Source organism: Conger conger, chromosome 8, assembly GCF_963514075.1.
Source record: "Conger conger chromosome 8, fConCon1.1, whole genome shotgun sequence".
Taxonomy (NCBI): domain Eukaryota; kingdom Metazoa; phylum Chordata; class Actinopteri; order Anguilliformes; family Congridae; genus Conger; species Conger conger.
Genome location: NC_083767.1, coordinates 18,129,709 through 18,418,066, shown reverse-complemented (window position 1 = coordinate 18,418,066; position 288,358 = coordinate 18,129,709). Strand labels below are relative to the sequence as shown.

General features: G+C 42.2%; 11 protein-coding genes across 18 annotated transcripts in view; 8 read left to right on the top strand and 3 right to left on the bottom strand.

Moving 5' to 3' along the window:
• Positions 1–27,434, top strand: part of LOC133135457 (zinc finger CCHC domain-containing protein 7-like) — a 96,724-nt gene extending 69,290 nt beyond the window's left edge. For 3 of the 5 annotated variants that reach the window (XR_009709394.1, XR_009709392.1, XR_009709393.1), the window contains exons 7-9: positions 24,962–25,057; positions 25,752–25,869; positions 26,613–26,629. Coding sequence is in view for 2 of the 5 variants with exons in the window: in XM_061252474.1 (XP_061108458.1) it covers positions 24,962–25,057; positions 25,752–25,869; positions 26,613–27,163 (765 nt within the window). In the remaining 3 variants the exon portion in view is untranslated. Of the gene's footprint in view, positions 1–24,961; positions 25,058–25,751; positions 25,870–26,612 lie in introns of all 5 variants that reach the window. The other 2 variants (XM_061252474.1, XM_061252473.1) reach the window with 1 other exon arrangement.
• A 21,826-nt stretch (positions 27,435–49,260) lies between these two features.
• adamtsl7 (ADAMTS-like 7) lies at positions 49,261–81,119 on the top strand. The gene is made up of 12 exons (XM_061251443.1): positions 49,261–49,612; positions 61,654–61,843; positions 62,691–62,866; positions 64,545–64,647; positions 66,495–66,716; positions 69,814–69,940; positions 70,704–70,911; positions 72,385–72,558; positions 73,064–73,237; positions 74,516–74,695; positions 75,730–75,874; positions 76,277–81,119. Exons 1-12 carry the CDS (start codon positions 49,508–49,510, stop codon positions 76,414–76,416), a joined length of 1,944 nt encoding a protein of 647 aa, XP_061107427.1. The 5' UTR covers positions 49,261–49,507; the 3' UTR covers positions 76,417–81,119.
• A 218-nt stretch (positions 81,120–81,337) lies between these two features.
• ptpn9b (protein tyrosine phosphatase non-receptor type 9b) lies at positions 81,338–99,509 on the bottom strand. The gene is made up of 13 exons (XM_061251442.1): positions 99,417–99,509; positions 92,788–92,928; positions 92,464–92,553; positions 91,668–91,792; positions 91,292–91,397; positions 90,782–90,892; positions 88,601–89,409; positions 87,923–88,016; positions 86,686–86,761; positions 86,299–86,377; positions 85,346–85,496; positions 83,282–83,489; positions 81,338–82,843 (listed from the first exon to the last, which is right to left on the bottom strand). The coding sequence occupies exons 1-13, from the start codon at positions 99,447–99,449 to the stop codon at positions 82,620–82,622; spliced, it is 2,247 nt and encodes a 748-aa protein (XP_061107426.1). The 5' UTR covers positions 99,450–99,509; the 3' UTR covers positions 81,338–82,619.
• A 1,697-nt stretch (positions 99,510–101,206) lies between these two features.
• On the top strand, positions 101,207–108,128 carry LOC133135564 (signal-transducing adaptor protein 1-like). The gene is made up of 10 exons (XM_061252650.1): positions 101,207–101,326; positions 102,230–102,301; positions 102,514–102,624; positions 104,252–104,308; positions 104,722–104,918; positions 105,437–105,568; positions 105,718–105,787; positions 106,424–106,526; positions 106,901–107,065; positions 107,413–108,128. The coding sequence occupies exons 1-10, from the start codon at positions 101,216–101,218 to the stop codon at positions 107,430–107,432; spliced, it is 1,038 nt and encodes a 345-aa protein (XP_061108634.1). The 5' UTR covers positions 101,207–101,215; the 3' UTR covers positions 107,433–108,128.
• A 6,527-nt stretch (positions 108,129–114,655) lies between these two features.
• Positions 114,656–122,219, bottom strand: LOC133135563 (zinc finger and BTB domain-containing protein 5-like). Of its 2 annotated transcripts, XM_061252649.1 has the most exons (3): positions 122,003–122,219; positions 117,080–119,178; positions 114,656–114,751 (listed from the first exon to the last, which is right to left on the bottom strand). In XM_061252649.1, the coding sequence occupies exon 2, from the start codon at positions 119,173–119,175 to the stop codon at positions 117,094–117,096; it is 2,082 nt and encodes a 693-aa protein (XP_061108633.1). In that variant the 5' UTR covers positions 119,176–119,178; positions 122,003–122,219; the 3' UTR covers positions 114,656–114,751; positions 117,080–117,093. The 2 variants fall into 2 exon arrangements, with proteins under 2 accessions (XP_061108633.1, XP_061108631.1); XM_061252647.1 differs by having other exon boundaries at positions 114,656–119,178.
• Positions 122,220–122,907: 688 nt separating this feature from the next.
• On the bottom strand, positions 122,908–137,919 carry LOC133134612 (F-box only protein 10-like). Its single transcript, XM_061250831.1, has 11 exons — positions 137,293–137,919; positions 135,556–136,151; positions 134,323–135,147; positions 131,871–132,020; positions 129,958–130,094; positions 129,706–129,776; positions 128,854–129,006; positions 127,589–127,906; positions 126,257–126,567; positions 125,594–125,784; positions 122,908–124,926 (listed from the first exon to the last, which is right to left on the bottom strand). Exons 2-11 carry the CDS (start codon positions 136,138–136,140, stop codon positions 124,743–124,745), a joined length of 2,925 nt encoding a protein of 974 aa, XP_061106815.1. The 5' UTR covers positions 136,141–136,151; positions 137,293–137,919; the 3' UTR covers positions 122,908–124,742.
• Positions 137,920–139,259: 1,340 nt separating this feature from the next.
• LOC133135766 (FERM and PDZ domain-containing protein 1-like) lies at positions 139,260–180,715 on the top strand. 2 transcript variants are annotated; one of them, XM_061253033.1, is made up of 19 exons: positions 139,260–139,298; positions 139,918–139,997; positions 141,519–141,604; positions 150,849–150,991; positions 156,469–156,570; positions 158,965–159,128; positions 161,895–161,997; positions 163,688–163,733; positions 164,244–164,348; positions 164,565–164,660; positions 165,030–165,155; positions 165,405–165,524; positions 166,280–166,416; positions 166,825–166,951; positions 168,113–168,205; positions 168,917–169,099; positions 169,966–170,110; positions 170,342–171,217; positions 174,203–180,715. In XM_061253033.1, the coding sequence occupies exons 5-19, from the start codon at positions 156,473–156,475 to the stop codon at positions 176,665–176,667; spliced, it is 4,884 nt and encodes a 1,627-aa protein (XP_061109017.1). In that variant the 5' UTR covers positions 139,260–139,298; positions 139,918–139,997; positions 141,519–141,604; positions 150,849–150,991; positions 156,469–156,472; the 3' UTR covers positions 176,668–180,715. The 2 variants fall into 2 exon arrangements, with proteins under 2 accessions (XP_061109017.1, XP_061109016.1); XM_061253032.1 differs by lacking the exons at positions 139,260–139,298; positions 139,918–139,997 and having other exon boundaries at positions 141,264–141,604.
• A 6,863-nt stretch (positions 180,716–187,578) lies between these two features.
• LOC133135197 (thymosin beta-b-like) lies at positions 187,579–188,577 on the top strand. Of its 2 annotated transcripts, none has more exons than XM_061252024.1 (3): positions 187,579–187,712; positions 188,086–188,203; positions 188,362–188,577. In XM_061252024.1, exons 2-3 carry the CDS (start codon positions 188,104–188,106, stop codon positions 188,385–188,387), a joined length of 126 nt encoding a protein of 41 aa, XP_061108008.1. In that variant the 5' UTR covers positions 187,579–187,712; positions 188,086–188,103; the 3' UTR covers positions 188,388–188,577. The 2 variants fall into 2 exon arrangements, with proteins under 2 accessions (XP_061108008.1, XP_061108009.1); XM_061252025.1 differs by having other exon boundaries at positions 187,621–187,712; positions 188,072–188,203.
• A 24,868-nt stretch (positions 188,578–213,445) lies between these two features.
• Positions 213,446–230,000, top strand: LOC133135729 (Krueppel-like factor 3). Its single transcript, XM_061252961.1, has 5 exons — positions 213,446–213,630; positions 223,947–224,413; positions 224,747–224,900; positions 228,335–228,495; positions 228,675–230,000. The coding sequence occupies exons 2-5, from the start codon at positions 223,990–223,992 to the stop codon at positions 228,854–228,856; spliced, it is 921 nt and encodes a 306-aa protein (XP_061108945.1). The 5' UTR covers positions 213,446–213,630; positions 223,947–223,989; the 3' UTR covers positions 228,857–230,000.
• A 1,826-nt stretch (positions 230,001–231,826) lies between these two features.
• On the top strand, positions 231,827–237,762 carry tlr1 (toll-like receptor 1). The gene is made up of 2 exons (XM_061250789.1): positions 231,827–231,933; positions 232,799–237,762. The coding sequence occupies exon 2, from the start codon at positions 232,851–232,853 to the stop codon at positions 235,227–235,229; it is 2,379 nt and encodes a 792-aa protein (XP_061106773.1). The 5' UTR covers positions 231,827–231,933; positions 232,799–232,850; the 3' UTR covers positions 235,230–237,762.
• A 32,107-nt stretch (positions 237,763–269,869) lies between these two features.
• LOC133134931 (kelch-like protein 5) overlaps positions 269,870–288,358 on the top strand; it is a 49,395-nt gene continuing 30,906 nt past the window's right edge. Inside the window, exons 1-2 of the mRNA XM_061251545.1 lie at positions 269,870–270,448; positions 280,682–280,864. Of these exons, the coding sequence (XP_061107529.1) occupies positions 269,940–270,448; positions 280,682–280,864 (692 nt within the window). The 5' untranslated portion in view covers positions 269,870–269,939. The remainder of the gene's footprint in view (positions 270,449–280,681; positions 280,865–288,358) is intronic.

Sequence of the window (288,358 nt, the reverse complement as noted above, 5' to 3'; positions counted from 1 at the left end):
GTCTGGAAGACCAAGAAAGATTTCAGTTAAAATGGCCCAAGATCTGGTGAGAAATGCTCAGAATAACCCACACATCACTGCAAAAGAGCTGCAAAAAAAAGAGTAGCAAACACAGGTTTAGGTGTTCACAGCACAACAATACAACATATCACACGCAATAACATACATTAAACAACTAAGACCTACATGGCAGAGTTGCCAGAAAGAATGACCTCAACACAAAATTGTCTAGCGTATGCAAAAGATTAGCCTGAAACCTTTTGGAACAAAGTGTTTAGGATTGACAAAACCAAAATTGAACTTTTTGGCCACCACCAAAGAAGGTATCTTTTGGAGAAAGAAGGTTGAAGCCTTTGTAGAGAAGAACACCTTGCCAAATGTGAAACATGGAGGTGGTTCCATTATGCTTTGGGGTTGTGTGGCAGCTAGGGGCAGAGGAAATATTGTGCAAGTGAAAGGAAGAATGGATTCCACCAAATATCAATACATGTCAAAGGCTAATGTTCAAAGATCAGTCCAAACATTGAAGTTGGAGAGAGGTTGGGTATTCCAGCAAGACAATGATCCAAAGCATACCTCAAAGTCAACCATGAGGTACCTCCAGGAAAGACTTGAAGGTTTTGGAATGACAATTGGAATTGAAAGACACTTAGCTAGCTACAGGGGCTGTTACAGTTGCATAGAGTTACAAAGTAATAACTGACAGGGTTACCAAACTTTTGCACAGGGCCTTTTTCCTTTTTTTTTTTCTTTTTTTTGAAACTGTAAAAAAAAAACGAAGCTAAATAAAAAGTTATCTCGTTTTAAAATTTGAAGCAATGTGTCATGTTTAACGTTGTACCATTTCGAGGTGAGGTCCGCTTCTGTTTACGTAGATATTATTTGTAAAAGGCTTTTTGACCAAACTTGTGTACACTACTGTATATAGCCGTCGGTATCTGTGAGACAGTGGCCATCTGCTAAACAGGAAACACAGACACATGCAATGTGTGTGAAACGCAGAATTGACATTTTATGCCCCTTATACATCGTTTCCATGAAATATTAACCGTCTCATTCCATTTTTTGATTTTGAATCATTATTATTTATACTCGCGCGATAGAAGGCTATAAACGCATAGCGGTCCTACAGTCTTGGCTCGTCTCTGCTGGCGTGGCTCGGCCGAACAGCATCGTGGCGCAAAGAGCCGCTTGGACGCGTCGGCTGCCAGTGACCCAGGAAATATCCCGGGCTTCAGAGGTTAACGGCCCGTCGCACCGGCCCTGCCCGGGCCGTCGCATCTCATTAATTCTTGCATCCTGACGGAGGATGAAAGAATAGACTTGTGTTTTTATTGCAGTTGTATTCTGACTTATATTTCGCTATGCTTTCAGCAGCAAGCTGACACGTTGCTTTGGTGTCCATGGTTCACATATGGTTTCAAACCTATCTGTGTTTTATCTTGTTTTTTTAATGTAGGTGTTTATAATCTGCTCTCATTGTAAAGCACATACAGTGATTTCAAGTGGATGCTAGTGCTAAATATGCTAAAAACATGTCTTCAAGTTAAATGGCAAGGCCTGTTTTAATTTGGTGTGATGAGTGCTATTGAGTCATATGGTCCTATAAGTTATATAAGTCCCAAATCCAGGCAGTTATAATGTCATCATCACAATTGTACTTTTTCTTGTGCTACCAAACACATTATACATCATAAAATATTGTTTCAGTTATATTTTCGGTCATATATTTGGGGTAATTGTCAGGCAGATGCTGCATTTGGGTTTAGGTAGTGAAATATGTCTCCATGCATTCAATTGTTGTTTACCTCTTGAAGTGTCCATTTTACAGAAAAATTTATACTTGCATTCGGAAGTGTCTTCTTGCCTTTCCAGAAATAATGTTTTTTATTTATGTATTTATTATAATATTGTTTCCCCCTGGGATGTATTTATCATGCTACATTGATGTCTTTTGATTTCCCTCACTTTACTTCATGGTATAGGCTACACGGTTTAGATTCACCCTTTTATTTATTCAGCATTGATGTTCCTTTTTAATATCCACCAGCCATACTGACACTCTTTTCCCATTCTAACAAATAGTAATAACGCTGCAATGCAATATTTATAAATAGTGGGAAAATGCATTGAAACTATTGGTTGTTAAGGCAGGCGTTCGCCCTCCGTGGAGTGTCGGGGTTCACCTTCAAAAACAATAACCGCGGCATTACCGTACAGCCTCTCTTTAATAAAGCGAGTGGTGCTCTCTCTGCGGGATTATCGACAGGATGGCGGGTCTCACCTGTATGTGTCACTCACCGCTTCCCCTTCCCGTGACTAATACTCGCCAGGTCGGATTGTTTCAGTCACATACCATCCTCTCTAGGAAAGAGGTAGTGCGAGACCAGCGGGAGGAAGGGTGCCATTTCTACCTACCGGTGTTTATTTATTTTTCTTTCTTTTTTTTTGGTAAGAGGCGGCAAGAGGGGATGGGGGTTGGGGTTCAGGGTGGGGGTGGGGCATTTAATGACCTATGGCACATACAGGAGGAATTTGTTTGTTTAAAAATCGTGTTTGCACAGACTACAGTGCAGAGAACTGCCGGCGTTTTACTATAGATCCAGGACAACATCGCCATCTACTGGTTTGAGGTGGTTCCTGCACCACTAGAGTCCCACAGCCAACAACCGAGCCCCAAAAAGCAAAGGGCTGTTCTTGTCCCATAGTGGTCGGCACTAGCTTTCTGGTCTTTGAGCACATTTCTTCATATACCATCACACGCACATCTCTGCTGCTCTATTCGTGTTGAAGCGTTGAAATTATAGCAATATCGACGAGCGAGAAGTTTTGACACTGAGGTTTCATATTCGATTTTTATCATCAGATGTGAGATGGAAGTTAGCATTGGGGAGATGTGTGCTATATGTATGGAGTCTTTTCATTATACACTGAGGATCATACCAATCTCATGTGCTCTGAAGCCATAAACATTAATTGTGTATTTTATGACTTTTTTGTTCATTGTCACTTTCCCACACTCTTCAAAATGTCGCCTCCATACACATTTGATGCGTAAAACTGTTCTTTCCTCTCATGGTTCTACCACACTGAGTCGGTGCGTTCACGCGCTCTAACTCCGCATCAGCGCCTACCCTCGACGTTATCAGCTCCATCGCTGGAGTGGTTTAGCGCGGAGATTAAGGTGTAGATTGTCACCGCCACTGCGTCCGTGTCTGTTTGTATCGATTCTCCCCCCGAGGAGGGCGCCGGCGATACGCCGGCGTGTGTCGGCGGAAGACGGCAGATAGCGTTGCCTGTCAGCGCGCGTATTGATCCACGCCCCAGGTACGCGGGCCCCTCCGACCGCAGATAGAGCTGTACTCCCGCGAACACACGTACACCTGACCTCGCTCCTGCTCCGATCCCACCGTCCTCGCTTTAACCTCCGGCGTGTACCCCGACGACCCCTCCTTAACCCCCGTCGGAACCGCTCTCCATCCCCTTAAGCTCTGTCTGTACCCCTCAGCCGTCCCCCTAACCTCCCGCGTGTACTCCCTTCTCTCCCTGTTCCCCTGTCTACTGCCCCCCCAAGATGAGCCTATCTCTACTCTCTGTTCTCCGTGTCCCTGCTCCTCTTTGAATGCTCCTGCTGCTATAGTCGTTTTTGGGCCGGTTTCACACACACAGATTAAGTTTAGTCCTGGACTACATCGAGTTTTGTATGAGAGTCTCCATACAACTAGGTTGAAGCTTAATCTGTCTGCGAAACTGGCTCTTACTGTTTAACACAGTTGACCGCAGTTTTAACAACGCTCTCAGAAATATAGTGACAGTGGAGGTACATTTTTATTTCCTGAAGGGAATCTTTGGGTACAAATGAGTACGTTTTCCAGGCAAAAAAGGTACAACTTAATTATATATCGCTGTACTGGGTACAATTTTTTGCACCTACAGGATACCGGCCCTGCAATAAGCATTTGTAAGCATGTCTTTCTGAGAGTGTACCCAGCCCTTTTTTTGTTATCGTGGGGCTCATTTCCCTTTACACATTCTGCTGTGTACTTTCTGGTGCCCCCCCCCAATATTCTCTCACCCTGAGATATGCCCACTGATTTTCATTGAACAGCACATTTCTGTGCAAAATCGAGTCTTCACCTTGCAGAGCTGGACTCATAGCCTCTGTGTCAGTGCTGCCCAACCCTGTTACTGGAGATTATAATCTAACATTTTCACATGTGAGTTAAAATATTAATGTGAAAGGAAATGATCACATATGAACCGGACAGTTTCACCTGTGATTGGCTGTGAATGAACATTTCCACGTGTGGAAAGAATAGGTCTCGCTGAGTGATTTGCATCTTCACATTTTCAGGTGTCACTGATGTTTTAAAATGTAAACTCACATATGTGTAAATGTAAATGTCACAATTTTCATATGTAAAAACAAAACGTGTGACTTGAAATAGTGTAGGTCACCTTTTTTCTGCTCTCTTGATATGTGGGATTATTTTCATGGTTCATGTGTACTCTTCACATGTGTTCACACATGGATTCTGAACACCTGATTCAGAATGGTTATCTTCATTTAGCTGATGTAGAAGTAAAACATTGCACTGTTAAAGCTTCTGAATTGATGGTACAAACATATTGATGCTGCAAAAACTGCAAAAACTTGTATTCTCTTTGTTCTAATCTGGTTCTACTGTAAGCGTCACATAAGAATTAATGTTCTTTTTTTTCATGAGTGTATGGCGCATAACCTTTTTTTTCATAGCAACACTGATAATATGAATTAAACTGGGCAGGATTAAAAAATAATAATAATTATGATGACATGATTCTCATGAAAACATGTACAGGAGTGCTACTTTGAACAAACTCTGCTGAGATGTCATACTTTTACTGGTAAATATCAACATTTCTTAAGATGACTTGTTTTTTTTGTTAGAACTGCTCTTTATACATGTTTTGCTATTTATGGATTCTTAACTTGTCAGAATTTATGCACTTGTAAATCGCTTTGGATTAAAAGCATCTGCTAAATGACTAAAATGTCAAATGTAAATTTTGCTTTTTAGTGAGTAGAGCTAAGCAGCAGGTAGGGCAATAATGCAAAATAAGAAAGAGAGAGTGAAAAAGGGGGATTTGTAAGGAAATTATGCAAGTATTATGCAGCTGCAAATGATTAGCTAGCAGTGTGGAATGTTCACACTCTTTGAAATATCTGTGTGTGACATAATATTAACCTTTTAAAATATATATACATTTTCAGTTTAGCTGTGGAAATGCTGTATTCCTATGCACTGGAAATGTAATAATCTTAATGGAAAAACATGTATTATGAAAAGGTATTTAGTAGAGTTTAAAATTTATATTCAAATGACATAAACATTTTTTACAAATGTATAATTGATTTTTTCATTCTATGCTGTTTTAATGAAGCATAGTTATTTACTTAACTATTTGTATCTCATTGTACAGTAATTGTGGTACTGCCTACAGCTACAGCAATAAAGAAAAAAATACTGTTTTGTAAAATAATTTTAAATGTTTAAATATTATGTACGTATCATTTAAATGGCCAATGCATTATTTATGCCAGAAACAGCTAGCTTTTAAAAATGTATTTAAACAGTATTATTATTATTATTATTATTATTATTATTATTATGTTATCAATTTTGTTATTATTTAAATTAAAGGCCAGCTAGATCATATGCCTTTGTAACGGACCTATTTTTATTTCTTTAAAATGTTAGAATGCTATATTTTGCTAATTCTTATGGCATGTTATTTGAAAATAAATTAGCCAAAACATTTTTATTTCATTTAGTAAATCATTTTACAAATTATGCCATAGAAATAAATAACATTTGTTAAAAAGGTGAATTTAATAATACTTTCGAAATGTGCTTGTAGCAATGGATACGGTACAATGAACTTGCACCTCATTTCAAATTAAATTACCTACAACTTTTTATTCAATGTATTCAAATGTTTAGCATTCTCAGAGAGTTTATTGATCTTTGTGTGGCACGGGTGAACTGTCTGTGAATTTGGGCTTCAAGAACGTAATGAAATTAAGAAAAATGCTTTAATCGTATGAATGCTTTAATCATATTATAATGATTTTATATGCAGTGATTGAGCGATTACAGTCATGACACGGTGCTCACTTAACCAGACAGTTATCGATGTGATATTAGTCATCTGTTGAATGACTGTTTAGGTCCACTGGACACAATGGAGGGTTTTAGTGGAACACTAAACATCTGTTTCATAACCAAGCATTAGTTCCCCATATAAATGTTTGTGTTATGGGAAATTCTGCTTCCTGAAGATACTTTTTAATACTCTTTCACTTCTCCAAAAAAGTTGTCAGCATTTTCAGTTTTCCCACAATATTGTGTCTATAAATCCTAGTTCCCCAGTTGTTAGTTGTTAGTCTTGTTAGTTTTTACTCAATAATTTCTCCTCTCTGAATGTTCTCTGAATTTAATTTATTATTATTATTATTATTATTATTATTGTTGTTGTTGTTGTTGTTGTTGTTGTTTTTGTTGTTGTTGTTGCTGTTGATGTTGGTGTTGTAATAATAATAATAATAATAATAATAATAATAATAATAATAATAATAATGTATTATATATGGAATATTTGAATGCAGTGGTTTCTTTAGGTCTATTCCTGCATGGATACACTCAGTTATTTAGCTGGAGATGTTTGTGTCTGGAAAGGTTAAGTTGGATTAAATATTTTACAGGTTAACATTCTTATGTGCTATGCAAAATTATACATTTTGCTACACTGGCAGTACAATATAATGGGTAAGAAACTTGTAACTTAAAGGTTAAGTTCAATTCCAAGCGATGCAAGCAGTTCAATGCTGCTATTGTAACACTGTTGTGACCTTTGAGAAAGGCACTTAACCTGAATACTTTGGCAAAATATGTAGCTATATAATGAATCATATATAATACATGGATCAGACCAACATCTAAATTCCAGAGTAAATATAATATATATTTTGTTCACTCTACTATGGAAAGCATTGTAGGATTTGGGCTGAGGGTGTAGTCTTGGCAAATGTTAGCCAAATTGTCAGCACTGGGGACTCCTTTTTGAGAAGCTGAGAAGCTGAGAAGATTTGGTAGACTTTGGTGGTAGGGCTGTGGCTGTTTTTGTACAACTTGTACCTTTTTCTCCGAATTTGTGAACAGATTTGACTAAAATATGTTCATTGCTGTATTGTGTTAGAGCACCCTCCTGTGGCCGTAGAGTCCTACTGCAGGAGCCGATCGCCCTCATTTCCATCAAAAGCACGACGTAACAGTACTGTATTATGTCCGGATTTGATTAACACTATTAAGACTGCTTCTTTTTGGAGGAAATAGCTAAATGCTAATACATTTGCAAAAGAAGCACCTTCTAAAATATAATGGCAGAAGACGTGGGTACTGTGTACAATTAACGTAAATAACTTTTTGTTTTTTCTTTTTTGTTGATATTTTAATTGTGTAGACAACTGTGTTATGTTAGCATGTGATCAGTTGAGCCACCGCGATGACAAATAGGCCTAAATGTTTTCTATTGCGTCTTTTTCAAATTAAATGGTCCACAAAGAACTTGGAAATGGCAAATGCAGCATGCAGATAAATATGAGCAAATGAAGGAGTGTAAATACTGCTATATCTATTTTCTGTTTGCTTCCTTGTCCGTGATATAGAAAAAGTAAATAATTATGATATCTAAGCTGTTATCATCTATTCATATGATATCATTTTATATAATTTCAGCTACAGTGAGTAGTGCACCACAATTCATTGGACAGTGACACATTGTTTTGTTATTTTGGTTCCATACTCTAGCACTTTTAGTTTGAAAGGATACAGTGACAATACGGTTGAAGTGCAGACTGTCAGCTTTAATTTGCTTTCATCCATATCAGATGAACCTTTTAGAAATTATAGAACCTTTTGTACATAGTTCACCCCATTTTCTGGCATTAATAAATATTGGACAGTTTAACATAATGTAGTAAAAAAAAAAAAGTATAATAAAGTAATCATCTTAATATTTGGTTGCATACCCTTTGCATGCAATGACTGCTTGAAGTCTGTGATGCCAGGCCTGTACTGCAGCCATCTCCAGTTCCTGCTTGTTTCGGGGACTTTTTGCCTTCTGTCTGCTCTTCAGCATGTGAAATGCATGTTCAATTGGATTCAGATCCGGTGACTGACTCGGCCAGTCAAGGATTTTTACATTTATGGCCATGAGAAACCCCTTCGTTGCTCTAGCAGTATATATTTTGGGCCATTGTTGCATGATGAAGCATCGTCCAATAAGTTTGGAGGCATTTGGTTTTATCTGAGCAGATAAAATATTTCTGTAGACTTCAGAATGACTTGTTCTACTTCTGTGTGCAGACAAGTGAGCCTGTTCCACTGCAGCCATACAGGTCCAAGCCATAACACCCCCTTAATCATGTTTCACCGATGAGGTGGTATTGCTTTGGATTTACTTTTTTTCCCCGCATTTTCCTCTTTCCATCACTCTGGTACATGTTAATCTTTGTCTCAACTGTCCACAAGACTTTATTCCAGAACTCTTGGGGCTCTTTTAGGTGCTTTTTGGAAAACTGTAATCTCACCTTTCTGTTCTTCAGGCTTATCAGTGGCTTGCATCTTGTAGTTAACCCTCTGTAGTCCTGCTCGTGTAGTCTTCTACCATAGAGAGTATTCCCCAGTCATCTATAACTGTGGTCTTTCTTGGTCTTCTGGGTCTTTTGACATAATTGAGTTCACCTGTTGTTTTTTTCTTGTTAATAATGAACCAAACTGTTGACTTGGCCATGTCCAGGGTTTTTCCTGATTGATTGATCGAGATGAGACATTAACAGCTCTCTTCTGCATTCACTAATGACACAAATGAATACACAAAACACATCTGTGAAGCGAATTCAACAAATGCTTGTAGTACCTTTATATGGGGGGACCATGTACTGTTATTTTTAAATGGTTCTTCCGCTATGGATGAAAATACCCTCAAATTAAAGACAGTCTGCACTTCAACTTCATTGTTATTGTATCCTTTCAAACTCAAAATGCTTACAGAATCAAGAAAAACAAAAATGTGTCACTGTCCAATTAATTATGGTGCTCATTGTATATGCACAAGTCATTAGCATAACAAAGGTGAATTAGTATTATAATTCCCCAGCATAGTATACATTTGGTTTAATGTTATTCTCAATATGAATCCCGATGTTAATCGTTTGCATGTTGTTTGCAATACAGTTTAATGGAATTGCATTAGCAGTAGCAACAAAATGGCCAAGCCCTACTTTACTTCTTCCCAGGGCTGCCTCCCTCATGATATGCAAGGTCTCGGTACGACCTTGTTAAAAAAAGCACAGCCAATTTCTAAAAAAGATTTTACCTAAATCCTCGGGCTCAGTAATGATTTTTATTGTTCGATTTATTTGAAGACCTTTATAATGAGTTCCATTTGCGGCTCTGCCCTGCTGTGTCATCACTAAAGGGCTCTCTGTGCTTTCAGCACAAAAAGTGTCTTTAGGTCTGACCTCTTCTGAATCCAGCAGGAGACTGGGCCATCCGGAAACGATGGCTGTGCTTTGAGGCGTGCCCCAGGGGTCAGTGGCAGGCCCACCCGCCGTTCCCCCAAACCTGCGACACCCCGTTGATTACTATACCTCTACACTCACTCCATTGCTAACGCACTTCAAACAGCAATGACACAGACCCTCTATTCCACTGCCGGACTGCTTTCATTGCCAAGAAACCTACGGTGTCATGTCAGACCATTGGAACTACACGCTCTCAGAAACCAAGGGACGAAAAGTGCCTAAAAACATACAAATGCTTGTCGTTCTCAGCTGGTACCCTAGAGGTACATAAAGTTGTACCGCTAGCCAGAAATATATAATTAATTTGTACCATTTTTGCTTGGAAAGCATACTCATTTGTATCCAAAGAGAACATTACTGTACTTTCAGGGTACATTTGGGAAACGAACCTCCACTGCCACTTTTTTTCTGAGTGTGCAGGCGATTTCCAGCCTCTTTTTTGAACCTTTATTTCCAGAACCCCCCCCAAAAGAAAAAAGCCCAGTTACTCCCTCTCCTTGAATTACCGGGAACAACTCCAACTCTAGCTCCTGTCCTGTGAGTATTAACAGCCAGCTGCACAAAAGAGAGATTTTCATTTGAATCATTCATCTGAAGGTTACGGGTGTACAATGGATTTGTACTTTTCTTAGAATAGCTGCATCATCTCATTTTGGTTTCCTGTGTGCTCAGGTTTGGATTTGTACTTTTTTTATTATCCCCCCCTCACTCCCTACCCTCCCGGACTCTCTCTCTCTCTTCCACATTCTCCCTCACTCTCTCTCAAATTCAGAGCACAACTGCAAACATTGCCACAAGATACAGCAACACATTCACGCACACATAAACAGAGATGAATAATCAGTAATTATACAGATAATTATACGTGTATGCTTACCGCATTTACCACATATCCTGCTACATACATACTCTCTCTTTTTCTCTCTTCACTGCCTTCGCTCCTTCATTCTCTCTCTCATTCTGCCCCCCCCCCCTCCCCACCACCACTTTCTCTCTCTCTCTCTCAGTGCAATTTGGAGAGTTAGCAGTCGGAAGAGTCTTTCTTTAGGAAGTGGAACTCATCTTGCAGCTTTGAGGCCCATTCAGTGTGTGACAAAGGTGCCTCCCTGGCGCATCAGGGCCCTGAATATGAATGTGCCCACAACGGCTCCGAACCACATGAAGCGCTAAATTATTAGGCATTTTAATGGACTGGTAATTGTCAGCTAATAGGCAGTGCGGAGAAGCAATTAAACAGGCTAATGCCAAGCTTTGATTGGTTTATAGCGAGGCGGGAATCGGAGGGAGGCCGCATCAGAGGGACGTGTGCGAACCCGAGTGTGTGTGTTTGTGTGAATACGCGTGTGTGTCTGTGTATATACACATGTTTCTGTTCCTATGGTTATGACTTGAGCTTTGTTTGCATAAGCTTTTCTTGTTTGTTGCGGTCTATCGTGACAAATATGTCCTTGTTTCAGAATACTTGTAAGTTAGTTCTATTGAGTTCACAGGTATAGAGTAGCGCTGTATTAATCAAGCGCTCTATCTCTCTTCAATACCCATCGCTTTGAGTTCTACACCAGCGGTTACAAATTTATTTGAATGGGCTCATGGCGATAGCTCTGAAATCAACCCAAAAAATCATTAATGGATTTAACCTTCAACAATTCATGATGTTACTCAATGGTATATTTTTTATGGCTTATAATGAAATTTTAATAGCACTATAGTGATAGCGGTTGGATGTGCCAAGAGTATGAATCTACCTTCCAACAACTCAAAAAACGCTCATAGGACCTCCGTTTCAAACTGTTACTGTTATTTCTTAGGAGGCCTTAACTGTATGCTTTAATTGCATATAATGCATCTGAATAATTTCATGTTGTCTGATAATAATGTCTGAATATGATTAATATTGCCAGTGCTGGCTCCAATGTGCCCTTTAATTATTTTTTCAGTATTGTATATTTATCATAATCATATCAATAGTCTCCAGAATGCACTTTTATTCTAAGTATATACATATGCACAGTGAGGTCTGTCAGTTGGATTTTTAAAATTTGAACAGTGGTACAATTTCTGTTCTTTTGGCTCTGTAGTTCAGCACTTTGGATTTGAAATTAAACAATGAATACAAGGTTACGGTGCAGACAGTCACCTTTAATTTAAGGGTATTTACACCATATTTGGTGATCCATGTAGGAATTACATCCTTTCTTATACATAGTCCCTGTATTTTAAAGTAATTGGATAGTTGGCTTTCACCTGTTTCTGATTAGTCAGGTGTATTCAATCACTTTCTTAGTGCAAATATAAGAAAGCTTTCAGTATCTAGTTTTGATTCTAGGCTTTTGATTGTCTTTTGAAGTTTGTTATTGGCATTTGTCAACACAAGGACCGCAGTTGTGCAAATGATAATCAAAGAAGCCATTAAGAGGCTGAGAAATAAGACCATAAACAGTGAGAGACATAGACCAAACAATAGGGGTTTGGAGCATCATTACAGTACCGCTGTCTAAATTCTTACAGACCTCACTGTATGTGTGTTTTACTGCAGTGCACAGACCTCACTGTATGTGTGTTTTACTGCAGTGCACAGACCTCACTGTATGTGTGTTTTACTGCAGTAGCCTCTTATGTGCATGTATATGTGTAACACGCGTACACAAAGACGGCCAGTGGACACTGACGACCCTGCAGAAATGGAGTAGCGTTAATCCGGGGGTTATTTAGAGGTGTGAAGAGAGGGGCTCATTTCAAATCAGAAGTCATCCTCCCACTCCCCCCCCCATCCACCCTTCCTCCATCCCCCCATCCCCCCACTCCCTCCCCTCCCAGACACCGATCCTGAGACCGTTTGGGGTGGGGGTGGGGGGTTATTGGGGGGGGGAGTGGGTGCTGGGAACAATGTCCCAGGGAAGATGATTTAACCTTTCAATTTAGAGGGCAAAAAGCCAGGCCGATTAATGAACTTTACGATGGCCCACGATAAACCGTTCTGTTCCTTTCTTCTCCTCACAATGAGGAATTCCTCCTTCCCCCTCTCTCCATACATTACTCAAATCTAAACCAGGGAGCAGGGGGCACGCATTAAGCCAGAGAAAAGGAGGAGGCACAATGCCGCAAGTTTATCTCGCCCACAAACTTGAGGAGAAGAGAAGTCAAATCAAATTAGCGGAGGGAAGCACGCTCGCGTCGGTCGGCGCTTTTCTCCGCTTTTCCGCAAACGTGTTCATCCTCACCTCGCCATTCTATACGGCGCGGTTCAACAGTACAGCTACCGCTGCAAGTTTCCACCTAATATTTTCACGTTTTATTTTTTTTTACCGTTTGTATTTCCGACTATTGTTTCGTTATCTACATAAGTCACGGTTAGCATACGGCAATTCTAATTGCAAATGTATGTTGGTGTATGTGCGATTGCTGTTTATATACACATATTGTAGGTAAACACTTTTTTCGTTTGTGTGTGTGTATATGTGTGTGTGTTTTTGCAGGCGCTAGCATGTACGCGGATGTATGAATTAGCGTTAGCAACACGCATGTGGAGGAAGGCCGGAATTTGGGGGGGGGGGGGGGGTGGCGGGGGGGTCACGCTGAGCTTCCCCATTCCATTGTGCATAAATGTTCTCACAAACACACACGCATGTACCCGCGCGCACACGCACACACACACGCACGCCTCCCATCTCCCGTCCCGAGTTAAGAAGGCGGATAGTGTTATCAGGGCGCGAGCAGACGCAGCCTGCATTGGGGGCTCTCCCTGCTTGGCCGGACAGGGTCGATAGCATTACAAGGTATTTGTGGCAGCACTTCTTTCAGTCCCAGCGAGCTGCCAGTTTCTCGGCCGCATTTGAATCACAAAGGGGGGAAGAAGCTGGCATGAAAATTGAAAGGGTTTTATCGTCTGGTGTGAAGCCTCCAAGCTCTGGGCTTATATATGCAGCCCATCTGCCTCTCAGTAAATACAGACAGGAAGGAAGGGGTAGAACAGAGGGGGGGGGGGGGGGGGTTCAGTCATGAAGACCCTGATAGGAGATGTAAGATTGGGGCCGCGGCTGCAGGCGCTATCGTTCCCTTCGGCTGCGGCGGAACGTGCCGGAATCGCACCCGTTTATTTTCCGTTCTTTTATTTCTTATTTTTTACGGCCTTTTCATTTAGGAGCCTGAGGCCTATGTGAATTCACAGCGTCGGTCAGGAGAGGGGTTCTTGCGTGAGGGACTGAGTGTGTGTGTGTGTGTGTGTGTACATGCTTGGGTACTGCATTAGTGTATACAGTGGGACCTGAATACGCTGTTATTTGGCATGGATCGTTTTGGGGGCTCCATTATTGGACTGTTTTTTGTATTGTCATTTTACAGTGACAGTAACTGAGTGGTGAGTGCTCTGTTATTGGTTAAACCAGGGTGTCATGTGCCAGTCATGTGCCCTTCATGTGCATAAGGAACAGCCATTGAATAAATTAAAACATACATACCTTACAGAGTGGAAAAAATATATGCAAAAAATTGGCTGATGAACATTCACTCACTCCACACAAGTTTACAATCTCGATTTTGTATTGTTGAATCCAAATAGAAATTGATTAATCCAAAATAAACAATAGTTGAGTCAGAAAGCTTAGATTTGTATTTCTTGTAGGGATTGAAAATCAGCATTCCTTGCTCACATACTAAATCAGGAGTAAAATAATCTCTCCAAATCCTTACTACACAGATTTATTTGGCTCTGATTAGTAACTAAAATATTAATGATGAAGACTGGATAACATTGGACTTATTTTTCTTCATTTTGCTAATTAACAAATTTGAATACTGATCCAGGCAATCAATTAGCAATCTCACAGTCGAATATTGGACTCATCGAATATTGGCTCTCATTTGCAAGGGTGTGTTCTTCCCTGAAGCAACTTGAAAACATTCCATTTCACAATCAATAGGTCTGTTGCTATTTAATGGCCATATGGACTTTTTTTTATGAAATCTGATATTCCAAATAATTGCAATTTACCATTACATCAATGAAACAATTTATTTACAAGTCAGTGAGATTTAAAGACCAACCCTGGGGATTAGGGAAAGTGTTTGGTCGGACATACCAAGTGTAACCTAAACAGACCTGATACAGCACGTTCATTAAACATCTGTGCCAAAGTGCTTTATCTTCTCACGTAGAAGATGAATGTAATTGTAGCTGTTTAAAGTATAAAAATATTATCTTTTCGATCAATATCATTTTGTTTGGTTTGGGATATCACAGGTTTCGGGTTAAAACATTATGAAAAATGATTGGATCATTTATAGCAGATCCAGGGTCTGTAAGATCGATAATCAGGCTGGATCCAAATCAGCTCCGTACCATTTCACCATTATGAAAAAAACTGAAACTATGACATGTCAAAATGATCGTACATTTAGGGGTTTTTAGAATTATTGATCGTACATCGTACAAAGGGCCAAACTACAAATAAGATAATTGTCGTACGCTGAACAGGGTCAGTGAAACCAGGATGGGCCAGCTGTTGTTTTAGACTGCAAATGCTTAATGGGAGGTCTATGGAGCGGGAGGATTTCTTCCGGAGTGGAGTTTTGGTAACAGGATAATGCCAGCAACTCAAACCTGATTCACGCTTGATCCAGCAGCCTCCGTACGGAGGGGCCGTACAGGCCTACTGCCCAGAGACACGGCGTTGCATTCACAGTTCCAATCGTTTCAGTCCGTTCCGGACAGCAGCACGCGCTCCAGAGACAATGAAACAGCTTTGTTTGACAATCCGCATCGATATGGAGCACGCCGCACGGTTCCGATGTTTTATCAACGCACGGAGTCTCCGCTTTTGCTCCGTACGCACCCTCCGCCAGCACAGGAAATCTCCGGAACCAACATCCGAACCAACGTACGGAGACTGCTGGGGGAAACAACAATCAGGCTTCAGGCTTTTACAGAAACCAGGAATCTTACCGCTGGACCTAAAAAATCTCCCGTCACCCCCCCCCCCCCCATCCACCTCCCCCCTCCCCCATTCACACACACAATCCCCTTTCCAATTTGGCTGGCTAAAGATAAGTCTCCCACGACACTGCTAATTCAGCAGGCCCTGTCTGCAGACGCACAGGAAGGCAGTTGAATGACAGGTCCAAGTTCACACAAACAAAGGCACCAAACGCATTTAAACACTTCTAATAACCCACGTTTTTTTTTCGCCTTCCAGATTTCGGTCATAAAACAGCTGCTGTTTAATTCCTTGCATGTTAATTATATTTTTGTTTTTAACAATGGGAAGTATTTTATTGACATGTTCAAATGTAATTAATTCTCATGGGTTTTGTTTGTATTCCAATTATAGGGCTAATTAACACATGCGTTTTGCATCATCATTGAATCAGGAATAATAACAATATTAATAATAATAATAATAATAATAATAATAATAATAGTAAGAAGAAAATTCATTTTAGTATTTTTTGAGTCTGTAAATCTGTCAGTAACTGACAGTTAAATGTAAAGGACAGCATTATGTCATTGATTTCAGAAAAGGTTAGGGTAATGTTGATTGCTAAATCTGTTTATTTTATTAACTCTGTTTATTCAGACATTTTGCTGAGCAAATATTCTTTTAATCTTCACCAGCATTCGAAAAAATATTTGCACAATTTGAGTTTGCCGAGGTACGTCATATGCATTTTCTTATCACGCAAATATTATTTCTTGTTTGCGAGCTTGTGTGCCCGCCTGTGTGTTCTACAGTGTGTGACCTCTCACTCTGTGTACAGTAGCTTGTTTATAGAATGTTCTAGAAGAGGCCCCTTGGGCTTCCTGTAATGTATGCATAGGGTGTCCAAAGAACCCGCCCCTTATCCCCAAATCCTTCCTTTACACAAAGGCTGTTTGCACACACTGATTGTAGTTGGTAACAGTTTGAACTAATGTGGTCTTAAGGATTAGCCGGTTTCACCGCCCCAAGGTAAATTACCAAGTGTGTGTGAGTGTGTGTGTGTGTGTGTGTGTGTGGCTGTGTGCGCGTATGTCTCTGTCTGGGTGTGCAAGTGAACGCGCGTTTATTCAGATTCTGTGCATGCATGTGCATTTGTTTGGATGTACATGGTATGTGGCGTGCATGTATGTCTTAAGTGCGCATCGTTTTTTTGTGTACGTGCACGTGTGTGAGCTGTGTTTGTGTGAGTGTGCAGGTGTGCGTACGTTTATGTGTGTGCATGTAATGCACGTAAAAGAGCACGCTCACACTCATACATACATACGTACTCATACATGCGTACATTCATTTGCGTCCTTGTGTTTGTATCTCTAAGTGCACTTATCAGTGCACATACGTGACGTGTGTATGCGGATAAGTACACTTGCGTAGTACACGTACGCCCTGTCCCAGTCCGGGCTCCGCCCCTCTGTCCCCTCCCTCCCACGCCACGCCGCTCACGACCCCGCTCGGGCTGCTGCGATTGGCTCGCCGCATTACCCCCCGAAATGAGCTCGCGTCTCGCTTCGCAATCTCCCGCATACTTAATATGTATTAGTTACCCCACGCACCTCTGAGCGTAAAAATACACAGGGTATTTAGATGAGCTCCTCGCACCTCTGCAGCACCATGAATTTTCAGCAGGGCGGGACCCTCAGACCCTGCCTCCGATAAGGGGCTTGTTTACGGGGCTCGCCGGGTTTTTAATTTGGCAGCAGTGAGGTACCGTACCTGCCGGGCCATGTCCTGTCTCCTCAACGCTGTCTTCTGCTATACAGGTCTCCCGGGCTGGGGAGTGAAATCTAACCTCCTGAGTCCCTGGAGAAAAAAGTACACAAGCTTAAGTTTTTAAAATATTAAACTTTTTTTGCGTAATGAAAAAGTGTCCTGGATGACAGGAACATTGCAGTGAGAATATTTTCAGAGATATGTTTTCTTTTATTGTAACTGAATGTCTCTTATGTTAAGAGAAACACTGTATAGAGCGCGGGGAAGCCAGAAATGTAAATCTTCCTTTGAGGATGCAGGGTTTCAGGGGGCTAAAATAGTCGAGCAATCACACCACGCTCCTGCCATCGGATATCGCAGCGCAAGGCACCGCCGTGAACGATACGTAGTGCCTTCACAGACATGGCTCTCTGAAGCATTTGTAAGCATTCGTAAGCATTAGTAAGCATTCGTAAGCAATGGGCAGAGCACCGCAAGGAACGGTGCCAGGTGGGTTACCATGGTTTTTTCCAGGATGAGGTGGCCAGGAGGGGTGACAGACTCAGTGAAGGGGTGAGGGGGGGGGGCACTATCACCTGAATATTTATATTAGCAAATACATTTTCCAATGCCCTATTTTGCATGGAAAAATTAGGGCAGCACCTGAGGCGGCCAATAAAATGACAGAGATGGACACGTCCCTGAACAGCACGTCACATGAAGAATGAATGGATGAACGAATGAACAACGATCAGCTCCATATCGCTCTCTTAGCCTTCATAACATAAGTCATTCCCTTCCGTAAACTTCGTAACGCAGTTACCTCACGCTAGTGGCGGTGTCGCAAAGGCCATGCGAACCTCCCAGAGTGCGAAGTATGACCGCCCCTTCGCCACACCGCACTGGTCGTAACCGGCCCGCACGTATCTGTCGGCGAGCAGACAGACGCGTAGCTCCCCCTGGTGGCAGAGTGTTATTTTGTGTCTGTTTCTCATTAATAGTAATATTTTCTTGGGGTCGTGCTTTAATAAAGAGCAGCCCTAATCAGGAGCCGGAGCGCTGTTGTGGCCCAGTGGAGTAGATAATCTGCGACGCTGATACGGGCCTCCCGAGTTGTGTTTGATTAACCCCCCCCCCCCAGCCGCTACACCAAGAGAACCGGCTCGCCGCGGTATCAGTGCCGTGCCAGGATCACCGCCGTCACTGTGGTATCGCTCTGTGAATGCATGCCATCCCACAGAAATGTCACCAGTGCAGTCTGGCCTGACAAAAGTATGTACGCACGCACACACACACAAACACATACACACATGCAGGTACGCGTACACACACACACAAACACACACGCACGCACACCCACTGGCACTGGCATGCAAGGACGCGTACACACACACACACACACAGGCATTCGTACACACACACACACACAGACACACACATACACACAGGCATGCGTACACACATGCATACACACACACACATACTCACACACACACACAAATACAGGCACACGTACACACATATCCGCATGGACACACAAAAAAGTGTACGTACAAGTCTCCACATACACTTTGACAAACACGTGCACACATTGATAAACCCATACACAGATGCACATGCACTCTGGCAGACACGTACACATACACATACAGGAGAACATTCTCTCCCGCACATACAAGAGCAGCCCTGTACATACATACGCGTACACAACGAGGAGTGCACATGCATTAATGCACACACAGGCACACATGCATACACACTGTTAACAATGTGGATATTATGTGGGCGCTGACCTTATTTATATTAATATGCTGGCTCCGTCATAGAAAAGGAATGATAATGCAGTTACACGATTATTGAATGAACCGAAAAGTTTCCAAATTCCTTTTGGTATTATTGTCTATCAGCTGTTTTAATGTAAAGTAAATATTTGCGGGCTAAAAGACTAGTGATTTCTTTTTTTTTGTTACTTGAAGCTAACATTGTTGTTTTGTTGAGAGCAACATTACAAACCAATGCAATACAATGTAAATAGCTATCAAACTGTTACAGTATTTGGTCCATTGGACAGGTGAAGCCATGTCCTGATGATCACACTGTTAGCAGTGCATATACACGACAAAAAGGATCGTCAAATCTGCGCATCGAATACAAATCTAGCCTTGGTTTTTTTTTTCTCTCGGGTAATTAACTGAACAATTTGCGCTACTGATCGGAAAGACTGCCTTCACACCTGACTCCCAGGTAAAGGGAAGGTGGAAAAGCAGCAGTTCTCGGCCCTTGAGGGCCATGATTTGATTATCCCTGCACTACACTGCTGTTGTGATTGAAATGTCGCAGACAGCTTTGCTAGCTGGAAGTAGAGAGATTTCCTCTTTGTAGTTGGAAGATTGACTGCCTTGTGCTTATCATGATCCAGTCACAGGTTGTGTGTTCACTGACACCTCCAACCTTTCAGGGGAGAGATGCGATAACCACTGGGTTTATACCCAACAATCAGCAGATATTCCAGATTGATTCGTTACAAGCGCATCTCCTGTTATCGACGATGTGCAATTGTCTGTCTTTCCGGAACATTCCATCTGGTTTCTTTACAAAGAGAGCATGCAGTATTGTAAGTCAGAAGTTGAAATCATATCACCGTGTAGGGTTGAGGATGAGGGTGCCTGTGTATGGTTAATGTGGGACCATAGAGACCATAGAGATTTGATTAACACTGCATTTCACTGTGTAAGAGTCATCTGAAATACAAGCATAGTCATCTTAACCTGTGGTTTTCAAACTCTGCTCTGGGGTACCACTGTGTATGCTGGTATTTGTTTGAACCATAATTGAAGTCCCAGAACGTCAACAAACTGTTCTTTTTTCTGAATGTTTTTAGAGATTTTATATCCTCTTAAGCAGCAGTATGTCAAACTAAGCTATGCCATAATGAATAAACATTTTGCATATTCGCATTGTGCTTATTGAGGTATATTGAAAATGTTTTATTGAATATTGAAAAAGTCAAACATTTTAACTGATAACTGATAAATTGGTGAATCAGTAGGCCCCTAATTGGTGAAAACCTGGACACTTGGCCACTAAAACTAACCATTTTGTTCAGTAGATAATGAAAGACAGGTCAAATTATAACAAGCCAAACCTGCATTATGGAATTATGGATCTTGAATGACCATTTCACCAAAGTGAATGAGAATAATGACAGTGTGTATAGTAAGTTTGTGTATGTTTCCTAACACCATGTGCCAGACTCGTGTCAGAGTTGTATTAGACAATGTGGAAAGAAATGAGAATGTCTTTCAGAAATGTACAATCTATTCAAAGGGTAGGCAATGTTGATTTAAAATGAGAAACCTGATCTGATATTTGGAAATGTTGTGAAGGTTAAAAAACAAAACAAGCAGGACATGTAAATAAAATTAATGCTGATCCGCATGCCACACATTTTGGAGTTGTCAGTTTAGTTACTCACTCTTCTTGCACACATTGATATTCATGTGTAAAACACTGCCCGTGAGAACATGCACTCATTCGACACTGACAAGCAGTATTTCTAACAAGTAGTCTCTGTGCTATACAGGGAAATCATAATTTCTTCTTTGTTCCTGATCCAAATGCATTTGGGTATTTCCCTTAACTTCACAAAATTACAGTCTACAAGCCTGGAATATTTATAAACGTTGATTGGTTGTGTCTTGGGGTCACCAAGTCTAAAGAAAACATACAATGGCACCTCCATACCAGAAAACTATGTGTAGTGTTGGTGAGGATAGCCCTTATTGAGCACAATAAACAAAGCCAAGCATCTTGAGTTTGCCAAAAGAGAGTACTATGATTACATTTCAAAATGGAATGTTTTTGTCCTATGACCATCAACATGTTTGGTGGCAAAATGGAATGCATAGAAGGAGAAGCACCTCATACCTACTGTCAAATATGGTGGTGGGTCATTGATGTTTTGGAGATGTTTTGCTGCCAGGGGCTGGTCCAGGGGCACTATTTAAGATCAATGTCACAATTAATTCAACAAAGTATCAGGAAATCTTTGCAGAAAATCTGATTGCCTCTGCTAGGAAGCTGAGTCTTGGTCATAGGTAGATTTTCCAGCAGGACAATAACTCCACACATGCATTAAAATTCACACAGAAATAGTTAAATTAAAACAATAACCATGTTCTGCAATGGCCATCTCAGTCTCTAGACTTAAATCCCATGAAAAACCTGTGGTCTGAACTGAAGAGGGGGGTATCCCAAGGATATCAATTATCCCTCAAAGAAATTTGCTAACAAATTATAGGAAAAGACTCATGGCTGTCATCTTTGCAAATTGCAAATAATTCTGGATCCCACTTTGTATGAGGTTAAAGTGTGGACTGTGTGTTTATATCCATATCAGGTGATCTGTGTAGGAATTACCTTTTTATACATAGTCCCCCAACTTTAGGGGACCAAAAGTAATTGGACAGTTGGCTTGGCTATTTTGGATTAATCAGGTGTATTCAATTGCATCCTTAGTGCAGGTATAAGAAAGTTTTGCATATCTATTTTTGAATTGGATCACTGACTTGCTGTGGGATGAAGCGCCATTGAGTTTGGAGGCATTTGATTGAACTTGAGCAGATGCTTACAAATCTGGGAATTCATTCTGCTGCTGCTATCACTTACATTATCAATGAAGACTAGTGAGCCAGCACCTGTGGCAGCCTTACATGCCCAAACTGTGACACCCACCACCACGTTTCACACATTAAAGGAGGGAGTGCCTTGGTTATTGAGCAGTTATTTTTGGCCTCCACACTTTGCTCTTGCCATCACTGTGATACAATTCAATCTAGGTCGCGTCTGTCCACTAAATCTTTTTCCAGAACTCCGCAGACTCTTTTAGGTACTACTTAGCAAACGGTAACCTGGCCATCCTGCTTTTTGCGGCTAAGTAATGGTTTGCATCTTGCAGTTTAGCCTCTGTAGGTCGGTTTGTGAAGTCTTCTGTGGAGAGTAGTCACTAACACATCTAAGGCTGCCTCCTGAAGTGTGTTTATGATCTGTTGGACAGGTATTTGGCTTTTTTTCTTCATTATGGCAAGAATTATTTCATCATGAACTGTAGAGGTCTCCCTTGGCCTACCAAACCTTTTGTAATTACTGAGTTCACCAGTGCTCTTTTTCTTTTTCATGATGTTCCAAGCAGTTGATTTCTGTAAGCTTGAGATTTGGCCTTTGTCTCTGATTATATTTTCCTATTTCTCAGCCTTATAATGGCTTCCTTGACTGTTCTTGGCAACTCTGGTCCTCATGTTGACAAATGCCAAAAACCCAATCCAAAGGCAATTAAAAGCCTAAAGTGAAGACTAGATACTGAAAGCTTGCACAGAGGAAGCAAATGAATACACCTGACTAATCAGAGACAGCTGACAAGCCAACTGCTTTTGGACTGAAATAAGCAAACTATGTATAAAATGGATGTAAATCCTGAACGGATCACCTTTTTTGTCTGCACTTCATTCTCATATTAATTGTTTTAATATATCATTTCAAATCCAATGTGCTGTAAAGAGTAAAGAGCCAAAAGAACAGAAATTGAACCACTGTCCAAATACTTACTAATTGTTTCCCTTCCCTAAAGATACTCACCTGAATAAACTATTACTGACGTGTTAAAACAGCAGATGGTTTTAAATACGTCTGCCCCAGACTTCTACGGAAGTAAAAATGATGATATTTTCATTGTTTTTGACTGACATCTACCTTCCGATACCCCCCCTCCTCCCACACACCACACACACACACACACACACACACACACACACACACACACACACCCTTAACCTTAACAAATTGCGGTCTTAATGCATCAGACACAGTGTTGGTGTGCCTATCGCTCAGACCATGCGCCCCCTCTCGCTGCAGAAGCTACCTAAGAGAGCCCGTGCCTAAGCCTTGTAATCCTTTCAGATTCAAGAGATGGAAATACAGCGACGGCAAATACAAGGTGACGCCTTTTAGCCGGGGTTAAACAAAATCTGCTTAATTAATAGCACACACACACACACACACACTCACACACACACACGGTGATAATGTGGGAAGGTGGGGGGGTCTGGCTGAATCACAGCACAGGGTGATAAAGAGAATCTCAAGGTCAGAGAGGGAGCCAGCTCTACTGGCCAATTTGCATCTGAGATGAGCCCTGGTGAGGGGGTGTTGGGGAAGGTTGGGAGGTGGGGGGAAGGGGGGGGGGGGGAGGGTGAGGGCGCTGATCTCCTGCCCTTTGTGATGGAGATTCCGGACCCGGCAGGGAAAAAAAAGAGGGGTGTCGGGGGTGGGGGTGGGGGAGGGGGTACAGACGGAGGCCCTCGCCGATAATGATGAACTGTTTTAATGCCATTCATTCATTTGGCCTGCGACTACTCATGCGGAGAAGAGGAGGCTATGTAAAAATGACGTTAGGAGAAAATAATTTGTAATCGTTGCATCGGGGGGCCGTGCTTTTGAGGAGGACATTAAGAGCAAATCCGTGCTTTCGGTAGGCTTATGCGCCTTTATCGGCCGATATTTACCCAACTTACTGGAGCGTGAAAAGCTTTCAGTGCCCAGGACAGATGGGGGGGCGGCCCTTCTTTTCCTAGGTAATGCTATCTCCCAGGTTATTACTCCTATATATTGATAGCCCGGGTAATCGCGGGCAGATATCGTCCGGCGAAGAAAAATACAGATTATTTGAATGTTTGTGAGGGGGAAGGGGGGAGGAGAGAGAGAGAAAAAGAGAGAGAGAGGGAACACATAGGATTTGGGATCAGGCTGTTTGATGAATAGTTTATTCCGTTCACGGCCCTTGTCCGGAACCGGCGAGAAATATGGCAGCGTTAAAAGCCTCGAGTGGATTGATAATAGGCCTTTTTATATTTAATGTAAATTATGCTTTTTACGTCTCGCGGCTCCGGAGGATGGCCGACGGGAATGGGCGGGGCGTACTCGCGTGGCGTGAATACGGGCCGCCTGATTGGCTAACGCCGTCTCCCAGACGAGGGCCCGGAATGCCGTAGCGTGCGCGCGAGGCGACTGCGGGAACGTCATGGTTGCACAGCGACGAGTTGGCCAAGCAGGAGAAATATGCGCACATACACTCACAAATAAAGGACGAAAAGTGCCTAAAAAGGTATAAGTGCTTGTTGCTGGGGCAGTAACCTATAGGTACATAAAATTGTACCGCTAGCCAGCAATATATAATTAAAAAGGGGGGGTGTAATCATTTAAGCATTGAATGAATGAATATCAAGTGATTGGTATAGCGCCACCAAGTGATGCATCACACTAGAACGCTCATTGGAGTGCAATGGAGAACATGCATTTGGAGTTCCCCAGTGAACTGGCAAAATGGCAGGAAAATAATCAAATCAGCAAAAAAGGGTGATTGGCACCAATGTAGCAGTAAAATAAATACCAAGAAAAGTGGAATGGTAAAATATAAATAGGACCATTTACTAGTCTCTTCTCTCAAATTATACTAACATCAAGCAAAAAAGGTGGTGTGACTTGTTTTATTGATGCCCTTATCTGGGGAGACTAGCTGTGCCAAAATGTATTTGATTTTACCCTGTTTTCTAAAGTGAAGTCACTGAGGGGTGAGTGCTTTGATTTCAACTCCACAGTAAACAAGCTTGTCTTTCAGACCCAGACGGGAACTCTGGTGAAGCCAGACCGCATAGAGGCCCACAGGAACCCAGCTTACTGCTGCAACTGTGCCAGAAGAGGACATTTTGGATTTGTGAGTGGGCAGCGGAATCATCTCAAAGACCATTGGGGTTTATACATTAGCTTAGCTCTGGGGCTGGGGTGAGGCTGTTGCTATAGATTATCTATATGCTGACCAGATGGTCACATCTGTGGTCTTTACATCAAAGAGTAAGACCTCAGATTTCACTTTAAGGCTGCAGAAATTAACATAAATGAATGTATTTACAAAACGTTGAGAATGCTAACATATATCTGATTACTTCATGAATAAAGAGGTTAGCTAACCTCTCACCCATCGAGTATTAGTCGAGGGAGAAAATAACAAGAACGCATTCATTGAGGTATCGACCATACATTACAGAAACTCTGACAAAGTATTTCTGTATTAGAATTATTAGAATGGCTTGGTAAATGTACATTATTACGGATATTGCTTTGTAAATAATCGTTTACAAATGTATTTTGTTATTGTTTCAAATTTTGGCAGGTTTAACTGCATGTAATGTATAGTTTTCTGCGCAGGAATATTAAGTTATGAATATTCATGAGGGAGTGTGGTTGAAGACAGAACATTCACTACAGTTTGTGTAGCCACACAGACAGCAGCTGGAGCCTCCTAGACAGGAAGTAGAGAGGACAGAAGGAGCACTGGAGGAGCCCATCTGTTTTTGTGTAAAACGTCCGTGGTGGTACAGTTCTAGAAGCTGGTGCCATATCTCTCGTAGGAGTGCAGCCAAAGAAGAATGTCCAGTGGAATCTACCCCAACTTCCCGTACGTCTCCCGCTATGACACAACGCAGGACGTCTGCCAAAGGGACAGCAGAGTGCAGAAGAAAGCAAAAGGTGGCTCTCTCAGGAACCATGCTAACAGGGCGAGGGTAGCTAAACATATCCAGCTGTATTTACTGTCATGGATGCCTGTTTTGGATACCTTAATTTCTTGAGCCAGACATGACATTAATGGCATTTGGCAGACGCTCTTATCCAGAGCGATGTTCAGTTGATTAGACTAAGCAGGAGACAATCCTCCCCTGGAGCAATGCAGGGTTAAGGGCCTTGCTCAAGGGCCCAACGGCTGTGCGGATCATATTGTGGGATCGAACCACCGACCCAATCATATACCTTAACCACTATGCTACAGGCCGCCCACATGAATCACATGAAACAAGGCCAGTCTACCAATTGAAATAACCGACTGTAATAATGTAGTCAATATGCTACTTCCCAGCAAACACAAAATATTCTCATATACACTCAGTGAGTGTTTATTAGACCTATTTTAAGTCTTCTGCTGTTGTAGCCTATCCACTTAGAGGTTTGATGCATTGTGTGTTGAGAGATGCTCTTCTGCATACCGCTGTTGTAATGTGTGGTTATTTGTGTTACTGTGATCTTCCTGTCAGCTTTGACCAGTCTGGCCCTTCTGCTCTGACCTATCTCATTAACAATGCTTTTTTTCCTCCATAAATGTTATGAGAAAGTTTTGTGTTTGCCGGATTTTGTTCCTTGTGGAGGGACAGAATAGCAATGACACAGTGTTGGTGAATATTTTACTGTGCGTGACCAGTTGCGTTGGTGTTTTCCAGAATTGCAGGATGCCGGCCTCCTGGTACTCACTGCGGATCCACAAGGGGGCGCCAGAGAAGACGAGCCAACCAGGAAAAGGAAAAAGAACAAAGGAGCAGGGGGAAATGAGGCTAAAGGGGCAACCCCCAGCAGAGGGAAGACGTGGCCGGAGAAGAGGAAGGAACGCAGACAGATCAAAAAGCTACGGAGGGAAGCGATGGCCCATCGCGCTGGGGAGACAGGGCCAGCTAGGCTAGAGGAGGAGGAAGACTGTGACTTCCTCAGAGGCCCTGGAAGGATATCGTCAGGGGCAGCCGCACCCCCAGTGAAAGACAAGGCCAACCCTGGTGTGTTTGGCTCAGGGAAACATAGTGATTGGAAGAACAGGAAGTGCAGGGACAGGAAGTGTAAAGACAGGAAGTGTAAAGACAGGAAGTGCAAGGACAGGAAGTGCAAGGACAGGAACAGGTCCAAGGGCAGGATGCCAGGGGCCCTGAAGCATGAGGACGTCTACCCAGCAGACGAGAACTTCCTTCCTGTCAAGCTCAGGGCTCGCCATCGCAAGTGGTAGTCGTTGGTTACAAGCGTGTAAACGTGTTCACAAAACTTTTCATTTCATCCTGCTCCTTAGTCCCTGACTTAGCGCCCCCTACAGCACTGAATGCCACAAGGCTCCAGCAATGTTGACTGCAATGCTGCAATGAAGATTCCACAAACCACGATGATGCGACTCAGATATTAACAATTTATTTATAACTTGTATATTTCATATATTTTGGAACTCAATTTGTACAACAGTTGGAGTTCATACAATGAAATACAATTTATGCAAGTTGTTTGCATTTCCAGTTGCATATTTTATGATACTTATTTATTTTACTGTGTACAAATATTATGACAGGTTATATCAACTTTTTTTTTAAACTCCAACCAGCTGGCAGAACTAAGACTATAGCAAAAGCAAGTTGTTCTTGTTTTCATATCAGAAGATTGAACATGGCCTTAATTTACAAACAAAAATTCAGTTGGTGGATTGTTGAAGCTGAACACACACGTCCAATATTAGTTCTGAACTAGTTCTGAATTATTGCCATTTGGCAGACGCTCTTATCCAGAGCGACGTACAACAAAGTACATACCCATCACCAGGAACAAGTGCACTGAAAGACCCTAGGGAAGTTCAAGTGCTAAGAGTACAACAAAGATAATTACTAGGGCCTATTTGATCTGAGAATGGATTATATCTAAAACTGTTTTTATACCGCAAAATGCAATATAATTATATACACTTACGGAGGAATAATAAACAGCTTACATAGCCAAACGAAACTAGCAAAAATATCCATTGTAGCGAACAAGTTATGACACAATTAATGAGACTGTTGAGAACTGAAAAACAACAACTACCAATCAGTTAGAGATCACGGGGAGGTAACTATTAGAAGTGATTAGTAGAGTGACAGTACTGTTCATATTAAAGATCCTGTGGAATCATGTTATTCTTACATTTGAAAGAGTGTTCAGTAAGCCACAAATGTGTACATTTATTTTGCAAGTGTATAAGCAGGAAACATATTAATTATGTTTTCTTTCACAATTAAAACTAAGATAAGAACTGGAGGTCTGACATAGTGGGTCTAACATTCGCTTCAAGATCACGATTGATTAGCATACCCCACTGACAGGGGGTGCACAGCTGTTTGGATATGGAAATGGCTAGTTAATTAAGCAATAGATACAATACAATAAATTACTACCAAATACTCATGGAGTGGGTAGTACAAGTTGATTTCAGGATGAAAAAGAAAGACTTCTATTACAAATTTTACTGTCAACTTTAACATTGATGCTTTGGCAGATTATACATACAGTAGGTACAATGCATATGAGTAATAATATGGAGCCTCAATAAAATAATTCAAAAGAGACATTATAATTTAATTTCTACATGTGAGATCACCCTCAGTGCTATGCCAGTTCCAGTTTTAACAGGAAATGACCAGCCGTGTTCTGCATGGAATCGACTTTGTGTGCACTCGGACACGCTGCGCTTGACCGTCTCCGTTCCTCTCCTGCGGCGTTCCGCATTTTGTCAACCGGCCAGGTCCAATTCTATAAGCAGTGGTCATTATCATTTCACTGTGGCTGCAAATGGCCAATATTGAGCCTACTGGGTAATGCTTAGGTGCCCTGGAGGACCATTTGACACCTAATCGATAGAAGAAGAGCACCACGCCATTTTGGCTCAAGAGGAAAAGGGATGCTAAAGGTAGCTTGCCATCGTGCTCATTAGCAGAATATGCACAGTAGATGTGCCACAGGCTAAACACTGAGCCATGAGGCCTCCTTCTAATGGCAAGCTATCTCTGGCTCCTGCTGATTTCTAGCAATGAACTGTACGGATTAAATTTGAAACAGGAAACTAAATAATTACATTTGCAAATGGGTTAATTGAATTCAAACTGAACAAAACAATTATCATGGCCTGGAAATAGAAATGACCATTATCATATATGGAGGAACTGGAGCAGTTTCTATAAGGTCACTTCACAACAACATACAACATGAACTTCATACTGTATGGCATTTTCAGGGTTTACTTTCAGGTCAGGGTTTCTTTATTATTTTACAGACAGACAGACAAACTTAATTTATCCTACAGGAAATTAATGATCTTGGCCTAAATATTTTGAATGTGTCTGACATCTGTAACCTGAAGTTTTTAAGGTTTAATGCATGTCTAGTTGTCAAAACAGATTCTAATTAAACATTAATTTCATGGCATATTAGCAATGCTATTATGAGCAAATGGTATCAGCACACAAACTAGTCTTTCATACAAAGTAGTGAAACAGTTTTGTAATTAAAGTAAATCAAATTCAGCAATGCAAAAAGCAGTTAAGTGATGTGGATATGATTTGTGAGGAACTTCATGATCTTGGCACATGCGCACCCTGTACTATGTAATTAATGGGAGTGTATTTATAGACCTCTGGGTGTGGCCCATGTTTCTCAGTCAGTCTCACCTGTACATTAAACAGAGTGCATTTCAGCATGATCCACCGTCTCTCATTCTGGACTAGTCCCTGTGAAGTCCGGGTAAAGAGTCTTATATAAGCAGTTAAGGGATATTATGCAACACTAGCAGTTAGAGCTTACCTAAGGCTGGCAAAACATCTTCAGTTTTATCCTTCTATGTTCCATTACTGTATCTCAAAGGTTAATTTGTAGCATTTTAGTGCCCTCTAGTGGAAATTATTTTTTCATTTGAAAAATAGCTTGCTTCCAGCAAAGTGAGGGTAGAGTGAGGGTAGAGTGAGCTGATGCCAGTCCCTCAAAACAATACATTCTTCTATCATCTTTGTACACTTAAACCTTAAGCCAGGGGGTCATTGCTAGGGACACTTGCTGAGGCTACTCTGTGTGTAAGACAGTAGATTATCAACTCCACATTCTAAGCCAAACTATCTCTGCCAATTGGGTGGGAAAACCACCTAATCTAGTAAGGCCACAGTTCCCCACAGTGATTGATGAAGTAAACCTCCAGTTTCTGCGTCTGGGTGCCGTTCCTGACCTCTCTCTCACAGGACCAAATACATTTACTTGCGTAAGGGTCACCAGTCAAACACATTCTGGTGAAATTTTCATTCATTCCACATTTTGGTCTCCGTGGTCCCTGAGAAGGAACAGTACCTGACCAGCACTAAATCCAGTAGATGGCAGTCTGTGTGTGTGTGCGCATACAGTATGTGTGTGTGTGTGTGTGTATGTGTGTCTGTTGGTAGTGTGAGCCAAGGTAAGGGTAGAGATCAGCTGTGAGGGAATGGGAATTCATATCAAGATTTATATTAGGTTTTAGGATAAGAGGTGGGTGGATAAGAGTAAGAGAGTCATTTTAGAGCACAACCAAACAAGTTGCAAATCAGTTTGTTTTATGTGGAGGAGGAAAAAAAATGGTTACTGCAGGGCATTTGTGTGGGATTTATGGGGAGATAAATAATAATCGGAACATAAATTTGGGTAATGATACAAACTGGAGCTCTTAGTGAGTGTCCTTGTTGCAGTTTCACAAAGTATTTATTAATCAGTCTATACATCAGAAATAGCTAATAAACAACCATTATTTTTGCTACACAACATACTGTACATTGGTAGCAGCAAGCTAAAGCAACTAGACACTTGCATTTAACAACAACAATTAATTAAAAGTAGCTACAATAACATCTAGTTACCAAGACCCACAGAGTCCCACAACCCATTCAACAGTTATTTTGATGGCTTGCTTGCATACGTGCATTGGCACATATTTGTATTGTGATTCTCTTTCCTCTCTTTTTTTTAAATATTTTCTGATATGACAAATTTGTTATGTAGGTAGCTATGCGTGAAATTGAATATGAAAGTCGACTACACAGCTACCTGGATAGCCATGTATCCAAAATAAATGAAAAAATAATTAGCAGAAAATATTTGATTATTTCAAAAGTATATTAACAGGATTCTGCATTAGGAAGAAAATATTTACAAGAATCATACAATTTACAATAAATGTTTGGGGAATAATCAAAATGTTCTGAATATCAGAATATGCAGTTACATTTAAAACAGCTGAGTGCATATAAGGTATACACTCACTGAGCACTTCATTAGGAACACCTGTACACCTACTTATTCATGCAACTATCTAGTCAGCCAATCGTGTGGCAGCAGTGCAATGCATAAAATCATGCAGAAGACCACGTCAGGTTTCACTTCTGTCAGCCAAGAACAGAAAGCTGAGGCTGCAGTGGCTCACCAAACTGGACACTTCAAGACTGGAAAACGTAGCTTGGTCTGATGAATCTCGATTTCTGCTGAAGCATACAGACGGTAGGTTCAGAATTTGGCGACAAGAGCATGAGTCCATGGACCCAACCTGCCTTGTGTCAACAGCCCAGGCTGGTGGTGGTGGTGTAATGGTGTGGGGAATGTTTTCTTGGCACACTTTGAGCCTGTTAATACCAATCAATCACCGCTTGAATGTCACAGCCTATTTCAGAATTGTTGCTGACCATGTGCATCCGTTCATGGCCACAATGTACCTATTTTCTAATGGTTACTTCCGACATGATAATGCACCATGTCACAAATCAAAAGTCATTTCAAACTGGTTTCATGAACATGACAATGAGTTCAATATTCTTCAGTGGTCTTTCCAGTCACTGGATCTGAATCCAATAAAACACATTTGGGATGTGGTAGAATGGGAGATTCGCAGCATAAATGTGCAGCTGACAGATCTGTAGATGCAGTCATGTAAACATGGAGCAGAATTTCAAAGGAATGTTTTTAACATCTTGTGGAATCCATGCCACAAAGAATTGAGGCTGTTTTGAGAGCAAAGGGAGGCCCTGCCCAGTATTAGTATAGTGTAATAAAGTGCTCAGTGAGTGTATATATATTTTAATATAAGAATAATGGAGCTATGTTTGCTAACCTCATTTGGTCTTTTAAGGATGTGATATAAGGGGTCGAATGTCAAGTCTGATTCAAATCAAGGTAAAAAACACCGAATGGGACCAATAATCTGCATTTATACAGTAATCTATTTATTCAATGTTTCTTTTGTTCGTCTTTGTAGCTGTGAAGTACTGCTTTCCTACCACAGGGGGGAGATGTTGCAGCAGGTATACAGTACAGCAGAGAGGAACTGTTCTCTCTAAAAGTATCATTTTGCATGGTTCCAATTGTGCTGATGCTTGCACTGACAGCCAACAAGTGGGCCCAGTTCAGCCGCATTAAGGACGTTTTGGGAAGGGCTCTGTCAACACGTAATGCATTAAGCTAAGCTCCGTCAATCCATTTCTGATGGATGTGAACCACTTGAAAGGGCGGGGAAGAGCGACAGAAACGAGGAATGGACCAGACTTGTAAAAATGGCTCGGTTATGGCTGTTTGCAGAGGACAAGTAATGGAGGGGGTGGGTATGTTGTCACAGACAGAGCTATTCTCTCAACACCCCTCCGACTGTATCTTTCGATCCCGAAAGCTTTCGTTCTGTAATAGAAGCAATGTGCTCTGCGGTGCTGAACATTTCCAGCAATAGCTACTACAGTACGACATTGTCCAGTGTCACCCACCATCCTGTTGATAATGCTCTAATGACTGTCAGACAGAGAACCTTCCTTTAAGAAGAGCCAACTTTTTATCTTGTAAAAGGACACATGAAAGGAGGCGAAATGGAAATCAGATGACAGAGAAAAATTCTGCATTATGAATAACAGTAAGGAAAGCGTGTGGACAGTAACAGCACTGATATTAGTTTCCCACACACTGCCTTGGTTTTGCTGTATCTAAGCCAGCTCTCATATGACCTAAGAACATATCCAGTACATGGGTCGAATATACATCATGTATTTTACACATATTTAAAAAGGCTTTAAGTCTTTAGATTAAATTGTTCCCCGCAGATACAAAAGACAAATGACAAAGTGAAATGTTCACAGTTAATTGAACTCTTACTGAGTATATGCTCGATGTCGGACTCAAATGTACTCTGCTAGAGTTGAATTAACACTGGACATTTAACATTGTACTTTCCAAAGTGTGCAGTAGAATTACATTTTTTTGGATTATTTCTGAGAACATGTTTAAGAATTGTAATCCATAGGTGATTTAGAAGAGTAAAAGTAAAAATATTTCAGATATATAAGCCAGTTCTACAGGACATTGACAGCAAGCAAGACTTGCAGAAGTTGTGATTCGATATTATACTGCAGTACAGCAACATCATTGATAAAGGTTGCAGTTGTTGGTGACAGTCTTGGGATTAAGGTTATGGTAGATATGGGGCTTGGGACCCAACACAAATAAGCTCCACACCCAATATCAGAGGAGGCAAGGATGCTGTGCAGTGCTTGAGATATTCTGGTACAATTCTACAGCACACTCCTTCAACATCAGTCACATGATGAATCCCATTTTGTATCACTTGCAGAGGATCCATCCACCTGTCATCCACAACTGACATCGTCTGAACAGAGTTGGAAAGTCCAGGAGTCAGAAAGTCCTGCCATTCGTTTCTTCAAACCCATGAACTCAGCCGGCAGATTTCATTAATTTGTTCTACCTCCCGGCTGAAGAACTGTGCTAATTAGCGAATCCAAAAATACTGGGGAGTACTTTCTGAACCTGGATTTTCCGCCTTCCGGTTCTCAATTAGGCCTGGATGAAGTAATACATTACATTACATTAATGGCATTTGACAGATGCTCTTATCCAGAGCGACTACAACAAAGTGCATACCCATAACCAGGGATAAGTGCGCTGAAAGACCCTAGACGGAAGTACAATTTCAACTGCTACCAGTACAACAAAGATATGGACCAGGGCCAAACCCCTTACTGATACACAAAAAAGTAAATCACAGAAAGACAACAATTAAGGTTCACAGGGAGGTAGGGAGGGACGGGGCGAGGTGCTGCTTGAAGACGTGCGTCTTCAGTTTGCGCTTGAAGGTGGGAAGAGATTCTACAGTTCTGACCTCAACGGGGAGTTTGTTTCACCACCATGGAGCCAGTAGTCGTGAGTGTGAGGTGGAAGTTCGGAGAGGGGGAGGTGCCAAGGGGCCTGTGGAGGCTGAACGAAGAGGTCTGGCAGGGGTGTAGGTTCTGAAGACCCCTTAACTGCTTGGAAGGCTAGCACCAATGTTTCGAATTTGATGCGAGCCATGACAGGCAGCCAGTGGAGGGAAGTAAGCAGGGGCATGACATGTGAGTATTTGGAAAGTTGAAGACCAGATGAGCTGCTGCATTCTGGATAAACTGGAGCTGTCTGATGGCGGACGCTGGGAGGCCAGCCAAGAGGGAATTGCAGTAGTCCAGGTGGGACAGAACCATCGCTTGGACCAGGAGCTGGGTCGAGTAGGGGGTGAGAAAGGGGCCGATTCTCCGTATGTTGTATAGGAAGAACCTGCATGACCGCATCACCGCCGCAATGTTCTCAGAGAGGGACAGTCTGCTGTCCATCACCACGCCAAGGTTCCTTGCACTGGGTGATGGCGTAAGTGTGGTATCTCCTAGGGAAATGGAGAGATCCAGATGGGGAGAGGTAATGGCAGGGTTAGGGTTAGGGTTAGGGTTAATACAGGAGAATGCAGTAGTCTGTGCAGTTACGTCTTCGCAGTTATGTGGTGCAGGGTCACAACTGTTCAGTTCTGTCAGTGTTTGACGTCATGTTATGAGAGGCCTGGTACAGCAACACAACTGTGCAAATAGAGACAGTGGTGAGGGGGTATCGTCCCGGAGAGCTGATTCCACCACCTGCTGCCAGGTTCATACTGTCTATGAGCGGCTATTGTGCAAATGCTCTACTGACTCTGATGCCAGAGACTGAGGCTGAGAAACGCACAGAGGCTCAGAGACAGGGCTGGTGCCAGGCCTCCTGCTATTGCTGCCAGCCTGGCAGAGCTCTCCTCTCCATCCCCCTCTCTCAGCCCTTCTGTGGGACTGGAAAACAGTACGTCATCCCGCTTTCTATCTATTTTGGGTTGTGCGTGTGAGTGTGTGTGTGTTGGGGGGGTTGTAATAAAAAGATAAAAACCCATCCAAAGGTGACCGGAATCATCAATCTCTTTGGGCTCTCTCCCATCAATTATTTTATCCATCCTTGCCTCCTCAGTCCTTGACTGACCCAGAAATCGATCAAGGTCTGCCATCTTTAAGGACATTCCAACCTGTTAAATGCTCCTTGAAGGAGCTAGGACGAGGAGCTAGGAGGCTCCCGAGGGATGCTTGAGCAAGGAAACAGGAGCGCATCGTTTGTGGACGTATTTTTCTGGAAAGCATCACATGATCGACCTGTCGCTCCACTCCTCCCCTACTGCCACCGCTGTAATTGACATGGCTTCAAACTGACGCTTGAAAGAGCGGACATTCCTTTTTCCTATTACACGTTTCCTCGATTCCTTGCGTCCTTCCCTTGTGTCTTCTGTTGGATGGAGTTAAGGAGCTAGGAAGGGATAAGAGGAAAGGGTGCATTGAGGTAAAAATAAAGGATTGAAAAGAGCCTTTTGTTTCTCCCCCTTGCCAGTTCGTTAACTGTTTTCTACCTGCGAGGCAGCTGGGGATTCACAGCTGGAGCAGGTCCCATTTAGCATTCCCAAATAGCAAGTGTGACCTCGTTTGGCTAAAAAGTTCCAACAAGTCTGTCTATTTAGGTAAAGCTGGCTACAGCTGAAATATTTGTTTCCAAATCAGGAGCTCATTAAGGCAAATTAATTCAGGAAAAGAAAACATAACCCTGTCGAACTCTCACCCGGGAATAATACCGCCAAAGAACAAAATGATTTACTGAATTACCATGCTGTCCTGCAGCCATATATCCTACATATTCATACGTATCATTCTTTATACCTGCGGGAAGAGGCAGAGTGCAGAAATGAACTTGGTCCTTGTTGACTAGGCTTTTTATCATGAACTATGGTTCTCTTACACCATTGATTGGAAAGACTCTTAATACCCCAAGTCATTGTTTATCCAGTGGGGTCCCACATTTCTCCACAGTGCTCAGCCCCCCATACCCTGACCCCCTCCTAAACACACACACACACATATGGCTGATACGCTGAGGGTCTTTAAACCACCTACAACTGTTGCGGGCGGAGATGAAGAAGAGGCCATTCGAAGTGGCAGCAGATTTTGCGTGCCTCTGTTTGTCCGTCCCCTGTAGCTCTGTAACATTGGGAGGACACCAGCTCATTCCAACTCATCCTCCGGTACCCAACGAGTCCCCTCCCTCCACCTCCCACCTTCCTCTCGTGTGGCGAGCAAAGTTTTACGCTCCGCTCAGTTGTTCCTGTGTGTGTTTGGGCTCACGGAGTGAGGTGGCAGGAAGCCACACATTCATCTGGAAAAGTCGAATGGAAAGGAGAGTCTGGCGTTGGTCCAGCTCACGAGGCCCTGACGGGTCCAGAGTATCTTTGTTCTTATCTTTTAGAAACATATCTTTCAGAAACTTTTGCATCGCATGAATCAATTTCCCCCTCTCCACTGGCCCTTCTCCAGAACGCCGTGCCAGAAATCTGTTCGGCTTGTTTCATATTCACTTTCTTCTACAGTTTTTAAGCAATACCTACAGTTAGTTCTGTAGTCAGTGGAGAAAAATGATATTGATATTATTTTGATATGACTTGATATTTTAATGAGCTTGCCACTCATGTGAATCCACGTGAAAAGCTACACACAACTCCACGCGTCAACTGTACACTCACACATAGAAGGAAAGGAATAAGTATGAATTTTCACAGAGGAACCCTCCTGGGATTTGTTAATCTGAAGACGATCTGAAAGCTGGTGAGTGCATATAGCAACACTTGCATCTGGACACTGAGACCCACTGTACAATATTTCAGAGAGAAAAGGTCTGGAGCACACAAATACCAAATTTGGAACTCATATGTATCGATGCTACTGCGTCTTTATCAGAGTCATAAAAGAGACATTTCAAAGGAATGTTTCTTCTAGACCCTGGTGAGTGCATATAGCAACACCAATGAGTGGAGGCCCTCTGTACACATATCAGAAAACTTCTGAGAGTGGGGATGGTGGCTTCTCTTAATATTTTCTTTCTTATTCCAATTTTATTTTATTCTTATAATTTTTGTATTTATTTTGTTTCTGATTTATCCCGTTTTCTCCTAATTTAGTAACCAATTGTACCCTTTCTATTCCAATTGTCCGTGTGTTCGCTAGGAATACACTGCTTACACCCTGTCCCTTGGTGGCTCGAAGCGATCAAGTGATCCTGAGAACGACACAACTTTTCCAAGCTGCATCGTCATCAAAAGCAACAAAAAGATGCATAGTGATAATTCGCGGATGATCTGGAGCCTTGCAATTTTGTGTTTGTAGGAGGTTGAAATTGTTGAAATTGTTGCTGTTGCGGACTATTACGAATTCCACTAACATAACACTTAGCAGCATACCGGAAATGCCATTCAGTGGCATGACTTCTGCTTTACTTCCCTATGTTCCTGTGCGGAATACCTTTGAAGGCGTTAGGAGGGAAAATCCTCAGAAGGATCTTCACGATGCGTTCAGAAGGATGAATGAGATGGCGGAACGGGGGAGGTGATAAGGTCAGTTCTCTGTCATACCAACGTCTTCCCCCCTCCAAAGGACTCCAGGAAGGGATCTTGCACTGTGGCTTTGTACGGGGCATGCCGGCTCTCTTCCTGCCATAGGCGCAAACAGGAGAGCAGCTTGGTTTTATGGTGGTTGCATAGAACATTAAAGAAAGCTCACATAAAAGCCAGCTGGGTATCCATTCATTATGACTGCAGTCACTGACCCATTCGCCTTTGAAGAAACTTTGAGTAATCCCCACAGCTCCCATACCAGTAGGGATTAATATGATTTATAGATATATTTACTCACGTATGGCATCACTGTTAAACTCGTTTCTCCCTTTGTTTCTCTGAAGGCGTTCATTCACCCTGTCCACAGCTCTCCCACACATTCTGCCGCCATCTCTATGAGAATATCCCACATTTGCATAATCGCTCTGAAATGACCCGGAGTTAATTAACTAGCCCCTCCCACGAGGCCAAGACACACTCACCGTCTCGTACACTTGTGCAGAGACACACACATACTCTCTTCACACTCTTTCTCTCTTGCTTTCTCTGTCACACATATACTGCCAGTCTCTGGCACACAGTACTATGTCTCTTACACAAATACCAACATTGTCTGTCTCTATCTTTTATACATACACGTACACAGACACACACACACACTTTTTGTCTCTCTCACACAGACCCACACAGGCATACGTATTGTCACACACGCACAGTACGAGACACAGCCACCCAGCAGAGTAAATAGGAACAGGTGTTGGCCGGTTGCCACATTCTCAATAGTGAGGGTGAGGGTGCACAGTTCTGGGAAGGATGACTCAGGCCAGCGGACACGCATTTTCAGGCGAAGGGGGACCGAGGGGGGTACTGTGGGGGTCCCCTCAGCGCGGTCACTGAGTAATGGGCCTATTGGGAAAGCAAGCCACAGGCCATCGCCCTGTAAAAACATCTACGACGAGCCGGCGAACATCGCGGCAGATGATTCAGTTCCCCTGGCTGTGCCACGACCCCTGTAGCTTCAGACTGTTTTCATTCGCAGGCAACCCATACCACTGCATCATGGGAGTATGATTTATTGTACCCGTCTCTTGCTCTGTTGTACTCTACACACTTCTGAATAAAGCAACAAATATAAAGATGTACAGCCAGTGGGATGGGTATTTTGAATGGGGTGAATTGTCTATGGCATAACAATGCTTTATATTGTAAGATTGAAAGTGACATTTGTAGCATTTTGTAGCGTTATGATGCATATGAACGGTAATTATTATTATGCATGTTGCAATCCAATTTTTAGCCAAAGGAAAACTTGATATAAATGACATCCATTATCCAGGATATTGAGCCTACCTAGGTTTGTTACAGGAAGAAAGACTGGGGAGATATGAGACATGTATCTGATTGTTCAATATTAATTGATTGATTTCTGATATGGTGATATACATGAAGATGAAGTGAATAAGATTGATTATCTCATTACAATGGCTGAAGAAGATAAAAAAGATAATTCACAGGCTGGAGAGATTTTTATCATGGCTACTTGCCAAAAATAAATAGAAAAATAGAAAAGTACAAAGAATTTCACCAATGTCAGCATTTTCAGTTTGCACAAGTACGGCAAAGTCTGACTGGGTCACCTTTAAGTGATTTGTAAGTAATTACCAAATGTAAAAATTGTGCCTGATAAGGCATAATCAAACTGATTAGCACAAAAAAAAAAAAAAAATTCTGAGTCCTTAGAACCATTTTAGCTTTGCAATGGCAGGTTTGTTATTGATTCCGAAGGGTTGAGTTTGAAAATACAGACAAATAACAGACCTCAGCAATTATGTGTTTTTCATTAGTTTTTCTTAATAGTCATCACAATTTTTATTTTGTGATTCAGGTGTTGGGAATGGGTCCAGATCTGTTACTGCCCAAAATATTGCTGTGTAATATATAAAGATAATTGGTTCTGTGATCAAAGGACCATTGGAGCAGCTGCTGGGATTTCAGGTCTGGAAAACCAATCGAAATGGCTGGATTACATGCACTTTAAAGGTTTATGGCCAGACAGAGGCCAACATAAACTTCATTATAACCCACAAGTGGCCTTCTCTCCATCGTCATGCCAAGCTTGTTAAAGCTTGTTGGACTCCACCCTGAAAAAATAAAACATGCTGATGTCGTGCTGTCAAACTGAGTGTGACTTGTCACTAGATTACTGTACTTAGACTTTATTGCCCTGCACTGTTGTGAAACACAATCATGTGGAAATATTGATGAGGTGCATAAATATGACCTCCCACACATTGGTCCTCATTTATGAAACGCGAGCCTAACGAAATTGACTGTAAATCTTTCGGAAATGCATTTGCACAAATAATATGGGGTTTTCGGATGTCAGTTTCTTCGTACTTCACGAGTGGTCTCAACTGTTCGTATTGTGCACGGAAATGAAAGTACGCATTGGTAAAGCTTGATTTGTGCTATAGTATCCCATTCATTCATATTTTATTTTGAGTGACACAATTATTTTAATAAGCCAATTGAATATTATAATCTTTCATATAATATAAAAACGCAACAGGATTCAACATTAAAATGAGTGATGTTTCATTACGGTAATCCTTATTAATTAATGCTTAAGTGGAGTTGAATATAAATTCCACATACACTCATGAATAGGGCGTACAAGTCATTTCTTAAACCTTTGTTTCTATGGCTGAGCTCCCTTTACATTTTTCCTTTATTAGATTCATAAGATTTGGCACATGGCCGACGTAGCCGACTTCAGAAACAGCGCATATTCAAAGACAGAGCTGATTTCTTTGGTCAGGCTCACGAGTCAGTTCCAATCATATAGACCATATAAAAATTGGCACATAGTTTATACAGCCCATATAAACAAGTAGGTTAATTAGCGACAAACAATGTTTGTATGTTAGTTTGGCTGAAAAGAAGGAAGCCTGCACGCTAATATGCTCCTTACACATATTTATTGTAGACAACGTTTCGATACCAGTGGATCTCTGTCAGGTTTGGCGCTTTAGTTTGGTATACCTTTTTGATGTTCGCAAAGACAAGTTACAAAGTAACTGTAGCACACACACTATTCTAGTCTATTCCTGTTTGATAAATCCGGCGGAATTTGTTAGTTCCTTTCCGATCGTACATACATTTGCACACGGAGTTACGAAAATATTGATAAAACAGCTGTTTGTTAAAACAGCTTAAAATCAACCTTTTGAAGATGAACCTTTTCCATTTATACATTTCCTGTGACAGACGTATCATACATATAACTTGTTGGAGTGTCTCCATCAAGGGGTGGATTATATTTGAAATTGATTGACTCTGCTAAACTTCTGAGTGTGCATCCCAAGAGTTTAATGCATTTAATGCCCATATACACTCATCTCCAGCTCTGTTTTTAATTTGCAGTGTGTTTTGTGCATATTTATCAAAGGTGCCAATAATTCTGGGCCTGACTGTATAATATTAGCTAGCTAACAGGCCATAATATCCCCAACCCTAACATGGTATTAACACCAAATATGTATACAATGACCGACAAACAGCAGGCATCAGGAGGTTATGTGCGTGTGCATGTTTGAGTATGTGTTTGAGTACAAGAGTGCATGCTCTTGTACAGTATACAGTATGTAAGCTCCCAGGCCTAGTATGAATGAATCTAATGAAGGAATTAAGTCACAGACCACTCTGATGCAGTAGTAGTATAGTATTAATAAGAACAGTACTTGAAGAACTGCACTAACAGCAGAAGTCAGTAAGGGGTTAAGCCCCTCTGTTCTTCTGACCTTGGCATTGCCAAAAAATCAGGACGCTAGGGCCCTGAAATTGTAAACAGCTGTGCTGCTCAGTCCAGTAATCTCTCTTGTCAGTGCCGGCAATTTTGATCAATTTCGTGATTTATCAGTTCACTCAGCTTTTATTTGTTGGGAGGCCAAAGAGATTTCTATCTGTCACCCATCTACATGGGCTTTCATCACTTCCTACTAAGTTCTTTCAATGAAGCCCCTTTCCGTCCTGATAGCTGTATTCAGAAATTACCCACTGTAGGAAGCAGGAAGAAAGAGCTTTTCAGGATGATGTCAGGCAGCATGATTTAACATGTCCACCAGGATCCTTTTTTGGTGCACTCATGCATGATACCGTGATGTCAAAACCAGACAATGTCACCACAAATTATCCAGCTTAATGTGGATATACTTTTTATTTACTATGAGCCAGAATGAAGGTATATGTGTGGGAACATAAACAGAATGGCACATGAATGAGTATGGCGTGTGTGTATGGGTGCTCTTTTCAACCTGTAATTCTAGGACAGGAAGTAAACTCTTCTGGTGTTCCCAGTGTAAATGATCTGCTAATTGAAAGGTAGCTAAAACCTGCAGGATTGTGGCTGCCTGCCTTGTAACAGGAGCAGCACCGCCCATAACAGGTGTGTAAGAGAACCTGTCCAGACACAGGCCTTCAAATTCTTTCTCAAGCAAGTGAACCCTGCTGTAAAAAAATCCAGCTGTGCCAGCTTGACCAGCTTAAAAATTGAGCTGGTGAAGTTGGTCATAAAGTTTGTCTAGCTGGGTATGAGCTGGTCAACCAGCTAGTGCTCGTAGCTTGTCTTGTTTCAAAACATAGCATGAGCTGGTCTGAACCGGTCAACTAGCTAAACCATGAAGAGCTGGGAGCTGGTCTGAACTGGTCAACCAGCTACCAGCTGTTTCAAAACCTAACTTGAGCTTTTTTTCAGCAGGGAAACGAATAGTTGGGACACCTTTATCAGAGAAATAGCGGGTAAAGCCGCTCTTTTTATGTCTGGAGACCCAGGCCTGTGGTGGTGGGAAAGTCCCCTCAGCAAAGGCCCTCTGGGAATTTGTACTCTCAAATTGCCAATCAGTTCAAACACTGTGCATGGAAAGAATCAGCGGTTTCTGCAGAGCGCTGGGTTTACCATAATGGTCAGCCATACTGGATTCCACATCTGTGTTACTGAGCAAATGTATTTTTACCCAAGAAGAATGCCAAGTGCAAGAGTGAGCAGCACCAGAACATTAACATGAGCAGCTAAGCTAATGGCTTATAGCCCTTCTAGACCAGGGTATGATTGCGCTTTTTAAAATTTTATTCCCAGCTTTGTTTTGTTGGCAAATGCTTCAAGTCCTGTCTTAAGACCCAATCACTGTCCTCATCCTTCAGTAGGACAGTGATAGCAGGGAGGACGTCTCACTAGTTCGCCTGGTTCTGGTCATCATCATCCAAAGTGAAGTGAGTTGTATCCGAGGTAGCAGGTCACTGTGAATAGACAGTGAGCTTGTTTGTTTGCTAGCAGATTTACAGAAAAGATCAAGATAGGGTCATTAGTGGTTTTCCCCCATTAAAGCACTAGTACTCAAGATTACTGACAAGCCACATATTCAGGTATAACATTCTGGCCAAGCCAGGTCGGACTGTGGGTGTCTCCTATGGTCAGCAAGGTTCCTGCCAAAACATTCACACTCACTGACCACACTCATCACACTCACCACAATACATTTATTCCCAGGCCCCCATATAATGTAGAAAATTAGCTTTCTATATGCTAAGACTAATTGTCATGTTGGTGGTTATGTTGTCTGGCTCCGAAGGAGACTATGTTCATGGTTCACAAGGTCCTGTGCAATTGCAATTTCCAATTTTCAAGATTTCCAATTGTGGCTCAGACCCTCACTGGTTCATTTCAAAGATGGCAAGAGCACAATGCCCCATCTGAACAGAATCATTGGCCTTCACTTTGGTTCAGGAGGATGACTGCCCCCTACTGGCTCACCCACACTCCTTCCAACAGCAAACTGGTTTTCTTGGGAGGTCTTTAATTTAAATATTACCCTGATCCAGTCCCACTTAACTCCAGCCTTTGGGCAGCAGAGCTATGGGGTGATATGCAATCTGCCAGTTAGAGCAACAACAAGATTGATGTTAGCTTGGTGGTGTCCCATTAAATACTTTTTTTTTAGCCAGAACGGATCTGGGCAAGATATGGTGTGACTCTGGGAGCCAAATTGCTTTCATTGTGGACTGGCAATGAGGAACCAAGGGAGTGTTTTTGTCCCAAGTCTTTGGCATTGAGCTGCTGGACCTGGCACATTCACGCCTTGGCACGACAAAGCCACTCTCCCGCAGAGGAAATCCAGCTACTGGCTGCTGAATCCAGGTTTCTTGGACTCGTTCAGTCCTGGCAAGTCAGAGTGTCTGGTTATAGTCCCAGGCAATTAATCTATTCCTTCATAATGGTGTCTATATTTGTAGTACAATTTATAATGAATGGATAAAAACATAACGAAGCAATAAATGATTGAATAAATTAACATTTGGGTAGATTTATGCATGTGCAATACATATTTTAACTACGCTTTCATGTCACAGACATAAAACACAGAAGAGGAAGAGATGGATCAAAGTGAGTTTCATGAGGAACTGCTGTGTTTTTTGCTGATAGTGGGAGTGTAAATGAATGGATGAGATACTTCTTAGCAGATGAAAAGATAATATATTAGCAGTGAGTTTCTGGCATGTTCAATAATTCCGTATGGTGATTAAATTTTTTTCTCTCTGTCTCTCTTTCTCTCTCTCTCTCTCTCTCTTTCTCTCTCTCTCACACACACACACACACACACACACACACATCAGAACTTGCTTTATTGCTACAATACATGGCAAAACCGCACAACTATTGCCAAAACATTTTGAATAAATGCACCAGAACACAGCTAAGTGAACAGTGAATTTAATCCAGTCTCCACGTCTATTATAAAATGTTACTCTCCCTTTCATCTGGCAGTGAGAAATGCATTTATGACAATTGTTATATTGCAAAAGTGTTATAATACATCGTTCGATGGGAAACCATTGAAATTGTGGACATTTAAGCAAGGAGCTTAGGATTGTTTAGTTTTTTTGATTTCAGTATTTAATACATTATATTTTCATGTTTTGAATGTTTAGGAATACTTTCTATTATTATTTTAATGCATTTAGAAGTGTGCTGTTTTTGTATGGTTTTCTTTTTATTTAATTTAGTAAAAAAAAATTTATTTGGCCAAATTTAGTTTAATTTTACCTTTTACATTATAAATTACATTACATTATACTTTTTATCCGCCTGGCAACTACAGTATCAGGCAACCCTGATCGTGATGTCATCACTGTTTCCATGCTCTAGATAATGGTAGCTTGCTCATGGCATGGACATACATTTTCCATCACCTTAAGGGGAAAAAATCCTCACTAGCATTCAGAAACAGGATAGGAAAAAACATTTACCCTCAAACCATATTGTTGGCTCGACCAACCAATATCATGTATTTCTGTGTTATAAAATATTGTGCCTTTCACACAAGCATGGCAATTCTATGTTTCCCAAGATTTGAATGCCTATTTAATGTGAACATAAAACTCAAACTGTGTTGAGCATTAATGTCTAATTTGTCTCAAGTGTCATTTGTTATATTATGTTGAGTGTTGTATTTTTTTTGGGGGGGGTGTACATTAATACTTGTCAGATGAAGGCATGATTATACAAATATATCATTATAGTGCTGTTTTGTGAGGGATTCCTAACAATTTTCCAGGCTTCCATTCATTGTATGACAGCATATACATTATTATAAAGTAGAGTTCATAGAAAAAGAAACAGATAAAGAAATACCAACACAGATTTGACATTGAGTTTGTAAAGTTCTGACACTTCATGGTGGCCCATGTGGTAGCTCCAGACAACCATCCACCCTCGAGCTTGGAGTATGACTTGTCTAACAAGCACTCTTCCTCCCACACAATGGACACTTCTCCTTTGGCTCTCTTAATCATGACTAATACACCAATTAAAAATTCTGTTCAATGGTGTTTTTCAAATGTGAGATATAAATGAACTCCTTGTTTTCAGATTGGCTCAACCTCCTCATGTCAGTCTTGTGTTGAATAAAGAGACTTGATATAAAAATCCTTAAAAACGACATTTTGGATAGTCATTTTGGATAGCATCCATAATCCTTTGCTACTCTGTGAAGGAGTGTTATTACTGAACACTTTTTTCAATAAGACCACTGTAACATGTGTCATTGAGGCCAGAAACAGGTCCAGTTAATATGGGTTTTAATAAGGCTTAGGTGCAATAGGGAAAGGCAAAAGCGATGCCAGGACAGAACATGGTTTGTTACATAGGTAATCAAAAGTGTAGCCAAGGCTAGGTGAAGTTTAGGCAAGGCAAGGCAAAGGTAATGGGTGACATGCTAAAGACACAAGGGATAAGCAATACAACCTGCTGGCTAAAGAAGATTGGGAGCCGGTGGTGGTGATTATGAGAGTGCTAGTGAGTATGGAGAGCTGAAACGAAGGTGTGCGTATGACAGAACCCCCCCTCCTCCTTTCCCGATGTGCGGCCTCAGCATGAAGCCAACCAGGGGGCCTGGCCCCGGGGGTGAGGTCCAGGTCGATTTGGATCAGGCTGGGATCCAGGACGTCAGTGCCCAGGACCCAACAATGCTCTTCAGAACGACCCCTCCCAGTCCACCAGGTACTGGAGGTGACCTTCGTAATGATGGGAGTCCAGGAGGGTCTAGACAGCATATGCAAGGGACACCTCAATGTCAAGGGGGGGTGGAGGGTTGTCATGGGGCACAGCATCAGTTAGGGGACCAGGCACTTGGGTAGGGAAACATGGAAAGTGGGTGGGATACGGTAATGACAGGGTAACTGGAGCCGGTACGACACCTCATTGACCCTCCATAGGACCTTGAAGGACCTCGCAAACCAGGGGCTCAGCTTCCAGTAGGGAGGTTAAGGCGCTTGGTGGAGTGCCAGACGCAACCTACAGGCTGGTAAATGGGGGCCTCACTGCCTTGGCAGTCAGCTTACTCCTTCTGATGCCTGAGAGCTCGCTGGAGTTGAAGGTGGGCAGCACTCCATACTTCCTCTGAGTGATAGAACCACTCATCCACCACAGGAGCCTCTGTCTATTTCAGGTTCCATTGGAAACAAGGAAGCTGATAGCCAAAGACATGCTGGAAGGGAGTCAGGTGCGATGGAGGGAATTCTGTGTGTACTCCAACCAGGGAAGGAACTGCTCACCCACTTACCCTGTTGGTTCTGGCAGTGGCTTTGGACCCCAAGCTCCTGGTTGGTCGTCTCAATCTGTCTGTTCACCTGTGGCTGGTACCCAGACATGAGGCTCACCATAACCCCCAACTTCTCCATGAAGAAGGCTTACCATACATGCGATGTGAATTCGGGGCCATGGTCAGACACAATGCCCTCTGGGAGGCCGTAGTGCCGGACAACCTTGAATGTTTTTGGGGAGACAGTTCCAGAGAGAGGGGGCGGCAATGGAAAATTCTCAGTCACCCCAGGTCCGATGCTCGGTCGTTATGGAGGGGGTAAGGAGATCGGCATCAGCCGATCGAAGGTTGTAGGTCGGGGTGTACCTGTGTTTGGCTGTGGTGTGAGGGGGCAAGGTTGAGACATCGGTCGATGTATGATGTGATATCCTGAACCAAGGTGGGTGAGGGCGTGCACATGACGTGAAATGAGGGCATGGGCGTGACAACCAAAGTTAGTTAGATATTTTTTAGAAAACTGTTGCTACAATAATAACAAATACAACTAAGTCACATTCAATTCATTCAATGGCATTTTTGGAAACCCACCGACAAAAAACTATGCAAAATGTTCGGGGATATTGTGAATACATTTGAAAGGAGCTTTGTCCAGAGTTGTGGCAGTGTCTCCAGCCACAAGCATCTGTATCCACTGAAATACAAAAACCTTTTCAGTGAGAAAAAATAGTTTGAGCTTCTGTAACTTTGTTTCAGTAATTTTATTTTTGGCATGCCTGGGCTTGTGTTAAGAAAATGGGGCAGGATGTAAGGGGTTAAGGAGAAAACGAAATAAATAAAATATGAATACTTTTGAAATATGCCAAAATAATGCTTAAAATAATACTGTTGAAGATAAACAGTTACCGGCATGTTCACTGTTTCACATGGAAATACAAATAAACAGCAAATAGAAGCCCATAAATATTGCAAAAGTATTTGTGACACATTGTATTCCAGACATTGTTAATATAAGCGTGCCCTAAGATTACAATAAGAGACTGTCCAGCTCTCATGATGGTAATCTGTTCATCTGACCGTGGAGAGTGAAATATGTTTTTCCAACCGAAGAACAATTAGGCTGAAGCGATCATCGATCAGTACCAGAGGTAGAAATCCCAAGTTTGGAAAGTTTAGAAAGTTGTTCTAACCACCTGGATTCGCTAGTTAGCACAGTCGCTAATTCAGCCAGGAGGTAGAACTAATGAGTGACATCAGCTGGCTAAGTTCATGTGTGAGGGGATATCAGTAGCAGAGGGGAAAAGCTGAGAGGGAAATGGTGGATTGAAAATGGTGTTAATTATAGCAGTCCTTTACCGTTGCTAGCGGAGAACACTTTGCTGATACCTGCACTCTGCCCTGAAGAACGTGACCTCTTTTCTGTAGGCACACGGTAGTCAGGCACCCAGGTGTTTGCCGTCACAGGCTGACTGGGGCACTCCCGATGAAAATGCAAAACAGCCAGAAACCGCAAATTACCCACAATTACCCTGACTCACACTCTCCTCATCTCACTCCTCCTGACTTTCTCTCTGCGGCTGGCTCCCCACAGCTGGCTGGTTGACCACATTTACACCAGTGGACTCTGAGGGGAGGGGGCTTGCACTCGGTGCATAAAATGGCTGACTTCACTTGGACGAAGTAATCACTTGTGGAAAATTCATAAAAGAGAGAAAAAAAACTGAAAAAGTCTTGCTGATCGGGGGAGAGTGATAGGACGGAGGGGGAAAGGGGAGATGGGGAGAAGAGAGAAATTAATGAGTTTTAAGCAGCTCCCACCACGATCTTGCTTTTCCTTGGCTGTTGTCGGCGGGCTCATTCCCCAGCAGGACTTGCAAAGAGCAGCGATTGTCTTTGGCACTGGGATTCAGGGGCTCCAGGGGGCACATCAATGTGTTTCAGCCTCTCTCCTAATACAGCACAGACTACAGTAAATAAAAAAACGAAACTCCCTGATTTTCTGGGGACAGGAGACTGCATACACTCGGCATACGCACTCCGAAAAAAGGGTTTTACAGAGAGGGATAGGTGTGAAGTGTAAAAGTTCCCAGACAAAGAACCATTCTTTTTCGGAGAGTGTACTAGAGTGAAACAATGGGAATCTGATGAGGAGGAGGTATGTGTTTTTAACTCGCCCCAACCATCTCATTTTTGTGGAAAATATCCGGCAAATGAAAAATATTGGGCTCTACACCTTGACAAAAAGGGGTAGCAGGGCATGGGAAAAAGAAGGAGAGAGGTGAGGTATTATGCATGTGGATCAGATGGAGTGGAGGTAAAACTGAGAAGGGTAAAGAGAGGGAGAGAGGGAGAGACTGAAGGAGAAAGAGTGAGGGGGGGTGTGTCAATGAGTCTGCAATTCTTGTGAAGTAGTTGGAAGTGGGGGGGAAATGGGCCAGTTAATCAGAAGTGTGAGTGCATTAGGACTGCACACACACTTCCAACTTTTTGGGACAAACCCCTTCACCAGGAGAGGAGCTCTCTCTCTCTCTTTCATTCTCTCGCTCTCCATCTCTCTCTTTCCCTCTCTGTCTTTCTATTTCTCTCTTTCCCTCTACCTCTCTCTCTTTCACTCTCTATCTCACACACGCGCACATACACGCACGTGCAGTCACACTCATAAACACAACATCTCAGTGTCGCAGCCTCTCTCTGTTTGTCACTCTCCATGGATTCCCCCAGGAAGAGGACAGTACGTGCTGCTCTCCTCCTCACTCTGTTCTGCCTGCCTTCCGCGACACTCCCCTGGGACTTCAGCAGCCCACCTGGAGAGGTAGGGGACCAAAAACCCCCCACTTATATAGCTCTATATGTTTTCTATAACTTTCATGCTTATAGTCATAAAAATGTGCAAGGATGTAGTTCAAGACAGACAGGTAAAACTAAAAGATTGTTTTTTGTCAGTTGTAGGATGAGATGGAGCTGTTGCATGGAGACATGCTGTCTGAGCTGAGCTTTCTGTGGTACTTATGTCTAAAGCACAAACTGGCTTGTCTCTGACAGTAGGTATGCATGGAAAATGGGCACACTTCATACCCAGCCACAATGTGAAATGCTTTTCTGTGAGAATGGGATTTGGTATAGGAGTGGATTTAGACCGCATCACAACCATCAAGTTTAGACAACAGGCTGGCACCCTGGAAAGAATGCCACTGATTAATGGAGAACATTGTCTAACTCCACTTTCAGCATGTCTAAGCTCAATTACAAATGTTACGAATTACGAATGTTATTCGGCACTTTTTGTCTGTATTGCCACTTAGTTTTTGTAACTCCAGACTTGTAATTTGAAGTGCAGCCAAGAATACAGACAGACAGCTATCTATCTATATATATTTTTCCAAACTAGAATATTGTGAATTGGATTATTGATAATAACAGTGCTGTTAGGCCACAGATTATCAATTGTTTATATTAGTTGTCTTTATTTGGTGAAGAAAATGACATGTTTCTTGGTTTTCCTGTTACTGTTACCACCTAAATTGTACTGTAAGGACCAATAAATTAAACCAGTAATACTTAGCAGTTAATTAGTAAATAATACTATATCATTGACATTCTGCCCCAAGAAATTGCTTTTGTACAACAATGTTTTGTAAGAAGATGTCTAATATTTTATAGTGGTTACATGGTTTGATGGTTATGCTGGTTTGATGGTTATGCTAGTGTTGTTTTTTTCCCCTTTAGAACCTGGATTGCAAAACAATTAATTGATGTTGAACATTGATATTGATATTATTGATATTTATTTATTGTACACTCTCAGAAAAAAACAGGTATGAAAATGTGCCTAGAAAGCTACAAATGCTTGCCAATGGGGTGATACTTTATAGGTACATAAAATTGTACCCCTAGCCAGCGATACATGATTCATTTGTACTTGTTTGCTTGTAAAAGGTACTTATTAGTACCCAAATAGAGCATTATTGTACTTTCAGGGTACATTTGGGAACTGTACCTCCACTGTACCTTCATTTCTGAGAGTGTAAGTTAACAATAAATAATAAATAAATAAATAAACTCAATATGTACTATTTCTCATACTAATTAATACAATTGGGAATGTGGATATGACTATGATTCGAATCATGAGTTAATGTGTAATGTGTGTCAGGTGCCAAGGGTATTCAGTAGAGAGGCATTGCAATATGGGGGTCTGGAGAACCTCCAGCTCTGGACAAATTATAGTTCATTTGGAAACAACAATTATATTTATACAATCCTGTGTCCATCTTTATTGATTTAATTTGTTTGGTTTTGTCAGGATTTATAATTTTATGACTGGAGGGAGAGAACATCTGCTGCTTGTAAGGTTAAAATATACACAAGCAGTATGCTTCAGTTGAGTAGTCCAGTGTTTTCTTATTTTCAATTTCATGAAAAATTAATTCTGTTTGTGCTGCGTAATATGTAACAGATATATACAGTGGGCAACAGAATTATTGGCACCCTTGATAAATATGCACACTGTAAACCAAAAAGAAATACAGTTATTGACATGAACTTTATTTTCCAACATGTGTAAAGTAGTGTGATATCCTTGGGTTTGCACTTTTGGACCCCCGTATTCGGTTCAGACCACAGGTTTTTAATGGGATTTAAGTCTGGAGACTGAGATGGCTATTGCAGACATACTGTAGATTGTTTTCGCTTAACCATTTCTGTGTGGATTTTGATGTATGTTTGGAGTCATTGGACAATGTACTTACAACAAAGTCTCAGTTTCCTAGCAGAGACAACCAGATGCCAAAATGTCCTGGTACTTTGTTGAAGTCATGTGCAATTGATCTTAAATAGTGCCCCTGGACCACTGGCAGAAAGATATCTCCAAAACATCAATAACCAACCTCCATATTTGACACTAAAAGTTCAATTTTGGTTCTGATTCTGGGACAATCTCTTTATCCAGTTTTGTTGTTTACCACTACTGACAATGTGTCAATGTGGGATACCTTTAAAAAGTGAGGTACATGACTCAATACTCAGACAGAGCAAATTAGCTGCCTGTCATGACATTCCATTCACTACATTGTTATTCTCTGTGGTTGTCTTTCCTGCCACGACCAGTTCCTTTTTTTAACCACAAGCACGAGTGGTTTTACTATAATGTAGATCCTTATCTGAAGCTTCACAGCCAAAAAATACTACAAAATAGTATAGAATTATTACTAGAATCTTGGTTTGGTGGTGGTTGGTTGATACCTAAAGCATGGCCCTTAACCCCACATTGCTCCAGGGGGGATTGTCCTCTGCTTAGTCTAATCAACTGTAAGTCATCATTTGTTATTTAGCTGACATTGGCATCAATTTAAATTATTTCTTTATTGATTGATTCATGTCTGGGTGTTAAGTTTTGCTGTTCTTGTGGGCAGAAGTCTGATGCATATTTAACAGACATGGGTGAAGAAAGAGTTGGTGAGTTTGGGTGAGAGTTTGTGCTGCTCTGAGGTTGTATCATCCTTTACTAAACTCTCCATACCCATAGAGTTTAATCAGCTGAGAGATGACAGATCAGGAATATCTCCTAGCAGATGAACAAAAAGGACCTGGACAGATTTCTTGATATAGCTGTCATCTTGCTCTCAGTTGCATTCCTCTACATTTTTCGTTTTGATGCAAATTTTTATTGGCTCTTATTGGATATTTCAGTTGTAACAGATTCCTGTTGTCCGGAAGGATGTAGAACAGGGTCCTGATTCACAATCCGAGATTACCGAGTTTGCTGGATGATTGCACAGACCAAAACGCAGAAGTTAACCCTCCCAAATCTGGAACATGGTCTGATGTAAAACAAGCTGTTGCTTAGTGCACTTATCCAGCTAGCTCAGTAATCCTGTTTTTTAAAATAACCCACGCCTCAACCCCCCAGGGCTGTTCCTGGAGATATAGTTGTTACTACAAACCTAACACATCATACCTCATTCAACAGCAAATTAGTAGATCTACGATCATCAACTTTGGCTCTCAAATCCAAATCCCTGATGTCAAAAATGAGAACTCATCATATCAAACAGAATGATTCTCGGATTCTAAAGGCTACAAAAAGCTGTCATGCTGTATGTAATAATGAAGTCATTTAATATAGGTAAGAATTATTCCATAGAATAGTAGAGGAAAAAGATAGGCTTTCGGCTAATCGAGACCACAATAATGCAGTGGCAGGATGTTCAAGCACAGACACAATGTCTAAGACTTTTCCTCTGGTCTTACACAAACTATTTTTTTTAAGTCTGAGGGTTTGGTGGCAATCAAAGAAAAACATAGTGTCGACCACAGATGTAACATCATAACTGTACCGATTTGGATCAGTGCAAGGAAGAATTGCGAACTACATAAGTGGAGTAATTATGTCCCCTTTATAAAATCTGCAGTATAATACACCAGTATCACCACGACACTGCAATCTTGGGTACAAACACATCCTCTGCCTCCATGAGACTCTTCCTTCGAAATAACTTATGTCATCAGCCCCAGAGCCAAGTGCTGTACATGGAACATGTGGTCAGGGCCCTCCATTTTGTTTCATATTGTATTTTGGCTGAGTAGAAAATGAGCAGACTTCCTGTGGTCGCCAGGAGAGACAACCAGTGTCCACAAAGGCAACTCAAAGCACATACACATCACATCGCTGGTCATGTCCAAGACACACTCATGCTCCAAGAGCAAATTAGGAGGTTTTGGAATTACATTTCAATATGAGTTTAACTGCTTCTGTGGCAACATAAGCACATGATGTGGCTGCATGTAACTTGTATATTAATATGTCATAATACATTGTATTATACTACATCAGGGTTCAGCAGGTTCTTGAGGTCTGAAAACTGTTGGTTTTCCACCCTCTCTTTACCTGAGAGTCAGCTGTGAACACAGTCTGGCCAATCCGTAGTGCTAATGAAAAGAAAATAAGGGCTGGATTTAAAATAAAGAGAATTCTTTAATAAAGAGAAAGTCTTTTGACTATAGTTCCCACACAAATATCCTCTTTCAAATTTCTTGCATTTCTTTTGATTGACCTTTGGAAAACGGATCAAATAAATTCAAGCACAACAAGTAAACGGACCACAAGTGAACTGGAAGGACCTGGACTTAACTTGATGGATACAAAGGGTCAACACAGCAATGCGAGCTAACATTCTTTCATAATTCTGCTCCATTGTAAGACAGTTCAGTTTTGAGTATGAGTCAATCCGCCTTTTGTTTTCATCTGTCTGCTCTTAATTCCTGAGCCATTTATGACCCCTGTTTGGCACTTACATTGCTTTTGACTCCAGGGATATGTAGTCATTCCACAGGAAGGGCCTTTTGAACTACTCACCTGATGACTGCATGATGGCTAATGTGTTTTGAGGCCCAGGGATGTGAGTTCCATTGAATGAATACATGCACTAAACCAAACAAAGCATGATTCAGCTAGCTAATTGTGCAGTTTCGGGGTGAAGCGTCTCCACAATGCCGAGAACAAGAACACAGTCACATTTACTTTGATGCACTGTTGTGATGTCTAATGTTTTTTTTCTTCTGTTTTCTCCTGTTTTTCTTTATTGATAAATGATCTCTAACAGACTATACTTTAATGAGGCATTGAAAAAATGTTATTTCTTTTTTTAAAGAGGCTTCACTTTTCTAATGCTGTTCAGTCGCATCATTTGTGTGTGTATATTTTTTTCTGATACTTTCATTGCACTTTGCGCTTTGAGGTAAATACTAACAGTACCCTACAAATGTGACCTGGCTGGTGTAACTGTGGATATTAGTGAATATGGTGGATATTGACACTACTGGAGATTATGCCACTTCATTGGTTGTCCTATATATCAACATTTATTGATAAATAACAGGAGTAGATTCATACTAAACTACATTTCCTGAGAGGGATCTCATCAGTCAGCTGGTAATGTTGCCATTCTGAAGGTCCCAATCAAATTTATACAGCCAGATGTTTTCTGCTTTAGCCAAACTGTGGCTAACCTGTGGCCCTCGAACTGACCCTGTGCTAGCAGTTAATGGCAATTCATATGACCAAACATGTAACTGTTAGTCAGCAGCCTCTTTTGGCCATTTAGCCAAGCAAACAATATACCATATTTCATTGCCAAAGAGAAGGCCAAACTCAGATAATGCTTATATTGTTTTTGAGGAGCCATTAGTTGAAATCATTGTTGGGACATTCTTCTTGGCCATTTAGACTGGTGATGAGTGAGTCCAACATCTGTACATGTTTAAAAACAACAAAAAATCTACGGTGAACTAACTGGCTGACATTTACTAGGTAATGGAGAATGGAAAATGTGGGTTATCTTGTTCCAGTTTCACTGAAATGTAGATAAGAGACATTATGGATACAGGGGACTACAGTGAAAATGCAATGTAGACATTACTAAATGGATAAAATGCATTACCTAATTTAGTCGCAACTCATCACAAACATTGGCTATTTTTACTCAGGCATACTTATCCTTGAAAACATTAACAGAGACACAGCTGCCTGTTTGGAGAGTTACAATGGGCTCCAGGATTATTGGCACCCTTAATAATAATAATAATAATGCATATAATAAACAAGATGGATAATGATCTATAGTTTATGTTCAAACATATGGGTAAACTATGTACTTTTATTTCAGTGCAAGTACTCTCAATGTTTTTTATTTAGTAATCTCATTTTTGATTTAAGTAAAAACAACAACCATGTTCTCGAACAGCCTTCTCAGTCTCCAGACTTAAATCCCATGAAAAACCTGTGGTCTGAAGACGGGGCTATCCCAAGGATATCAATGATTCTGAAAGGTTCTGCATGGAGGACTGGTCAGAAATCCTTCCAAATGTGTTCTCTAAGCTTTATCACAAATTATGTTGGAAAGCAGTTATCAAGGGTGCCCATATTCCTGGAGCCCACTGTAGTTGTGACATATTTGGTCTGGCATCATGATTGTTGCTAGTTTATTGCTCAAGAATGTAAACTTTTAGACCTTCTGCAGTCAAATTGGTTTTTGTTTGTTTTCTTAAATGTGGCAAAGTTCAAAGTTTTCTGCAATTTTAGTTTTTCTCAGTTTGATGCAAAAAAACTAAAAAATACAAATAAAAAAACCGGTTGAGAAAATTAAATTCCTTTGGCACACACCCAACAAACTATTATTTTTGTATTTTTGTATTATTATTTTTTTTTTTGGTTGTTATTTTGGTTGTTATGTCCTCATCCCCTCAAGTTTTCCCACTTCAATTCAGGAATAAATGCCAGTGTTTGCAATGCTTGAATCAACGGTCAGGAATGATGATTCACAATGGTGACAAAACTGAAAGTTAACTATTATAGTTAAGAGTTGTCTCATATCATGTTTCTTTTGTTTGTTTTGTTATCAATAAATATCACACTATACTGTACTATGTTCACAAGTTTAAAAATAATGTCATGGCAGTAATACACTGTAGAATGATGTCCACTTCTACATTCTACTCAGTATTACAGGAGAACTTGAGTAGCACTGATAGCAGCAGGGTTGTAATTGATTGACAACGGTGGCAGCCTCTGGGCACTTGTGACATAGTTAAGATGAGCCAATGCGGTGGTATTGAGGACATCTGGCCAAGTAAAACCATTCCAGCCAATCTACCCTTGGGAAAAAACGATCACAGCTGCAGACTACCAGTCATAGTTGGCTTAATGATGTAGCACCAAGCTCAAACATGCAATGTCTAGACAGTAGGACAAATACTGCATTTATGGAATGTTCTGCACATATCCTTAAATGGGGAGTCAACTATTATACAAAAACGCAGGTTTGAACAGAAATCTTAATGTCTAGCAACAAAAGGGGTTTCAAAATATTCATTTTGTTTATCACAACAGCCATTTCACAATGGCAAAATGCTATGTTTTTCTCGAGCGGGTTGTTATTTATCCAAAATTTTCTTTGGCAGAACTGAATTTCTGGGCCCACTATGCTCTCCGGTAACCTTTTGAAAGAACCAAAGGTTTTCCTTTAAAGCATTACCACATACCTTGTATGAAATGTATAAAATGTATAATAATGTAGCTCCAGCTCAATTTTAGGTTGCCAGTCATTGATTTTGATGAATTGATACTGTTATAAATAGTACCACTATTTTTTCAGATATGACGTGTATTAATGTGATAGTCGCAAGGGGAATGGGTATTAGAAACTATTTGAGATTGTGAATATTACAGTTACACTTTGTTAATCTTTTTTGTGTTCCACACATGAAACATTTGCACTTCGTTGTACGTCGCTCTGGATAAGAACGTCTGCTAAATGCCATGTAATGTAACGTAATGTAATGTAATGAAAGGGAGGATTTCTAATTGATTTAATAGATTTACATTTTTATATAGCCTTTTAAAAAATGTTGTATACTATGTCACACTGATAACTCAATGTGGCTCTCACAGAGCTTAAGAAAAGTAGTTTAGTACCACTGAAAATCATGCTGCATACAGTGGTTTCATAAAGCCCCCTTCACTTTTTGCACACTTTATTGTGTTAATAAATGTGCTTTTTTTGCCCATCAATCTACACTCAATAACCCATAATGACAAAGTGAAGACAAGTTTCTAGAATTTTTTGTAAATGTATTAAAAATCAAAAGCTGAAATTTCTCATTTACATAAGTATTCAGACCCTTTGCTGTGCACTCTATATTGTGGTCAGGTACATCCTGTTTGCTTTAATTATCATTGAGATGTCTATATAAGGTCCCTCCATTCACACTGCATGTCAAAACAAAAACCAAGCCATGAAGTCCAAAAAACTCTCTGTAGATCTCCAGGAGTAAATTGTGCCATGGCACAGATCAGGACAATGGTATTCAATAATTTATAGGATCACAGTGGCCTCAATAATTGTGAAATGGAAGAACCACCAGGCCAAACTGAGAAAGAAGGGAGGTGACCAAGAACCCAACGGTCACTCTAAGAGGGCTTCAGAGTTCTCTGCTGAGATGGGAGAACCTGCTGGAAGGACAACTATCTCAGCAGCATTCCATCAAACAGGCCTTTATGGTACAGTGGCTAGATGGAAGCCACTCTTGAGTAGAAGGCAGATGACAGCCCTCTTGAACTCTGAGAGCATGAAGAAAAAGTATTTGGTCTGAAAAAGAGTACTCTGGACAGAACACCATGCACTATGTCTGCCGAATACAAGGCACTACTCATCAACAGGCTAATACCATCCCTATGGTGAAGCATGGTGGTGGCATCTGTAGGGTCCTCGCACGGGCCGCCAAACAATATAGGGATTTTACTCTCTACGAACCCGGGGCGCCAATTAATGTAGTGTAGCAGTATAACTGCAAAAAGTAATCAGTCTCATAAAATTACTGTTATCAGAAATATCTAACCACAAATTTAGTATTTTAAAATAACCAATATTAATGATTAAAACATACCGATAACCTGAAGGTTGGAAGTTCTTTGAAAGACTGCTTTAACTCGGCTCTCATGTCTATGTGACGCCAAAACAGACGCCGGGTTTAATAAAATATATTTATTAAACAAACGTACAAACACAGAACAGATATAGGGTTGGACTAACGGGAGGTTAGTAGGGTAAGGTATGTTAGGATATGTGTGTGTTCGCGCGCGCAACCGCGCATGTCCCTTGAACGAAGGAAAGGTAAAAGTGGGAGTGTTAGTGTTAGCTGGGGAAAGAGAGACTACTTGCATAGTTTACCTCTATAATTACATATGTGAAAGACGGCAAATCAATTCATGTATATATATAGCTAACAAAATACATTCAAATGGTAAGACAGCAAATATAGAAACACAGATTCACAATATCAGTTAAGACTAAACTAAACACTGGCTATGCCTGAATGTTTGTTGTCTTACTGAGTCCAAATGCATTTCTGGATCAAAAATACGTGCTGTCCTTGTAGAAGCGGCGATGGTAATGTGAATGATGTCCTGGAGAGGCACGCAAAGCTGGGGTGTTCCCGTTTGTCCCGTTTTAAAAGTTTGTTGCTGTGCTTTGCAGGGGTAAACTGATTTAGCGTTCCGCGTACACCAGTTTCCACTCGCTATAGGCCACTAAGTTACTGCTAGGTGTGTCCGTAGGCCTGGTAGTGCGCTGTGTAGAATTCAGCCTCTGTCCGAGTATCGGAGCAGATGAGCTGAAGAAAATGGCCAAAAAGGGTGCGTCGAAAAGAAGTGAGAAGAAGGGAGCAATCCTGAGAACATGCCTTGATCTTATACGGGAAAGTTTATTGCTCCCGCCATTACGGGATTGGCTGAACCGAGCTAGATGTCATGCGGGGTGGACGTTGCGGAATTGTCCTGTGGGATTGTGGGAAATGTGGCTCCTACACATCATAGCATCATCCTATGGTGGTGCTTCTCAGCCACAGGGACAGGGAGTCTGGTCAGAATTTAGGGAAGGATGAATGCAGCCAAAAAATACAGAAAGGTCCTGCTCCAGAGTGCATGGGACCGCAGACTGGGGCGACGGTTCGCCTTTCAGCAGGACAATGACCTGAAGTATACAGTCAAGACAATGCTGGAGTGTCCTTGAGTGGCCCAGCCAAAGCCTAGAGGTAAACCCCATAGAACATCTGTGGAGATTAGTGGCAGAAGATATCATTTCACAGACGCTTCCCATCCAATCTTACGGAGCTTGAGAGGATCTGCCAGGAAGAATGGGATGAACTGCCCAAAGTGAGGTGTGCAAAGCTTGTGGAGACTTATCCATGATGACTCAAAGCTGTAAACCTCTACAAAGTACTGAATTAAGGCTCTGAATACTTATATAAATGAGAGATTTCAGTCTTTGATTCAAAAATCTCTAAAAGCCTGTTTTCACATTGTCATTATGGGTTATTGAATGTAGATTGATGGGGAAAAAGAGCTATTTTATCCATTTAAAATGAACACTTTCTGAAGGCACTGTATTTGCGTTCATTGGGAATGCACAGACCCTTGGTTGGATTTGAGAAAAGGCTTATATTATACTGTAATTCTCTCTGTGGGTTAGAGCATTACACTGATGTACATGAGTTCAATAATATGATCATATTACGACTAAGTGCCTTGCATATTTCATTGCACACAGTCAAAAGATTTCTGTTCATTTTGTACAATCTTTTGAGCCAGATCCTGTTAGCAAACTTTACCTTCACTTCATTGACTTTCAAACTACACCTGCCTACTGTGGTCATGTATTTCAACATTCAGAGTGACAATAAAACAGAACAGATAAACAAAAATTAGATGGTGGAAAGTTCAGTGACTTCCCAGGAGGACTTCAATTTGATCTTTGGTACTTTCTAGATCTGTGATCTTGTGATCTTTAGTTATGATTTGTGATATTTGGTACTTTCCAGAAGCTTCCATTCCACTATAGAGCCAGAAAGAGCTTGGGAAAAGGGTGAGAGGTGGAGTCACAAACACTTTCTGGAGATGCATTAGTCAGTGCTATTTATGATTTTGGAATGTAGGATGTGGGAAGGGGGGTGGTGTGGTCTTTCATTCTTAAGGTCAGTCATCACTAATTCAACTTGCTTTTTCCGATAATGCCCTTTTCCACAGAATTTTAACTTCCATCTTGTCTGTGGCCAAGATATACCTCCATATGGTGTGATTGCTCATTTAGAAGAAACTAGTCTAACAAACATTCACAATAAGGGCATGAGCCACATTGAAAAATAGTTAAACAGTTCAATGACTATAGATGCAATGGCAGAAGAATATGATAAAGCTTTTCAGCATGTTGCCAATGGTGTTATCCTATATCCAATAGGAATTGAAGCACCACTTCAGTTGCCCTCAGTTCTTCAATTGTACATGATCCCCCTGCTCTAAAAAGTATGCAGAGCCGCAGTGAGGTATTATCCTGCAGCTCAAGACATTAAACAAAATGGAGGTTGAGTGGTAACGAGAGTGTGGTTCGACACATTCATCACACACAGTTTATGTCAGACCTCTCAACACCAAGATAGACCAAGAGACCTTGCTTTTTCATGTGTTTATATGCAGCTCAGTATAAAAAATTCTCCTCATGTGGAATCAATAGTTTTGAGGGCAGAAGTTCAAATGAAACAGGGGAAGTCTATTATCTTAAAGAGGTCTTATCCAACTGTCTCACAGCACACATTCTAATCTTAGGATGCAGCCTTGTAATAACTCCAATATGTGTTTTGGTTTGTATGTTTTTGTGGATGTGGGCAATAGCTTCTGCTTCTTACATAATGAAAGCAGATCTGCATGGTAATGCTCGGATAATACATATTTGTTCTTAGTTCATTATCCAGCAATGACATATTTTCATATTCAGATTTCATTTTCTTTTTTCTTTTATTAGAATACTTCCTTCCCCTGATTATGGGATTGTTAGGCTCATAACACAGGAATTCTGGAGGACCACCAGAGGAAAACTTAATATGCGACCCTTTCTGGAGAATAATAGTAGAAGTACTTTCTGAAGGGAAAAAGATGCAGACATTGCAAATGCTTTTTTTCAAAACTAAGCTGGAAAAAAGAGTGCTGAGGAGAGAATTTGAAGAGTTTATTCCTGGCTTTAACAGTATTGCACAACTTTAGCACGTGTGCTCTTCTCTCTTTAAAATCCCAGCAACAGCAGAAACATTGTCATTGTAACAAAGAAGGAAGCAGAACAATCACCACATATAATCATTTCAGTAATGCGTGAATACATAAAAACAAGGTGAAAATGTAATTCAGCACAATTGCTGTTGCCCTCTCAATGTAAATGGTAAAATCCAGTATTAGAGAAATCCAGGATCATCAGATCATCAGTTATCATGCTGCTACCTTGTGTCCTTTCTTGTGTGTGTTTTCCTCAGGGTTTGGGATGTGACGGGTACCAAGCGGACAACTGTGGGGTTTGTGGCGGGGATGGCTCTACCTGTGAGGTGATCAGTGGGACATTCTCACGCTCCATCCTGTCGGTGGGATACCACAAAATCCTCGAGATTCCCGTAGGAGCTCAGGACATCAAAATACAGGAGAGCACCAAGAGCAGGAACTACCTGGGTAGGAGGAGGGAGCATATTTTTGATTTTCTGTTCTTCTTCATCCTCGTCCTTTGTTGTTTACTGTTTATTTAGGATCACCATTAGCCGATGCACAGGCCGAGCATCAAAGTGATTTTTAAATGATATCTAGATTTGTTCTACACTGATTTCTGTTTGTGACGGCACGGATAGTGCAGTGGGTAGCACTGCCACCTCACAGCAAGGAGGTCCTGGGTTCGAATCCCCGTCGGCAGGGGCCTCTCTGTGCGGAGTTTGCATGTTCTCCCCGTGTCTGTGTGGGTTTCCTCCGGGTACTCCGGTTTCCTCCCACAGTCCAAAAACATGCAGGTTAGGCTGATTGGAGAGTCTAAATTGCCCATAGGTATGATTGTGTGAGTGAATGGTGTGTGTGCCCTGCGATGGACTGGCGACCTGTCCAGGGTGTATTCCCGCCTTTCGCCCAATGTATGCTGGGATAGGCTCCAGCCCCCCTGCGACCCTGTTTAGGATAAGCGGGTTAGGGTGATGAATTAATGAATGAATGATTTCTGTTTACTTCAATTTGTTAAACCCATGGGCTATATCTATATCCACTATATCTTAGTTTTTCTCAATTGAAAAACTTGAAAACTAGGTGTATAAAACAAAAAAGTGAAAGCCTCAACAACAATAAACATTTTATTTTATACAGATAACCTTTATTTAATGAAGTAGGTTAAAGCAAGACTTTATTCTGTTTAATTCAGCCATTAGGCCTACTGAACAACTGTGGAGCAGCAATAATGAGCAACGGAAGTGTTAGCGAGTGTGTACAGTCGCTCTCAATTAACTCATGTGTGTTCTGACTTGACATGTGTTTGTCTCAGCACTTTTAACTGAAGATGGCAATCCCATCATCAATGGAAACTGGGCCGTGGAAAGGCCCGGCACCTTCCGTGCAGCCGGTACACTGCTGACGTACCGCAGACCAAATGAGATCCGGAGCAGGGCGGGGGAGTCCATCACGGCTCCTGGACCCACCACCCAGGAGCTCCACGTCTATGTGAGTCCCACAGACAGTCTGGCTGCTCATTACATTATAAAACTTTCACTAATCGTTTTATTAAAAACTAACAAACAGATTTTTATTAAATTTTCATGATTAATTTGAATGGTGTGTTTGCTGTACCTAAAGAACTTTCATGTATATTGGAGGAAGAATGACGAAACGACGTGACTGGTGATTTTCGTGTTTGGAATCCAAGTGTCCTTTGGACTATTGTGCCTCTGTTAATCACTGACAAGTAACCCTATAAGGTGTAATGCCTGATTCATGCTTTATCTGGCAGCACAGTGGTTCTGGAGATTCTGGTGCTGGCATAGGGTCTGAACGGAGCAAATACTGAGAATTTCATTTTAACTGTACGGCATGCTCCGTATTGTCAAACAAAGCTATTTTATTGTCTCAGTAGTGCTCGCTGGAATGATTGAAACTATGAAGGCAACCACCATTCGGGGAGTACCGTACTGCCCCTCTATATCTCAATAGGAGCAAGTGGCCAAAACCAAGCTTCTTTTCTGATGCTCATTTCCATGCTGAGAGGCTGTGAGAGACGGTGCTCAGTAAAGCCACTGCGCTTGGCTCCAGTATAGGTCATTCAGACCCGCTTTCAATGTAAAGTCAATGGTACCATTGTAGTAAAAAATACAATCAATTTCCCACAAGAAAATGTAGTCGCAATGTGTGTTTTTCCTTCATCTAATACCTCTCCAAGTGCCTCCACTTTATCATGTTATTAGGACAGTGGAACAATACAGTGGAACAGTTACGTTACATCACTCTCTCACACACACCACACTCGGCTTCCCTACTGTGCAGACTCTGGCTCCAAAGGTACAATATGGCGGTGTCGGTAAACTTGACTTCCTAGGCTTCAAAACACTTTTCACAAGCCCATGGGTAGTCAGTGGATGAAGTAGCAGGCACTTATTTTTCTACAGTCTATGATATGGAGGCTGAAGTATGAATCAGGCTTAACATCATAAGATAAGAATGTTCTTCACTAAACATGCTAATGCTGATGTAACAATCGCGACTGGTAACTGAAAGCAATGGAATTCAAGAACACTGATTAAACTCAAGGGGTAAATTGCAAGAATTACACTTATGTTATATTTACTTCCACCTTCGGGACAGTGTGTTTATTTCTTTGTTCCAGAGGGAGGCCTGGTTATGGAGCTTTAACATGCAGCCTCAGGCAATAAGTATGCAAATCAGTTTATGAGGCTTAAGCACTGTGATGCATAGTTTTTAAATTAGCATTGCTCAGCACAGATTAGAGTGATGGGAGATATTCTCACAAAGATTTTATTCTCATTATTAACGCATACTGAGTTTAAGTGGTTTGGTCTACACAGAGTCTTAAGTCACTTTGAATGTGTCAACCGACAACAAATAAGACCATTGCATTTTTATATTTACTGAAACATGTTTTCTTTGTGCAGTGTATTTACAACAGTTCATATGGTTTGGTTGCTAGTATCATATAAAAATAAAAAAATTTCGTTTTTTGTTATGGAAAACAGCTGTAACCCAAAGTAAATTGCCAACATTTCAGCATTTTTATCATTCACACAAAAAATGCTGAAAATACAAATTACTATTTATACAGCAATCACTTTCTATAAATAAATGTATTTTATTGCAGAAACTGGATGTGTTTCCTGTTCTCCCACACTAGGTGATCTACCGGCAGCCTGACCCCAGTGTGTCCTACCACTACATCCTGCCGCGAGAAAACATCTCCAGTCCTCAGCCTGCACCGCCCATCCATGATGGCCTAGGTGAGCATGGCATCTGGCAATCAATTAGCATTAGCATTAGCATTAGCGATAGCGATTAGCATTAGCAATACAAAAAGCGTTCTGGCGGGGACTCTGACTCCAATGCCACTGTTTACACTGGAGACCCACAAGGTGTTGGTTATTAACAAGAAGGGTACCTTTACGCTGAACTAAGCAGTTGTGTGGAGCAGCCTCCCAGTCTGAAGTTATCCTGTTACTGTTCACATGTTATGGCAGCATACATGTGTGCAAATAATAATGTGAGAACCCATAATGTTAAGAACAGACAGCACATCTTGACACATTTACAAAAAAAATTGAGAGTAGTGATATCTCTGTAGAGGAGTAGAGGAATGCAAGTTACTAAAGTTACTAGATATCGCTATATATAATGTAGTGCTACAGTAGAGAGTATCTATTGTAGCACTACATCAGGCCTGAATGTGAACACACCTAATGTCTCTGCATCCAGTGCATGACCTGATAACCGATTCCTCACATTAAAAGGTCACCGTAAAGAAAATAATTTTAATATTCTGGCAGAATTGAATTTCCACCTATGTCTCTTTGTTCTACTGATAAAATTCAACCTGAAAAATCTGTTGCAGTTAACTTACTGATCCATTTTATGAACCCAAATTTTTTTACTATGAATGAAAATACTTAAGATTCAGATTCAATCAACATTTTTCCTCAACTCTGATTAATAATTTGTTAATAATTAACAGTAAGAATTATTTTTCTTCATAAACACAATTTGTCCACTAAAACTAGCCAAACTGAGTTCAGAAAAAGTATAATGCTTGTGTTGATTCAAATTAAGGACACAATCATGTTGATTGAATCCAGGCCTAAGTATCTTAAGTCTCTCGTCATAACTTTTACATTTCACCAGGAAGCAATTTTGTTGCCCTTTGAACATCTTCCTGAGTTAGTTTTTTGTAGTGCCGTGCCAGAACTGCATACAACTGCATACTTAAAGTGACCTTTCTGAGATCACACCTGTGCATACCTGTGTGTGTGTGTGTGTGTGTGTGTGTGTGTGTGTGTGTGTGTGTGTGTGTGTGTGCGTGTGCTTGCGGCCATGTGCGTGTGTGTCTAAGACAGAGCCATGTTGCATGCATCTGATGCTTGAAACTTCCAGGCAAAAGCACGCAACCAACTAAGATGAGAATTATAGAGAAGTTACTTTTTTCATTTCTCCCTGGAAAGGATTAGTCTGCACTCTGTAGTAGAGCAACCACATGCATGTTTCTTTCCTAGAAAAGGGTTGAAAAGGACCATGCTGTGTTTCACAGCACTGATCTTTGAAAGGGATTTCCAGCTCACATCTGCATTTTAAGATTGAGGAATTCATTATGGATAGGTTTTCCTTTGCAGCGACTGAACCACAACCTGACCAGAGACTGACCCAACCGTTCTCAGAGGACAGCTGACCTGTTTGTCCAGAAATCCGTTTTTCTTTTGCAGCAGTGCAAACTGACAGACTTGGAGTCCCACAGATGAGTTTAATGAAAGAGTAAGGAAATTAAAGCGAAACATTTCTGAAACAAAGGGTTGGGGTTTATTTTTGAACGAGTGCTGCTTGGATTTAATCAAAATAATAAAACTAAAAAATAGTTATTTAGCTGACACTTATCCAAAGCAACTAACAGTTGATTCGACTAAGCAAGGGACAATCCCCTTGGAGCAATGCAGGGTTAAGGGCCTTGCTCAAGGGTACAACAGCTGTGCGGATCTTATCTTGGGCTTGAACCGCCAACCTTCCAGGTCTCAGTCATGTACCTTAGCCGCAAGGCTACTCTCTCTCCAGTGCTTTGGTCCTTCATCTGCATCTCTCTCCCCAGGGGAGACCATGGGCCTGCACACAGTGGAGGGGGAAGGATTCGCTCTGGACTCCAACGGGAATGGAGACTTCGGTGTCGGGGTCCACCCCAACCAGGTCCCCTCCGACCCCCTCCCCTCACCCACAGCAGCGGGCCCGGGGTCACAGCTCCGTCCAGAACAGCTCTCCCCTTACGGCTGGAGGCGAACTGGGAGCACGCTCTGCAGCACCACCTGCGGGACAGGTGAGGAATGCGTTTTGGTAACACTTGTTACAGCCAATGGTAACACTTATTAATGAGCTGTGGCTTCAGAAAGTATTCAGACCCCTTCACATATTGTGTTGCAGATTTCATTTTAAATGGATGAAATTGCCATTTTCGGTAATCTACACTCAATTACCCATAATGACAAAGAATTTTTTTTTTTTTTTTTTTTTGAAAATGTATTGAAAAAACTAATGAAAACTACAATAACAATGAACACAATAAAGTGTGGAAAAAGTGATGGGATCGAAATACTTTCTGAAGCCACTGTATAACATGCAGTTATAAATATTGGGTGGGCGAAAAACAGCTGTCCAATGTCAAAAGTGATTAACTGAAGAAAGGTTATTGTTTCATTCCCATTGACACAATTACACTTGATAGATGGAGAAGTTTTGACTCAGGATAATGAACATCAGACATTGAGAATAATTTGAGGGCTTCAAATGGTTTTGCTGTTTTTTTAAACAACAAAAACAGTATAATCCAAACCTGCTGTCTGCCTTTGGATGTGGCTATGCATGGATCAGACAAACAGGGAATGTGTGTGTGTGTGTGTGTGTGTGTGTGTGCAGGTGGTTGAGGGGGGGGGGGGGGGTTTGCAGAAAGAATTTGCAGATGAAAAGTTTTATCTTGGTCCCATGTCAATACACCCCCCACCCCCTGTAGTTGTCCTGTCTGAGAGAATGTAATGAATGCTTTCCAGACCTGTGAACCTGACACAGTACTCTCAAAGCCACAGATTTTTAGAGGAATACCATAAAATAGCCTGAGTTACAGTAATGGGGACAGGAAGTAGAGAGCAATGCTTCTCTTGATTATGCTATATTCAGACTATTACAGGAAACATTATGCACAAAAGGCACACGTTTGTGCCTAATTTTCTTTCCATTGTTTTGCTACTAGAAACGCTGGTTTGGTTCTACAACTGGTTTGGTCTGACCTACCCCTAAGTGCACTATAGCTAAAACATGGAGAACTGCACTATAGAAGCTGGAGGCTTACATATGATTAAACATGTTAGCGCAGTAATGGACATTTAGGCTAACCTAAAGAAGAAAAAGAATTTATCCTCTGCATTTGACACATATTAGTTACTTAGGAGCTGCCACTGTGCAGCACCTGGGGAGCAATGTGGGGTTAAGGGCTATTCTCAAGGGCCCAACAGCTGTGAACTTCCGGGTCTCAGTCATGTACCTTAGCCTCTATGCTTTAGGCTTAATCGCTCTAATATGAAACATATGTTGAAAGCATTGTTACTGAAGGACATAGGTGAATTGGTCTTGACACTCGGTTATCTTAACTGTAAACTATGTGTTTTGTCAGGTAAGCAGCAGCTGAGCTGGAATGAAAAGTGCTCCATTTCACTGTGTTCTAGAAAAAACATTTTATGCTTTAGCAATAACCTAAAACTATAACTGACAGCAGAGCTGGAAAAACAAAGCCAAGAACCTTGGCTATGATGAATCTGCTGTTTGATGGGAACTGATAGAGTTTAGATGGGATCATTGCGTGCCCTCTTGTATTTCGGAATGGAATCTGTTCATTAAGTTTGAATAATAATCAAAAAGCATGATAATAGAAAACAGGGAACTGGTGGCTAGCTAGTGATAAACAAATCAGTCAAGAATGCATTATCATTTCTTGCAGTTAAAAAAAAAAACTGGGAAAACACATCACAAAATTGAGATGTACAAAAAAAATGTGTTGTATCGGAGGGGGGAAGCTGATATGGATCTGATCCACTCACTATTGGCTGGTCAAAAAACAGACTCAGCAAGGAACAAAGCTCTGGCTGAATTCCCAAATCCAAAAGTCCAAGACTTTCAATGACCTTGTTTCTTAGCACTAAGAAAATGGGATGGAAACAGCAGGCAAAAAATGCACCAAAGTATGTCCCCTGAAAACTGAACATGAGTTCACCCTGTCAACATTAATTTGCGATAACATTTCAAAATGAGCTCTTGTAGCTCATATTAGCATGCGCAACACACTGTGCTATGGTACTATCTCTACTGTTTGTAGAGAGGAACGCAGAGGTGGAAAGGAGGAAGTCCTGCCATGTAATTCTTCTACCCATGAACTCAGCTAATTTCACTAATTAGTCTGCCTGAATAATTATGCTAATTAGCAAATCCAGTGACTGGAACAAAATACCGGAGAGTTCAACGTTCCACCTCTGGTAGAATGTCAAAGTGGCCCCCCGACAGTGGGATGGGGCAAGCACTCCAAACATAATTATACATGCAGTACAGCAATCTATCGTCAAGGAACAATACAAAAATTTGGCCTAATTTTCCCACTATAAAACTTCACCAAAACTGCCCGGGCGTGGTAATGATTGTGATTGACAGACTGTGTCCCTACTTTCCACACATTGTTGTTTATTACCATAGCTACCTGAATTTTCACAAGCTAGCTAACTTAGTATATCAACTACCAATAGCTAAGGTAAGGACGCTGACTTATCCAATAATAATTTTGCTAGTTAGCTAGCCAAGTTAATATTAAATGCACAACTATGAAAGCAAACTAGCTAGCTAACGTTTTTGATAATGTCACCTTCGTAAGCTAGCTAGCTAAATGAATATAACCAAAAATAGACTTAATAGTCCTTAAAAGGCAGTCTAATTTAAGTGAGCCTGATATTCGTTGAATATTTACATTGTCTTGCCTGTCGGCCAGCAGTGCCAACTATAGGTTATGAGTTATAGGGGGGGTGGATAAGGGGAGTCTAGGAGAAGCACACTAGGAGAACATTCTCATTTTTGTTGTACGACACTTGTCGCATGGGTTGTGCGACAACTTTAAATCAGGGTTAAATCAGGATTAAGTTAAACACCTCAATGTATTCTCATTATAACTGCCTTATAAGGCAAGGATATCTTTGTACATTGTAAGAAGGTACAATAACTGCATTGTTCTTCAAATATAATACTCACGCCCATGATCTTGTGGAGCTGGTTTTCCATGTAGGTGTTAATCAAAGGACCTCTAAAATACATCTCAGTCCACACAACAAAGGTTAGCAAAAATACTTCATACATCTCTTCTCTTCCTGCTTGGGGTGGCGTAGGCAGGCTTCAGGGGGTGTTCAGCTGTGTGGAGCAGGAGACCGCCGTCCTGGTTCCTAATGACCTGTGCGAGCACAGCCAGAGTCCCATACAGGAAGAGGACTGCAACACCCAGCCCTGCCCTGGCTTGTAGGTGACCATACCCGCACACCCTTTCTCAACAGTGCACAGCACGACCACAGGTCTATGCTAAATATGCACATGCTGTAGCTACAGCAGCAAACATCTGGACTCCTTGTTTTTAGCACTAAGTTGGACAATTTCAGGCTTATCTGCATAGTGAATTCATAAGACATATGAAGTATGCGCACCAGCTGCTCAGTAAAGTCAACTTTCTTTTCAACTGGAATAAACTTTAGGAGCTGCAAACAATTATCAGTTTCTTGCATAAACATGTTTACATAGACACACACACACGCGCGCAGACACACATTCTACACTGTATATGTGAACAGATGGCCATGCAAGCCTTTAAAAAAATGAAACCCATTGAAACACCAGTCTATTGGTCTCATTATGATCCTAAATTTGCCTGAGCTTTAACTGTACAGTATTTATCATATTTTTGCCATTATTCACTGGACCTCAGAAGAAAATGTTTTTTTTTTTCAGGAAATATACACAAAGGACATAAAAGCTCCCATATTTGCAGAATCACCCATACAGTATATTTATCTATTTACAATGCATTGTACAACCTGTTTATAATATATTATAGCATATTTTAAAATAATATATATAAACTCTTATCTCATCTTATGGACTTGCCCACCCTGCTGATGAAAAGCTAGGTTTTGAAACAGCTGGTAGCTGGTCATTTCAACCTGGTCATAGCTGGATTTTACCACAAGGCAATATCATGTCATGGAGCTCACAATGTCTCTCCCCGCAGCTGGGATGTGGGCGAGTGGTCCGAGTGCAGCAAGGCGTGTGGCCCCGGGGCCCAGCACCGGCAGGTCTTGTGCCGCCAGGCCTTGGGGAACGGCAGTACCAGCACGGTTGGCCCCCGGCACTGCCGGCACCTGGAGCAGCCCGAGACCGCGGCCTCCTGCCAGCTGAAGATCTGCAGTGAGTGGCAAATCCGCTCCGAGTGGACTCCGGTTCGTATTTGGCAGGGTCCTCCGACACAAACACACTGGGAGGCCTCATTTATAAAAATTATAGGTCTTACGGTCAAATTGTATCTTAAACAGCGGCTTACACAGAAAACCAGTAGTTATTTATAAAATCCTACTTTGACGTGGATATGATCGTACCTCGACGTCAAGTTAACGCTAGACGTGAAGTTCATTACCTGCTGTTTAAGTGGAGGCACTGCACATTTGAGGGCTGTGTGCAAATCTTCCACATGGGCTGTGTTTATGCTTTAAGAATAATATTTGATTGATTTGATAATCAATTTTAGGCATGAAAAGTGTAAGAACTATTGTAATGCAGCCTTATTTAGACGGAAATTGTTGGCCGCATTCACAAGACTTCAAATTGAAGTTTTGTTCATCACATACTGTAAGATGCAGCTATGCCAATGTAATCAGACTGTTATTATGAATCAAGCATAAGTGCAATTTGGGAAATTACTTTAAGATTAAGTTTAAGCTTAAATTGAGAAACATTTTTATAAATGAGGCCGCAGAGTTTTAAAATGTAAACATTTAAAATACTGTATTGTATAGGGTACAATGGTCTGTTGTAGGCAAAAGTAAACATGTGTCATGCAGCATTGTAAGAATCCAGCATTGCATGATTCATTGTATGGTTTTCTTCCTTGTTTCTGATTGTTCATATACAGTATATACTGTATCTGTGTATCTGTAAATACACTCACCGAGCCCTTTATTAGGGACATTTTTCTTTATTACACCTACTTATTAATGCGATTATCTAATCAGCCAATTATGTGGCAGCATTGCAATGCATACAATCATGTAGATACAGGTAAGGAGGTTCAGTTAATGTTCACATCAACCATCACAATGATTGTTGGTGTCAGAGTATCTCAGAAACTGCTGATCTCCTGGGATTGTCACACACACTTTGCAAAAAATGGTGGAAAAAAACAAAAAAAATTCAATGAGTTCTGCAGAAAGAAACACCTTGTTAATGACAGACATCAGGGGAGAATGGCCAGACTAGTCAAAACTGACAGGAAGGTGACAGTAACACAAATACAACAGTGGTATGCAGAAGAGCATCTTTGAACACACAACGCATCATAACTCTGAGCGGATAGGCTACAGCAGTAGAAGTCTAAAAAATAAGTCTGATAAATACCTAATAAATTGCTCGGTGAGTGTACATTGTATTTCAGGCAGATAGTGAACAAAACAAATATAAACATAATGTCACAACATGAAGTTTCTGAATAGGTCAGTCAATGACAGTTCATTACTTCCTTTGCTGCAAATAAATGCTTTATTAACAGTACCATAACGTAATGATCTGCATTGCTTGTAAATGATATGAGGGTGTCCATACTGTGCCAGGAAAATGTGTCCTATAACCAGAGCCAGCAGAAACCTCAATTGTTGTTGTTGTTTGCTCCCCCATACGCGTCTGCAATACCCCCACCGCAGTGTTCTGTGCCGTGCGGGGTGGGGCAGCGCACTCGTGACGTGAAATGCGTGGACAACCTGGGGGACGTGGCGCCGGACGAGGAGTGCAACATGAAGCTGCGTCCGGAGGACGTGCGCAACTGCGACACGGGCCCGTGCGGCCGCAGCTGGTTCCTCACACGCTGGAGCGACAGGGTGAGGCACTAGCGCTCCGGAAAATGTCACTGCCGATGTGGTGATTTTTCTCTGGGACAGTATCCAGAACTGGGTTCAAGTAGTATTTCAGTCAGAAAAACTCATATTTAGTTTAAATATTTTAATGAATTTGTATGTCTTTTTTAGGTGTGGTGCTGAATGGTTCAGGTAGAATACTACTGTGTACGCACGGGTGTGCACTACCTTATTGAGATGTCGGCAGTGATAGTAAAGAAAGATCAGGAAGACCATACCGATATCCCCCCAAGGACGAAGACTGACACAAGCTGTTGATGTTCGCTTGAGCATACACAGTAAAATGTTCTGTGTTCAATCTTGTACTACTCTGGTCGAGTTGTAGGTATTGTTGCAATTATAGGGAGTATGGCATTGTCACTGTCATACCATGGTGCCGTACGGGGACTGTTTCTGTGAGGACTGTATATTTGTCAGGGCTTAGTGGTTGTGGGGACTGTGGTTAAGGGTTTGCTTGTGCTGTTGTCAGTGCTCAGCTGAGTGTGGAGGGGGCAGCCGCAGCAGGGAGGTGGTGTGTCTGATGAACCACGTCAGCAGTCTTCCTCTGGACGGCTGTGGAGACGAGAGGCCCGAGGACGTGATGCCGTGTGACCTCGGCCCATGTCAGGGCAAGCCAGACTGGTACACGGGGACGTGGGGGCAGGTCAGAGTGCAACGCCCTACCCCTCACACACACTATACTGTGCGTGCACGAGTTTGTGACATGCATTGTTTCACGTCATCATAATTGCCTCCATATATCCCGTCTTCATTCAATTCAATTCAATTCAATTTAATTTGTAGTTTTTATAATGCAACATTGATTACAAAGCAGCTTTACACAGAGCCAGGGCCCGAGACCCCCTCAGACAAAGCAAGGAAAAAACTCCCTGACTAACAGGATGAAACCTTGAGCAGAACCGAGGTCAGTCCATCTGCTTCTGGCCAGAAATGGGCAAACAGTTGAACAGTAGTATTTATATATCATATATAAATCAATTCAATTAATACATTAAATAATTCATTTTACAAATAATACATTATGCAAATAATAATTATGCAGATGACAAATATAGATGATTATCTGGGTCCGGTTCTTGGCACAGGTCCAGTTCATATACAATACCTAATACTGGAGGTCTGCATCCTGAATTTGAATAATCTCTGTGAGATTGGGTCAAATTGGTTATATCCCAGGCTTATTATAGCTGTGAATTTATATGTGCATCAAGTTGTGGGGTGGCACGGATGGTGCAGTGGGTAGCACTGCCACCTCACAGCAAGGAGGTCCTGGGTTCGAATCCCCGTTGGCCGGGGCCTCTCTGTGCGGAGTTTGCATGTTCTCCCCGTGTCTGCATGGGTATCCTCCGGGTACTCCGGTTTCCTCCCACAGTCCAAAGACATGCAGATTAGGTTGATTGGAGAGTCTAAATTGCCCGTGGGTATGAGTGTGTGAGTGAATGGTGTGTGTGCCCTGCGATGGACTGGCGACCTGTCCAGGGTGTATTCCTGCCTTTCGCCCAATGTATGCTGGGATAGGCTCCAGCCCCCCTGCGACCCTGTTCAGGATAAGCGGGTTCAGATAATGGATGGATGGCTGGATCAAGTTGTGGTTTAGTCTAGGTTTGCTCACATACACTGCAAAAAGTGACTGTCTGAACAAGTGCTTTAGTCTTGTAATATGACTTAAGATATTGGCTTTTTTTAAGTTTGTTTCCCCCCCCTCCACACACACACACACTCCTGTACATTATTGGATAAAATGCAAAGACATGGATTCAGATTTATAGACTCACATAAGAGCTACAGATGAATGAAAGTAAATTGCTTTATGTTGTTCCAAACTGGAAAAGCAAGGGAAATGTACATTACAAATACCAGTAAGCCAGATCCTGGTAGGAAGTGACTCATTTCTGAGGTTGAGTTGCGGTTTCTCTTTCAGTGTTCCTCCGAGTGCGGGATTGGCACGCAGAGTCGTACTGTGCTCTGTCTGCTGCACACCAACGGCAGCTTCGAAGCAACTGCACCCTCGGACTGCGCCCACCTTCCCCGCCCCCCCGAGACCCAGTCTTGCCAAATCAAGATGTGTGGTGTGAAGTGGTTTGTCACAGAGTGGAGTACGGTGAGTTCCCAATGCTTGGACAAGAGGTAAGGTAATGGGAGAACAGGCCATTCAGCCCAGCAATGCTCGCCTTTTCTTACACCTAAGTGTACCTACTGCTTTGTTTGCCTAAAAGCTAAATAGTATCTCACACCATATCAAGCCTGGTCTTGAAAACCCCCAGTGTTTTTGCCTCCACTCTTTTTTGTTTTGTTTTGCCTCTACATTTACTGGCAAGCTATTCCACACATTGACCACTCGCTGTGTGAAAAAATACTTCCTAATATCTGTACAGAATTTCTCCTTTGCCAATTTCCATTTGTGCCCTCTCGTTCTGCTAACCGAACTCACCCAGATGCCTATAATTAACTTTGTTAATCCCTTTAATGAATTTAAAAGCCTCAATCAATCAAATCCCCCCTAAGTCTCATTTTACTAAGTTTAAAAGCTTCTGTTAGTGCTTTAGTACAAGGCACTGAGTTTGTGTTCCAACTCAGGGCTTTTCTGTGAGGAGATTGCATGTGGCATAATATGCAGTAGGCTAATTGGAGACTCGACTCACTGCCAATGTGAGTGAATGGTGGGTGGGCCCTGTCATGGATTGGCGACCCGCGCCGGGTATACTGCCTCGTGCCCAGTGCTTGCTGAGATATGCTACAGCCACAAACCCAGACCAGTTTCAATGTTAGCGCATTCACAGAGAAGGGGGACGGATAAACAGTGTTGTGGTTTGAGGGCGTTTGTTGCTGCAATTCCTCTCTTGACCGTTAGAAGTGCGAAATTACCTATTGCACCTTTAATGCGGACGGACATTTCAAAACGTATTTGTCGGTTATAACGTCTGAATGTTGGTATCTATCTCCTTTATCTTCACGTCTTCTCCTTAGCTCCAGCACCCAATCAATATTTTCATGGATGTACTTGTGCCTCCTTTTCTTTTCTACTTCCCTTTTACTTTTCTAATGCAACATTCTAGGCAGGCAATTTAGTTCTAGGATGAATTGATTTGAGAAGATAAGACGTACATAAGAGTATGTATGGCCTTTCTGTTGCAGTGCTCCCGTTCCTGTGAAGGGGGGTACCAAGTGCGAGAGGTGCGCTGCCTTGCAGATGACCTAACAGAGAGCACCGCCTGTGACCCCTTCCTCATGCCAGAAGATCGCAACGAATGCAACACGCACCTGTGTCCCCCAGAAATCGGTATCGTAAAACATTTTGTAGCTATTCAGTAGCTAATGCTATAGCATAATGCTCATTCTTTTGTCTTGGTAAGCAGTTACATTTTCTCAGTGGAATATGAAGGGCCTAATAGACCCCAAGTACTTAATTAATAATGAATAATAATACATTTCTACACAGTTTGTATGCAGTTGGTGGTAAAATGGTCAAAATCAATAGTAAATAAAAAAGCTCACGCTAGTTAGTTGGTTAGGCCAGCTCATTAGGTCAGCTCGTGCTACGTTTCGAAACTGCTTGGAGTAATTTCAAGCTGGTCATAGCTGGACTTTACAGCAGGGAACAGAATTGTGTAATCTGAAATGGCCAGGATTGTCGTGTCTTGATTAAAATTTGTGTAACCCACATTTTCTGCCTTTTTCTCAGATGAAAACTGCCAGGACATGTACTTCAACTGCAACATGGTGGTTCAGGCAAGCCTTTGCGTGTACTCGTACTACAAAACCGCCTGCTGTGCTTCCTGTTTGCGTGTCAGCTGGCGGGAGGCGGGCCTTTCCATTAGGTGACTCCGCCCCCTGGGAGAAAAGCTTGCGTTTTATAAAGACATTTATAAAGACATTCTATCACAGTGGGTGAGGAAATCATGAGCACATTTGTGTATCTGAACATCTGTAAATATTTACAATTGCTTACATTTATCTTTCTGTAACACAACCCCGATTTAACAGAAACATCACACAAGCTCATACCCCTCTCTCCATGACTTTGTGAACGTTGTTGCAGCTACACTCCAGGAAATGTCCACTACATATAATCACTTTGATGAACATCCTGCTCTCTGTCTGAATGCTCCCCTTAACAACACTCGAGTATTCCTGATCATTCCTAAACCAGTGTCTCCTAAAACTTTCTAAAATCTATATAGTGTTCTCAAACTTTATCCTGGAGGACAGGTTTGTGCTTGGTTTCCTTCCAGATAATTAACCATGTGGAGCCACTTTATATCATATAGCCACAAATAATACGTTTACTGTATTCATCTCCTGGATAATTTTTTTAAATGTGTTATATGGAAAAGGATTAATTTAGAAATGGGAAGACATGGGAATGAACCAAACCTATAATATGTTAATAAGATTGAAGGGAAATTTTATGAAAGAACAGGTTTTCAACAGGTTTAGTTGAGCTTTAAGGGGATTGGCAAAAACAAGAGTTATCCATCAGTTTGGGAACCTATATAATCAATTTGTGCTGATAAATATTACATGTACAATTTTGGAGGAAAGCGTTTCAACCAAATTTTGTGTCTTGATAACACAGGATAAATACAGTGAATTTATAGTATCTTTAAGCACAAGCAAAATTGGGAATTTACAAAAAAGGTAATGTGACACTCATGCAATGCTGCTGCCTCAATTATAATATGCTGGTTATGACTATTGGCCATTGTCTAGAGCAGGAGTGTGCAATTCCAGCCCACTCTTGAAAGCATAAAGTAGCTTATGGGTAAATGGCATTGTATTTACTTTGGTTGCCATACATTAAATATGGCCAACTTGCCAATGTTAACTAGAGTTACAGTTTTTCTCAATCACTTTGGCCCAATTGTCGAATGACAATTAACGTTCTCAAAACAATAAACACTATGTGAAACGCTCCACACCTTAACATCACTTGTTCACAGTAGAACACAATTTCTGATTGCATACTACACATTTTTTAATTGCTTGCAAGGTGAATCTTGGATTTTACTAAGTTTCCCACATCTGAGATCACCCAGTCATAAATTATGGTCAAATTAATGTAGGGTGCACTACACTTTCTGAACATGGAGGAACCTGTTCAGGCAAACAATGAACAGGGGCACGTGCCTGCTCATCCAAGAGGAAGAGGAGTAAGGATGTGTGGTGGTATGGTGAGGAGAACACCACAAAACAGAGGCAGAAGCAGAAGAGGAAAAATGCACATTGTTGTGTCCAATGAAGTGAGGGCCACCATTGTGTACAATGTAATCAACCATGGTCAAACAATGACAGAGCCTGGTCGAAGAGTGCAACTTAATGTGGACCAGTCCACGGTGTCATCAATCATATGAACATTCCGAAGGGAAAACAGGTGCACAATTGTGCAATAATGTAATTCTTCATGTTATTTCAGTTTACAGTAAATGCATGTTTGAAGTTCATAAAGGACAAAATACATGAACTATACTGTGATGTATGGTTGATTTCCAACTGATTCCCCTGCATTGTTGTGTTTACTGTATTGCACTGTATCACAGTATCAATAAAATTAATTCTCAACAATTTTACAGGAGACTTGATTTGAAGCTACTGTAACAAACGTTCTGCCAGGGTGCACTGTCCTAATGACAATATGTATAATCATTTTGACTCTTGATTTCAAACAATGACTTTCCTTTTTGATGACACTAATTCATTGACAGAATTATTTAATTTATAAAGATTTTGAGTGAGGTACGTGCTTTTGGAGTTGAACCTTAAAGTTCTGCAGTATGCATGAAATGGGGCCAAAGTGATTGAGAAAAACTAAAGAAAATCTAGTCTTGCAAGCCTTTCCTCCCCATGTCTTATATGTGAATGCAATCTACTGGCAAAAAGTGGTATTTGCCGTTCATTGAATGATAAATTCTTGGTTAAATTGAGTTCTCAACCAGAGGTTTTGTTTTTCTAGCTAGCATGCATAATGATGCATGATTTTAAAGTATAGCCAGTTAGCGTCATTCTTTTCCATTTCAACGGTAATTCTGTTGTCTGAAATGCATTTCTTCAGTCAAATCTTAAGAAGACGCAAAATGTATGCCATATAATGGTATTATCATAGTAAGCTGATACTATGCTGGCTAGATTTGCATGTTCTCTCGTGTAATGAGAAATATTCCACACCAGCCAGTCAGCTAGCTACCTAGCTACCTAGTTATAACTACTTTTTAAAAGCCTTAACTAGCTGGCATTAACACTGTCACTGCCATTTGTCTGTGTAGCTAGAGCTAGCTGGCTAGCCTAGTGAACTCACTTTGTTGGTTTTATGACAAGCCTAATGAACTAGGTAAAACAGCTGTCGATTTAGCTGTAAGTTTTCAGTTTATATAGGCCGAAAAAACTCTTTTAGACCACCCTTGCTTTACTGTATACGACACATTTTCACAAACTGAATTAGCAACATTCAAGTGAGCGTTGTGTTTAAGTCTATGTTAAGTCTATGGACAATTCATCGTCGAAATTTAGAATTTTACAGTCAAATTCAAATGTAATAAAATGTCATGAAATTACAAGAAGCAAGTACATTTCTGAATTACCCACAGAATGAGTGGTCTTGTGTCGGGATCCATTGGATTCAGGTACAATAGGTAATTTCGGACTCCTAATGGTCAAGAGAGGAATTGCAACAACAAACAACAACAAACAACCTCAAACCACAACACCGTTTATGCTTCGCAGTCTATGAATATAATGCATAATATAAAGCGTTATTTTTCAGTTCGATGTTTTGGAAAGCTGACAGTGACAAACGCAACAGAGCCTGCGCTATTTTCGTAGTGTTCTAGTAAGAAAATGTTCGCTGAACAGGTGACTTTATGAAATCTTGACTTTGGTGTGCTACACAACACTATTTATATTTTTTATATTTATATTGAAGTTTTCACTTTAACTAACCAACTATATTGTGAGCAAGCAAGTTATTTGGCTACGTAACTAGCTGGCTACATAACTAAGATATGATAGTCTACCACAAACGATGCAACTGTAACTTACAGTTTGAGAGGAATAAAGGTTTCGCTAAGCACGGATGATTGAACACGTAGAGATAAAAGGAACGTGTAGCTGCCCAAATTTCACTCCAGACAAGTTATCACTGAAACTCTGTATACTATTGCTTATCTAGTTAGAAAACGATACAAGTTCACTATCAGTAACAAGCAAATTATCTATAACTAGTTAGCTTCCCAAGTTTACAAATCTGAAGCACAATGCTTGTGCAATCGCTACTATGTTCGTATTGCCTATATTTTGTCCTAAGTGGATATTAGTAAATTATTTACAAATAGAAATATTTGCCAACTATTGCTTATTTGCTTGTTGCTACCAATAACAAACTGGTATTGTTTTATAACTAGATATGTAGTCTTCGCTTGGGTAATAAACAATAGTATATAAAGTTTCAGTGATCACTTGTCTGGAGTGCAATTTGGGCAGCTACATGAACAATCAGAATAAGCCCCCACGTCATTGGCTGTGGCAGTTAGAACCGCTTTTCAACCAATGAGCTTGAATTATTGTACAGCTGTACAATATTTTGATACAGAGTGACGGCCTGACAAATGTACACTTTGAAACCCGAATTTAAGGACTATAAACACAGGCAGAGGGTGAGTCAACATCAGTGAGCCTTTTCCAAAGATAAGAAGGGATTTGCAATGGTTTAACACAAAAAGCATACCTGTGGCATAAAAGTCTGAAATGTTTTGTTGTATTTTTTTTAAGGGTATCCATAACACAGAAATGGCGCAACTTTGCAGTACATCTATCTATCTACAAAAATCAGTAGTTGGCAAGCCCGTTGCCATTGTAGTAGACCTGCCAAATGGAATAGAGATTGGTTTTTAAATGGGTGAGATATTGAGGTTCAAGTTCTGCCATTTTGAATGAAAGTGCCAACCAACGCAAGCATGTAGTCAGCCCTCACTATAACATTATGTTCCAGTTCTGGTCTACTGTTCATGCCCAAGCAAAATCGAATGGGGTGCATCTGTGGAATTGTTTCTCTACCAGGGTACAACAGGGATCATCAAATCATTATGTTTTTTTTTTTGTTTTTTTTCCACAATTTCAGATAGCGTCCCTCTCAGAGTGAATTGCTTATCGTTTTGCATTTTGATATTCATACGCAAAATCACACGCATCAAACAAAATCATACGCATCAATAAATCATGAGAACAAACATAAATGCTTCCACACATTTCGTCAGAATTATATTTTTTACTATGGCATTAAAAGCAGACCAGTGAAAAGGCCATTTTCAATCATATACTCAGCTTGAGCACAAAAACATCCAACCAACAGGACCATGGCCCAAGACCCTGACCTATGCATTCCCAATATTTTCAAATTAGAAATGATTTCTGATTTCTCTAACATTGGGACAGAATCCCAACAAGGTCTCGGCTGTGGTTTCTGTAACATTCATTTTTCAGTGTGCTCTCTGAAACACAAATCTGTCATATCACCAATAAATGAATACAAGCTGCTGCCTTTTGTGTTATTCTTTTCTGAAAGATATATATTTAATGACAGCATTGTGAGACAGGTTTGGAAGTCCATGTACCCACTACAAACATATGTTGCACAAGACCCAAAGTTCGCAACAGGATTTTAAGAAATTAAATAAAATATGTTCACTTTTCCATTGTCTGAAAACATTCCCAAAATGCAAGCATTCAATCCAAGAAAGAATTCCAAAATACCTTTTGTTTTTACAACTCTGTTTTTATCAAATTAAAATCTGTTTGTTTTACTTATCAAGTGTCGTACCGACAATCATTAATTATGAATACTGTCATAGTTTTACAAAGCCACATAAATAGAATAGGATACAATACAGTATATAAAATACATAAAAACTATACTTAAAAAAAATAATAATAATTGCCAGAGGTGAACCAAGAAAATGTTTCCTTTTTTTGACACTAGCAACAATGAAGTTTACCCCTGAGATTCGAAAAATTAAAATGTTGTATACCAAGTTAGGACAACTGCTACAAAGCCATGAATATACTGTACACTGTGCTGCAGAAAGCTTGAAGGCACATACAATGGGAGGCAGTGCATTTGTGTAGGCCTCACACTGTGCTGCTGTAGTGTCAGAAAAAAGTACAGATGAACAACTAAAATGAAAATGAGTACATCACACAGGTAGGGAGGAACTGAAAAAATAAAAATAATCTTTTATACAGTGAGGCAGTGTAAGAGACGAGTTGAAGTTGATTAAGGCCGATTTTGGACGTTAGTCAAGAAAAATAACAATCAAGACGCTTAAGAAAAAAAGTCACAAGACCTGACTTGTAATTCTGGCATGAATTTCTATCCATTTTTTTTCTCCCAACAGAATATGCCTATTTGCTCATATATGTATATATACATATGTAGTATATACAATGTTAAGTCTATTAAATTAAAACAAGCTTTTCTTAAAAGTTATACACAAGATATAAATGTATGTTACAAGAATATACACTATTTTGTCACATATGTTGAAGAGGAAATCCAAGCATTCAAGGCAAACCCTTTGGCTTTACGGTTAGTTTACATCTGAACAAAAAAAATTAAACAACAATACAAAATATAGAATACAAAAAAAAAAATCAAAAAATGACCGAAAATGGAGCAACACTGGACCAACAGTCAAATCAAAATTTCTCTTTATAAAGCACATTCAAGTTTTATTTTCCATCGTTTTAACACGGATCTCTATTAAAAAAACGGTGTTTCAAGAACAGGCGGGAGAGGAGATGCAGTATTAATGAGGGTCGAAGTTCGCCGTTCCACACGTGCAATTCGACATAAAACACCAACGCTCGTAAGATACGCTCCCTTCCTCCAGAAACAAAAGGACAACCCAACTCCCCCTTTTCAGTCCACCTTCCAGCAATCGGGATCCTAAAAGTCAAAGAGTCTCCTTTTCTACGGCTCCGCCCCCGCCCCTTTTCAAGTTCCTCCCGGTCTGAGGCTCCGCCCCTCAGGCCCCCGGTCATTCGCTGTCCGTCTCCAGGTCGGTGTCGGACCACTCGACGGGCGCCAGCAGCCCGCGGCGCTGGGCGTACTCGATGACGGCCGTGTAGCAGAAGTAGTACTGGTCCCAGGTCTGGATGCTGAAGGCCCGCTGCGTCCGCATGCGCCTCACGGTCTGCTTCACGTCCACCGTCCCGATGTCCTCCAGCCGCGACAGACAGATGTCCAGAGTGCAAAAGGTACCTTCACAGGGAGGGAGAGAGAGGGAGGGAGGGAGGGAGAGGGGGAGAGAGAGAGAGATTCTCCATGAGTGGGGGGTGCTGGGAAGGTCCCAGAGGTGGAAAGGCCAGGGGTCAGAAACTAAAAATCCTGTGCCATGTCACCCATGAACTCAACTGATTGATTCGTTCTACGTCCCGGATGAAGAATTGTGCCAATGTGCAAATCCAGGTGATGGAACGAAATACTGGGGTGGACTTCAACTTTCTGCACCTGGATTTTTCGAGGAAGGTGACACCTAACCCCCAATTGCTCCTGACAATCACTGTTGGTGTGTGACTGTGTGTGTGAAAGGGTGAATGAGAAGCATCCCTTGTACAGCACTTTGGATAAAGGCGCTATATAAATGCCAACCATTTACCATTTATATTAACCTTATATATATTTATATAAGGTGAGTACCTGTCCTTCCGATTCCTGCACTGCAGTGCACCACCACCGGGGGGCCCCCGGGAGAACCAGACCAGTCGCTGCCGATGGCCCGGAACGCCGTCTCCTGGTGCTGCTTCACCTGCGCTCGGAAGTCCAGCATGGCGGAGGCCGACTTGGGCACGCCAAAATCGGGCCAGCTCATGTACAGGTAGTGGGCCACCTCCCTCCGCTCCCCGGTCTGTTCGGCCCACCGGAAAACAGAAGAGTCAAGAGCCGAACGGAGCACTTACAGCCAGGCTGAGACGGTGCCATGTCGAACAGCCATTACAAAACGGCACTCGATATGGCCCTCAAGCGTAACTACCGTAAGATCCCAAGAGTGCCATATGGCACTCTCGAACTTCTATCTTTTCAACCAATCAAAATAACTGCTATGAGGCCTTAATAAAACACAATTTACAAAATTTTCTCAACCAAAGCTAAAACCCCTTGGGATTAGAGCCAGGTCATATTGGGCTTGGGACTGGAAGGGTTAAATGTTGTTGTATGACCGCAGATTTTAAAAAGAAACAATGCTGACAACAGCAAAGCCATTTCCCTACAACAATTCAGACACACACTCCTAGTACAACAATAATACTTACAGCAGCGTCTTGCTTCCACAGAATCTCGTTCTGACGAGAAACATTCCTCATAACAAGATCCATCTCTCATTGTAAAAGCATACCCAGGATATTGTTATAACGACATACCAACATATCTCGTTATAATGACAAAATGATTTAGAAAATTATGAGAAACAATTCTTGTTACAACAGATTCTCATTGTAGCAACAATGCATATAATAAACACAAGTCAAAATAAAACAAAAACATATTTATTTGAGCAGTGCATTCCTGTTACATTCATTGTTTTCATTCTGGGGGAAGAGGCTATTTCAGTCTGAGGAAACATTTAAACTGAAACTGAACCCAGTATTAATGAGTCGCCCACATTATGCGATCCAAACTTGGACGAATAAAAACCCCACGGTTCCCCACAGCAGGAGAAGCAAACACGCTGTGATTTTAATGTGGAAATCCTGCCCGAAAGCCAAGAAGTACGAAGTTTTGAGGTGATTCCCTGAAAGACTTTTCATATATTTCACGTGGGTGCCCATTTTCCTCAGAAAAACATAACCTGTACTGACATCGATGATGTGAACGGACCGCGGAATGCCAGATTTGTGATAATTTTCCATTATCAAACCTCAGGGTCTGCCAGCAACTGCATTCAAACATGCTTCTCAGCAGGGTTCCGCTGCTCTACAGCCCCATCTAGGGGTAAGGTGATGACCTGCACCACTAATTGTTTGGGGTTTTTTTTGTTTGTTTTTTTACACGTTACAATAGAGAGTTTGAGATGGGAGCTCAATCAGCTAGAGACAAGGTGCTACCTAATCATATTTCACAAGGTCCTGAAAAACACTTGTTCTTAAGAATTATAGAACATTATTACATGAGAGGTTTTGGTTGCTCATGATGGCCTTCATCAGAACTGTACATTCTGCTATGAGAGACCCGAGTAGGCCTCTCGCTATAAGAGACCCGAGTAGGCCTCTCGCTATGAGAGACCCGAGTAGGCCTCTCGCTATGAGAGACCCGAGTAGGCCTCTCGCTATGAGACACCCGAGTAGGCCTCTCGCTATGAGAGACCCGAGTAGGCCTCTCGCTATGAGAGACCCGAGTAGGCCTCTCGCTATGAGAGACCCGAGTAGGCCTCTCGCTATGAGAGACCCGAGTAGGCCTCTCGCTATGAGAGACCCGAGTAGGCCTCTCGCTATGAGAGACCCGAGTAGGCCTCTCGCTATGAGAGACCCGAGTAGGCCTCTCGCTATGAGAGACCCGAGTAGGCCTCTCGCTATGAGAGACCCGAGTAGGCCTCTCGCTATGAGAGACCCGAGTAGGCCTCTCGCTATGAGAGACCCGAGTAGGCCTCTCGCTATGAGAGACCCGAGTAGGCCTCTCGCTATGAGAGACCCGAGAAGGCCTCTCACTGCGAGAGACCTAGGAGTAGGCTATGAGTGAGAAGTTCAGTAGTTCCCATACACTCACCTCACTGTTGCAGACCTCCAGGTGAGAGATCTTGAAGTCCTGGAACATCTCGATGTGGGTGTTCCTGACCAGGAAGGGCCTGTGGTCCTCGGTACGCCCAGCCTCCAGCGGCCAGTACTGTCCACATTTCACCCTGCCACGCTCTACCACCCTGAAAGCACACGGTGCAGCCATTTTCACATTCAGCCTCTTCAACGGAGCTATAACATCTGCCGTCTATAGGTCAGTGGTCTCCAAGCTTGGTTCTGGAGAGTTGCTGGGTCTTCTGGTTTTTGTTTTCACTTTAAAATCAACACCCTGTTGGGACCCTGGGTAACCAGGTGACACTGTGCTGTAAGTGTAGAGTAACAACAAAAACCAGCAGACTCTGGAGCTCTCCAGGACCACAGTTGGAGACCACTGGTCAATATGTCCTTATTAGTTCTAGGGCAGGGGGGTCATCAAATCTTGCCTCAAATCCAAATCCAGCCCTGGTTTTCTTTTCTCCTGGATAATGAACTGAACAATTAGTGCTACTACTTGGCCAGACTGTCTTCACACTGCACACCCAGGTAAAGGGAGGTTGGAAAACCAGCAGTTCTGGGCCCTCAAGGGCAGTGATTTGAATATGCGTCTCCAAGGACATACATCAGGGCTGCCCAACCCAGCTACAGGAGATCGACGGGTTTTCACTCCAACCCTCACAAAGCATACCTCATTCAACAGCTAGAGACCTTGTCAAGCTTAGTAGAACCAGGTGTGCCAAATTATGGTTGAAATTAAAGCCTACGGGATAGTAGTTATTTTAATTTTCCCTTGAAAAGGAGATTTATTACTTCAATGGTACTCCTTCTGGGCAAAATTAAGAATAAGTAAATACTAAAGTGCCCTTTGACTGCTGCAGAGATTTCAGTGGTCCTTGGGTCATTTGCAATCACAAGTATTAACTCTATGCCCGTGAGGGGAGGTTTTACCTTGTCGTCATGACGATGATTAAAACCCTTTGTTCCCACACCATGCACCAGAAATCGGCAAAAGTTTTCGGCAAAGGCCCTGAAACAGAAACCGTCATGTTTCATGAAATGACATAAGAGCAGATGGGATCTTCTAGCACATTCCGTGCCATAATATACACCGCTAGCAGGGCTAATGGTAATGGAATGGTTTTCAAAACCCTGCCAAAAAACAACACTGGAAACCTTAATGTTTCCGACCTTTAGCCTAAAGCTAACAATGCCATAAGATGAAATTGCAGCAAAAACTGAATACAGTTACGCTGTTTCTAATTTCTGGGATTCAAACCGACAACCTTGCGGTGCAAGTCCAGGTCCCCGACCACTGGATGACAAAACACTACTCACCCTGAGTGGCAATGTAGGCGTTGCTTCTCTTGTACCCATCCATGTAACTTGCGTTGATGTAATCCGAGTCCGCAATCTGTGGCGATGCAAACAGACAACAACAGACCCGTCAGTCAATGTGATACCAAAGGGGCACAGACTCCTTATGGCAGAGATCATCAAATCACGGTTCTAAAGGGCAGAGAATTGCTGGTTATCCATCCTCCCTTTACCTGGGAGTCAGGTGTGACATAGTCCGACCAATCAGTACTACCAATTGTTCAGTTAATTACCTGGCAGAAAAGAAAACCAGGGCTGGATTTGGATTCATGATTCGATGATCCCTGCCATATGGGGCTGCTATGGGGTTTCATACTTAGGTGATTGCCTGCCCTCTGGTGGCTCTTTGGATAATTACATGGCATTATCATTCTTAACATGACAAATGTATTAACCATTCTTTATTTTGAAAACCGCATCCTTCTTACAATGATTAAAAGGCAGCTGCTCTTTCACATTCACACATGCTCCATCTTAAAATGTCAAATGTCATGTGTGTCACAGGTGTTACACAAATAACACATTCCCGTTTTCAATTGTCAAGCTGCTAGAGCAAAAGTGAACATAACCGCTAATGATTAGGATGTCCGGTTTCTTTAGAAACTCTACTACCCGTTTCATATGAACCACTGTACCCAACAGATGTTTAGATAAAATCTACATAATCCAGTCACGTGGCAATGCTTGATGTACATCGTGCAGTATGTGTGGGTATATCCACTCTGTATACACACACATATGGCGAGTTGCTGCCACACAATTGGGCAATTAGATATTTGCACAAATGAGCTGGTGTGCAGGCCTACCAAATAAAGTTGTCACCGAGTGCGCTGGCTGTGAAAAATGTCTTCATGCAAGGAAAATAAACTAAACTAAATCCAAAGAATAAACCACATTGTTAACACAACCAAAATCAACATCAAGCTGCCATCTATGAGGTCTATTCCAATGTTGCAAAGTCTTGCAAGGCTTAATACAGAATATACTGACTGAAATACAGGCAATTCCACAGTAACTTCTGGATATTTATTGATAAAGCCCATCTACATAATAGAGAGTGATAAGTAACAAAATAATATGTCAGGCTCTAATATAGCAGTGTTGGACTTTACCACTGAAATACCCTGCAGTTGTAGTGTTGGTTACCGTGGAATTGGCCGTAACGTTCCGAAAACGGTCAATCTCGGTTTCGCCATACCTCGTCTTCGTCTTGAGGTAAGCTCAGCTTCACGCGAGACTGGTCGAGGCAGAGGACGTCGCTGTACCTGTTCTTAATCTGATTGCAAGGCTTCCTGGAAGAGCAGCACAGAGAGATGCTATCTCACACCAGCTCAAGCACATACACCGTGTGTGTACGCTGACCTGCGACGGATAACCCAGCTAACAAAATTCTCACAACACTGCTATTGTTGAAACATTGAGAAAAAAAAAAAAACATTCCTGTATCATTGTGAGATTATTGCGCTACTTGGGAAGTTCACTGAACGTAATGGTCCCCGAAACACTGACGTCTGGGGTGAGCTGCTTCAGACCCAGACCTCAAAACCACTTAAGCATAGCTAATAATATATTATTATTAACTAAATCAAATAAAAACCTACTTCAAAGTGGTACACTAAGATCAAATAAAGCAACTGTTTGGAAAAGTTAGCGCCCATGACCTAGTTTCCTGGTGGTTGGTTTTAAGGTGAAAAGGAAAAACTAGTACCAGGGTTACAGAAGCACGTCTCGGCCCAGTAGCCATTTTGCGAATGGCCTTTTTATTTATACAAGTTATTTAGCACATTGGTCAATATCACTTGTTTTTAAATGGTCTTTCTAAATAAAGTTGACTTGACTAGTCCTGCCCCCTCCCACCCAGACGAGGACCTCGTACTTGGAGTGGTTGAAGGTTCCGGAGGGCGGCTCCTTGCGGATCTCCTCGTACTCCTGGTAGATGCCCTTCTTCCTCCTCCTCTTCACGTGCTGCACCAGCTCCTTCACCGTCATCCCCCCGGGCTCGGGCACGTGCACCGACGGCTCATCCCCCTCTGAGGGGCCCTGACCGCCGCCCGGGCGCGCCGACTTCAGGGGCAACGGCGGCACCCCGTCCACCTCCACCTCGCAGTCCTCCTCCTCCTCCGCCCTGCCCTCCCCCCGGCCCCGCTCCCCGAGCTCCGCGGCCCCTCCCTCCTCCTCCTCTTCGTCCTCCCCCTTCCCGTGCGGGGGCGTGTCCGGGGGCGTGTCCGACTGCGGCGGGGGGCGGCGGCTCGGCCAGTTGCCGTTGGGGCTCCTCCCACCCCTGGCCCCGGCCCCCGAACCGCCCCTCGCAGTCCTGCCCCCCTGCGACGGAGCAGACCCGTTCCAGTTGTGCCGGGCGGCCATTTTGTGCTCGGCGCTAGTCCTGCCCTGGCGGTTGTAGTGGTTGCGCAGGTTGGCGTTGTCGGAGGGGCTGCAGTTGGAGCTGGGACCGGTGGCGTTGGCTGTGGTGGTGGGGGAAGGAGGACTCTGCTCCAGGGAGTAGGAGCGGAGCAGGTTGCCCATGCAGTCGCCCCCGGACCCCTCCCTCAGGGGGCCCTGATGGCTGGAGTTGACGCAGGACTGGATCCAGGCCACGTGGCTGTAGGGCGATGTGCCGCCCAGGTGCTCCGGCAGGGACTCTGTGGGGATATGGCTCGCCAGCTCAGGGGCTTTCACTGTGCATACCTGAGGGAGAACACACACACACGTACGCATGCACCCACGTATCAAAACACACACGCACACACGCGCACACACACACACGCACGCGCGCGCACACACACACACACACACACACACACACACACATATGCACAGGCACACAAATATAAACACGCGCAAACACACACGCACATATCAACACACAAACACATTCACACAAATATAAACGCACACACACACAGGTGCACACACACAGGCACACACACACAGGCACACACATACACAGACACACACATGCACACAATTGTAAACACACACACACACACACACACACACACACAAACAGGCACACACATACATACACACACACACACACACACACACACACACACACACAAACAGGCACACACATACACATATATACACACACACAAAGATAAGATTAGAACCTACTAGACCGGTCTACTAGATAAGGCCTACAAGACCGGTTCATCTGCTTTCATATCTGTGACAAATGGGAACTAAATAAAGAGGAAATGGGCACATGGGAAATAGTAGCTAAAGGAGCCAAACCACAGATCAACACCACCTGCCCCCAGCAGGACACAGAAAGTGCACAGGGTAGATGGCGTTGAGCAGTAAGGTCTGAGCCAGCCAACCTGTCCTAGAGTCATGCTGAAGGCCTGGGGGCTTAGAAGCACTAAATCACCACAAGCTTCTAAACAAGGGGGTATATAACCAAGCAGGATCACATTTGGGGTTTGTTGGGCAAGTTCACAGAGTAAAACCCGGAACAGCCGTTTTTATGTCAGTTCATGTTCCAGTTTTGAAAGAGTTTCAGGTTTTACTCTGAGAACATATCTAACAACCTCAGCCATCCTGCCTTGTGATAAAACCCCCAGGAAACAGAAGAACTACACCAAAGGCTACGATCACCTGACTCTCACCGATTTTTGGTGCTAACCACGCAGACGGGGGACGTGGAGAGAAGAAAAACGTATAATAAAACAAAATACTGGAAATATACAGAGCCCCCCCACTGCCCGAACCCCCTCCTCCCCTCCTCCCCATGCACTTTTCACAAGGGAAAATCAAAGCAGGGACTGGGGAAAAACATGATTAAGGAATACTAAAATTGGCTACTGAAAAAGTGTTGAAAGATTGATTGGCAAAACAAACACAAATCACCTCCTAAAGACTGTTACAAAAAGGAAAGAGACCTCATATATGCAAAGAGGGAGAGAGGGAGCGAAGAGCAGAGAAAGAAGTTTGTAAAAAAAATTTTTATTTTAAAACACCTTTAATTCACATTTATTAAAATCGTTTTCCTTAGGTGAGAGAGAGAAAGAGTGGTAGCTATAGGGAAAACGGCAGTGGAGGTTAGCAGTAGACGTACCCTTTCTCTCAGCTTCTCCCGGACGAAGAGACGCAGGACCGCGAACGGGGCACGGAACCACAGAGGGGACGACACGATGAACACGCACTTGAGCCGCGCGGGAAACGCACCCTTCCACCATGAGGAAGAGGAGCGCAACAGTCAGAACACGACCACATTATTATTATTATGGAGGGCCGATCTACGTGCCGTTTTTTTTTCCAACAAGTTACCTTAATTTTAGTTTTCTGACGGCTCCTACATTGGTTCACTCCTGTACTGGATCAGTAAAATCTTCAGGATACACCTGCAGTCTGTGACTGTAGCTGATGTTGATACAAATGATGCAATATGAGCAATATTGAGCTAATTAAATAAGAGCAGGAGTTGCTACAAAATCCTGAAACAAATCGGCCTTGCTGTGCACCACTGTACTAGACTGTGAGGCCCATCCACACACAAGTGTAAACAGGCAACATGACAGGCAACTCGATTGAGGTTTCTCAACGAGTAGAGAACTCAAGCCCGAACCTTGAGCAGGTTGAGAATCTTCACGCACAGCTCGTAGTCAAAGTTCCCGTACGAGGAGTTGGTCATGTCGTAGATGAAGACGAGGCCTTCTCGTTGTGTCTGGACACTGGGAGAGATTAAGTACACTGGTGTGAATACAGGGAGGCCCAGGAACGTTGGTCAAACATAGACCTTCAACTCACCGCACAAACAACATTAAATGGTCAACAACCCTCTTTAAGGTATATGCTAACAATGAAATATTCAAAGTTATCCACTTCAATTATCCACTTTAAGGCACAGTGGTCCCCAACCCTGGCCCTGGAGATGAGATAACATAACGACAAGAACAGGACATTCGGCCAAGAAAAACGACTAAAGTGTACCTACGGCTTACCTCTCAATGGCTTTGTCCAGTTGGTAGATAATGGCCTGAAGCACGGACTTGTGGGTAGTGAGGTCGGGCCTGTGGAGTCGGGCAGTGAACAGAGCCAGGGCGGCCCCCTTAGCGTCTCGGCGGGGCTGTAAGACACCACAGCAGGTGTTAGACACAAAGGCGCAAGGAACTCCATGACAGACAGATTCAAGACCAATAAAATAAAATAAAAAGTAATTTGGTTACACAGTTGGGTTACACATGTGTTGCGCGATTATGTACTTCACCTAATTTCTTTTTTCAGAATTTAACTAATTGAAGGGTAGGTTGTCTCAGAATTTTCTAGAAATCTGTTACCAGCAGTGATTACTGCATCAGCATTAGCATGCTCAGTTAAGAACATCCCAATAACATGTGATCTTATATCTTGAAGGGTTAAGTGCTATGCCTGCTGTAATTGCAGTAGAATACGGTTCAATAAAAAAACTGATTTCAACAAGAAAGCAGGAACAGTCAAATGGGGTGAAAACCCAGCAGCATAGCCCGCGGTGCACCTAATTACACAGGCAGTTTAGCACAGATGAAGTCACACCATCTTCATTTTCACTGCATTCTCAATGAACCAATTCCATTCCGTTGTTATTGCGTTTAAAAAATGAGCCTAAATAATTCAGACTGGCCCGACTTGAACTGAACTTGAACTCGACCTGGCCAGACCCTAGCGCTCGCTTTGCGGTCCTGTCGAGTTGCGGTCTGTCTGGCACCCAGCCGTTAGTCGGCAATATCGAAATCAGACCGGTAAATACAGCGCACTTACCAGGACCGTGAACTTCCCGCTCAACAATTCGGACCGCAGCGGTTCCTCGTCTGGGTTGATATTGTAAATCCCCTCTTTGATTCTGGTGTTCTGACAGTGAAAGGACAGAAAGAAGTCAGGGGGCAGATCACAGTAAAAAGCCCTGCCCTGAAAGATCCGGCAAAATAAATCATTTACTAGCTTTGGAGCTTTTGGAGATGCTGGATTCACATCTTATTGTTTAGCTATGTCAATTTCTCAAAAGGTTGGACTATCCCGTTAACATTTAAAATAGCATATGAATACATAATAAGTCTCCTTTAAATAAATATAAGAGAGGTTTACCTTATAAGCCTGGAAGAGTTCGATGGCTCTGGAGATGTCAAACTTGCGGGCCATGAGGAACTTGACCGCCGTGCTCTGGGAGACGAGCACCACGCTCTGCTGCTCCCTGTTCCTCAGCTCGACCAGGAACTCCTCCACAGCCTGACCCAACACAGACATACGGTTAACAATGACCATAATAACTCTGCCAGTCTCACCCAAAGCAGACACACACAGTTAACAATGACTGCAATAACACCTCCACAGCCTGACCCAACACAGACACACAGTTAATAATGACTGCAATAACTCCTCCACAGCCTAACCCAACACAGACACAGTTAACAATGACTCCAATAACACCTCCACAGCCTAACCCAACACACACAGTTAACAATGACTGCAATAACACCTCCACAGCCTGACCCAACACAGACACACAGTTAACAATGACTGCAATAACACCTCCACAGCCTAACCCAACAGACACACACGGTTAACAATGATTGCAATAACTCCTCCACAGCCTGACCCAACAAAGAGACACACGGTTAACAATGACTGCAATAACACCTCCACAGCCTGACCCAACACAGACACACGGTTAACAATGACTGCAATAACTCCTCCACAGCCTGACCCAACACAGACACACAGTTAACAATGACTGCAATAACACCTCCACAGCCTGACCCAACAAAGAGACACACGGTTAACAATGACTGCAATAACACCTCCACAGCCTGACCCAACAAAGAGACACACGGTTAACAATGACTGCAATAACTCCTCCACAACCTGACCCAACAAAGAGACACACGGTTAACAATGACTGCAATAACACCTCCACCGCCTGACCCAACACAGACACACAGTTAACAATGACTGCAATAACACCTCCACAGCCTGATCCAACAAAGAGACACACGGTTAACAATGACTGCAATAACTCCTCCACAACCTGACCCAACAAAGAGACACACGGTTAACAATGACTGCAATAACACCTCCACAGCCTAACCCAACAGACACACACGGTTAACAATGATTGCAATAACTCCTCCACAGCCTGACCCAACAAAGAGACACACGGTTAACAATGACTGCAATAACACCTCCACAGCCTGACCCAACACAGACACACGGTTAACAATGACTGCAATAACTCCTCCACAGCCTGACCCAACACAGACACACAGTTAACAATGACTGCAATAACACCTCCACAGCCTGACCCAACAAAGAGACACACGGTTAACAATGACTGCAATAACACCTCCACAGCCTGACCCAACAAAGAGACACACGGTTAACAATGACTGCAATAACTCCTCCACAACCTGACCCAACAAAGAGACACACGGTTAACAATGACTGCAATAACACCTCCACCGCCTGACCCAACACAGACACACAGTTAACAATGACTGCAATAACACCTCCACAGCCTGATCCAACAAAGAGACACACGGTTAACAATGACTGCAATAACTCTACTCCACAACCTGACCCAACAAAGAGACACACGGTTAACAATGACTGCAATAACACCTCCACCGCCTGACCCAACACAGACACACAGTTAACAATGACTGCAATAACACCTCCACAGCCTGATCCAACAAAGAGACACACGGTTAACAATGACTGCAATAACACCTCCACCGCCTGACCCAACACAGACACACAGTTAACAATGACTGCAATAACACCTCCACAGCCTGATCCAACAAAGAGACACACGGTTAACAATGACTGCAATAACTCCTCCACAACCTGACCCAACAAAGAGACACACGGTTAACAATGACTGCAATAACACCTCCACCGCCTGACCCAACACAGACACACAGTTAACAATGACTGCAATAACACCTCCACAGCCTGATCCAACAAAGAGACACACGGTTAACAATGACTGCAATAACTCCTCCACAACCTGACCCAACACAGACACAGTTAACAATGACTGCAATAACACCTCCACAGCCTGACCCAACACAGACACACAGTTAACAATGACTGCAATAACACCTCCACAGCCTGACCCAACAAAGAGACACACAGTTAACAATGACTGCAATAACACCTCCACAGCCTGACCCAACAAAGAGCACACGGTTAACAATGACTGCAATAACTCCTCCACAACCTGACCCAACAAAGAGACACACGGTTAACAATGGCTGCAATAACACCTCCACAGCCTAACCCAATGCAGAGACACAGTTAACAATGACTGCAATAACACCTCCACAGCCTAACCCAATGCAGAGACACAGTTAACAATGACTGCAATAAACACCTCACAGGATGTTTGCGAACTTTTCCAAGGAGCGCATGTGCTCCTAAATTGAAACGTATAGAAGGAGCGCACTAAGGTATCCCAATGAGTAGATGTAAAGATGTAGATTATTTTCCCAGTAAGCACACGTATCAAGTTTCAGAAGCAAAACAGGAGTACTGTAGAGCCCTGTAATGAAAGAAATGTTGTATTTCTGTACTGTAATTTTGTATTTTCAACTGCACTATCTATCCTGCGTTTTCTGATAGCACGGAGGGAAAATAACTAGCCTACTCCATCTTCAGCACTAATCAATGCCCTATACTTTTGCACACAAACCCATCAGAGATAATTCCTCCCAAGCCCGGATGGTTGCCCAGGAGATTCGAACCCAGAGCCTGAGTGACTGGGGCCGAAATTGGCTCAGGAGGTAAGAGCAGCCGTCTGGCAGTCAGAGGGTTGCCGTTTGATCCTGCCCTGGGTGTGTGTCCCTGAGCAAGACACCTAACCCCCAAATGCTCCTGATGAGCTGGTTGCTGCTTTGCATAATGCCAATCGCCATTGGTGAGTGAGTGTGTGTATGAATGAGAAGCAGAAAAGTTTGACTTAAAAAAAAAAAAATTATATTAAGAAACACTTTTAATGAAAATGAATTAAAATTGTCTTCCTTAGGTGAGAGAAAGGAAAGTGGTAGCTATATGGAAAATAGGTGGAGATGGGAATTGTAGTCAAAGCCTGTGATCTGACCGCTTTCCTCAGTGCATGAAAAAGATGGGAGGGGAACACGGCAGGAAGTGGGACTGGGCCGCACGTCAACACGAACTGAAAATAAAACGGCCGATCGCTTCCCCGCCGGAATCTGTAAAGCTGCAGCCCGACGAGCCGTCTGTCTGTCACCCAAATAATTATCCTCCTACCAACTAGAAGGTTCCACACAGAAGGGACGTATCCACAACAATAACCCGATACACTGTTCCTTATGTTTAAAATAGCAGGTAGGGCCATACGTTACATGAGTGTTAAGGACACTTCGAGGGGTGGTAGGCGTGCCGGTCTGGAGCTAATGGAATCAATTGCAGACGTGAAGGAAGACGGAGGAAGGCAACATTAAAAGATTTATTTTTATTTTTATTAAGCGGCACCCTACGTACGCCAAAAATTCAGTTCAGAAGACATCCAACGAACAAAGTTAACAACAATCTTCTACTGCCTATTGTTTGAACTCAACTGAAGAAAAACTGACATGAATAGACAGTATCCCTGGAGAAGATTGAATAGCTTCCTGAATTTGTGTCCGGGTCACAGCAAGTCTACATACGGTGCTCTCTTGAAAGTTGAGAATCTCTCAACATTGAAACCTCAAAGAGCACCAAAGCTGACTGGCGCAAGAGAGAACAGGCAAATCAGAATTTAATTGCTGCTTTTTGCCATCTGCCCTCCATTACCAAACCATCTTATTCCTGGACAGGGTCGATGGGGGGGGCTGGAGCCTTTCCCAGCATGCATTGACAGAGGCATGCGAGAGGCAGGAATACACCCTGGACAGGCCACCAATCCATTGCAGGGCACCCACACACTATTCACACATACAATTTAGACTCTCCCAATGAATCTTACTGCATGTATGTTTATATGTACTGCGTGAGGAAACCCAGGTAAATGGAGTGAACCCATGCAGACACAGGGAGAGCATGCAAACTGTATACAGAAAGGCCCAGGCCGAAACGCCCATTTTGAAACCATCGGCAAATGACCACGCCAATGTGGCTTATTAACAAAAAGGTTAACTCTCCCCCGCGTGTCAATTTGGTCATTTCATCCTTACACTTTCACAAAAAACATGATATGTTTTACCGTCTATTGTCACAGAAATGTCCTACTTTTCTGTACTTCTATGAGGACTTGATTACAATTACACACTCTAAACTCTATATGCTGTGGCATTTACAAAACTGCAGCCTGTGTTGTAACATAGCCGCACTGATAAATATCAACACATCAACCTGTTAACATTTTAACCAACACTTAAATGTTAATACCGTTTCAGACACATTTCAGAATTCTAGTTCTCAACCACAAAGCGATGAAGCCCATATGCTCTTTGACAGCCGGTCAGGTCCTCGAAATCCATACTGCACAAACCAAGACCCAATGGGATCTGCGCCTTCCGTTACCATGACTCCTCTCATCTGTTGCCCAGCACCCCTTATGTGACCCATCCTTCAGAGGCTGTGACTCAGACATCTTCTTAATTTGCCACTTATTATATGCAATGCTTTTCTTTCTTACTGATTTTGTGGTAAAAACCATGTCAGTAAAAGTGATGGGAATCAACTCAAGGACGATGCAAATATTGCCAGGATCCACATGAACAGCCATGAATTAAAAACTTAAGTTCACGACTACCAGTAAATATATTAATAACGTATTTATGGAAAAGAAATGCTGAAGCACACATTTTTGAAGCCAACCCCTATTTTGACTGGTTCCCGTCACTTCAGCTGCATGGTGAATTTATATAGATTTTTAACCTCTGACACATTAAAAGCAAACGCTCAGGCAGACAGAAGTGTTATTTGGCACGTCAGTCCCATCAAAAAGTCTGCAAGCCCATTTACACAAGCAACTTGCGTAACCAAACACCCCGTTTTCGAATGGCAACTTACAGATTTGATTTATGCTCAGACCTCTAAGAAATTAACCTCGCGCTGAAATAACCATTCGATTGGAGCCAACTCAGTAAAGACAGCAGGGTAAAATTAGTCGGCTGAAGCTATATTAAGCCAGCCAGACATGTGTATGCATCTCAGGGTTTCAAATGGAAGGTGTAAATGTTTTTTGTCTGCCACTGGGGATGGGTGACAACAAGCACATTACATGCGCAGCATTAAGCAGTGAGATCTCATTTTTTTAAAAACCAGAGATGGTCATGTGACCACATCTCAAAATTGGAGGATTTGCCATAAATCCTTTACTTGCGGCCCTTAACATTCATATCTTTTAACGCCATCACGTAACGATACCATGACTCGAGAGTTTGGCAGATGTTCATCCAGTTAATTGGGAGAAAAAGGGTAGGCTCAGGATTATCCTCGCAATCAAAAATATTAGCAATATTACCAATAGTTACGGCTATAGAAAAAATGTGTTTACGCGTACATGAAACAAATAGTGAACAGAAATTGCAGTTGTGGTTACCGGTCACTTCCTGGCTATCCAGGGAGCAAAGGGAGCAACTGGCTACCTACAGTATGTGTGGGTGCGCCGGAGTCAATTTATCCAGTGACACTGACTTCATTTAACGCGTCCAATTTTACCCCCACCTGTTATCTGTAGGCGGACAGCGTAATTATACACCCAATTTTACAGGCTGGTCAGACAGCAAGCCACGGAGTGCAATAACGACGTTAGCAAGCTATGGCACGCATAACAATACATACCACCTGCGAGCAAGTTACTGCAACTCAGCTCCGGTTTAAAATATATATTTACTGCACAGCTGTAATAGTTACATTATCTAGCTAGCAATAACGTTAAGCTGTTTCTATTAACACAGATTTAGGGTCAGTCGTTACTTTATCCAGCTAGCTATAAGATTAGTGCTGGCTCTACCAAATGCATCTGGCCTTATGTCTAAGGCGTAACGTACCTAGCTATAACTTAATAGCCTATGCAACAATTTAACTCGCCAGTTTGATATCCTTGAATAAAACTAGCTAGCTAACTAACTATCAAAGGCCCATACGTCAGTCTGTTGCTCAATAAACTCCGTCACAACATTAATAACACTATAAGAACGTGTTTAGCTTCAAAAGATAACGCAGATGTAGGATCCAGTTTATGTTACGATAAAATCCCTCACTAGCCAAGGTTAGCCGACGTTACCTCCACGGTATTGCGCATTGTCAAGTTACCCATTCCAGCTAGCTAGCTCTAACCAGCAAGCTCAAATACATCTAGACTAGTCTAAATAAAAAATAACATCTAGCCAGCTGTTTAGACAGCGTTATTAAATAAATATTTGGTTAAGAAGTCTACTACATTACCGCCTTTCTTTTATTCAATTATCCACCATAGAGTACAGAATGTGAAAGCGTTCTAGCATGCTAGCTAGCTTGCCAAGTTCTCTACAAACCCGAAGCCACAGAGCCTCGGTGCTCTGTGACACCGACAGAGATTCAGGCAATCTGAGGCAAGAGGCCTTGACACCATCCTTGTCCCTCCCTGACAAGATCTTGCTGTACAAAACAGTATAATCAGACCTACATATCGCCTGCGATATGATGAAATGTGTACATGTAAACGTGTACAAAACACAAAATATTTGTTGAAAAGGTTATCAATAATTCCATTACTGAAACCTTACCAGCTCCTCTTGAGTTGTCAGGGCTTCCGCCATCTTGAAGCCTCAGCAACGGTTGCTCCGGATGAATCCGCCCACTACCTTCGTCAACTACAGCGTAAGCGGTTCTCTGTCCGAGCCCATCCGGTCACTGCCTGCCAGAGCGAACTGATCTGAGATCATTCAGATCAACCATAATCTGGACCCATGCCAAAAATGAAGTGTAAAGTAATTTAGGCCAGGGTAAAATGGGGTTTAAAGCATGAGTATAGGTATACCTATTTATTGGATTTGGGTGGAGTAACACATTTTGTGTCAACAAAAGGGATAAGGGACGTTTGATTAAAATCAATGAAAACAAGAAGTGCTTCAAATTGGTACTTTTTCCCCCATTAGCAGGATTTTTTTTAAAATCGAATTTAATGAGCTGTCCATTTCAACGTTTTTCAGTGCATCGTTCAAGGATTCAGAGCTCTTCCGACTATTCATCGAGGTGTTCATTCATATTTCTGATGATCTGCTAACAGTGCTGGGAGGATTTATGGCGAGCACAAAATCAGCAATAGTTCATCTGCAGTGTAAGATTCCTAGTTCAGGCCCGCAACATAGATATCTAACTTGCTGCGTAAATAGAAAATGTCCAAGCCCGACATTTAATTCGTTTTTTTATTCGTGCTCAAGAGATTTAGCCCCACCATTAAGAAGTTATCCCTTCACAAATGTCTCAAATCTTGACATAATTACATAAGTCTATGTTATAAATTTGAGGGTAACACTTGGTCACAGAAATCTGCAGGGGTTAATTCAATTTACCACAAAATCGACTTGAGCCAATGTCGTCAGTTCATTCGAATCGGCAAAACCTCATTGTGGATAGTTGTCACAAGTTTTTCATAAAAATGCTAAACTTGTGTATAGTGCCATCTAGTGTACAAAAAGAAAATAATACTCATGGAGCCAGTTACTGGTTTAGCCCCATCCTAACCTGCAGTCCGCGTTCTGGAGCACAATCATACACATCCACAGCATAACAATCAAATGACATGCCATGAGCAGAGATAACAGGGCCAAGGGATCTGGTGTAAATGGAAAAGAGGAGGGGACCGATGACTGAGCCCTGCGGGACTCCTGTGACAAAGGGGCGAGGCGTTGACACTCTTCCAGCCCAGGTCACCTGTAAAAAGCGGTCAGAGAGCTAGGATTTAATTCAGTCTAAGGCTGTGCCACAGATCCCTGTAGATGCCAGGGAGGATAGGAGGAGGACAGTGGTTGAATTTGTGTCGAAGGCTGCAGGGAGGTCAAGGAGGATCAGGACAGAGGAGAAGGAGGCTGCACTGTGCAGCCTAAAGGGATTCATTGACAGAGAGGAGTGCAGTCTCCGTCGAGTGGCCAGGTCTGAAGCCGGACTGGTGGGGGTCCAGCAGGTGATTCTGTGAGAAGAAGGAAGAGAGTTGGTTGGAGGCAGCTCGTTCAACGGATTTGGATAGAAAAGGAAAGAGAGATATTGGACAGTAGTTCTGTATGCAGGACACCACCCTGCAATTGTTCCTTACACTCTAATGTGTTTCCATTCCAAACAGTTTTTTGTAAAAGATTGTCAGATAGACCGCAATTTGTTTTGGGCAAAGTTTAAAGGCAGTTCCAAAAGGTGCTTTCCCTTCTGCGGGACATCATGTTATTTCCTTATTCCTTGAAGCTAAATTGCCTAATCAAATAAACTATGGTCACATATAGAGGAACTTTGGAATGAGTACCTCTTTTTTTTGCTCATAACACAGGTGCTTTTGTAAGGCATTGCAGACAGGACAAGTAAACACTGCACCATGGCAGCCATTAGCCCTGTTTCCAGAGTTATCATCAAGAGGAGAGATAAAATAACTGCTTTGCCCCTTTACTATTTTGGATATTTACTGAAAAAGTACACTGGAGAGAAGGTAAATGACACTGGGCTTTTCTGCATTGACAGGCTAGCATGATACTAATGATATTTGTCATGAAAGCTTTTAACAGCTCTTTTAGAATTTCAGAATAAAAGTATTGAGTCAAATATGGTAATCATTTATGGCATGCATTATTATTATTATTAGTAGTAGTCATAGTAGGTCTAGTGTATAAGTAGAAGTAGAAGTAGTAATTTGAGGTAGTTAAAATGTAGTCATATACAAGAAATGATGATCAAGTACAACGCTAACTACAAGTGATGATAATTCCTTGCAGTAATCCCATGTATAAATTATTATTTATGCTTGTGCATACACAAATTATTTATTTTATGCTTTAACTTGTGGAAGAACCTATGCACTTGTAAGTCACTTTGGATTGAAAGCGTCTGCCAAATGACTAAAATGTAAATGTAAAAGTGTAAATTATAAAAACACTTTTTATTTTTTATCCGTATTCAGTGACAAGTAATGATCATACGTAATAAAGCTAAGGAAATGGCTAAAGGATGTCTTATTCTGCTATTTGAATTTTAATAAAACTGTACATAATGCACTTCATACTTTATAATGGGGCAATATTGGCTCAGGCGGTAAGGGCAGGCGGAGGGTTGCCGGTTCGATCCCGCCCTGGGTGTGTTGACATGTACCTGAGCAAGACACTTAACCTCTAAATGCTCCTGACAAGCTGGTTGGTGCCTTCCATGGCAGCCAATTGCTGTTGGTGTGTGAGTGTGTATATGAATGGGTGAATTAGAAGCATCAGTTGTACAGCGCTATATAAATGCCAACCATTTACCATTTTACCATATTGATATGGATTTAGTAATATATTTTCTCTTCTGATGTGAGCACTTGAATGTTATTGACAATGCTGTGCTAATTTTGGACTTATAGAATTACAAACAGTACTTTGGAGAGCTACGGGGATCCACAATCTTCCTTTACACAGATGACACACATGACACAGTAAGGAATATCAAGGAGCATCATTTCACATAATGAATCACAAACTCAAAAGTTCTATTTTAGGCATTCATGCACAATTGCATGTTGTTCATAACAATTTCCCAAAGATAATGAATAGCTTTGCATTTCCTGATTTCTGTATCCACTGTTCCTTTAATGCCTTTCTGCATCTCTCATTAAAAGCTATACTGTTTCAATATTTGTCACTTCAGTATTCTGAGAGGGTGGAGCTACAAAACCTGGTGTCGATTGACACAACCAAAACCAAGGGAGGCCTCACAATCTTCACTTTACAACTGCAGCATGAAGAAATTCAGCTGATGGTCAGAAGCCATCTTAATCTCTAACAATCCCAGTAATGTCTTACTTACTGTTACTTATTGGTTGTTGCAATGCACAAGTTAAGTCTTTCAGAGTCACCTTTTATTCTTTTGCCCATTTGCTTCCATATTTACAGCATGCATATGAATTTGTATAACTGATATGCAGTTTATTGTTTTTAGGAATGGTTATGTGTTTTTTGAGTAAGAAAATAGGAATCTCTTAAGTATTTTTTAGCTTCTATCCCTCAGAAAAGATATAATCAAGCAATTCCACAAAACACAAACAAATAAGCAATGATACAGTTGCACGCAAAAATGTGGCCACCCCTGGTCAAAAAGCCTTTTACAATTAATATCTAAGTGAAAAGAAGTGAACCTGACCTCTACTGTAAATGGTACAATGCTAAACCTGACGCATTTCTTCAAATTAAAGCAAGATTAGTTTTTATAAAGATTTTTTACAGTTTCAAAATAATAAAAAAGGGCCTGTGCAAAAGTTTGGAAACCCTGTCATTTAGAACCTTGTAACTCCTCCTTGGGCAAATATAACAGCTTGAAACGCTAAGCGTCATTAAATTCTAACTTTTTTCAATTGTCTAGAATTGAAATCAAATTCTCTATTCTCACCTCTGCACAGAAATATTCTTCTGCCTCCTTGCATGTACGGTACTTCATGGTTGACTCTTAAGTATGATTTGGACCATTGTCTTACTGAATACCCAAACTCTCTTCAACTTCAATATCTGGATGGACCTTCTAACATTAGTCTCAAGAATTTCTTGATATTTGGTGGAATCCTTCTTCCTTCCACTCACACAATATTTCCTGTGCCCCCAGCTGCCACACAACCAAAGCATAATGGATCCACCTCCATGCTTAACAGTTGGCATGGTGTTATTCTCTACAAAGGCTTCACCCTTTTTTCACCAAAGGATACATTCTTTGGTGGTGGCCAAAAAGTCAGATTTTGGTTTTGTCAGTCCAAAACACATTGTTCCAAAAGGTTTCAGGCAATGTTTTCTTTTGCATACTTCAGTCATTTAATTTTGTGTTGAGGTTGTTCTTTCTGGCAATTCTGCCATGCATGTCTTTATCGTTGTCCTGTGAACAGCCTGTGTTTGCAGTGATGTGTGGCTACTTTCTGCACAGAGGAACCCATGGTTGTTAACACCAGACAGAACAGCCATTGCAGTTAGATACATTTGAAGGCTTGGAGTTACTTCAGAATAAAAAGTTCAGCCCTGATACTCACCTGACTCATTGAAGCCCTATCGAGTAAATCACTTGGGTCTGGGCCTTAGTAATCATCTTTTTTAAAAGTAACAACGAATAATCCAAAAGGGTTTTCAAACTTTTGCACAGGGCCCCTTTTGCTTTTTTAATATAATTTATAAACAGTAAAAAAAATAAAAATAATAAAACCAATCTTGCCTCATGTTTAAATCTGTACTATTTAAAGTTCAGGTTTGCTTTCGATCGCATAGATTCATTGTAACAGGCATTTTAACCTGGGATGCCCAAATTTTTGCACCTCACTGTAGTGGTCTCACAGCTTATATTAAAGGCTGTAATGTATTAACCACTTCCTCTTCTTAATCCGAGAATAAATCAGTTTTCCTGTTCGTAGATTGATAATGCAGATACGGTTGAAGTGTGGCGAGGCTTCATAATGACTGTGGCAAAAGTATGTATGAACAAATATTTATTTACACTGCTTAAAAGTATTCAAGTCTTAAAGAAGTATTGCTGTGCTATGAATACTTCCAGAGTATTAGCCAACTACTTACCATTAGCAGATACCAGCTGTCACTGTTAAAGACTATTCAATTTATAGTAGTGTTATCTTCTAATACATCAACACTAGTAGTCATAGATTTTGATGATAAGAAAACTATAAACCCATCTCGTTTTTTAATTTCCTGTCCAGTAAGGGCTTTGTGTCTTCCTGGTTATACATTTACTTGCGTGATTACTAATAATGGGAACAGAGAAATGTGTCTGCTATGGTGCAATGAAAGTTGTAACAGGTGATTGTGACAAAGAGGAAGAGGAGAAGATGGAGGGAAAGGAGAAAAATGTCTGACTGCGGCCTTTCAGCTGGAGATCCCCCGCAGGCTGCAGCTGCTTCCCGGTCAGAGGCTGCGACTAGAGGAGGTCCTGGAGAAAGAGCGTCAGAGGACCGCCCCACCCCTCCAGCCAATCACAAGTGACCCGAACTGCTGCAGGTGGTGCCTGCTTCCCCCCTCGCCCCTTGTTTCCACGGAGACTTATGACGACATTCATACCTTGCCCCTGTGAGTAGCACAAAAGTTTCTCTCTCTCTATGGCAGGAAAGAAACCAGGTGAGATGATTTAACTGTGTAATTTACTGCTTTAATTAACTGCTGTCTAATTGATCAATTAGGCGCTTAGTAGCAACGAAAGACAGCACACCTTGCGGCTCTCCAGGACCAGGAGTGAGGACCACTGCTTTACGGCTTTGCAGACTTAATGATAAGCTGAAATCAAAATGAACTTTTTCCTCAATTTAGTCAATTCTTCATAACCAACACATCTTAAAGTATATATTCCAAAAAATTGTGATACATGTGTATTTTCATGCAAAGTTTTTTCCATCTACTTCCTGGAGAATGAAATTTTACGTACAAGTAGGTATGTAAAAAAAGATGTTTCACTCATAGATACGTCATATCACGGAAGCTAGTGCTATTTCAGCTTGTCTTTTAATTTGACTATTGTAGTAATTCCTTATTTGTGCTATTGGAAGACGTTTTAAAAGTAAAACTACAGATGCTCCTCCCTCTCTACCCAGCTGTTTCTTCTCTGTGACCCGTCAGGAGGCTGAGGAGATGCTGGCCCAGCATCCGCAGAAAGGGAATATCATCCTACGTCCAGCCACCGATACTGTAAACTATGCCATTACTGTGAGGATGGTAATCAACAGGTTAGAGTGCTCACACACACAGACATACACAGGACTGGTGCTGTGTGCTAGTTCCTTGCCAATCTTTATGTACATTTTTGTTATTGAGCATTGTTTGAGTATTGAATGTATTCATTTGAACTGATTTGTGTGCGCTTACTGTATTTTAGTGGCCCAACTGTGAAACACTACAAGGTGCGGTCAGAAAAATCCGGATTTTTAATCGAGTTGGATGAACCGGTGTGTGCTGCTTACCTTTCTGCTCCTGATTGCCGTACATTCCAAAGACAACTGCAATTATTTCATTTGAAATACAGTTGCTAAGCAGTACATACAATGAAACCCTTTCCCTGGGTTTACACCGATGGATTACTCCAAGTGAATTTCAAATACATATTAACAAAATCAACTTGTTATTTTATATTATTATTTTAAATCACAGCCAAAGGGGACCTAACAAGAGTCCTCAGCTCATACAATAAGGAACATTATACACTCAGCTCGCTATTTATTAGGTAAGATGTGGTCAAGAGATTCAGCTGTTGTTCAGACCAAATGTCAGAATGGGGAAGAAATGTGATCTAAGTGACTTTTACCATTTTTGGTGCCAGACAGGGTAGTTTGAGTATCTCTGCTGATCTCTTGGGATTTTCACGCATAACAGTTTGCAGAGAATGGTGCGGAAAAAAAAACATCCAGTTAGCAGTAACGCAAATAACCAGTGGTATGCAGAAGAGCATCTCTGAACACACAATGCGTCAAACCTTTAAGTGGATAGGCTACAGCAGCAGAAGACTAATAAATATTTTTTTATAAGTGTAAAAAATACCTAATAAAATGCTCACTGAGCGTACATTTGTTATCTGTCTGATCAAGGTGACAGTTCCCAGTCTCAGGGATGTCGTCAACCACTTTGTGAAAACAACCTCGCACTGTCTCCAGCCTTACACCGAGACTGAGGACTACGACACATGCATAGGTGAGACAATGCGCACAGGTGAGAAAACGTTCAATAAAGGTTGATAAAGTCGATAAAGACTAATGCTCTTATCCAGAAGTGTTGCACAACAATTCTGGTCCAGTGCAAATGCAGTCTCTCTTCCCAAAGCACACATTTTGTCCAGACATTTTGAGAACCCCCCGCCCCCCCCCTCCCCCCTGCATAATCAGTTCCACTATGACACCCCTTCAGTAGTTTGTTCAACAAAATAAGCAAATAATATTGTTAAATGCTTGGAAGAGGCACTTTTTTCTTTCTATGATGCCCTAGTCATTTCCCATATGTGGATTGGTTTGGTGGTGACATACAGTATGAGAGGCAGACCAGACACACGTGGTGTTTGTGTCTGACAGAGGTGTCGCCTACCTCGTCCGTTTCACCACTGAAATCACCACCGGCCAGAGTGGCACCCAGAATCCGTGCTGGACTCACCCCACCCACCGCAACATGCCAGCCCCTACCCCAAAAGCCCCTGGAGGAGGAGAATACATACCTTGATCCAGACCTCATTGAGCAAGGTGAGCATGCTATAATGCACATATAATCCAATGTACTTTATTTAGCAGTTATCATTTCTGTACAGCAAAAGCATGCAGTTGCAGAATGAGGGCTGAAAATCTACATGGTAGAATTGAGAAGCTCTCAAAACATGTGTTTAAAACAACACATAATGTGTAATTGTTTGGCACACTGCATTTTGTGTCTTCTATAAAGTTTCCCTTAACACAAAACTTGTACATTTGTAACTCAAAAGTAGTAGCTTTGATAAAATAAAATGTGTTGAAAGCAACACAAAGGCAGATAACAAAAAGAGTGCAGCAGAACATTTTTTTACAGTCCCATTCTCACCGGTTTCTGTCCCTAGACTCAAGAGGCATTGAATGAGTAACTTCCCCAGACTGCACAAAGAAGAGGGAGGGATCAGCAGGCATCTGGATGGGAAAGGAAAGGGTTAATACAAACAACTAATTTCAAAAATGACCATGTGCCTCATATTTGCTTATTAGCTCAACCTATCCAGTATTTTAGTATAGAAGGGTTCGCATTTTGTACATCACTCTGGACTAGTATAAACTCGACATGTCAAAGAGGGTGCAGAAATGTATGCACCCAAACTGGTCTCCTAGAAAAAATGCTACATTGTTCGATATTCAATATAAGTTGAAATTGTATCCCCATCTCACAAATGAAGTACTGCATGCAAACTGAGACCACAGCTCACTATAATCATTACGTATTATTAGAAGGGTAGAAATCTTGATTCTTATTCTGTATATTCATAGACACATATAGACAGTATAGAACTATACTGTTCACGGTCAATAAAACTAGACTGCAAAATTAGGCTGCTGATTTACATAATCTGTATACAATATACAGTGGTGTGAAAAAGTGTTTGCCCCCTTCCTGATTTCTTCTTTTTTTGGATGTTTGTCACACTTAAATGTTTCAGATCATCAAGCAAATTTAAATTAGTCAAAGACAACACAAGTAAACACAAAATGCAGTTTTTAAATGAAGGTTTTTATTATTAAGGGAGAAAAAAAATCCAAACCTACATGGCCCTGTGTGAAAAAGTGATTGCCCCCTAAACCTAATAACTGGTTGGGCCACCCTTAGCAGCAACAACTGCAATCAAGCGTTTGCGATAACTTGCAATGAGTCTCTTACAGCGCTGTGGAGGAATTTTGGCCCACTCATCTTTGCAGAATTGTTGTGATTCACCCACATTGGAGGGTTTTCGAGCATGAACCACCTTTTTAAGGTCATGCCACAGCATCTCAATAGGATTCAGGTCAGGACTTTGACTAGGCCACTCCAAAGTCTTCATTTTGTTTTTCTTCAGCCATTCAGAGGTGGACTTGCTGGTGTGTTTTGGATCATTGTCCTGCTGCAGAACCCAAGTTCGTTTCAGCTTGAGGTCACGAACAGATGGCCGGACATTCTCCCTCAGGATGTTTTGGTAGACAGCAGAATTCATGGTTCCATTTATCACAGCAAGTCTTCCAGGTCCTGAAGCAGCAAAACAGCCCCAGACCATCACACTACCTCCACCATATTTTACTGTTGGTATGATGTTCTTTTTCTGAAATGCGGTGTTACTTTTATGCCAGATGTAATGGCATACACCTTCCAAAAAGTTCAACTTTTGTCTCGTCAGACCACACAGTATTTTCTCAAAAGTCTTGGGGAACATCAAGATGTTTTCTGGCAAAATTGAGACGAGCCTTAATGTTCTTTTTGCTCAGCAGTGGCTTTCGTCTTGGAACTCTGCCATGCAGGCCATTTTTGCCCAGTCTCTTTCTTATGGAGTCATGAACACTGACCTTAACTGAGGCAAGTGAGGCCTGCAGTTCTTTGGATGTTGTTGTGGGGTCTTTTGTGACCTCTTGGATGAGTCGTCACTGCGCTCTTGGGGTAATTTTGGTCGGCCGGCCACTCCTGGGAAGGTTCACCACTGTTCCATGTTTCCGCCATTTGTGGATAATGGCTCTCACTGTGGTTCGCTGGAGTCCCAAAGCTTTAGAAATGGCTTTATAACCTTTTCCAGACTGATAGATCTCAATTAATTTCTTTCGATCTCGGCATGATGTCTTTTGAGGATCATTTGGTCTACTTCAATTTGTCAGGCAGGTCCTATTTAAGTGATTTCTTGATTGAGAACAGGTGTGGCAGTAATCAGGCCTGGGTGTGGCTAGAGAAATTGAACTCAGGTTTGATAAACCACAGTTATGTTTTAACAGGGGGGGGCAATCACTTTTTCACACAGGGCCAGGTAGGTTTGGATTTTTTTTTCTCCCTTAATAATAAAAACCTTCATTTAAAAACTGCATTTTGTGTTTACTTGTGTTGTCTTTGACTAATATTTAAATTTGTTTGATGATCTGAAACATTTAAGTGTGACAAACATGCAAAAAAATAAGAAATCATCAGGAAGGGGGCAAACACGTTTTCACACCACTGTATATAGTTTTAATATTTAATTTCAATTTCCATGCAGCACTTCAGTAAGCAAAATACTGTATTGCAATGATATGCCTGGACACATTTAAAGATTGCAGATATCTTAGTACTTTTCTTCTGCATGATAGTGTAAGACAACTCACTAAATCCAGATCAATATTTAATTTTATCCTCCAGACAATGTATTCTCAACTGTGAAAGTGTAATTTAACGTGGCTAATGGATTCTGCATAATGTAGAGTTTCTTGAACCCAGAAGGCTTCCTGGTTTTCCCCTAATTTATTTTCCTCCCAGCTAAATTGTTCTAATTACACTGGAGAAATATTAAATACATTTTGCAGCTCTTAATAGTCTGCTATTGACACAACATGTGGTACTGGTCTTCATGGTCAACACATCTAACACAAATTAAACATTTATGCGAACAATCTTCAGAAATCTGCAGGTCATGGCTGATAACAACAATTTGTACATTTTGATTCTGCTCTGTCAGCTGTGGTGCTATGTGCATTCAGCTAGTATTAAGGAAATAGATACAAAGACATGGTTTTCTCTAAATTTAGAAGAATTGTGTGACGTTAATGTTGAATATCTGTAAATACTTACACTGAATAAAAGACCATATAAATATAAAATAACTGCCAATGTATGCAAATTAATTCCTTTCTGAAGCACACACCTACCAGAATAGTTTTCATAGTTTGCATTAATGTATTACATATTCAATCTGCAGTGCTATTAAAATACAATGTGAATATTTTTTGTTCACCACTGTGCCGTTTACATAATACACCCTCAACTATTCTGTTGTTTTGACAGTTGTTTTATACAGAGGCTTCCTGCTTTGTTTCACATGAGAAGACAAACACACGACAAAACATAAGATGACGCACAAAAACTGCCATGAGGGGCGCAGTAGTACTGTACACAGACCAGTGGCCACTGGATCCTCCTATCTGTTCTGCAGAATGGATCAGAGTCTTGTGAGATGACCTTTGACCTCTGAAGGCATTTGTGACCAGGAGAATTCTCCAAGAAGGAATGCGAGTCCTGTCACAGGCTGTGTGAGCAGGCCTGATGGGCAAAGCCATGCAGTGAGCTCACCTTCTCCTGTCCCCCTTCAGCTAGTTTATGAAAACACTCCAGGTGTTATCCAATTTTTACTGCTCTACTCAAGACACAATCCATGGTTTATAACTGAGAAAACATCATCCAGGCAGGTGGTTGGTTGGATGTGTCAAGCATATATCAACGTATTCTAAGGGCCATTGACATTTGCACTCGCAAACACATACCCTGCAGCTAATTTCCCTTAATAGCTTTCTCAAGAAACAGTTAACTATCAAACTCTGATTTAAATGGATTTTAGAGTTGGTAACTGGAAACAAACTTGTGAATGTTCTTCAAAAAGCATCCCTCAGGTGTCCTTTAACATTTCAAAGTTAATAGAGGTTAAAAAACATTTCTTGATAATTATTTTTCTTTACCAAATAGAGATAGCTATGGTAAAACTGCACGGAGCATAATAGAGGCACAACACTGAACCTCAGAATATCAGTATTCACCTAGTAGCACTGGAGGCCATGTTTTTTTGAGGAACAAGGAAAAATCTGCATGCTAAAGAGCCTTTGGGCTTTAGTTATTACTGTACTCCACTGGACTATAGACTAAATTACCATGTTATCCCAGACCATAAATAATAACCAAGACTCCAATAGATGGGTCCAAAGTCTGAGACTGTGTCTGCAACTTTCCCTGACATCTCTAACACAGGACACCTCTGACCCAGGGTAAAGCCCACCAGGATGTGCATTGAGAGGTTTATATTTGGTCAACCTTCTTTAATGTAAATAATTGGTAATAAAATGGCACAATCTTTTTAGCAGGAAAACATGTGGCAAATGGTTTTGTTAATGGTTTTGAACTGACATGAACTGACAGCTTACTATTTACACAGCCATGAACAGGTATGCAAAGGATTCTGCACTCACCTACACCACATCTGTAAAAAATCAAACTAAATTGTGCGTACTTCTGTTACCTGTCTAATGGCTCTGGTATAGCCTGTTTAATGTGGGGCGTCTGGTGGGTGCAATGACTTGCTGAAAAGGAACTGTGAATTTTTAAACTTTATTCCAATTTAGACAACACATGAAATACATAGTTTGCATTATTTAGTTCATTTTCTACAAAGTAGCAAACCTGTAAGTACTCTAAGAGTTAAACAACACTTACTGTATACAGGAGACAGAAATCTGTTCTTCACTTTTGGCATTTCATACCTCTTGCTTCAAAAGCCCAGAGATTTGTAAGGCAATAACTTTCATGTCCGTAAGCAGTCTCTCATTTACCGTTTCAACCTAAATTTCTTCCATACAACTTGGAAGCCATATTTATATGTACTCGTATAAATACGATAGTGCACTCCCATTCAAAGAAGCTTGTATAGCAAAAAGAAGAAAGAAACTTAATCAAAACAAACATTCTGTGGCATTAACTGGTAAACAGTGACTAACTGATGCACTATGTCAGGGATTTTTTTTAACGGCAAAGCACATTACTGAAAGCTATACTGTAGTTCTGATTCTCAAGTCTATGTTCTTGAGTCTTGAGTCCTGCCCCCCCCCCCCCCCCCCATGAACATAAACGCATACAAACTAAGATCCCTAAGGGAATAATACGCCATTTAAAATAGGGCTAAATAATACAGCCCTAAAAGGTGCTGATCTGTAGGTAAACTGTCAAGCGTATTTAATGTGGGAGAAACAGACAAAGCCTCGAGAGGAAGTCAGGCAGCCAACATTTTGGTTGGGTCACAGCGAAGATGGGAAAACATTTTGTTTTTTCGCAAAAAAGATGTGAACCAATGGGAACAATAACCTACACAACAATAGCCATGGATCAAAGCCAAGCTTTGTGAACTGTTCTGGTTACAAAACCATGTCGTTATCTCACTTGCATCAAACACAATTTGGCTTAATGGAAGGTAACGCATACCTTCAAATGACAAACACAGCAGTTGACAAGGTAGCTTATCTCTTATAGCAGTTCAAATACATTCATTTTTATCGGGTTTCCAGAAAGGACCTTCTCAGAACAATCGCAAATGTACAGCAGCCACTATACGCAGCATTTTTGCTTGAGCTGAGAATAAGGGGATTAATGAAGATAAATGGTAAATGGTTGGCATTTATATAGCGCCTTTATCCAAAGCACTGTACAATTGATGCTTCTCATTCACCCATTCATACACACACTCACACACCAACGGTGATTGGCTGCCAAGCAAGGCGCCGACCAGCTCGTCAGGAGCATTTGGGGGTTAGGTGTCTTGCTCAGGTACACTTCGACACAGCCCAGGCGGGGGATCGAACCAGCAACCCTCCAACTGCCAGACGGCTGCTCTTACTGTCTGAGCCATGTCGCCCCCTGAAGATATCACGGTAGTGCAGGTACCAGCCAGTAACTTAACCCTTTCAGTCCCAAAACCTATAAGAAGTTGATCCCAAGGGGTTTTGGTTGAGAAAGTTGAGCATTTAGTAGGGGCCCAAAACAATAGTATAGCATTCATTTTAATTGATTGAAAAGGCATAAGTTCGATATGGCACTCTCGGGAGGGTTAAACTAAACATGAGTATTGGCCCATATCTAAGATTATGACCGATATGATAACGTAGCATTGGATACATGTGATGTCTTTGATGCACTGCAAATTTGCACAAATTCATTCATTCATTCATTATCCTAACCCGCTTATCCTGAACAGGCTCGCAGGGGGGCTGGAGCCTATCCCAGGGTGAAAGGCAGGAATACACCCTGGACAGGTCGCCAGTCCATCACAGGGCACACACACCATTCACTCACACACTCATACCTATGGGCAATTTAGACTCTCCAATCAGCCTAACATGCATGTTTTTGGACTGTGGGAGTACCCGGAGGAAACTCACGCAGACACGGGGAGAACATGCAAACCTCCTTGCTGTGAGGCGGCAGTGCTACCCACTGCACCATCCGTGCCGCCGAATTTGCACAAATGAAAATGTTTTTATGTGTAATGTATGGATCCTTTTTAATCAGTCAAAATCACATCTCGACGCCTGCAAATATCTACTTCATAAGCGTGAAATCTTGGCTGCAGTATGCATTTGTGTTATAACATGGTAAATATCGGCATGTGACAGATTAATACCGGTTATTGATATGGGCCATATCATTTTATTATCTTATGGGGAAAAAAAACATTCCTCTGTTTTTTTCTGGAATGCCTGGCCTTGTTTTTTACTCAGGCACAATGGGAGCCGACTGGTGATAAATAAGCATAACAACTTCCTCAACCAGTCTCATTTTACCTTTGCTCCAGTCCTGTGTCAACTAATTGAATAATCTTTGTGCTTCAGACTGAACCTTGAACACTATTGTCATAAATCAGTGACTATAATGGTTTCTTCTCTGAAACAAAACAATTAAGTAAAATTATGTCATACAATCAAGTAGTGAATGAAACTAAAAGTAGGTTTAGAGGAAAACACAATAGCACAGAAGAACACTCCAACACACTGACAATGGAGACTTTTGGATATTTCCTTATCTCCTGAACAGTCCTTATAGTTATGATCCTTTCAAACGGAGTAAAACTAGCATTAAATCACTGCTTATAAAGTTATCCAGTACTGTGACTTTTTTTGGCGTTAGGCAAACAAAACGTTGAGCTCAAATTCTGTTGACAACGACACTACACAAAAACATGAACAAAACAGACGATTCAGAAGACATAAATGTGCTGTTCTTATCTAGATGAACAGGGTAAGTAGTTTGCACACTTGAGTCAAGATCGTTCATCTACCCTGCCTTCACAGGCAAAATTCTGTAACATCAGCGAGAAGGAAGAACAAGGTGATTCGAAACCCAAGGTTTGTAGTCTTTAGCATGATTTAGGCAGTCCTTAGATTCAGCCTCACAGTTCCATTTTCAGCATCTCCAGCTTTCCAAAGTAATTCCGAATCAGGTAACTGAAGAAGTTATTGGGTTTCAAAAGGCAATTCCCTCCACATTAAAAGCTGACTGTGCAAATGAGACCAGTACTTTATTTATTTTATTTTATTTTTTTTACCTATAGGGGCTAAAAAAAATCAGAAACCGTATCAAAACACTTTTTAAATTCATCAACAAGAGCCTGATGAATACCCAGGTAGAATAGATTTCAGGAAATGTGGACATCCATGGATTTTCTTTTTTCCCTACAATTAAAAAGGTCCTATTTATTTTTTAAACCTTCAACAATGTAGATTCTGTGTGTAGAAAGAAATACATTTAGAATTTACAATTATAACTGAGCAACATTAATACAAAAAACATATAGGCAAAGTGCCAATAGTTGCCCCATTTCCAGAAGTTTAGAGAATTTAACGTTCAAATAAAAGGTGCTTTATTTTGGACCAGCTTGACCAGCTCTGACCAACCATGTTTTTTGGATCTCATGTTTTATGCATCTTGGATCTCTTTTAAAGAACTTGGCAAGTCATGTAGGACTCCCGAGCCCAAAACCGCCACATAACCCATTTCTTACATATTTTACTCAGTGCTTATCACACAAATGGACCCTGTGATCCAAGGGGGTGATGTGTATGGTACTGTTTGGGGGCTCGATCCATTTTTTTGCCCTTAAAGGGGTAAAATGGTGGTTGCTCACACTTTCTAGGTTTTTATATGCAAATTGCACAAGAGGGCATTGTAGAAACATGATGAAAGTATTAAATATGTCCATTCCTTAGTTTTGGAGAAGTCACACAAGGATAGCCACTCCCATATCCACGCAGTTTGTGCCACTGGCCTACAGGCAAGACAATGGAAATATTTGATGAACTTTAGGGTTCACTTAAATTAGACGATTTCTGGTTATATTCATTTAGCTAGCTAGTTTGCTTTCATTAGGTGACGTTTTCGATAATGTTTTCTAGCTAGTTTGCTTCCATAAGGATGTTATAATTGTGCTTTAAAAAACAAACAGCAATGTGTGGAAAGTAGGGGCACGGTCTGTCAATCATAGCTAATTAAACGTTGTCATTACCACGCCCAGAGAGTTTGGGTGAACCTTTATAGCGGGAAATATAGGTTTAGAAAATTACGTTTTAAAATACATTTAAATGACTGAATAATAAAATAAAATGCATATTTGTTTTATTGTTACCTAAAGACAACTGGCAAGTGTCACATTCAACCACCATGTTACTCCTTTAACAGCACCCAGAGGGCAGACAGCCGTGTTTTGCTTGACATTACTACCAAAGCAAACTCTGTTCTGCCCTCTAAGCTGAGAGTTGCTTGAATGGACCTATTTCAGTTAAGATTGGCTTTCACCAGACCCCCTGAACTAAGTTTAAAATATAATTGGTTATTCATTCATTCATTCATTACCTGAACCCGCTTATCCTGAACCGGGTCGCAGGGGGGCTGGAGCCTATCCCAGCATACATTGGGCGAAAGGCAGGAATACACCCTGGACAGGTCGCCAGTCCATTCCATTCCAGTCCATTTACTCACACACTCATACCTATGGGCAATTTAGACTCTCCAATCAGCCTAACCTGCATGTCTTTGGACTGTGGGAGGAAACCGGAGTACCCGGAGGAAACCCATGCAAGCACAGGGAGAACATGCAAACTCCGCACAGAGAGGCCCCGGCCGACGGGGATTCGAACCCAGGACCTCCTTGCTGTGAGGCGGCAGTGCTACCCACTGCACCATCCGTGCCGCCTAATTTGTTATTTTGTAATTGTTTTTATAAGTGAGCGAAACAAGATGAGCCTTGAACCCTGGTCTCTGATTGTGTTAGACAATCAGACTAAAGGCCCGGACACACCAAACCAACGGTCGGCCGCGGAGTGCCGAAAAAGATTGCCTCGTTAATGTTGGCTGTGCCGAACACACCGCAACGACGGTCCGCCGACAGCCGAGTTGCATGTACGTTCTGCGCCTGCGTGAGCGGTAATAACTCTTGTCTTTCAAAAAATGGAAACCGGAAGACCGGGGAATACGTTTGCATTGAGTTGGACCTAGAAGCAGCCATTATCTCGCTCACAACAAACAGTTTGCAGCAATTTCCTTGTTCTCTCGCTATTTAGTAATACTAATCGAAAATTATGTCTGGTAGTGATAGTAACTTTGGAATGGCTTGCTTTCGTCGCTTCCGTTTCTCTTCTCGTGCACTGATTCGCTAGCTGGACAGCCAATCAGAGAGCTCTCTCTCATCGACGGCTCCGGGGGCTCCGACACCGATTCAACATGTTGAATCGGAGTCGGAGCCCTCCAAAACACGCCGACACGACACACCGGAAAGACTCGGCCGACAGGGCGCCACCGACGTCCGACGGCCGACCGTCGGTTTGGTGTGTCCGGGCCTTAACACTAAATCTGCTGGGAGCCCAAGCTGCCTTTACCGTATACGACGCTGCTCTTTTTAAATTATTTCTTCCCCTGATTGATTAGCTAACACACAGGTGCGAGATTACCCTTTTGACACAACCGTCTGCCCCCAGAGTGCTATTGAGGGCAAAAATATAGCTAACCGGTTTGAGGCAGATCAGAGGAGAGCGCTCTGCAGGTTGCTGTTCTGCCAGCGCAGGCAGGTGGTCTTGGAGTGCTTGTACAGGTGGCTGGACTGGCTGAAGCGCTTGCCGCACTTCAGGCAGGCGTAGGGCTTCTCACCGGTGTGCACGCGGATGTGCTTCTTGCAGTCCGTCAGCGTCAGGAAGGTCTTGCAGCAGATCTTGCAAGCGTACTTGCGCGCTCCCTCCACCACCAAGACGTTGTGCTCCGACAGGGCCTTCTTGCACTTGGAGAGGACGTCGGCCGATGCCCTCGTCAGTTGAGGCGGCACGGACTGGGGGGCACCCCGAGTGGTCCCAGCCCCTTCGTAAGCAACCCCGTTCAGGAGCACAGCGCCCCCTGGTGCGCCGGAGGAAGAAGAGGCATCCGGGAGCTGAGTGCCGTCTACATTCAGAGACCCCCCTCTGCCGTTTGGGGGCATTTTGGGGGCGATACGGCGGTAACTGGGGAACACCAGGTTCGCCCCACCCCCACCTCCCCTGGAGGAGTGGCCGAGCGAGTGCAAGCCCAGGCTCGAACGCTGAAAGTCCAGGGCATATTGATCAGCCCCGACCCGCCGGTAGCCCAGCCCGTCCTCGAGGGGCCGCAGGAAGAGGGCGTCGGGGTGGACGTCAGCGAAAGGGTGCGGCTCACTGGAGAGGAAGTGCTGGTGGGGGTGCTGGTGGGAGCCGGGATGCACCAGAGAAGAAGACGACGGCCCGTGGAGTGACTCCGGGCTCTGCAGGAACCCGCCAGCCTCGCTGTCCAGGCGGCACTCGGACGTGGTGGTGTTGGGAAGACTGTCATCCCTGCCAGACCCGGGACCAGGCTCGCCGAAGCCCTTAGCACACAGGAAGCTGGAGATGCTAAAGCCCTGCTTCCTCTCGAGACTGTCAGTGCCCATTAGTACCCCGCCCCCTGAGAATCTACACCCGGGGTCTTCACCCACACCCTCCCTGTTTGAGCTCCCCTCCGCCACATGAACGTTCCCCATGTGGTCCGTGCTGGACTGGGGGTCAGAAAAGCCACGGTCGCTGCTCTCGGGGCTCAGCTCATTCTTGTCCGCTCCGGGCTCGGCCTGGTCGCTGCCCTCGGCCTGGGAGGTGACGTCGCTGGTCTCGTCGGGAGGTTCGGGAGAGCTTAGGGGCTCGGCCTTCACCACCACTCGAACGTGCTGTGGCTCCTCCTCCTCCTCGCCCTCCTTCACCTGAACTGCCACCCCGTCACCCGGCTCCTCCTTCCCACCGTCCCTCCCGCTGTCCGATTGGCTGGGCACCTGCGCGTCCTCCTGCGCCGTCCCATCTCCATACTTCTGCTCGTCCGTGCCTTTCTCCAACTTCGGCTCATCGCCGGCCTTGAGGGAGTCTGTGTCCCCGCCCCGCACCCTCACGATCAGGGGGCCCTCCGGGTCCAGGAGGGGACGGAGCCTCTGCCTCTGCCGATCCTCGGGGGCTATCAGCGAGGAGGAGGCCTTGCGCTTGTGGAACCTGCGGATGGGGAAGGAGGCCCGCTGATCCACTGACCCCCCATGCCCAGCCTCGACCCCTTCATCCGTCCCTCCCAAAGCCGAGCTGACCAGGCTGAGGCCCAGCTGCTGCAGCAAGAAGGAGCGCTGGAGTCGAGAGCTGGAGCCACCCGAGGGGCCCTGCTGCTGCTGGTCCGGGTGGTGGTGGTGGGTGGCCCTGTCCCCAGGGGGGGACATGGGCAGGGTGCGGGTGGTCAGGTAGTGCTTGCAGGCCTTGACTACAGCATTGAGGTGCAGGTGAGAGGCTGCCAGCAGCACGTCCATCACGTTGCTCTCGCCCAGCACGAGGGTGGATGTGTACATCATGTCCACCAGGGCGGCGAAGGCCTCCGCCGTCACCACCTCGCTGTCCAGCTGGATCATGTTCATGCTGCCGTCGCCCTCGGCGACCGTGAAGAGTGCCCGGAAGTGCGTGCTGCAGGCCGCCAGCACCGAGCGGTGGGCCTTGAAATGGCGGCTGCCCACCACGATCACGCAGTCGCATAGCTGGCCGTGCAGCCGCTGGGAGTTCAGCTGCTGGAAGATCTGGTCAAAGTGCCCAGGGAAATCCATGCCCTAGAACCCACAGCAGACAAGAAGAAAGTGATGAAAATATAAATAATAAAATAAGATGGGCAAATACAACAATGTGTGCAATTAAAAGAGAAAGCAATCATCTGACCAAAGGGCTGGCAAGCGTCAATTATTTCAACAGTACATTTAAACCTTAATGAACACAGGGAAAACAGAAATACTTGGCTGGCTTCAAATATAAGTTTATCATTTCATTTTGTGAAGACTACAAAAGCTAATGGCTGAGATTCAATCAACTTTTAACAAGATTTGTTTGCACATAGCTCCGTGGGTTAAAATGATCATTAAATGAGGCAAAAAGGGAGAGCCACAATGCGCTTCAAGCCAGTTACCAATACTAGGACAATAAAATAATAAGGACTCCTTAACCGGAGAACATCATGGGGACGAGCCCAAAATAAGGTACACTGGAGCAAGAGAGGCTCAGAACAAAACTCACTTTTTAATGCAACAGGGGGAAAGACTGAGGTTTCCACCTCTATAACATCTTCTATGTCCTCAGAGTAAAGAGTGCAAATTCAGGTACTGTATCAGGAGGTATATACACTCACCGAGCACTTTATTAGGAACATTTCTGCTTTATTACATCTACTTATTCATGCGATTATCTAATCAGCCAATTGTGTGGCAGCAGAGTGATGCATACAATCATATAGAAATGGGTCAGGAACTTTGGTTAATGTTTACATCAACCATCAGAGTGGGGGAAAAATGTGATCCAAGTGACTTTGACCATGGAATGATTGTTGGGGGCAGACAGGGTGAGTTGAGTATCTCCAAAATTGCTTATCTCCAGGGACTTTCATGCACACCAGTCTCTAGAGTTTGCAAAGAATGGTGGAGGGAAAAAAAACAAAAAAACTGAGCAGCAGTGGGCAAAAACGCCTCATTAATAAGAGAAGAAGAAGGGCCGGATTGGTCAAAGCTGACAGGAAGTGGTATGAAGAAGAGCATCTGTCAAACCTCCTAAATGGATACACTACAGCAGCAGAAGACCAATAAGTCTAAAAAAATAAGTCTAATAAACACTTCATTTTAGAGGTGGCTTCAAAGTATTTCTGTGGTTTTTTTTATTCGTATACATAGAGGTTTCCAAATTTTGAGCATTTCAGATTTGAGTTGTAGGTCTACCAACCAACTCATCAATTAAAGATGTAACCTCTTTCAATGAATAATTTGCCATAGCTTGGTAGAGAAAATTGTAGTAATAGAACTCATCTGACTGATTAAAAGTCCTCAAATAAATATGAACTATTCATTTAAAAATATATATAATAATATGTTCACCTGATATAATTTGGCAATAAGACCATAATCAACCCTCTGATATGAGGTTTCCAAATAAGAACATCACTTCAGGAATTGGCTAGTGTTAGAATGAAACCACATACGAGGGAAATCAGTCCCTCTGATATGATACATATATATTACTGATATACAATTTTTTTTTTTTTCTTGTTGTTGGAAGCCTCACCATCAAAACGGGAGCATAATGAATGTGTACTATTCAAATCAGTCCCTGAAACGGGATGAAGCGTAGACGTGAAACGGCCTGGGTCAGTCTAACCGCATGCGTCGCCGTGATGAATTGTGTTCGTTAATTTCGGGGAATCATTTGCAAAAAACACACATTTTCGAAGCAGTTAAAATTCAGAATGAGTTTGATGGGTGTCCATACACACCCAACAACAAAAGGTAGAGAAAAATATTCGCCTTGCTACAGCTGGCCAAACTAACAATGGAGCTATAGACCGGGCAGTCTGTCTGCAGCCAGAATCGGTTCATTTAAGGTAACGAGTCTGGGCGCCGCCACCTCGTCCCTCAGACAACTAAAATATAATCCGTGTAATGTTACGTTACTGTAACTATTGAAGTCAGTACACGTTTTGTCTGACAGCAAGAGACGACGATGGAATGTGGACGGATCGTAAAGCTGATTGTGTCTGTTCTGGATCATTCATTCTTTATTGTAGCCAGCTTGGAACGTTAGCTTAGCCTTAGATGGTTTACATTGGGATATATAACAGCAGCTAGGCGACGTTATGTTTAAATAAATGAATAAACTACCTAATCAAAATTATGATCTTATACAATAGCAGTTTGACACTTGGTAAATGTAACTATCACGTTATAGCTGGCCTGGCTGACAAACCCAACGCGACATCCACCACAGTCATTTTCACACGTCAGTATTATTAGTAACAAGCTAGCTACCTAAAGTTAGCCAGCTAGTCTAGTTCCAGCGGCTCCCATGCTGCCAGTGACATTTTGTTTGTGTATCAACCTCGCTAGAATAATTGCCTCGTTGGAAATATATGAAAGTAATTTGTGATAACCATCTTGTATCTAAAATGCATTTACTAGCCAACATGTAAAATATGCATAACGTTAGCCAACTAGCCAACCAACGCAAACATTAGTTGGCTTAACGTTACCTAGCTAACGTCATACCCGCACAAAAGTCTCAACAAGGCCGAAACAAATGAAGCGATATCGACTGGCTTGTATCCAGATTATCACGTAATTGCATCAGAAAAGGTGGCTAGCCAACGCCATCCAACTGAATTCTGAAAGGTAGAAAACACTGAATTGGCTACTCGAGCACCCTTCTATTCGCTTACTATACAGTAGCTAGCAATGAAGTTAGCCAACTAGCTGCCTGAATGGTAGTCTATCCATTCTGTGTAGTTACATTTAGCTAGTTTCCACGCAGGCGTGCTGTAGGTCACACAGTTGCCAGACAGAAATAAACACGGGCCGTTTTCTCTGATTAGTAACCAAGTGCCTCCAACAACAAGCAATTCACCTGTAACGTTCGTTTCCGCCGATTGACAGTTTCTCCTCCTTCTCGTTTTCGGCGCTTAGAAGGCCGCGTGATGGTCAGACTCTGTGCATTGTCCAGATATTAGCAGTAGGCTAAACGGAGGATCATCCAGTTTCCATAACCTCCGGGTGAACGGGGTTGCGAGTCAAAACAATATCCAACAAGGAAGCCCCCTCCCCTTTCCTGCAAAACATGGAAAAACGGAACTGGAAAGACATCCAATGCAGTCTCACCACTCGTCCAACAAACGGGAAAAACTAACGTTAATCCCTGTTGAGTGACTGTCTGGAGTATTTCAACCTCTTACATTTTCTGCGAAGCACTAGCTGTCAGTGGTTTTAAAGCATATACACATCAAACATATATTTTCGATATGACGTTGACAGCCGCTGAATATTAAGATCCGATTGTTATCCGATTACAATTCATATATATAGGTAGGCATATACTATAACTGCGTTAACGATAACGAAACGATATAAAAAAGTAGGCCTAAAAATCTAATTAGATATATCTACTAGTACAGGTAGCATATGTTCTGATGAAATATTCGTAACTGGACCAATCCGAAACAATTATGCTATTGCATTAGGACATGGATAGCATTTTTAGGGAATCACCGTTTGATTCAAACTCATTTCAATAACAAACATGCAGAAGTGCACAATATAATTTAAATAATTTAAATTCAGGGCATGTGCACTTCCAAGGGCCTTATATTATTATATAATTGCTAAGGAAAGAGCAGCTATTGCGTCAGGGTTCATCTCCATGTAGCATCACTTGTAATGTATGTGACAGTATGTTGTAATCATGTAAAGTATGACTGATTACATATCAATCCCTGCTGATGTTATTGCTTTACATTTAAGTTGTCAGGTCACTGATTTAGATATTTAAGATTTAATTGCAGTTAATCAACCAAGAGCATTTACACAAATTTTCATTATTTACAGTTTGGATATTAAGTGCTCATTGAATGATTTTAGTTATGAAATGGGCAAAGTGAAGTAATATTAGTGACCATTTATACTGATAATCACATCTCTCAGAATCAGCATGGTAGTTCAGGTTATTGCACAGAAAATATGTTAAAGATCAAAGCTGGAAACATGAAATCTAACTTCAGCTACAAGCCAACACATTTTAAAACAGTAAAGTGCTTTAATGACTTCATGTAATAAAGTAAATACACTGTGTAAATAATTGCAGTATGCAACATGTGCACCAGAGGCTCTGAAAAGTACAGGACACAATTAAACAAGAACACATTCAACAAATTGACATACAGTATATGGCCTTCAGTCTCATATGTCTTGTGCAATACCTAATAGAGTATCTAATGCTGATAACAAAGTCAACAGAAATACAGCATTGTGTACTTTGAAAACTGAAAGGATATTAATGAGGAAATGTCAAGTGTCATTAAATGTCCTCAAAGCATTTTAAGGGCTAATAATTGAAACTCAAATTTGAAAAAAGGAACATAACATGGATGTTGATTAAGACCACAAAGGCAAGGCACAGCACTGTTAAATACATATAGGCACAGTTATTGCAGAACATAAAATCAGTATCTTACCCCTTAAAGGAATAAGCCAACATTTTGGGAAAAATACCTTCTTTCCATTACATAGTGATAAATTTCACTTATTCGACAGACAACTGACCATTAGGCAGGCCTGGGATGTTTTTCCTATTTATTTTTGGGAGATGGAAAGATGTTTCAATAATTCTGTAAGTTGTATTTCTTCACTTTGAAGGAGGTAGGCTACTGACTCATAAAGGCATCAAGTGTTTATGCTAAGCCAACACATTATGCTAACATGGAAACCAAGCCAGTGAATGCACAAAAACGAAAATGAAATTGAACATCTCGTCTAAGTCTGGGTAAGTCAGAAGAATAGTATATTTCCCAATGTTGGTTTATTCCTTTAAATACAATAAGGCCAGCTATTACCAGACGCTATTAAATGCTGGTTATAAAATGCTTATTAGTTTTTAGGAGTCAACTGGATCAAACATAACTCATAATGGCAAACCCCTGATGGCTGTATTAGTGGTTTATTACATCTGCTGATATTGTAGTGTACATATAATTAAATATTGTAGTGTACGTGTAATTAACTGAGGTTGGCAAAGACAGTTGCATCATGGGTACTGAGAAGGGTGAGATAAAAAGGACAACACCGCACTGAAACTGTATGAAGCATTCATAGACAAGCACTTCTGGCACCCAACGCCAGACCCCCACTAATCAGTACAGTGCCTTTCACTGGGCATAGGGGGACTAATTTGGCAGTGACACAGACAGTCAGACCTCACTCAAACATCCAACCCCTTTCCACAGTTTCTGCTTCTCTGCGTAGTTGGTAAGGTCATAGGTGTCTGCGAGGTCACAGAAGGTTAGGTCCAGATCAGTGCACACGTACAGCAGCAGGCCTCCGGGGGTTGGTGCTTGTGAGGTCACAGAAGCCTAGTTCCCTATCACTGCACAGGAACAGCATCAGGGCTCTCTTCCTCCAGAGCTACTGTAGGTGCTTGTGAGGTCACAGAAGCCTAGCTCCATATAAGTGCACAGGAACAGCATCAGGGCTCTCTTCCTCCGGAGCTACTGTAGGTGCTTGTGAGGTCACAGAAGCCTAGCTCCGTATCAGTGCACAGGAAAAGCAAGCAGCCGGGTTTGGGTGCACTGCAGAGTGGTGACAGGCACAGCGGAAACTCAAAGGATGTCACAGAAGATGCTGCTGTTGTCATGGCAACCGCTCTCCACCCTGGCCCTGATCCTGGTCGCGATGGTGTTGCGTTGGGCAGGGGGGGCCGTGCGGGCTCTTCTGGGCCGTGCTTCCGGTTGGGGACGTGGAGGGGGATTCTCCAGGGCCCAGGGGGGGTCAGTTTGCCTGTTACTGAAAAAGAGTGAAAGAAATAGACATGAGTTTTACATGCATAGGGAACGTACTGGCAAAAATATGCATTTTTGATTAAAATAATTCTGGAACGCCACTGAAAAAAGGTCGCACACATTTATTACAGAAAAACCAAGATTGGTTTCGTCAGGGTGTAGTGCTGGGATCATCAAATCATGGTCCTCAAGGTCCAGGAACTGCTGGCTTTCCACCCTCCCTTTACCTGGACTCAGGTGTGAAGACAGTCTGTCCAATCATTATCACTACCTGTTAAGCTAATTTCCCGGGAAAAAAGAAAACCAGAGGCAGATTTGGATTCAAGGTCCAGATGCTGGTTTAGAGTATTGGGCTATCTTTCTTCTTTTATGCAAGACCTTACACTCTGAAGAAGACACCGTGTCGAAACGTCGTCATAAATTACTAGTTTGGAGAATAGTAGAGTGTACGGCTATCTTTCTTTTTATTATTGCTCTCTATTAGTCAGCACCTCACCATCGTTTTGGATGGGCTTCTTCCCTCCCTATCAATTGAAAATTCATTGATACCACAGATTTCATGACTTTGTTAGTGGTCTCAGGACAATACAAGTCAGACAATAATAATACACAAATTACACTACAACTGTAAAGCATACACCACGTTATGGAAGTAGCATGTGTATGCTTGCCTTTTCCTGCTACGGGTGAGCAAGGTGTTGTTGAGCAGCTCACAGGTGTTGTTGCTAAGATCTCGATGGAGCAGAGGCTTGGTGCTGCCGTCCCAACCTTGGAACACCAGGTTCTCCTGCACCACCCCTGTCACCTGCCCCAGCACGGCGATGCCACACCCGCGTACGGACTGAATGCGGTTGCTCAACACCTGGCGGAAGGACACAGAGCAGCGGGCTCAAATTTTTACCACCCCACCCCAGAGGTGAAAAAGTCCAGGGGTCAGAAAGTAAAAGTCCTACCATGCGTTTCTTCCGGCCATGAACTCAAAAAACTGCAAAAAAACTAAAAAAAGAAATACATAAGGTATTTTAGTAGTTATATTGTGACTTAAAATCTTAATTCTTTTACTTTTTTGTTCAATAAGACAAAAATATTACCAAGCTTTGACTCATTTCAAGACGGCCAGTGGAATAAGAACATTTAACTTTTTAACTTAAAACAAGATAATATTTTTTACTTGAGAGGAAAACATAAAAAGACTAAAAATGCTTGTTAAGAAATGTTTTGCTGTGATTGCAACAAGACACCAGGGAGGACTTTTACTTTCTGAATGTGCATTTTACACCTCGGCTGTAGCCAAAATGGGCGACTTTGACCTCCATCATCCGTCGCGTGCCCACCTTGATGTCGGCGGACCCCCTCAGCCGTAGGCCGCAGCCCCGGTTCCCCACCAGATCATTCTCCACGATCAGCCCGTCACCACGGGAACTGATGCCAGGGCCGGCGTTGTCGTAGACGCCGTTGTTGCGGAGCTCCATGCGACAGCCGGCTGCCACGGTGATCCCCACTCGGCCGTTACTGCAGATGCAGTTGCCGGCAAGCCGGGAGAGCTGGGCGCTCTGGAGCAAGGCCACGCCCACGCCGCCGTTGCTAAGCACCATGTTCCACGTGATGTTGAGGGCTTTGTTGCTCTTCACGTACAGCCCCGCGTCTGAGGGGTGGGTGGGTTTACAGGAAGCACATAATGACAATGCACTCCTAGGCCAACATCCTCAGAAACTACTTCTGCCAGTATTCTCCTCATTTTATGCTATCTATCAATTTTCTAAATCGACAATTCCTGGTCAGGGTTGGGGGGGGGGGGGGGGGGGCAATCCCAGGCTGCATTGGGAAAGAGGCACTAATACACCCTGGGCTGGTCGACAGTCCATCACAGAGCACCTACACCATTCACTCACAGATTAATGATAATAATACATGTCTCCATACAATGAGAAACTATTTGGCCATTAGTACTGATGGCTCTGTCGTGAATTCTTTGTGCGATTCATAATCCGAGGAACTGGATTACTGGATACTGACATATTCCAGTTTGCTGTCGGTCGGCAGATGTCTTGTACATTTCTCTTCTAAAAATGTGTTACATTGTATGTATTGTTCAAGTTACATTAAGGCACTGTTTTCGGACACTTTTTAGCCAGCGTGACTTGGATAAGTGCATACAGACTAATTTTGGTGATCAGTGTTACTATGAGAGTTACTATGACAGTTAATGACTATGACAGTTAATGACAGTTACAGTGATCAGTGTTACTATGACAGTTAAACTGTAATGCATAAACATGCAAGTTGAACTTGAGCTGCAAGCCCCACTCTTTCTGATTGGCTGGTCTCAGACCCAGTAAAGCGCTCTGCTTAACTGCACTGGAACCATCCTCAGTCTGAATAACAGCCACAAAATGAAAAGGGCAAAGTGATGGCACCATATAGCAAGGATACTCAATCTTTCCCAGAAAGGGCCGGTGTGGGCTTTCGTTCCAACCAAGCAGTTACACACCTGATTTTACTAATCAAGGTCCTTAGCAAAGACTCAAATGGTTGATCAGTAGAATCATTTGTGGAACTAAAGCCTGCACTCACACCGGTCCATTCTGGGAAAGATTGAGTATCACTGTCCTGTAGCTTGTGTCCCCTGGCCAAAAGCCAAAACCAGGGCAGCTCCACACTCTCACCTCCGTTGTGGCTGATCCAGTTACTGTCCATTTGCGCCACGCTGATGGGCGGGCAAAAGTAGAAGAGCATCCCATCACTCTCCATATCACTCTCCCAGGCATCCTCGTTAACGTTCACGTTCTCTCCTCCTCCTCCTCTTCCTCCTCCTCCTCCCGCCCCTCCCCCGCCGCCCCCTTGCCCGGATGGGTACGCGTCCCGCCGCCTGCTGTCCTCGCGGCAGAAGACGCCCACGCCGTACATGCGGTTGTGTGACACACTGTTCCAAAAAAGATGGGGGATGCTGGATGACATCACCCACACCCCGCAACCACTGTTACCTGTGATGAAGAGGAAATGGTAAATGGTTGGCATTTATATAGCGCCTTTATCCAAAGCGCTGTACAATTGATGCTTCTCATTCACCCATTCATACACACACTTGCACACCGACGGCGATTGGCTGCCATGCAAGGCGCCGACCAGCTCGTCAGGAGCATTTAGGGGTTAGGTGTCTTGCTCAGGGACACTTCGACACAGCCCGGGCGGGGAATCGAACCGGCAACCCTCCGACTGCCAGACGACTGCTCTTACTGCCTGAGCCATGTCGCCCCTGAAGAGGGACACCTGTCACCTCCCCCACCCCTAGGATTGTACAGGCACATAACAAATACAAAGTGTAAACAAAGGGACCGTGACATTACAGTGCAGTGTTTTCCACAGGAAATCATTCAGTTAAAATGGCGGTGTGTTGCTGGGTGGTGGGTTGGTACTGCAAATACACTTTTTTTTGTTTTGATTGTTTAAAAAGGTTTACAGCAGTGGTTCTGGTGGGGCGCTGTGTATGCTGGTTTTCTGTCCAACCACAATTACAATCCCAGACTTTTAAAGTTGTAAAGGTGGGGGGGTTCAGTCACATAAGGGTTGTGAAGGTGGTCTGTTTTAACTATAAAGTGCCAGAGGATTACAGGGGATTACGCACTACAGTGATGAACACCCCACAACCAACTCAACTTAACTCTTTCAGACAGAGTCAGACAGACATTAAAGCACTCTCAGAAGTAGAAGCATATTTTGAGCCCTATGACAGACAGACAGATGGACAGACAGGTGGTGCACTGACCTTGACAAATTAATCTCTCCCTAGGCAGGCAAGCAGACAGGTGGACATAAGGAAAGACACGGCATATACGCAATCTATGTAGTTGTCCCAAATAAACTGCTTGGAAAAGCAAGCAGGTTGGTTGAAAGACAAGTAGACATGTGCACAGTCAGAATGTGCACTCACAGTAGATGTAGTTGTGCTGGATGTTGCCCCGCCCCCTCTCTCCCACCACCACTCCGTCAGAGTAGCCGTGGCAAATGACATTTTTCGTCACATAGGGGTCGGCGCCCCTCCTGATGTCAATGCCACCCCATTGGTTTTCCCGGATCACATTTTCTGAGGACAGAGGATAAGTAAATAAGATCTGTGGGCTTGTCGCATTTTTTCTCACTCCACCCTCCTTTACTCCATCCCGCACTACTACTACTCCTCCACTCCAAAGGAAGTATGTGAAGCAAAGGAGTGGAGTTAATGAGCAAAGTAAAGTAGCGAACCAGGGGGAGTGAAGAAAATCGGGACAAGCTTATCCGCTTCGCCGTCATCAAAGTCGACGTCCTGTTAATATTGAAGGCAACATTAGTGGTTGTGCAAACTGAGATGACAGACATGGCATGTGTTAGCCAGTGGGTAATTAATTTGCTTAGGTAGGCTACATTACTGACAGTAGATTTCTCTTTAGTGCACCTAATGTAGCAAGGCCTGGTTTCAAAGTTTTATTGCTGTAACAGAGTAGAGGCCTATATTGTAGTCCTGTAGCTTAACTGCTAGCGCATGACACTAACACTGCCATGGTTATGGATTCAATTACCACTGCTGCCAGCCATACTGAAAAATATATGCGCTCCTGCTATTGTAAGGTGCTTTGGATAAACTAATTCATCAAATGGCATATTTTCAAATGCGGTGCTAGAACGTGAGCTATTGATAGGTATTCAACTTTTAGTTTTTAGCCCTCCCATCCAGTATTGCCACCAGCCGCTACTGCGTGTATCAGAGAACAGGGTCGAGGCACAAGGACCGGAAGCTAATGCATACCGCTGATCATGCCCCTCGCATTCTCATTGACTGCAATGCCAGCTGCTTGGCCCTGGAAGATGTGATTCCCTCTAAAAAACACATAAAAGAAACCTGTACAATTTTGGGCTGTTCATGATATTATAATCATATCATTGCCAAGCCACACAAAACCTTTTAACCTCATTAAGGTAAGAACACAATCCAATTTTAATATCCTTTTGCTTTAAGAGATGCATGCACACTCGCATGCACATGCACACACTCACACACCTCACCACCGGTCTCGCATAGTACAGGATGTAGATGCCCGCTTCCTTGTTTCCGTAGATCTGGTTGCTGCGGATGGAACCTTCCCCGTTTCCCAGGACGACGATTCCAGAACGCAAACCACTGTGTATTCTGTTACACTGTGAGAAAAGAGAGAAGCAGACATGAAATGGGGACAGGGTGTGTGCAAATAATTAAAAGATATTCATATATAGACCAGAAGCAAACTTCTTAACAAGTACAGAACTGAACAAGTCGCTTATTCAAGAAAGAAAGCCGTTCAAAATAGACATTAGAGTGGACCATTCCTTTGCCACTAATTCCTCCACAAAGCTGCTGTTAATTCAGTGCTCTTGCCTGACTAATTTCCTTTTCATTCTCACTGCCTGTTTGAAGAACTTTGAGGTCCACTTCAAGTTTGTCTGTGTTACGTTTTTGTTTTTTGGGGGCAATTCAAATAATTTGGGGTACTTAATCTCTGAGCTATTTTAATCTCTGTGAATACTCTACTGCCGATTGAAGACAAAGGTTAAATAAGGTTAAATAAATGATAAGGGGTAGCTGAAGGTGTCTTTTAATTGCAAATTTACCAAGATGTAAAAATAATTCCAAAGTGTATTTTTCAATATTGGAAGAAGAATCAGGAAAAGTAAGGAAGAAGTACATTAAGAATAATGAGCTTTGCTTTATAGTAACAGGGTAATAAGGATATTGCTGATCAGCGGCTTCTCGTGAGCTCAAAATTGGTGGGGAAACTTTTCTTTAATAAGTGATCTCAATGTAGATTGTAAAGAATCTTGAAGTGCAGGTTTAGCTATTGCTGGTTATTCTGAAAGCTAATATGGTAGATAACACAGTGGTGTACCTTCTTTGATAAGTGTCGGCTCCGCTACTTAGTGATTAAAAAGGATTTCTTTAACAGATGCATTGAATTTATGGCTGGGCGGCCTGTAGCGTAGTGGTTAAGGTAAATGACTGGGACACGGATGGTCGGTGGTTCTAATCCCGGTACAGCCACAATAAGATCTGCACAGCTGTTGGGCCCTTGAGCAAGGCCCTTAACCCTGCATTGCTCCAGGGGAGGACTGTCTCCTGCTTAGTCTAATCAACTGTACGTCGCTCTGGATAAGAGCGTCTGCCAAATGCCTGTAATGTAATGATTTAATACAAAGAAGCTGTGTGATACTTGCCCATCATTGGCATGCTAATGATGTTAATCCAGAGAAATGAATGAAAATAGGTTGATATGAATTATGAGTTTAAAGGAAAGTTTTGGGCAGCTTTATTGGACAGTATATAGTATAGAGAGACAGGAAGAATGGGAGCGAGAGAGAGGGGAAGAACCGCCGACGTTGCGGCTCGCAATGAGCATGCGGTCAGTGCTCTACAGGCTGCACCACTGAGACACCATGGGCCCCGCCAATTTTGAGCTTACAAGACACCACTGTTGCTGATGCCCTAACAGTTATGTTGTTGAGAGCTCTACCAAAACAAATCTGCCTACAAGCATATTCAATACAAATTCGGTCATGGGGACCCATGTGTATGGTAGTTCTTGTTCTGACTACAATTGCAATCCCATAGTAATGAAGTTGTTAATCATTTGCCTTTGAATTCTTCATTATCAACCGAATGGCTAGTTTTAGTGACCGTGTTTTCAGACTTTAGCCAATTAGCAGCCTATTGAGTTGCCTCAATCCTTTTCAGGCAATGTCCTCTCCTCATGACATTTGCAATACCCCACCCCATGTTGGAAAATATGTCAACGTGCAGAAAAACCACAAGCCACAAGCTCATGTATGGCACATAAAAGTGAAAAGAGTTGATAATGTTCTTATGTATTCTTACACTCATTCTTCCAGATACAACTGGACACCCCTGTCCTAGAGTGTAAAGCAGTCTTGTGGATACGCTACCAGGATGATGGGGTTGGCCCCTCTGCGAATATCCAGCCCCGCCTCGGCATTGGAGTGGATGTTGTTCTCTGCAATGAGGCCGCGGGCATGAAGGCGGAAGAACACGCCAGACCCTCTGCATCCACACACCTCGTTCCGCAGCATAACCACCTTACAGGAAGGAAGAGAGCATAATGATCAGGCATGAGCAAAAAACACAAATCACAGCAGGTAATAGATAGATGATTCATTCATTCATTCATGATCCTAATCCGCTTATCCTGAACAGGGTCGCAGGCGGGCTGGAGCCTATCCCAGCATACATTGGGAAAAAGGCAGGAATACACCCTGGACAGATCGCCAGTCCATCGCAGGGCACACACACCATTCACTCACACACTCATACCTATGGGCAATTTAGACCTTCCAATCAGCCTACCTGCATGTCTTTGGACTGTGGGAGGAATACCGGAGTACCCGGAGGAAACCCACGCGCACACAGGGAGAACATGCAAACTCCACACAGAGAGGCCCCGGTCGACCGGGATTCAAACCCAGGAACTCCTTGCTGCGAGGCGGCAGTGCTACCCACTGCATCATCTGTGCCACCCATAGATAGATCATTGCATTTATATAGTGCTTTCCTAGACATTCAAATCACTTTACAGTGATGAGGGTCAACCACCACCACTATGTACATTGGGCTCGAGAATTATTGGCACCCTTAATAAAAATGGAGAAAGAAAGCTAAATATTATAAACAACATGGATAATGACCTGTATTTAATGTTTAAACAAAAATGAAAACTATACACTTTTATTTTGTCTGCCAAATGCCAATAATGTAATGTCATTTCAATACATTTACATTATTTAGTAATCCCAAATTGATGGCACCCCTAAAATAAAATCAAACAAAGTGAAATTGACAATACAATTATATTGTGTCATTCCATCACTTCCTGTTTCACTGGAGTATAAAAATGAGCATGCAAAATCCCTTTGTCAACCATCAGCATGGGAAATGCCAAAGAACTGTCCATTCAGAAGACACAGATGGTAATTCACCATCACAAGTCGGGTAATGGATACAAAAGAAACACATAATTGGTTAAACATTCCGCTTAACACTGTAGGGGCAATAATATAAGGTCACCAACTCTTTCAATCAATCAATCAATCAATGGCCATCTCAGTCTCCAGACTTAAATCCCATGAAGAACCTGTGGTCTGAACTGAAGAGTGGGGTATCCCAAGGATATCAATTATCCAAAAAGTTTGCCATGGAGGAATGGTAAAAAATGGGTGCTTGCCAGGGGTGTCTGCAGAAAGGATTAAACCGGGGTGCCAATAATTCTGTTTTTTTTTGGATAATTTTTTTTTTCTGTGAAAAATGTAAGACTTTTGAATCATTAATAAAGCACACTGCTTTACACATGTTGGAAAATAAAGCTTATGTCAATAACTGTATTATTTCCTTAGTTTACAGAATGTTTTGTGGTTATTTATCAAGGTGCAAATAATTCTGGAGCCTACTATAGCACCCACCTGGGTGATGCGCAGCTGCCATTTTGCGCCAGAATGCTCACCACTCACTACCCGAGGTGGAAATGGAGAGGACGTTGTTTTTGCCAATTGATTCAGGAGATGATTAGGTGGCAGATTGAAAGAACCAGGATGGAAAATTAGTGAGGACACCAGGGAACCCCCTACTCTTTAATAATATCCATTTAGGTATTAAATGCATTGGAAGATCATAGAAGCAATCTTGTCTATGCTAAAGAGAAACTCCCGCCCCCAGTGAAAACTACCCAACATTATTCTGTTAGAATCTTGCATATGATGCCGGGGAGGGAGTGGTGTACTTTACCCTCCATGAACAAGATAAATGTGGGTTCTTTCATTTGAACTTTAATCTTCTCATTCTGAACATAAACTGAACACTGAACATGCATTTAAAGGCCACATGGTTTTTTTTTCAGAATAAATTATCTTCGCATATTTAGAATGTCCATTGAGCCAGTAGCCAAAATTAGGTAGATTTATACATTCTCAGAGCACTGATACAAACACTTTCCCTGTGGTTCTTTATACAGAACCAGACATTTCAGGTTGGGCTGTGCAGTTCTGTCAGCCTGTCTTTTTGATAATTTAATTTATTCATTATAAGACAGGGAAATGGAAGAATTAGGGTGTTAGTGAGCGATGTTTGTCCTCATGGGCGCCAGCTCGTCTGGCAGACTCTTAATGTGATTAAAGAGCGCAAACATCTCCTGCCTTAAGGTGCCTGGATGTCATCATTATTACTACCCTCTGAGGTCAAGATCATCGCTACGCATTTTATCTCTGCCAAATCCATTCCAGGACGAGGCATGAGAGTGGCCTTTCGTCTGCCTGGCACGACATCAACAATCATCCCATTACGGTTCCATTATGCAGAGACACACAGTACAGTACAGACGGAGCGGAGCACCTTGGCGTTCTGGATGCAGCGCACAGCGGAGGTCAGCCTGCGGAACACGGTGTCCTCCACCCACGCCTGGCCCCGATTGCACACCAGCACACCGGTCTTGCCGTCACGGAACAGGCAGTGCCGCAGCAGGCAGCCCTGGACCGAGTCGACAAGAGCCTGGGCCTCCTGGTCCCTCTGGAGCTCCTGCTGGAGAGAGAGCAACTCCGGAGGCGCATTGTAGAGCCCTGGGAAGTAGTCAGGGGACGGCTCGAGGAGTTGGGACAGGCAGTGGTGGCTGTAGGAAAGCTTATACGCTTCCGTTCCGGAGGCCTCGTCTCCCGCCCGTTTGTCCTTCTCGCCCTCTGCTCCTTCTTCTTCTTCGCCTTCGCTTTGCTCGCTCTCACCGCAGCCGTCCTCGATGACAGTGCCCTTTCTGTAGCCCTCCCCGCCCCCGCCATCCGTGCACCAGCGCCCCCTCCTCCCCTTCCACAGGTCCTCCGGAGTCGTCGCCGCGCCCAGGGGGCACCCGCCATCGAAGGTGGTCGCGGCAGAACCCTCCCCAGAAGTGGCAGATGAGAAAGGGGCGGTGGAGGACTTGGCCAGGGCGGCCAGGTGCCTGAAGGCCCAGTTTCGGTCAGACGCAGGCGGGCGCTCCACGGTGACGGAGGCAGTGTCACTCCCTGAAAAGTCGCAGCTCTCCAGCAGGCTGAGGGCCACGCCCTGGAAGTGGGCCCCGCTGGCCTGGCCAAAGGAGCAGTACCGGGCCTGGCAGGTCCCCGGGCCCCGTACCTGAATCTGGCCCCCTTCCAGGTTGCAATTGTCCAACTGAACGTGACCTGACGATGTCTGAGAAGAAATGAAGATGGAAAAGATGTGAGATGGTAAAAAGGTCCAGTTTTTCACTCAGGAAACTTAAAACCATGGCATAAGCATGGGGGTAACATACAGTGCAGTCCAGACTGTGCATTTCTAAACTTCACTTTGCCTTTGGTGCACATTCCTGATTTATGGAATGTGCCCGCTTACAAGTATCAGGGAGCAGATGCTCTGGACCTTCCGGTAGAGGTGGAATGTCTGCAGTAGTTCCATTCTGGAGAGCACCAGGTACACATACGAAGAAGCATTCAACATTACATCACTCATCTACCTGAACTCACATAAAGTGACATGGCAACACTCTCATTGAACCCAGAGACAGAAACACACATACACACACACACACACACACATTACCCTCCCAGTAGCAACTCTGACCTTGTACACCACAGGGGAGAACCAGGCGGGCATTAACACCAGGTTGCAGAGGCGGGCAGTGGGGCACTGCTGATCGATGCTAACCACCAGTGCCACTTTCCCCAACCTCCCCTCGCCCACGATCTCCATGGGCACCTTCAGCACCACCTCCGTCTGCTCCTCATACACCCCGGGCTGCAGGACCACCCGGTCGTAGGCCCCCGCCACCGAGAGGGCCCCGCGCAGGCTCTTGTGCTCCAGCCCGGGCCCCACGCGCCACGTCCTCCGGTCCTTCCTGCGGCGGAACAGGAAGAAGCAGGCAGGTGAATCCGGTTCGGGCCCGTTCCTGGTCCAGGTGCGGCTGGCCATGGCCTGCGTTCGCAGGGCCTCCCTCCAGGACGGGGGGTCCAGATCCGGCCGGGTGGGCCAGTTGGGGTGCCGCCACTCTGGGCAGCTCAGGCAGAGCTGGCGCCAGCAGGTCTTGTCCAGGCTGAGGATGAGGTCACGCAACGCCCAGCACACCCGGCTGCACCGGCCCAGATCTGGGAGGGGAAGATAGGACAGGATCACCCGCCACGGCTCCAGCGGCAGGCTGGACACCTCCATCGCACCTGTCCCTGCCCCAGACCATGAAAACAGGGTTTAGGATCTGGGATCAGGATTCAGGTTTAGGAATTAATGCAATGTCTAATGAGAATTACTGAGCTGACCAAACCTTACAGTTACATTACAGTTGATTAGACTAAGCAGGGAAAAATCCCCTCAGGAGCAATGTGGGGTTAAGGGCTTTGCTCAAGGGCCCGATAGCTGCACGGATCTTATTGTGGCTACACCAGGGCTTGAACCACAAACCTTCCAGGTCCCAGTCATGCACGTCAACCAATAGGCCATATTTTGTGTTTACATTTTGTATAAGCATTATGTCAAACCATTTTGTGACATTTTGTCTCAACACACAGACACGCATGCAGGCAATGTTGCTATGCAACTGTCGCAAAGTGTTTTTGTACCTGGGAACTGTGTCTGTGGAAATGTGCTAATGAATGTTTAAATAATCAAGGTTGTGACTTTATTGTGTTGTGTGTTGCGTTGACTGCATTCTACAGCCTACTGTTAAAATAAGGCATGCATGCCTATTACACCACCACAATTTTATTTTAGATTATTACACACACAAGTGTGGGTGTGGGTGTGTGTATGTAAACACAGTCCTGACCAAAGTTCATGCTGCTCTTTATGTAATTATCTACTCGGTTTGGTCCAAAAATAATGTCACTACATTTTCACTTAAGCAATGATCCTTATAGAGTGCACGGGAAGAGTATCATTCAACAAAGAAAATGTTACCAAATTATGGACCACATTATTAAAGCCAACATGAATTTACAAAGTCCACTGATTTGTGTTTTTGCTACACATAAACAGGGTAATGGGAGTTTCTAGATGTGTCACAGGTGCTTGTGACACAACGCGACTGAGGAACTTTGTTCCAGAAACCATTCTGAAGTAACTGCTTGTTAATTTAAAGTCGTATACACCAAAATAAATAAATAAATAAATAAAATAAAATAAAATAAAACATTGGTGGGCGGTCGTTATCAACAGACTACTCTGACTCAATGCTTGCTTTACCAAATAAGCGCTTCGCATACCTCCTTAACCTTGGCACTGATGTCGTCCCAAAGTATTCACAGATGTCCCATCCTGTCTCGATAGACTATAAGACTACTAGTGAATATGACCAGAATAATATCTTACCTTTTCAGAGTGACCAATGCAATCTCATATATTCCTTTCTATATTGGAAGCCAAACATAATAGTCTACTTCCGAACATGAAAAGTCAAGACTATGTCCGCTGCTCCAGCGCCATCTCCTTTCCTTCAAATGCGTGTTCACTTGAGTTAAGAGGGGTGGGGATCCCCTTTAGTGGTTCGCCTGTGATTTCGGTATTATATTCTGTCCTGTAAAGCTGATTGGATTTGTTTTTCAAACGGACAAACTAGCTGCTACGTATCCTCCCGTGATGTTGTTGACAGTTATACTTCTGATTTTGCTGTCGGCAGATGTCGTCGTTGGTCGTTTGTTGTAGTCAAACATAACATTTCACAAAGAACCGCCGTCCTATTTTTATGTCGCTGTTAGAATTGTATGTACACGGCGGCTGCAGCATTGTCTCCTAACTTAAAAGACGCCGACATAGAATACGTTTTTTTGTAGGCTATAGCTTAAAATGTCGCGTCAACATCAAATGAACACCAACAGGTTTTCTTTTCCCTTAGGTGCATCCCGGTTCAAGCTCCTGGCAATAGTATAGTTGATTTTTAGAGCGAATAATACGCATTCAATAGAAATACAGTATGTTGCTGCACGCATAAGGCTGAAGTCGAACCTACAATAGCCTACCTAGCGCGGATGACTGCGTTTCAGTGCATTGGACGATGAGGGAGGGGTTTATGGATTGATTTATGTTTTGTTTTTTTATTCAAACCTCTTCCTCACCTCCCAATACAGACATTGTACAAACTATAATTGGGTGTCATTGCAATTTAAGATACTGGACCACACAACTAATCATCCACATCATTATTATACATTATAAATATAGGCTACAAGTAGGACTACGAGGTTGCATTCTTTCTAAAACGTGAACATTCTTTCTTATTAATATTGTAATAAGATTGCGGTTGAATCAACTGGGGAAAATGAGTCATCAGTCATATGTGATATATGAGATTGGTAAACATAATGCAGATATCCTGAACCATTTCTCCATACAGAATCATTCAAGTTCCTTAAGATCCTTTGGTCTTATGAATTGTCCTCTTCAATTTAAGCAAAATATTTAAAATTGGGTTAAAAATCTATAGATTAAGAAGGCAACTGCAAAAAGTGATTTTGCTATCAATATTAATAGTTGTGGCCAGGCTCTTGATGTTTTTTTGTATACTTGGGTTGGGATCACTGTCTTGCTGCAAGGTACAGTTCTGGCCATGTTTGAGTTTCCTGCTGGTCGTGTATCTGTTACATTACATTATTGACATATGGCAGACGCTCTAATCCAGAGCGATATACAACAAAGCGCATACCCATAACCTGGGACAAGTGCGCTGAAACTGTACTTCCGTCTAGGGTCTTTCAAGTGCTAAGAATACAACAACGATAAGGACTTGAACCTTGTAGGTTAATCTGACAATAGATGGTATCTATAAAACCTTTTATGCAACATAACACCAAAGAATGATATACGCTTACGTACTGTAAGCACAACAAAAAGACAAACAGTCCATAAAAAGAGGGGGAAACTTTTAAAACTAATTATGCTCTTAATAAGCAAATATCAGTTGTGTTGCTGAACAATAATTCAAGCTCATTGATTGAAAAATTGGTTTTAAATGCCACAGCCAATGGCGTTTCAATGTCAGCACGTTTACAGAGAGGGGGGAGGGATAAACAGTGTTGTGGTTTGAAGAGGTTTGTTGCTGCTATTCCTCTCTTGACCGTTAGAAGTCCGAAATTACCTATTGTACCTTTAAACCTCTTAACACAATGCAGGTGTGGCTGGCTCGGCCTATCATTTGCTTTGTTTCTATTCCTTGTATTCATCGTCCACGAAATTGCTTGTTTTAGTGGCCATGTGTCACACTTTCACCAATTAGGAACCTGTTGATAAGTTAAATTACATCACTTAAATAATAATTTAAACCTGCGGTTTAAACTCCTGCTGAGCGCACTGCAATTGACCCGATGCTTTTATTTTTCATGGTATGTATATCTACTTCTGACAAAGTTGTTGTCCTGTGTTGTCCAAATTAGCTTACTACAGACCATGCTGCAATCAGAAGCGAAAACAGTTTATTTAAATAAATAAAATGCATAATGCACGTCAGGTGGCATTTTAATGTCTTACAAATTGCCCAATCGAGTGTCAGTCATGGTTCCAAATTGCAATCTGTGCGTTGACAAAATCCATGGGACCTGAAACTGGCAAACTCCAGTGGTAACAGGAGGTAGTGCAGTTTATTAAGCATCTGGCGCTAAACACATCTCCCCATTGAAGTTCATTCAAAGCTAATTGGCGAAATTATACTATTTTGAACTGTACATTCTTTACATCCTTAAATGTATTTCCATTGAACGAATTACTCTCCAGGGACAGATTTTTTCTGAGCCGCACAGTTTGCTTTCTCTGGTCTGGTGCCAATGCGCATGCTCTAGTACCAAAAAAAAAGAGCCCTATAGTCAAACATGGCAGCCTCTATCTGGCTTCATAAGCCATTGAGCAGCTGCCATAAGCACCAATGGAACCGGTAAACTGAAGTGGTCTCCAGTTCAATATCTCAATAACAAAATCATCTCGCATTTTCTTTTTCATCTCCTCTAGATGCACTTTGAGGCTCGCGGACTTTCATCATGAACGTACTGGCGTCACCCGTGAAAATCGATTAATTGTTCAAAACGCAGGTATTTTATTCTGCAGTCTGTTAGCTATATCCCACTTCTGTCAGTGAATATTCCCCTGTATGCAGCGGCGCCCGACGAGGACGCATATTTTTGCGTCATCGGAAATTGATCAGGTCAGCTGTACAGGGCGTCAAAAGGCACAAACTGCGCCGAATGAGAAAAGACAAGATCGCTATAATTAGACACCATTCACATCACTGTCCGTGTAGCGAACGAGGCAAGCCAGCGTGTGAATTCTGGACTACGCGATTAGACCACGCAGACTGCTTGTCTTTTCCCAATACGAAAACCACGAGTAGCCTATATTTTCTGCAAACATGTCCACTGTATACTTTTATTACGCACAAATGTCTATATTCCTAGGCTATATAAGAAAACGGCTATATAAGGGCACCTTTCTAAATTTAGGTTGAATCCAGGTTGAAATCCTAGATGTTCCTCGGTACAGTGTTTTCACGTGTCAGCTTCTCTTACAGGTTTAAACGTCTTATTCCGTGTATTTTATATACGCGGTAAACACTTTTACTTATAAATTCTTTTTGTAGGCCTATTATATAGGATTTTATTGTATCGCTCCAAATAAAACTAAAACCGAGATATTGTCTAAGCAAGAACTTAAGTCTTCAGACTTCACTAAAAAGTAGCCTATTGTTCAGGTGCCTAGAATAACATCACATTTTGCCCCTTATTTAGTACAATATATGACCCAGATTTCAGTGTTAAATCAATGCGATACGAGTTGACGTCTAAATATATTACTTCAAGTCAGATGTTCCAGTGCATCAGCAGATGGCGATAGTTTCTCATTTGCCTAAATTTCGCATAGGGCGTGACTTTTTTTTTGTTGATGTTGTTATTGTTGTTGTTCTATTACCTTATTGTTATTCATTGTCCTGTTGATAATAATAATAATAATAATAATAATAATAATAATAATAATAATAATGTGATTAAAACAAAGTGATAGGCTACCCTTAGCTGTGATCCAAGTGCAATAGGCCTACGACATGCACATCAATTAGGCGGCTATTGCGCCTAATGTCTGCGGAGTGAGAATGGTGCAATTTTTAAACATGTAAATATATATAATGTATTCTGGTCAATAGCTTGGCTTATATCCATAATACTTTATTTTAATTTACATACTAGTTGGGCTACATGTTTTTAGAAGAACTCGCAATGGATCAATTTTGATCCAAGTAGGCTATTGCTTATTAAATTGAGCTGTATCTTTAAAAGTCTTAAAACGGGGCAGTATAACCAATCGGATGTATGCTGACCTCACTACTTCTTACAAGGCGACCGAGATATTATATGCATTTTCATTTTTAATGCAGGAGAATGAGAAAATAGCAACACCCGATAGCATCTGGGCTTTAATCACACGTGCTGTAGATCGTTTGCATCGTAGTAGCCTACGTACGGCATTATTAGTCTCGCTCTGGCATGGATCTGAAGCTTGAATAAGTTGTCTGCACTCATTGCCATCAACCCTCCCCGTCCCGGATTGTGCTTCTACAGATTTGGCATCTAGGATCTATCATCCCCCTCTTTTTCCTCTACTACACTGGCTGGCTGTTAGGATCCACTTCCTTCAGCTACACGAGGTAAGTTCGTTTATTTTATTTTAAACGAAGTTTGTCGTTATTTACCAAATGATAGAAGCCTGGTGCAGCCCTTCCTAATCGAATTAGGGAACCAGTTATCCAGATTGATTTATAATATCGCCTCAGATACTTTTTCTATTGCGGATCTTTCGGACTGCACCGCCTCAGTTGTCCATTTTGTCCATGTCGAAGAGGGATTGTCTGTTTATTTATTTATTTTAAAGTAACGGAATAAGATAATAGGTGATAGACAAAGGCTGACCATTTCCTTTGTCTGTGTATTTTGGTGTAATTTATCAAGTATCGCGTTCTTTGAACGGACAAACGTCCAAGAGTAGGATTAAACTGAGGAAAGTGTAGGTTTTTAAAAAATATCTTTATTACTATAATCGTTTTAATAACAGAATAAGCTAATCGTTAGAATAAAATGTCTAGGCTATGTGGAGGTAAATCGATGCGTGTTAAAAATAAATTGTTTGAATGTCTCAAACTGCTGCATATCAATGGGTTTTTAGACAGATACATTATAGATGCAATATGTATGCATAGGCTATGCGCAATTAATGATTTAAGTAGCCTACGTCTTGTTTATCGATTACACTGTGCCTGGAACTGGGACAGCACGCGATCTGTCAGCGGCTCTCTACTTTTAATGTTATGTAGCTGGCCTGCTACTTGCAAGCTTAATGAAGACACACATGCGGTAGCCTAAATTATTTTTTAAACGTTTGACATATTGTAACCATCACAGAGCGGACTCTGTTGTGGATACAGTCATATCTTCCCCAATTCAAGAAAACAACAAAGGACCCCATGCTTTGATATGACGTCGAATTAGAAGTTGGGAGCTTCAGACCATGTGACGCATGTCTCCCGGGTAGCTCAGTGTGACGTGTCATGATTTAACGAAGTGGACGACGAATAGATTCTGTATCTGTAGGCTACTGAATTCTGATACAGTGAGTTAGGCTACTGTAGTTATAATTTCTTAAAGTACGGAAAATGGTGACTTGTATAAATAATTATTTGCTATTATTAGCTTCTTTATAAAATATTCAGTGCAGCAATTTAGCAATATAAACGGCTATTCCCTTGTGATATCAACCATATGAAGTTTTCGCGTGGTGTATCTTTTCTTTTTATTTTGTGTTAGACATAGTATATTATTTCATTGATGTTGAAAGATGCACAACCTCAAAAATACTTGCACCACTTCAGTTATTTAGGATTAGGGACCATGCACAGTCACACATGCCCCCTGGAAACACACACACACACACACACACACATACTTGGTTGCCTGTCGGTTTGATTACCTTAGGCGCAGTAAAAAGCTCCAGGCAGGAGCGGACTTGGTGAGCAACATATGCGCCTTTGTGGTGACAGCTCTGTTTGCTCCAAGAGGTCAGAAGAGAAGCACAACAGGCAGTTCTGGCACTTCAAGAAAGACATGACCCCCCCCCCCCCCTCCCCCCCACTTATACTACCACCTCTCACAGTGCAGCTTTGTGTGATCCCCAATGTCTGCATGGCTGGGGACAATGGGGCAGAACTACTACCGTGGCTGGGATTCAACTGCAATCCTTGCCTCTTTATTCCAATAGGAAAATCTTTACTTATGCTGGTGTGGAATTTATTGAGCATCTTGCTGGACTGTTTGGTCTCCAGGACCAGGAAGGCTTTTCTCTGGGAAATTCATGTGAGTCACCGGATAAAACCCCTCGCAGGTATTTAATCTCTAAATGGTGGCCGTGTGTAATTCTGCAGTGGGAACATGTCCCCTGGAGTTGTTTGCTGAGACAGAAAAAAAAAAAACACGGCGCCTTCATTACGCTGATTGCTTGGGCAGACGAACTGGCTGAATGCAGAAGATTTAATTACATTTAGAGGAAACGCCGCAGCACAATAGCCGGGGGGGGGGGGGGGGTTGTGACAGCACCGTGATGGAGAGGCAGTCTGAACCTAACTGTCCGGTTTTTGCCTTTGTGGGAGGGGGAATTTCTGGATCATCGGAGAACAAGAATAGATTCATGAACGGTGATAAATGGGTGGATGTGATTACTGGGGAAAGCAAGTGCCCTGTGCGTGTTGAGAGTTCAGCGAAAGTTTGTGGGGTTGCAGTGGATAGGCTTGGATCCCAAAGGTTAAGGATTTCATGTCTTAGGTGGTGGTGTTACCTCGTTCACTGGATTCACAGCTGTGTGGATAGATACTATTTTTGCTCTATGGCGCTGTGCAATCAAAATCATCATTTATAACAGCTGTGTTGCGTAAAAACAACTAATACAAACTTATGTTATTCACCTGAAATTTGTCATTATTTATTTTATCCTGAAAGCATACATTTTCTGCCTACTACAGGAATAGTTGTTCATTTTGAGTTATTATTTTTTAACTTACATGGCATATTGCATTTTAAAATGCAAGGGCAAACTTGATGGCACTTTTGCTGCTATGTCATTTACAGGATTAGTAAATGGATAAAAAAATCAGAATGATGTCATGTTGGCTGATTCATATAATTAGTGTCTAGTATGATCTTCCAGTTTCTCAGCAATCAAACCATCATTGCTCCTTCTTGTCTTAAACTTTGTGTTGTATTAGATATTGTATTGTTGTACTCGGGGTATTCTAGCTGCCGGCCGTGGTATGCTAGTTCGTAAGTTGATGTATTCTTCAAGGGTTCCAATTGTATCTGTATGGTCATGCTAGGACTCGGAACCATACTGTCCTCTAGGGTCCTCATCACACTTGTTCCTGTGTTCAATCTGCACTTCGTTGTACGTCGCTCTGGATAAGACCGTCTGCTCAATGCTTTGTAATGTAATGTGAAAGAACTGTTCTGCAACTGTATGACTTTAATATTTGTATTAATGCACAATGATGAGCCTTAATAACAGCCACATTTAGACCCCTGGCCAAGTGTGGCTCTGTGCCTGGATAGGTTGGCATTTCTAGCTCTAGCAGTGGAGTGTGCGGTGATGGACAATTGAAGGGATTAATTAACTTTGTTATTTAGCTGAGGCTTTTATCCAAAGCGATTTACAGTTGATTAGATTGAGCAGATGACAGTCCCCCTTGAAGCAATGTGGGGTAAAGGGCCTTGGTCAAGGGCCCAACAGCTGTGCGGATCTTATTGTGGCTACACCGAGGATTGAACCTCCAACCTTGCAAGTACCAGTCATGTACCTTAGCCACTATGCTGCAGGCTGCCCCAATTCGTCAGAACTGTAGTATGAATCCAGGTCCGTTCACATTTGCAGCGGACAATGCTTTGAAAACGATTGTGCTCAGAGAAGAACAACATTACCTTAGCGTGCTATGCAGCTGTTCCATTACCACCTGAAGCAGAGTGGTGGCGTGTTGTCTATTGATACTTTGTGCATGTCGTTTGTGATAGAACGCTGCTAATAAACAATCACTAATAGCTTTTTTTTACCAAATAAATGCTCAGAATGTAAAATATTTGAAGTCTTGTTATTCTTTTTATTTCTAATTCAGAACCTTATGAATTTCCTTTTGCAATAATTTCTGGCTGCCCTGAAAAAAAAAAAAATATATATATATATATATATTTGAAGAGGGCACCTACAACAGTCAGCCACAAAAAGCATTCCAAGCAGATTATTGTGGAATATAAGAGGATAAAAGCCACAAAAACAGTTTTAGTTTCTAATCTCCACACAGGAAGTAATTGTGCATTCGCGTAATGAAGCTCTTTCAGGTAGTAGACTCCACATTCTGGCCTCATGGCATTGTAGAAAGGCAACTGTATTTCCCATGTTGTGTAGTAAACAATTTTCATTGAACATGAAAATTTGACCGTCTTTTTCTTTACTTGATAAGATTGTTTCTCTATATGTTTGCAACCTGGATTCAAAAGTATTTTTAGTTTTATATTTATATTTCGTTTGTTGGTTAATGTGGCCTCTTATTTTTTATTTCTCTGTTACTGCTAGAGTGTTCCTGCTTCTGTTGTGTCTGCCCAGCTATTCTGTACTTGTTGCATTTTGTTTTTCATTGGCTCGTTTGACAGGCACTTTTCTCATAGAAATAACTGACCTGTATTCTATCATGCAGTTATGATATTGAGTTCACTGTCCAATCTTTTCCCCATTTCTATGTGGCCAAATCTGAGCTGGGAGAAATCCCACTGATAGTGTAGTGCAAAGCAGTTATCAGACAGTACACAGATTTGCCTTGGTTTGATTGACAAATCCCCCCATAGCTTCAGCAAAGCTGCCAGTCTGACATCCTCCCCTGCGTGCTGATTACCGCTCCTGACCGTCTCCTGACCAACCAGTACGGGCGGGGAAGAGGAGCTTATTGGATAATACCCAATGTCAGATGTGCTTCTGTCAACGTATCGGTTCTGATCTGACACTATGCTGTTGTACCGGTTCCACCTCAAGCTACTCCTTGCCTGGTCCTTTGAAGGTGACCAGGTCTTTGCCTGGTCCTTTGTGGTGATAAAAGTATAACAGTAGCCCAAAATCCCAACACCAAAATGCAGTGTTATAGCCAAATTCACCAGTGAGCAGTATGTGTGATGGGTGACAGTTAGGCTGCTTAGCCAAGTCCAGATCTGGGACTGTCATGTTCCTATTTATTTCTGTTGGACACAGTACATGGCAGCACTGATGGCAGAATTGACTGTCTCCTGTGGGACAGACGACTCCAGGCATGGACACTATTACACGTTTCGGGGCGATATTACACCACACATTTGCCAGGTCTGCTGATTATAAGTTTAGAACATATAGGAGTTCAGCAAATATCCTGCACAGTGTTGAACATATGATGGTGGCTAATACGCTGAATACCGTGCGGGCCTTTGCTTTGAGCCTCTTTGGGGAACATTTAATACAGTACTGCTGTGCGCTTCAGGAGAGCACCTTACTGTAGTTACATTTTCTGTTTAGTAGCAAACCTTGTCTGGTCTGTCTGTCACATGTATGGGCTAGTGACTGTTGAATATATAAAAACGGCGTTTCTAAGGCATTCTGAGTAAGATTTTAGGTAGTGCCAAGTATTTAAAATATGTTTTAAAAAATGATCGTTATGTAATTCTGACCCCTATGATTCAGATAATTATGTGTGCTTTTAGAACATTTTTAGAATTTTAAATTTACACTAACAGGGGCCTACTTCCTCTCCTGGAATTCTGAATTGGATTATCATAATGTTGGATGAAATTTGTTTTTGAATAATAAGCAACATCTATTATGCAATACTTAAAATGGAAAATATGTTAATCACTGTCACTATCACACAGTATATGATGTTCTATTCATCCCATTTACTTAATATTTTGCATTTGAAAATTTATTGCATGATATTTTGGCTTAAGGGTGGTTTGCACTGTTAGCTGCTGTTACCCGAGGAGGTAAAATCCTTTCCATCTAAGCACAGGCTTTGAGGCCTCCCCAGCTTCTTCCTATCTTTTTCCACCAGCTCTGTGCTAAAGGCCTTTTCAGCTGTTAATTTCTGCCTCATTCGTTTTCCCTGCTTATACACACACACTCTCTGATTCACTTACGAGGCAGCTGTATGGATGAGGCTAGGTGGCAATGTTACAGAAACAAACGACAGCTTTGTCTCTCTCTTCTTTTTTTTCTTTTTTAAGTTCACAGCAAGCCGTAAATTAGGTTGTGGTTTGCTTCCCCCCCGATTTCTTTCTTTCCTTCCTCCCATCTCCCCCTCTGCCTTCTTTACTCTTTTCTCCCTCCCTTGAATAAGGCCTTTCTCACTCTCTCTCTATCTGTGCACACTGTTCGTCCTCCTTCCTTCCCCAACCCCCCTTTGTTGGCTGGGATATTGGGAAACAGTGGGAGGTGCAGCTGCATCAGCTGCATGCATTATTGATGCACCCTGCCTTCTGTGGGTCAGCCCCGCCTGCCCGGCTGCTGGCTTGCCAGGACCTAAGGGAGCACAGATTGGGCCCTGATAAATGAGTCTCTGTTCACCCGCTAACATCTGTCGGGATCGGTCACATTTGGCCCCCCGGTCCCCGAGGGCCCTGCAGCTTTCCACATAAACTTTGTTTTACTCAGTTATGCATATACAATGTATGAGCATATGCAGTGAGCTCTGTCATTTTTTCCGTAAGGATGTATTTTTTTCTTGATTTGGCTCTGTACTTCAAAATTTTCAATAAAAAAATCACATGTAGTTAAAATGTGGATTTTCAGCTTTTATTAAATTGGGGGTGGGGGGGGGGGTGGTATATACTTTGGTTTCAGCATTTAGACATTACCACACTTTATAGATGGCCCTCCATATCATGGCAACATAACGTTTGGGACATATGAATGTTATGTAAATTAATGTAGTCATGCTTACTTTTTACACGTACTTTGCTACCATGCCTGTACTGCAGCCCTCTCCCATCTCCTGCTTGTTTTGGTTGCCTGAAATGTTCTCTTCAGCATATGGATCACATATTCAATTAGATAAATGACTTGGCTAGTCATGAATATTCCAGTTCTTGGCTTTGATAACCTCCTTTGTTGCTTTAGCGGTATGTTTATGATCATTGTCGTGCTGGAGGATGAAGCACCGTGCAGTGAGCTTGGAAGTATTTGGATCAACTTGAACAGTTAAAAGGCTTCTGTACACTTCAACATGACTAATGCTGGTGCTATCAGTAATTACATCATCAAGAAACACAAGTGACCCAGTAACTATGACAGCCATACATGCCCAGACTATAAGACCTCCACCAACCACCATCTTTCACAGATGAGGGGGGTGCTTTGGTTCTTATGCAGTGCATGTTAGCCTCCACACTATTGCCATTACTGTGATACAAGTCAATCTCAGTCTCATCTACCCACAAGTCCAGAACTCTGTATGCTCTTTTTGGTACTTAAAACTGTAACCTCACCATGCCTAATTCCTACTAAGTTAAACCAAAATGTAGAATAATACCCTTTTAATAAAAGCTGAGAATCTGCACTTTAGCCACATGTGCATTGTTTGGTCACGAATCTAAAATGATAGAGAACAGAGCCAAATCAAAATAATAAAAAATATGGCTTTGTCCCAAATGTTATGGATCTTGTAGAAGGCAATACTAATTACATTGAACCTGAAGGTTTTATTTCCGCTTGCTGACATCAGGTGACTGCCATTACAACATATGCTTGGGTGCCTATTTATAAGGCCTGCCAGCAGGCAAGACCCCAAATTAGAATCCTTAGGCTCCATAAAAGCAATGTGAAAACAGATATGTAGCTATGCTTCAGCAGTGTTTGACATTTTTGGAACATTTGGCATTTGCTCTCAATAGTATGGAGCCTCTAAAGGGCCATGGATGAGAATAAAACATTTAAATACTTTTGCAAGATGTATTAGAGGTACAATAGAGGTAGTCAGTCAGTAGGTTCATTACATTTACAGGGTTTCCATTTATCCTGGATATGGTTAGCTGTAGGACAGCAAGGATAGAACAAATGTTTGTGTTGCAAGACATTTCAAAATGTTGAAAGCATATTTATCGCTGGTTAGAATTAGAAGTAGAAGAATAGAATGACTATTTACAAAACTGTCATTTGTAATCAATTGCTAGTTGCAATCTAGATATGTAGCAACATTTTGAGAATATAATTTTAAGGAAGTACTTGAAAGTGCTTAAAATACAACGTATTTTCAATACAGAGCATAGCCATGTCATTCTAGATTATTTAAATGTATTGCCTTTCAAAATACATATAAGTAATGTATTCAAATCCTGGGCAGGGTCCTTGTGGAGTTTGCATGTTCTCCCTGTGTCCATGTGGGTTTTCTTAATGTCCTCCAGTTTCCTCCCACAGTCCAAAGACATGCAGGTTTGGCTAATTGGTGAGTCTAAAGTGCCCTTGGTTCATGTACTATATGTGAGTGAATGCTTTGTGTGTGTCCTGTGACCTGTCCAGCGTGTATTCCTGCCTCTTCCACCTATCCATTATCTGAAATGAGCAGGTTAGATAATGGATAGGTGGAGGTGATGCATTTGACTTCTGATACCTCGGTGTGAGTTTTTAGCGGCAAGAGGGTGAAATGTAAAAATCTGCTAGAAAACTGCAGTTCAGTTCTCTGCCATACTGCCAACAGCCTAGATGATAAGGGTAAGAGAAAAGGAAAAACATATCAGATTTCTGTTCCAAACAGCAATGGGCAATTTCAGTCCTTGGGGGGCCTGGGTCCTTTCAGTGAGGCCTGTAAATGATCACCTTACAATTCTCTAACATCTGTAATGAGTTCGCTTCCTCTCCAGATGATCATTTTGAAACAAACTAAAAAGACATTTAGCTAAATGATAAGGTGCAGGCTGTGGTAATGTGTGGAGGGCTGTCACTCCAGAACATAGATCAATGATTTTAGCCTGGGTTTTCTTTTTGGAGTACTACCGGTGTTAGAGCAGCACATGGCCATATAAGACAAAGACCAGTGACAGGCACGCAAATGACGCACTATTAGTGACACCTGAGCTCAAGTGCTGGTCTTTCTCTTAATAGTAAAGTATTTGCCTACATGTCGCCTCATAATCATGATGATTAGGGCTGTTGGTGTACATAGATAATGTATGTTTTAAATGTGCGTCAGTAATCCAAGTTTTCTTGATGGCACTAACCAAAAAACCTAGAACAGACACTGAATTGTCATGTGAGGAAACACACATCAATTCAGGAGGTTCTCTGTGAGGAAGCGTACAGTAAATACGGAAAAATGGGTTTCGCTTCTCTCCACCGGCTTGTAATGTTTTTAAGAGGCAGCATCAAGTATTCATGGCGGTAGAGCAGAAAAGCCAGAGGGTATTGCTCTGCGGAGTACAGCGTGTGTTTTTGAGTGCTCTCGTCCATTTGAGTGCTCTCGCTCTCACCATTTGCTCCTTTCTCGGATTAAGGACCCGACTTCGAATATGGATGCAGTGGTGGAGAAAGTCTCCGTGTGAAATGACGATAATATTAAGACCGAGCGTTCATAGTAGAGGAGTAAAGACTCTCCTGGGTGCTTCAGTCTCAGATCGATTTTAGCAATATCTGAGCAATCATCTCTTATCTTGGGTTTTATGCTGGCATACCACATATTCAGAATGGCAAAATATTAATCTGGCTGATAAAGTCACTTTCATATGGAGAATACACTATTTCGTCCAAAAAACATATTTTCATAGTGTTTGTGTTCCCTCAAGGGCCTTCTTTGTCTGGACCTGGTGTTGGATGCTGCTGATATTGACTGTGGGATGTTTCATCTTCTGCAGGGGCCATCCTCATTGGTCTTGATGAGCGTGAGGGCCTACCCCCACCACTCCTTGGCCAATCCTCATGGGAGCGTACAGCTGACATATGACGCTGCAAGGCGGTGCTTATGTTGGGGCGACCTGAACTGGCTGGCTGTGCTGAGGTAAGCGAATGTTGTCACCAGCGTTCTGTGATTCATAGTACTGTGCTTGAAGCAGTGGTTGCTCATCAGGTTCCAGTATGTGGTCCTGGCGTATTCTTCTATAACAGAGCTCCAAGCCAAACACAGTATTTATTACATTTTCCAAGGCTTCAGAACTGCACCCATTGTTGATTGATTGATTTAAAGTGAGCTGTGATAAAATAGCTCAGTTTACCGATTACTTTCTTGATGAGTTTTTAGAATCTGCACCTGCGCGTGTTAAACTCCTTGTCACCTTGATTTAGCACCAGCCTTCACAGTTTCCAGAGTGGGTGGTGTCAGAGGTAAACAGACCGACAGCTTCAAAGAAGAAAAAATGTTCTTACAAAAATAGATGAGGGAGAAATATCCAGAAAATTACCTGCTGCAAAATGCAAAATGAAAACACTAAGAGGCCTGCACGGATATATCGGTGTGACTGTAAATTTTTTATTTTATGTTATGTAAAGACATATTTGTAGGGGTCCAAGCAGCGAGGTTGATGGAACCCTATTCTTTTTGTTCAAAATGGAAGGTTCAAAAAGATTTTTACACCGATTCCCTGGCTCCAGATGAACAAAATTGTCTCTTGGACCAAAAAGATGCATCTGTGTTATCTAATCTGCTAATTAGCATTTTAAATTAACACTTAAAATGCTTCTTCTCCAACAATTTGCACAGGATTTGGTGTACTGCCTCCTAACAAGCGTCAAATGATTATTCATTATTATTTTGATGTGTATGGCTGAATAAACAGCCAGCAAAAATGTATTACAGAAATGGCAATAACTTCTCGAGTCGAATTCTTGCAAAACCAGATGCATGTCTTTGGCAGAATAAACCAAGCTTGCCAGTATAAATTGGTTCTACTGGGTCAATAGCTGGCGCTATTTCCTGGGAAAATGCAAAAATCGGCATAAATAAAAATAGTAAGCAAGAAAACACTTTCCGACACGGCCCAGGCCTCTATGGGTCGCCTCCATCATAAATAGCTACCATTTTGAAGCGTTTTTTTTCTCACTTTTTCTTTGGCCATTGACAAAAATCCCAGCTGGCACAGTGGTCAAGGGGTTTAGTGATTAGATCAGAGCAAGAAGGCCCTGGGTTCGAATCTCACCAGGGTTTGCACATTCTCTGGGTGCCTGTGTGGATTTCCTCCATCAAAGTCACTTGCCATCTGTTCCTCTGCTATGCTGCTTGGACCCCATTGCTTGCGGCTATATTTTTTGGTTTTATGTGACGCCTTTTTTCTGACAAATTAGCAAAAAGTGTGTGGAGGCCCATTAACAAGCATAAAACCTGGATCTCAGAACCTAACAACACTGTGCAATTGATAGCAATGTTCTCTTGTAGGGACTATGCACTATTTTAGACCTCACGCAATCCAAAAGGATTAGGGGTGAAAGTCTATGGACAAAAACAGCCGCCACCTGTCCCGAGGGTGCTCTGTGATGGAAAGGTCTGTTCAATCTGTTCCAAAAACAAAAAGTTTCAAGCATTATTTATTAATCCTGCCTGTCCATTTAGGAAATTTAATTAAGAAATTGCCTTCACATTTCAGCTTGATGCAGGTTCAGGTTGATGCAGAAATAAAACACCTTTTACAGTAAAAGTAAATGTTTTATTTGTGACATTTCCTTGACAAAGGTATATTTTCCTTTTGCCCTCAATTTTGGATTGGTAATGGTACCTCTGGAACACCACCAGTACTAGGAGGATGGCAGCTTAAGGAGTCACACAGTGGCGGCTGGTGTAAATGGGCTAACTGGGTTAAGCCCTGCCTATCCTTTGAAGAAAAAGACAGGAAAATACATTTTTTTAAATTGCCTTTGTGTTTGTCTCGTTTGTAGTCTTATTCCATGCCCGATACAATCTGAAGCATAGACTATAGGTCTGAAGGTCTGTGTGTGACATGCCCCTTCAATTTGTTATCCACTGAAGGTGTATGAGTAGTGCAAATTAATGTAATGGCGGGCCCAAATATGAACAAGCTGGACAATGTACTTCGCAAAACATTCTAAGATGTCTTTGGAGGGAAAAAAAGAGATTGAGGGCCAAATGATGTGCAGCAACAGGACGAATAACAAAATCCTAAGTTTATTGTTTCTTAGTTTGAATGAAAGGACTGGGTAGCTAACAGCGAGCGTAGCTAAGAATTCGCTTTTCCCATGTTTGCTTTTTGGAGTAGACACGATATGGACTCAGCAAGGCATTACAGATTTGAAACATTTATTGGAGAAACTTTGAAAGCACAAATTGGAAACTTATTGGAAATAGCGTCAATCTGTCAATGCTGGGTAAAGCTAACATCGTGTAGTGTAACAAACTGTAACTCTGTATAGAGGCATAATGAACTTGTAAAGAAAAACCCACTCACTTTGAAATTGTGGATTGTGTTACATTTTGTGGAAAACATGATTTAGCTTTGTTCAATTGTGTCCCCCCCCCTCAGCACAACTGTGACCACAGCACACATTGTAAACACGGGACATACACTGCATAAGTATGGCACCCAGTACATGTCAGCCAATGTATGACATCGTTTTTTCTACTTGAATCTTGAGACCGAAACGCAGCTTGTCGCGATCCTCAGTTCTAAATAGCACGTGCAATAGCCGCGTCCAGCGAGGCGGTACGCAGGGTTCATAAATTTCTGAGACGATGAAGCAGCATTGCGTTGTCGTAACAGTGCGGTCTGGCTCGGTCCCTCTACAGGCCTCTTCGCTTGTGATTAATAGGGGTCTTTTTTTGGAGAGCATAAAAACACGCTTATGTTTCCTCCCGGCTCGATCGCGGGTGGCGCTTTCCGAGCGCGCGTCCGCGCGGTGTATCACAGATGCATCGGACCCCTGAGCTCAGCAGAAACACGCACGCTCCACTCCAGGCCGCATGCGTCTCATGCATTAATGCATAAGCGATCGGAGGCTGTAACGTTTAAGTGTCGCTCCTCCGGTTTAATGAGTCGGCAGGGGCGCGGGTGCCAAGCGGGGAGCGCCAGCTCGCCTGACTCAGCATTGCGGCACGGCGCTAGCCTCAAAACCCCCCGCTCTGGACCGCTACCCGACTGACCTTCCGTAACCACGGCAAAACCGCGCAGACTCGCGCCGTCTCATGAGATCTGCCGTGGTCAAGTCTCAAAGCGGTGAGGATGGGGCAGGGAATGCATTTTATTTTAGCCCAATCAGAGCTGGACCTATAAGAGGCTGGATGTTGAACAGGCATATCATGGGACGGCTTGCAAGAAAATGAAATCTTTTTTTTCCTGTCTTGCGTGTGCTCACAAGCAAGCACTTTTCACCCTGCTTGGTCCTGTTCCAAGTAAACAATTTCCCTGGAGATCAGTTGCAAATACTTCCTGACCTTTTCCGGAAAACCCCAGATTAATTCCGAGCTGTAATTCTGCGGAAGTTTTAAATTGAAAGCTGCCGGTTTTGTTTTGCAGAAAGGTGCTTTAAACAACTAAAACAAGAATCTAATGCATAAGCACACTGAAATCATTGTGACTGTATGAATCGTAACTTAAAAACAACGATAATCTCAAGATACAAATGCTGTCCTGTAATCTGCTCCCATTTCATGGCTCCCAGATCCCAGATTATTATTTGCATGTTATACAGCACGTCGGCAAGAACTTTTGGATTAAACTGCTCTGGGTTTTATGTTCACTGTGGTGGGTACCCTCCTGTATGAGGCAAAGCAAATATATAGGTGACCAAGAACATTGAGCAGTAACAGATGCTGCAGGGGGTGAATGAATGTTTCTGAGAATTATGAAGATAAAGCGTTTTTGTACAGCATAACTGAATTGGATATAAGCTTGTGCAAAGCTCCGGTAATATTGAAGAGATAGATTAGTCCTGGTAGGTAATGGCATTACCTCGCCAGGTTAGTTCTCATCAGCAGTGTGTCACCGGAGGGCAGGAGAGATGGGTGGTGTGGTGAAAGGGTGGGACAGTGGCACAGGAGCTCAGACCTCCCCCATGTGAAGCCGTGGCTGAGGGGAGCCCTTCTGATCCGGATCAATGGGGTGACGCGGTAAAACCCTGCGAGAGGCAGCCCGATATCCAGCTTTATCCTATTAGCCCCACACAGCGAGATTAGTGTGGGTGCGTGCATTTGCGAGTGTTTTGTTTGTATGTGTTTACGTGTGTGTGTGTGTGAGAATGTGTCTGAATACTTCCAGTACTTCCAATATATTTTCATGAGTGTGTTTGTATTTGCAAGTTTGTGCATGTTTGCGTGTGTCCAACGTGCCTGTAAGCAAATCATTATTAAGGCTAAGAAATAGATTTTTACCAAAATCTAGATTTCATAATTATTGGCAGCCCTGGATTAGTACTTGGTGCATCCACCTCTGGCATGGAGTCTATTCCTTTAATGCTTGAAAAGGTTAAGGAACACATTTCTGTTGTGTGCCTTGCATGGAAGCCAATCGCCGTTGGTGTGTGTATGAATGGGTGAATGAGAAGCATCAATTGTGCAGCCATTTGGATAAAGGCGCTATATAAATGCCAACCATTACCATTACATTTGAAAGGATTTTGGACCATTCCTCTATACACTGACGAGCTGGTTGGTGCCTTGCATGGCAGCCAATCATCGTTGGTGTGTGAGTATGTGTGAATGTATGAACAAGAAGCATTGATTGCTTTCGATAAAGGTGCTATATAAATAGCAACCATTTATCATTTATATTTAGCTGATGCTGCTACCTGAGAATTTACAGCAGAAATGCAAATATTGTACATGTGTTGTGCATCGTGTAGTTACGCAAGCTCATTTTCATGTGTCGAAATGTTTTATTCTTATTAAATGCTTTGGGGCATGTGAACGCACACCATATCATAAGTTGATCTGATCATAATCAGATCAACTTATTCAGCCTGTATGTAAACCGTTCATTTGAATTGTCAGTCGGAACAAATGTATTCAGAATTAATAAATATTCTGCATGTAAACGTGGCTACTGACAAACAGCAGTGGCTACCTGGGTCAGCCTGTTGTGTAGTGGTTAAGGTGCATGACTAGGACCCGCAAGGTTGGTGGTTCAATCCTCGGTGTAGCCACAATAAGATCTGCACAGCTGTGGGGCCTTTGAGCCAGGTCTTCAGTCAATTTGGATAAAAGCTTAATATCATGTAATGTAATGCAACAATAAATTAACAGTACTGCTGCGGCCTCCATTTTGTATGGACTGTGGGAGCAGAAGACCCTGTGCTTTTTAATTTTGTCAGAGTTGCTCTCAGGAGACTTCTGAGCACCCTGCCTGAGATCTAATTAAACCGAACGACCTTTCTGCGTCCCGCCTCTTCCGAGCAGCGCAAAAAGAAAACGCGTGTGGTGAATGCCTGGAGAAATGAAATCTGACAGTAAGGACTTTGCTCTGTCACCCTTCCTTGCCTTTCTTGGCCCCAACCTTCCCCCTTCCCCCTTCCCCCTTCCTATTCCTGGCTCTGCAGTTAAATGGAGGAGCAGGAGAGGAGCAGGTCCCCATCCCGAGCCAAACGGGTGGAGCAGGCAGTGGGCCGGTGGCTGCGTCGCTCCCGAGACTCCATCAGCAGGTGAGCTCCCGCTTCACACGTGGACCCCCGTCAGAGGCACACGGGCGTGTTTGAAAGCCCACAGTCATCAGCGTTCTCTTCCTGGTTTTAGTATCAAAAACGCCCACAAAATGTTTGCAAAGAGCAGTGACATGGTTTTTGAAAAGTCCCTAACCCTGCCCCCAGAGCCCAATTCCCACTCCCCCTCTGCCTCCTATGGCCAGCTGGATAAAAATTACAAACAGCTAGGAAAAATAGCTTTTTGACCATAAAATATGCCTTATATACTTGGACCAAAATTGCAATCGTTTTACTTGGATTAGTATGGAACACAAATCAATATCTCGGGGATGATATAAAAAGCTCCAAAAAACTTGTGTGTGGGTCTTTAAATCCGAAGCCTGAAGGTGAGCGTCAGCCAATGCTGTTTAGCTCTATGTGCACAGCGAGCTGCTGCTAGGGTGCTCCTGCCAGCATGCGCAGACCCTACAGACTTACCCAAGCTTAGACAAGATGTTTAATTTCATTTAAATGTTGTGCATTCACTGGCTCGGTTTCTGTGTTAGCATAGCATAAAGACTTGAAGCCTATAGGAGTCAGTAGCCTACCTCCTTCAAAGTGAGGAAATACACCTTACATCAACTCTGAAGTGGTCTTATTTAGATAAGATATTGTGTATTTGGCAGTGGGTAGCACTGCCGCCTCACAGCAAGGAGGTCCTGGGTTCAAATCCCCGTCGGCCGGGGCCTCTCTGTGCGGAGTTTGCATGTTCTCCCCGTGTCTGCGTGGGTTTCCTCCGGGTACTCCGGTTTCCTCCCACAGTCCAAAGACATGCATGTTAGGCTGATTGGAGAGTCTAAATTGCCCGTAGGTATGAGTATGAGTGTGTGTGTGAGTGAATGGTGTGTGTGCCCTGTGATGGACTGGCGACCTGTCCAGGGTGTATTCCTGCCTTTCGCCCAATGTATGCTGGGATAGGCTCCAGCCCCCCTGCGACCCTGTTCAGGATAAGCGGGTTCAGATAATGGATGGATGGATTGTGTATTTGAAATACACGTGTGGGAAAAAATTTTTTTTAAACAAGAGACGTTCAGATAATTTAAACGGTTGGAACTGTAATCGCTGAACACACATGTATCCTTTCATGTTCTGCCGGTTGAGCATAGTGATCCACGCACCTACTGAAGGTAGAGCTAGACCAGCTGAAGACTGAAGGATACATGTGTGTTCAGCGGTTATAGTTCCAACCGTTCCGACTTTCCTGAAGACGTCTCTCATTTTTACAATTTTAGGCAATGTGTTAAAATTTCTACCACACCTGGGGCATAGGAATGTGTGATTGGAAGGTTCACACATCTGTTTGAATAGGCATCCGTGTTCCTTTAGTGTGAAATCTAAAAGCTCTTACAAAATTACATCTTATTAACCTTATCTACTGAGATAACTTCCACTGTACTGAGTGTGCATGTACACAAAAATATATGCTACCCTTAATGATAATAACACCTCCATTTGTCACTCTAAAGCCATTATTTAGTATACAGCAGTTTTTTTTTCTTAATCTCAGTGGTTTTAAATTGATCAATCAAGATAATGACCCGTGACAAGAACACTTTCTTTTGAGAACCATTTGTTATTTGTTTCCATGTAAAAGTATCCCTGTTCATATCACAACCAGGATGATATCCATACAAAATCCATTATCACAGCAATGATACACTATATGGATACTTGCATAGTCACGATGATTCAATTTTTAAATCTAACTATCTATAAGACTGTGATATTTGATTGCATCTTGCATTTATTTCAGGCAGTTCAGGGAAATGGTATCAGTTAATCAATGTAATTGCTATGATAGCGATCATCTACTTACTCTTGGCATATATGTCACGTTGGTTGGGCTCCTTCCACCAAATGGCAGGCAGTGGGTTTAGCAATTTGACAAATGACAAAGTTTGCTTTAAAAGCTACAATACATGAAGCAAAATTATTCCATGTTGCTCAAATGTGTAATTTGTAGATCTACTTGTCAATTTGAGCACTTGAGCACTTGAGACTACATTACATTACATTAAATTAATGGCATTTGGCAGACGCTTTTATCCAGAGCGACGTACAGTTGATTAGACTAAGCAGGAGACAATCCCCCCCTGGAGCAATGCAGGGTTAAGGGCCTTGCTCAAGGGCCCAACGGCTGTGCGGATCTTATTGTGGCTACACCGGGGATCGAACCGCCGACCTTGCAGGTCCCAATCATTTACCTTAACCACTACACTACAGTTACGCCCTCTTCACAACATTAGCAAGGCAGTAGTTAATGCAGACACACGCTTGCACTTTCTGTTGCTGACGTTTCTGTAATGAGCTTTAGCGAAACATGTGGATGGAGACTCAGCTATCTGTGGCCCGCAGGGAGAGGAAGTCGGCAGACGGCTGGCCGGTCGGGGCCAGCGGGAGCGCCCCCCAGAGCACCCCGGTGAGGGTGACTGTGCAGATCCTGCGGGACCCGCTTCTGGAGTCTCACGGTTTCAGCGTCTCCGAGCAGCCCCCCCTGCAAGTGAGGGACGTCACTTCAGGTACTCCTTCCTCCTCCGTTCTCCTCTGAACGTGCATGTACTCATGTCCTTGGTAGCCATTTTTTGCAGTGTGTTCTGTCTTGACACGTGTTTTTAGTCTTGTAATAACACTTAAGATCTTATATTCTGCTTGAGTGGGGAAAAATATATATTAGGCTGTTTTAAGTTACGGTTTGCTTGACAGTTTAAATTTCCTCACATTTTTCCCATTGAAATTATATTTTTAGTTCGACTAAGATGCTTGTTAATACAGAATTTTTTTTTGCACTGCTGTGTTCCGAATGTACTGGTCTTTCTAAGTATTATGAGGCTGATTTACTAAGACCTTTAGGATGCTCAAAACCTTTTAGCGCACACCAGACCAATTACACGACCAACGATTGGTCATGGTATTTGTTTTACACCAATCGTTGGTTGTGTTATTCGTTTCGCGTGTACTAAAAGGTTTTGCAGATGCTAAAGGTCTTAGTAAATCCGACCCGAGTGTTTGTTCTCTTACTTGCCTGTCCTGAGTCTCAGGGATTTGCCAGTGCTAAGTTCTGAAATACATTTCTGCACCAATGCTGGCCTGTAAATATACAAGCTGCTATGTGAAAAATTACCTTATGAGCAAGTTAGAAGAGACACAAAACCAAACCCAAGCTAACCACTTCTGACTGGAAGTTTCTGGGTATTTTATTTTTATTTTAAGTTTTTAATCTATTAGAGTGCCTTGGCCACCTGTCAGAATTGTAAACCCTTCATACTCCGAAGACAATAATATTTTCAAGCATTTGGCTCCGTGAACCCAATGACCACACCAGTATTGATTGCTTCCCCTCCTGGTTCTCAGACTGTTACTGTTGTACGGAGGTCTGGATAAGCTGCTGAGTTGTAGTCCTCTGGGCCCTGAGGTGACACACCCTGATTTAAGGAGACTCTTATGATCCTGAGTAGGTGTGGGAACAGAGATGCCTAGAAAACCCCTCCATACAAGCTTTTAAAAACCTCATTGATTCTGAGAACAGTAATCCGGCTACATCTTCTGATTATTAACCCAGGCGGTTAAAATCAATTAGATGTGTGCATGATCACTACCTGCAATGAATGACCAAAGGCACTAACATGCTCCAGCCAAAATCAATATTTTGCACAGTCTGGGGGGTTGCTGTTGAAAGTGTTCCTCTGTTAATGGTGATACTCCCACACTAGGTGGAGATGAACTGTATCATACAAATGACTGGTCTCTTTTGTTATTAGGGTGATTAGAGTGTGAAGCAGGTTTTAGTATTAAATATTCTATTTAATAAGCCTACTAGTACAGTAATTCCAAAATGTATTAAACATGTAGATTAAAACTTTGTTGTGCGTTACAAACAAATAATAAAAAATTTAAAAATTTAAAAATTAAATGTTGCATCTCCTGACCACTGGCCACAACTGTGTGTTGTGTGACCAGGCATAGTTTTGTGGCTTGTGAACTGTTTTGTGTTCATTGTGTCCATTGAGTAAGTTGTTGGCATGAATCCGGGGGCTGTCCCCAGTGGCGATAACCCAAGCGGGCAGGGAACGCTCCCTGGAACGGCACTGCTAATTGGGGAGTGGCTGCAACGGCTTCTCCCATCTGCTTCCCCTCAAATCCGCCATTGAGCAGTTGTAAGGGCACAATAAACAAATGCCCTCTTGGCACACTCTTCCTCTAAAGCGTCAAGAGGAGGGGGAATAATGACCAAACAAACAAATGTACTTTGTCATCACTTTTTGTGCTGTTGGCCTGCATTGTCTGCATGGAGTTACGCTTGCGCTATCGTGCTAGCCCTGTTGCTTTTGCATAGAATCGGCTGACGAGTGCCCAGTGGGAACTCTTGCCGCACCGCTGTCTGATAATTAAGATTCTCTGCCAGTGAACAGCATCAGGGAGGTCTTGGCAAGGTAGGGCCTCATGGTGTCTGTATCTTGGCCAATTGACAAAAGATTATAAATAGGCAATGCACACAGTGGCCTGAAATGGCTCCAAGTGAGAGTACCTCTCTGCAGGACAGAGAATACTCTTATCTCTTGTTCTAGATTCTAGTGTTTCTGGGAACTGAATGTGGACATAATTTAAGGAACACAATAAATTATTGAAGTCACACCAAATTGTGATAAATCTGGAAGTGTACACAGCAAAAAAAAAAAAAAAAAGGCTGTCTTAAGTGAAAGTTTTAGTCTTGTAACAAGACTGGTTTATTATTTTTCTTCCCTCTGAATTAGGAAGCATTAACTTGTTTTAACTGTCTGCTTGACAATTTTCTTACCCCATTGGCAAATCTTGAATTGAGTCAAACTGTTTCACTACCTGCTGATATTTCTGTCTTATTTAGCAGAAAAATTTATAGAAACATGATTTTAAGTCTAAATATAGGTCTAAATTCTTTAGAGATTTATTAAATCAAATCAAATAAACTTTTTTTGCTGTAGACAGTTACATATATAAGGAATTTGGTGCAGTGTATTGGTCAGAGCATGACCGTTATCAACAAAAACATTCAACCGTCACTAGTTACAAAATTACAAAAGTTTAAAAAAGTTTTTTTTTAAATAACATTCAACAGTTATAATTATTGGGGCTGCTTATATCAGAACAGTGCAAAATAAGATCAAGTATAAGCGGATATGTACAAACTGTAAAGAGGTTGTTGTCTTAATGTGGTACATTGCTGCTCTGTCAGTAGTCTTGCATCAGACAGCGTGTATGCTCATTGGTGAATGCCACAGACAAATCGTTGTGTGCCGTGTGTGTGTTAGGCGGCCCAGCAGATGGGAAGCTTGTCCCTGGTGATCAGCTGCTGAAGATTAACAATATCGCAACAGACGACCTGTCCCCTGAGCAAGCTGCAGTCATTATCAGGTGAGCCACTCCCATTTCCAGCATCCCTTTGTGTGATTTTCAGGGCTCAGAGCCCTATCTACTGCGTCTTATGTGCCAGCATCATGTGTACACACTGTTTAGTACAGAGCAAGTAGTGGGAAAAACAATAGTTGGCATTTAAATAGTAGTTGGCATTTCAGTCTTGCATGGCCGTGCTCACATGACGTTAGGGTCGAAGGAAAATGTCAGTAGAGCAGCACATTTTACAGCAGTGCTGCACATCATATTTATGGGACCAAAACGTCTGCTGATTTCCTGAAAAGTATACTCCTGAATGTTCTCGACGGAAACCTGAAAATAAGTACCTTATCCGGGGATTTTAAGTACACCATATTTAGAGACCATTTTGCCGACTTAACAATTTACTAATCCAGTTCACTCAACAAGCATATTCGATCTCAAAAGTATGGAAGGGTTGTGAACAGAGCCCTGGTGAGCCACTGCTACTTCCCGCATCCCTGTGTGAGGTCATCTGGTGAGCCAACCCTGCTAATTGTGAGGCCACTTAGTAAGCTCCTCCTCTAGTGCCTTGGCTCCTGCATTGCATTACATTTAGGGAGGGATACATCCCTTAATTTTAGCTAATCATTGCAAATAATGAATATATTTTATGGAATTGAAGTCTGTTTTGTCGGCTTTGTTGAATGAACACTACGGTGAGACTAGAGAAACCTTGGTATTCTTTTTCAGGGAATTGTTCAGACAATTGGCACATTTTAAATGAATAAGTAAATTAACATTTCTGTTACTCCACACCCTTCATAGACTGTGCTCTCTCTCTCTCTCTCTCTGTGAGAAGCTTTGTTGCTGCAGTGGCATAGTGCATGTCTTCTACACATTCAAGTTTAATAAGGATAACTACAGAATGTGTCTTTCAGTGAAGGTTGATCCCTCTGGCTTTTCAGTGCTCCCATTCGCCTTCTGTAATTATCAGCACTGTACCAAATAAAACTGATCCTAAAACTACTAAAGACAGTCATGTCAGCTATAGGGTAAATTGTGTAATCTTCTTTCTTGAAAATAAACAATTATACTTTCTGAGAATGGCAGTCTTAATTTCCATGGTGACCAATTGGCTACAAAACCTCTCCATTCAAAATGGATAATTTGTTTAATATAATTTGTTGATATAGTCATGCCTTCGCAGGGTTGACTCAAAGAACATCTCGAATCTGATAGAATTTTCCTCACGCTTGCTGTAAAAAAATATATATTTTCCCAGCTTTCTCTGCTACAGCAAGGAGTTTCTGTGTGCATATACTTAGTTTGCCATCTAAAACAGTTCAGAAATTACCATGATCCAGGAATTGTTCCAGCTGTGTTTGAACTCCCCGCATTCTCAAGACTGAGAAAAGAATCCCTGCTGACTCTGTAAAAACTGTGATTCATTTAGTAGTTTGCTGCAGTGACTCTGCTGGAACGGTCTACTGAGGCAATGCAGTTTCATGCTTATGTAGCCTTTCTGGAACAGTGAAAAAATGAAGAGTAATGTCCACATCCTCGAAAGGGAAAAACTCACTTGTGCAGGTGCTCGTCCATTATTTTCTGGAGTTATGTGCTCCTCTTAGTCCAATAACAGTGCTCCTGGAGCTTGGGCGACTGATGGTGCCATCCTCAGTGGAAATTGTCCAATTACATCCCTCTGTCTTTTTTTTTCGTGTCTTCCCAGTGAGGTGCCAGACTCTGTGACCATGACCGTCCTTAGACAATGTTTGGTGAGTATCTTCCCTGAGAGGTACAATAGCTGTTGCAGTCTCTGAGATATGGTGCTGATGTTTACATGCATATTTCAGATTCATGTTTGTAGTTATACATCTGTTCTGAAGTACAATCTATATCAAATATATACATAGATAGAATTATACAGAATAGACAAAGCAAACTAAGCAATATGAAATTGATTACTAACTATGCTTGTATGGTTTTTTCCTCTTAAGTCTTACATGCACATTTGAGCCACATTTGGTATTTTCACAAGTATGTTTGCTAAAAAGTATGAATTAAACTACAAAGAGACGCACTGTGTGGTACCTTTGTCTCTCTTTGACCTTTGGGATTGTTACTGCCACTGGTTTGTTGCAATACAATGCTCCTCTTAACCTCACAGCTATTGAAGCTTTTGGAAGACCTCCAAAATCATGGCATGCGTGCGTTTGTGTGTGAGCCTGCGTGTGTGTGTCCGGGATTGTATGCAGGATGATTGTATGTGATGTGTTTCCATGCAGGGCCCAAAGTCTTCCTTCATGACCGCTGAAAAAAGGGCACGTTTACGGTCCAATCCTGTGAAGGTGCGCTTTGCAGAGGAAGTGGTCGTCAATGGTCATGCTCAGGTAAGGCTATAAAACGGACGTTTTTAACACGCATACATGCATGTGCACAGTTAAAATAAATAAACATACAAATAAATGTAATAATATGCTCTGGAAAGGGATTACTCACTGTGCTTACCCAACTGTCTATAAATGTATGTCACTCAACAGCTGTGTGTATTGTATGTAGCTCCTAAAAACTAAATAATCATTTCAAATGTCTCTTGTCTCCTGTAGGGAAACTCTCTACTCTTCCTCCCTAATGTATTGAAGGTGTACTTGGAAAATGGCCAGACAAAAGCCTTCAAGTTTGGAACCATGACCACAGTGAAGGTATTAATCCATTATGCATTCTTTCATCCCCCCCATGATAGCTGGCTCTACGTCTTTGGCAAACATGTTAAGATGTGGCTATGTCAGCTCCTGGAACCTTTGATTATATTGGAATGGTGTCATCCTCTGGAATTGACTGGACGGCTAGCTCTGCACCTGGAATTTGCCCGCTTGGCAGTTTATAGAAACTCCCACCTGGGTTATTGAAAATGCAAGACAAATCACTGATAGAATAATTAGTGGCGAAGTCCAGAACTTACGTTTGAAGTGTGCTTGTCAAAAAGGACCCTACTACGGGTATGCAGATTGCAATTAGTGAGGTTGTTTGTGTAGTTCCCTTGAGACTGTGGCTGTCCTCTTGTGTCCCAGGACATCCTTGACACCCTGAAGGAGAAGCTGTCCATTCGCTGCATAGGGTATTTTGCCCTGGTCCTGGAACAGCAGTATACTACCACCAGGCTACTGCTACTGCATGAGGAGGAGATAATCCACAAGGTTCTGTCACACACTGTCAAAGTACTACATACTCATACAACACACATGCACATACACGCATAAACAAATATACACCAGAAGGTTCTGTCCGCATTTAAAATACTGTCTACACCCTAACAGATACACATGCCCATACGCACTAATGCACCCAAAGACAAGGAACAGGTTTAAAGACTAGCATCCAGCATCTGATATGAAGCCAGGAATGCAGGAATGAAGCCCATGACTAACCCCCCACTCACCCTCCAGGTTGTGCAGAGGAAGGATTCACATGACTACCGTTGTCTGTTCCGAGTGAGCTTCTTGCCTTGCGATCCATTGGAGCTGCTTCAGAGAGACCCTGCGGCCTTTGAGTACCTGTACCTGCAAGTGAGTTTGGTTGAGTACATCGACCTGTAAAGATGGTGTGGTCAAGTGCATCGACCTGTAAAGACAGTGTGGTCGAGTAGTGCATCGACCTGTACAGACGGTGTGGTCAAGTGCATCGACCTGTAAAGATGGTGTGGTCAAGTGCATCGACCTGTAAAGATGGTGTGATCGAGTGCACCAAACTGTAAAGACGGTGTGGTCGAGTGCCCCGAACTGTAAAGACGGTGTGGTCGAGTGCACTGACCTGTAAAGATGGTGTGGTCGAGTGCACCGACCTGTAAAGATGGTGTGTTCGAGTGCACCGACCTGTAAAGACCGTGTGGTCGAGTACACCGACCTGTAAAAACAGTGTATATTGTATCTACCTGCAGGATTGAACCCCCTGGCCCTACATGAGTTTAGTACATCAGGTGAGAATGCGGATGAGCAAATGATGAGCTAGTCTGAGGAATGGTTTACATGGATCACAAAAATGGCTCCTAGCATAACCAAACCCTTCAGAGGATTTCAACCACTTTCTTTTCTCTATATTTTGTGTTTTGCTGCTGGACAGGAAACTGTAAATCAGTTTTTAAGCTGAGTCAGGCTGAGGTTTATAAATACTTTGTGTACTTTCTTGTAACACCTTTTGCACATGTTGCATTTAAACATTTTTGTTCCTGTATAAATAAATTAAATGAAAATGAAATGAATACCCAAACGGTGGCAGAAAGGACAGGAAGTGTCGTGTGACCGTGCGCACCTTGCGTCCGCAGAGCGTCAGCGACGTGCTGCGGGAGCGCTTCGCTGTGGAGATGAAATGCAACACCGCCTTGTGCCTGGCGGCACTGCACATGCAGGAGAGGGTGCACAGCTGCGGACAGACGCACAAGACGTCCGTCAAAAGCATCACGTGAGGCCCTGTCTGCGTTTACACCAGCACGTGCAAAACATGGTCAGGAACGTCGTCAGACAATTCAGTTTTGTTTCTAGAAAGGCTGTCACACTACAAGCATCTAGCTCTGCCTGCACATATCGTCAATGCTGTGCAAAATGTATTCTTAAAAACCTAATTAAGGTGTATTTTCTATTATTATTTACCAGCCCAACATAACAGTTTAGTCACATTGTGTTTTGGACCGGTTGTGTGAGTTGTGGAGTTATGAACAACACTTAGAGCTCAGTGTTTAAAAAGGCAAACATTAGACACGGTATTTCTACAATAAATATTCACAACCATAGCCGTTCACTATAAGAATGAAGGTGTAAACATAATGTTATTTTGTCCTTAGCTTACTCCGCTTATTCTGTCCTCTGGTAGGAAGGAATGGGGCATTGAGAACTTCATCTCACCAACCCTGCTGAGGAACATGAAGGAGAAGGACCTCAGGAAAGCCATCAGCTATCACATGAAGAAGACTCAGAGTCTCATGGAGCCGAGGCAGAAGGTACATTATTAGCATTTTGGCAGACGCTCTTATCCAGAGCGACGTACAGTTGATTAGATTAAGAAGGAGACAATCCTCCCCTGGAGCAATGCAGGGTTATGGCTGTGCAGATCTTATTGTGGCTACACCGGGATTAGAACCACCGACCTTCCGTGTCCCAGTCATTTACCTTAACCACTACGCTACAGGCCGCCCCAGGTAGCAGACCCAGAAGAGTGCCAGGGTTCCCCCTGTACTACCGCTGTCCTTTCTGGAGCTCTGCCCTGCCCTTTCACCCAATCGAATAGAACGGAATGTTAATAGACAATAAAGTGGATGAACAGGCCATTTTGGCAGAGAATCCTGACCACAAGCCATGCATTGTGTTCCTATCTGGTCTAAAGAGTGCTTTCTTCTGCTTTGAGAGTTTTGGCCAGGGTTGCCCAACCCTACTCCTGGAGATCGACCGTCCTGTAGGTTTCCATTCCAACCCTAATTTGGCACACCCAATTCTATTCATTAGCAGTTGGAGATCTCTAGTTGTTGGAGTGAAAACCTCCAGGATGGCAGATCTGCAGGGACTGGGTTAGTAAGCCCTGGTTTTGGCTGTGGTGGTTACATAAATAATCGAACAGAAGGAAGGCCTGCATCATTTCATTGCTCTTGTAACACACTATCTTTATTGCATGATTTGTACCCCCTCCCCCTCCTTCTGGTCACACCACTGACCCCCTTAACTATTGCCAAGGTTACTAAATCCTTAAACTGATCATAAACAATTGAAACGCAGGAAGATTTTGAAGTTGTTTTTAAATGTATAATGTTGAGGGAGAAGTTAGGGAGAAGGAAATCAGTATTTCTGACTGTAGATTTGTAAGTGTGGGCTTTAGTCGAGAGTCTTTGTTGTCGCAGAGATTGTGGATATATCCATGGTGATTAAAATCATAAAGTACCAGTCTAAAGAATAAATATTCATTAGCATCTACCATCCGCAGATCTATTTTAAGTCGGTCAATAGAGATGCAGGAGTGAGTCAGACAACTTGCAATTTAGAATATTTAAACGGTATTGCTAATGTTGTGCATACCTAGTACAGAACATACTTCATACTTCATCTGAAAACATACTGTGGAGTGCCGAGCTTCTGTAACATGGGCTGACGCCAGGTTTTTTTCCACACAGGTGCTGTCAGTAGTCCAGGCCCGTCTGAACTACCTGAAGCAGCTGGGGGATCTCATGTCATACGGGGGAAAATTCTTCACAGCCACCATGATGGTAGGGGCACTCAGCATCCACACAGCTTTTGACTAGGAAGGTCAAGATGCAAAAAGATGGTCTGGTATTAAAGTGAGATCTACAGTTTACAGTAGCCTTTCTTTTGGCTGCCATTTTATACCTGTAACCTCCGATGAGTTAACTTATTATAAGAAATATAAGATTAAATGTATGTTTAATGACTAGATCAGGTCATTCAGTCCACTTCTTTGGATCAAGCACTGTTTCAAGGTTGCTTTTGAACACCCAAAGGGTCTTTTCTTCCACTATGCCTCCATTTATGCTATTTCCTGCATTATTAAATATTCTGTAATGCCAGCTGTTTTTGCAAATTGTGATTTGAGTAAAGCAGTTTTTTTATTACTTTTTTTTAAGCCTATCCCTGTCCGAAGTGACTGTTAAAATGGATTCGTGGTAATATGCTACTTGCTATGCTAATTGCCATGAATTTGTAAAAGAATGTAGCAATAATTTTATTCATCCAATGTATTAATCTTGCATTATTTCAAATACGAGCAAGAAAATGGCTGCCAGTTTTAATTTTCTTCAAGCTACCAAATTTGAATTGAGCCCCAAGTGCTTGATAATTCCTCATGGAGTGTATTAGCAGGATGGCAGTGGTGTAGTTTCACTGATGTTTAGGTTGATTGGTCACCCTTTTATGTTAATTACCCCCCCCCCCCCCCCCCCCCTCCCTACACACATCATCAGTACCAGGAGAGAGAGACTATGGTGAACCTACTGGTGGGGGCCAGGTATGGCATCAGTCAGGTGGTCAACCACAAACTGAACCTCCTGTCCCCCCTGATGGAGTTCAACAGCATCGGTCGTGTGGAGCTGATGCCTGAGTCCGAGAAGACCAGCCTGGTCAGGATCTATATACAGGACATGAAGGTAAGATGGAGTCACAGTACTGTACCATTCACCAGTCACAATAGAGTTAATCTGGAATCACTATTCCTTGCCACAGTCAAGGTACTGTTCACCTGTAATCGTCTATACTTTTCACCTAGTATTCACATGCAAGCCGGGTACTGTACCATTTACCTCCAACCAATGTGTTGTTCACCTGGATCAGTCATGGTACTTGGTACAGTTCCGAAATGCAATCTGCATTTTCAAGAACTCCTGGGAAATCATTTAGCTGAACAGGCCAGCAAATGATCAATTGTTCCTTGAAAAATAGGATTTTTTTGTTTATGCACTCTCTTACCTTGGTAGAAACATTATAGGATTAAGGATATGAATTTATAAAAATAAAGTGAGATTATACAGTGGAGTAAGGAAAATGTCGACTGCAGAGAAAATGCACAGATAATGGGTGAAATACAGAAACCGTACAGAAACTATTGTACAAAGTAATTTCTTCAGGTATTTCAGGTAGTTTTGGCCTTGGTTTTCCCGATTCTTCTTTCTGGGTTGCAACAGCGACCATTTAAAAATGGAATGCACTCAAATCTCATAAAAATGTTGTATTTGAAAACCAATTTGAGTAGACATCTTGTCTCTGGGGTAAAATTGGATAAGTGGACACAAAATCGGTCATGAACAAGCTTGATATTGTGTAGGTGGTGTGGAGAGAAGCTCAATTGGAGATTCCATACAGGCCTCAAATGATCAAAAAGTGGGTTACATTTTCTTGTGGCCTATGTTGCGTTCTGCCTCATATCTCTGTTTTGATATTATGGTAAATATGAGGGTAAATGAAGCATGACCATAACACTGCTGTTCCGGACTCTCACTGGGCTTTCTGGCTCCAGCCTGTGACTCTGCTGATGGAGCCTGTGGCTGCCAAAGACCTGTCGTGCCTGGTGAGTGGCTACTGCAAGCTGGAGGCAGAACGCGCGCAAGCCATCTTCTTATTGGCCAACCAACCCAGGGAGCATCGCATCTCAGCAGAGGAAGGTACAGAGCTGAAGAAAGAAAAAGTCGGTAACAAGGCTCAAAACTGAAATGCTTTGAATCCGTGTTTATTGTCTGATGACCCGTAGGAATTTGATCGTAGGCGTGTTACTTTTGGAACAATACTCTGTGACAAAAACATGTATTCTATTGAGTAAAACCAAATGAGACTTATGTGGTCACTATTCCACGCAGCATTTCATGGAGCCCCTCTGTTGTCCTGTGTTTCTGAAGGTTACGGGTCTCGTGGTTGCAGCGATTCAGACGAGTCCTCCGAGGCAGAAGCCGGCGACGACACTTTGGATGACCTACCTGAAAATGAACCTGGGGTCACGCCAGAGTGCGAGGCGGAGAAGCTACACAACGCACAAGGAGGAGAAGACTGGGCAGAGGAAGAGGAGGAGGAGGTGCAGGAGGAGGAGACCCCCGAGGCAGCAGCAGCGGCTGGAGACCACGCGGAGGCGAAAGTGGGAGGAGGAGGAGGGGCGAACCAGAGAAGGTGTGAAGCGCAGCTAGGCGAGAACTTGTTTCTGGAGCTGTCGGACTTTTGCCACACCGACTCTCGAGTCGACGCCAGCTTTTCCAGCGACTCCATGGACGCCCTGATGGAGGATGCCGTCATGCCCCGTCCCTCCGGTGGGACGAACCCGCAGGGCCGTCAGCCTGACCTTGCGGACACACCAGCGGAGACGGGTCCGGAGGCTGAGGTCGTCGCCCTTCGACCCGCCGACATCGATTACGACAAGGACCCTTCCCTGTGTTTCGCTGAGCTGTCCCGCATGGTTGACTTCCTGCCAAGTCCCCCAGAAGCCAGCGAGGAAGAGGAGGAGCAGGTGGGCTCTGGCCTTCCCCCGCAGAGAGACCAAATGCTTGCGTACGAGGGGAGTAAACTGCAGTGCCGCTTCAGCGTCCGCTCAAAAGCCAGCGGCCTGCTCAAAACGCAACCTGTCCACACACAGAGAGCAGAAGAGCAGGCCCCGTCCCAGAACTCAGGTCCAGCCCCCGTTGTTCAGCCCTCGTCTGTTTTTGGGGACAGCAGCTCAGAAGATGAGTTTTTTGATGCTCATGACAGATTCACTCCGTCGGTGTCGACAGTGGATAGCGCCTCAGGTATTTTTTGCCTTGGTTTTCCCGATGCTTCTTTCTGGGTTGCAACAGCGACCGTTTAAAAAACGGAATGCACTCTTAAATCTCATTAAAATTTTGTATTTGAAAACCAATTTGAGTAGACATCTTGTCTCTGGGGGAAAATTGGATGAATGGAAGCTCAATTGGAGATTCCATACAGGCGACAAATGATCAAAAAGTGGGTTTAATGTTCTTGTGGCCTATGTTATTTGCTGCCTCATATCTCATATATCTCTGGCAGCAGAAACTGTGGAGAAAGCTATTGAATCTAAAAGGGAAGTGCTCCATTTGTTTTCCCTTTCTCTTTAAACACTAAATTGTGTGCTAAACAGGTGAATGACCCAGAATGCACACTGCTGTTGCCTCATATAAAATATTACTTTTATTACACGGATAAGGCTTTTATCGACAGTTCCTTACTGTTGGGCTCCCAAGGCGTGGCCATTTGAAAATAGTACTATTATTTGATGCTGCAGTCCAGGAAGGTTTCAATTCACATGGTGTAACTAAAGTCAATATTGGCAGAGAACAACAGATCAAATATAAGTGGGCCAGCAGCAGCCCTCCTGATCAGAAGTGATTTGCTTGACAGGCAGTAGTATTAAATTCATATTGATCCAGGTTCCAGCAATATTTTTTGATATTTTATTTGTTTTAAGTTTGATATAAAATTCATTTGTTGGATCACAAATTTAAATATTGAATATGTTTATGGGTAGACTAATCCTTGACCCCATGTCCCAGTCAGTTATATTTAGCTAGCCACCATTACAGCTCTCATTCAGAAGACAGGCATGTGCGCTCTCATTGCGGTGTCCTTGGCAACAAATACTATTAATACAGGACGATGAGACCATGACCTGTAACCATGACCTGTCAATTAACTGATCCTTCACCCAAATTGAAAGCATTATTAAAAATAAAAGTTGAGCAGCACTTCAGGACATCCATAAATTCAGGATAGTGTGTCATTCGGTCATTAATCTTGTTAAAAGCTTCCTAAGGGCGAGTGGAAAAACATGCAGTGGGAATGATGAGGTTGTGACAGTACCAGTGCAGTCGAAGCTGGCACACGACCCTGTCCTCGCCCTTACGAGGTGCTGGGCATGTCTATGATTTTACTGACCTATTTGCAAATGATAAACATGGTCCCTAAACAAAGTCTACTCACCACTGTCTGCAAATTGGCAACTGGTCATTTTCTTTGTTCTATTCATTCAGCACTTTGAAAACATATTGCTTTGCAATTGCTTCTTCTATGGGTAAAAAAGTAAATATGTTCTTTTGGGAATGGCAGTTGAAGATTGGATTATTTTAAACACATAAAAACAATGCTGCTTGATTGCTCGTCCTGTTACAGCACACAGTCCCACTGCATGGATGAGCCCCGCGGTCTGGCATGAAACCCAGCCTGCGTTCGGAATTCTCAGAATTATTTATTTTTAAAATAATTTCCATTTTCCCACAGCCCACAGTCTAAAGCCATATTTATATAATTTAGAATATCAAGTGGCCATTTTTATGTTTCCAGAATTTCTGAAATAAACCTCCTCTTGTTCTTGCTCATTCCATTCATCAAAGGAATTGCTCTGACTGAACTATCCTGCTAGCTGGTAAATAGAAATGCTGGTAATCTCTATTGTAAAGTTACATTTATAATGTCAACACCATCTCCAGAGAATTCTGTGTATTTCAGGATATCTCAGTCATTGCCAAGATATCGTTACTTATCTGAAGCAGCATCACATGGTTTTGGATCAGTAATGGTTTGCCACCCTCCATCTGGGAGTCAGTTGTGAAGACTGTCACCCATATTACTGTGTGATGTTGCCTCAGATAAGTAATGACATCTTGGCAATGACTCCGATATCCAAGACCAAATTTAGTGGAGATGGTGTTGACATAATAACCTAACTTTGGTGAAAATGTAATCGATTTTAAAATAGGTTCTTTTGCAAATCAGATTTCACCTTTCATGTTTCATGTTACTTTTCATTTTGGGTGAACATAATAATATTTGCAGGGGCAGCACTTTAACCACTACCCTCTCCTGCTGGTTAGAGGGCAGGAGAGGGGTATTCTATGTATGGAGTATAGACAGTGGAAGCAATGGCATACTTTGAGCTTTGAACTAAAGATGTGGGTGTGACATGTTCTTTTAAAATGCCAGAGCATTAATTGCAATTTAGATGTATACCAGGAAGAGCATTGTTTTGACCTTGCTGGTCTACCTCAGAATACAATAGACATAAGAGACCGGATGCAGGATTGGTGGCATTTGTTTTCAGTTCAGCATTTGTTGGCTCTGAGAACAAGGTAAGCTGTTAGATCATAAACCCCAACAGACAATGAAACAAGCACAAGATGTGAATGCCTATACACAATACAAACACCAGGCATCCCACCTATCCTGGAAGATCTGGGTGTCTCCCAGAATTTTTAATCTGCTCCCCGATACCCTTGAGTGGGCAGAAGTCACCTGCAAATCAACACACCACCTGCAACCTGCACCACCTGCAAAGCTGAATATATGCAATGTATGAATTGTTACTTTTCATAAACATATTTGATTAAAAAAACGTTATTGTGTCGCAAATTGACAGACAGTCACATTAAATAACTTCAAAGTGAAGGGGAATTCCCCCAAGTCACGTAATGTGCAGAGGAACCCCCCCATGTTGCAGTACACCCTCTGGGTACAAACTGCACAGCATACCTATACCCCAAAACTATACATTTGTGCAACATAAGTGCAGGATAAGTACAGCAACAATATCAGTCCATTAGCCCATTCGAGTGCTATTTTGGGTTAACAAGGGAGACAAAAATGAATTACAGACACTGGGAGTTAATGACAGATAATACGTAGATAAACCAATAGTAATCAGGACCTGAAGAGAGTCTTAGAGTGGATTGAGAGTGGATTGGGTGCACTTGTTGCATTAATCTGTATGAATCTCTCTACAGAAATGCTCCCAGAAGACAGTGGTGTGGTGAGGACGCAGGGTCTGAGTGCTGGAGTGAGGGAAGAGGAGAGAACCAGCAAGAGAAGGGGAGGGCAGCAAGAGGCAGACCTGGAACCTTCCGTGAAAAAGTGCCACAAACGGCAAGCATCCTTCCCAAGGATAGATCGGCCTATGGTCTGTGAGGAACAGGTGTGCTATTATAGCGGCAAACCATCGGACTCTCGTCTTTGTCTCAGCGTCACCTCCTTAAGCGGTTCCAGAGTGGAGACTGCACCGTCCAGTCCCATCCCCAGTTCCTGCTCCCGCTCGGCTGGTTGTTACGGTGGTAGGACGCCTAGCCTTGCACATCCACTCTCCTCTGAACTAGCAGGAGAGGAGCGAGCTGGGGTGGTAGTCGAGGCAGAGATGGAGAAGCCCCCTGTGGCCTCCCTCTTGAGCCCGACTATGGCTCGCCCCCCGAAGACCGAGAGCAGCAAGGTTCACACTGCTGATGGGAAGGAGAATGAGGAAAACCATTGTGCCGCTTCCTGTACAAAAGGGCCTGCCTCCAATCCCATGCTTCCCAGTACCGCAGCTAGTCTGTTGACCAACCAGCAGCCTAGAAAGGGGGCCATGACTGACATAGGGTTGGGCACCACCAAAGTCCCCCTTGCTGAAGGGCAGGGAGCAGGCCAGCTGGAAGGAAGCCCAAGACCGCGATCAACCTTGCTTACCCATCGACCAGAGGAAGCTAGAGGCGGACACTCATTGTCACAAAGCATCTCACCCCAACCTGCCTTGCCATCGTTGTGTCCTCTTTTGCCCATGCCCAAGACCCCCAGCCCCAAGACAGACACAAAGAGCAACCAAGAGGTCAATGAGCAGGCTGCTCCTCCTCCTTTCCGTCTGGAGCACAGGAAAAGAAACAGCTGCTTTGCCTTGCTCCTGAGAAATGGTGTGTCACCGAGCTACGAGAACCTTCTCCGCTCTGAAATGGAGGCCCTTGGTGTGAAAGACACCAGGGCGATCGGGAGGTCTAGTGCTTCAGTCAAAGAGTCGAGTGGCTTAGACATCCAGGGCTGCTCCTCGGCATTGGGGAGCCGCCTCTCTTCCTCCATGATTCGGTGTAAGATACAGAAGCTGCCCTGGTACCTGTCCCGGTCTCAGGAGCCCCACAGCACCCGGGGCAACGGTAACCCTGATGACAGCCACAATTCATCAGGGTCCTCGGACCTGAGCCAGTGCAGAACAGAGGTCATGAAGGTTGTGGACCAGGATTCCAAATTTGCAGAGAAGGCCACTGAGATTGGCAACCACTCAGAGGAACAAGTGGATCTCAGATCAGACACTAGTTTATCAGAGTCTGGTCTCTGCGTCAAAACTGATGACTCGGTCGTGGTTTCCTCCTCTGTGGATATGAAACCAGAGACTCGAGTGCAAGCAGATACCAGTGTTGGGTGTCAAGGGCCAACATCACAGTTTGGGGTGGAGGAGGAGTCAAATCCAGGGGTCAACGGCTCCATAGCAAGGACTGTGGAAACTTGCAACCCCAAGCAAACGTGCAGCGCTCTCCAACAATGTGAGTCTGAGCAGCCCCACCCCCTCCCTCAGCCCTGGCATCACCCCTGTCCCAGCAGAAGTGCCAGCCCGGGTTGTGGCTCAGCTTCAGGCCTGGCAGAGAAGCAGGCTCACCGGGAGGCCTGTGGGTGCCGGACCGTCTACGCCAACTGCTTCAGTGGGGATGTGGATGGAAGCGGGTTCGATGAGGAGCTGACGGTGCACGAGTTCTCCCGCAGGACGCAGGCGGTTGAGGGGGCACCTATGACATCCCCGCTCCCCTCCTCTTTCTCCTCTAACTCATTCCCCTCCTTTCCTGCTGGCACTCTCTCTCACTCCGCTACCTCTGAGTTGAGCCCCCTGCTGCCCTCGCTGGAGACCCGCAACGGCCTCCCGGCCACGCCTCCTGAGGACGCGCTCACCCAGCTGCGCACCCGCCGTTACCGGCTCCCGGGCGGGTTTGCCTCGTTGCAGCGGGACGTGGAGGAGCTCCTGGCACTCCTGCAGGGGGCGCCCTGGGACAGGGGGCAGCAGCCCGACCAGGCCACCCGCGAGCCCCTGTTCTCTGACAGCGGGCAGCTCCTCCATGCCGAGGCGCGCAGGCTGATGTCGGGCTGCCAGCAGGTGACCCGCGTGGGCCAAACGCCCGAGGAGATGCTGCAATGCTTGGCCGACGGCTTCCGTGCCCTTGTACGGCTCGCCTGTTCGTGTCTGCGCTCACCAGGCGGGGTGGGGAGCCGCGATCAGGCCCTGGGCGCCCTAAGGGAGATAGCTGGGGCATACGGGGAGTTCGCCCGGGCGGCGGAGAGAGTGAGCGGGAGAGAGAGCTGCCAGGACCTCAGCATCAAGCTCCTGGCCAGGCAGTGCACTGCCCTCACCACGTCCATCTTCTGTCTCACACAGCTCTTCTGCACCATCACCACTCTATGATGGCTTTCACTTCTGACCTTTGACCTTTAACCCCTGATGCCAGTCTGTGAAACAGATAAAGGCATTATACCTCATTGAGACCACAATGTGTTAGTTCCCGCATTGGGATAGGGAACTTTTTTGAGTCTGTGTGTGACAGCTTGTTTGCTCTAAAGCCGTAGCTCAGCTGAAACACTGAATCCTCTTCCAATTTGTTTTTAGGATCAAGGCTTTCTATCAACCCCATTAGTTTGGCTGAGTATTATCTGCCAGCTGGGGAGTTTGAGGGGCTGAGTGATTTTGTAATTTGCAATAATCTGTGTCTGTGCACATGTGTAAACCAAACAAAATCTATTTTTTCTGAAACGGCACTTTGTTGTATCAATTAAATTATGCCACTTGCTTGTCTATGGAAGCAAATTTGGAGCTCCTGCTAAGTGATATACACTGTAAAAGAAGCATGCACCCTTTTCTGTCACAATGGTGGAGACAACAAGTGCCAAGTCTACAAGAAACATTTGCTATTCTATGGTTAACAGGTTCATTTGTAATTGGCAAAGAAGAGCGCAGCCATTCATAGCCAGAAATATTGTGCGCAAATAAAGACACATACATGCACTGTGCCATACAAACACCAAAACCTGCACATACATGCACTATCCAATAACAACTGATTTAAAAAACAAAACAAAAAACAGACTGATACACCAAGGGACTTGTACACTACAAAGCAGCTGTCCACAACAGCAATCGCATGTTCTCCCCCACACTTGAAAACGGAAGTTTGGATTATTTATTTATTTCTGTATTAAAATTTAAATATATTTATTTACTTATTTATTTTGCTTCCGTACACTGATCGCACCATGGTTTCCTTTGCTGGGGAAACCAGGAACTGGAGTGCCGGTCAGAGAGACTGTTCTTCAGGGCCGATGCATCTGCCAAGCATGGCTCTCTACCTCCCGCCTCAGACTGAACACTGTTCTTTCGAGCACTGGTTCGCCACTGGAAGATCACACTACGGTGGACAAAATCTTTGTTTTTGTATGTCACAGTATTACTAATCATAGATGTAGCATATGTAGCTAATATCATTTGTTTATACATGAATTTCTAAATGCATTTCCCAGCAGGATATTTATTGAAGAAAAGCGTTATTGTCCTGAGTGTTTTTGAAGGGCTTTTTCACATAGTTCATTGTTGATGTGTTTTTTTTTTTTTTGGGTTATATTTCTCACACATGGATTGAAGAAACCTTTCCGTAGAGAAATGAAGATGGTCAGTCATAATGTAAAGCCATGCTGTATTTCCCTCAGCTTAAAGGGCAGATCTAGTTTCATAAAGAGTAACATCCTAGGACACAAAGTGTTTTCCTGTGTCTTAAAAAAATGCATATTGATATTATGGTTAAAACCATTGAGGATATTATGCAAAGTCTCCAGAACAATGACAATGACGTACTTCATAGTCTCACTGAACAACCATAAATAAAAAACACTAAATATACTGCAGGAATCACTACCTCAGTTGGTTCTTAGGTGGTCATACAGCTGACTGTTAAAATGCCTAACTAAATGACCTGTCCATCCATAGGATTTACCTGAATTATTATAGGGGTTACAATTTTAGCAAGGGAATTTGGGTCTGGGACCGACAAGTCACAGAAATATGTACCTTAAAGGCACAGTATGCAGGATTTCTACCTTGAAAATATTGTGAAATATAATAAACATACTAAGGCATATCATATCTCAGTGAAGCAAAGTGAAAGCAAGCCAACTAGGAATTACTTTTTCTTGCTGGCCATCGCTATCGAAAAACAATAAGAACTAAAGATAAAGCGGATTTGAAACATAAAAACTGAGATGAGGTGGGGTTGAGGTGGAGATGATTGTAAACACAGGACCACAAAAACATCTTGCATAGTGTGCCTTTAATACAAGAACGTATTGATAGACAATATGCTGACTGTAATAGCCCATTGAAATGCACTGCAGTTGCCTGGATTCCTGATGTGAATTTTGCTATGACTCTGAAATGAAATGTTTTTACACTGCAAAATATCCTTTGCAAGTAATGCTGTCTGCTATTCCAAAACTGCATATTGTTCATTAAAACCCAGTCACATGGCAATGTCTTCTGTGGGAGAATACTTGCATTCTGACCTTAGTTCCATGCACCGACAGACTTTAGCGATAGTACGGTCTTCAAACAGAAAAAAAAAAAAAGCTAAAGTACATAAAAGAATGGAAGGCATCAAACACTGTAGGCATTCAGAAGCATTTGGAATGGGAGCTAGCACTGTGTATCATAAGACTGTAATGCATCCTAAAATGTAGTGCGATTGAATTCCTGGTCTTGCCTTGCTAGTCCTGGCTGTGGCGGAAAGTCAAGTACCCAAGCACTGCTAGCCACAGCATCGCCCAAGGACGGAGGGTTTCCCTATGTAGCTCCAGTTACTGATCGTTACCGATCGCTTCAGAGTCCTCCAATGCAGTTGATGGCACAGCAGTTGGATTGCATAGTGAAAAGAATCAGCAGCTGGCTGTGCTATGCCCATCTAGATCCATGGAGAACATTGCGGAGATTGGTCGAGCCTAAATCACTTTTACGTGCTCTGAAATCTGGGGAGAAGATAAATATAATAAATGAAGTGGGCTTCTGTATTATCTGACTTATTGTCAGCCCCAGACGATGACACACTATGTGTTAAACGTTTTCTTGTTTTCATGGGCATCTTCATTTCTTGGGACCTACCATGCTTATGCCAAAATTGTAGCCGAGTTTTTGCATCACTGCTTTGCTGTAAAAGGAAGAGGATTATGTGATGTGGCATTAAAATAAATGCCATCTTTTACTCAAGGATTTCATTCTGAGTTATGGCCATGCTTATAAGTATGCCCAGATCCAGCAAAAATATAAAAATAAATAGGGTAACCCTATAGTCTTTGGTCAGGCCCTAGGACCTATTGTATTTCGTCCTCTAGAGTAACACTATGACCTTTTTTTTTTAACTAATGGTGAAGGTGTACATATCTTAGGTTCAATATGCTAACGTGTTGCAGATGGTGCCTTCTGTGCAAGGTGTTCTACATTTTTCTTGTCTAGCCATCAGAGCTTTAAGCTCGCGCCAGTTTTTTTATTCGGTTTGTTTCAGGGATGGGCCACTGTTTTGAAGGGTAACAAGTCTTAGAATCCAAGGATACATGTCCAAGGAATGAGGGAACATGTATTCACTTGTTCAGTTAAGCACAATCCCAGTGTGTGGTTGTATGAAGAAGACCAGGAAGCACAAGGATTTTTAAAGCTGTTTCATACTTGCTGACCTTTGACAGGTGGATGGACTTTAAGTTTAAGTCTCTGGCCACAAAGGTAATTTCAAGGACCGTTAATGGTCAGGGGGATAAATGTGGTCTGTATAGAATGAAAAAAGGAATGCATTGTTACTGCTTCCATTTTGAAAATGGCAGTTGTAATGTTTTTATTTGTTTGTTTTTTTCATCTGGGTCAACATCTTGTTTGAGTGGAACAGTTGAAAAGTAAAGCTCGTTGATTTCTTTATTCATCCAAAAGACAAGCCTGTGCACAGCTCACACCCCATAAATTTCATTCAGATAATGTTTTTACATAACGCCGTGTGGATTCACACCTGCGCTTGGCTTTGACTGTTTCTCCATAAGTGTATTTTTTTTAATGCAGCCAGCAGAAAAAATGGCTGAATCAGAGTGTGCAGGATTTTGACTGTGTGCTTATACTAAATATAATGTGGTATATCTCTGCCATCATGGATTGGAATGATGGGAAATGCTGCATGTTTGAGGTCATTTGAGCTTTGAGATGTTTATATTCTACTTCGAGTATGTTAACAGCGGGTTATTTTCTAAACCTTTTCTTATACTGCACTGATTGGGAGGGGGTGATCTGAGCATGTGCAGAGAATTCCATGTTACATTTCCACTGAAGGTTGTGACCGTAAAACTAAATGCCTGCTGATAGCCATTCCTGGCTAGAAAAAAACGATTGATTTATTTTTTTTAAAAGACAATCACCGTGCATTTTTTTGCTGTATTCCAACAATGAAAAGCTAATTTTAAAGAAAAAGACTATTGCGGTTGTCATTTTTGGTGGATTTTCTGAGTACATACTTGAATAGGCGTACTGTATTCAGGTGATAGGTTGACTGCAGTTGTGCAGTTGGTAAGTTCAAAGATGGGAATCCTCAATGCACTCCTGCAGCACACACACGCATACGCACATACGTGTCAATTCTATTGCATTCAGCCGTCTACTGAAACCCAGCTACATACAGTATGTTACTGTAAAAATGTATTGCTAATTTGTCTGAATTTATGTTTGTCTCAATGCTAAATGAGTTTCCCTAATGCTAAACGAGTTTAATGAACACACTAATTTGATCACAGGAACAGGCGATTGATATAATTCAGGTAACTTTACATACGGTCTAATGTCCTCATGCATCTACCCCTATTAACCCTCTTGAGTTATTCCATAATTCCAAGTATGAATACATATTTCCTATTCAGGTTCCACCCATGCTTCCTATTTTTCCTTTTTTTATTTTCCTTTTTTTGTCGACAGAAATAAACCGAGTGGTTAATTTGTAGATATTCCTATTCGTGAGCTGACACTTCCATTTCCATGAAATTCAGTTGAGGTTGCAATCAGTGACTAAGAATTCTCTTTTTTCCGCCAAATATTTTTCTCCTGGGGTGGATTTGGCAACAGTGTTGTTCTTGCTGGGATATGAATACATTACCATATGGCCTGTTACACCAGGGTGCCCAAACTGGGGCCTGTGAAGAAGTTGCAGTGGATCCTCTGCAAAATACTAAAAAATATATATTTTTTAAATAAATATGTATGTATTTCCCCCTTTAGGAATCTCTTATGTTTTCATATTTCCCATTAAAGAGACTCACTCCTACTAAATAAACAAAAAAACAATACCATTCTAAATCCACATTGTGTTTTAAAATAGTGTAAAAGTGAACAGCTCACCATCTGGAATATTTTATCTTGCCGTCTTAAGACATACGTCACTACCCCAAAGTATCTGTCGCAGTTATTATATATTTTTTTGCAGTGGCGAAGAACATGTCCCCAAAATCTCTGTGTGTGTATATGTAAGAGCTCCTTATAGGAAATGCCTCCCCCTTGTGGTTTTGTTCTGAACTGCTGAAATGGACGACCTAGATACCAGCAAAGACTGCTCTCTTGTTTTAAAGTTAGAACATATGTACTCTTGGACATTATAATTACTACTACTACTGCTCCTATGAGAGTTCTAGATAGGAATCACCTGGATGGGTTTTTTATTTTTTTACTTCAATTTAATTTACTTTGATAATGTAAAGCTCAGTGGACAAAAAAGCTGGTATAATGGTATGGGAATTGTTTTCTTGGCACATATTAGACCCCTTAATACCAATTGAGCATCACTTGAATGCCTCAGCATACCAAAGCATTGTTGCTGATCATATGCATCCCTTTATGGTCATGGTCTATCCTTTTTCAAATGGGTAAAATCCCAGCTCAGTAATGTTACAAAGCAAAAGTCTTGTCAAGCTGGTTGACAGTGAATGCAGTTTACACCAAGGGCCTGCATTTGTACCCAACTCAATCCAACAGAGCACCTCTGTGATGTGTTGGGAAGGGAGGTTAGCAGTATCAATGTGCAGCTGAACAGTCTGCAGGACGAATGCAAGGCTATTGAGTCAGCATGGACCACAATCCCAATGTTCTCAGCACTTTGTGGAATCAATACTGCCAAGATTTCATGCTTTTCTCGGGTCCAACCCACATATGTTTCCCACATTCTGGTTATAAAACATGTTTTTAGCAAATAAACATGTTGCTCCATTACAAACAGATATAGTGCAGGCATGCTTGTAATTTTAAGTTGTGCTGTGCAGGAGACAATGTTTTTGTGCAAATAACTTTTAATAAATGATCTAGTTTTGAGAAAAACATTGCCATTGCCCATCTTCATAATGTAAGTGCAGATCTGGGGAGAGTCAGTCTCTAGTTTTTAGTCCGCCTTGAGTCTTTGCTATGCACACGACTCCACCTTCATTATTATTCCTTTCTTTCCTCATACAATGGCCACTCCAAAGTGATTGGCCAAGACTGGCCATGTGACAGGTCCAGGCCACGTTGTGATCAGCCCGGTCCAGTCACATTGTTGACCTAAAAACTGTTATCCACTGGGCTTGAGTGTTGCCCCACTCCAAGTCATATTAATGCCAGAGAGGGGATTCCAATCACCTATTTTAATTTTCCTATCCCATCCTATCTCTTCTCCAATTTGGAAAAGCTAGAAAAACAAGTGAAGACTGGGGAAATGGAATGTCCTTGCTCCTTCAAACATCAGATGCGTGGCTAATGGGGAAAGGTAGACTCACAGGTCGATCATTTATACTTTACGCCTTCCGAAAAAACACAAAGGATACGCTCATGTTTCCTTGCTCAAAGGCAAGATTGGGAGTTCCTAACTTCTACTTCTAGCTCCTAGAAGGAACCTTTAATAGGTTGGAGAGGATCTCGATCGATTTCTGGGTCAGGAGCAAGGAAAAAGGAAAAATATGAGAAAAATAAGCCATTGGAATGAGCCTTGGGTCACAGCCACAAGTCAACTAAACTGACCTGCTCTTTTCTCTGGGGCAGAACTAATTACTTCAGCTGAGAGAAGCAGTCTTACAGGAAACACTGGTAGGGCAAGACACAAGCCAACTGAATAGCAAATATGAGGCAATTGTATATCCTCAAAACGTGTATATCCTCAAGCACAGCCACAGTTTTCTTTAGTAATTAAAATGTATGTTTATTGAGAAATATTTATTGAGGAAAAAAAACCCCAGAGCTCATTTGTATGGGTAAATACAGCAGCCACGTTTTCAGCATTGACCTCACTATTCACTTTCCAGGGTAGTGTCTTACTGCACACTGGATAGTAGCCCTTAGCCAGTAAACAGCGAAGTCAAAAGCACTGTGCAAAAGGAACATGTACATGTAAACAAAAGTGAAGATGCTTTCCAAAATAGTGAAACAAAACGTTTCTAAATATTGAAACATACTATAAAGTCTTCTTAATCGGATCTATATGTGTTATGACCAACATTCAATTCTACACCGTCCTGTAGTTTAATAAGAAAATCGTCTGGTAGACCGTGTCAGACAGCCTCGATCAAGTTTTTTATGGTTTATTACTCAATATGCTACCAAAATGCTCAAAATGTTTTGCATCATTTAATTTCTTGACAATAAATGTGTGGAAATCCCTTTTCTACCGACACACTAGTGCTGAAAACAAAGAAAATGGGAAATAAATGTATATTGTTACGGCCGGACTGCTACCACAACACACTAGAGACACACCAGGAAAAAAAATAATGTACATTTATTCACAAAAAGGGAAAACATTTACAGAAACAAAGCAGGGAAAATAGCCCAGAACAAATAAACAGACAGACAATTCCACCGGCTTCCTTCATACTTGAGCAACCTGAGCCCCTTCCTAGAACCTTCTAGCACATTCTTCCAATTACCGGCTATTCCCCATCAACCACACCTCAGCCAGCACATCAGCTGAGAATTAACCAAAAGGGAGAAACCAAACAGAAAAAAAAAAGGGAACCGTAACAAAAAAAAAAAAATCTAGGGTGCCTAAGACTTGAGCACAGCACTGTATGATAATGGGTGGAAGAACTGTCATCAGCTGAATCTAAATGAATCCTCAGACCATGTCAGTGATTGAGAGTATTTGGTAGCTCCAACCATAACTGGTTTCAGACAACATAATTCTCCCATAACTAAACTTTGCATCTTTAGTTATGATTTTTTTACTGTTGCTGCTTCGAAGGTAAGATTTCACAATAGGCCAGAAGAACAGGTTTGAAAATTGCTGTTTATGATCGGGAAACAGGATGTAGCATTTAAGGGTGTCAATATTCCTCCCAACAGACACACACACAAACACACTCCTGCACACAAACAACTCACATCCTGCAGCCCTTTGATGTCAGTGTGCTTGGTCCAGCAATGGCCTTTTTTTCCTTAAGATCAGTTACCAATTCAGAACAAACATCTACATTACATTGCATTTACATTAATGGCATTTGGCAGAGACTCTTAGAGTGACATACAGTTGATAAGACTAAGCAGGATAAAATCCTCCCCAGAGCATTCATTCATTCATTATCCTAACCCACTTATCCTGAACAGGGTCGCAGGGGGGCTGGAGCCTATCCCAGCATACATTGGGCGAAAGGCAGGAATACACCCTGGACAGGTCGCACACACACGCACACGCACACGCACGCACACGCACGCACACACACACACACACACACACACACACACACACACACACACACACACACACACACACACACACACACACACGGGCAATTTAGACTCTCCAATCAGCCTAACCTGCATGTCTTTGGACTGTGGGAGGAAACCAGAGTACCCGGAGGAAACCCACGCAGACACGGGGAGAACATGCAAACTCCACACAGAGAGGCCCCGGCCGACGGGGATTCGAACCCAGGACTGCGTTGTTGTGAGGCAGCAGTGCTAACCACTGCACCATCCGTACTGCCCTCCCTGGAGCAATGCAGGGTTAAGGGCCCAACGGCTGTGTGGATCTTAATGTGGCTACACCGGGGATCGAACCACCGACCTTGCGGTTCCCAGTCATGTACGCTACAGGCCGCCCTAACTGATCAATTCCTGTGCTACTCAAATGCTCAAGCATTTACACTTCATCCATGTTCACTTACCTTCCTGCCTCTCCCTATATATATATGGGAGAGGCATATATAGGGGCGACATGGCTCAGGCACTAAGAGCAGCCGTCTGGCAGTCGGAGGGTTGCCGGTTCAATCCCCCGCCCGTGCTGTGTCAAAGTGTCCCAAAGTAATTTGGGGCTGAGGCGATAAGGGACATTCCATATATTTTATTGAACCAGAGTGCATTATTTCTTAACATTTTTATGTGTATATTTTTATGTGTAGGCTTACACCTGTTTTATTTCTCTTCTGAATGTCCCTGTGTCTAAATGCACAAATAAAGCATGACTTGACTTCATTTAAATTCATTTAAATATTCAGAACTGACTAGCTCCTGTTGATGCACTTCACTAATCACAGCAATAATAGTAATAATATTTGCTTTCATTTTCTCCTAACAAATTTACAGAGTGTTGTGAAATATCTGCAACAAAACAATCATCAATCAGCTATAGTGCAGGCCATAAAATAATATATGTAGTGTCAAAATAAAGAAAGAAAAACATCACTGGTTCATTAAAGCCCACTCAGCAGAAATGGCACAAGACAATGTAACAGCAATATTAACATAGAAATATAGATAGAGATAGGAAACGCTAGCACTATTGGTTATTGGACTCCATTCATTAGTTCAGTGAGTGCTGAGAAAAAACACAATCAGACCGAAGCCACAGAGACAGCTGATGCTGCTGGCAAAGTTCACTAACCATACTGGATTTTGAACAGGCAAGGCTGTCCATGTCCTGCGTCAGCTCATTTGTTTAGGCAAATGAATTAGACCTAGGTTTACAGAGACATACTGTAGCTATGAAACAAATGTGAAGACACACACACACGCACACACACACAAGTAAGAGTCACTAAGGGTGCTAGTCTAGGATAACACACCCTAGTAGCACAAGAGAACACTTGCGTGCTCCTCTGGTGCCCCTTTAATACAGAAAAGAAAAATACGTGTGTATATGGGAGCACAGTCCCTTCCAAAAGTATTGGAACAGCAAGACCAATTCCTTTGCAATACACTGAATAGATTTGGGGTTGAGATAAAAAGATGAACATGAGACAAGAGTTCAGAATTTCAGCTTTTATTTCCTGGTATTTAAATCTAGATGTGTTAAACTACTTAGAATATTTGCACCTTTTGTATCAGACCACCCAATTTTTAGGTGAACAAAAGCATTGGAACAGAGAGTATTTAAGTAAATGAAAGTAAATAATATTTTAATATTTGGTAGCATATCCCTTGCTTCAAACAACTGCGTCAAGCCTGCGATCACCAAACTGTTGTATTCTTTATTTGTGATGCTTTTCCAGACTTTTACTGCAGTCTCTTTGAGTTTTTGTTTATTTCTGAGGTTTTTCCCTTCAATCTCCTCTTCAGGGGGTGAAATGCAGGCTCAATAGGGTTAAGGTCTGGTGATTGACTTGGCCACCTTTTCTCCCTAATTAAGTGCTTGTTGTTGGCAGTGTGTTTTGGGTCATTGTCTTGCTGAAAAATGAAATTCCTCTCAGTTAGTTTGCATGCATTTCTCCATAAGTTGACAGACAGAATGTTTTATAGACTTCTGAATTCATCCTGCTGCTACCATTATGAGTTACATCATCAATAAAGATTAGTGAGCGCACTCCAGAAGCAGCCATGCAAGCCCAAGCCATGACAGGTCATCCAGATAAGCTTGTATGTTTTGGATCATAAGCAGATCCCTTCTTAGTCCAGACTTTGGCCTTTCCATCACTTTGGTAGAGATTAATCTTGGTCTCATCAGTCCATAAAACTTTGTCAGAACTTATAGAAAAAAATTATAGAAGCTGAAATTTGAATCTATCATCTCATGTAAATCTTCTGACCTGAAATTCAATTGTCTTTAGTGTATTGCAAAACCTTGTTGTTCCAATACTTTTGGAGGGGACTGTATGTGTGTGAGTACCCATGAGTAGGCCTATGCATGTATGGGCAAGTGTTTCACATGAATATATACAAACAAATGTTTGAATGATGATTTAAACGGCCCTTCGTGCAGAGACATGTGCAGTCATTCCTCTCCCACAAGTCAGTGCAAAATCCCAGGCCATCGCTGAAGAGACAACCAATGAAACTAAAGTTGGCTTATACCCGCGCATACTTTGCTGAGGAATTGCGTCACTACGCAATGTCACCCAGTATAAAACGCCCCCTCAGCAAGACGGTTGTCTATTGTTCTAACACAACACCAGCGTGAACCTGCGTGTGGGAGCCGAACTCAATCCTGCAGCCTCGTAATTGCTTTATTTGTCGGTTTTTGAATGTTGAGTGTTGTGTTTGTGTCCATTCAGGCTTCGGTTAGTTTCGTCCTTGGTTTTGTTCGCAAATACATTCGCCGATGCCTATTCTTTGACAATATTGTATGATGACCATGCGCCTGTAGGCTATTGACATGAATGCACAGAATTGAACGACTTTCTAAATGTGTGCTTATCCTAATGGGTGAACTTGTCATTTTACTTGTATCTTTCAGAAAACGTGGTTAGAAATGTTACCGTATTTTGCACCATTAGCCTACTTGCAGAATGCGTAATTGGAATTCTAGCTAACCTTCCGCTGTTGTACGAATAACTAGCCTATTTACAAGCTTTAGTTTCTTCCACATAGGGAGAGTAACCTACAACCATGGGAGATAAACCCGACGTCAGTGGAGTCGCCGCGTTTGACAAGAGCAAGTTGAAGAAGACCGAAACCTCAGAAAAGAATACCTTGCCGACTAAAGAGAGTGAGTTCATTAATCTTAAGACTTGAAAGGTTGATGTAACGAACTATTGTCTGTAACCCATCTTTAAAGGGTACCTGGGGATTCGGTCTATTTGCAGATATGAGAATCAGCGTTAATGTTATTCTTGTAACGCTCGTTTCCCTTTACTGTCTTTGTAGCTATAGAGCAGGAGAAGAGCGGTTAAAGACGATGCACAGCGTGCCTCTCGGAAGCTCTTTTGTTCCGTGCATCGTGTACCACCCGAACACACCCATGGATACAAGGACAATCGCCAAGCTTCACCAGCTGACTACATCGCTTCACGGTCTTCGTGGTTTGACAATGCTTCCGAGTTGTACAAATATTCGAATGCACAAATAAAGTAATGAATGCAATTCCTGTTCAAGTGCTCATTTACATTCGTGTGGATGTGGCTAAAGGGGGCGTTGGCCAAGGCGTGCAAAAACCATGCGCTATGCAGTGCAGTAGCCTTATTGAATCTGTTAAGCAGTGTCTAGCTAAACCTTGTGGATTGATTGTGACTGCACCTTTTTAATGGCGATTGATTATTCCAAATGTTAAAACTGCCTGGCTAATTTATTCATTTTAATGGTTGAAATAATTCAAATTTAAAACTAATTTATGGCCACTGGACTGCTAGAACGAATTGCTGTTATCGGCTGGAAACGATGGCATGCTTCCACATGGCCAATCTAGTGTTAATTGACTGACGGCACAAGAATTCCTTTCAGGACCATACTTGCTACAGGTAGAGCGGAGCTGTCTTCAGGGCTGCAGCTGTATATGCTGGTTCTTGTTCGAGCCACATCCGCAATCCCAGAATTTTAGCAAGCTGTTTTTCTTGGGTATTTCATGTCTAGATTGCTCATTCACCCTCAAACTGCCATTTCCGAAACGGCTAAGCAGAATAAGTCCGATCATGTTGTGCTTATGACATTGCGTAAGGAGCAATGATTTAACCGATCAAATTGGGGAAATCAACAGGCCAATCCCGTTTTTAAATACATGCTCCAGTTGATTTGCACTGAAGGTTTAGCTTGGCATTTGATTTCAGAATTCCTCATCTACCATAAGAGCAAATGCATGCGGGTTGTTTTTTGGAATCTAAATTGACCTTGAAATTGAACAAGGCACTGGCTAAATGCAGTGCACAATACAGTGAATCACAGTTAGTGTGAACACATGGCCACTAAAAGATTATTTGTTGCCTTCTAAGGCAACAAAGCGTGTACTGTATTTAGCCAGTGCCTTGCTCAAGGGTGGGCATGCCAAGGGGAAATTTAGACTCCAATAAATGGTAAATGGTTGGCATTTATATAGCACTGTACAATTGATGCTTCTCATTCACCCATTCACACTCACACTCACACCAACGGCAACGGCAATTGGCTGCCATGCAAGGTGCCGAACAGCTCGTCAGGAGCATTTGGGGGTTGGGTGTCTTGCTCAGGGACACTTCGACACAGCCCGGGCAGGGGATCAAACCGGCAACCCTCCGACTGCCAGACGACTGCTCTTACTGCCTGAGCCATGTCGCCCCACAGCTTGGGGTGACCTGCATGTCTTTAGCTCAGAAACATATGGTTTTATTTGTCATATGTAGCTATAACATGAGATTAAGAGGTTAATTATTCCTCTGAACATGAATAGCACCTATTAACAGCTTCTTGTAATTCTGGGATTGCAACTCTGTTTGGATGGGTGTGATTGCGGTGTGTGTTTCATTACCATTGGTTGCATGGGATGCAGGTTTGATTGCTTGTTGCTTGGCCTTGTATTGGTAATTATGGGTTAATGTGGTCATGGTCCCAAAAGGGTAGAACTGTAATATGCAAATGAGAAATTGTGTAATTAGGTGTGAATAAAATAAATTTGGGTTTCATCCCTTAATTGCAAGACCTTTCAGGATAGATCAAAGACTGTTCTGAGGGTGGTATTGGATGTGATTGTTTCTATAAATCACCGAATCAATAATGTGAAGAGGTGGGATCATTTACAGTAGTGAGTGTGAAGCCTGATCTTCCATTAAGACACAACTCCGGTCCTCGAGGGCTGGTCTGAGTACTGGTTTTCGTTCCAACCAACTGTCTTGTTTTTAATTTGCTGACAGCTCTATAAATTACCCTGGTTGAAGCCTGTACTTTCGCACAGTAAAATCATTAGGATACACTTGCAGTCTGCTGCTGTAGCCGGTACTCATACACATGTCAGATAAGATATGCTTGAGACAAATAATTTAGACCTGAAGTTGGCAAGTTGGCCCTTGTTGCTGCCACATCCGTAATCCCGGAATTTTAACAAGCTGTTTTTCTTGGGTCTTTCATTTCTAGATTGCGCATTTACCCTCTTAAACTGCCATGTCTGAAATGGCTAAGCATTCTATGAAGAACAAGCCCAGTCGTTGTGCTTATGACATTCCAAACGATTGCGTAAGGCGTAATAATTTAACCGATCAAATTATGGAAATCAACAAGCCAGTCCGGTTGTTCAACACATGCTCCAGCCGTGCACCCCTGCAGTAAGACCTAACCTATTTTTCCCTTTTGTCATGCAAAATACCACACAAATAAACATTTAATTAAAAAGCGAAACAAAGAGAAAATGAAAGGAACTCGTAAGCGTTCCCAGGCTACCTGCATCAGACACCATAAACCACACTAACTCTGCTGGTGGAAACCACTGGTGCTGTTTCATATCTTCCTTATTTTGATTGGGCGCCTGGTAGAACCAATCACATCTAATGCTGCCCTTAGAACACATTCCAATAAATATAACTGCTATGTGTGATTTAAATAGGAGTTGACCAGAGGACTTTTGCACTGCATTGTAGGTGCATGCTTTCTGTATCTGCAATGATTGCTATAAAGTTATTACACTGAGGGGGCCAGGGGCCTGCTCATAGCCAAAATACACCTGATAGCAATGTAATATGTTATTAGTGCATATATATGTAACTTATTGTTGGCATGATTATAGTGAAAGGTCATAATTATTCTAAAGCTGCCTCCCCATTTGGGTAATCACAGAACAAATTATGGGTGTATTAAAACAAGTCCTTATGGCACAGGTCTAAACTCCAGTTCTGGAAGGCCGCAGTGTCAACAACACAAGCAAAAAACCAGCAGATACTCCAGAACTGGAGTTTGACACGTGATGTACACATTAACAGGGTAAAATGATTAGATTTGTCATAAATTATTCATTTCAATGTTTGGCACACTAAAAGGCAAGGCGCCATTACCATAAAACAGGGATGGGCAAGGCAGACCGTATCTGTTTCTGGATTTCACACCAACTTGTTCTATTAATTATTTAATTAGCTATTTTTATAGCCACATTCAGTGGTATAAACAGCAGCACATAAATGTTATTTTAATGTGGTCTAATTTACAAGTAAATTGGTCATGGTGCATAAGGCAAATTAGCTGATTGAGCCATGGGTAACTGCCGGCAGCAAAATCCTGCATTCACACCAGGACTGGTGTTGCCCATCCCTGCCATAAAATAAATATTCAAATTGGGATAGGCGATCTAGGCAGAAGAATAAAGATTTAGAATGTATACACAGCAGTGAAAAACCCACCCCTCCTCTTTGTCACCCACACTGGTTCGACGTTGCTGTGGCCAGTCAGCCTCTCAGCAATTTTGATAGGCAGGTAAGCCCGCCTCGTGGCTGAGAGCTGCCCTTGGATGTTAGCTACAGGGAGCGATGAAAAACGGAAAATCGCTGAAAATCTGTCACAGTTATCGGATTTTTCCCCAGAGCAGTTGATTTATTGCTAGCTGTCGGAATGTGAACAGAATTTCACCAAATATTGCGACGAAAAAATCTAACAAAACTAACAAACCTCCTACAAGCTGATGTACTGTAGACACCACACATGTCACATATGCATCGTCGTTTAATGGCCACTAGATGGGGCAAGATGTTTGAGGCAACTGGTGCAGATCTAGCCTAGACGTTTTTTTAGAAGTGAATGCTCCTATGATGGGTTCCAAAATAAAATGCATTAAATAATATTATTCAAGAATCCCCAGCGTAAACGACCGCAGATTCATAAAAGGGTTGGAAAACAGGTAAAAAAAATAAATGGACTTACGCCATCTGTAAATGTGATTATGCAAACGAAAAAACAATATTCAGCAAAATGTATTCTTTTACATCGCGGTGAATAACCTATGCTATCAATCACACAGGGCGGAGGATGTTTGATAGTGGTAGTTTTTACAAAAAGCACGCGTATGGAAATACCTTTAGCGTAGGCTACTGCACTTGCGTTACAATGGGCACTTCTCCAGGATTTCGATTCGCGATTATAAAATTACGTGAATATTTAAATGAGGGCGTCGGTTATGCGGTAGGATTTAGATATTTATGACACACCAATGAGTTCATTAAATAATCTCAGTTACATCCGAATCTGACCTCTAAAAAGGATTTTTACATTACAACCAACGTGAGAGTGTAATAAAATGGTTCAGGTTCTACAGAAGAAGCCTGCATGAATGTCCTCAGGGTGTGGTCAGTGAGGAGTGAGGAGAGGTCCTGCATTGCCACAAAAAAACAAAAAAAAAACAAATGGAGATAACCCAGGACATTTCCAATTTCTGTATTTATTTATTTGTAAAGATGGACTAATTTCTGTAGAGGGAGTGGCATCTTCCCAGGCAGATTGGATGGTAAGGTGTGACTGAAATGCCTCTTGCAGGTGCAGGCAGGGGAGTGTATGGGGGAGGCCGGGGTGTGTTATAGCTTTTCAGCAACAAGCTGTATTGTTCAGTGGTAGCGAGGTTATGTAAAATGTGTGGTATTAGCTCCAGGGGTGTGCTTTTTTCCTTTCATGCAGTTCATGTTATACATATCACACGGACACAACCCCTGGATAAAAAATGCAAGCACAAAGACATGTATAAGAATGCCATAGGCATGCATTTTACATCATGCATACACACTGTAGAATCCGTGAGTTACGGACTGACTGGTTTGTAATAAATGGTATGACCCTGAATGTACCATTTGCAATTATGCTTTTAAAACACCATATTATGAAATGAATAGATTACCTTTGCCATTACCACTGACGCCAAATATATTACATTACATTATTGGCATTTGGCAGACGCTCTTATCCAGAGTGACGTACAGTTGATTAGACTAAGCAGGAGACAATCCTCCCCTGGAGAAATACAGGGTTAAGGGCCTTGCTCATGGGCCCAACGGCTGTGCGGATCTAATTGTGGCTACACCGGGATTAGAACCACTGACCTTGTATATGCCAGTCATTTACCTTAACCACTATATATATATATATAAAGTGAGCATTTCACAAAAGCAGTTTCCATGGGAGTGGCATAATCAATCAAAGCAACACCTGCTCATTTACACTGGTTCATGCATTTTAATTATTTGTTTCACACTTGATGCTGGCGCTTATTGTTTACCAGTGCAAGAGTCTGTTTAAATTGAGCTGCCTAGTGGGAAGCTGCCTGCTTGTTGGCAGACGACCACTGTTCTAGGTGTTTCTTCAGTGCCATATGGTTTACTTTAATATAATTTATCTGTGCAACACAGGCCTTAAAATAATAATACTCATTTGTTATTTAGCTGATGCTTTCACCCAAAGTGACTTACAGTTGAGTAAATTAAGCAGGGGACAGTCCCCCTTGGAGCAATGCAGTGTTAAGGGCCTTGCTCAAAAGCTGTGCGGATCTTACCATGGCTTGAACTTCCGGGTCCCAGTCGTGTATTTTAGGAACTAAGCTACAGGCTGCCCCAGTAGGCTTGTGTTGCTGATCAGTTGGGGATGACCATGGCTCTAAGCACATTTCTCTCAAATAAAATATGATTAAAATAGATGTTTAATTGAACATGAAAGAGTGTAAACCTTGAGTTGAACAGTGCCCCTGACATCCCTGCTTTCAGACTTTGTCTACTTTTCATGCACTGTAGGGTAAGTATCCTCCTCTGACCATTTTCACATTGCAGAAAGTCATTGCGAGTGAAAATAGTAGGCCACCTCATTTTGTTTGCTCATCGGCAAATAATTAACATTTTCTAGCTGACCAGGACATAGTTAGGCTGCTTAAAACCTTGGATATACTGGTTAACCTTGTCCCTTTATGTCAAATTGTCTCTCAACCTAGATGCCCACCCTTCTAGACATTTAGATTCTGGGGTTTGCTTACTGGTTTATTGGTCAATACGATTGTTTTTTTATGATATCAAAGGTGAATATACGGCTATAAGCCCTCTGGTCCTGTCCTGATGTGTTTGAAATAAAATTAATTAAAGAGGACTAATAGCATCATGACCCCTCAAAAAGTGGTCTGTCAGACATCAATTGAAAGATTTATTAATAATAATAATAATAATAATAATAATAATAATAATAATAATATAATAATATTTATTTATTTATTTATTATTTATTTACAGTCTTAATATGGGAAGCCCTGGGGAGTTTTTCTTGATGTCATTGTTCTGAAAATAACTGCGGCATATTGTTAAGAGGGTGTTAGAATGGTATACACACTTTAGGGCAGGCAATCATGTGTATAATCAAAGATTGTGGAACTTCAAAGAGAACACCTGTTTGAGCTGGCTGTCGCTCCTGGTCTTCCTTTACAGCTACATGTATACTCACCTCTTACAAATTGCCGATTATGTCCAAATGGCAAGGGTCCCAAAAAAGTCTAACGTTTGTTCAAACAGAAACAGCACTTAAAAAAAATAAGAAGAAGTAGGTCAAGTACTCTACCATCATCTGAGCAATCCCTGCCTGGACTAGACCTTAGCTGTGACTCACCTGCCTTGGGTGAGGGGGTGCAATTCTCAGTGTTTTGACTTTTGAGTTATTGGTCGTTTAAGTGCACCTGTGACTGAAGAACAGATATTTTGATTGTGTTGCTGGATTGAGGCCAACTTAGTCCTTACCTCCATTTTAATGCAGAATGACTGTTCCTTTTACAGTGTGAGTGGACAGACCGGGTATTTTCTTTGTGACTTTCACTAAAAGGTTAGGACAAATCATTTTTCTGACAGGTTGAATGGAAATCATATTCTGTCCTGCGGCGTGAGTCCATTGTTAGCACACTAAGTAAACTAGGTTTTAGTATATGGCAGAGCACCTCTGACTGTTTCTCTCTATACAATTGTAAACATACAGCCACTCTACAAAGGGTTCCTCCAAATCTGTGAGCGTGACTCCATAGATTAGCTGTATTTTTGCCCTCAACAGCACCCTGAGGGCAGACGGTTGTGTCAAAAGGGTTGTGTCATCTGGTGTTCTCACACCCGCGTATTTGCCAATCAATCATGAAAATATTTATTTTTAAAAGAAAGCAGCCTCATATACTGAACAGGCTGCTCTGGCTCCCAGCCGTTTTGGTGTTGTGGTTCGTGCGATGTCTGAGGCCAGAGTTCAAGGATAACCTTGTTCCTTTTTTCCTCTTTGTTTTTCTCACCTAAAAAAATAAATCATAAAATAACAAATTCGATTTTTCAACTCAGTTTAGAGGGTAGAGCAGAGTTTGCTTCGGTAGAAACATCAATCAAAACACAGGGGGCTGTTGAGGGCAGAAAACTGCATTGAGCGACTCTGTATATTCAGAGTGTTGAAACGGTTGGCCTGTTGTTTGTATAAGACCTGGGAGAAGAGGATCGTGATTTTTAAGGGATGAGTAAGGCTGATAGAGAGAGACATGCCCACTCCACCCTTTTCTCCACCCTTTGGTGTGTTCAGACCTGTGGCCTACACAACACATCCTTCATTTGGGTCAAGAATATCATTCAGGTCAAATAAGGATGAGTTTATTTGGGTTACAGTTTTGCAGATTATTGCACCTAGCTCTGGATAGAGTGTCTGCCAAATGCCTGTAATGCAATGTAATGTAATGGCTTCAGAGGAATACCGGTTAGCTAAGAGCAATGCTTAGCACATTCGTTTTGAGGTAATTTTGTTTTTTGGAGTCTCTTGCCTTTGTCTGATTGTTGACCTGAAAAAATTGATTTTTGGATTGCGGGGAAGTCAACAAACACTCACATCTAGTCAGTATTGGGGGTTCTCTTTTGTGCATAAAAAGGCTTTTGGTTTGCCAGGGGAAGGCCTGTTTCCAAGGCATCATGGAAGATATTTAGAAATGATGCACAGCATTCTTGGTGACTGCCTAATCGGTCCATGTTAGTCATAGTACTCAATTAATATACTGTTCATGGAAAAATATTCTGTTCTGTTCTCATAAGTATGCCCCCTTTTCTCATTATAAAAACATTATTCCAAAGAAAAAATAATAAACAAAGGACAAATCCCGACATTTAACTAATTTATTTAAAGTCCAATATCTCAAATCATGTGAGGCAAAGATTAAACAATCAATCAGTCAATTTAGATAAAACTGAGTACAAATAAAATACAATAAAGTGCACACATAATGAGCAAATCAAATCCAGTACAAATAAAACAATAAAGTACATAAACTATTTTTTATTTTTTTAATGTATTTATTTATTTATTCATTCATTCATTCATTCATTCACTCATTTATTCAGACATGGTCCAAAGGTTCAGATGTTTTTCTGACCAAATGTCAGAATGGGGAAGAAATGTGATCTAAGTGACTGTGGAATGATGTTGGTACCAGACAGGGTGGTTTGAGTATCTCAGAAACTGCTGATCTCCTGGGACTTTCACACATAAAAGTCTCGAGAGGTTTCTGAGAATGGTGCAAAAAACATCCAGCAAGCAGCAGTTCTCCTTGAGAAACGCCTTGAGAAATAAAAGGGCCAGACTGGTTGAAACTGACAGGAAGGTGACAGTAACACAAATAACTAGGGTAACCTGCGGTCAGAGCATCTCTGAACACACAATGCGTCAAACCTCAAAATGGATAGGCTGCAGCAGCAGAAGACTTAATAAGTCTAAAAAATAAGTCTAATAAATATCTACAGTAATGAAGTGCTCATTGAGTGTAAGTATATACATATACATGAAATGTATTTTCGGTAACACAGCTCAGCAGTATCTGATGATTTATATAATCAAACTGAAAATGAATGGCAAAATGTTTTTATTATACCAGAATTTAGTTCTATTCACTGAATTGTTTGCCCTGAGTGTGACAGTGAAGACTTCAGGTGAATGTGGACAGGGATGGGCTAATCAGCTGATCAGGTTTTAGGCCTAGGCGCGCCAGTTCACTGGGTCATGTTGACAGAAGTACAGGAACTTGGCTCCTTGTGGACCCTAATGAGTCAATTTTGTTTGTGGGTGGATGTTTGCACAAGGAGTGGAACGGACCTCGGAGCCAAGAGGTTTGCGTCACTGTCTTGTTTGGACCAAGGCCAGTTATCTTGGGTGGATGGAGACAAACACTGAAGAAATTCATTGTTCTGCCTTATGATGTCAACGGAGACATTTGGACTTCTAGTCATGATCATATCTTCAAACTGTTTTCAGCGGACAGATCGATGTCTCTTCCATTTCACCTCAAAAAACACTTTTTGAATTTTTTAAATTGCTGTGCTGTTGGTCAGGGCTTTAGTTGTTCTTTTAAATTTGAGTAAAGGAACATTTTTTTAAGATGGTGTAATACGGCCTGCTTTCTGTTCTTACAGACAGAGCACGAGAGAGGAAAAAGAAACATGTCAACTGTTCATGTCTGTGTGTGTGCAGATCATTACAAATAGAACACATGCTTTAACAAGTGTGTCATCATACTGCAGCTAACCACATATGACATTTCTGTTGAGTAGTATTTGCCATTCATGAACAGTGGAGTCTGCTGAAATAAAAAGGGTGGTCTGTGGTAAAGTTTAAAAACAAAAGTACCAACTCTTCTCCCCTATTCTGTCTAATTCTGTGAGAATTTCTCTCTAAGAGATTAGCCCGCTCTTAATTTGCCACACTTTACTACCTGAGACAAACTGTCTCCGAAGAAATGTGAGAAACATTCTTCCTTTGAAGTTTTGTAACTTCTCATTTTAAGACAGCCGCAGGAATGAGCAGACACGATGAAACTGAACTGTGTGTGCCACAATAACACATTTTTGTTTTTACAGAATGGACGTTTGGGTGGAGTCTTGTATTGCGAAGTAGCTGGCTTATTTTTTCACATTGGTCTTTTAGCGTTTTTGTCTCCAATTTAGTTGGAAGTGACTGAAAAGGAAGATGATTCAGGTATTGCCAAATTCACATTGCCACGTGGGCACCAGTGGACAATTATACAACATGATGTCACACCTGACCCTGTTGCCATCTTTGCTTTGTTTTGTTGCTTCGAGCACACAACGACTGCAGTGGCCTCATGTAGAGGATGCAGCAGAAGAAATGTGGGTCAATTACATGGGTGTGACTAAGCGGCTAGTCTCCTATTCTCTCAGGCGATTAAACTTAACTACATGCTGTAACGTTCTGCACAAAGCAACCTATAGGCACAGACATGTGCGTAGGATTTAAAGAGAACGGCCACCGGATTACAGGCTCTTGTGCTGAAGGTCTGTGCAATTGTAGAAACTGACCTACATAAACCAATACATAGAGGAACGTACAGTACCTTCAGGAAAATGTCTAATTTCACTGCAATAACAATAAAGGCAGTCACACTTTTATTTTATTGTAGGAAATTAATTTATTAATTTATGAATTTATTTTAAAGTAGTTCTCTATGCAATTTATTAATGTTTTTCATACCAATGAATGGAAAGTGGAAAAAGGTTTTGCAAATCGACTGATTTTTCAGTCACCAATATTGCAGAAATTGTGGGCTTATCCCAGTCCCACACTGAATTATTTGATGTGCATTTTGCTGTGTTTTTGAAAAGAAAAACAACCCCCAATCCCCATTTTGTTTTGCGCTGACATTTTATTTTATATGATTTGTATAAATTATATTATGTTAAGTCTCAATGGTGAACCAAACAGTAGTAGTAGTTTCCTGTATCACACGCCATGACACACCCCTGAGAAGAGCTGGACACAGGGTGATACGGAAATTCTGGATTGCACCAGCGTTTTATTTGTTAATGCGGAGTGGGGAAGGGAGAGAAAGCAATGACATCATAGTTAAATTTTTAACTAAAAATAAACAGAAGTCTACGCCTGTCACCCTCACAGGTTTGGGGCAAAAATAATAAATGAAAATAAAAAAGGCAAAACAAGTCTCAACCCAATAGCTTTTCACGGTAGCTTTTCAGCTTAGCCTTTCATCAGCCTCTGGCTTTTTCTCCTATAGCAACCGTTCCCCGGTCTACTGTGGAAAGAGGCACACCTGAACTTCTGGACTGATTTGTAACGTAGTCCAGGTGTGTGCCTACTTAACCAGTAGGCGTGGTCCTCGGATTTCCTTCCCGTAAACCAAGCCAATGTGTTCAACAGGGGTAGGGTTGGCATACAGGTTCACTTAAGTCAGACTGCTGTTTGTAAATGCATGATAAACTCATGATAAATCCTCTTGACTCTCTTGTGATAGTTGGGTGTCAGTGACAAGCCAAGTGTGTTGTTTTTACAGTTTGTGAAAGAAAAACTAATAACTGTATAATGTAATCCAGTGGGAATATATTAGTCAACGAAATGCCTTCAGGACATTCTGAAAAGGAGTATGTTAATTCATATCTTGGTAAAGCTGCTGGTTCATAAGCAGTGATTGTGAATATTTCATTTTATGTTATTTGTTGTAATTGAGTCTAATAACTCCCCAGTAAGCAAAGGCCAGAATCTAGACATCTAAAGAGGTAGAAATCTAGGTTGAGACTAGGTTAAACCCATTGTAACTCAGATATAGCTTGGCTACATCATAGTAGGCTAGAAAACTCACTTTTCAACCAAATTTAACTGGGTTTTCACCTGTACAGCACCTAAAATGCGTTTTGTCTACTTTTCTTCGTGAACGAAATATTTGACCATATCGCTATTTATACAGATAGCATTTAATGTGAAAGGAAGTATTCAGCAATTTATCCCCCCCCACTCCAAGATTTTTGACCCCATGACCCCATGAGAACCCAGGTGTCGAGAGCCCATGAGGACAGGCCGAGAGACAAACAAACAAACCAACAGTCGGAGGAAGGGCGGGACCGTGCAATGCAAAAGGGAAAGATGCAAGAAGCTGTGAAAAGGGTTCACACACCCGTGAGATGAAAAGAGGAGCGCAAATGAGGGCGCCAAACCATGCGGGGACTATCGCAAGCAAACAGCGCAATGCCGCCAGCGCAAAGCCGCAGGGCGGGGCAGAGCCGAGACTTTCAGACGCGTGGGTCACAAACACGCCACACTCCATTGTTCAGTAATCAGACTTCCTATCATCAGCCCTGATGCCAACCCTCATACTATTAACCTTTAAGGTGTAAGATCGCAAATATGTGATTGGAATGTTCCTCTGGAATTCTAACACTGACTTAGAATGAAGGAAAAAAACATTTAAAAAATACCTACACTTCAAAGGGTTCGAATTCCATAATGTTATTATCAACGGTGCTATCATCCCTCAGTTCATTAAACGGATGGATTATTATTTTTTATATTCAATGGGATGAGGTTTTCTTCAAACTAAAATTTGTCGATTGATGTTTCCCCTCCCTTGGTGTAAGATCTCATTTCCATGGTTTGGGCAGCTATGAAAACCTGTCTCGGCACAATAGAAGCATTCCTGGCATGAACGGGTTCCTGGGCTCATGTACAGTAGAATAGCTTGCCAGTGGAACAGGACATCAGATCTGCAATCAGTTATTTTTTGTGTCTAAATCTCAGTGGAACCTGATGGGCGGATGTGGTCCTGTCTGGTGAGGCTACGCAGTTTCCTTTCTGACAGTGCCATTGTCGCCTGTTGCGTAGGGTCTAAAAGCCTCAGTTCTGGATGGCAGCACATGCACAATAAACATAAATCTCAGAGCGACAGCGCTATTCCCCAAACAGTAGACTACTCTGTAATGCACAGGTGTATATTATTGTTTAGAAATGATCCTACTACCACTACCACCTCAGGCACACACAGCTGTACACACTCCCCGAGTGTGCTATACTCTCATTTAGCTGTTCACTCCAACAGCTCATGTTCTGTGACTTGCTTGCATGTTGGTGTGAATGTGTGCATGTATTTGTTTGAGTGACTTTAGCTCCTCTCCCAAACAATGCAACCTTTAAAATCCTTAGAAGTGTAGCTTGGAACACACATGCGTACGTTTGTATGGCATTAGTGTTACTAAACATATGACTATGCATTTCAGACACTTAATTAGTGATATAATTCTGACAATTTGGTTTTGTGGTTGACAATTGCATATTGTTTCTGTACTTCCTCAGACCCATTTGTATAGTTGCTTGTGGTTAAACACTCAGAACATCTGGCAACCAAGGCATTTCAACAATAAATGCTGATTTGTGAATCAATGATTAATTATCATTAAAAAAAAGATATTTTGGATGAAGTAAACATAACCAACAATGGTGCAATTAATAACATGATGTAATCTTCTGTCAGAGAAGACAGGGATGAGATTTACAGTAATGAGACTCGAGACACAAGACACACTTGCAGGCTTAACAAATCATTGGATTTTACATTTTTATGGAGCCAATCCAGGCTTGGCAACAAAACAGCCCAAAGAGTACTGAAGATGCCAGCATAAGCGATATATTGAGAGAAATAGAGAAATAGAGCAGTACAGCGATACTGCAATAACTGGGCTCTGGCAATAACACTGAAAATGTCAGATTTTAGGAAAGTGGAACCCAATGCATTTAAGGGTGATTTCATTATTTATTGTCAATGGTCATTTTTAAATGCTCTGGAACGTCTTGTCTCTTTTTTCAATACTGTTTAAAAATGTTAAATATATAGTACAGGTCCATCTCCAAAATGCAGACATTTTCTCCACCTTCACCTTCAAACAAAGCATTTCCTGAGAGTAACCTGTATAGTTTTGAAGTTTGAAACCATGTGATGTGCCAGGCAAGGTGATGTGCCTAGCATTGCACTCATTCTGCTCTGTCAAAACAGAGAGAGAGGGGAGGAGAGTGGGATACTAAAGTATTTAACAGAAGGTAGTCTTGCTACAGTGTACCACACACTTCCTGTCTAGCAGTGTACATCGTCTCAGCCTCACTGTCTCGTATTCTTGCCAGCAAAATACTCCTCTACTCAGTCAGCAGTTTACCTCAGGACAGCCGTTCATTGAAAATGATCCTTCACCTTCATTCACTGAAACAAAAGCTGAGATGAAAGATTTCTGGAGAAAATAAATATGGATTTGATGAGTAGCCCAAGGGAGCCTGATTGGTTGGATGTACTGAGAGCACGCCAGGTCAACAGCCCCCACTGGTATGTTTCACAGATGCTCTGTGTGTCTGACCCAGCACTTCCCATAGTTTGTTGTCCACATCCCCCTCAGCTTTCAGCAGTGTCTCACCACACGCCACAGCTTGATTTGTAATCTCCCTGATTAATGGATCACTCTGATGGAACACGTGCGTGTTATGTAACGGGACTCTTATTGTTTGCAGACAATACCATATTCACTTGAGGCACGGAAGATGTGTTGTCACCCTCGGTGGTTCCAGAACCAACCATTTGGCCTAAATTTCTCAAAAGATTGTTTTTTTTAGCTTATACATACAGAATTGTTTTTTTGGTTTATTCAGTCATGGAATCTAATGACCACAGCACTGGTGGTGGTGAAACAAACACATAGATTGGACCCTATAACACAAGATGAATAATGTAGTTTGTTTATCACACTTTAATTTGTTTTTGATGATTTTGAACCAAATATGCACTTTCATATGGGAACATGCCTGCAAAATGTGTCCAGTGTGATACAGGACACAATAACTCCACAATTAAATCAGGATACAAGGTGATCTGAGTGTGGCAATTCAGCATTGAATTGTAGCTGTGTTGCTTTTGGAGTGTATCTGAGAAGATCACAGTCACAAATATCTGGCAACCCATCCGGTAATACTGCACTACTGAAGGAAACAAAAGGTAATAGACAGTAAACAGTAGAAACAATACAGTAGAAATAGGGACCTTGCTAAATACACAGCATTTCTTTAATACCCCATAACCAAAAACATGAAAAAGTGCATGGGAGAGCAGTCATAAACAGTCGTGCTGGCAAGCTGCACCAGACACACCCAAAACATGGTGCCTGAATCCACCCTCTCACCTCTCCACCACAAACTGCCAACATAGCTGCACCCCAGGTCACTGCCAGTTAATGTCTGTCTGCACTGTGTGAAGGGCAGGGCTGCTGCAACAATGGAAATCTGTTCCACCAATGTAATTTCCCAAACCGGCCACAAAACATCACAAACCTGAAGACACAGCTCCCACGTGTGCAGTCATGAAGGAAAGAACAGCAGAAGAGGTTTGTGAAAATCTGATGATAGGGTTCTGCCAAATTTATTCTGAGGATCTGAGAATACAGGTGTCTGAATCCAACCTTGGAGAGTCACAGCACCTGCTGGTTTTCAATGTGTTTCACCACCACCAGTGCTGTGGTCATTAGATGACTCACTTTTGAAACCAGAAAGTTGCAGGTGAAATCCAGGTGGGAAAGTGCCTTTCTATCTTTGAAGGTGTTCAACATAAATTGTTTAAAATGCTATGCTTGCAGGTGTCTTGGTGGCGCAGCCTGTTGAGCACTGACCGCATGCTCATTGCAAGCCGCGATGTCGGCGGTTCGAATCCGACTGTCCGACATTTGTCGCATGTCTTCCCCTCTCTCTTGCTCCCATTCTTCCTGTCTCTCTATACTATATACTGTCCAATAAAGCTGAAAAAGGCCTAAAAAATAAAATAAATGCTAAGCTTGCTAGAAGCATACATTGCTAATATCTTAAATGCAGGCTGTTAATGTTCCATATAAACTAAAATAATAAAATTATAATATGTACATGTAGGCCATGCACAGTGTCACTTGGCAGTTTGATCTGAACTTTCTAGTATTACCAAGAGTGCTCTCTGCACAAACATGGAGGGAGGTGGCACTCTCTGATAACATGCAAATTAAGGATGTAGAAAGATAATATGAAACTGATGTGGCAAGTGATCAGACTCTAGTATGTGTCACTGATAAAATGATCACTGCTAAATGTAAGGTGTAAACCACCAAGGATAGTGCAGTATGAAAATACACGCTCGTAGGGTGGAGTGATATAGTCCCGAGAGGATGGGCTGTAAATTACCTTCAGGAGTTCATTTTCATATACAGCAGCTGCACAGTGATGAGTGGTTTATTGCCATTATACCATAGCTAATTGCGAAAAAACAAAACAATGCAGCACTCAAAATACAGAGACATCCCAAATAGGTTCTCTGAACTTGTTTGTATGCTGTACAGTGCGGTACTATAAAGTCCCCTGAACGTACGTATGTACATGTAAAAATGTTTCCAATTGAGGTAATTATAACATATTCAGTTGTCCACCATTTTGGGAAAAAAAGTTACTGATGTGATCCAATTTATACAAAACTTTTCAGTCCGTCATTTTCAAAGTAAATGGCAGCACACTGCCAAGCACCTTATCTCAATGCCAAGTTTGTAATTAATCTGTAAAAAATCTTCAAAGAGATTTTGGCAGAATTACTGAGACAGGCCCACAGTGAAGAGTACCAAAGTAAACATTTCTGCTTCTCAGGAACTGGTAGTGACGTTTTTTTTCCCAGTTTTAGCACAGTCTGAGAGGTAAATATGAACTGATTCATGATGCAGATGACTGGTGATTAAAATATGGGGGTGGGGGAGTGTTCATCTTACAGTATTTCAGAAATACACCTATCTGTGTGTCTCAAGATGACCATTATGTCATTATGATATTATGTCACTTTCTCTAATATTTATCTATTATACAGTACTGTGTGAAAGTTTTAGGCACGTGTGAAAAAAATGCTGTAAAATAAGAATGCTTTCAAAATTAGAAGTGTTAATACTTAATTTTCATCAATTAACAAAATCCGTGAACAGAAGAAATGAATGAACAGAAGAAAAATCTAAATCAAATCAATATTTGGTGTGACCACCCTTTGCCTTCAAAACAGTACCAATTCTTCTAGGTATACATGGACACAGTTTTTGAAGGATTTTACAGGACTCCTTGTTCTTCTTGAAGCTGAAGATAGTTCTTAATGACATTGGCTGTATGTTTGGGGTCGCTGTCCTACTGTAGAATAGATTTGGGGCCAATCAGCTGCCTCCCCAATGGTATTGCATGATGGATAAGTATCTGCCTGTACTTCTCAGCATTGATGAGATCATTAATTCTGACCAAATCCCCAACTCCATTTGCAGAAATGCAGCCCAAAACTTGCAAGGAACCTCCACCATGCTTCACTGTTGCCTGCACACTCATTCTTGTACCACTCTCCAGCCCTCCAGTGAACAAACTGCAAAAAGGTATGGCTTTTTGGCCACAATTCTTCCATGAAGAAGTCTTCTGACCAGACTTCTAGTAGATGGGCGTACCTGGGTCCCACTGGTTTCTGCCAATTCTCAGCTAATGGCACTGCTGGACATCTTCAGATTGTGATGGGAAGTGAGCATGATGTGTCTTTCATCTGCTGCACTAAGTTTCCTTGGCCGACCACTGCGTCTACGGTCCTCAACATTGCCCATTTCTTTGTGCTTCTTCAACAGAGCTTGCACTGCACATCTGGAAACCCCTGTCTGCCTTGAGATTTCTGCCTGGGAGAGACCGTGCTGATGCAGCATAACTACCTTGTGTCTTGTTGCTGTGTTTCTGTTTCAGTTAATGGTTGTATTTCAACCTACATATTAAATTGATGAACATTGGCTCCTGTTTGGTATAATTGGTTAATCATACACCTGACTATATGCCTTCAAGGGTGGTCACACCAAATATTGATTTGATATAGATTTTTCGTCTCTTCACTCACTTTGCATTTTGTTCATTGATACAAATAAACTATTAACATTTCTATTTTTGAAAGCATTCTTACTTTACAGCATTTCTTCACACCTGCCTAAACCTTTGCACAGTACTGTATATATATTATAAATTCATTTCATATATAACTGGGAATAATGACAGTTGATAATAGATCATACAGCACCTTTCAAGTCAGGATCTGAGCTTTTATCAAAATGTCCATACTAAATTGGATTTGTTGCTATCTAGGAAAGGTTTGAGTTGCTGCACTGAAATGCTTAGTTATGACCACATTAGAAAATGAAGCTAAACACTGCTCTGCCATTTTGGCTCTTTTGTATCTCTCCCAAACCTCAGCTATGCAGCACGCCACTCCTTCTGCCCCGGGCGGCAGATAACATGCCGTCATCATTTGTTGCGTTATTCTTTCCACTGTTGCGTCATCTGTTACTGTCTGGCCTCAATAAAGCTGCTTTGCTGTTCCAGCAGAACAAGCCTGTCAACACTGTCAGCGAACTATCGGGGCACTAACACGCCGATGTTCATGACTGCTTCAGGTGACAGGAAAATCTTAGCATCAGAAAGGGCACAGTTAAAGGAATGCTGTCTCCCGGTGTACGACTACGAAATTCCGATTAACTGACCAACCTCACCAAATGCATTGAGTTTTTCGGGAAACTTGAGTTAACAGTCTGGAATGTATGTTTCCATTTAGTGTAAGTATAAGGAAACCCGATAGATAGCACCAATGGCCTGTCCTGCTTGAAAGGCTAGCTGTGCATTTACAGCGACTTGCTATGCATCTGGCCATTTTAGTCATCCTTATGATTTTACTTCAGCTATTAAATAAGGCAAGCACAATTAGATACATTTAATTCATGGTTCACAGCAGTGGTACATGGTGAAGCAACAGCACAGCCACAGTTTGCCTGTACAGCTGGTGCTCCAGCCTGTTGTTGCTGGTTTACTAGTTATGCTGAGACTTGATAATACAATAAATATAGATGGAGTCATGCAAGCAGGAACTACCCACAAGTAAAATCTGGATTGGCTTTTCTGAAACTCAAACGTTTTTTGGGGACTGGAGGAACATAGAGACCACCATCATTGAGCAGCACACAAATAACTGGGTCCCCAACATGTGCAGTAAATAGGTAGACAGGGAGAACACTTATATTCACCAATAAGAGTTGTTCAGTCCTTCACAAACAACCAACTACTACCCAGCTTTTAGCACTGTTAAAACAGCAAAAGCATTTGTCTATGTGTCAAATCACACATCAGAGAATATTTCATTACAATTTGGTCATTTGGCAGGCACATTTAGCCAATGCGGAAAAGCAAACACAGCTGCCAGGTGGAAACAGACATTGGACAGACAGCTTTAGATAGAAACATTGAATTAAATAGAAACATTGAGGTGCAATTTGAAATGGTTATTTGTTCACTGACTGTTTGGGGGAAGTTCTGCCATCAGATGATGAGGACAGTGAAGAGTTTGTAGGGCTGGGGCAGCCAGCTGGCAGGAGGATGCTGAACGGAGAGGTGTGGTTGGAGTGTATGGTGTGATTATTGTCTAAAGATAGGAAAGGGCAGTTTGCAGCTTGGTATGCCAGTGTTAAGTGGTTTAAATGAACAGTGGTGAATGCGGCCAGCCACTGGAAGCCAGTGAAGAGTGTTCAAAAGTGGTGTGGCATGTGCAAATTTAGGCAGGCTAAAGACCAGGTGGACAGTGGCATTTGGGACTAGCTGGCTGCCTGCAAACTGCTAGCAAAATAATCCAGATAACAGAGATGGACCTGGAAGAGAAGCTGTACAGCCTCTTGGGTGAAGATGGGCCAGACTCTCCTGATGTTATTGCAGAGGAGGTGCTATTGTTTTAGATCTGATGCTGCTATCTTGATAGCTTTCTTTTGGGTGGATCTCAGATGTCAGCACTGTATTTTGAAAATGAAATAACTCAATTAAACCATTAAAATGCTTGATTCATGGACCCCTGAGTGGCTCAGTCATTAAAGTTAAAGTCCACGAGCCAAGGCTGGGCCCTGCAATCTAGTCATAGCCAATTAAAACCTTTAACTCTGTCACCATTCACCTTTGACAACAGCTGCTAAAACAATGGCCTTGGGAAGAGTGGGTTTACATTGAACCATGGTCCCTTGGGTGACCACTGAACAAGTTCTTCCCAGCTATGGACTTGATGCTCACTGAAGACAGGTAGAGACAGAGACACTGGGCTCATTCTAATCCCTTATTTTTCTCCTATTTTTCCTTTTATTTTCTCCTTTTCTTGCACCCAGCTCCATCCATCAAGAGAGGCCAGGAAAAGATGAAAAAGAAGTAAAGACGGGGAAATCAAGAAAATTTTAATTAGACAAACGGAATGCCTTTGCTCCTTCAAACGTCAGTTGAAAGCCCCGTCAGTTTCAGACGTGGCAGATGCGTGGCAAATGGGGAGAGGTAAATACACAGGTTGATCATTTATATCAGGATATCCAAAAAATACTTCTGCAAAGGAAGCACTGATGTTTTCAAAGGAAAGATTGGGAGTTCCTAACTTCTACTTCTAGCTCCGAGAAGGAACATTTCCAAGGGTTGGAGTGTCCTTAAAGATGGCGGACCTTGATCGATTTCTGGGTTAGTAAGGAAAGGAAAAAAGTTAAGAAAAATAAGCGATTGGAATGAGCCCAGTGTTTTCCCGAGTGGGATTTATTTCTAGGGAGTGTCTGCTAATTATCTTAACCACATCAGTTTAATGTAAGGTTACATAATTCCTTCACTTCCTTTGCTAACATTGCAATGGGATTATCATCTGGCATTGTTGCTTCATGTTTCTCAGACACAGGGAATTCACTGTGGTTCCAGATAGGTACAGTTATATCCTGCTCTAGACCTCCTTGGATTAAGACCAATTACTTTCCTTCCAATAATAGCAACATCACAGGACCAAATCGCTATAGATGACTAGTGTTTCCAATTATGTAAGATTAAATGCATTCAACCTGTGTATTTCTGCTTGTAAAAACCATACAGTCTTCTTTTAGCGTTTAGTGGATTACAATAAGAACATTTTGAAAAAGATTTCACCTGGCATAGTATGCTCTATTAATCTTGACTGTTAAAATTGAGCCAACCAAGAGGACCAGAAGGCATCCTCTTTTTGAGAGTAATTCATAGGTTCCAATACACCAGGCAAACTCAGTAAAGCGTAGAAATTATTTTAATTCAAATCAATTACATATTTGACCCAGATCTGTTTTCAGATATTGTTCTGATGGTCCTGATTGTGCCTTGCCTATTAAGGTGACGAGGACAAAGAGAAGGGCATCTTTCACATGGATTTGTCAGCAGAGTGGGGTATAGGGACACCGTTGCAGACTGAGGAAGTCTACCAGTTAACCCAGAGGGAAACGCACTAAAATCGGCAAGTAATAGAAAGGAACAGGGAAACACAAATATAAAATAATTCTCAATAAGCGCTCCACCTGTTCAGTCAGTGGTCAATACAACTAAGGAAACGCCACCATGGCTTATTTAATATGGAAAAATAGAAAGTCCAAAGCAAAAGAGACAAGAGCAAACTGCCCTCCAAGCTAAGAACAGATCCGCTGAGAGAACCCACTAATCGATCACAGAGAATCAAAAAGTTGCAAAAGCATGAGCTGGTAATAAGGTATGAGGTCTGCGATTCAGTATCATTCTACAGTGTACAGTATGTTAGCTCATGTCTCAGTTCTACAAAGCTCAAACCATTTCTGCTTTTGATTTTGTTTTGTTTTTTTGTGACAGAATTTTGAATAAGAGAAGACTTTATTGTTTCTTTAAAAATAATTATTATTATTTAGCTTGTTTTAAACATTACTGATAGCTACTATATAGTTAATAAGGTAAAGTATACAGTAACTTCTCATGCACTACAACCATGGTTGGTCGATTTGTGATATATCGTTACACTGAAACTCATAACACTCCACGCTTGAGCCAGGAGCGTGCCTCTCGGGTGTGGTCCATTATGCAATCAGGGCGAAACCTGCATCTGGAATGCACCGCATTATGGCTCCTGGCAAGAGACAATACACTGACGCTTGGCCATCATGTGTCTGAGACACTTCTATCTCTCAACACTCTTTTCACTACTACCCATACCAAAAATAAACATTAGATAAAATACACTTTAAAGGCATACTATATAGGATTTTCACCTTGAAAATACTATGAGACACTCAGTCATTACTATGATATACTGTCAACCTGTCTGTGTTCACTTCTGCCTAATACCTTTCTTGTCTACTTGTATTTGTTATTCTAAAAACTCCTTGGGCCTCTTCTGGGTGTGGCCTTTCTGTGCTGTATCTGAAAAGCATGTGGCCAATACACTGGACTCATACACTCTATTATCCAATAGAAGGAGGATGGGGTGCAAGATGAGGTGATTGGCTACCACAGCGATGAGCTGTGTTTGTGAGCGATTAGCCTTGGTGGCTAACCACTAAAATAGCTTTCCAGCTTTCGGTAACATTAGATAGCTGCCACGTTATTAGATAGCTAACTAAATCTAGTTTTGAACGTCAGCTGGCTGGCCATAATAGCTTTGTCCCACTGCACAGTACTAATGTTACTGATTATATTTTGTGAGACTCTACTGGCATATTTCTTCTCTTGGGCAGGGAGCTCATGCCTAAATTCAAAAGAGGTCTGATAAAAATAAAATTGACATGATGCGTGTATATATTTCGTAATGTTGCAGGAACGCTCGAGAGCAGATTGAAATTCACTGGTGTTGGCACTAGCATCAGTGGCTAGCATCACCACTAGCTAACATTTAGTTAGTGAACTATATACAAACACAGGTAACGTCAGTTAAATATCTAGCTAATGGCCTGTGTGGAAAGCAACTACTAAAACTGACATCTGATGGACATGCATCTGTACCACACACAGGTGCCACAGTCTACATGTCACACATAGTCTCAAACATACAGTACAGTCTGGAAGGATTTGGAGAGTGACACATTGGTGTTGTTTTGGCTCTGTACTCCAGAAAATAGTATTTGAAATGACTAGGAGGGGTGCAGACTGCAGAAGTGCAGTTTTAATTTGATTGTGTTTACGTCCATGTAGCAATTACAGCCCTCTTCATACATAGTTGTACCTGAATGTATATGCATGCTTGTCTCTACTGTGCACACATACTGTATCTCACCCCTACAATACATTGCCATTCTTCTGCTACAGGTACTACATGTTCTAGGGTACATGCTTTGTCATATAAATCATTCTATGACACTTTAAGACACTCCTTCAGAGGAGAGGAAAAAACTAAATCAATACAGGTTTTTTATTATTATTCAAACTGAAATTAGGGTGGAGCGGAATATCATTAAAATTTTTGAAATAGTTACCAATTTCTTGACAATTTGATGACAAGTCTTCCATCAGGTGAACTGACCCTTGGTGATTTTTTCAATTAACACATAAAGCAATACTTCACCTTGCCAAAATTCACACTTGACATGCCAATTTTCACTAGCTTTTGGTGGCTGCTCACAATCAATTCAAATATCTCACACTGGCATAGCATGCTCCAAATGGTACTCTCCCCCCTTCCTATCTTCAGACAATGACTAGTCTACATCACACACTTCAGCCACACCTGACCATTCAGTATCCTGCCGACTAGCTGTCTTGTCCCTTCAAGCAGCCTATCTTCACAAACCTGGTCCTTCCCTGCTCTCATCACCCAGTTGATGGAACAACCTCCCTCAACCAGTGAGGAAGGCAGGTTCGCTGGATGTCTCAAAAGCCAACTTTTCAAATGACAGCTTCTTGTTACTCAATAAATAAGTAAATGACATTGATAGTGGCACTTACATGATTGTAACTGTACCTCTAACTTTAACTTATAGTATAGTGTATTCTGATCACATGAAATGCACTTCTGTATCTTGCACTGGCTAAAAGGGCCTGCTAAATTACTAAACTGTAAATTGTGGCTACTTTCCGATGACCTTGCCATGGTGTGTTATACTGCAACTGCATAGAAATGCCATACTCCATAATTCAACTTCCAGCATAGAAACACCAGTGAAGAAGTGTGCGTGATATGATACAGAGACAGGAGAGAAGAAGAAGAAAAAGGAAGAACAGGGAACAGTTGCACAGTGCTTCATATACGGTTCTGCCAAGGGATCATCTCACTGTATAAAAATGCTGAAGCCCACAGAGGCCCCTGCTGTGCCATTAACAGTGCTGGCTGGGGAGCGATGATTCTTGTGGGAGAGAATGAAATGAGTAAGACCGGGGAGAGCCAGCAGTTCATTTGATCCAGGACATTCCGTGTGGGAGCTGATGACCATGCAAGCTCTCTTGAATGCTATCCAATAGTTCTCACTTGTTGTGTCCCAGCACAGACATCTTACTGGTGCGCAGTCTTCTCGACCAGCAGGACACAGTAACAAACAGAAACAAAGTAGAAAATCATTATTGCCATCTTTGTTGCTGGCATTAAATAATAACTAATTAAATGAATAAATAAGTACAAATTCAATGCCAAAATATGTCTATAGATGAAGGTAATGTGCTCAACAGACATTGCAAATAAATTCTAAGGCTTTGAGTGCCTATGTCCAAATCAAAAACTTGCCAGTCCTCACTTTATGTTTTTACATTTTAGATTTTTTTCAGGTTTTTAATTCTGGAGGCCTACTGGAATAGGAAGAAAAATATAGAGTGAATGTGTACTTATATTTCTCACTTTAAGCTTGAAGTTAGGTCCAATCCACTGTTTTATTACATGTGATATCAAAAATACTTCTATAACAGTGTTGTGAAAACATAAATTGCTTTTATTTAGTCATCCTTTAAGTAATGCATTCTGGAAGTTTCTGTTTTCAATTATATAACAAATGAAAATGCATGATTATAAATTGCATAAATGTTTTGGACACAGTCCTTGTAACAATATATAATTAATATTCAACAATTGTATAAAGCGATATATGAAATAATTATGCTTTATAATCAATTAGTTAATAATCAAAATCTAATTCCACTTCCAGTCACCATTTCAAATGCAATACTTTTATTTAATTGTTAAACCCACAGTGAAACAGTCGTACACTGCAGCTCCTTCGGGGTTACTTTACGGCGGGCGTACACACGGGACAGATCCCGCCCGCTTCCTGTTGGTGTGAGGGCAAACATACGCAGCGCATCGGCATCACCGCAATCTCCGTACTATTCCTCGCTTCTAGCATGGACAGCGACCCGAATCTCACCTCCCATGGGTGTCGCCCCGCCCCACCCAACAGCACAACCCATGAAACCGTCATGTGACTTGCACACAATCCACTCTGGAGTTTTTAAGAAACTGGGCACAATTCATCACACTAATGAAGCAGTTTGCGTTTTCCATGTTTTATGAATTCCGTTCTGTGACTGTAACGACGTTTATAGTGTTATTCAGATTTTTCCTATAAGGACAACGAATTGCTACATTGCTACTAACATTGGAGTACAGTATAAACGCACAACAACACAGGTTAAGTAAGTAGCAGTGTTTTTTGTCAACTATTGTCAATTTATCAGAGCTTCTCCTGTGATCATATTTATTGGTTACTATTTAAAGCGATCACCACGCGCATATAGGGTACCGATTGTTTTAGCAAATTATTTTTCAAATAGCCTTAATGTTAATGTGTACTTTTAGTTAATGGTAAAACTTTTTCTTTGTGCGATTGTCCAAGCTATCTAAAGTATGCTATACTAGCTACATACAGAGGGTAATGCGACCGGGACAGGTAAGGAGGTAGTTTAGAACACAGGTGTGAATGGTTGCTATGGTTTTAGGGTATTGCTATTTTTTTCTAGACCGGGGTTCTCCTAGAAATACGCGTTAGGCAATCTATCATCTACCATTTGAGTTAGGCTACAATCAATTAAATAATTAGAAAGTGAAGGAATTCATTATGAAACCATACTAAGTGTAAAGAAAGGAAGGCACGTTGCCCAGGTGAAGTTAGACCGGTTAGACACTACGGCGACACTAATTCCCTTCAACCGATACCGATTTGATGAGAACAGTGTAGAGCTGAAAGTGTCTCATGTAATACATCTTTCACTGATGTCTGCACAAATCATCCTTAAATTTACGTGGAGCTAAAATAGATATACCAGTACACATGCGCTAAACTGGACACATTTACCAAATCGTATAATGGATTATTATTTTCTTGATGATGATGATGATGATGATGATGATGATGATGATGATGATTATTATTATTATTGCTCAATAAAAGCGATTAAATACAAATACATGTCTTTATATGAGAAGTGATATGACATCAAACATACCTGGAATAGAATAAATAAAATCATAATGCAACTTCAAGTAATGCCACAAATGGCACGAAACTGAATGGAAGTTATTTGTATTTACTGTTATTGTGTATATATTATTATATTATATTTGAATTGATATGTGAATATTATACTTAATATGATCTCACACCACATGTTTTAATGATATTTCCATGCAATGTAATATTGCACCACGTTGTACAGTGATGCATTCATTTTCTGACCCTTGTGTGCTATGATGTTTAATAGATGTACTAGACCGTAAACCAGTGACAGAATCCCACTGAAGCATACTTCTGTGGTAAATTGTTGCATTCTGTGTTACGACCATGTTTCATAAGCCTACATATTAAATTTCCTTCCAGAACCCGCGTCTTAGACCTAGGCAGGAAGGTAACCCCCTTCCCACCCGGGTTAGATAAGGGTCATTTCAGAACTGTAGTTACCCCACCCCAATGTGACAGTGTGACTATAGACAAATGCGTACCTGACATGCGGGCATTTGCAGGCTCATTGAATGTAGTTTAGTGAGTTGATAGCTGGGCAGGTCAGTATTTTCCTATTTGTAAACTCAGAATGCTAAACCGGGTGTTCACGGGTGTACATATGAAGCAGCCTTCCTCTCTGAAGCACAGTGAACGGATAGCATTTGGGACTTTCTCTCCCTGACGCCGTCTTTCTCCCCCCGTTTCCCTGCCTCGGTCCCCTCCCACCCTCGTGTCACCTGGCTTCACTTCCTGAGCTTTTGTTTCAAGGCTGAAGCTTGCGTCAGACATTCTGCTTGGCACAAGCAAGCTCACTTCCTGTTTGAAGCATGGAGGGTTGTGGGATGTGGGGTGTAGAGGGGGGCTTTCGACTTAGCAACTTCATTATCAGAAACTCCATTCACTCACAACTCCTCAGCACCACCACCACTAGTACCATACACACACACACACACACACACATACACACACACACACACACATATCATGCGTTGTGTCACATCAGAGAACAAAGAAAAAATATTCACTAAGGCACACAAAAATACTCTCTTTGTCTTTCTCTCTATCGCACCTTTACTTGCTCACCCCTAGATGTGGAGTGACATACAGTATATGGACATTTAGATACATGCCAGTTTTTGGACACTTTCTAAAGACATCTACCTGGACATAAATAAATATGTCAAGTAAATATTAACCTTTTTTTTGTTCTTTTTCTCTCGCTCATTCCATTTCAGTTTAATGAAACAATGGGAAATGTTACAAAACAGACCATTTAGAACTCACAATTAAAATTCAAATCTGAACAGTTCCCCAGATTCACCTACAGTAGAATTACAGCATAGCTCAGAACTTCAGGGGTGGGCCTTCTCCTGTGCTCCCATTGGGTTGTCCGTCATGTGGGTGGAGCTTAACAGGGCGAGGCTTGGCGTGGCAAAGCAGGGTGGGGTAAGTCACAGTGAGAGGAACCCAACGAGCAGCCGGTGCTGATAAGAGCCACAGGAGGGAGTGGGGGATGGGTGAAACCATTGTCTGGGAGGCATATGGGGGGGTCTCTCTCTTGCTCGTTCTCTCTCTGCCCCTCTCAGTCTCTCTCCATGTCTCTCGCTCTTTCTCTCGGGTTCGTTGAAGTTCTGTAAGACGGAAAGGAGACAGGCCAGGCAGGAAGCTGCCTCTGCACACAGTGACCCCACCTCCCCCGGTCTCTCCAGTTCATTCAGCAAGCCCTTCTGCTCTAAACCGGATCACTTTGAACGTCACTGCTATGATTTATTTCATATAAAGGTTATTTCTTTTTCCGTTTAGCAACTTTTTATTTGGGGGCTTGAATGCTTCAGTTCAAGCAATCCCTGCCTTTGTTTTTTGTTTTTTTGTTTTTAGTTGAAAAAAGGTTTCTGAGAAATGTTTATCAGGAAGTTACTTCTATATGAACTCTGTTAGGTTGACTTTGAGCCTGCTTTTCCTGCAATTTGTTTTTTTCATACATAATTAAATAGCGGCGGCACGGATGGTGCAGTGGGTAGCACTGCCGCCTCACAGCAAGGAGGTCCTGGGTTCGAATCCCCGTCGGCCGGGGCCTCTCAGTGCGGAGTTTGCATGTTCTCCCTGTGTCTGCGTGGGTTTCCTCCGGGTACTCCGGTTTCCTCCCACAGTCCAAAGACATGCATGTTAGGCTGATTGGAGAGTCTAAATTGCCCGTAGGTATGAGTGTGTGAGTGAATGGTGTGTGTGCCCTGCGATGGACTGGCGACCTGTCCAGGGTGTGTTCCTGCCTTTCGCCCAATGTATGCTGGGATAGGCTCCAGCCCCCCTGCGACCCTGTTCAGGATAAGCAGGTTCAGATAATGGATGGATGGATAATTAAATAGCTCTTGAAAACTGCTTTAAGCAATCAAAGCCTTCTTGTCAATTATGATTTCCCTTCTTGTGCCATACGGGAACTACTTATTGGCTGCGATTTATGGATTGTGCTGTCCACATATCATTTTTACAAAGGAAGAATATCAACCTGTATTGGTGTGAGACCAACACTTTTCAATTATGATATACACTCACTGAGCACATTATTAGGTATTTATTTAGACTTTTTTTTTTACTTCTGCTGCTGTAGCATATCCACTTAAGAGGTTTGATGCGTTGTGTGTTCAGAGATGCAAATGTGTGGTTATTTGCTTTACTGTCACCTTCCTGTCAGCTTTGACCAGTCTGACCCTTCTCTTCTGACCTCTCTCATTAACAACGCGTTTCTGCCCGCAGAACTGCTGCTCACTGGATGTTTATTTTATTTTTATTTTTTTTCCGCACTATTCTCGGCAAACAAGATCACATTTCTTCCCCATTCTGATATTTGATCTGAACAAAAGCTGAACCTCTTGACTATGTCTGAAAGCTTTTATGCATTTAGTTGCTATCACATGATGTGGGTGATTAAATATTTGCATTAACAAGCTGGTGTACAATTCTACCTAATAAAGTGCTCGCTGAGTGTATGTATATTATATTAGTGTTAAACCTTTTATTAACAATTATTTTAATAGTTATTTCTCTTTTGTTTGCTAAGCAGTGCACTTGGGACATGGAATCTGCTTACTTTTCATCTTGGCAGTTAGCCAGTGAACATCTACATGCTTATAAAATCATATTTGCAGCATGTAGCCTGTGTAAACATGTCTTGGGATTGCTGTTTAACTGTGGATTGTAAAGCTCTTCATCGTCAACTTAAAATAAATGTATTTCATATAGGTGGTTTTCAGACACGTTAGACCCAATTTTAGAGAGGGAGCGTGAGGAGCCCCTGAACAATTCCTCATTTGAGAACAGACACCCTTTTGTCCATTTTGTGTGGAGGAAGGAATTCTTATGTTGCGCAAGGGTGGTGCTCAGATTTCCCATTATACCCCACTCACATCGACGGCACTGGGTTGAGTAATCAGAAGAGAATCTGCCGTATGTAATTCCACAATGAACATAAGATTGTTACTTCTTTCTGCTGTTTTCTTTAAATGTAAAATGCAGCCAGTCTAAAAATCTTTGAAAGGTTTTTAGCTGTGGTGAGGCTGTATATAGAATTCTGTCACTCGTGTTGGTTTTTGGTACTGTGTTAGACAGCACAGGCATATTATTTCTTTTATAAATTTCATGGCAGCCATTGTGACTGATCTTGGCTCTGAATTCGATGCCAGAGCCTTGTGGTTCCTGTAAAACACAAAGAATCAGTGTAATCGTGGGTTTGTTTGCGACGGCAGCTGAACCAGAGCACTGCTCTCAGGGAGTTTTCATGTCCGGGGATAAATACGTGAGAAGATGGTGAAACGTACCAGGCGATGCCCTCCTGCTTTCTGTCATGTGTTGCACAACGGAGGTTTATGTCAATGTGATTTGCAATACGTTTGCTCAACTTTCAGCCAGAGAACATAGACCTCAGATGTGGGGGATTTGGGTGTGACCAGTCATTTAGAGCTGGATTGAAATGAGTAGTACGCCACCATGGATTTAAGACCATGGTCATCGTTGTAACCTCAACTGCTTTTTCATTTTCAGAAAAAACTTCCCATGGTTCCCTGCTGGGTTCAAGCATCTTGTACAATATCATTCAACAGAAAGACATTCTCGCATATCAATCATAATGACCTCAGTCTAGTCATTGTGAAAACGGCCTTATGCGACTGTGAGTGGGGTTTACTGTCAGTGGTTTGATTGCCTAACATGAGGACAGAGAGCATCCAGACATCAAGTGGTGAATTAAGTCTTATCTGCGGCAGATGTGATTTCAGATTAAAGACATGTTGGAAATTTCATCAGGTCGGCAGCTGCGCCTGTAATTATAAGTCTAAGCCCCTGAATATGTCTGACTGAAATAAATGCTAAATTATACAAAATGACTCATCATGCCTACTACATGTTTAGCTAACGGAATAACGATTGCAAATCTATTCATTATCATTACTAAAATAACAGGTAATTCCGGAAGATTAATCGCATCAACAATCCAGAAATATGTTAGCGTACACAATATACAGACTTCTTGATGGTACTGTGCACTAGGCTGTCACCTGTTTTTGGTTGTTTTCGGTTGAAGTGAGACATGACACACTGGAACATTCTTAATTTTGGATTTGAGGAGAAGCCCTGAAATAGAGGATGGCAGAATGGCAAAAGAGCAGTTGAGTGGGTCCTGCTTGTAAATTGACCCAGGATTTGGCGGTATTTCTCTCCTGCACCAGCCTGAATAGCTCCCCTTGTCCGGGTCGTTGTGGGAACATTGTTTTCTGTCCGACAGCCCGGGGGTCGGGTGTGGCTGCAACACATTGTCACCCCCTCCCTGTCTCTACTCAACTCTACCTGTTGGTTCCAGTCACAGAGGCCCCTGGACATTCCAAGCCCGTGTTCAACCCCTGTGAGAAAGAAAAACAATGAATGCTAATATGTGTTCGTGTTCTGTAGTGCCAATAATTCAGCAATAACTTATACTCTGTCTTTAGAAGTTTGCAGTACAGTGTGATTAAACCACATCTGTATGGAACATCCATTAACGGATGAGCCAAGGCCCTTTCCCAACTCGGAATTGGAAAGCCATTGGCTATATGTTGTTGATGTGGCTATACGTTTGATTTGACTTAATTCTGAGAGCTGTTGCATGTTCCAAAATATTCTCCTATGGGTTTACAGTTTATTTTCTCTGAGGCATTAAGCTAGGTTTATACAAGTGCTGTTTTAGTTACCCACTAAGCTCACCACAGCCATAGACACACAGTGTGTAAACAGACCGGTGGCGATTACTTATTTTTAGTGCCTTTGTTTTATGGACACTTTTCTTATCGTCTCTGAAGAAAGGCATCTCACACCAATGGTGTTAAAGTCTCTAGCTCCGTAAGCTTTCTTTTCTCCCCAGGAATGGTACCTTATCTGTATGTCAGGTGTGTGTGTATAGTGTATGTGTGTGTGCGTCTGTGTGTAATTTGAAATACAGTATGGTGTTATCTATACAGCGCTATATTCTGTGTTAATTATTAAGTGAGATGGACATTGTCCTCTGTGAGTTCAAAAGCAGTGGACTTCGGCTTGGCCGTGTTCATATATTTGGTCTAAAGGGAGGGGGTTACAAGGGGGTAGGGGTTGCAGTAAGCAAGCTTTGCAGAATAAAGATCTTGTGGGCCTAAATAGTTGGTACAGTTTATATGGGACCATTTATATTCATTGTAAAAGCCAGGTCTAGGTGTAATAGTTTGTATAGCACTATTCTGCTGGTTGACTTGCACATCCATATTTGAGATTTGCTAGGGAAGCTAACATTTGTATTTAATCCCCTCTAAGATGCCAACATGAATGGCAAGGACAAGTAGTTATCTCCAATTTTGCATTTTTATTATACTGCCGTAATTATAGCTAAAATTCTACATGAATTTTAGATCTTTTATCAAGTGTATTCCTAACTTCCGGAAATGGAAGTGGATTAACACGAACAAACGTATAGCGCCACAGTCTGCAGGGCTCATTTCTCTGCTCCGTGCAGAACAACGAGGGGGAGGAATGCGAAGAATTGTATTGCCAGTGATTGTATGAGGGTATGATTTGTGGAACATGCTGAGGTATTCAAATTACATTCGGAGGAGGAATAGGGCCAGCGCCCCTGTTATTTGAGTGGGAAAGGCTCTATAGTGACAAGCGAATCAGTGCCTCCATGTATCTTTAATTTTAATATTCAGCCACCTGTTGAAAATAAGGTCCCTGCTGTGCCAACAATTCGACCAGTTGGCCAACCAGCCAGCTGAACTTGAGCCATTCGACAAAAGAAACCACATACAGCTGGCATGGGAGACCACGGTATAAGTGCCGTTGGCAGTAGGAAACAATTTACAAAGCGTGGCCGGAGAACAGATTGTCTGCGGCACTAATGCGCTGTGCAGCTTGCTGGTAGAGCAGGTGTAGATCCGGGATACGATCCCACAATCCGCCTGGCCCAGAAGAGAGTGCTGAGCCAGTAGCGCGACTGCTTCACTCAGCGGCCGCAGCGGCCGCGGAGGGTCATGTTACCTCCTGCTGGTGGCTCTTTTGAAATTCCAGGTAATTACAGGGATGGGTCAGCGCTAGAATGTCTCCTGTTTGCCTAAGCCCAAAACAGTGCACCGTGAGAAGTCAGTCATCAACAGGAAGCTTTGCGCATGCCTTCAGGCAGGGGAACTCATACGGTGGCCAGTCATTCCTCTCATTGAAGTCACATGTCAGCAAGCAGAGCCCCCGTCATCTCATTCAAGTTAAAATGTTATTGACAGAGCACAGTTATTACAGTATTGCTCCACTTGATCAAGGTGCTTCTCTCTCGCTCTCTCTCTCTCTTTTACATTGTGTTTTTTCTGTCGAAAGCACTGTCCGCACAATCAGTTGCCATCTTAACAACAAATTTCTCAGCTGCAGTACTGTGATTGCTCAGCTTATTAACATGTTTCTTTTGAATACTGCTGCTGATTGTAGCTTTTATACTGTTTCAGAACTCCTAGTGGAGGTTCCAATTCTCTAAACACCGTATTTCTAAACTACCAATAAGACACAACGACTGTATCTGCTTCAGTTCATACATGGCCTGGTGTTAGAACTGAGCAGTGTCCTCTTATGCATCACTTTAAAGATAATGTTACTCCGGGATAGGCGTGTTTTGGTTGGTGTTCCTATCTTTGTGAACGTGTCCATAAAGCCAGTGTGCTCCGGTACACAATAAAACGTGTACTGCCATGCTGCTAAGCTGATAAACTGTTCAAATGGGGAGTGTAGCACTAAAAACTAAAAGAATGTTCACACATAAAGGAAGAAAAAGCACGTGGTAAGGAGTGTCACTGTATCATGTTTCAAAAACTCACATTGCGCTGTTTGACATTGTGTTTTAAAATTCTCCACTTTGAGGGATCCGTTTAGTCATATTTCACTTTAGACTGTACTGGTTGAATTTCAGTTGGAGCTCAATTTGGAGCTTCAACCATCACACAGTGTCAATGTCTAGAGTGAAATGTTTACTGGCAGTTGTTCTGGGAGGTTATATATGTAAATATGGGACATTTATAGAGCTGTTTTCATCTGGCCTGTTTGATTACCTGCATGAGCTCTGTGTTAAAGAGTGAGTTAAAGTGTGGACTGCCCATAACTGAAATGCATTGCAGGTGCCACTCTAGACACTCTATGCAGTTGTTTAGGGGACCAACCAACCTTCGTTTTAAATGTTTTATTATTTTGTAAGACATTTTATAAGTAATTGTGTTAATTGCTTTGTCGATGCTGTTGTTCTTGCGCCATTTCTCCAGTCCATTCTTGTTTAGGGCCACCAAAATCCTAAAGCCGGTTCTGTCCACAGTCATGTTGAAGAACTGATGAACACTTGTCGCTCAATGTCAGACTCATGTCTGGGCATCATCCTTTTAGACATAATTCCCTTCACCATGGCACAGGATTCCTGGTCCTCTCAATGAACACAACATTCCAGTCTGCTCTCAATGTAAACAATAGGGTCAGTGGGTTTATGTTCATTTTCCTTCACAGAATAGGCTGACACCATATATTTCTGTATAGTTTTCAATTAATAAACCTACCTACAGTACATCTGGTGACCTCTGACAGCAGTTTGCCTTGTTTCAAAATTGTCTCCTGACGTTTCTGTCACAACACAGCATGTTCTGTCTTGCCTTTGACAGCTAGTCTGCTCGTCTGATCCTTATCAGAATTTCTTTGTTTGTTTTCACATTTGGCCCCAAAGGTTCACCACTGCCCGAAGCCCTTTGCTATTCACACAGTATTCATCGCTACTTCGCTCTGTTTGCTGATATTTAAAGGCATGTATTCGGTGGTTTTCACAGGGAATCTTTAGGCCTCAATATGGGATCTATGGGAGACATTGAGACTCCATTCCAAAATGAATTCACCTTCTGAGTGTCCATGCTCCTAAAGCTTGGAAAAACCCCTTTGCATGAGTATTGGCAATGTATTGTCATGTTATATCCTGATGAAAAACTGATGGACGCACTATGAACATTTGTTACATTTTTATAAGTGCTTATCAATGGGGCATATACAGAATGTGGATAATAATCTGACAATTATAGCTGTTAATTATGCAAACAAACTGGGAGGTTATTTTTTCATGTTCCCCCAAATAAAATATTTTTTCAAAAATGCCAAATGATTATTTCATTTTCATTCATTTCTTTGGTGCAATGAATGCTGAGTATTACTGTCCTATATACCTTATTATGTTGGTTTATAAAACAAGCAAACCTATGAGGATGTATGAAACCACACTAGAGCACTAACTGCCACACTGGAAATTTCAAAAGTTCACAAACAATGTACTTGACAAAAAGTTTTGCTCTTTCATTTTTATAAATAAGTGGCTGCTGTCAAATTAGGTGAATGGGCCTCTATGGGAAAAGTGAGTTTGATTTAATGTCCAACACCCCCCCCCCCCTTTGAGAGTCCTATTAAAATCCAGACTGGCATTGCAGAGGATGTTTTCTATTCTTTGGCAAAGCTTCAGCACTGAACATGTGTCTAATGACTCCAGAGAAAAGGCTTTCTGCCCATTTCTGTTTAAAACAGGCATAGCTTCCTGCGGTTCGAATATCCTGTTTGCTCACTGAAGCCTAGCATAGCAAGGCCAGGGCATGTGCAGAGGTCCTTCTCCAATGCTGCCTCTGAGATTGTGACCATCACAAATTCAACTTCTCTCTATCAAGCAACCTTGTTTTGTTGTAAATGCTGTGTCAGAGAACCTTATGTGTGTTACTTGCCCTGCGGTGTACATGGAGGATGTGTAGTGCAGTGTGTAGGTATTTGAACAGTGGTACAACTTATGTTCTTTTAGTTCCGTGCAACAGTACATTGGATTTGAAATGAAACAATGAAAATGGGGTTAAAGTACAGACTGTAACCTTTAATTTGAGGGTATGTACATCCATATCTAATAAATGCGAGTGAACTCTAATAGGCCTCACTCTCTCTCTCACGCTGTCCCCCCTTAATTTATCATTTCAGGATACGGTTGGCGGAGACACCAGGCAGACAAAAGGCCTACAGCATGCTCTTCTCTCCTCTCCCTGGGAACAGCGACCATTTCCACCAACTTCCTCCAGCCGGCTCCAGCCCCGCCCACGACCCCACCCAGCTGGACCCGCTGGACCTGTCCATCAGCAAGCGGGGGTCGCCCCCCTACTCCTCCCACAGCCCCCGGCCGCACTCGCCCTACGGCGGCCTCCACCAGCGGGACCCCAGGGCGCACTGGCGGCACGGCGGATCCTCCCACGGCCACGCCTCCTCTGGCCTGTCCCTGCACTTCCTGGCGCCCCTCCTGCAGGGCTCCGCTGCGGGCGTCGTCCCCCTGCTCTCGGGCGTCATGGTGCAGCCCCTCCCCTTCCTCGTGCCCCCACACATGCCCCTGCAGCCCGTCATGCTCTCGTCCATGGCCAGAGACGACATGCTGGACCTGCCCTCACACCCGCAAGGTGAACGTAGATCGGATGCCCTAGTTCCCTGTGTCGTATCAGTGGTTGGTTACTGGAATATGGAAATGCGCTTGCGCTTTGTCAAACTCGCATGGCTTAACAGCCCTTTGTGTTACACTTAAGACACTGACTCTATTGAGTCCACCAGAGCCGGCTCAACCCAAGTCACATAAATGGCTGCAGAGGGACAGCAGAATTTTTTTTTAAATGTATGCATTATTTATAATTTTGGGTTGGGAGGTAGAGGGGGAGGCATTTTCTGTTGGTGATGTGTGTGAAATCTTCCCTGCCGCTCTCTTTTTCTCATTGCCCACGTCTCTGTTCTTTGTCCAGTGACGGAAATGAAGTCGCCTGAGCTGTATGAGGCCTACGACATGCAGAAGCCCATCAAGTCTGAGCCGTACTCCGAATACGGCCAGGACCCCGGCTTCGACGAGGTGTCGTCCTCCGCCCTAGCCAGCCCCTCGCAGCCCTTTGTCCGCAGCGAGTAAGTCCTTTTCCTCGTTCTGGACTTCGTTAGAGCTTCGTTAAAGCTCCTGCCGGTCACAGTCTCGGATTCCCAAGAAATGAATTCCCTGAAGGAATGGGGCTGAAACCGTTGTGTTGTTAAAGTCATACTACAGCACTTACTGCATGCACAGCCTTAGTAGCTTTGGAAAGCAATGTTACTCAGTCAGATATGGCTAAATGACCATGATAAATCATTAGCACAGAGAATGAAATTCAGTCAGAGAAATTTAGCAAAATAATATTTTATTCCCTGATTATTTTTGTTGATTATTCCAACTGCTGAACCGAGCCAAACTTCTTGGTCTCCCGCCTCCTTCCATTCCTGCCGACATCAGGAGGAGATTCATGTGATGCCTGTTCTCTCTATTTTCCACACTGTAGAAACACCACCGAATCACACATGCACGTCGCTGAACGAGGCCAGCATTTTGTTTGTTTGTGCATCCCCTGGTGCATCCAATAGAAATGCCGGTGTGAGTGCAAATTTGAAAACGCCTGTAAACATGCGATTCCATATTTCGGGTTTTGGTGTCATATCGACGAGCGCCTTTACAGGCTGAGGCACCCGGAGGCTCCGAAATTCATCACCTCATCATCACCTTCGAATGACAAATTTAGGGAAGTACCCAAAGCCTCTCAAATGTCAGTCAGATCAGTTGTATTTTGATTTCACAGGAATGTTGCCACAGGGTGAAAACTTTAAACCCTTAAGTCTCAGGGCTGGGCTGGTCCGGGGGTTTTTTGCATTCATTTCTTTTTTCCAGGTGCAATTCGCAATCGCTATTAGGATATACCGTTTGAAAGTGAATCAAAGTTTCAAATGATAAAAACGTGCTAACTCGGAGAAACGTCAATAGAATGTCCATTGTTTACTTATAATTTCTCTGGAGGAATTAATATACCCATCCACAACTTTTTATTTTCAGAATACCAAATTTTCCCAATTGCTGAAAGTTGGATCATCTCTTGCTGAATGTGTTGTTTATTCTTGAACTACAGGTATACTTCTGGTCTCTTCTGAAAGGTAAACCTTTGGGGTTTGTTTTTCAAGAGTCAGAATTATAATATTAATTCAATATTATAGCAAAAAAGTGAAACTAAAACACAGTGAAAGGGGAAGCTTTTTTCTCACTGTCAAGAATTTCTGTTTTTGAGTGGATACAAATTATTGTGGCTGTGCCTGGTGTGCCACAAGCCAAAGCTTTTAAAAAGAGACCAGGACTATGCCTGTAGTCAAATGGGTTTGAGAATAGAAATAATTTTATCCATATTAGCATTTGCATTTCTGTGCATAAATCAAAAAAATAACAGTCTTACATAAGACCCAGGTGTAATCACATCCAGAAATCAGCCCAGTGACTGAGATGCCCGTATAGTGAAATTGCTATATGATAGCGGGTACTGTAGTTCATATCACCCCAGTCTGTGCTTTTTCAATGCCATCTGCTTCCTGAAACAGTTTTCCCCCTCCCCCACTCCCCGCCCCACCATCTTCAGAAGAACAGTCTTAAGATAAAGAAGAGAATACTGTTAAATGTTCATCCTCATCAAAAAATTTGAACGGGATAGAAACTTTGTGCCGGAATTGCGAACTGAAGAACGTAGAGCAGTACTATCACGTCTGTCAACGGGGTTCTGACCTGAAAACTCCCGGACGCCCGCCTGAGTCGTGAACCCTTCCCCTCCCGCACGCAATGACTTGACTTCCACATCAATCTCCCGAGGACCTCAGTAATGACAAGGCTCCCCGTGCCGTCCAATTTGAAGCTTGGCAGTGGTTGTTGAATGAGGGAGGTTGTTTATCTGCCAGTTTCCAGGACTGGGTCTCAACATCATTGTGTCAGCGCTGAGGTAATTACCCCTTGTGGAAGAGGGTGGGGTGGACCTGTCATCGCTTTTGCCCTGCAAGCTCTCTGCTGTAGTTTTTTCTACATTATTTCCAGGAATCGGGTGGGCGGTCACTCTGCAGCATTACGTGGGCACGTCTGTTCCCTCTTTGGGCTAAAACTGGAGACAAGAAAAGATTTTTAAAGCGTTGCTCTCTTAGTTGACACATAAATGATTCAGATCCCAGGATGTAGCCTACTTAACCCACTGAGCAGGCACGGATGAGAAGATTAGCCCAGTCAAAATGGGCCCCTCCTTCTTGGCTCTCTTGTCCACGTCCAGTGGCCATCCACATTAGATGGTGTATCTGCCAATCTCAAAAATATTGTCAAACAATGTCTTCAGACATTAAATCACCGTAAATCAGAATAAAGAGTGCGGTGTACGGACATATGGAGACAATGTCTGGATGAAAATTTCTGGCAACTTGGGAAACGTCAAACAGACAACATGGCGACGTTCCACATTCTCCGTGGGAAGCACATGCCACAAAACTGACACAAAGACTCTACTAATTACTTGCATACAGAATCTGAAATTATTACTGTTGTATAGAAAAGGAGACATATTTTACTTTTGCCTTTAAGGTACCCTTTAATTTATGGCTTTTAATTAACATTCTATTATAACAGACATGAATGAAAACCATTGTGTAACGTGCTACTTACCAAGACACTGCTACAATTGCGTAATGTGATTCAATCATTAAATGAGATGTCAAATGTCCACCTGTGTGTGCGTGCGTGTTTGTTTTGCCTCTCTGTGCATTGTGTAACTGTATCGGCATAGTGCGCAACCAAAAGGAAATGACTCATGAATAACAAGACACACAGAATAATTTGAGATGATTATGGAGGTAGAGGATCGGTTTGACATCCTAAGGGTGTGACTAGTGGCTGTTTTTCTTTCTTTTTTAATTTCATGTCCACACCCATGCCCCAAAAGACCACACCCTGGAGAGAGAGCGTGTGCAGCGGAGCGAGAAAGAGAGGCCGCAGCAGGAAATGTTTAACTACAGTGCTGCTCTGGCGGGTGTGGTGGTTTATTTGCCCAGATTACAGCTGCTTCCAAAAAAAGAACTCAAAGTGCAAAACAAGATAAGAGCGCAGAAAAAAATGCAACGCAGGTTTGCTCGGCGCTGACAAACGGCAAAAAGTATTCCTCGTCTGACAAGGGCCATTTGTCTTCTTACTCTCTTGTGGCGCAAAAGAGAAGCCAACGTAATCACAAGGCTTGCGTTGCCCTCTAGTGGGAAACCGTAGAGAACAACAAAAGTCCTCTAATGTTGAGAGAGGAAATATACTCCACTAGCTTTCATTTTTCACTTCCTACAGTCCAGATCTCTTTATATGCTCTCACAGTACATTACTTGTTTTTTTGTGATGACCTTCCTGTGGTTTTGGTGCCTAATGAGGATGTATTGCTTATTACTCTGAAAGACCTCTTCTCCTGTAGATAATCATTCTCTCCTGCCCAGAGTGTGCTGATGCAGATTTCTGTCTCTCCCCCCCCTCCCCCCTCCAGGAGCAGTAGTCCGTCTGTAATTGTGACCCTCAGGAAGTCCTCAGTAATTGTGGAATCCACCGACCCAAAGAGGAAGCGCATACATCATTGCGACTTTGGCGGCTGCAACAAAGTATACACCAAGAGCTCCCATCTCAAGGCTCACCGCCGCACGCACACAGGTAAAACCATGGGCCAAGACGCAAAAATAATCCCTAACAAAGAGTCACGTGTCCCAAAAAGAGGAGAATACCCTGGTGCAAAGTCCAGCTATGACCAGCTTGAAATGAACAGCTACCAGCTGTTTCAAAACCTAGCTGGAGCTGTTTTTCTTTCAGCTAATTTACTCTCCCCTCTGTAGGCGAGAAGCCCTATCTCTGCACATGGGAGGGATGCACGTGGAAGTTCGCCCGCTCGGACGAGCTCACCCGTCACTACCGCAAGCACACCGGCGTCAAGCCCTTCCAGTGCAGCGACTGCGACCGCAGCTTCTCCCGTTCCGACCACCTGGCTCTCCACAGGAAGCGGCACCTGCTGATCTAGGCCAGGCCTGTACGAGACGCTCCAGCCCCCGCGCGCTGCCCCAGAAAAGATAACGGGGCGTGATAACGACTATTGACGGCGATGGTCCGTCAGACGAAAGCTCCCAGCTCCTAACTGACATTTCTGGGTTCTTATCAAGGAGCGCCCTGTATCGACGTGGGATACAGATGATCGTCTAGAGTATCATATCTTCAAGCCCTCGCCAAACCTTCCGGTCTCCTTACCTGTTCAGCTGGTCTGAGCCGAGTCACTCCCACTCCCACTGTCCAATTAGCAGTATGTCCTCTGGTATTTATTTATTATTTTAAAGTAAAGCAAAACTTGAGCGAGACCACTTAAATGTGAATCTTTTTTTTTCCTGAATAAGATTTGCATACTGTTGATAAATACATAATCGGGCCTTCTTGTTAGCGGAATACTGTAGGGCTGCTCTGTGTTATGCTGTGCTATGTGTATGCGTGTTGCTTTTCTATTGAGTTTGTCCATAGTTATTGAAAGCCGTTGAAATCTGGAGATGTTATATAATACATGGATATGTCATTCTGTTTCCACGCATTTTATAAGTAACAAGAAATGGATAGTAATAGGGATAGCATCTGGGAACTCGCAAAAAACTCTGAGCCTTGGTTAAGCATTTATGTCATGATTTTTTTCATTTAGTACACCTGGTGGAAAAGTGGGCCTTCATAAAGTATGAAACTGTGGTTAAATTGAATAGAGGACATAGACTAAACAACAATAACAAAACGCAAGAAGACAAGGACCAAAGAGAGATACAGAGAGAGAGGCTTGAGCCACTGCTTCAGAGTAGCATAAATTAAAAATCTCTTTCAACGAACCATATGTTTTCTGGCAAGGGAAATTAAACTCCCTTTAAAAAAAATGTTTTCTAGCATAACCATACATTTGTTCATTAGCCAATCATATATCATAACCGTAAGTGTTTTCCGCTGGGTAGTGGGGATTACAGACAATTACTGAGAAGACACATTTGTCTGGGAATGTCTTTTTAACTTTGTATTCGTTCACAAATTTGTTAAATAAGGGCGCTGCAAACACTTATCATTGTCACTTTTCTCACAGTGTGCACTTCCTGTTTCAAACGGTTGTCCTCCTACTTCTTGAAATTGGCTATAGTGTACTGGGGGGGGGGGGGGGGGTGGTCATTTTGAATTTTCCCGTTGGCAGTGCTGCAGTTTGCCTTGAATAGAGCTGTTGTGGGCTTGCAACCTGTTTATTTCAGTCCTTCCTCTTAAAAAGCCAGTGCAAAAAAATACATTGATTAACCCTTTATTGGAATGTTTTTTTCTTCTAAATTCCATATCAGTGTTCTGAAAATCCTTTGCTTTCATTTACCAATGGTGAATGTTACATCAGAATTAGAGGATTCAGTTCAGAACATTCTAGTGATGTATTTGTGACCTTACACCCTAAAGAGTTAAAGTTAGCATAGCATATCATGGAGAGTCATATCAAGAATCATGGTTGTGACAGCATGTCTTACTGTGGAATGAACTATGCTGTCTGGCCCTGTTCATTTTTCTCTTTACGCCTGTGTGCTGGTTTGGTAATGGAGGCTCCAGAAAACTGAGGGTGCAGAACCTGCTCTGTAGCTGTGGTTAGTTGTCAACTACCAATGATGCATGGGTACCCAATTATAATTAAACGGATATGATTTCATTTTCTATTTTTAAAAAAGCAATTGTCAGACAGACCCAAATGTAATTGACTTTTGACTGTGAGAATGACATCTGATTGGTTCCCTGGGCATTATTATTTTTTTAAATTCTATTTGATAGGAAACCATTGTGCATTTATAATATTAAGACTGTACATATTATAATGAGGTGTATATATTGCTCTTTGTTTGTGAAACCTCTGGGAGCAAAACAGGGGCAGATTCGGTTTTATTATGTTCACTTCACACTCACTCTCATATTGCCATATTTGTTTTTCTCTACTTTTCTGCACACCATGTGATCAAATGTTCACAATTCAGGTTAAGCTACATACTGTATCCATACATACATACATACATACACAGAAACAGTATTGTATACCACATGCAATGGACAATATAGCGCTGCTCAAGATAAACACAAAACACTTTCGTGCTAAGAAGTATGTTCGGTGAAGTTTTGTGCTCTGACCAAACAGGCCTAAACTGTGAAGTCCCTATGGTTTCACCATTTTTGTTTGACTGGGCAAATTTTCTTAACACATAATATATTTTTATTGAATTCTTTGACTGAATGGGTAATTAAAGGTATTTTAAAGCATTTTTGTTTCTGCATTTATCATCATGAATATTATATATTTCGGTTAAGATACACATTTTTAAGATCTTGAGGCTGGGCATGTTCGTAGTTCGATGGGAACTTTTGTAATGGCAAGTACTCCTGAGACTGTGAAACCAGATTTATCCTGTACAGGTCTATTATTACACATTATTGAGCATTGAGTTATTATTATAAATAGTTTAATAAACTCCAAGATAAATTTTTCCTTTGTTTCCTGTTGTCACTTTTCCCCTCACAGTGTTTTCTTGTACATAATCTTCTGCTGAATAATATGCTCAAAAACATGCTTCAGGCTTGTCTCACAGCTCACTTACCCTTGGGAAAATAGCAAGTACAATTCTTGCTCTTGTTCTATAGGGTTAGAAACATCCCAAAACTGAATAGTAAGGCAGTAAAAGTCCTTTTCAATCATTACGTCAATAAATCGAATTCACTCTTTTGAGACTACTCGTGTTCATAAGTCTACCACTGTTCTCAACTGATACATTGCTGCCTGCTGCAGCCTGAGACTGATTGCTGTAGCCATCATCTTCCAAGCAAGCAACCTACCGTGAAGTGCAACATATTTTATAAAGCAACTTTTCATATTTTGCGGAAGTTAAGTCAGTGATTCATAGCAAGCAGAAGTGCTGCTCTGTTGATTCCACCCGCCGTTCTGAAACCATTTCCTGCCTTATACATGGTTTTAATGACAATCAGCATTGGAGGGCTGAGGAGACCATAACCCTCAGAGAGTCTGACATGTGAACCAGAAGAAGACAACAGGAGGACAAACGGGTATGTGTAGTAAAGGTTGTTTGTGAATGCGTTTGTGAAACATATCTAGTACTATGTTAAAATGTCTAAAAAGGATACATTGAACTGAAGTTTCACCTTATGTGGCTCTAAGTACATTTATCTCAAGGGCATTTGGCTTTGAAAAATTGTAAATGTCATTGGTGTGTGCTTACTCCATTTGTGTTCATTTTGTTTATGGAACATTGTAACTTACATTCATTAAATAACCAAAGATTGCAACTGCATAATTTCAACTTTGAACTAAAGATTTAGAAGTTGATTTTATTTTAATTACAGCTGAGGAATACTATATGACTGTACATAATTCTTAATAACAGTTCTTTAGTCTGAAAAAAAAAAGATATCAATTAAACTATGAAGCAATAAAACGATTCCACGAAAAGAGAAATAAAGCTAGGCTTTCATGTGTAGTAGAACTGCAAGTGGCACCATGCAATTATCAGCACTCTAGAAACCAAAAGCAATCCAACTGAAGATATATTGATTTGAGGGTTTACTCCTTGGTGAATTTGCAATAAAATACTTTTTTTTTTATATATGGCCTTGTACCTTCACAATTGCTTTAGTCATGCACATATGATGTACATATAATGCATACAACATTCTGTTAATATCATTCTGTGTTGGTAGTGTAATGTCATTTGGTGGCTTGACACAGGAAAACGCCTTAATCATGATTGCCTTAACCACTTGTTCTTGAAATTTAAAGCATTATAGAGAATTTAAAATTGAAATTCCTTTGTAAGAAACAAATGTGTTTAGATCTAAAGATGCATTTCCAACAGAAATATAATAGTAACATTTTACATATATCCTCTTTTTCTCTTCCACTATCACAATTTAGACATCAACAAAGTGTTCTCAGGCTCTTAGAGAAGACAACTGTCTGGTCAGCTATGAAGAGCATGGTGTTGATTCTGTGGACTATGTGTGTTAGCACAGTTCATAATACATTTGCATTGGAAATGCAGACAATAAACAAAGACCTCTCATTTCAAAACTTGACATCAGTTCCCAAGGGGTTATCTTCCTCCATCGAGTCTCTAGATCTCTCCCACAACAGAATAGAGAGACTGAACAATGATGATTTCTCAGCCTTGTTTAATCTGAAATTCCTCAATATGTCTTGGAACATCATTGAAGTCATCAATCCTGATGCATTCAAACCAACATCAAAACTGGAGTACCTTGATCTTTCACACAACAAGCTTCAGAACCTGTTGGAGCAGGATTACCTACTCTCCACTCCCAAACTGCTGTTCCTGGACTTGACGTTCAATAACTTTTCTGTAATGACTCTTGGACATATGTTCCATTCACTAAAAAATTTGCAGAACTTGGGGCTCAGTGCCGAAGTGTTAAAGAGTAAGGACTTTCAGAATATTATTGACATACCGCTACAGAATATGTTCTTACAATTGGAAAATCTCACCACGTATGAAGACGGCAGCTTGCGAAACATCCAATCCAAGAAACTGGGCATTGTTGTCTCAAACCGTGACACAGACAAAGCACTGATTGCTGATGCTCTGTCCATATGTAATACAGTAGACCTAGCAGGCATCAACAGTAGCCAAACTTACCTTTCAAGAGTTCTAAGACAACGGCCAAGCATCAAAACGTCACATCTTTACCTGACTAACATTGTGATGTCTTGGCCCGAGGCTACTGACTTGATCAATATCGTTCTCCAGTCATCCATCAAAGAGCTATATTTATGTAGGGTAACCCTTGTCGGCCAAATCAGTTCGGCCAAGTTAAGCCCTGTGTCTCACCTGCGGTCTTTTAGCGTTAGAGGGGTTACCATTACTAATTTCTTTTTCTTCCAAGGTGACATTTATAGTTTCTTGATCGACATGAAGGTTGAGCGTTTGACCCTTACAGAGACATCATTGATACAAATGACCTGTCCCAATGCGCCTAGCCCAATACAATTCATGGACTTCACCGACAATGCCTTTACCGAAAATATTTTTTACACCGGTGGGACAGAATGTGTGGAACTACAGAAACTTCAGACCTTGATTTTAAGAGAAAATCGTGTGCAGAACCTAAAGGATCTGAGCAAACGACTACAGAACATGATCTCACTGCAACACCTGGACATCAGTTTGAACTCACTGGTGTACTCAGATGGATCTGGGAATTGTAACTGGCCTTCCAGCATAGTCCATTTGAATCTGTCCACCAACACCCTAGGCAAATCTGTCTTCAGCTGCCTCCCTATGAACATAGAAACTCTGGACCTGTCTAACAATCGGATCGATGCCCTCCCAAACAAACTCTTCCATCTGGACATGTTGAGGCTCCTGGACCTTAGCTCCAACCAGCTCCTGGAAATCCCTAGTTGCCATGGTTTCCCAAACCTGGAGGTGTTCCTTCTAAGAGAAAACGCCCTCTACACTCCATCCATGCTCTTCGTGGCCAGCTGCCCGCGCCTGAGAGAAATGGACGTGGGAGGGAACCCGTTCATGTGCACCTGTCCCCTGAGGGAGTTTGCAGCCCTGCAGCAACATTACCCCATTAAACTCCTCCACTGGCCTCCAGCTTACAGCTGCAGATATCCAGAATACTGGAGGGGTAAGCTCCTCAGGGACTTCCGCTTGCCAGCTATATCTTGCAACGGCGGATTCCTGGCGGCCGCCATCCTCTGCCCGATCGTGACTGTTGCCGTCGCCACGTTTGTGCTGTGCAAGAGGTTGGACGTGCCCTGGTACCTGAAAATGTCCTGCCAGTGGATGCGGGCGAAACGTCGGGTGAGGCGGCAAGAGGACCTGGAGGGGGTTCACTTTCACGCCTTCGTGTCATACAGCCAGCACGATGCCGACTGGGTGAAGGACCACCTCCTGCCGGGCCTCGAGGAGGGTGGGACGCTGCGAATCTGCCAGCACGAGAGGAACTTTGTCCCGGGTAAGACCATCGTGGAGAACATCGTTCAGTCCGTGGAGAGGAGCTACCGCTGCGTCTTCGTGCTGTCCTCACACTTCGTCCGTAGCGGCTGGTGCCACTATGAGCTGTACTTCGCCCAGCACCAGCGGCTGTCCCGTGGTTATGATAGCGTCATCCTTATCCTGCGGGAGCCCCTGCCTCAGTACCTCATCCCCTCCAAGTTCTACCAGCTGAAGGCCATGATGGCTCAACGTACTTACCTGGAGTGGCCGCAGGACCCCAACAAGCACAAGCTGTTCTGGGCCCACCTACGGGCTGCCCTTAATGCCCCCCTGCCTGTGACCCCCAACCAAGACTGGGAGCCTCAGAGATTGGGGGACCTGTGATTGTCTGGGTGTGTACACGACCCCTCGAGCTTCTGCTTCAAGAATGTGACAAATAATAATCAACGAAGCCAAAGTAGTTGCTCAATTATTGCATGTAGAAATAGGGTCAGTCTTCAGTTGTTAGGCCAACATCACTCAGCTAATAGAAGTTCAATGAGGTCAAACAAACTTTCATTTCCAAGGAGCTACAATTGAAATAAGAGCAGACAGAACCAAAAGGACAGTTTAGACCAAAGATTTGCAATGAGCTGCGACTGCATGGCAACTCCTTGCAAAACGCGCTGTTTGCAACATTTTAAACTGAACCGTTCACATCAAAGTGACAAGAAGAGACACTGTTTACGGTTGCCATCGTTTACAATTCTTTACGTGCTGATTGGCAAGGAAAACAACCATAGCACTGATGTATGTTGCATCCTAAAACTCATCACTCTAAAATGGTTTCATTGTGTAACAAATCTGGAGTTTGAACTTGCCCCTAGACTTCACCTCCTGCTCTAAAGTTTTCTGTTTTCTATGTGTTTCTTGAATTCCAAATGGGTGGAGCCACCGTGTGTCAGGAGTTATTCACTGATCAGGACATGTCATTATATTTTACTCCAGAGGGCCGTGTTTTTCATTGCAACTCCACACATTGCACAATGAGCTACACTCTTTCATGCCTAAGGGACATGCATTGTCAGATAAATTCCAGAACCAAAACTAATGATTCTAACCGCTGTTATTTCTGAGTATGATGTGTATATGTTCCATTTCCAGTCCCTCACCTCAAACACACATTCTCTTTCGCTTGTGGCCTGGTATACACAGTGTTTCTGTGCAATTGTGAAACCTTTATTTCTGAAGTGAGATTCTCCTGTCTGGTTCCTAATATCCTTAGGGCAGTCTCTTTCACATCGTCAGCACAAACAGAGGTTTCGAGTTCCTCCACAGCTGAATGTACAGCGCTGTCAGAATGACTAGCCGCAACTGCAGGGTTATGCAAATATCAAATGAGCTGAAACTTCAGTGTCACAAACTACAGCAATGTAGTGAAGCCCTGGTGAAAATAGAGGCTACAACGAAGGGGCCTGGTTGAAGCCAATAACAGTTACGCACCACAAGAGGGAAACCTGTCTTCAGTTTATTGGAGCAAGAGCTCTAACATACTGGCTCTAGCAGACTGCCTGTGGACTGTGTGGGTTTAGAGTTTGTTCCCATGCTGTTTGCACATACAGTGAGAAAGCCCACACTAGGCCATTACAAGACCCATTTGTGCCCTGGTTAAGGAGGATATTGGAGAGCTGACAAGAGGCAGTACAATAATCACTTTTGGTCCCATTAGGGCCAAAAGCAGGCTACCCAATTAAAATGTGGTTCTGGGCCCATAGTAAAACCACTCCACAATACAATAAAATGTTCAGTGTTCAATCAGATCTTCCAGAATACATATGGTTCCTATTGTACCCATATATAATCTGATAGAGTTGAATTGAAATGTAAATACTACATGATTATGCTATCATTATCCATTATGAGCTAAAAGGCAAAGCTGATCCTCGGTTGGTGCTCCTACTCTATGATCCTTTACGAATACAGTCCTTGCTGTGGTGCCAAGCATATGATACTGTAGGCTAACATCAATAAGGGTGGAACAAAACCGGCTGCCCACAAAGCCCCGAAGTGTTGCTTCCATGTAAAACTTTCCAGATGCCCTGTTGTGAATATTTTCTCCCTCCGCTAAATGAATGTGGACATGTTTGTGAATCAATGAATATGGTTTTCAATGAATGTGATTTATACAACCTTTGACTTATGAATCCAATGTCATAGTGGAATCAAGCACTGTACATACACTCACTGAGCACTTTATTAGGAACAGCTACTTATTCATGCGATTATCTAATCAGCCAATCATGTGGCAGCAGTGCAATGCATAAAATCATGCAGATATGGGTCAGGAGCTTCAGTTAATGTTCACATCAACCATCAGAATGGGGGGAAAATGTGATCTAATTGACTTTGACTGTGTAACACAACAGTCTCTAGAGTTTGCATAGAATGGTGCGTTAAATGCCTTGTTAATGAGAGAGGTCTGAGGTGAAGGGCCACACTGATCAAAGCTCACAGGAAGGTGAAAGTCAAGCAAATAACCACGCATTACAAAAGAGGTATGCAGAACAGCATCTCTGAATGCATCAAACCTCCATGTAGATAAGTTACAGCAGCAGAAGCAGCAAATAAGTTTAATAAATACCTAATAAAATGCTCATTGACTGTATAAAAACATGCAATTTAAAAAATGATATACCCCTGCAGTGCATTGTTTAATTAAGGTTTAATTTTATTTTTATTAAGGCTTTTAGTAAGGTATTTAAAGGCATCTATGTAAATTTGTAAAACACACCCTATATAGTGGCTGCATTAAAGATATCAACTATTCTTATTCACAAAAGTAATTGCTGTGGGGCTTGTATTGTTGATGTGACCACAATTTCTATGCAAATAAGCTAAAATAAAATAAATAAATAAAAAATACACACAACAATGTTAATTTGCTGTACCCTTCTTATTTATTATTATTGGGCACTGATTCAAACTGCTACAAAATTAGGGATGCTAGTTACAAATAACAGATACAAAATGTCAGATGGAGCCCTCAGAATGGTATTTTGAAGCTCATTCTGAACTCCCGGACAATTGGAGCATTTAGGATGCTTAGTAAAACAAGAAAGAGACTTTCATTAACAACACTCCTGGGACTGGATGAGAGCAAAAATGTCAATTTAATGTTGCAGTCCTCTGGCCGCCATGCAAACCATTCATTCATTCATTCATTCACTCATTATCCTAAGCCACTTATCCTGAACAGAGTCGCAGGGGGACTCATACCCAGCATACATTGGGCGAAAGGCAGGAATACACCCTGGTCGCCAGTCCATCGCAGGGCACACACACCATTCACTCACACACTCATACCAACTGGAAATTTAGACTCTCCAATCAGCCTAACCTGCATGTCTTTGGACTGTGGGAGGAAACCAGAGTACCCGGAGGAAACCCACGCAAACACGAAGAGAACATGCAAACTCCAAACAGAGAGGCCCCGGCCGACCAGGATTCAAACCCAGGACCTCCTTGCTGTGAGGCAGCAGTGCTACCCACTGCACCATCCGTGCCGCCATGCATCCAAAAATCGGAGTAACAAAAATTTTCACCATGTTCCGTGGTTTAGTAATACATAGGATTACTACCCTCAAAGATATTGTTAGTACTGCTATATTTGTTTCTATGATGAAGGATTATGTGAGGGTGGATGATTAAATTTGGTAGCTTTAAATAGTCTAATACATACAAACCATACATGTTTGCGCTATACTGAAAGAAAAAGCCATTTATATGAGCTTGGCCTTTTTGAATATGTTTTATGATTTCCCTCTCGCCAATGCAAAGGCTAGACACAATTATTTTGTGTTATTTTATTCTGTTTGCTCTGTCATTGGCCTTTCCAAAGTGGGTTTTGTGATCAGATGGGATGCAGCGATAATCACTTGTTTAATGCCACTGCAGTCACTATTTTGCGAAATCATTTTGTTTCCGAAACAAAAAAAAACTGAATGAGCAGAGGGTTTTGACATGGCAGTGGTGCTAGAAAGCTTACAGGAAGCTTTGATAGCTGGCAGCAACTGCATCAGACGGTCCAGTCTGTGGAATATACAACTCTGGTGCTAGCCACTGCATTGCCATCTGGTTTTTAAAAACATCCAAAACAATTCTAGTGGGAAAGTAATTGTAAAATCAATTACTTGTTTCTAAACACTTGTTTGAGTCACTGTGCAATGTATTCCGTAAACATTGTATAGCAACCCTGCCCTCATTCAGATCAGAACCATGGCGCTGTCTACTTTCAAGCGGTAAAGTCGGCTATTTACTGGCCTGTCACACAACAGTATGACGTTTATATCACACATTCCTTAGTGATCTACAGCTACTGCAGCCAATGAAAATAAATGAATACATCAAATAGGCCAATTCTCCCATCAACAGGGATAATGATCCAATTACTCGTACAGCACGTGTTCAGAAAAATGTCATTAATCTTAACGGGTACCTCGTCTGAGCATTCGGATCACCCCTAATGCTAGGCCACCAACGGTACTTTACTTGGACCAATGAAGGCTAATTTAATCATATTATATAATATATTTTGTTCGGAATGCTTTGGCAAGAAAAGCGTCTTCTTTACCAAGGCCTTATATATGACTCATCGAAGCCTAACGATGTTATACTTCAAAGTCCAAAGTTCTTGTTTTTCTGTAGATTTGATGTGATCATTAAACTTAAAATAAATTTATCTGAAAGCTTTTGCTCTCTCTTCTCTATGACGCCGAGGTGACGGCGGAAGCATTTGTTTCAAGTGATGGGAGTTCTGAATCCCCGAAAAAAAGAAAGAAGTCTTTGTCTCTGCTGTCTGACTATCTTCTGCTCGCGAGGTTGGATCTGACGGATCTTACTCATTCCCGCTTCATTACCATATCAATCACCGCGGTACAAGCAGCGCCCGCTGCCGAATCTCCCATTCTTAATTAGCGAGAGCTCTGCTGCTCCGTCTCTGTTTAGCTCCCCGATTTGTTCTGACAAGCTTTTCCCTCTGATAGATGTTCTGTGTTCACCACAGCCGCGACTTGGAGCTCTCGCGCGTCTTTAATTACGCGGACGTCCACAGCCACGGCTGGTTTGAAATCTCCCATCACAATTTCCCCATTTCTCTTCCATCTGGTTGGTCTGAGCAGATTTATAGAGGGGGGGGGGGGGGGGGGTAGAGCAGAATATTGAATTATTGAGCCCTGCGGCAACATCGTTTTGACAAAAACTGAAAGTGATGATGGGGCTCGCGCATATTGTATTTGCGCGACTGTGAGACATCCATAGCCTGACAGATGTCCTATGCCTCCTGCAGCCATTCAGAACACAGGTTGATGTTACTGCCCAAACAAAATGACACCTGCACCTTATTCTGCCTGTCTACCACACCACACTGCCAAATAAGAGGGTGCTTTACATGCACTGCACCCTCCTGTGTTAGCACAGTTTTTTCTTTATTGCTCTATTTTGCAGTTGCAAATATATCCCTTCGCATCAACATTCTCAGTATCAACAATCCATTAGGTGAGCCAGCTGTTATGCTAGAGCACTGGCAGACCACAAGCGTACAGTTATCCAGAACTATTGTACAATGAGGTGCAGTTCACCTTGCCCCTCCTTCCACATCACACTATGGCCAGTTATGTATACTGTATCACTGAATAGAACTGTAAGTATCCGTTGCTACTAGATATGCTGGATAGTGCCTGCGGGCCTCACAGCTGTATAATTGAGCCCCTGTGAACCTTACAACCACATAATTGAGCTATGTTAGTGTGGTGTCACCAGCAGAATTGGAAGGAAGGTTGTTCTAATGACCAACTAGAGATGCCTGTCAACTATTCAATTGACCTTCAGCAGGTATGGTTTAGGCATACAGCTTCAGTAAAGTATTCTCTATGTGCTGTAATGTTTTCTCGCATTGTTGTATTTCGTAGACTAAATTGATATATCACTGCTTATTGATAAGAGTGTTTGCCAAATGACTAATTTACTGTAATGTATGTATCCCACCCCTCATCGCAAAACACCCACAGCCAAAGAAAACAGAGGCACAAGTCAGCTTGGGAGCTGTGTTTGTTATCTGCTGCAGACACACTGCAGTCAACTGCAGCTTCACCCTTATCAAAGGGTTTAATAACAATCGGCAACTATTATTCATTCGTATGAAGAAAAATTGCTGTACTATTCTCAGTCTTCTCAAAGCAGTTCGGAGGCTTTCTGCAAATGGAAAAACAAAAACAAAAACAAGACAAGGTATAGCAAATGTTTTCATATTTTCAAATGGAGGGGGAAAGTTTTGCAGCACAAAAAGGCACCCTCATTAGTCATTTCTGTTTCATGCTGACATGAGTCCTTTCCAGTCTGATTTGTAAGCCCTCATCCAGCTAGAGTCAGCTCTGATCTATTTCTAGACTGTGGGCCTAAACCCCCTAGTGCCTTTGAGAGGCAGGTGGCTAAAATCAGTACTACTTCTGCAGTCCAGTAGAGGGTGCTCATACACCTTTTCACTGCATGGAAGACCAAACCATGGTTCCTATTCATTTGAGGCCTATCCAGAAATTCAGTTCATTAGAAAAAAAAAAAATTATTGTGACAAGTTTCAGGGTAAATAGTAGGGCCAATGGCAGAATGGAGATTTTGAGGAATATATGAAAAATATAATTCACAAGCTGGAAATAGAGGTAGGTGGAGAGAAGCCAACCTCCAAGCAAACTGTATGTAGACGTGACATTATTTTATTCTCACTCTGTTTAGTCAAGGTTACAGTTAAAGTTGGCATTGGGCTTATAGTGTTAGGTTGGGACAGATTGCCATGAAAAGACATACTGCTTTTTTGGATTAACCAATTTATCAGTAAGCAGACCCTTTTCCTGTTCTATTACAGAACAGGGAAGATTGGGGTTTACCAAATAAGATTGATACAATATGCAGGCTGACTTGACTGTTGTTCAGCAGCGGCCATTGACTGTCATCAAACCAGCCTTGCAATAGCTGGAGCTGAAGGAAGTCCATGAACAATACTGTGTGTTCAGGCCATTGCAAGCTATTGTGTAGCTAGCCTATTTGTGTAAAAACTAAGCTACAGCAAGTGATTTGGTTGTTATCGCCACAGACAATATGGCATGCTTAGCAAAAAGCAAAGATAAACGAATGCAACAATCTTGCATATAATGACCGGGAATTAAACACACATTTCTTCCCTGGTGTAATTATACAGTGTTTGCCGCAGCATTCTGTCTGACTGCTCAAGACATTTCTGTGTTGACACAAGATCCATGCTGAATTAATGGGTGCTTTTCGGGGCTTTAATTCTTCCGGCTGATGGATTGTACAGTGATTTGCTTCGCGAGCGAGATTCAGAGGAGGCTTGTCATTACTGTGCTAAATGAGCTTTGATCTGTCTATCCCTGATGCTGTGAACTCAAATATGTCCTTTGACCAGAACGAATATGAAACAGACACATTCAATGTGAGTTTTTATTTTATATAAGATCAAATAAACCTGTAAAAAGTACCCAGGTTACTTACTGTCTACTGTGGGAGTAACTGTGGAAATTGTTATGAATAATAATAATAATAATAATAATAATAATAATAATAATAATAATTATTATTATTATTATTATTATTATTATTATTTATTAGTAATGTGTTCAGTAAGTTCATTTCTCATTATTCCACCCACAGTGGAAGACATTCTTCCATACCTGAGAGACCCAGAGGACCTCATTAATGTTTCCTGACTGGCATAGTCATGGGATTTTCAGTTCTCTGTCTTCCGTTGCATTTTCTTTTAACTACCCCGCAGATTCCAGCTATACCGAGACTGCATTTACCCGCTCTCTGAAAATCAACCGAGCAGCTGAGCGTGCAGCATAATTAAAAGTCCTGACAGCAACAAAATGCTAATCAGAATATACGCGCATCTTTATGTGCTATAATTACAGTTTAAGAGAGTGGTAGACACCACCTGCCGTGGATCTTTTCTTTCTGCTCTGTCACCACGGCTGTACTCAACGTAGACTTTTACAGCACCGTGAGTTGTGCTTCTGTGTTGTGCTTCCCAAAGGCGATGCTTGCTGAAGTCCCTTGTGCAGATTTGTGGTGTTTCTCTCCGGTCCCCCCTGGGCCTCTCTGAAGACGTGTCACTCTGGTGTATGCTGTGATCTCTCAAGCAACATCGAAAGGAGGCCGACTGTGAACTGGCTGCCCGTGAGGTACGCGAATGAGCGGTGGGAAGGCGGGCGAGAGGCAGATAGGGATAGTGAAAGAGATATTTCTCTGTTGGTTTGTCAGTTTGTTTTGTTTTGTAGGCGCCATTATCCGCGGTGACATACAGTACGGTGCACTGGAGTACTTGGAGCTGCATGCAAATGGCAAATAAATAAATGTAATATTGTGCAAGTCGTATTGCATGATCACGTGGTCTAGTATCATAGAGCTATTTATCCTGTTATAATACAAAGTCCTTCAGGGTTTAGAAAGTGAAGCCTCACTGTGGTGTACTTTAGTGGAGGGCAGGACATACGACTAGTAGGAAGAAATGGAATATAGATATACAGCAAGTGGGAAATGGGAGATAGTGTGGGTGAGGAGGGAAAGATGAATGGGAAGGATAGAGAGAGTGAAAGAGAGAGAGTGTGTGTGTGTTTTTGTCACAGTGCCAAGTTCACTTAGTTTGGAAAGTCATTCACTGAATTACAAAATGCTCCATGCTACGCACATCTGTCCTATTCAGGAATTAACTGTTGTGAACAGACAACCGTGAACATACAATAAATTGCTGCTAATTCATTATATTCTACGGAAACCACAAAAGATAATTGTAAGAGGTATACCTAGATATAGCAACTTCGACAATCAACCGGTTTACATTTTATTTCACCCAGCAAAGAAAGGAAAAGTACATTGCAGATGCCTAAACACAAGGTCGTTTCGTCCAAGAATAATTGTGTTCTCATTCAATATTTAGGCACCCACCACATAACTTATTTATGACGGATTTAATCATAAAATTTCTTAACGCTGAGAAATGTAGGGGATTAAACTCCAAATACAAAAAGTCGCCTTTTGCCAAGGCAAACAATCTGCATAGTTATTCTGTCATAAGGGCAGTTGGGAAGAAAGGACAGCGATAAACAAATACATTTCATTGGATGCATTTATTTAAAAGGAAAAGAGGGATTAGGGTGTGAATTGCCTGAGACATGTCTGTCGTATCTCCCTTGCATCCAAAGTGTTACTTCATTCAACCCTTCCTTTCCTGGAACCTGAGTTTCTCTGATGAGAAGAGCTAAATGTACTGATTGCCTTTCCCATAGGAAATGAATTGTGAAGTATACATGTTTAAATACATTTTTTTTCCCAAGATTTTCCATTTTCTTTTTCAGTTATTTTTTCTGCATATTTCAAGCGAAATGTGAGAGAACACGGCCTTATTAAAAATGAGTTTTCCTGTAGATGAAAAACTCTTCGGTATTAAATGATGCATAACAAACTCCATCCCTATCTTAAGTGCATTGGAGCATCTATTCACCATAGGCAGTGTGAATTTTAATGAATTTAAATGTTCTTATTTTTATTTTTTTTGAAGCTGTTCTCATTATGCAGCCTTAACGGCAAATCATTTGCACAATCTGTGCAGTACAAGGTGTTGGTGAATAATTGTGTGTCACAGAAACCATATGTCCTGTCATTTCTGAGGCCGAGCTGCACAAAGCAAAGCAAATCATTTAAACCTGTCACAATAGGTCTTTTTTTCTGTCTGAACAAACCCAAAAATAACCACAGTATAAAAAAACAAAACACATACACTCAGCATGAGGATGAGTAAACAACATCATATGAAGGTATTTTTCCCTTTTCTTGAATGTGCATATTGGGTTTTTATAGTTCCCACCTGCAACTCGTGCAACATAACTCTTATCCAAAGCTCATCTGTCTGTTCGTAAGAGTTGGTGGACACGAGCAGCAGTAACTGCTGTCTGCTTCCCCTGCCTGTGTGAAGTCACCCCAGGTCAGTTCGAAAGCGGTCGGTCAGTTGGCAATAAATCCCCCTAACTACAGCCATAAATCCAATCTCCTTGCCTTTCTCCACTGTCTATTTCAGTTTGCATCAACTTTAAATGGCAATTTGAGGCACAACCACACCATACTGCACTGTTTATTTATCAGGAGACCTGCACAAGCTCCTGGTCCTGGTCTGGTGGTTCCATCAAGGACACGCTTCTGAAACTACTTTGCTTGCTCATCGGCCCCCAAGTTGTCGACAAAGTTTCCCGAAACTGTCAGCGCCGCTGAACTGTTCGGCATCTGCTGGTGCTGACTCAAAGGCCGCTTGTTCTCACAACAGGCGTTGCGAAAACCTGACAAATGGAACCCCTGGCACCGGGACGAAATCATCCCACACGGGGCTAGGTTTGAGTGTTGTTATTTTGCAGGTCTGTCCGATGACATTCAGTAAAGTTTACTTTTACAATCTGCATGCAGACTAAGAAAAGATACACTTGTATCACTGTACCCTGCTGTCAAAAACAGCTCAAGATATGTTTTGAAGCACTCGGTGGCTGTTTTAACGAGTTCAAACCAGCTCCCAGCTTGACATGGTTTGACCAGCTCGAGCTATGTTTTGAAACAGCTGGTTGGTAGTTGACCAGCTATCAGATCATACACGCTATCAGCACTGGCTAGCTCGTACCCAGCTAGACCAGCTTGACCAGCTCAATTTTTATGCTGGTCAGGTTGGCCTCGCTGGATTTTACAGCAGGGTATCTTAATCCTCCTGAGCAGTTATGTCATATACCTTTATATATTTTGGTCATCTTGACACGTCATCACTAATGTAGTGCAGATATTTCCTATTCTGTGTACATTTGTGTGTTCTTATTCCTCTTGTGGCATGTGTCCTACCATGACAGCCTTGAAAGTGGTGTAAGCTAAGAGCATGTAGCAAATAAATTAGCCTGTAAATTCATATGAACCCTCAGAACACTGAGGTGCTATCTAAATTGACAAACATTCACAATACCAGAATTGCTAGTCTGTCTGCCTGTCTGTCTTGGTCTGCCATTGTCCTGTTCTGTTCCATCTGGCTGACAGAAAACTTGATTAAAGCTCAATTTTGCTCCTGGAATTTTGTGTTGTCAGCTATTTCTGCTTCTCTAGCCTTTCTGCTTTGCTTTGTGCTTTTTGTCCTGTATGTCCTGTTTTATTTTGTCTAGTCTTTTCTTGTCTCGTTGGACCTGTCTGGCTTGACAAATGTGAAGTAATATGTAAACATTTTATATGTATGTTATTTTTCCTTTTTTAGTTTCATTTGAATGAATTTCTGAGTATCAGAGCAATGAGTGAAAGCAGTTTCAGATTGTTGGTTTGCAAATTTTATTTATTAAGATATTGAGATATTTGAGATATTGCTTCATTTGTGTGTTGTCAGTAAATGCGAGGCAGGGCCCTTCAAATGCTTGTTAGATTTTACAAGAAAAAATGCACAAGACCAGATGGCCTCATTAAAACAAAGCATACACCAGCAGATATGGGGTTGTTTGTGTGTGGGGTCTCACTCTCTTCTAGCTCATACCTCCTAATTTCCTTTCTCCCAAATTCTATCTCTCTGTTATCTCTGTCCATCTTACTTTCACTCTCCCCCTCCCACCTCTTAAGGCGTTTTCTCTGTCTCTGAACTCAATGCATGTTCACCAGTAAGCAACTGACCCACTTATTTCTAGACAATGGAACAGGAAGTGTAGGAAGGGCGTAATCCCTGCTAGCATTCCACTTTTATCACAATTGCTGGTGTTTGATTGTTACTGTCTGGCGTGTCCCTTGGTTTCTTCCTTTGCATCCCACAGCTCTACATGTCCTGATTAAGGCATCTTAAGGAGATGTAACCCTTACACAGCGGGGTAGTTTCCATTTTTAATCACAGGCGCAGCCTTGAAAAAGAAACCAATCCCCTTTGAAGATTTTCTCTCCCTAATTTTATTTTTAGATTGGCTCAGATTTTGATTGCCAAGATAACTTGCGTGATCGTGCCACAGTTCAGCTCACACTTTACTTTGTTAAATTAATTCCAGTTCATTTTTACTTTATTTTTTGGTGCTTTTTAAGGAGACACTGGCACAAAGACACATTGCAGTGTATCTGGGGAAAAAACAGACCTGAACCAAAAGAAAGTGAGCGATAAAAATACTCCCCAGTGGGAAGAATAGCACTCAACCGTTGGTGAGAAATAACTCCCCAATTGGAATAGATCTCAAGAGGAACCCTGCTATGCCCATTCTCCGCTAGCAGCTCTGTGTAATAAGATAGAAATATGTATCGGGGAGACATTGGCTCTGGCGGTAAGAGCAGTCGTCTGGCAGTTGGAGGGTTGCCGGTTCAATTCTGCCCTAGGTGTGTCAAAGTGTCCCTGAGCAAGACACCTAATCCCCAAATGCTCCTGACGAGCTGGTCGGTGCCATGCATGGAAGCCAATAGCCGTTGGTGTGTGTGAGTGTGTGTATGAATGGGTGAATGAGGAGCATCAATTGTACAGTGCTTTGGATAACGGCACTACATACATGCAGACCTTTGCCTCTTATTGTGCACATGACCTTGTTGTTGGATTTCCACTTTACGTTTCACACCTTGGTGGTTTCGGATTAGAGCATCTAAGGAAGAAGCAATGAAATGCTGAAAAGTTACAAATGAACACTGACAAATAAGGTCAACTTGGAATTTCAATACCGGAGTTGTTATAAGCAGATACCAGGATGGGATGCATTTTCTCCTGCTGAAAAAAACAGCTGAAGCTAGGTTTTGAAACAGCTGGTAGTTGGCTGACCAGTTCAGACCAGCTCCAAGCTCGACATGGTCTGACCAGCTAGACCAGCCTCATGACCAGCTTGATCATGCTTGTTGACCAGCTCATAACCAGCTGGACCAGCCTCATGACCAGCTTGGCCATGCTGGTTGACCTGCTCATACACCGCTAGACCAACTTATGACCAGCTCAATTGTCCAGCTGGTTAAGCTTGCATAGCAGGATTTGACAGCAGGGTCCTCAGCAGTTTTCAGATGCTTCACCTCTACCTGCTCAACACGGACGGGGTCTCCCTGGAACCGGTGCACGAGGAGGTCGGGTGAGGCCGGAGAGCCCGTCCGGTGAATTACAACAAGGGGCCCCTGTGATTTACAGCCTCCCTGGGTCCCCAGCAGCCAGCCTGCCTAGCCTCTCGCGGCTAATACCCAGCAGTGCTCCGGAGGGATGACAGGCCACTTATTCAGGCCAAGTAGGAACCCAGGGAGGCCGTATATATCAAAATGGCAGTTGTCTGCTGCCGTCCTGCTGTTCTCCCACCCCTCCCCCTGCTTATCCTCGCTGCCGCCGCCAAGCTGATTGCAAAGCATACCGTTATCAGCGCAGGTACACGCCAGCAAGACCCTCTCAGGGAAATCCGCAGTGTTGACGCCTGAAACCTTTTGGCAAGTTCTTTTGTTTGGTTTGTTAAATCATTCTTTTTTTCAGTGGAGGGGAAAAAATGGGCCTGTCTCACATTTATAAGTCCCCTTTGAAGGAGCCAAAATGGCAGGTGCAAGCACTCTGTGGTGACCACCCATTGAGGGGGTTTATAAGAGGGGCCTCAGTGGTTTAGGTGACCATGGTGGTTGGTTTCTCTCACTTGCAATGCTGGTCCACTCCTATCCTGTGTCTGAGTGAATGAGCCTTTGGAATATTTTCCCAATTATTAGTCCTCAGACTCATTGTATCCCCCCGGACACAATGACAAATTAAGACATCCCTCTGTTTCAATGATTGCTTTGAACACATAGGACCATCTTGACCACTGACTATGGCCCAAGAGCTCTTGTTGCTCATTGCTCTAGCATGTGTGAATATCCAGATCTCCCAATATTCTGTTAAACAGCTGTGGGCACCGTGTAGTGTAACTGTTAAGGAACTTGGCTTAAAATCAAGTGGCTGCTGGTACTTAACCTGCATTGACTACATATACAGTACACCTATCCAGCTGTATAAATGGATACTATGTAAATAAATATTGCCTTGGATAAGAGCATCTGTTAAATGCCAATAATGTATACTATAACAAATTGTATAATTGTTCCCTCGTATACTACTTCTACAAGGTAATGAATTGTGTTGCATTTAAATTCTGCAAACCATAATGTCCAGTAGCAGCATGTTCTCGGATCTTTATCTGATAGTTGAATCAAAGGTATTACACCTCTTTTTTCTTTTGAATACTAAATGAAGTAACAGCCATAGTCAACAAATTAGGGGTTTATTATGTGCTTGGCTCTCTGATCCTCCACCATATTGTGTGTGTGCATGTGTGTGTGTATGCGTGTGTGTCTATTCGTGTGTACTTGCATGTGTGTGTTCAGTTTACCTTGCTGCGTTGGCATGAACACATGAATGGAATGTGCCACCATCACAGGTGCAGTGGTTGAGTAGCACATTAAGGATGGCTGAATCAACAGAGGAACCATGAAAGGGATATTTATCACACAAGATGCTCTCTGCACTCTGTCAGCAGTGTCTCACACCCAGACTGTGCAGGTGCAGCGTTTCCTTTTAGTGCAGAGCAGACCTGCTGGTTCAATGACACCGTTAAGGACAGAACAATCCATCTCATAGACAGTGCCCTGCACCTCTGTTTTCAGCTGGTACGCCAGCTCCGTCATATGACAGAGGGTTAGCTGAGCTCCAGGACTGATAAAGCCTCACTGTAAACATGGCTGAAAGAGAAAGGACTATTGTGAGCTAGGTAGGTAACCCTCTGGCAGTTTGGTACCAACCCCTGGGTATCATGTCCCAGGGGTTCTATCCAACAGGGAATTCAATAAACAAAGTCAGAGGACAAATGTGAGAAAAATAAATACACATCCATTCATCACAGATGGAAAATGATTCATACAGAGACTAATCCTTCTATATCTTAAGGAGGATTTGCAGTACTGAGAGACCCTTTGTTACACACAATGAAATAAGAAGCAAATGTGCGCAAATTTGAAGGGATCTCTCCGTCTGTTTTGTTCATTGGAGTAGTATTATAGCGCTCTCTTCCTGTCTGTGGGCAAGTTTAATATGTAGTATATCAAGAGCAGGGAGGCAAGGAGTTAGAAACACTGATACCTGCACATTCAGACATTGTCTTGGACATCACATACTGAATTGAGCATAATTGACAGGATCAGGTTTAATGTGGTTTAATGAATGCTAATATGCTAACGTGAAATTAATTCAAACTTTTTATCATATATTTTTGATTATGTTTATGAAATAGAGCCAATTGACAGAAATGACAAATGGTGTAATGTTTTGTCATCTTGCTGAACTGACATAAAGTCCAGTAATTATTGTTCATCATGAAATAAAAGTTTAAAAGCGGCACTCTTGGGTCTTGTCCAGAGCCCTGATGTTTGTAGTCTTTGTACACAGTTTGTATTAATTGCTTCAATCCTTGTTTCCAGGCAAAGTTCCAATTCTCGCAGTGGGGGTTGCTAAATAATTGATGCACATGCTGTTGAAAGTTATGGGATCTGAGTTCTAGTCCAAAAAAAGAGACAGCCAGAGGAGAGATGTTCAGATACAATGAGAATGGGTTGAGTGAACAAGTCACTTCCTGTTAGAACAAGCCACTTCCAGATTAGATCAACATGAACCCATCCAAAAATTACAAAGCTCTGGCAAGGGCTCATTAATAAAATCATATTTCCAATACATGACTACAAAGTGAAAAGTCAGTCGACACCAACTTTGTCTTTTGAATCTTTTACAAGGTTGGAATGTGTATGTATAACATGTAACATTGTCCACACTACTGTATCTCAATCAGTCAGAGTAACCCATGGCAGAACCCTGTTCTGTATAATACTGATCAGCCCAGATGTCACAGCAAAAATGGACAAAAGACTTCCAAAATGTTTTCAGCTTTCAAATTTCAGAGCCAAGTGGGGGTTTAGCTTAGCAGAAGAAATGTGCGTTGAGAGACAATGACAGGAAATTAGACGAGCAAGTGAGCAAGAAGAGTGCACAGAACATGGTTGTTGTTTATCATTGTTCTTGTTAAACAGACATCCTCTACCTCCAGTGGCTGTGACAGCTGTGGGCTCTATGCTACATTAGCTCCCCCGTAAAGCCATCAGTTCAGCCCCTGCAAGACACCTGCACTGCACGCTCAGTCCGGTGAGCACCTTTCCCACAATTCCCTGCTTTGACCTCCCCTGTTATTCCCTAATGGAATAGTTCTTGGCTGTTTCTGGTCAGACATTATTAATTGTTTACAGCATTCATTTCCAGGCATTGCTAATCACATTCCCACAATTCCCTCGATCTACTGTACAATTGTCTGGTGAAAAGGCATATTTTTTGAATGATTTCTAGGCTTTTTCACACATAGTTCTGTGCAGCCTTGGCACAGTTTTTCAAATCATAGCCATTCAATAGAAAATATACAGCTTCCGAGCGTCAGCCCACTGTATTTGTGTTTTATCAGCAAGTTCATTCAAAAGTGATTATAGCACTGTTCATCACATCTCTGGCCAAATGTTAAGATCAATGGTAAGATTTCTTCAAAAGGAGGAAGGAGGGGGAAAAACCAAAAAAATGTGTTGATATGATCTCAGCAGCAAACAACATAAACTCCCCACAATCGTTATTCCGCCCGCCTGCCCCCCGCCCCAATCCGCAATCCCGCTTAGCTGAGAATTTCCATTTCTATCCCCTATCTCAGTTCGTACACACATCATGACACAAGTTATGTTGACTATTTTTGGAAAGCAATTATGTAAAAATGAACCCGTCTGACTTGCCTGCCTATCCGCTGACTCGAAAGAAGTCGGGTGATAGGCAGACCAGACTGCGGGTCATCAGATTCAGGTCACTGAAGCCGCTTCGTTTTACTGTTCCATTATTTGCAATAAGTGCAGCTGTCAATATGAACACAGTATAGGAATCTTTCGTAATGCAGGTCATAATGAAAGCATGCTGCTGGGTTCGTATTGATGCGGATGATGCTGACTGGTGTTGGTTTTGGGCTTTATGGAGAATGACGCAGAAGCACGCTTGGGTGTGATGGTCTCCACCGGGGACGAGACAGAGATGAAGCAGGCCAAAATGGAGTGATTCGCAGGGACAGGGTGAGAGAGTGAGTGGGAGAGGAGTGAGTGAGTGGGAGAGGTGTGAGTGAGTGTGTGTGTGAGTGTGTGAGTGTGTGAGTGTGTGAGTGTGTGAGTGAGTGAGTGAGTGTGTAAGTGAGTGAGTGAGTGTGTGTGTGAGTGTGTGAGTGAGTGAGTGAGTGAATGAGTGAGTGAGTGAGTGTGTGTGTGTGTGAGTGTGTAAGTGAGTGATGTGAGTGAGTGAGTGTGTGAGTGTGTAAGTGAGTGAGTGAGTGAGTGTGTGAGTGTGTAAGTGAGTGAGTGAGTGTGTGTGTGAGTGAGTGAGTGAGTGAATGAGTGAGTGAGTGTGTGTGTGTGTGTGTGTGTGAGTGTGTAAGTGAGTGAGTGAGTGAGTGAGTGTGTGAGTGTGTGAGTGAGTGAGTGAATGAGTGAGTGAGTGTGTGTGTGTGTGTGTGTGTGTGTGTGAGTGAGTGAGAGGCTGAGTGAATTAGTAACCGATAGACAGAATGAGTCAGTGAGTGAGTGAGTGTGTGAATGTGTGAGTGAGTGAGTGTGTGTGTGAGTGAGTGAGTGTGTGTGTTGAGTGAGGTGAATGAGAGTGTTGTGAGTGTGTGAGTGTGTGAGTGTGTGAGTGTGTGAGTGATAATGGCCTTGCACAGAACTCTCAGCATGAAATCCCTGCTGGAACTTGGTCATGTGACAAGGCCACTGGGGATTGAGTAGACAGGTTTCAGTACAGTGGGCCAATTCAGCTGAAAATTTCTGAATTGCAACCAACCAACACAGAGCTATAATGAGAAAAACTCTCCTGTCAGAGAGAGAGGAGAGAGAGAGAGAGAGAGAGAGAGAGAGAGAGAGAGAGAGAGAGAGAGAGAGAGAGAGAGGAGAGAGAGAGAGAGAGAGAGAGAGAGAGAGAGAGAGAGAGAGAGAGAGAGAGAGAGAGAGAGAGAGAGAGAGAGAGAGAGAGAGAGAGAGAGAGAGAGAGAGAGAGACATAACAAGCACACAATGCCACAGTCGTCCAACTTAAGATTTCACCTAAAATATGAAATGTAAATACATATTGATAATGGCAGTATGTTCACATTCACAAGTGGCTTTGTACTATGCATACCAGCTTTTCACTGGAAAGAATGGACCATTAATTCATTTTAAAAAAACAGATTAATCCAAGCATTGATTTATGAAACCTAGACCTGTACAGTTTATGGACCTGTACAATTAAACTGCCAAAGATGGGGCACTGAGCTATGTGACCTGTTCATGAGTTTTGATCATTTGACTGATAAATAAAAGTCTTATCTGTAGTTTAAAATCACTTCTCAACAAAAGTATGATTTGCAGAGAACATTCATTCAACTTTAAGGGGTGTAAGCTAGCATTAGTTTAGCCTATGGTTTACATGTGTGGTCACAGGAAAGAGAATCTAGTCTTAAAAGTTATTTTGATTGTTAATCTTAAATCTGAGCTCTGAAAACAATGTGATTGATGAAATTAATTGAGAAATATCTTAGCTGGAACAAATTTTGATTCACCTAATTAATTTTTTTACATATTCTGTTACCACTGGGAGCCTTGAGCCTTAGACTGTTAAGAGATGAACGTTTTTAAATGAGCATACTTGAGTGGGATGACAGATGCAAGTGCTATTTTTAGGGGAGATGAGTGTCCTCATTTTATAAATAAGATTTTAACATTTTTCATCAGGCAGCCATTTTGACACTGCTCTTCCCTCTGTTTGGTGTCTACAGTGGGATAGAGATGTTCCTTGTGGGTGCAGTACAACAACTGTTGGGAAGGTGTGAAATTAATTAATTCACTTCTCCTCTCTGAAATGCATCTTCGAAAACCTCCCTGGTTCCCATCGTCTTCATCCCCATAAAAATGTTTTTTTTTAAAGAAAAAAGAATTCATTAAAGAAAATGTAAAAACTGGCATCATGGTTAGTCATGCCTTAAAAGGAGAGTAATTGAAATACATGGGCCCTGCTGTTTATTAATATAGGCACTTGAATGATGTCCCTGTAGTGCTGTAAGGCTTGAGGGCACTCGTAATGGAGACATTATGAATCCTCCTTCTGTCCTTGGCCTATGGTCACGTGTGCGTGTCTGTGTGTGTGTGTGTGTGTGTGTATATGTCTGTGTAACTGAAACTGAAAGGACTGAAATTGTCCTGTTGCCCGGTGAAGTTCTGCCATTGGTCACTGGCTAACACAGGTCTGCTGAATCTGCTGTTGAGTTCATATGCTTCTCGGCATGAACCCATTTGAAACGATGCAGACAGCCTGTACCCCATAAACCCACATGAAAGGCACTCAGTATCCTCTATAAAATAGGTTCTGACATTTACTGGATAATCCTTAGCTGCAGATCGCCGAGTCGCAATGTTTCTCTGAAAATTAGGTAGCCTTGAGTTATGGCACCTTAACCAATTTAAATAAGAACTGAAACAGTATGAGGCAGTATAAAAGCTAAACCTGAACATAAAATCTTGTTTGCTCTACCGCATGTATTCTTCTTGTTGCTGATACATATAAAATGGTGGCTCTCTGTAGAAAGCCATATGAAATATTAGCATGCCCTTGGGGAGATTGGAAACTCGACTGGGAGTTTGTATGATACATACAGTGTGTGTGAGCATGTGTGTGCATATGTGCAAGCTCGTGCTTGTGTAGGACAGGGATCACCAACTCATGTATTTTATCCTGGGTAATTAGTGTTACTTCCCCTGGACTCCCAGGTAAAGGGAAGGTGGAAAACCAGCCTTCAGGCCTCCAGGACCATGAGTTGCTGATCCCTGGTGTAGGAGCTTTAGCAACTGGAGTGGGAACTATACTGTTGGAACAAGAAAGACTGAATGTATGACTGAACGCATTCTTATTTATTCAGACCTTTCCTTGAATGCTTCTAATGCCCCCTGTTTAAACAGGCAAATAATTTAGCCAGTATTTCATGTACTATGTCTATACTATATGCATGCCCTGCACACACACACACACACAGACACAAACCAATCCAGAAACCAGGCATACTCCACCTCTCTGTCTCTACCCTCCATCTTTCTCAAACGTACAATGAGGCACCCACAGTGGCTTCCATCTTTAACCATTATATTTGGTTCCTCTCAACCTCTTAAGTCCTTCTGCTCTGGTTCAAGCACACATTGAATAGTATCCAGGAACAAAAGGTGAAGCTGTTTATATCGCTTTAAAAAATCTTTGTTCTTGGGCTCTCCCAAAGCAATTATGAGATGGCTCATCTGGGATATGTGTGCAGTGTCAGCATTTATTGCTCTTGCCGGAGAGCTGGAGAGTGACGTTGACCTTTTATTTATAATTAACAGGCAAGAATCACCTGCTCACTGCAATGGAGTGAATTCCCTCTGCGTATGAAAATATCAGCATAATCGATGATTCTCCTTTTATTTGTTATTATACCGAGAAAGGTATTACTACAAATAGAATGAGGGAGAGCTCACAGTGAGCACTAGCATGCTGTAATATTTGAAGAAAAGCTATTCTTAGCACTTAAAAGCTCCCTGCAACTTCATAGGAAATCAGGTGAACTCCAATGTTGGAGAACTGCTAAGTTATCTTTCAAACTTTCAAACTTTTCCGATTTCGGATGGAAGCCTAAATGCAACTTGAAATTGCAACAAGCATATTTGATTCATGTTTCATAAAGTCTTCAATTTCCTTCCTCAAGTAATTAAGTTTTGAACGATGGCTTCAATATCATTTTCAAAAGTTTAAAAAAAGAAAGTTATATTTGAATAATTAATGATTTATTATCAACAAATGTAAGTTTTCTAAATGTACAAAATTAAATATGTAATATCAAATAGATATTTAAGATGTTTAGATAATGTTTCAATGTTTAAATTTTGCAGAAATAAAAATGTATACATTTTATCACAATTATCACCACGTTTATAGTTACTTATTCAATGCTCACTGCTGAAAAGTTTCACATACCCATCAGTTAGGCATTGTTTTAGGCCGCTGTTGTCTTATACTATTCATCAGTGACCAGAAAGCTAACTACAGGGATTAATTTGCGCTGCATAGTCCCATAGTAACTCAGAAATACCTCAGGATCTGACCCGAGCATCTCATCTCTGTTGTGGGGAAAAATTATACAGCAGTAAAAAAAATATTTTTTTTTAAAAGTAAGTTCCAGAGAGGTAAGCAGAAATTGGAAAGTTTTGGGGGCTATTACGAAAAAGCATTGGTAACCTTTTACTCTCTGTCTGCTTTTCCTGACACAAGCCAGAGGGGAGTACGAGGTGTTCTCCAGAGACGTCTGACATGTCTCCCTGCTGCAGCTCCTGGAGAGAGATGTTTTATGATTATTTGGCACGCCGGGCCAACCCTCCCCTTCGTGTGATGGATCTCGTTGTGGAGATGAGTCTCAGGCAGGGATTCCTCTTGACACTGGTGTGGGCTTTAAATCCAAAGGTCAGAAGAAAGATTAGGCTGAGGGAGAGGGGAATCATCTACACAGGAATTGGTATTTCCTTTGCCTGAAATGTATGGGGAGGAAAAAGCTATAGGTTGCCATAAACAGGGAAAGCTTAAGTACTTTTTCCCGATATGACCGTTGAGGGAATACATCACAAGGGCTTGACAATATGAGTCACAGTTGGCTAGCTTTAATGCTGCTGCTGCTGTGTGTGTGTGTGTGTGTGCGCGCGCATGTGTGTGTGTGTGCGTGTGTGTTTGCATGTATGTGTATGTACATGTGTGTGTATGTGTGTGTGTGTTTGTGTGTGCGCGCATGTGTGTGTCTGTGCGTGTGTGTGCGTGTGTTTGCATATATGTGTGTGTGTGTGTGTGTGTGTGTGTGTATTTGCATCTATTGTATGCGTGTGTGCATGTGTGTGCATTTTCCCATTTGCCAGTGTGCGTGTCAGACCGTGTGTACGTGTGTGTGTGTGTGCGTGTGTATGTGCGTGCATGTTTCCTGCATGTGTGTTTGTGTGTAAGGGCCGGAGGATATGAGGTTGAGTGCTGAGAGGCCATTGTTGTGCTTGATGGCACAATGCAGCACTCCCCTGCACAAGCTGCCATGGTGATAGATATGATTGGATAGGAAATCGATGAAGAGGTGTTGCAGAACTCACCAGGCCAGAGAGGTTAATATGAGCTGAGGGCACGGGACTGGCCATGGCCTGCAGCGATGACATGAGCAGGGCGTATTGGGAGAAGGGCCGGGCAGTGCCGGGCTTAAGGAATGGAGCTGCAAGAACTGATAAAACGGCAGTCAATATTCTTCGAAGAAAAGTGAAAAGCACTCCCAAGATCACTTTCTCCTGACAGACAAAGTTAATGTTTTGACATTGCTTAGGAATTTATCACAGAAAGTCATCCCTGGGGCTGTCCCTTGACTTCTGGGGGTGTTGAGTATGATGAGTGCAGTCATATTGTATCCAGTTAAATACTTAATATTTGTTTGGAAACCAGAATGTCTGGAACTTTGCTAGTGTAGCAGAAATACTTCAAGTGCATTGGGGGGCATTACGGTTTATCAGAGATTGTAAGGTTAAGGCTGTGATGAGAATGTACCCCAAATGGTTTTAGAACATACCTACATTTATGGAACATTGCCTTAAAGAAAATGTTAAAAATGGACTCCCAGGATCATTTACCCTACCCTGACTAACATTCTAGGAATGTTCTGGAAAAAACTAAATGTAGGTTTGCTAGTCACCTTCAAATGCCCTTCATCACTTTCTCACACATTAAGGCATCTCACTTTCCTTGAGAAACAAATGATAAAACAACAACTATGACAATGTATTAATCTGGATAAAATATGACTGGACTCAACGGCCCCTGACTTTTAATCCTTCATCATTAAGGTATAAGAGTCTGGGGAGCCAAGCAGCTAAGAGGCAAGCCCAAAGAATAGATGACAGCAGGGACTGGAATAAAATGTTCTAGCCTCCGTTGTGTTGGGGGGGGGGGGGGGGGGGGGTTTGTGCTTGTTCATCACTGGGCTGACAGTATCTACACTCCTGAGAATAACCAGGCCTCTAAATCTTCAGGAAAGCTACAGCAGACAATCTTTCATTGCCACATTGACCACACTGTGTGTTTCCTAGGCATAATAATAATAATAATAATAATAATAATAATAATAATAATAATAATAATAACAACCACAAGTAATTAACGGGGTCTAAGCAACATACATCAAGTATGAACTGTCAAGCTCTAAGGACACATATCTGTAGGACACATAACATTTTTAGTCTCTATCCCCAAATTTTACATGGTATTCCATAGCTAAAAGGTCAACATACATACAAGATTCATGATGATCATTCATTGCAAAGGCAGTAACATGCACAGTGAAAGCTGATTGGCTGATGCTGGCCATATTTGTTCAATCCAATTGGGGGCAGACAGAAAGACATAGTATGTAAAGTTTCAAATTGACTGGTAAAGGAATTTAGTGAGAAACATTTTATTCATATTGCTCTTACAGTGACTTCAAAATGTTTACAAAGTTTCATGATGATCTGATAAAGCATTCAAGAGTTACGGCTGTTTCAGTAGATATTTCCATGGCCACAACAATTGACTGATCTGTCATGGGCAAACGGTTTGCTGCATCAAAAAAAGGAAAAACAAATGATCGGGCTCCATGTCAAATTCTGGTGCAGATTAGATTAACTTTGTAGAAGACGAAGCAAGAAATGTTTTTGAAAAAAAATCACAATGGTTGCTCAAAGATATTAATTGGAAGGAGACATTTTCCATGAACCCTAGCCAAAGATAAACTCACTCAAACCTGTGCATTTGGTGTAGTGCCCCCTAGTGGCTGACTGATCCCAAGACTTCAATATACTTTGTGGTGATTGTGACAGTTATTTCGGTAAAAATGGCCACGCCCGTAACCATTGATTCACATGTCAAGGACAAATGGTTTGTTGCATTAAAAAAAGTGATACGCATTTCCTGAGTTACAGCAGGCATGTCAAATTGGAGATTGGATCAATTTTCGTAGAAGACGCAAAAATAATAGTTTTTGGGAAAATTCTAATTAGTGGAGAATCAGAATGGTTGCTGACATTATTTTTTAAAGCGAAGTTGTTCATCTGAAGGAGTAGGATCTGATGTAAGTTTTGTGATTTTCCATTTACCATAGCCACTCTTTGACAATTTTTATAATTATTTGCTATAGCTGCTATAGTGCCCCCTAATGGCCAGCTGATACCAAAATTCACATGGCTGTATCTAGTCAAGACATAAACATAATATATGGACATTGCTAAGCCTGTCAAATGGCTTACAATATCTGATTGGCTCATGGCAGTCATGTTCTTTTTTGAAAACCCTGTGGGAGACTTGGAAGATACCACATTTTAATGGTTTCAAATGGTTGAAGAGTTACATGCATTTAAACTCATTTTCTTCTTTTAGTGCCAAAATTGGTATTTGTCCACAGAAACATGAACTACATATACATTAGATGAAAGTTATAGAAGAAGAAGCAAAACTTTGTGTTTGACATAAGCCAAATGGTTCAGGTTTTATGGGATAAAACATGAATGACTATTTATACAGTCCCACCATGTTAGGCAACATTACAATTTACAGTTTTTACTGCCCATTTAATTTGGACCCCTAATAGTAATAATAAATTCAACGTATGAGCTGTAGAATCTGATTCTGATTTGGTGGAGTGATGGGATCAAGAGGTCTAATGAGTGAATGGACTGTGAGACTAACCGGTTAAAGTGTGAAAGGGGCATTAGTGTGGGGTTAAACTGAGTATTACAATCATTGTTGGAGTTCTGAAGTGTGTGTATGTGTGTATGCGTGTGTGTGTGTGTGTGTGTGTGCGCAGTGCCTACCTGCATGCCTAGCGTTTGTGCTCATCTAATAACTGAATATCTTGTGTGTGTTTATCTGTCCTGCTTGTTTGGCTGTTTATCTTGTGTCTGTGCATCTTTTGAATGTGCATATATGCCTTATTAGTGAACATATCTCTGTGTATGTGTGTATGTGTGCATATGTGTATTTGTATTTGCGTGTCATGTCTTATGCTTTCTGGAGCATCCCTGCCATCACTGTCCTGTCTCAGAGTCTTTATTGCACGTTATAAAGTTGGCAGCATTCCCCTGCTTGAATATAGGAAATGATTGGCATGTTTGGGCTTGTGGGCTGTGCAATGAATTCATTACATATGCTGCCCAATTTCTGACGGGCGTACTGAAATGTATTATATTTTTTCAAATTCAAAAAGTTGCAACAACATCACACGGCCTGCCCATGTGATGTGGGTCCTTTGCCAGATTTCTGTAATGTTCTATTGCTGAAAGTTTTAAAGCGGTGCAGAACATTATGTTGACCTTTGTGGTATTATCTCAGCGCTGGGTTAATTAAAAAGTCTTGAGTGTGTGCATTTGTAGTCTCAGGAGTGGAGGGTCTGAAAAGGCCATTTCCGCACTGTGGACCGCGGATAAGCATGGGGACAGTCCGCAGCTATGCTTTCACAAGCTCTATCATGCTGAGATCACAATGTGTTAACAGTTCAATAATCCTGCTCTATTGTTTTAAATTAGTATATGATTAATTTAGTATTTTAAAGGAATGCATTATTTATATACAGGGGCCTGCATACATGGTGGACAGGGGTGGCACCTGCCCCCACTGAAATCTGATTGACCAACATGGGAGCCCCCCCCTGTAGGATATGGGACATGATAGGTTCAAAGTGAGAGTCAGAGTGAATGAATCGGAGAAAGCCGCCAAAATCGTGAACTGTTCTGTTGTGACTGGACTGGATCACCACTCCCCAGCACCACATCTGATGGTCTATGGACAGTTACACACCAGGTAACACTTTCTACTGGTTCTCCAATGATTTTGCAGTACTTTTTATGTCATTTTGTGCTATTACTACTGTTTAACCTAGGTAAACTGTTCATATTAAGCATCACTACGAGACAGTAAAAGTGACTACATCACTGTCATCAATGTGGTGGCTGAGTGAGCAATGTGGTTGTCCTCCCACTCAATGTAAAGGGATTTGTAATGTTTGATAGGGTGTGGAAGTTGCTCTAAAATCTTTCCCAGCTCATTACATGAATCAAGCCTTTTAAAAGTTTTAAAGCAACCCTGGCTAGGCAGGAAATGGCCATCGAAAACCTGCTTCAGTAACTTTAACTATTAATCAAATTTCCTTAATTAAGTTTCTGATGCTTCCTTGGGGTTATGTCAGCCGCTGAAATGCACGATGCACGTTCTGGCTTTAAGATGAATTTTAGACCATCTGGAATTTCTGGGTGCAATTTCACATGGAATTACCCTGGGTGGTAAATGTGGTCTTCCAAGGATTTTCTCCCATACTCCTTGGCATTTGTACAGCAGATTCTGCTTCATCTCAGCACACAGTCCTCAGTGACAGCTACACTCAGTGACCACTGTATTAGGTAGACCGCTACACCTGCTTGTTAATGCAAATATCTTATCAGCCAATCATGCGGCACCAACTCAATGCATTAAAGAATGCGTATATGGTCAAGAGGTTCAGTTGTTGTTCAAACCAAACATCAGAATGTGGAAGAAATGTGATCTGCAGTATGTGGTTTTGACCGTGGATTGATTGTTGGTGCCAGGCAGGGTGGTTTGAGTATCTCAAACCGCTGATCTGGGATTTTTGAACACAACAGTCTCTAGACCAGTGAGTGGCGGTTCTGTGGGTGAAAATGCCTTGTTTATGAGAGAGGTCAGAAGAGAATGGCCACACTAGTTCAAGCTGAAAGGAAGGTGACACTAACTCATATAATCACATATTAATACAGCACATATTAATACAGTGGTATGCAGAAGTGCATCTCTGAACACACAAGATTGACCTAGATGGGATACAGCAGCAGAAGACAAGTCCAAAAATAAATAAATACCTAATGAAGTGGTCACTGAGGGTATACCTCCAATGCAAAACTTTCAATACTGCTTATCCTTAGCCTAACTCGCAGTCTTGTGTGGAGACCCAGTTTATGAGACTGCAGCATTTTGTGAAATTATTTTTTATTTCCATATCAAACAGCTGCAAGGGAAACAGAGTGTAATCCAACATTAATATGTATAGTGTCACATTCTCCCTCTCGCTCTCTCTGGCAGTGTTAATGCTATAACAATAATGAGGTTTGATGATATAAAGGGCAGTAACAAATGTGCTTGAATGCTGAATATGTGTATGCAAAGGCATAGATTTCACACACAATTCTTATGCCTGGAGCAGATATTTGGGTGGGGAGTGGCATAATAAGTATTATATGAATTATATGAATCGCATTACATATCAGAAAAAAGGTTTTTCATAAAGGTTTTTGCATTTCCAGGGTTCCAAGTAATGCACTGTAAATCCAAACTACTCTGACCGCACTATATTACTTATTGCAAAGGTGTTGGATGCACTCACCTGGATAAGTGGATGATGAACTTTTGATGAAATATTGATGAAAAGCTTATTAAGATGCACACTTGGGGTTGGTTTCATGGACACAGATTAAGTTTACTCCTGGACTAAATTGAGTTTTGGTGAAGAATTTCCATTCAAAATTGAGTTTTAGTCGAGCACTAAGCTTAATCTGTGTCTGTGAAACTGGCCCCTTATTGTGTCACTAATAATAATGTAATATTAACAACATTGATACAAAATAATTCAGTTGTGTTCTGTAAAGCTGGAAAGCTCCCAATCACAGCAGTTAAATGTGGGGAATGTATCACCTTTATTTGGACTACTGTTGCAGAAATCATGTTTCAATACCAAATTATTCATTTTCAAATGAAAGACATTTCCATTTTATTTATTCATCTAAGCCTAAAGAATTCTCCTGAACTTGAGAATTCAGTCTCGTATGTTTACATTTCAAAGCACTCCAGCACATGAAAAAAATATGAAAAGGGGAAGAATCATAACTGTCTTGTTATGGTGTCATTCAGACTGGGAAAGCAGGATAGGAAGAATATGATGGCTTCGTGATCAAAAGACCGAAAAGCCTTTCTTCTTAATCATTTCATATGTGGATTATTTGGCTGAGTTTTTAATAAATAATGAAATGGTAGAAATAAATGAAGTGCATGCATGTGTGTGTCTATGTTTCCATGGCTGTATATTTTTTTCATTACACACACGCATACACACACATACAAACACAGTCTTCCATCTTTCTTTTTCTCTCAAGTTTTGAAGTGGAATGTTGTGTAAGTACATGGTGTCAACATTGCTGCAATGCGCTCTATTTGTTCTTGAGGTGCAAATCCTTGGATGTGGGTATAGCTGCCCTCCGCCGTTTTATTAAAATCTTACATGGACAGTGCAGGCAAACAGCCGACTCCTGAGGAACCATTCATTCTTCTCTGAAAAAGATAGTGCCTCCCGGACCACAGCTCACTCCAGTGTGTCAGATAACTGCTCTGTGAATGAGAGCTATTGCTGGACGTGCCACCCATTAACCTTCATTGTCCATGCCTCTGAGGCATCTATGCAAAGTACCGACTGAAGCAAAAGAATAAAAACAGATGACCCATTAACCTGGCTTGGTGTTTTCGTTGTCGTCACAACCTTGTAATTGTATGCATCAGTTATTGATTTAAATAAACTCCAGATGGCTGTACATTCTGGACATTGAGGGAGCAGAAAACATAAATGTGGTGTGCGAACGGCTTTTCGTGAAAGATATTTTCGGTCCATCGAAATTAGCGTCCGCTTTGCGGAGCCGTCGGAGCGTGCCCGTTCCCGTACGTCAGGCCTTTTCAGTCCAGCGCTCAGAAATTAATTCCGGAGTCCAAATATTGTACTGCCAGATCGTTCAATTATCGCTGCCCTTTGCGTGTTCCAGGGGAATAAAAAGGGAGAGCAGGGGAGGGGGGGAAGGAAATCAGAGAAGCAATTATTTGGTTGGCTAGTCAAATCCTATGTCTGTCCGTCAAGCCAGAGTTGGCTTTCGGCAAGCAGAGTTAATTGTGGTGTGAATATCAAGAGAAGGACTTGGCAGAACTAAGAGAGAGCTGAAGGTTGAAGTGAATATGACTGACACGCCTGTGTTCCATTTGATTAATTGGAGTTCTACCCAGTACACTTCTGCTGTAGCAATTATCTTCTATTTTTTACAGACAAGCAGAAGCCACAAAAAGACTGGAAGCGGAACTTGGACTCATCCTGTTATGGTATTTCCTATTGCGCATTTGTATTCCTTAAGGATGGCTCGTGATGCGAAATTGATCCAACATTTTTGTGCCGTGTGATTTTTAAAGGCCATTTTTGCACTAACGTCTTCATATTTAAAATGTATATATATATTTTTTGTTCTTGTCTCTACTGATCTTCTCGTTGTCTCCGTGCTACTCTTGACTCTTCACTCCTTGCTGCCCCTCCTCGCTGTGCACCCAGCTGGACGGAGGCCACTAAGTGAATGCAATCACGGGGATTGTGTTCCTCTCCGGTTCATTGAGATGCAGAGCCAGCCCCGGGGCCTCTCCCACGGTAGTACTGCACCTCACCGACGGGTTCGGTGGAACCCCGCAGGGTGTGGTGATGCAGCTCCGCTGGAAACCAACGCCATTTCCCCCGGCTGCGGCAAACAGGAGGATTCCAGTCTGTCCTTGAGGAAGATACAATTCAATATATATATATTATATATATATATATTTATATAGATTTTTTGCAATAAAAAAGCATCATATTTTCTTCTGGTGACCCATTGTATAGTAAGGCATCAGTGTTTTTTATAAACAGCTTTATATAGACGTTGATTGATTCAGCTGCTAATGGGAGATTTAAAATGAAAAAACCTTCGTTGGATGATTTCCATAATCATGGTCATGTACATTCTCTCTCTCAAAATGCTCTACCCATTGATGTAAGGCGACTGGTTAATTAATTCATGCACAAATGGATTCACAATAAACACATAAGCTAGGGCCTGATTTACTAAAACCTCTAAAACCTTTAGTACATGCAAAACCTTTGAGCATGTGGAAAACTAAAAACACAACAAATGATTTGTGCAAAATAAATAACCTGACCAATCATTGATCATGTTATTGGTTTTGTGTGTGCTAAAGGTTTTGGCACATGATTAGGCCCTAAATGTTTAGAGGTTTTTTTATGACCAAATAAAGAGCACAAAACATACAGACAGCACAATGTGGAACACATCATCAAGCATATGTATTAAAGGATAACAAGGCCGTCAATGAACAGTAGTGGCGTACAGCACTAAGGGGGAAGGTTATCATTGGTCCAGTGAAGGGGTGTGCCAAAGCGCAGGGGAGAGTGGGGTCCATTGTGACATGGGGGCGGTTGTTACGCAATGTTTTCTGTGCACGAAATTGACATTAAACTGGTCTCTTGAAATCCGAGGTGTAAGAGGACGTATATAGGCTAGTTTGTTTCTGATCAAGAAAAAAACATTGGGTAACAAACCCCGCTCTCCCCTAAAATGTATGTTTGTGTTTGTGCACATGAGGTATACACTAGTGTTAGGTACATGTGAGCATTTCTGGACTGAACGGCCTGTTCCCCTCATTATGTTATGTTATGACAAGGTGTACTCAAAGGAATTTTAGGATGTCATACAGACTCAGTGTCAATCACACATTGAGTGGAGGTGCCAAAATGGTGTGTCCCGTGTCATTTTCAAATTATAGGTATTATGATCACAGTAAAGTATCCACCCACATCTGTTGTGAGAGCCATACGCTCTTAGACAAAAATCATTCTGAAAGGGTTCTTTGGCTTGATTCCATAGGTAACCCTCTGTCATAGGTGTCGGAATCATTTTGCCCAACAAAGAACGCTTTAAATAGATATGGTTCTTCAGTGGAATCGCAGGGTTCCTGTTGCATGAGGTATAACTTTGCCATCAGATGAATGATAGTCCAGCTGCTCAGTTAGAGCATTAATTGTTGGTCAAGCTCCAGTTGTATTAATGAGAGGAGATACTCATTTATGAATTGTACCTTATCTGACGTGCTCGGTTGTTTTTGGTGTGACCTTGATATGCACTGTTTTGTAAGTGGATACATTTTGCTAAATAAAATGTCATGTAATGTAACATGAGCACAACAACAGTGAAAAGGAAGGGGGTGGGGGGATGGGAAGGCTGTGTGATGTAGGGTGACAGTCTTTCTATCCACGTCAAATTCAAATCCGCCCATGCAGCCGAGGGCTTGATTCCCCGTCATGGCCCTGTCTCTAGCATAATCCCATCTCTTTCGCTAACCCTCTCTGCTTTCCACCTGTCTAGCAAAAAGAAACAGGCCAGAGTGTCCACTTTCCTATTTTTATATAAAAAAAGGGAAAGGCATAATATCTCCTGTTTCCCTGGGGGATACCCTGGATCAGTGCATTACTTTGACTTCAGGAAATGAAAAATGAGTCCAGACCACTTCCTTGTGCATCGTTCCGCCGGATTCCCTGTTCACAGGGAGCATGGAAATCGCCCCCTCTGCTGCCGGGATCATGTGACTTGTTTCCCAGGAGTCTCGGTGAAAGAGGGGGCGTGAGAAAATGTTTTGGGATTGCCTGGAAAAATCTGCGTTGCTTGGAAAATAATATACAGTAATAAATTAAAGTGCTACTCCATCATCTTTATTGAAAAGTTAATGTCTTTTAGAGCCATGTTCATAAAGCCTTTATGACAGCCCTGCAGATATTAAAACACTCTGTTTTATTTGTATCTGGGGCGCCTCTAAACCTTTGTGATGTGTGGATGCCTATTTAAAACAATACTTAACAAGGCACCTAGGATTGGTGGATAAGAAAATAAAAGGCAATGGAAACTGTACTCCGATTTTTAAGGGCAAATTTGTTTTTCAAAGGACAAGCATAGGTTGGTTCTTTGGTTAATTGTTTCAACCCAGAGCTACCCCAATGAAAATAGCATTGTTGTGATTGAAGATTGAAGATTGAAGCAGAAACAATGGCAATTCTCTGGGGAATCATCAAGTGTAAAGGTGGGCACTCCCAAAGTAGACTGTGCACTTGCTTTTCTGAGGGCATATGCTGAAAATCAGGTGTGTGTGTGTGTGTGTGTGTGTGTGTATAACTTTATCTGTCTCAGAGGGCAGGAGAGCTTCTGCGTATGTTTCTGTCTCTCTGTTCAACTCTCATAGTCTTGTAGGCTTGTCCTCCATGTTTTCAGCTGCCCTGCTCCCTGTGGTAAGCCTTTATCATCCTGCTGGACTTATGACTCTGCCTTTGGGAAAGCACATTCAAATGACTGACAACTGCATCATAAAGCTTTGACAATTATTGCCACTCTACACAGCTACACAATTACCAGAGACTGTTATTGGCTCTGATAACAACCTTCTCAATTTCACTCCTCTCTCACTCCCTACCCACCACTCTCATTCTCTCCTTCTCACTGTGTGTCCTCTGTGTCTGTATGCGTGTGTGTGTGTCTGGGTGTGTGTGTGTGTGAGGTATATAGAGTTGATTTAATACCATACATTATACATTACCGTACAAAAAAACATGTCATCATCTGCCATTTATAATTATTCAACCCACTTTTTGCTAATGGGAATTAATGTCAAAATCTAAGTTTCATCATACAGACAGGAAGCAACTGACAGATTATTTAGTAGGCATCTTTAATTAATAAGCAACTACTCTGGTATGTCCATAAGTTTCTCTCCCATCTTCACATACACTCAATGAGCGCTTTATTAGGTATTTATCAGACTTATTTTTTTACTTCTACTGCTGTAGCCTATCCAATTAGAGTTATGATGTGTTGTGTGTTCAGAGATGTTCTTCTGCATACCACTGTTGTAATGTGTGCTTATTTGCATTACTGTCACCTTCCTGTCAGCTTTCAGTCTGGCCATTCTCCTCTGACGTCTCTCATTAACAAGGCATTTCTGTCTGCAGAACTCCTGCTCACTGGATTTTTGTTTTTGTTTTTTTGCACCATTCTTTGCAAGCTCTGGAGAATGGTGTGTGGGAAATTCCCAGATCAACAGTTTCTGAGATACTCAAACCACCCTGTCTGCCACCAACAATCATTCAACACTCAAAGTCACTTAGATCACATTTTCCCCCATTCTGATGGTTGATGTGAACGTTACCTGAATCTCTTGACCCATATCTACATGATTGTTTGCATTGCACTGCTGCCACACAATTGGCTGATTAGATAATTGCTTGAATACGTAGGTGTAATAAATGTTCCTAATGAAGTGCTTGGTGAATGTATACTGCTCCATGTAGCTGCTCATTGCCACAGTTTTTTCAAGGGTGAGATATGCAAAAATATTAGAGTAGCAGGCACAAGCATGGGAGTGGATTCTCAAGGAAGATGTTGAAAGACAAGACACCACCGTCATTTTATAGGGAACGTGTGCCGTAAAGGGGGCGAGGGATGAGAAATCATGTGTTCTGTAACAGTATAAATTATTTAATCTTTGGTAGACTGAGGTACAGTATGTAAAAGGTCATCTTGGTAATATACACCAAATCCATGTATATCATATCATATTTTACTCGTTATGGATGTTATGCTTTAACTTGTGGAAGAACCTATCCACTTGTAAATCGCTTTGGATTAAAAGCTTCTGCCAAATGACTAAAATGTAAAATGTAAATCATTGGAGTATAGGTATAGAAAGGTGAGCAACATTGTGATTTACATAATATATTTTTTTTTAAACATTCTAAGCATGCAACCATTTTATCATACATTTATTTATATTTGTAACCATCTTGTGAACTTGTGAAGGTCAACAACCCTTTGTCTCATTTCTTCTGAGTCCTTTCACCTTTTCCCATGGTGATTGATGACAGGTGGATTTCATTTATGTACCCCACACTCTCATCAACAAGAAATGCTTGTGGCAGGGCCGGTACTCTATAGGTACATACAATTATAGCCTTAGCCTGCAATATGTCATTCATTTGTACCTTTATGGCTTGGAAAACATATTCATTTGTACCCAAAGAGAACATCACTGTACTTTCAGGGTACATTTGGGAAATTTGGTCCTTTGAACAAAAATGTACCTACACTGTCACTTCATTTATGAAAGTGTAGTGACACACGTAGCCATGGGGAGCTCCAATATAGTTCCCAAAGATTGAGATGAACTTTAAAATGAAGCATGATGAATATACTCATGCTTATATTCTTAATATTCAATTTTTCCATTACATATTTGAGAGCTCTTCTATTTCTCAGCACTTATGCATTACTTACATGACTCTTAGCTCAGGGTTGCTTGAAACAGTAGACGTTTATCCTTCCGTGGCAATAATGTATTCCCAGTAATGTATTCCAATTGTATTATTGTAAGTGTATTAGCCGTTTTCCATTTTTCGTTTTTATTTTGTTTATAGTTCTATTATTTCTTGGTGAGGTGTAAATCATAAAAATAAATAAAAAACCTACACAGACAACTGTCTTATGGACTACATCCGTCATTTGGTGGTATTTAACCTATGAACCCTGAATCTTGGTCGTTAGACCTTAGCTCTAGCTGTAATTAAAGGGTTAAATGGCGCGGTCGCACGGAGATGCTGCGCCCGTCAGTCACACATTGCACGCCAGTATCTCCATCTTTGGCACACCTTTACTTCTACACGGTGCGATTTAAGAGTGTGATTTCATAAAAATCTTGGAAAACAGTGAACTGTTACACACAACAAATTTTCTTACTATTACTACTGTTATTAAATATTAGTCCAGCATAAATCATTTTGTCTTGTTGGGAAAATTATGTTTCTACAGGGCGCCGCAAATGTGTGTATGCGCGACTCGGATGAAGCGCACTTGAGGCAGGGACTGCGTGCTACGTTCACGAGGCTGTAGAAAGGAGCCTCCTCTCTTCTATTTTCTCTCATTCGCTACCTCTGCGAGCGTGGTGCCGAATGCAGTTGGTGTGCCGTTGCCAAGGCGATCACGGACCTCTTTTCTTTCTTTGCTGGAGTGGAGAAGGGGAATGTCTGGTTCCAGGAAGGAGTTTGACGTGAAGCAGATTTTACGAATTCGATGGAGGTGGTTCGGTCACCCGACGTCCCCACCGCCCCACAGCCAGCCACTGGGCGACTTCTTTAGCGGGAGGAGTACAGGGAGTTCAGCGGAAAACCCCTCCATGAGTGGGGGTGCCAGCAACTCCAACAACATAATCAGTAGCGGTAGCAGTAGCAATATTAGTGGCGCTTCTTGTACCAACAGCAGTAATACCAGAAAGTTTTTGGACTCGTCAAGCAATTCTGTGGCTTTGGCCGCAAGTGCTTCTGGTTGTCGCCGCTCATTTAGCCATCAGGACTGTCGGAGCCCACCAACCCTTCCGTGGGTCGCCTCCCCACCGCCGGAGATTCCAGTCCAGGAGTTAGCAAACGAAGCTTGCGCTTCGTCCCAGCAGCATCATCCGGAGGCAGAGACAGAGGAAACCGGTGGAAGTGAAGAGGACCACAATAATATTGATTCCGATTCCAGCTCCTGCAGGTATTCAGTGGGATTATAAAACAATCTTTAGAACTGGAATGTTAGCGTGTAGCTAAATATGTACTTTTTCTGACGCAATATAGGAGAAAAGACGGGTCTTGGGTGTCGCAGTGTTATCTTAAAACTTTTTTGTGGAATGAAAGAGAATTGGTTATTTACATTATACATGAAATGATCAAATACTTTTGACATTATCTTTGGTATTGTCGTTGAATCGCGGAAACGTTCAGTGAAGTGTTTGCGTATAATTGTTTATTTAATTTTAGTTGAGTGAGGAGCACTGGCAAGTCGTTTTTGGCCTTTAATTTTCCAAAGTGTTTGTAGCCTAATCTTTGGCATTGTTGTTTCGGAGTACAACTGGTATAGCCTACACAAAACGCGATAAGCAGGAAATTTGAAATCCTGCCAGATGTGTGTAAGAACTCGGATGCAGTAGCCTATCACGTTGTAGTGGGATTATTTATTGTTCATCTGCGCTGCCCGCAAATGCTATTTTATCGTAAGTCTGTTTAGACAGTTGTCGTAATATACATGCTTTACTCTTGAAATTGTCACGGACGATTTACACAAACCGACTCGACGAATATCCACATTTTGAGTGAGGTTCGCCATTGTTAAAAGCCCTCTAACGCATTATTTGAATTGTATTTATTCATCCTTTCAGGGTAGTTAATACTTTGTATTAATTTGTTTCCGTGAATACTGTCTGGAATTCGAAAGCAGAAGGCTTTTTTGCGTGCGTTTAGATTAAATGCACGCATTTTACTTGGGACATAACTGATTGTCAGTTCTGCCGACGCGGGTATTTATATGCAGCTGCTGAGACTCCAGCGTGTAACAGTCGTCCTATTGTTACGCATAAAATCATCCCGGACAGCCTAGTTTCATGCTGGCCAAACGACAGACGGAACGGTTTCCATGAAGTTTTTTTCGGGTAACTGGTCTATGCTTCACTATATCTTTGCTTTCTTAAAATAAATGTATAGTTAATCCGGGATATCATGTATTCGAGCTCCCTCTCCATGTACGCGCTGTGATCATGTTGAACGGACCAATAATGAAATTGAATCAGAAACATACAATTTCGAAAATGAACGCGTACACGTGGGCGTGCTCGTGCATACCCATTCGCTCATTCAAGTATTTTGTTCTCAAAAGTCTGTGCTTTCTAGATGAAATCACTATTGTAATTTGACTGGAGTAGGCATATGGTGTCGTAGCCCGACATTTGCGCGCTGTACACACTTTGAATGTCAGGTTCGAATTTAAAGAGAATTCGAGATGCTAGGTTTTTTGGCTAACGAGAAACTACGGTTTCTTTCATCCGTCTTCTGTGTGGACTTGCTTGTGATGTGAATGCTCTGGAATTGAATACAGTGTGTAGCCACTCGCCAGCTTGATCTGAGGGGTGGGAGCACGAGAGTAGCGCTGCCGGATCTGGACTTCTCCCTCAGAGCGTGCTTCATTGGCAATCGTCCTGTGTTTTCCACTCCATTAATTTTTCCTGTTTGTAGTGGAGGAATTTCACGCTAACAGTAGTAATTGTATGCATTCAAATGGTCTTTTGTCCAGAGGCAAATTAAGTAATTTCAGCCAGGTAATTATTATTATTATTATTATTATTATTATTATTATTATTATTATTATTATTTAAATGCATTATACTCAAAGCAATACATTCAGATGAATTAAAACATGATGGTGTCGTGTATGGATGCTGTAATGTTATAGACCCAAAAACTATATTTTTAGTAAAATTATGGAGATCTGTAATGGTACCCTATGCCTTCATTTTCCCGCTGCACTCATCACTGTTAAAAATACACTAAGTATATGGCCATTTCCAGAAGAGGTGAGCTTTTAGGAAACATCTTCAGTCTGTACAATTAGACCTTCCCAGAAACATTTTTTTTCAGGGACACAAAGCTGTTGCCCAACCAGGGACACAGAGCTGTTGCACCTTTTGCTTTTATTGCCACAAAATTGATGTCTTTGAATATATTATGACACTTGCCTGGCTGGGAAATCATTAGTGTGTCTGCATTCAGTTTGCATTGTATTAAAACTGTCAGTAGTTAATTAGCCATTGCAGGATGGCAAATTCAAAGTCTGTTACTATAATACCATGGAATTAAATTAGTTCCCAGAACAGTACCTTAAATGAGTAACATGGTGGTCAAATGTGACACTTGCCAGTTGTCTTTAGGCAAGACCAAAACAAATAAGCATATTTTTTATTTTATTCAGTTAAATTTAAATGTATTTTAAAACTTATTTTTCTAAGCTTAAATTCACCACTATAAAAGTTCACCCAAACTGTCTGGGCATGGTAATGTAAACTGTAGTTATGATTCACAGATCGTGCTCCCACTTTCCCCACATTGTTGTTTATTACCATAGCTACCTCCTTGATACATGCTCATCTTGGGAGACTGAATTTTCACAAGCTTGCTAACTTAGTATAACAACTATCGATAGCTAAGGTAAGGATGCTAATTATCCAATGATCATTTTTGCTGGCTAGCTAGCCAAGTTAAGAAAAGCATGGCTATGACATCTTTATGAAAACAAACTAGCTAGCTAACGTTATCAATGACGTCACCTTATGAAAGCAAACCAGCTACCTAGATAACGCTAAATGAATATAACCAGAAATAGCCTAATAGTTGTTAAAAGCCACTCTAATTTAAGTGAACCTAACGTTAGTCAAATATTTGCATTGTCTGGAGGCCAGCGGCACAAACTATGGGTCACGAGTTATAGGGGAGGGATAAGGAGAGTGGTTATCCTTGTGTGACGCACTACGTGGGGAACATTCTCAACCGGTTGAAAATAGGATCATGAATTTAAAACACTTACTTCTCCAAAACTAAAGAACGGACATAATATAAATAAGAACATTGTCATAGTGAATCGTTGTATGCAAAAATGTGTTTTTTTAAACATCTTTGGGAATGTTCAGTCAGTAATCTATTTTTAATGTTGAACTCTCGTAGACTCAGTCAGTGACAGTGTCTCACTTGTTTAAAGCCAACTATCATTCTTTTTAGAGCTCACACTAAAATAGTTATCTGAACAGCCAGTCATCACTCGTTGTTTTTACCTCCCTCTGTTGTACATGCCTGTTGTCTTGCCTGCAAATTAATAATATATCACACAGTATTATTTCGGCCGCATGGATGGTGCAGTGGGTAGCACTGCCACCTCACAGCAAGGAGGTCCTGGGTTCGAATCCCGGTCGGCCAGGGCCTCACTGTGTGGAGTTTGCATGTTCTCCCTGTGTTCGTGTGGGTTTCCTCCGGGTACTCCAGTTTCCTCCCACAGTCCAAAGACATGCAGGTTAGGCTGATTGGATAGTCCAAATTGCCCGTGGGTATGAGTGTGTGAGTGAATGGTGTGTGTGCCCTGCGATGGACTGGCGACCTGTCCAGGGTGTATTCCTGCATTTCGCCCAATGTATGCTGGGATAGGTTCCCTGCAAACCTGTTCAGGATAAACAGGTTAAGATAATGGATGGATTGACAATATTATTTTTTGTTTACATTGTCCTCACTAAAAAACACCCTGCAAACTGGTTACCTAAATGGGAAGGAATTAATAGGAATGAAAATAAATCTTACACCTTCCTCTGTGTGGCTCAGAAAAAAAAAGGTAGGTAAAAGAGTAATTAGTTCAGTGTAAAGAAATGTTCAAATTTAAATGTACAGTCCAAAGTACTGTAGGTTCGCCAGGTTAAAGTCATAGTTTTGTTGTTTCAATGGTGAAATTGCTATTTGGCACCAGAGGCTTAATAAACTGCAATACCTCCAGTAACCACAGCATTTCTGAGCTTCTAGTGGAATGTTAATCCTTGGTCTCCTACACCTGTCACTGATTCTACTGCCATATGGGCTTCAGTATATTGCATCCAAGTCACATCACCATTAAAGGTTGTGCAGACCACTCATCAGGGATCATCCCCCTTACCTTTGCAACCACACTGCACAATAACGTGACCAGCAATTGGTTGTGGTATTTATTTAAATCATGGCCAGAATGTCTACATGGCCATGGGTGTGGGATTACAGAGCATCAGTGTTTCTCGAACTTCAGACACCCTGAGGTCCTTCACTGTGAACCCACTCCCACAGTTTCTGCAGTCACTCTGCTCATAAACACAATCAATACATATTTGATATTGCGCAGTGGGGTTTTTCTTGGTATGACTGCAGAGAACAATGAAGTCTCCCGATATTCCGCGTCCCCACTCTTCCTCTTTGATGACATTGTTCAGTCAGAATACCCAGACACCCAGACTGTACAGCATTGTCATTGCATCTATTCGCAAGGCACCACAACAACTGGAGCCTTCTTCTCATGCAGAGATCTGTTACAGCAGTGTCACGTCGCCGCTGAAATGTGGTGTGGTCTTGCGAGCCGGTGGCGGTCCAGGCAGGACAAGTCCCCGGCCAGTCCTGGCCACGGATCCCTTAATTTAGCAAGCAGAAGGAAAAGCAGTGGGTTGAAGCATGGTTCCTCAGAGGTGACATTTATTTCCGTCCATGTGGAATGTGACTGAGACCTGCCCTCTGTATAATTGCCTCACAGGCTAGTCAGCGTGTGAGAGAAAGGGCCAATGAACGAATGCTCACAAGCGAGCACTGTGTGTTCACCTCCAGCCATCGACTGTAGAACTTCAGTGGAGACAGTGGAACTTAACGGCAACAATCTCCTAGCTGAGTGCTCTATCAGAGAGCATCTATAACTAATGCGGCTACAGATCATGCTCTCAGTAAGTCATGTCACATTATTTTGTTTCATAATAAATGCCCTTACTTTCAGGTAGACAAGCCTTTTGTTTTATACATTCCACACTCCATTATGCACGAGGTTTTCTTCCAGAAGGAATTTCTGAGATACGTACAGCACATGTTTATTTCATGAACGTAAACAAAGTTACAGCCATTATTAAATATAAGCCTAGAATATTTAATAGAGAATGATATACTTATGGAATGTTGCATTTATGCTTGGAACAGTACTGGCAGGTTGGCCCCAAGCCCAGAAGAACTAAGTGCAAGTAGGTGTGCATTTATCCTGCATAAAATAGCATTGGCAGACAGTCTTCTCAAAAGTGTACAACTTGCAGGATAGATAGCACAGAAGGTTTGGATATCAGCACCAAGCAACTGGGGATATTTGGCATGTGTTTGTGTTTCTCAGGTAAGTTTTCAGCGGTGAAATCAAACCTCTTCAGTTGAATCACAAACAAACATTTTGAGACAGGTAAAACCAAGGAATATGTACCTAAGGCAGGCCAATGCAAACACATGGGTAATATGTTTGGGTGAGGCATATTACTTGCAAAATATTTAGGCAAACTTTTACAGTGCCTGTATTGTATACTGTATAAGGGGTGTGTCCAAACCTGAGTACCCTACTTGGAAATGCACAGATAATGCATTGCTTACAGACATTTCTTCTGCCAAAGTTGACTCACCATACTCGGAAGATTTTATATATACTTCATGTGAATAGGACGGCACAGTGATGCACCTCCTGCAACACTGACCAGGTTCAATAATGGATGGGTGGAGTGTGTGTGTGTGTGTGGGTGGGTGTGTATGCTCATGCAGCCGCCAATGTTCCCGAGAAACATGCAGCCTACTGAATACTCTGTAAGATGTGCGTGTAGTTATTTCACGTTTTCTGAATTCCAGCCAGACATTAAAAGCGGATTCGCGCCTCGCCGAAACGTGTAAACAATCGAGCTGAGGGAATGTGAGAAACGAACGTACGAGCGGCTTTTTTGCCGCAGGATTAGCTGTAAAGTCTCGACACCCACGTTCAGATAACAAGCCCAGCTCGAGGGCGGCTGAGACCCACGGCTCGCTGTTTCCCCTGGAGGCGCTGGCAGCTCCAATTAGCTGGCACGGACACGCGGCTAACGCTTCAAAGAGAGGCTCCTCCTGTTGTATTTAACAGGTCCGTGTGCTCACCACTCACCGTGCTCTCAGAGAACACAGACGGCGCAACGTAACTTCTACTCATAACAGTAAGAGAAAAAGGAAAGAGAGAGACTAAAGATAAACCGACGCAGTCCATAGAGACATTTCCTACTCTATTGGAATGCCGTGTTAAAGATGAATGAGTTAATGAAAATGAGTTAAAACCCTGCAGGCTGTAAATAATCGGAAAGAAGAAGGCAGGCGAAGTCATGAAAGTTGAGAGTACAGGCATTTCAGCTATATAGGCATCTCCAAGTTTTTAACCAGGTGAACCCAGCAATAAAATAAATATATTTTAAAAAAATGAAAAGCTGGGTTTAGTGAGAAAAATATCAGCTATAATCCAGCAAACAAAATGTTCTCACAATGTTAGTGGAATGTTTTGTCAATGTTCTAGCATTGCTGCTACATTGCTAAGGCTTTGTATTAGCTGGTAAGTCAGTCAAAATGGTCATGCGAAATTGGCGAAAAGCTTGTCACCCCAGTTTATGCAGGGGGGAAAAAACCATTTGCATTCAGAGGCAGGCGGTCTGCTTGTTATGCTTGTTAAGACATTGGACATATGCAGTGCAGAAAAAAAAGGATTGCTTTTAAGGCTGTGAGCCAGGAAGATGACAAGTTAATAAGGGATATAAGGGGACTCCTAAGGCGAGGACGGGATTTAAGGAGAAGGATCTGCATTCCAGGCCCGGAGAAAAACTTAAGAACTTAATTCCAGGTAGCTGAGAGGGGCAACAGCAGCACCGCCAAATGCTCCACCAGACGTTTCTGATTTATATATTTGATGTTACATAATAAGAGCAGGTCAGCGGTTTTTAATGTTGCAATTTGTTATGTGCACTGCACTGAGAATTCAGCCCAAAGGTATGAGTTGGGTACAATTAATTAACAGCAACAGCAAATGACTCAAACCACGCTGAGTCTGAAAATGAGTAGTTTAATCTCGCAGGGGTTTAATTCCACATGAGTTACTTTACATTCTTTGGTAGTTCAAACAAGCTTCTGGATACCTTCTGCATACTGTGACCTATTGACAGCGATGCATGCTTCTGTTATATTTATTTTAGGAGCGTGGCCTCATTTCGAATGCCTATCATGTCCTCTGAAGGGTGAAATAGACCAGTATAGGGATAATGAATAATACATTGCCAGTAAATGAACCAATGTTGTGCAGTGTAGGTCATTGCCCATAATGCAGTTCTCCTAAAGTTCTCCTAAAGGTGACTTCAGGAGTGCTGTCGAAGGTTCTGACATATAGACGAGACATGCACTGACCATGGGCTGGCCTGCAGTGGCTTCAGGTTATGTCTCACTAGCTACAGTAGCTAGTGAGACATAACCTGAAGCCACTGCAGGCCAGCCCATGGTCAGTGCATGTCTCGTCTATATGTCAGAACCTTCGACAGCACTCCTGAAGTCACCTTTAGGAGCTGTTACCTTTAGGAGTTACAGAATTACCACCAGCATCCATCTTCTACTGTACTGCCATAATATAGTGAATCTTTGTATTACAGCAGCTACGCATATGTAGGCTAATTAGTGCACCTGTGGGTGGTAGACCATTAGCATAGAAGGGAATACAGCTCTGTTTGTTAACAAACAGCTTATCACCGGCTACCCTGAAACTGTGGTTAAAGCAGTGTGACCTCACTAAACCTTTAAATGCTTGATCCACAGTAGCAGACAAGATTCATGCTAATTCTCTTCAATTGCGCTATGCAACATCTCAGCTTCTGGTCACATTTCAAATTCATTTTAGTTTATTTAGTTTAGTCTATTTTTATGTTCTATAAATATGGACTGCTCCGTGATACTTGTAGGCACTTCCCATTTCTGTGCCATCTGTTGTCGATTTGGCAGAGTATATACAGTATTGACACGTGGTCATACTATGGCTTTGGGCCTAAGTATGCGCTACCGCCCACTATTTTTTAAATTCCACAGTTGCTGAGTGGTTCAGTTACTGCACTGAAGACTGTAGGTGTTCAGTAACCCAAAGCTGATCTCTTATGCAATGGATTCATCCCTCCCTGGGTGTCACGGCTACCGTTCGCATTTCCCCAGTGGATTCCCAACCACAGGTGTCACAGTTAGCGATCGGGGATTGTTTCTGGCGATCTATGCGGTTATTGCACCAAAGAAAGTGATTGCAGTTCCTTTCTTAATCGAAGGGCCGTTCTTGTAAATTCACGTCTTCATCCAGTGCTTCTTTACACACTGTAGGTTGCCACATGAGCTGCATTTTCACTGTGCTGGAGGCAGACCTGGGTCAAATACATAATTGTTTTGGATTCAAATACTCTTCTGTGCTCGATTGAGTTGGCCCAGGGCAATTGAGCCAACCAAGAGGACCGGAAGGCTGGGTTTGCACTTTTTGAGAGTGTTTCATAGGTTCCAATACACCAGACAAGCTGAGTAAAGCGTCAAAATGTATTTGAATCCAAAACAATTGCGCATTTGACCCCCGGTCTGGCTGGAGGGCTGCCCGGCATGCAGGAGGATTACAGCGGAGTGTCTGGCGAGTCGGGGAATCCGATTCCAAAGCCGCCGGCCGGAAACCTCGGCCAAATAAACGGCGCCAAATAAGCTGGCGCAGTCAAGAGTTAGGTCCTCACGGGCATATCGACACTCTTCAAACAATCTCCTCAGCCGAGACAGTCAGCCAGCACCCCGGGCTATTTGTCAACATCCGACGCCCCGCCGTCGAGCGCGTGGGGCCTTCGCCTCACGGCGACCGCGGAGCCTAGAATTACAGCGCCAACGAAGTCCCGGCAACAGGGTTCGTTCGTCAGGAGGGGAGAGAGCGGCAGTCTTCCGAGAGTTCTTCAGTGATTTTCCGCCATTAGACAAAACCCCATTTTTCTTTTCAAGCGCTCGGGAACAGAGCGGCGGGACGGCGTAGCTGGAGGGGCGGCGCTTCGTCACGATCACGCGGCGCGACGGCGTTCGAAATCAAACCGCTCTCCCGAGTGCCTGGCGGCGTGCAAACAAACACGCCGTCTTCACATTATTTACTCACACAGAGGATACTGCAGCTGAACCCGCACGCACTTCTTCAATGCTGTTTCCCACGTGCCTGGTTTGACTCCTTGTCATGAGTCGCGCGATAGCCCGTCGCGTACATCGTTTAATCAATAGCGCATTGAATACATTGTTTAGTCAATAACCCATTAAACACATATACTGTAGTTTTAAACAAAGGTTTTGTTCTTATCGTCATATATAAAGGTGAGTCATGCACGTTTAGGGCTAGTTGTGACCCGTGTTGGGTTGATTAATGCTGCCAATTTTGTGATTAATTAAATTATTGTCATCTTTGTTTATTGTTGATATTTTTTACAATTAAAAAATATTTGTACATGACATTATGTTCAAGTATTCTTAGGAGTCGTCTACCTCCGAGATGGATTGAGGATTTACTTCAATCACAAGATAGAAAATAGTTAATTAGCATGGACAGTTTTGAATAATTTAAGAGGAAGATACCAGTGGCATTAATTTTCAGTGTTGAGCCCCTCATCTTTCCGGCTCTTTGGAGGCGATGTTGTTTGGTATTTTAAGGGCAATAAAACTAATCTCCCTACCCTCCTCTACTGATGTCAGGAGATGAGATTTTGTGATAGATTTTAAGAAGTTTTTGAAAAATAAAAAATTCACCCACTGAGCACTTTATTAGTTCTTATTATATAGTTATTATATATTATATATATAGTTTTCTATAACTGTAGAGACTAGTGTGCATGAAAATCCCAGGAGATCAACAGTTTCTGAGATACCCACCGTGTCTGCCACCAACAATCATTCCAAGCTCAAAGTCACTTAGATCAAAATTTTTCCCCATTTTGATGGTTGATGTGAACATTAACTGAAGCTCCTGACCCGTATCTACATGACTGTATGCATTGCAATGCTGCCACACAATTGACTGATTAGATAATTGCATTAAGAAATAGGTGTTTGTTCCAAGTAAAAAAATTCCTAATAAAGTGCTCAGTGAGTATATATTGCTTAATGAACAATATATACCAGGGATCATCAAATTATGGTCCTCTGGGGCCAAAAGAGTCAGGTGTGAAGACAGTCTGGTCAATCAGTAGCACTAATTATTCATTTTACCTCACCCAGTGAGAAAAGCAAACCAGGGCTGGATTTGGATTCAACGGTCATTTGATCTCATCCAGAAAGAGACTACATGCATGCTAGGTTTGTCTAAGCGCATCTGTTGTCCTGTTGTCCCTGCGCGTAGGACGTCCAACAGCACTCAGACCATCTCCTCATGCCACACCATGGAGCCCTGTGGGCCGGAGGAGCTGTTCCAGGCCAAGAGCCACGCAGAGCACACCTTCCACAAGATGGAGAGCTACCTGAGGCACAAGCAGCTGTGTGACGTGGTGCTGCTGGTGGGGGAGCGCAGGATCCCGGCCCATAGGTGAACAGAACACACACACGCACTGACACGCACACACACAGACACACGCATATACACACACACACTCACACTCACACTCACACACAAGCAGCTGTGTGATGTGGTGCTGCTGGTGGGTGAGTGCAGGATCCCGGCGCACAGGTGAGCAGCACACACGCACTGACACACACACATGCACACACACACACACTCGCACGAGTGCACACACACACACTCACACTCACACACAAGCAGCTGTGTGACGTGGTGCTGCTGGTGGGTGAGTGCAGGATCCCGGCACACGGGTGAGCAGCACACACACGCACTGACACACACATACACACACATACGCACACGGGTGAACGCACATATGCACAAACACACAAATGTTTTATTTACAAATCAGTCAGTAAGTACAGGGGCAACTAAATAAATGATGGGTGTTTGTCCCAAAAATTATGGAGGGCACTGCATGCACATACACAACCACATGAGCATACACATATACACACTGATTTGGGAGCAGATGCAATCAAACGTGCATATACATACAAACTCGCACACACACACACACACTCACGCACACGTACGCAACCGCACACATACATTTCATATGCCGGAACACATTCACACACACCCATACACAAACGCACACACACACACTAACACACACACACACCCGTAACCACACACATACATTACACATGCCGGAACACATTCACACACACCCATACACACACTCACACACACACACACACACATATGCACACAGTCACATAGTCACTCAGAGGTCAAGCAACAGGTAAAATGCACACATTGATGTATACCCATGCACAAACACACCAATGCCAGCTTATGAGCTGCAATGGCAGGTAGAGCCAAAACTCTGTGAAGTTAGCAAGCAAGAATTACATCACCACTTGATTGTTTCAAAGGTTAGCTGAGGACTTAACATTTTAAAAAGTAATTATAAAGGAAAAACACTAGCTACTGGTTTCAAACCCCCCCACCTCTTTCTTGCACTGACTATTCATTAATGTAACTTGGCCACATCATTATAATGAAATGTATATAATGTGAGGTGTTGCTACCGTATTAAATGCAATTAATTAAGAAGGAATTTGGTTCTGATGGGTAATTCATCATATTGTCAGCCCATTTGGTTTCAGGCTCTGGGTATTATCTTTTTAATGCTAGGTTCTCACTCCACCCAATTTTGCATTGCATTGGCCCACACACACTCATGTACACATACATACCCATATCACAGATGGCACAGAAGCAATATCTGTTTGCACACACACACACGCACAGGCTCAGTCTGTGCAGTAACGTCAGTGACAATTCCTCATTATTTACAAAAGAGCTTCATCACTCTGTCACTTAATGAATTGGGTTATTAACAAGGCTCTGGGATCTGATGGAGCTTTGACTGTTGGTTCAGGTCTGTCTATAACTGTCCTGCACAAGAAATGAGGGCTCATTTCATCAACTGTGTTTTGATTTGGTCCAGTGACCTGAGATCATTTGTGCATCTGTCTTGTCATGCTAACATTTCATTGGGCTTAAATGGTTGATTGCATCTGAGCTCTGAGCCAGTTTTTGATAAAGGCATACTATGCAGAATTTTACGCCTTTGTTTACACACAACGTCTACCCCCCCATTCAGCACCGGTGACACCTCCAAGATGATTCTGGCAATGAGCAATTAATTATGATAGGATAGCAATGAACAATGAGGTGTGATAGAAATGAGCTAAGAAAACCGCAGTCTAATATGATTCATAACACATCTGCTTTAGTAGTCGCTTTCCACACAAGCCATTTAGCTAGCTTTTTATCTGACATTTTTATAAACGCCGTTAGCGGTGATACTGGTCACTGCTAACACCAGTGAATTTCAATCTGCTCTAGCTAGCCTGTCTGGATGGAAGCACATTTCTGTAACATAACAACGCATACTCACAAACACATGAAATCATTGTCGCTTTTATTTTTATCTCAAGTCTTCTAAAAGTCAGGGAGACTAGGCAGGAGCTCACTGCCCAGGAGAGGAAATTAGCCAGTAGAATCTCACGAAAATATAAGTATTAAAACTGTGCAGTGGGACCCAGCTAAGCTGATGTACAAAACTGAATTTAGTTGGTTTATAACGCCAGCTACCTACTGGTAACCTTAATGGATAGCCACCAAGGCTAATCTCTTGCAAACTTAGCTCACCACTGTTGTAGCCAATCCACACATGTCTCCTCTTGCCCTCCTTCTATTGGATCAAAGAATGTATGAGTTCAGTGTATTGGACACATGCTATTCAGATACAGTACAAAAATAAAAGCCCCTGCCCAGAAGCAGCCCAAGGAGTTTTTAGATAAGCAAATACAAGTAGACAAGCAAGGTATTGGGCAGAAGTGAACACGGACACAGGTTGTCAGTAGCAATAGCAATAGCAATGACGGAACATGTTTGTTTTTCTAATATTTTTAAGGTAAAGATTCTGTATAGTATGCCTTTAAGATGAACAGTGATTGAGTGACTGGACATTTAGCCAGATTGTGTTTTTGTACTTGTTCTGCTCCTGGTCGTTTTTGTGTTGTAAAATAGATTCATTAATATTCATGCTGGAGTTTTAGATTGGTGGACACTCCTCCAGAAAATATCAGCATGCAACATATTCGTCACTGTTCATAGTTTGGTTGAGTTATTAATTAATGTCACTATTTGAGTTCCTTCCAATGAACTGCTGAACTATATATTCAGTGTAATCTCTGAAGAGAAGATGTTGAAATTAGTTCTCTGGGATTATCAAGCATGTATGTTAAGAACTCAAATAAGTGTTTGTTTGGCAATTACAGCAAGCATTTACAAGCAATATTTCTTGAACAAAAATCATTTATCAGAATACTACAACCAAATAAAGTATTTTTCAGTCTTTGCCTAATTTTCATAAATATGCAGAATACTATATAATAGATGTATTTACTTGCAGACTCAAGCCAGCTGTTTGTACCACAGAAAATAAATTAATGTAAAATAAATTAAAAGCCATTCTGGGGGGAGAATCAAAGATTAGTGAGATGAGTCATTTAGTTTTTTCACCTCCATAGCTGGCTTACATAATCATCTCAGATGTCTTGAATTTTTCTCAATAGTCTCAATAGAGCTGTAATGGGAAGAATTAGCCATAATAATAACAATATTAATAATATTAACATAATAATAATAATAATAATAATAATAATAATAATAATAATAAAACAAGAGGAGACATGGAGTCTGTCACTGTTGTTAAACAGCTGTTGTTATGACAGATGTGCATTCATCCGTTTATCTGCTGTAAGGAACTCTTTCTACCTAAAGAGCAATAGCCATGCAGTTTTGTCAAACGCTTCATTTCGTTTTAAGTGGCTCTTCCATGAATTGTCCGCTGCCTGGGAAACGCAGGCGGGGAGAGGCCGGATACAGACCCTACAGGGAAAGTGGGTCACGGCAGCCTCTTATTTTCCTCACCGCATCGGCGTTGGCCGGCCGCCTGCCTCGACGCCCATATATCTTCCAGCTCGCTGAACCGCGGCCCTCCCTTTTAGAGACGGCGGCTTGCTTCAGGCCACGTTGCGAGGGGTCGATCTCGCCGCAGACTTCTAAAGGGCACCGGCAAGCTTCGCACAAAGGGCCACGGCGTCTTCGGGGAACCGCGCGCGGGCACGCGACATCAAAACGAAATCCGTAAGAAAGCCTTAGAAAGTCCCGTCGGACGGCTGGTTCAGCTCAAGGTCCTACAGCTGACCCGCCTTGGGCTGTTTTACATCTTTATCTTAGCAATGGGAATTCTGGCCCTGGCGCCGGCACTCACTTTCCATTGTTGATTTAATCCTTCTCTTCGCCTTCATTGTTTTTCACACCGGCAGCCGCGAACGTTCGCCGCACGCCGTCAAGAAATCTCTGGACGCAGCTCCAGATCTGCTCTGAGGACGCCAGCGAATGTGATTTAGGAGCAGGCTCACCGAAGCTCGCGCTGAATTTCAAGCGAAAAGTCAAACTTTTAGAATTTCTATTTGATAAATAAAACTTGTTTTGGGAGTTGTGTTACTTGTAGGTTTTGCTTTCTCTCCCAGAAATGTTTCGGAAAGAGATTTTAACGTAGTTATTCTACATTCGGGCAAACTCCGAAATAGAGCTCCCTCATTAACATGTCTAGATGTTGTTTCCTTTCCTTTGTATAATGTTTCAGCAAGCTCAGTTTGAGACACAAAGGGATTTCATTTTCCAATATATACAGACACAAGTGCCCATTGAGTTCGACCAATAGGCACAAACAAGCAATATAAAAGAGGTGCTCAATATTGTCTAGGGAAGGCTCCTGCTTGTCAATGACTGTTGTCTAAATCTAGAGAGGAAAGGGAGGGCAATGAAAAGACAATGAAAGGATGGGTATCCTCTTTCTTTGGTCTCCTATCTTGTGCAATAACATTGCCCACCCTCTTTTTATTCCGAACAAAAGTTTTTCTTTGTTGGTGTGTCAACCTCCAGTATTTATAAAGCCAGATTTTTGATTTAAATATAGCGCAGTAAAAATGAAGACAAGGGGCTGTCTCTGGTTGTTCTGTGTATGTGCTGCCTGTCTTTAGATTTTTCCAAGCTCAGAACGCTGCGTTGCTATGGCCACAGTGTTTCTAAAAACCTTCATCATTTTCTCATTTATGTAGTACAGTTATGCAATTTGCATTCAGCTTATTCCTTTCAAGTCTCTCTGACTTCCCGATTACCATTCATTCTCTCTGTTTCTCTCTCTCTATCTCTCTCTCTCTCTCTGTTTTTCTCTCTCCCTGCCTCTCCTCTTTTTCTCTCGTAGAAGGTTCAAGAAGTTCAATGACATGGTAAGGGTGAGTGCGTCTGTCGGATCTGAGCGTCTCTCTCGGAACACTCGAGTCAGCGCCGTTGCTCTGGAAACCCTTGGGCATGAGACCCGAGCCACCCTCTTAACCCATCACTCAAAAACAGAAGAGCTTGCTCTTCATTGCTCTGATTTATTCCTTTACGGTGACACGCGGGGTCAGAACTGTGGTGCTTACAACTAAGGCCTGTCACAAGGTGACCTGGAGGAGACCAGCTAGCCAAAGGAGAACCATGCATAATGTGTAGAAGATATTGTATCGGGATGAGCACATAACCAGAATGGCTAAATAAAAATAAAAAATACTACATGCAAGATCGGTCCTGGGAGGCAAGTGTTTCAAAAGATGTTAAATATTACAAAGCTCTTCCCCGCTGTAAAATCTAGCTGGGTATTGCATTCCTTTTCTTGTTTTGGTCATGCAGGAGGGACTTGCTGCTCTCACACCATGCGTATATTTAGATCAAGCCATATTTAATTCTGTTATGAAGGCGATTTTTCAGGAAGTGAAAGTAAAGGCGGTCTTTCTGGTGATGAGGATTTATATTTACATACTGGACGATGGGAATGGCAACAAGAATGTTGTGATTCAAATAGGTTGCCTTTTTTTTTAGTCTTTGTGTAATAAAATACAAACGTTACCTGTTATTTATTTATTATACATTTGTATACCCGCTATATTTCCCATATCATTATTGGAATATAAGCAATTCAATACCTAGGAATATGGTTAGGGTTAACCTTGTAACAATGTAGGTACAGTGTGGTAATTAGAAAATAACAATATTTGTTGCACTGTGTTGAACAGAGATATTTTGCATTTCCAACAGAGCACTATAATGTTAATGTTAATGGAGGTGTGCTAAACCTAGACAGAACAAAACTAGACTTCAATATACTACTGATGTTATGTATGGTCCAGGGAACCCAGACGCAGACCACAGGATAATCCAAAAGAGTAGTTTAATGTCCAGAAGTCACAAGCCAAGAGATCCAAAACACAGCCAAAAACGAAAAGTAAAAGAATGGTCGAAAAAACAAGCGAGAGGTCAAAATCCAGAAAATCACAGGGCGAAGGTACAGCAAGGAAAAAGCAAAGTCGAAGTCAAGGCAAAGGGGTGTCTTTCAAGAATCTCTATAACAAGGCTTACAAACAATCGGCACTTATCAAGATCAACGTTCTGACAACGAAGCATACTGAGACTGAGGTATAAATACAAGAGGGAAGGTGACAATCTAGGCGGGGCAGAGGAAAAGGTGGGCTAAACAAATGGACAACAGGTGGGGAAACACAATAGGGTAATAACATAATAACGGGAGGGAGACGAAAACGCGGACTGGATGCACGAAACAAAACATGTAAAACATACGGCTCCGGATTAGGGAGTAGACATTTGCATAGTTAGAAGACGTAGTGATAGTTAGAGACAGGTGCGAACACTTCGCTGAAACTAAACGAGTAATCAGGGATAGCATAGGGAGGCGGAGTTATAGAACAGTGCAGAAATACTAAGAGATAGCGTTAGTGAATTAGTTTCGTGAATATTTCTAAACTACCCAATAAAAGTGATTGTTAGTTAGTTAGACAGACAGTAAGTGTATTAATCGGATTAGTACTGTACAAAACCTAGATTAGTAGTAGTTAGTAAGAATCGTGCTTTACAACATTTAACTATCAAGAAAAAGCAGGAAGTAAGAATCGAGAGTTTAGAAAAAATGTTGAACCCTGTAACCACCCAAATAGTGGGGCACGCAGACAGGGGAGTGGCTAGACTGATAAACATTCAGACGTAGACATAACAGGGGAGGACAATGAGAACTGTAATGGGAAAACATAAACCAGGTACTATGAGAAATGAATCATAAACAAGAATAAACATGAAAACATACAGAGCAAATACAGAAACATTATAACTGACTATGAATTCAAATGCCAATGTAGTGCTCAAAACTGTTCCAAATATGCTCATTTTCATATATGAATTTTATAGAATTGTGGGGAATGAGTTTAGAAAGTTTACTTCTGTGGAAGTACCCCTGGCCCGTCATCTCATTAGCCGTCAGGGGCGAAGGGCCAAAACTGACAGGAACGTGACAGTAACACAAATAACCAGGCATTGAAACTGGTATGCAGAAGAGCATATCTGAACCCACAATGAGTCAAACCCCTGAGTGGATAGGCCACAGCAGCAGAATAGTCTGATAAATAGCTAATGAAGTGCTTACTGAGTGTAATTATTACTTTCAGTTCAAGTTTCTTTTACGTCACTCAAAACCACAAACTGAATCTATATTAATTCACGACAGTGGTTGAAACAACGAGAGGCCAGCATAGTCAGGAGGGGCTGATAATTAGGAGTATAGGGTTAGAATTGGTCTCATTTACAAGCAGAGTAATTCACATGAATATAGTTTTAGGTCATTGCTGGAGGAGCATAAATAATTCAGACGTCTTGATCAGTGCGCAAACAAGCTCAAACCATTATCGGTGAAATGGACTCTAAGTTGTCAAGCCAAGTAACATTTCCGTAGTAAGTTTTGCTTTAGGATTCATTCATTCAATAGCATTAAAGGCAGGGGTGCACACCAAGGGCCGATCCGTTTCAGGATTTTGTGCCAACTTC

Coding starts and splice junctions, on each gene's coding strand:
- LOC133135766 (XM_061253033.1), top strand. CDS start 156,473: ATGGAGGAGCAGGAGAGGAGCAGGTCCCCATCCCGAGCCAAACGGGTG. Junction 165,156..165,404: donor AGGAGGAGATAATCCACAAG/GTTCTGTCACAC, acceptor CTCACCCTCCAG/GTTGTGCAGAGGAAGGATTC. Junction 166,952..168,112: donor TCATGGAGCCGAGGCAGAAG/GTACATTATTAG, acceptor TTTTCCACACAG/GTGCTGTCAGTAGTCCAGGC.
- LOC133135197 (XM_061252024.1), top strand. CDS start 188,104: ATGGGAGATAAACCCGACGTCAGTGGAGTCGCCGCGTTTGACAAGAGC. Junction 188,204..188,361: donor TACCTTGCCGACTAAAGAGA/GTGAGTTCATTA, acceptor CTGTCTTTGTAG/CTATAGAGCAGGAGAAGAGC.
- LOC133135564 (XM_061252650.1), top strand. CDS start 101,216: ATGGCAGCCATTAGCCCTGTTTCCAGAGTTATCATCAAGAGGAGAGAT. Junction 102,302..102,513: donor CAGATGACACACATGACACA/GTAAGGAATATC, acceptor TTGTCACTTCAG/TATTCTGAGAGGGTGGAGCT. Junction 104,919..105,436: donor GACATTCATACCTTGCCCCT/GTGAGTAGCACA, acceptor CTCTCTACCCAG/CTGTTTCTTCTCTGTGACCC.
- tlr1 (XM_061250789.1), top strand. CDS start 232,851: ATGAAGAGCATGGTGTTGATTCTGTGGACTATGTGTGTTAGCACAGTT.
- adamtsl7 (XM_061251443.1), top strand. CDS start 49,508: ATGGATTCCCCCAGGAAGAGGACAGTACGTGCTGCTCTCCTCCTCACT. Junction 49,613..61,653: donor TCAGCAGCCCACCTGGAGAG/GTAGGGGACCAA, acceptor TGTTTTCCTCAG/GGTTTGGGATGTGACGGGTA. Junction 69,941..70,703: donor ACCCAGCCCTGCCCTGGCTT/GTAGGTGACCAT, acceptor CTCTCCCCGCAG/CTGGGATGTGGGCGAGTGGT.
- LOC133135729 (XM_061252961.1), top strand. CDS start 223,990: ATGCTCTTCTCTCCTCTCCCTGGGAACAGCGACCATTTCCACCAACTT. Junction 224,901..228,334: donor CAGCCCTTTGTCCGCAGCGA/GTAAGTCCTTTT, acceptor TCCCCCCTCCAG/GAGCAGTAGTCCGTCTGTAA. Junction 228,496..228,674: donor TCACCGCCGCACGCACACAG/GTAAAACCATGG, acceptor TCCCCTCTGTAG/GCGAGAAGCCCTATCTCTGC.
- LOC133134612 (XM_061250831.1), bottom strand. CDS start 136,140: ATGGAGGTGTCCAGCCTGCCGCTGGAGCCGTGGCGGGTGATCCTGTCC. Junction 132,021..134,322: donor GCTGCATCCAGAACGCCAAG/GTGCTCCGCTCC, acceptor CCTTCCTGTAAG/GTGGTTATGCTGCGGAACGA. Junction 124,927..125,593: donor CTCACCCGTAGCAGGAAAAG/GCAAGCATACAC, acceptor ACTCTTTTTCAG/TAACAGGCAAACTGACCCCC.
- LOC133135563 (XM_061252647.1), bottom strand. CDS start 119,175: ATGGATTTCCCTGGGCACTTTGACCAGATCTTCCAGCAGCTGAACTCC.
- ptpn9b (XM_061251442.1), bottom strand. CDS start 99,449: ATGGCGGAAGCCCTGACAACTCAAGAGGAGCTG. Junction 85,497..86,298: donor ATCATCGTCATGACGACAAG/GTAAAACCTCCC, acceptor GTGTGCTTTCAG/GGTGGTAGAGCGTGGCAGGG. Junction 83,490..85,345: donor TGGAGGTCTGCAACAGTGAG/GTGAGTGTATGG, acceptor TGGGCCGAACAG/ACCGGGGAGCGGAGGGAGGT.